The sequence below is a fragment of the Colletotrichum jinshuiense genome, chromosome 11, assembly GCF_051148585.1.
Source record: "Colletotrichum jinshuiense chromosome 11, complete sequence".
In the NCBI taxonomy this organism is placed as follows: domain Eukaryota; kingdom Fungi; phylum Ascomycota; class Sordariomycetes; order Glomerellales; family Glomerellaceae; genus Colletotrichum; species Colletotrichum jinshuiense.
The window spans coordinates 55,755-336,082 of NC_139304.1; the positions used below are offsets into that span (position 1 = coordinate 55,755).

General features: G+C 49.7%; 53 protein-coding genes across 53 annotated transcripts; 26 read left to right on the plus strand and 27 right to left on the minus strand.

Moving 5' to 3' along the window:
* Positions 1-20,520: 20,520 nt before the first annotated feature.
* On the minus strand, positions 20,521-22,696 carry EsH8_XI_000012 (MDR family MFS transporter; the record flags this gene model as incomplete). Its single annotated transcript, XM_083273920.1, has 3 exons — positions 20,521-21,549; positions 21,769-22,386; positions 22,463-22,696. The coding sequence occupies 3 exons, from the start codon at positions 22,694-22,696 to the stop codon at positions 20,521-20,523; spliced, it is 1,881 nt and encodes a 626-aa protein (XP_083120256.1).
* Positions 22,697-25,306: 2,610 nt separating this feature from the next.
* EsH8_XI_000013 (WSC domain-containing protein) lies at positions 25,307-26,191 on the minus strand (the record flags this gene model as incomplete). Its single annotated transcript, XM_083273921.1, has 2 exons — positions 25,307-25,377; positions 25,462-26,191. 2 exons carry the CDS (start codon positions 26,189-26,191, stop codon positions 25,307-25,309), a joined length of 801 nt encoding a protein of 266 aa, XP_083120257.1.
* Positions 26,192-27,455: 1,264 nt separating this feature from the next.
* EsH8_XI_000014 (2EXR domain-containing protein) lies at positions 27,456-28,175 on the plus strand (the record flags this gene model as incomplete). Its single annotated transcript, XM_083273922.1, has 1 exon — positions 27,456-28,175. One exon carries the CDS (start codon positions 27,456-27,458, stop codon positions 28,173-28,175), a length of 720 nt encoding a protein of 239 aa, XP_083120258.1.
* Positions 28,176-29,103: 928 nt separating this feature from the next.
* On the plus strand, positions 29,104-30,018 carry EsH8_XI_000015 (uncharacterized protein; the record flags this gene model as incomplete). The annotated part of the gene is made up of 3 exons (XM_083273923.1): positions 29,104-29,353; positions 29,686-29,735; positions 29,797-30,018. 3 exons carry the CDS (start codon positions 29,104-29,106, stop codon positions 30,016-30,018), a joined length of 522 nt encoding a protein of 173 aa, XP_083120259.1.
* Positions 30,019-30,260: 242 nt separating this feature from the next.
* Positions 30,261-31,270, plus strand: EsH8_XI_000016 (uncharacterized protein; the record flags this gene model as incomplete). The annotated part of the gene is made up of 3 exons (XM_083273924.1): positions 30,261-30,692; positions 30,766-31,111; positions 31,233-31,270. The coding sequence occupies 3 exons, from the start codon at positions 30,261-30,263 to the stop codon at positions 31,268-31,270; spliced, it is 816 nt and encodes a 271-aa protein (XP_083120260.1).
* A 3,170-nt stretch (positions 31,271-34,440) lies between these two features.
* EsH8_XI_000017 (Chloroperoxidase) lies at positions 34,441-35,241 on the minus strand (the record flags this gene model as incomplete). Its single annotated transcript, XM_083273925.1, has 1 exon — positions 34,441-35,241. One exon carries the CDS (start codon positions 35,239-35,241, stop codon positions 34,441-34,443), a length of 801 nt encoding a protein of 266 aa, XP_083120261.1.
* A 1,268-nt stretch (positions 35,242-36,509) lies between these two features.
* On the plus strand, positions 36,510-41,678 carry EsH8_XI_000018 (uncharacterized protein; the record flags this gene model as incomplete). Its single annotated transcript, XM_083273926.1, has 8 exons — positions 36,510-36,635; positions 36,690-36,806; positions 36,857-36,962; positions 37,054-39,592; positions 39,672-40,125; positions 40,235-40,510; positions 40,588-41,102; positions 41,426-41,678. 8 exons carry the CDS (start codon positions 36,510-36,512, stop codon positions 41,676-41,678), a joined length of 4,386 nt encoding a protein of 1,461 aa, XP_083120262.1.
* Positions 41,679-52,632: 10,954 nt separating this feature from the next.
* On the minus strand, positions 52,633-55,338 carry EsH8_XI_000019 (uncharacterized protein; the record flags this gene model as incomplete). Its single annotated transcript, XM_083273927.1, has 1 exon — positions 52,633-55,338. One exon carries the CDS (start codon positions 55,336-55,338, stop codon positions 52,633-52,635), a length of 2,706 nt encoding a protein of 901 aa, XP_083120263.1.
* A 2,946-nt stretch (positions 55,339-58,284) lies between these two features.
* EsH8_XI_000020 (MFS transporter) lies at positions 58,285-59,404 on the minus strand (the record flags this gene model as incomplete). The annotated part of the gene is made up of 2 exons (XM_083273928.1): positions 58,285-59,077; positions 59,148-59,404. The coding sequence occupies 2 exons, from the start codon at positions 59,402-59,404 to the stop codon at positions 58,285-58,287; spliced, it is 1,050 nt and encodes a 349-aa protein (XP_083120264.1).
* A 3,142-nt stretch (positions 59,405-62,546) lies between these two features.
* EsH8_XI_000021 (uncharacterized protein) lies at positions 62,547-63,272 on the plus strand (the record flags this gene model as incomplete). The annotated part of the gene is made up of 1 exon (XM_083273929.1): positions 62,547-63,272. The coding sequence occupies one exon, from the start codon at positions 62,547-62,549 to the stop codon at positions 63,270-63,272; it is 726 nt and encodes a 241-aa protein (XP_083120265.1).
* Positions 63,273-65,919: 2,647 nt separating this feature from the next.
* Positions 65,920-66,456, minus strand: EsH8_XI_000022 (uncharacterized protein; the record flags this gene model as incomplete). The annotated part of the gene is made up of 2 exons (XM_083273930.1): positions 65,920-66,099; positions 66,166-66,456. 2 exons carry the CDS (start codon positions 66,454-66,456, stop codon positions 65,920-65,922), a joined length of 471 nt encoding a protein of 156 aa, XP_083120266.1.
* Positions 66,457-69,645: 3,189 nt separating this feature from the next.
* Positions 69,646-71,346, minus strand: EsH8_XI_000023 (uncharacterized protein; the record flags this gene model as incomplete). Its single annotated transcript, XM_083273931.1, has 3 exons — positions 69,646-69,954; positions 70,112-71,133; positions 71,262-71,346. The coding sequence occupies 3 exons, from the start codon at positions 71,344-71,346 to the stop codon at positions 69,646-69,648; spliced, it is 1,416 nt and encodes a 471-aa protein (XP_083120267.1).
* A 649-nt stretch (positions 71,347-71,995) lies between these two features.
* EsH8_XI_000024 (uncharacterized protein) lies at positions 71,996-73,233 on the plus strand (the record flags this gene model as incomplete). The annotated part of the gene is made up of 3 exons (XM_083273932.1): positions 71,996-72,201; positions 72,297-72,629; positions 72,690-73,233. 3 exons carry the CDS (start codon positions 71,996-71,998, stop codon positions 73,231-73,233), a joined length of 1,083 nt encoding a protein of 360 aa, XP_083120268.1.
* A 7,879-nt stretch (positions 73,234-81,112) lies between these two features.
* Positions 81,113-81,586, plus strand: EsH8_XI_000025 (uncharacterized protein; the record flags this gene model as incomplete). The annotated part of the gene is made up of 1 exon (XM_083273933.1): positions 81,113-81,586. The coding sequence occupies one exon, from the start codon at positions 81,113-81,115 to the stop codon at positions 81,584-81,586; it is 474 nt and encodes a 157-aa protein (XP_083120269.1).
* Positions 81,587-82,290: 704 nt separating this feature from the next.
* Positions 82,291-84,778, minus strand: EsH8_XI_000026 (uncharacterized protein; the record flags this gene model as incomplete). The annotated part of the gene is made up of 6 exons (XM_083273934.1): positions 82,291-82,585; positions 82,641-82,702; positions 82,781-83,524; positions 84,329-84,543; positions 84,639-84,651; positions 84,713-84,778. 6 exons carry the CDS (start codon positions 84,776-84,778, stop codon positions 82,291-82,293), a joined length of 1,395 nt encoding a protein of 464 aa, XP_083120270.1.
* An 8,290-nt stretch (positions 84,779-93,068) lies between these two features.
* EsH8_XI_000027 (uncharacterized protein) lies at positions 93,069-93,538 on the plus strand (the record flags this gene model as incomplete). The annotated part of the gene is made up of 2 exons (XM_083273935.1): positions 93,069-93,388; positions 93,481-93,538. 2 exons carry the CDS (start codon positions 93,069-93,071, stop codon positions 93,536-93,538), a joined length of 378 nt encoding a protein of 125 aa, XP_083120271.1.
* A 1,548-nt stretch (positions 93,539-95,086) lies between these two features.
* Positions 95,087-99,559, minus strand: EsH8_XI_000028 (uncharacterized protein; the record flags this gene model as incomplete). The annotated part of the gene is made up of 2 exons (XM_083273936.1): positions 95,087-97,252; positions 97,307-99,559. The coding sequence occupies 2 exons, from the start codon at positions 99,557-99,559 to the stop codon at positions 95,087-95,089; spliced, it is 4,419 nt and encodes a 1,472-aa protein (XP_083120272.1).
* Positions 99,560-103,449: 3,890 nt separating this feature from the next.
* On the plus strand, positions 103,450-105,943 carry EsH8_XI_000029 (uncharacterized protein; the record flags this gene model as incomplete). The annotated part of the gene is made up of 3 exons (XM_083273937.1): positions 103,450-104,890; positions 104,951-105,075; positions 105,140-105,943. The coding sequence occupies 3 exons, from the start codon at positions 103,450-103,452 to the stop codon at positions 105,941-105,943; spliced, it is 2,370 nt and encodes a 789-aa protein (XP_083120273.1).
* A 1,268-nt stretch (positions 105,944-107,211) lies between these two features.
* On the plus strand, positions 107,212-107,612 carry EsH8_XI_000030 (FAD-dependent oxidoreductase; the record flags this gene model as incomplete). The annotated part of the gene is made up of 2 exons (XM_083273938.1): positions 107,212-107,389; positions 107,455-107,612. The coding sequence occupies 2 exons, from the start codon at positions 107,212-107,214 to the stop codon at positions 107,610-107,612; spliced, it is 336 nt and encodes a 111-aa protein (XP_083120274.1).
* Positions 107,613-109,337: 1,725 nt separating this feature from the next.
* Positions 109,338-109,826, minus strand: EsH8_XI_000031 (RidA family protein; the record flags this gene model as incomplete). The annotated part of the gene is made up of 1 exon (XM_083273939.1): positions 109,338-109,826. One exon carries the CDS (start codon positions 109,824-109,826, stop codon positions 109,338-109,340), a length of 489 nt encoding a protein of 162 aa, XP_083120275.1.
* Positions 109,827-110,488: 662 nt separating this feature from the next.
* EsH8_XI_000032 (threonine/serine dehydratase family protein) lies at positions 110,489-111,674 on the plus strand (the record flags this gene model as incomplete). Its single annotated transcript, XM_083273940.1, has 2 exons — positions 110,489-110,813; positions 110,908-111,674. 2 exons carry the CDS (start codon positions 110,489-110,491, stop codon positions 111,672-111,674), a joined length of 1,092 nt encoding a protein of 363 aa, XP_083120276.1.
* A 6,085-nt stretch (positions 111,675-117,759) lies between these two features.
* Positions 117,760-118,301, minus strand: EsH8_XI_000033 (uncharacterized protein; the record flags this gene model as incomplete). Its single annotated transcript, XM_083273941.1, has 2 exons — positions 117,760-117,976; positions 118,054-118,301. The coding sequence occupies 2 exons, from the start codon at positions 118,299-118,301 to the stop codon at positions 117,760-117,762; spliced, it is 465 nt and encodes a 154-aa protein (XP_083120277.1).
* A 3,551-nt stretch (positions 118,302-121,852) lies between these two features.
* On the minus strand, positions 121,853-122,757 carry EsH8_XI_000034 (uncharacterized protein; the record flags this gene model as incomplete). Its single annotated transcript, XM_083273942.1, has 2 exons — positions 121,853-122,380; positions 122,548-122,757. 2 exons carry the CDS (start codon positions 122,755-122,757, stop codon positions 121,853-121,855), a joined length of 738 nt encoding a protein of 245 aa, XP_083120278.1.
* Positions 122,758-122,977: 220 nt separating this feature from the next.
* Positions 122,978-124,448, plus strand: EsH8_XI_000035 (uncharacterized protein; the record flags this gene model as incomplete). Its single annotated transcript, XM_083273943.1, has 2 exons — positions 122,978-124,087; positions 124,263-124,448. 2 exons carry the CDS (start codon positions 122,978-122,980, stop codon positions 124,446-124,448), a joined length of 1,296 nt encoding a protein of 431 aa, XP_083120279.1.
* Positions 124,449-129,089: 4,641 nt separating this feature from the next.
* On the minus strand, positions 129,090-129,573 carry EsH8_XI_000036 (uncharacterized protein; the record flags this gene model as incomplete). The annotated part of the gene is made up of 3 exons (XM_083273944.1): positions 129,090-129,388; positions 129,457-129,468; positions 129,522-129,573. 3 exons carry the CDS (start codon positions 129,571-129,573, stop codon positions 129,090-129,092), a joined length of 363 nt encoding a protein of 120 aa, XP_083120280.1.
* Positions 129,574-131,607: 2,034 nt separating this feature from the next.
* EsH8_XI_000037 (flavin-containing monooxygenase) lies at positions 131,608-133,503 on the plus strand (the record flags this gene model as incomplete). The annotated part of the gene is made up of 1 exon (XM_083273945.1): positions 131,608-133,503. One exon carries the CDS (start codon positions 131,608-131,610, stop codon positions 133,501-133,503), a length of 1,896 nt encoding a protein of 631 aa, XP_083120281.1.
* A 1,624-nt stretch (positions 133,504-135,127) lies between these two features.
* On the plus strand, positions 135,128-136,163 carry EsH8_XI_000038 (uncharacterized protein; the record flags this gene model as incomplete). Its single annotated transcript, XM_083273946.1, has 2 exons — positions 135,128-135,335; positions 135,403-136,163. The coding sequence occupies 2 exons, from the start codon at positions 135,128-135,130 to the stop codon at positions 136,161-136,163; spliced, it is 969 nt and encodes a 322-aa protein (XP_083120282.1).
* Positions 136,164-136,496: 333 nt separating this feature from the next.
* On the minus strand, positions 136,497-137,722 carry EsH8_XI_000039 (uncharacterized protein; the record flags this gene model as incomplete). The annotated part of the gene is made up of 3 exons (XM_083273947.1): positions 136,497-136,705; positions 136,784-137,362; positions 137,410-137,722. 3 exons carry the CDS (start codon positions 137,720-137,722, stop codon positions 136,497-136,499), a joined length of 1,101 nt encoding a protein of 366 aa, XP_083120283.1.
* Positions 137,723-138,761: 1,039 nt separating this feature from the next.
* Positions 138,762-139,319, minus strand: EsH8_XI_000040 (uncharacterized protein; the record flags this gene model as incomplete). Its single annotated transcript, XM_083273948.1, has 1 exon — positions 138,762-139,319. The coding sequence occupies one exon, from the start codon at positions 139,317-139,319 to the stop codon at positions 138,762-138,764; it is 558 nt and encodes a 185-aa protein (XP_083120284.1).
* A 1,237-nt stretch (positions 139,320-140,556) lies between these two features.
* Positions 140,557-145,370, plus strand: EsH8_XI_000041 (glycoside hydrolase family 55 protein; the record flags this gene model as incomplete). The annotated part of the gene is made up of 3 exons (XM_083273949.1): positions 140,557-140,796; positions 140,861-145,067; positions 145,129-145,370. 3 exons carry the CDS (start codon positions 140,557-140,559, stop codon positions 145,368-145,370), a joined length of 4,689 nt encoding a protein of 1,562 aa, XP_083120285.1.
* A 3,443-nt stretch (positions 145,371-148,813) lies between these two features.
* On the plus strand, positions 148,814-149,998 carry EsH8_XI_000042 (uncharacterized protein; the record flags this gene model as incomplete). Its single annotated transcript, XM_083273950.1, has 1 exon — positions 148,814-149,998. The coding sequence occupies one exon, from the start codon at positions 148,814-148,816 to the stop codon at positions 149,996-149,998; it is 1,185 nt and encodes a 394-aa protein (XP_083120286.1).
* Positions 149,999-152,166: 2,168 nt separating this feature from the next.
* Positions 152,167-153,585, minus strand: EsH8_XI_000043 (uncharacterized protein; the record flags this gene model as incomplete). Its single annotated transcript, XM_083273951.1, has 1 exon — positions 152,167-153,585. One exon carries the CDS (start codon positions 153,583-153,585, stop codon positions 152,167-152,169), a length of 1,419 nt encoding a protein of 472 aa, XP_083120287.1.
* A 2,063-nt stretch (positions 153,586-155,648) lies between these two features.
* Positions 155,649-156,032, plus strand: EsH8_XI_000044 (uncharacterized protein; the record flags this gene model as incomplete). The annotated part of the gene is made up of 1 exon (XM_083273952.1): positions 155,649-156,032. The coding sequence occupies one exon, from the start codon at positions 155,649-155,651 to the stop codon at positions 156,030-156,032; it is 384 nt and encodes a 127-aa protein (XP_083120288.1).
* Positions 156,033-158,570: 2,538 nt separating this feature from the next.
* Positions 158,571-159,635, minus strand: EsH8_XI_000045 (uncharacterized protein; the record flags this gene model as incomplete). Its single annotated transcript, XM_083273953.1, has 1 exon — positions 158,571-159,635. The coding sequence occupies one exon, from the start codon at positions 159,633-159,635 to the stop codon at positions 158,571-158,573; it is 1,065 nt and encodes a 354-aa protein (XP_083120289.1).
* A 271-nt stretch (positions 159,636-159,906) lies between these two features.
* EsH8_XI_000046 (bZIP transcription factor) lies at positions 159,907-160,939 on the minus strand (the record flags this gene model as incomplete). The annotated part of the gene is made up of 2 exons (XM_083273954.1): positions 159,907-160,790; positions 160,855-160,939. 2 exons carry the CDS (start codon positions 160,937-160,939, stop codon positions 159,907-159,909), a joined length of 969 nt encoding a protein of 322 aa, XP_083120290.1.
* Positions 160,940-161,690: 751 nt separating this feature from the next.
* On the plus strand, positions 161,691-162,686 carry EsH8_XI_000047 (uncharacterized protein; the record flags this gene model as incomplete). Its single annotated transcript, XM_083273955.1, has 1 exon — positions 161,691-162,686. The coding sequence occupies one exon, from the start codon at positions 161,691-161,693 to the stop codon at positions 162,684-162,686; it is 996 nt and encodes a 331-aa protein (XP_083120291.1).
* A 4,004-nt stretch (positions 162,687-166,690) lies between these two features.
* Positions 166,691-168,283, plus strand: EsH8_XI_000048 (uncharacterized protein; the record flags this gene model as incomplete). The annotated part of the gene is made up of 3 exons (XM_083273956.1): positions 166,691-166,751; positions 166,809-167,856; positions 167,926-168,283. 3 exons carry the CDS (start codon positions 166,691-166,693, stop codon positions 168,281-168,283), a joined length of 1,467 nt encoding a protein of 488 aa, XP_083120292.1.
* Positions 168,284-172,635: 4,352 nt separating this feature from the next.
* On the minus strand, positions 172,636-173,299 carry EsH8_XI_000049 (uncharacterized protein; the record flags this gene model as incomplete). Its single annotated transcript, XM_083273957.1, has 2 exons — positions 172,636-172,958; positions 173,011-173,299. 2 exons carry the CDS (start codon positions 173,297-173,299, stop codon positions 172,636-172,638), a joined length of 612 nt encoding a protein of 203 aa, XP_083120293.1.
* Positions 173,300-178,799: 5,500 nt separating this feature from the next.
* Positions 178,800-180,143, minus strand: EsH8_XI_000050 (uncharacterized protein; the record flags this gene model as incomplete). The annotated part of the gene is made up of 1 exon (XM_083273958.1): positions 178,800-180,143. The coding sequence occupies one exon, from the start codon at positions 180,141-180,143 to the stop codon at positions 178,800-178,802; it is 1,344 nt and encodes a 447-aa protein (XP_083120294.1).
* A 5,692-nt stretch (positions 180,144-185,835) lies between these two features.
* On the plus strand, positions 185,836-188,617 carry EsH8_XI_000051 (uncharacterized protein; the record flags this gene model as incomplete). The annotated part of the gene is made up of 8 exons (XM_083273959.1): positions 185,836-185,927; positions 186,218-186,243; positions 186,411-186,709; positions 186,774-186,986; positions 187,286-187,376; positions 187,455-187,956; positions 188,030-188,244; positions 188,385-188,617. 8 exons carry the CDS (start codon positions 185,836-185,838, stop codon positions 188,615-188,617), a joined length of 1,671 nt encoding a protein of 556 aa, XP_083120295.1.
* A 2,452-nt stretch (positions 188,618-191,069) lies between these two features.
* On the plus strand, positions 191,070-192,385 carry EsH8_XI_000052 (uncharacterized protein; the record flags this gene model as incomplete). The annotated part of the gene is made up of 3 exons (XM_083273960.1): positions 191,070-191,083; positions 191,546-191,605; positions 191,716-192,385. The coding sequence occupies 3 exons, from the start codon at positions 191,070-191,072 to the stop codon at positions 192,383-192,385; spliced, it is 744 nt and encodes a 247-aa protein (XP_083120296.1).
* A 4,735-nt stretch (positions 192,386-197,120) lies between these two features.
* Positions 197,121-197,972, plus strand: EsH8_XI_000053 (uncharacterized protein; the record flags this gene model as incomplete). The annotated part of the gene is made up of 1 exon (XM_083273961.1): positions 197,121-197,972. One exon carries the CDS (start codon positions 197,121-197,123, stop codon positions 197,970-197,972), a length of 852 nt encoding a protein of 283 aa, XP_083120297.1.
* Positions 197,973-199,561: 1,589 nt separating this feature from the next.
* Positions 199,562-200,353, minus strand: EsH8_XI_000054 (uncharacterized protein; the record flags this gene model as incomplete). Its single annotated transcript, XM_083273962.1, has 2 exons — positions 199,562-199,888; positions 200,183-200,353. 2 exons carry the CDS (start codon positions 200,351-200,353, stop codon positions 199,562-199,564), a joined length of 498 nt encoding a protein of 165 aa, XP_083120298.1.
* A 13,930-nt stretch (positions 200,354-214,283) lies between these two features.
* EsH8_XI_000055 (class I SAM-dependent methyltransferase) lies at positions 214,284-215,453 on the minus strand (the record flags this gene model as incomplete). The annotated part of the gene is made up of 3 exons (XM_083273963.1): positions 214,284-214,747; positions 214,805-214,892; positions 214,974-215,453. The coding sequence occupies 3 exons, from the start codon at positions 215,451-215,453 to the stop codon at positions 214,284-214,286; spliced, it is 1,032 nt and encodes a 343-aa protein (XP_083120299.1).
* A 3,516-nt stretch (positions 215,454-218,969) lies between these two features.
* Positions 218,970-219,344, minus strand: EsH8_XI_000056 (uncharacterized protein; the record flags this gene model as incomplete). Its single annotated transcript, XM_083273964.1, has 1 exon — positions 218,970-219,344. The coding sequence occupies one exon, from the start codon at positions 219,342-219,344 to the stop codon at positions 218,970-218,972; it is 375 nt and encodes a 124-aa protein (XP_083120300.1).
* Positions 219,345-220,753: 1,409 nt separating this feature from the next.
* Positions 220,754-222,895, minus strand: EsH8_XI_000057 (uncharacterized protein; the record flags this gene model as incomplete). Its single annotated transcript, XM_083273965.1, has 1 exon — positions 220,754-222,895. One exon carries the CDS (start codon positions 222,893-222,895, stop codon positions 220,754-220,756), a length of 2,142 nt encoding a protein of 713 aa, XP_083120301.1.
* Positions 222,896-224,428: 1,533 nt separating this feature from the next.
* Positions 224,429-228,033, plus strand: EsH8_XI_000058 (pyridoxal phosphate-dependent transferase; the record flags this gene model as incomplete). Its single annotated transcript, XM_083273966.1, has 8 exons — positions 224,429-224,786; positions 224,845-224,999; positions 225,208-225,547; positions 225,602-226,013; positions 226,087-226,336; positions 226,407-226,700; positions 226,782-227,695; positions 227,793-228,033. 8 exons carry the CDS (start codon positions 224,429-224,431, stop codon positions 228,031-228,033), a joined length of 2,964 nt encoding a protein of 987 aa, XP_083120302.1.
* Positions 228,034-228,704: 671 nt separating this feature from the next.
* EsH8_XI_000059 (uncharacterized protein) lies at positions 228,705-229,634 on the plus strand (the record flags this gene model as incomplete). Its single annotated transcript, XM_083273967.1, has 1 exon — positions 228,705-229,634. The coding sequence occupies one exon, from the start codon at positions 228,705-228,707 to the stop codon at positions 229,632-229,634; it is 930 nt and encodes a 309-aa protein (XP_083120303.1).
* Positions 229,635-229,723: 89 nt separating this feature from the next.
* On the minus strand, positions 229,724-232,975 carry EsH8_XI_000060 (CHAT domain-containing protein; the record flags this gene model as incomplete). The annotated part of the gene is made up of 1 exon (XM_083273968.1): positions 229,724-232,975. One exon carries the CDS (start codon positions 232,973-232,975, stop codon positions 229,724-229,726), a length of 3,252 nt encoding a protein of 1,083 aa, XP_083120304.1.
* Positions 232,976-241,997: 9,022 nt separating this feature from the next.
* On the plus strand, positions 241,998-245,163 carry EsH8_XI_000061 (uncharacterized protein; the record flags this gene model as incomplete). The annotated part of the gene is made up of 6 exons (XM_083273969.1): positions 241,998-242,402; positions 242,466-242,938; positions 243,004-243,415; positions 244,409-244,494; positions 244,549-245,054; positions 245,123-245,163. The coding sequence occupies 6 exons, from the start codon at positions 241,998-242,000 to the stop codon at positions 245,161-245,163; spliced, it is 1,923 nt and encodes a 640-aa protein (XP_083120305.1).
* A 2,594-nt stretch (positions 245,164-247,757) lies between these two features.
* EsH8_XI_000062 (uncharacterized protein) lies at positions 247,758-248,951 on the minus strand (the record flags this gene model as incomplete). The annotated part of the gene is made up of 4 exons (XM_083273970.1): positions 247,758-247,836; positions 247,904-248,140; positions 248,210-248,769; positions 248,940-248,951. The coding sequence occupies 4 exons, from the start codon at positions 248,949-248,951 to the stop codon at positions 247,758-247,760; spliced, it is 888 nt and encodes a 295-aa protein (XP_083120306.1).
* A 5,552-nt stretch (positions 248,952-254,503) lies between these two features.
* Positions 254,504-255,088, minus strand: EsH8_XI_000063 (uncharacterized protein; the record flags this gene model as incomplete). The annotated part of the gene is made up of 2 exons (XM_083273971.1): positions 254,504-254,833; positions 254,993-255,088. The coding sequence occupies 2 exons, from the start codon at positions 255,086-255,088 to the stop codon at positions 254,504-254,506; spliced, it is 426 nt and encodes a 141-aa protein (XP_083120307.1).
* A 4,189-nt stretch (positions 255,089-259,277) lies between these two features.
* EsH8_XI_000064 (uncharacterized protein) lies at positions 259,278-260,136 on the plus strand (the record flags this gene model as incomplete). The annotated part of the gene is made up of 2 exons (XM_083273972.1): positions 259,278-259,418; positions 259,522-260,136. 2 exons carry the CDS (start codon positions 259,278-259,280, stop codon positions 260,134-260,136), a joined length of 756 nt encoding a protein of 251 aa, XP_083120308.1.
* Between the last annotated feature and the right edge of the window lie 20,192 nt (positions 260,137-280,328).

Sequence of the window (280,328 nt, forward strand, 5' to 3'; positions counted from 1 at the left end):
TTGGCTCCTTCTACCCCAAGTGTAAATAATGCGTGTAGAGTTTGGTAACGATGTGAAACCTTAAAAATGATGTGAAATGAAAAGTCCCTTTGCGAAGTTCCGGGGATTTCCTTAACAAGAGCTGCCGAATTCTGGTTGCAAAATGTAGTCTATTTGATTGCAGCTGTTGACTTATAGACAAGCCTAACAAGAGATAAAATAACTACAATTGCATTGCGCTATTTATGATTAGAAATAGGCAAACAGCATAAAGTTTTACAGTACGAGTCAACCAGATTGACTGCTTTACAACTAAAATATCAAACTACAGGTATTTCCACATGTTTACACCGAGGTATCAGGAAAGTCTAAGTATCTAGCACGTGTTTAAGGCCTTCACAAGCTTTTAACAAAGTTGGTTCTATCCCATCGGGTGCGGAATAGCTCATTTCTTGCTAAGGCCCATCATACCCTTTTTTACTCTGAAAACGCCGATTTATATGCATTTAATTGGATAAATGTTTCTAGGCACTCCGAGGCAGTAAGTCTAATTGGCTCTACCCCGCCCTCAGCAAAAATAGAGCTATTCCGCACCCGACGGGATAGCTCTAATGATGGTTGGATCACATGCTTGTTTCACAGTGAGCAGGAGAAAATAAACGCACCTATTTGCGTTTACTGTATCGTTCACACATTGAAAATTGCAGGGATGTTAGCTGCTTATAGCAAAGTAGAGAAATGGAAGCTTTCAAGTTTTATGCTAATGACGCCTGTGTCGGTATCCACACTAAACCTTAAAATATTCCAGTAGGTGCACTTTTTACAATCTCCTTAGACTTAATATATATATTAGATAGCTTAGGTTATCTTGACGAGGGATTTATTATTTAGCAAACCCTACATCGTTCGCAAAAGCATAAAGTACTTAGTGGTGTATAGATATCAAAGAGACATTGGATTATGTTAAAGTACCCCACTTTTGGTGCCCCATATTTAATACTACAAACGTTGTAGTGCATCGCTTTAACCTGCATGTATTGATTGTAATGGTATAAAAAAGTCGCAAAGGCTCATGTCGCACAACAGCGAAGACTAGCAACCACCCGAACAACTAACCATCAACCCTAAATTTTTCCCACTTTTGCAGAAAAGAAATACAAGGTTCAAATAATTTCCTTCCTTCCTTTCAAAGAAAAAACAAATGCGCGCAGGCAATGTGGTACTTCTTGGACACCTTGTCATCGAATCAATGGCATCCATGTCCTTCTTCCTTCAGCCACACAAGCAACTGCAAGACCTTAGAGCGAGTGAAGAGGCGGTTTTGATATGCCACAGCTATGCAGGTGTACTTCTCTCCACCGACGTGCTGTGCCTACTCTCTCTCATTCGGAGTGGTAGCGAGACATTCGACGACGCCAGCGCCATGGTCGCATGGTCTATGGCCATTTATCACCTCTTCCCTATTAGAAGGGCTTGGGCAAGGATCAAAAAGCGTAGAGGCAATTACAGACCAGAAGAAAATATGGGAGGTGGTCCACCAGGGCATATCATTATCCACGGCGTTATGTTTGCGTCTTTAGTCTGGGCTGGTTGGCGTGGAAAAGGAGAATCAGGATCGCAATAGAAAATGGGTAAGCTGCACGGGTTGCTTCATAACACAACTGCTAGCAGGGCTATAAATCTATATTTTGGATTTGTCTAGACTCATGATTTATGCAATGGATAGCGAACTATGGGAACCCCCACCTATTCATAGGCTTGGGTTAAGAATGTTGAGAATTCAAATCAAAGCCTAGTCGCACTAGTACACCTGCTATAGGCTTGTGGACCATTGAAGGGTGTACCCAGTAGTGGGAAATTGTGCCTTGTGTGGCAACCAGATGCGACACAAGCAATATCCCATTGAGTGCTAATGGACCTCATTTTTGCCCAGACCTGAAATGTCCATTTTAGTGTCCACTTTTACTCCAAAACTGTTATTTTTTAAGGTTTGACTCGTTCAAACTTTCCTGCTAATGGATTTAATTGTTTCACTCCACCCTTATCATAATTGAGGTCCATTGGCACCCGATGGGATAACAAGGCCAAGAATACCGATACAATAGATTTTGACAGTTACAGAACATTATTCTTTTCTCCTTCTCTAGTTTTTACACAATTTCCATTCTTCTAGTAATACTTTAGAATCCTTAGAACTATCATTATCAACAGTTGTTTTAGATGTGTTTACAAGTATTTCAAAATACAGTTTCTTAGTAGGTTTAGAGAGGAAATTAGGGTTAAGAGAATCGTATGATGTGCTAGAAAACAAATTCTACTATATAGAGAAAAGAAAAAAGAATAGGGTTAATTACTCCATACCTTATGCAGCAATTACACTCTCCTTGAAACCATTAGTAAGCAGCGGTTGCGCGCCTCTAATCTTAGAAAGTTATATTTCTTAGTGTCAGATTATCTGTTGGATGTGAGGCTGCTAGCCACACTAAAGTGGATGCCCTTGTAAGCCGGGTTACCAGGGTTATCAAGGCATAACACCGGATGTCTCTAGCTAATCAGATCGCGGGGGTTGACCCGCGATCTCACGGTGAAATACACATCACGACAAGCAACCCTTTAGCTAGTTAGACAAGCTGAATACAGTCACCATAACTATTGCCTGCAGCCGCACCTAGCTGCAAAACCCTATATACAGGTGTCCCTATAATGCCAATATATAGTTTATAATATTAATAATTTAATTCGACGTTTTTAACCACAAATATTAAAGTTCTCTAAAGCTGCATTGAAAACTAACTTAAAATAAAGTTTCTTTTAACTTAGTTAATTACTAAAGTTCCATTAGTAATGTCTATTTTGCTGAATAACAACAATATTATATAGTGATGTTTTTGTAGTAGCATTCTAAAGGTGATTTTCTCCCTAAGGCTTACCTATACAACTCCATGATGATGATTACTACAGTATCTCAGACTGAGGATTTAAAGGAATTACGGCAAATCCTTCACCAAGGCATCGACGAATATGTCCTGGAGCTAGAAAGCCATAACCGAAATCTTCCATCGTTAAAGGAAACTCATCCAGGAGATCTTCTCGCAACTTCAGTTGCCGAGAAATCTAGACGGGTCATTGTTAGAGCATGTGAGAAACTAACAACGTTGGTTCAAGGACCTGTGGATGTATGTGTTATTTCCAAACCAAATGTTCCAGTACAGACATACTTAAATGTCAAAATACCATCTTTTTAGGGTTTATTTTATTCTAATGTCTTATAGTGGATGATGCAATCAACTGGTGGACATGTATTTCCCGCTGTTCTTAATACTGCGATTGAGCTTAGATTACACCATTTGATATCTTCAGATCCTCAAAAGCCTACCTGCTTGATAGATCTAGAAAGGGATAGCGGAGGATCTCAAGAACTAATTAGTAGGTAACACCTTATAGTCTAAAGATCTCTAAGTTAACCAGTCGTTTAGGCCGCCTACTCCGCTATTTAACCCAACGTTTTGTTTTTCAGGAAGTTTCACCAGGATTTTATGCTCATAATGCAAATTCAATCATCCTACAGCTACCGGGAGTTGAAGCTCTCATGGGAATATGGTAGGCCATGATTTTCCACGAAATAGATGGCATAGAATTCTAATGAAATATAGCTCTGATGATATCCTTCGTTCGGCCTCAGCTTTCTCAACGGTAATGAAAGAGAACAATTTCCAAATAGATAATGGGAAGAGTGCGTTTTCAAAAGCGTTTCAGAGTAATTTTATCCATGCAGATCTTGACTATGCGTTTAAGAAACTAACTGTGCCCTAGCCGACTTGGAATCATTTGACTATTTTTACCAGAAGGAACCCGATCGAGGCCGTCGATTTTCCCTTGGAATGACTCCTTTCACTGGCCATTACAACTCCAGCCTGGCTCTATATCCATTTGAGAATCTGCGCCCTGGGGCTCTTATCGTTGATGTAGGTGGAGGAAGTGGGCACGTTTCTAATGAAATTGCTAAAGCAAACCACCATCTCAAGTTTGTTGTACAAGACTATGAAGAGCCTATATCCATTGGAAGATCGACGTACAAAGATTCTGGATTACCGATCGAGTGGCAGGTACATAACGCCTTCTACCCACAGCCCGTAAAAGGAGCGGATGTATACTTCATGCGGCGGGTATTACATGATCATTCAGATTCCGTTGCAGCCAACATTCTGAGGATGATAGTTGGGGCCATGGATAAGATGTCTCGAATTCTAATCGAGGACATGATTGCCCCGGACTTATACGGTGAAGACAGCGAATGGTTCACTAACCACGCGGACATTGTCATGATGATGATGCATAACGCTAAAGAGCGGAATCTTACGCAATGGAACGTTTTGCTTAAGAAGGCGGATGAAAGACTCGGGATCGTGAAGGTTTGGAAAGGAAATAGGGATATCGGAGGAAACAGTGCTATCATTGAAGTTATGTTAAGTTTTTAGAGACCATTTTCAACTGATGATCATGTATTACATTTCACACGTTGGACCCTACATTGCGCAGTGGAACTTGAGGTTGAGGTCTTCTTATTGAAGTCGTAAGATGTGATACTAACACAACGTTGCTTTGAATTATATTTAAATAAGCCATTAAATAAGCCATTAAATAATTAGGAGGCTTAACGACAATTCGAATTAAGATGTCAGTTCCGTAGGTGCTACATGAGTGCGCTCACTAACTTATTCTATTTTGGTAGTATCTTGGTTAGAGCAAGCTTTTAAGAAAGTATTATCTTAGGCGCTTGCTTAAAATCTTACCTAGGTGTTTATATAAATGGCCTCTCTTCTTTGGGACGAGTATACGTCAGCAATAGAACGGCTCATTAAGCTTCCTAATCCTAATGACGGCTTTTCTAAATTAAAATCTTTCTATATAATAGATTGCTCAAGACCAAACGGCTATAGAAGTTGCATTATTAGTAAACAGAATTTGGAATCAGGGTATATCGATAGCAAGGTATAATTTAGCATAATTGTAGCACACTAATGCGGTATTTTCGCTTGCTGTAGGTCTTGTGTTGGCTTATAATGCTGTAGATAGAAAGAACAGCGCGCTGCTGTCTTAATGCTAGAAAACGTAGGCCCAAAAACAGGTATTTTTGCGGTGTGTATCTCTACAGCAAGTCTAACTTAATAAGTAGGTAGCATTGTGAGAGTTGGCTATCGGGTGCAAGGTGTTGCTTGTAAGTGTAAATCCCCTCCCGACATAATAAATTATCGTTCCAGTAAAGCGGGTAGGATAGCTTAAACTTTGCCTGGTGTCGTCACCCTCAACCTAACTACTAAACCTAATAAAAGAGTTAAAAACTGAGTCAATAATTCCAGTAGTATTTCAAAAAATTTAAAGTTTGTCTTTTAGAATTATATATCTTGAAACCTTAACATAATAATGCATTGTAAAACAGTTAAGTTTTACAAACTACTGCCTCAATGAAAACCTAAATAAAAAACTTCATTAGTAATACTAGATAACAAAGCTATTATAGAAAGTGCTGAATAGATTCTCTCTATGTAAAGAATTATAGATGTATAATGGTATCTAAGTTAAATGTAAGGTGAACTAAAGATGTATGTTCCGTGATTATCTTTCTAACTCCAAGACTTAGCTTTAATACAAGTAGATATATAATCTCATATGTTCTTAAGTTGGTTTAGTATAAGTATACTTTAATCCCCTCTTTAGGATAACTAAGAGGTGAATATCTAGTCTATACCCTCTTCCCTTGTATATTCTTAAATCATGCATGTCGTATCGTTATCTAGTGTTGTTATTTAAATAGAAAGAAAATATTCTAAAGTTTATATTAAATCTTAGTAAAACAATTATTAGGTTTAGCTTAAAGTTTAATTAATAAGAGTTTTATTAGAAACAACTAAAGTGATTAAGATACAAATGTATATTGTAAGAATCCTATCCTTTAGAGGAGGAATTTGTTTAAACTGTTTAATATTTAAATTTGAAAACGGTCCTTATCAGACAACAGAATCTAGTTTCTTTAAAAAAAATCAAGTCATTATTGGTTTCCTAGCTGCTATCATGTCAGACTCATTAATTGGCCAGGTTTTTATCAGTCCCTATTTTATCAATATTAGTTTTATCTTTCTATTTATCTATATTGTATACGAAATCGTCACCATTATTTACAGTGTCTTTTTTGGTCCTTTAGGTAAATTTCCTGGGCCTAAGCATCGCGCATTTTCTAATGTATTCGAAATTTACTCACTTGTAAGTGGGAATGATCACATTGATCGCCCAGCCCTTCATAGAAAATATGGTCCAATCGTGAGAGTTGGACCAAATTTACTTTCTTTTGCTGGAGGGGACGGGGTCTGGAAAGACATCCACGGATTCAACGCTACAAAACAAGGTGGAATTGTCAAAGAATCACTGTTCTATTCTAAAGTTTTTGGATTTGCTGAAGTAAGCAACCTTATAACAGCTCGCGAACATGGAAATCATGCCCGGCAGCGAAAGATTCTTGCACGCTCTTTCAGCAACACAGCGCTTATGGAACAACAACCTATCTTCTCCAGATGGGCTGAGAAATTCAAGGTCAAGTTGGCCGAAAAAGCAAGTGCTGTCGACAAAATTGACATTTTGAAGTACTACAACTGCACGACCTTTGATATCATGGGCGACTTGACTTTTAACGAAGATCTCAACATGCTTGAAGATGGGGAATGTTCTCCATGGGTTGAGTCAATTTTCGGCTCAGTAAAGGCCGCCACTTTCCTGCTAGGAATTAAGACTCACAGCCGAGCTGCAGGACTGCTAGCAGACATCTTTCTCAAATACAATCCGGCGGTGCAGAAAAAGCAGCTTGAGAACTGGATGTACTGTGCTGAGCGTGTCGACCGACGACTACAGCGCACGCCTAAGCATCCTGACTTGTGGTCTAGGATCCTTGAGAAGAGTGGAGACTCTGAAAGCTTGACGATGGAAGAGCAATACGCCAATGCATTCCTCTTCATGACCGCAGGAACAGAAACCATCGCATCAGCGCTCTCTGCAATCACTTTCTACCTACTTTGCAACCAACAATATTTGGGGAAGTTGACTCAAGAAATTCGCTCGGCATTTTCGAAATCTGAAAATATGTCTCTCGAGTCTTTAGCAAACCTCAAGTACTTACAGGCTGTGATTCAAGAAGGAGTATGTACCGTCTCTTAGTGGCCAACCCTTTTGAATGCTTTGATGAGCTTTGTTAACTTCAAAAGCTTCGTCTCCATCCACCACTACCAATCGCATTACCTCGATCAATACCAAAGGGTGGTGCAAAAATCTGCGGAGAGTGGATCCCAGAAGGCACTATTGTTGGTATTCACTATTTATCTATACACACACAAGAGCAGTACTTTAAAAAGCCTCTTGAGTTCCATCCACAACGGTGGCTTCAGGATGTGGAGTTTGAGAACGATCATTTAGACATGGCTAAGCCGTTCCTTATGGGGCCGATGAATTGCATAGGCAAGGTATCAATCTATAATGCCCGACTCTGATTCCTAATGCTAATTCTCTATCTTAAGGATCTTGCGATGCATGAAATTCGACTGGTAAGTGAAGATTGGATTACAATATCTTGCTATTTCTTTTAAGCTGCAAGTGGTTAAGTTACTTTGTCTTGAGACTTACTAATGAACCTACAGCTTCTAGCAACCGTGTTACTTCATTTTGATATTAAGTTAAGCGATGAGTCTTTAGGCTGGAAAGATATGAAGGTTTTCACGCTTTGGCAAAAACAGCCTCTTTTTTGTAAACTAACATTCGCAGAGGCTATGTTATAGTCGTTAGTATAGAGAAAGTAGAGAAAAATTTGACAAATTTGCTAGTTACAAGGCTAAAGACAACTTAGTCTGCAACACAAATACGCAGCAACATTGTTGCTACAACTGGATAGAGCGTTTTAGGTGGCTAACTCGCCTAAGATAAAATTTTAGAAACCTGAAGGACTCCTTATCAATATAAACGGATTCATTAGCGTTGGAATCACAGGGTATCTGTTGTATACAACAGGACTGCCCGTATGGGCTGGAGCTCGCCGAATATCAATATGGTATATTCGGAAGCTGTAAATCGGTATGTAGGAGGGAAAGTAGAAGGTTGGCAGCGGCAGCAGCGGAAGTGTAGATATAGCTGTAGGCAGCCCGGAGACGTAATCTCCGGGCTCCGCTGCTGCGGCCGCTGCCGCGGCCGGCGGCCGGCAGCTGCTGCTGACCGCCTGCCCGTATTCTGGTCACGTAATCCAACAATTAGATCCTTACTAGTTAGTAGTTATATAGCGACATTTATAGCAATAGTGGCACTTTGCCAATTTATTAGTCGTCTTAATGCCTGATTCTCGTCTTGATGCAACTACAAGCTTAGATTGTATGCTAAGTAGCCGGGCTCTAGTTATAGTGATGTATATGTTGGAGTGAGACAATTCAGTGGTGGTGAATTAGGGAATCAATCCCTGACGATTACAGGCTAGAATACCCTGTACATAGGAAGACTCTCTATCCTCTCCAGATTACTTCCCTAGTCAAGCAATTCAATCATCAGTTAACCTATCACTACATCTATATTTAACAGTCTATGCGTTTTATAAGGTAGTAGACTAACAGAGTCTACTCAAAACTAACTGTTGGATTACCCAGCCAGAATACAGGGAGCCGGCCAGCAGCAGCAGCCGGCCGCGGCAGTGGAACCCGGTGATCCAACCTCCAGGTTGCCAGCAGCGATATCTTCACTGCTGCTGCTGCTGCCAATCTACCTACTTTCTCTTTTACACATATACACAAAAACCAGAATACAGTACAAGTTTTGACCTTTTGTTTGCGTTCGATTACCTCCCATACGGGTATCCTGTGATTACAACACTAACTGCTACTAATCTGCATCTATAAAGCAATAGGAAGCCTGTACTAGCTAGAAAACGAAACAAACTAACACTGGCAAAACAAATTGCAAAGCTCCAGCGCATAGATATGCTCTCCTTCGTTTAAGATCATTTTAAGCTCCATGCCTTATGAGCCACAAGTTCCAATCACTTGGAGTCTCCACAAGAAAGTGGCTCCAGGTACACGTTAAGTGGGATTCTATCCCACACGCCGAAAGCCCGTTGCCTCTCAATCCATGAACCGTTACCCTCAGCAAGCTTGATATCGAAGTCGTAAATAATTCGGGCCATGATCAGTTTCAGCTCTGCATAAGCCAAGCTTGAAAAGTTTCAGTATTGTCAGCAAATCGGCTCAAGGTTAGTCGACAATAATATAGTAGCACATACTTCTTCCCAATACAATTACGAGGACCGAAGCTAAACGCCTGTAATGCTTCTAGGCGGTTGTGCTCCACTTTTCCGTCCTTCAGAAAGCGCTCCGGCCGAAACTCCCAAGGTTTCGTCCAATTGTCTTGGCTATGGTTTGCTGACCACTGTTGGACTTCAACAAACGTCTGAGATAGAGATCAGACCCCCATTCAGCTGCTAAAGAGGCCTTAATACGCTACTTACTCCTCTAGGAACATGCTCTGACGCGATTTGGGACCCGTTCTCCGGTATTTCCCGAACAAGGCCAGACGTTATAGGTGGGTACAATCTCAAGGCTTCGTTTAGGACGGCAAGCATGTATTTCAGCTTGCTTACAGAGCCGATGGTGATTTCGCTTGATTTGGCGAATGTCGAGCGGACCTCTTCATTCAGTTTTTGCAGCACCTTTGGATGGGTTCCAAGAAGATATGTGGTGCCTGCGAGAGTCGTTGCCGTCGTTTCAGAACCTGCGAAAACCAAAACGAGACAGTTGGATGTTAGTTTCTCAGAAGAAAGATCCTATCAGTCGCACCTCGTTAGCTCTAGATATCCTCAAGTGAAAAATTAACACTCCCTATATTTACCCATTCTTTTCTCATTTTAAACATGCCCTCAAAGAGATCTTCCCTTTCTTGTACTATGTTCAGCCGTGTTTGCATCATTTCAACTGTATCCTCGCGTAGCTTCATCATAGTAGCAAGACCACCAACTTTGAACAGGCATTGAACCACTGAGTTGAGTCCGATGTACTTCAGGGCAACTATAGAAGCGGTGAAACGGATGCTGTGTAAGATAAAAACAATCCATGGGTGATATTTAGAGTGTTCTAGACAGTCGAATGACTGTCCAAAGATGAGGTCCATAGTAATATCAAAAGTCGTCCAGTTGTACCAGGCTTCAATATTCAGTTTCGAATTCTTTGCAGCATTCTCATGCAATCTAGAAATTAGTTTGTTAACGTATCTGATAATGATATCCTCCTGTGTCCGTATAGAGCTGTTGGAGAATCCGTGAGACAGCGCACGCCGGAAACGTTGGTGTTCCTCACGGTCGGCATTCACGATGCTTGTTGGAAGTTCCTCTATTATCTGGGAAAAAAGACGGGCCTTGGGTATCTCATTGTCTTCGAGCTCCTTGCCGATTTGGAGACCATATATCTCCTTCCAGGCACTGGCGTTGGTGTAGGAAAGATGGTTTGGGCCAATACGTACAACGGAGCCGTATCGATCATGGAGACGCTGCGTGTGGAACGCCTGGTATCCAGAGGCATGCTGCCAGGCCCAGATGAGCGGAGAAGCACGTTGAAGAACTGGTCCTGGAAATTTTCGTAGAGGGTGAAGAAAGAGATTGTAGCCGGCGAGGAGAAGTTGCCAGAGGAAAGCCTGTCTTGTCAGCTTCGCCCCTCTAGTTTACAGGCTGTGATGTATCTCCCAAGAAACATAGTGACAAGAATTAAGGACATGATTTTCGCTCACCGTCCCCAATGCAATTGCCAGGATACGAGAAGGCTGGTCCCAGAGAATTGTCAAGAAACTCGCCATATTTGATGATGAGGCTGATGTCTAGGCAAAGGATGCAGTTAGTAAACCCAGCTTCCATTTAATTGACACTTTAGGATATTTGCATAAGGGAAACGAAGGCAAACATAACCTTGGGTTGCAATCGGTTTTACTAGCCCGTTTACCACCTCAATGACAAAGAACTTGGCAATACAATGCTATAATTGTTACCTTCCGCTGTTGGTACGCACAGCTCCACGCAAAAAGAAGTTTTGACTATGGGACGGTTGTTTCAACATCATGCCGCTCGCCAGTCAAACTCAATGCCCGAGAGAGTCGCATCTCCTATGTATGCACCCGCCGCAAAACCCAACACTCAACGCCTCCCTGGGCAAAGTTGGAACGGGGAATCTTCTGCGGTCCTATTCTGCACTTGTGTCGCACAACTTCTTGAAACCCTTGATTTCCGAGCCCGTCTCCTTGCTCTGATAATTTCCGGAACAGGATGAATCCGAAGTCATCTTTATAAATAAATGAAACCGTATAAATACAATCTCGGTACAGTTGTATGTGAGGTCACGTTGGCTAGATTTCCTAAAATCCCTTGGCAGATTTCTTTTTTGATTTTTTCCGTCCTAACCCTGACTTGTTCAAACTTATTTATGTTAGTTTTCGAAGTTAGATTTCAGTTAGCACCAGCAAAAAGTACTAGAGAACTCTGTTTGTGTCGCACTAGGCTGAACCTAGTCAGATACATCATGAAGACGGTTTGAACTTGCAGAACTCTTATGTTATCCAACATTTACTTTGTACCTCATTAGTCATCGCTATCCTGCCGTCCTAAAGGGTAATGTTAATTGAATAACCCCTCAAACTCCACCAGAGGTCCCTTGGCGGTGGACACAAAATACGTCAATTTGATGCTTGCAAGAATCTCCGGAAATGAATGGCTCATGCACACAAATCTAGCAGCATGTGAGAGAGCGGCAATGCGGACAATTCTGCCGTCTCCCCAGATAACAAATTTGCTTTTGTAGACTTTGCAACCGAGTAAGCCGTCTCTCCAGGATCTCCCGTTTGGATCTTCCTTTGCAGACACTGGTCATACCAGCGTATTTACTCATGAACACCGCGGACTTTTGTCGACGCACAATCATTTTACATACCTTATCGTCTCTATTTAATGCTATTTTAGGCCGCGCAACTAACAAGGTCGGCAACGTAATTAACGTAACGATCCACACTGTCTAACCCTACCATCATTACCGATATACTCGAGCTCCATGTCGCTAACATCCACGTCCTTGACGCGGCTCCGTTATCCCCTGGTATCACCGTCAGCCATCCGAGCTGTTTTCTCTGACTTTCGCGACGTCTTCTGTCATTTGTATTGGAGAGCTTTTGATTCGACCTGGTGCTGCATCTCCTGCCATAGTATGACTGACGGTTGTGCCGTCTGGTTCTGTCTCCACTAGTGCCAATAAAGGGCCAAGATCCTCGCATAGATCTTCATCCGACTGAACAAGGCCTTCTTGGAAATCCTGGTCGAAGTCCTCCACAGGACGCAAATGGTGACTGTCACGATGGCTTCATTCTGCCAAGCCTTTTCTTTGGCTGCAGCACTTGGCTGCAGCACTTGGCTGCAGCACTTGGCTGTGCACATGTCCCGTGCGCCTGCACGTGACCAGCTCACAGCATTCCTACTTATACGAGCTCTTTGTCTTTATTTCACCTATAGAGAATACAAGACACTTTTCCCTACGAATCTCTTATGCCCGCTGCGTGCGCTGTCGTCACAGTGCCTGAAAACAGAATCTGATGTTGTTGGGACCTGCATACAGTCCGCGTCAAAGTATTTCCATAACACCGGCATAGAGCTATCTCAGCTATAACAACCTAGCTTTTCCTACTTTTATATATCATATTGTTCTAGCAATCTACCTATTCCTCTATATCCTTCTTACCATTCAGTCTTTTATACTCTAGTAAACTTCTTACTCTACTGTACACCTTACTTGCTTCTATCAGAAAATTTATTTAAGTAATACCAGAAGGGCCAAACTAGGCGGCAGCAAGACCGCCGGTAGCACTGAAGGAACCGCTCAAAAGGACCTGCGAGCCCCCCCGAGCCTGTGGAGATTTCCTTTTGCAGTTCACAATACTGGGGAGAATGTGCTGCATCTAGTTGATCATAGTCATGAGAGTTCCCAAGGCCTTACGAATACCCTTTCATATTCAGGTAGAAAATCGCGTGATAGTAACTAATTAGCTGCGCAGCAGCCTCATAGTACCAGTGGGCAACAAAAAGTAGTTAGGAGAGCGCACGAGGTCTTAGAGGTTCTTAAGAGGTCTCAAATAACCGCCGCATAGGGACAAGACTAACAGTCGCAACGACTCACAATGAGCTCTACAGGTCCCTTATCTATAAAGGAGTATCAGAAATTGCATTAACACTGGCCTCTTAAGCCCTTAGGGCCCTCTGTAGGCGGTAACAGGGGTTAATAAAGAGGACTTACATTTGGTAAAACACTTAACGCAGCTTCTCGAACCCTCCTTGAGAATCTCCTTAACACACCGCATGCAGTGTGTCGAAGGGGTCCTCAGGAGGGCTGAGGAGCCCTCGTCAGCGCTTGTAGGCGTGTTATCAGTAGTTAGCTCTTTAAAGGTTAGAAGACTAGGCCAGGCTGGCGCCTCTAGGTCTAGGTATTTCTAGACCCCTAGGATTGTAGCATTTGCTTTCAGTTGCTTGTACCAGACAGGCCAGTCAGCCTAGCTAGAAAGACCAACCGTTAGGCTGACAGGTATTGCAGTAGGTAGGTTGACTAGCAGATCAGTAGGTAAGTAGGTAGATTGATCACTAGGTATATTTGTATAGTAGGTTGTAATTGTCGTAAATAGCCTCACTTTTACATGTTTCCTTAATTTCAGCGCAATAGTTATAAAGCTGACTGATCAGACTGTTTATTATTAAATTATACGTTAGGCGTGGAAGGATAATTGTGTGTATATTATATAGCTATCTATCTAGACCTCTCTATGGATCTATGTGCCAGGGTGTCTTATGGCTAGTATTGGGCCATGATATTGGACACAGAAAATCCATTATCTGTATATCTAGATAAGACTTCCAATGTTTAAAACATTGCCTAGATTTGTACGCAAGACTGATTTCCACGCAATCTAACAAATTCAGCTTAGATATTAACAAATTCAACTAGTATCTAATCAACTCAATTTAACGGCTAATTGATCAACGCCACTAGAGAGAATAGTTGATCAGGTTAACCTAACGCCACTAGGCTATTTAGTCAATTGAGTTTATTGACGTGCAACCTTGTTCACAACAGAACGAAAGAGGTTTGTAACGAGTGGCAGTGTCAGCAAGCTGGACAAGCACCTCTATATCAAGCCACAGGACACACAGGAGCCGATCATGTGGTGGAGAAACCACAAGACTTCATTTCCGGTCCTGAGCAGGTTTGCGTTGCACATCTTGTCCATTCCGGCGATAGCAACTGAATGCTAGAGACAATTCAGCCTGGCCAAGCAGACGCTAACATCTCAAAGGTTCCCAATAGGCCCAGATACTCTAGAGCTAGTTCATGGCCTCAAGAACTTGGTTCGACACGGGGATAAAACTGGGGAGCTGGGTAGGTAATCGAGAGATGAAGGCAGGCGAAGTACGTTCGAATAGCAGGCATTTATTTCAGCCCTATATTTATCACTAATTTATCTATTTCCTAAATATTTGGGTCTCGGATCATCATGTTCTTCACTTTGTCCATAAATCTCCCACAATAACTCTTTTCAGCTTTCATATACTTCTTTCCACCTTTTCCAAACCCCCAACCAATTGTTATCCACTCTTCTGGGTCATAATCAGGTGCGCAGTCAAGAAACGTTCTCAATCTATCACTCATCGCCGGTAACTTTTCTCTTGACAGCTTCGTTGCATAAAATCCCGCCCTTCCAATCTCACCGGATTCAAAGTCTAATGTAACAGCGAAAGAAAAGCTTCCGTCCTTCGCACTAGAAAATCTACCGATCTCGTCAACTTCTGCCTCATCCAACGGTTGACAACCCGCCAAACTAAGTAATCCATCAGCTTGCTTTTTGGATAGTGGCCCCGGTACACGCCAATAGATATTGACCGTTTTGGAATGCCAATCAACAGCAAGAGTTCTCACTCTGTTCAATCCTTGCTCCCTGAACCTTTCTACTTGACGGCGAATCGAGCTCGGGACGAACTCAACATCGAGAACATCTTCCATATGACGTGTTTGACCTAGGAATAGCCATGACTTGACAAGTCCCGTTGAAGTGTCGAAATCACACGATTGTTGTACTTCGCTGTTGAATAGCTTAGTCCAGGCTTGCGCTAAATCGGTTAGGGGACTGGGCTTGATGAACTCTGCTTGGATGGCAATAGCGATAGTATCTATCGACCTGTCTTGGAAAAGGCGATAGTTGAGTGCAGAATCCTTGGAGGTGGCTCGCCATCCTACAATAGCGTTGTTGAAGTGGGCATCATAGGCTCTGAGTACTGCCTTTGTCGCCGATGCTGAAAAGGGGGCGTCAAGGTTTTTACAAAGTTCTTCGACATCTTTGAGAAATCGAAGGGAAGAAAAAACAGTAGGATCTACTGTAGGCTTTACGTTGTAGTCGATGTCCTTTAGAAAACGAGGACCTGATAAGGTGGTGCAGTTCATAATTTCCATTGTGTTAGAGAGTGGAAGATTACGTGATTGAGCTTGAGTGATGAAAAGTGGTGCGAATATTGTAGAGTAGAGAACGAAAATAGCGAGTATTAATAATGAGATAGTGGTTAACAAATGAAAAGATCTCTAGGTAGTCTAGTAACCAAGCAGAAGATGGATTAGCAGCAAACTGTTTGTAAGTTCTGAATGAAACTTGCTTAATGTTGTAATCTACATCAATAAGAAGCTTCAAGATTCTTTTACAAGTTAGAAGAAATTGTACTACAGCTGTACGTACAAGGACATTTAGTCCTGTTTAGCCAATCTCCAACAGACCAAACAAGCTTTCAGAACAGCGCATACTGGGAAGTTATAGATATAGTTTGTCATTTTTGCCTTTTTCTTAAAGTAGATGTAGCAGACTTCTTGTTAGAGTTGTTTTGTGTGAAAGGCTTTTATTATCCATCAAGGCTTATTCTATCACCATACAACTTAGAGAAGTAGATAGAATCCTCTTCTGAGAAAAGTTTCCCTAGTCTAGGCTGGCGATCAATTCAATTCAATCACGCATCTAGTGAACAAAAGATCAACCAGTGAGCCGTGCGAGCGTGCACGTCCTATAGAACACACCGTGCTACCCCTGCTTCAACTTAATCAGCACCCCAATTTGAATTGATCGCCACCCCTGTCCTAGTCTATAAATGACGTCCTGTGTTACGCGTAAAAGGTTTCAGAACGTTTAGTTTTAGAACTAAACAAAAAGTTCTTAATAAGTATCTTCGTGTACTGGTACACAATGAGGTGATAGATAAAGGCACAGTTCTTTATGTGATTACATTAAAGTTGAGAGTACTCTATAGCATTATTTCTGAATGCAACCAATACCTCTCACTACTGTATCTACTTACTTAACTTAGCTCCAATATTGTTTCTGCGCTAATTAAAGGAAGTTGTGGTTCGGGATGCCTATTATAGAAGGCGGTTAGAGCTACCACCTATCTTTTTTCCCCTTGTTTCTCAAGCACGCAGATACAGTTTTGGCATGCTACTCATCCCTGAATCTTCCAGCAGACTATTCCTTATTCAGTAGCTCATATACCTAAAACTGCAGCCTAAATATATAGCTATAGTACCATGCTTATTGTGTTAGATTGACGTTTACATTCTAATAAGAGATAGCTAAAACTGGCTTATCTGCATTGTTATAATATGCAAGAACCGGTGAGAACGGGTAGATACAAGATAGCGAGGGTTTCCCTAGTTCTATTACAACCTTTGATGCTTGACACAGTAGGCATTTATTTAGGCTCTATTTGCACGAGTCAGGTAGCTTGCATGACGAGCGAAACTTTATCACTTAAAGGGAAGCAGCTGTTGCATTTTAGACTACAAAAATCCTTTAGTCCTTTGCTAGGATAGGGGTCCACCTACCTAGTCAACTTTCAAGGACTGGAGGTTGAAGATTTGCTTTTCAATGTTTTTGACCCACCAACCATCTAGCTCGAATTAAGTGTCCCCAAACATGTTAATAAAAGTTACGAGTGTTCTTTTAATAAGGAAACAGCTGAGAGATTCGCTGTAAGAGTGAAATCAGTCCTGTAAAGGTACTTCCTGTAGTTATTTGAATGACTCGGGAGTCTTAGACTGTTTCAAATCACGTTTATGCACTAGTGGGTAGAGCTCTAGTTGGTGGTGACAAGACCATTGATATCTTGATAATTCATCTCGGCGTTCAAAAGCTCTCTTCATTTATTGGCTTTTGGGTTTGGTTAGGAATGCGCCTCGCCAACCCTGTGCGTTTAGGCTGCGGGGGAGGTCACAAACTCTTTCAAGGATAGCAAGCGTCAATTCAACTACTTTTCCTTCCTTCTAACGTTCAACACAATCTGAACAAAATATTGCTGGGGGCATGTGATATTGCCCCAATAGTTCAGCACATTGACTCGAAATTTTGTGTAGCCTCACCTTATGGCGATCTCTTCCATAAATCACCTCAGACTTCCTACGCTCTATCTCTTAATCCAAACAGAATTGATCCTAACTGCAACATACATCAGTAACACGCCAGTATTTGATAAAGATTTGTGAGAATGATTAATTTGATTGTTTCGCTTTTAACTCGACTCGCTGCCTATCTGTTGGCTTTAGTAAGTATCTAGATCATTACCATCGGGTTTGCGCTTCTCTAAACTGAGAGGCCAAAACTAAGATCAACAGTGTCTCACGTACCTCGTCTTATCATCCATCTACAATCTTTATTTTCATCCACTTGCCAGGTTCCCTGGTCAGTGTCTCTATACATCCTCTATAGGGGAGCTTACAACGGCTGACCAGCACAAGGCCCAATTTCTGCCCGCGTCCAGGATATCTGGATAACGCGAAAGTGGTAAGACTTTTTATGCCAGACAAGATTTTGCTTGAATTCTTACCAACTATAGGCTATCCGGCAACTGGCTTCGGGAAATAGGGGCAGTACATGCCAAGTATGGCGACTTCGTACGCATTGGCCCAAATGAGCTGTCGTGCGCCCATCCCCAATCGATAAAGGACATTTATGGACAGCCAAACATCAATCACCCTCGGTTTTTTCGAAAATCCACCACGTTCTACAAACAAACAGATCGGGGAGTTGGAGCGCTCGGCACAGAGGTCGATCCTCATGTCCACCAAGGTATCAGAAAGCTGCTATCCCCAGGATTCAGCGCTTCTGCTCTTTGTAAACAGGGCGATATCATTATCCGACACATTGATTCCCTCATAGATCAGATGTCAAAGCGTGGAAACACTCAACAGGGCATGAACATAAGCCAATGGTATATGTGGCTAGCTTTTGATGTGATTGCAGATCTCTCATTTGGCATGGAGCTTGGAACAGTCGAGATGGGTAAGAAATAGCTGAACTAACACATTTCTTGGATTTCGCAGCTAACTATTAGTAGGTCAAGCTAATGAATGGGTGAATATGCTCGCCAACAGCGGGTTTCAGGTAGTCCTAGACTATGTGGTACGCCGTCGATGGAAAGGCTTCCAGAAGCTTGTGAGGTACTTCTTTGTAAACAAGAAGAGCACAATGATGCGCAAGAAGTACCTAGCTATGGCTAGTCAGGCGGCGTCCCAGCGAATTCAACGGGATTCAAATGTCGAGCGTACCGACTTCTTCAGTCATCTTTTACGCGAGAAAGCTCCCGAAGCCAATATCGATTTCTTTACCTCGCAAAGTAGTAACCTGATTGCTGGGGGAACCGAGACCACCTCCGCCCTTTTGTCTGCGCTTACGTATTATCTCCTGAAGAATCCTCACTGTCTGAAACAACTTCAAGAGGAGCTACGCTATACATTCCGGCGCCATAGCGAGATTGATGGCGAATCTACAAAGCCTCTGAAGTATCTTAATGCTGTAATAGAAGAGGGACTGCGGATCTTTGGTACTGCAGTTTTTGGTTTACCTAGAGTCAGCCCTGGGGACCAGGTTGCTGGGAAATGGATCCCAAAGGGTGTAAGTTCTACCTTTATGCTTTTCGGATCCCCGAACTGATGAATTTCACAGACCGTCATAGCCACGGCAACAAGCGTAATCTCTAGTGACGAGAGGTGGTTCTGCAAGGCAAAAGAGTTTCGCCCGGAGAGATGGCTTCCCGCGGATCACCCTTGCTACAACGCCGTATTTGACCACGATCATAAAGAGTTCTCGAAGCCATTTTCTATTGGTACTAGGTCCTGTATTGCTGTTCACTTGGCCTACATGGAGGTGAGAATCTGTATTGCCAAGGTAGCTTGGAGCTTTGATTGGGAGCAAGCAAACGACGAAGAAGATTTCATCAGGGATGCACGGTTGTTGCCTCTTTGCAAAGCTTCTCCATTTCACGTCCGCTTCAGTCCCTCTCAAGAACTCCAGATTCAAAACCCTGATGAGATTTAAATTCATGGTTTTCATGCGTTTATCCGTTTCTAGCCAGGACGCAATAAAGAGATTAGAACAGAACTAGTTGAATATTTGTACTTGGTTATTATCATTTCAAAGATTAAACGAACCACTAGAACTTTTGCCTTTTATAATTAATCCTGTGATCAATCTTGTCCTTGGGTAGCTTAGACAACTTTGACCAGTAAAGCTTTGCAAGTCTAAAAACTAAAGCGAATCAGGTTGTAGATCAAATGTTTTGCATCTGAAAGGGAGGGTTGTATCTTGTTGAATATTGTGCTGTACTTGCTGAAAGTGAATGCAAATGTCTTGGGGCTTTACACGGCTCTAAATGCGTTCACCTATAACAACAAACCTTACGAAATAAGAATGTTTGTTGTGGGGGGGTATCAAGGAGTAAAATAATAAACAACTCTATTCCATGGTCCTGTACCACACAAACAGCTCTGCTCGCTAGGTAAAGTCAAGACTTGAATTGCGTCACTAGTTGCCCACGGTCTCATGACACCCGGAAATTTTCATCGAGGTTTGTAGAAGGCGAGAAATCATGAGGCACAGACTTATATCTCTAATTCTACAAGCTCAGAATCCCTAATCCAAACTGTTCCACAAGCTGTATGACTACGTTAAGTTAGAGTACCCACTTTCCGACCGAACAAGATGCCTCATCGCCACCACCTGTCACTTACGTGTTAGGCTTAGACGGATAATTGTGTGTGTAATGTACCACTATCCAGACCCATCCAGGGATCCGTGTGCCAGGGGTCTTATGGCCAGTAGTCTGCTATTAAATTGGACACGGAAAATCCATTATCCATATGTCCAAATAAGACTTTCCAATGTATGGTAAATTGTCTGGGTGTGTGCCCAAGACTTTGTTTCACGTGTTGTCCTTGTAATGTAATAGTAATGGCTTTATTCCTAGGTGAGCGAAAAGTATGTAGCTTGACTTATCATGGGTACTATCTTACATGCTCATTCCTTAATTCAGTTCACCAGTACCAACGCTTAAGGGGTTTGTCTAAGCCTCTTTGTCTAGTTGCCTTCTGATATCTTATTCTCCCTTTTATATGTAGCTTCCGCCTCTCAGTAAAGTTCCGTTCATCGCCCGCCGACTTCCCCACCCCAGGAAGAGGGTCCTAGTCCTCGGACCTTCCCCATACATTCACCATCATTCCCCTCGCTTCCCCTATATCTATTCTTCCTGTTCCATTCTTTTTGTCCTTCGTCATTTTCGGAGTCGACAACAGGAACCACCGCTGCTACTCCCGCCGTAGCGGCAACCCCAGCCTCAGCATCCTCCCGAGCCTTCTTCGCGTCCTGCTCCCACTTCACACTCTTCCACTCCATCCCCCCCGCGCCGATAAGCACTAAGCAAACTAGCACAAGCCCAACAACAAACACAACCCTCAACGCCTCGTTGTACGCCTCCAAAACAGGGCCCCTAATCTCCGCGGGCAGCTTCGTAAGCGTCGTTACGCCGGATCCTTTGATATTAATCCCCTCAAGCCCGGGTAGCCCCCTCAACCTCTTCACAAGCTCGTTGTTGAGCACATTCTGCCCCAAGGAGGTGAAGGTGGCGGCGCCTAGCGTCTGCGAAAAGAACATGACACTCGTCCCAACGGGCACATCCTTCATCTTCAACACCGTCTGCGCCGCCAAATTCGGCGCCTGGAAGGTCATGCCCATCCCTACGCCGTATATAACCTGGAACCCGATCCAGTGACCCGCGCCAGAGTCAACTCTCAACATCGTCAACAGCCCCGCCCCGACGATCATGATACAAGTCCCCACTAGCATTACGGGCGTGTAGTATCCAATCCTTGTAATAATCCGTCCTGACACGACCGCAAACAACATCATCGCCAGCACAAGCGGCAGCGTACGGATCCCAGAATCAACAGCCGAAATGCCCTGTATTGCTTGGAAATAGATGGGGAGGAAATATGCGAAGATCATCATCTGCCCGCCGATAGCGAAGGCGGCCCACGAAGCGAAGGCGATGGAGCGCTGGTGCATAATGCGCGGCGGGACAGTGGCGGTTTCGGGGATGAGGATTTGTATGGTGACAAAGCCTATGATGAGGACAGCGGCAAGGACTAGGAGGACGATGATGCGGGGGTTGTTCCACTGTCGACGTTGTCAGTTCTGTCATTCTAGGGAATACGAGGGCAGGGTGACGATCAATTCAATCTAGAGTGTTGATTGAGTTGAAGCAGAGGTGGGACGGTGTGTTTTATAGGACGTGCACGCTCGCACAGTTAGTTCACTGGCTGGTGTTTTATGCACCAGATGTGTGACTGAATTAGATTGATCGCCAGCCTGTACGGGGGAAAGGGTAACACTTACTGCGTACTCGACGCCACCCCACTGCAGCGCAAGCAACAAACACACCACACCAGGTATGAAGACCGAGTTGCCAGCGAAGTCGAGCTGCTTCAACTTCTGCCACAACGAGGTGTCGCCTAGTTCCTGCTCCGGTGGCTGCAACACGAACGCAACAACCAGCAACACAACGCCTCCCAGAGGCAGGTTAATATAAAAACACCACCTCCATGTAACTTTGCTTGTGAACACACCGCCCAACAATGGGCCTACGACGGAGGCGAGAGTGAAAACGGCCTCGAATGCGCCCTGGTACTTTGGCCGGCGGTGCAAGGGGATGGAGTAGACCATGATGATGATTGTGCCAGCGAAGATCCCTCCGCCCCCGATGCCCGCAATGGCCCGACCGACAATGAACGCCGCGCTGGAAAGAGCTGCGCCGCAGACAGCGGAGCCGAGTTCAAAGAGGAGGACTGAGATGAGGAAGACGTGCTTGATGCGAAATAAGGTGTAGAACTTGCCGAAGAGCAGCTGGAACGTGCAGGTCGTGAGCAAGTAGGCGCTGCCGTACCAGCCAATGTCGGTGACGGAGTGGAAATGGTCTGTGATCTGAGGGATTGCGGTTGCGATGACGAGACGATCCTTGGGGGTTGTTAGTGTTTTCGTTTCCCCAGTGGAAGAAGGAAACTGAGAGAATGTTTAGGGGGAGGTTCATTACCAATGCCACAAGGAACATGGACACCAAGACGGAGAGCATGATCAAGAAGAGCTTGGCACCGGCTGGGTATTGTATCACAGACCGTGCCGTCGAGGCGTGCGTGAGGACATGTTGGGCGGGTCGCTGCTGCTGCTCGCTGGCATCGTGGACCTTGCTCGTTTGCGAGGACGCAGGTTGTTCGTTCGCCAGTATATTGGCCGCGAAGTCGCCTTTTTCAAGTTTTTTAAACCACATCGTTCTTCGTTGTCCTAAACCCTAATGATATCCCGCATGCTGTAAATGAAGCATTTGTCTGTTGTTCTAGATAGCCTATTGCTTCCTTTGCTTTTAAATTCCGCAATGATACTCTAATCCAAAATCAAGCAGGTTTGACGTATTTCAATACCCAAATCCATTGATTTAGACCACAGAATGGAAGAGCGATAAAGATGGTGACGATGACAACACTGATTTATTTAAGAGATTAATGCCAGGGAGATGCTTTATCCAGACTTGTTATACTCCTCCTCGACAAGCCGAATCAATACGCTTATGGACATCACCACTACCATGTCACAAATTTGTCAACCATGTCCGTCAAATGACTCATTCATCCGCCGTTCTTCCTAAAAACTAGCCTCTAATTTTGACTTCTACAGCCTGCATGCCCAGGCTATACCAACCGGAAAGCCGATCTGTTCCATATCTTTTCCTGGTGAGGCGACCATGATTCGCATCGTTCCCTCTGCTAGTCCATACCAAGGATTACTATATCAGTTCAGCTAGTCCTAGAAACACCAGCATTACTCCTATCCAATTAGACATATTTTTGTGTGTAGTTATTTAGTTATCTGCAATTATTGCTGTATTAGTCGTACAGTGAAACCCTTTATAGACGTTGTATGTCTCAGTATCCTGAGGCCTAAAAGATAGCTTATTAGAAACAGGATTTTTACATAGGCAAACGTTACTTTGCTATGCCCCTGCATTTTTTCAACTCTATGTAATAGCTCTGCTTTGGAGTGTTTAGGAAGTGGAGGTATTAGGAGGGGCAGTTTCAATCAATTTTAGGGTTTATACTCTCTAGGGGCGAGTGTTTTGTACGGCGGACCCCCTCAAAACGCACGAGTAATTTTAGTGTTGAGATACAGCACCCTAAACCTCATGACTTAGCCTTTTAACAAACTTAATAATGTAATTTCTCCTAAAATCTCGTCAAAAGCTTAAGGAACAAAATTTGATTTACGCTTTATAGAATGAGATAGTAGATGTATATGTAGAGCTAGTGACTAGCGCGATTTATAGTTTAGACGTGTTACTGTAGACACCCGACAGACTCGTAAACCGCTAGTGAAGATCTACTAGGTTTGTCGTAGAAGGCGGTCAGTATACTGGCCAATCCTCTACTCCTGTGCATCTCAACCACAGCTTTCCTTGATGTGCCATCCTTGATTCTGCCAGCAAATTATCCCTTGTTCAGCAGACGCTCTGCCTTATACAGTTAAGTTCGCCTTTAGCGGTTTACGAGCTTGTCGGGTGTCTACGGTAGTGCTGCAGGGGCCGGAGGAAGGGGTGGAAGCGTACACACGTTCGACTCATCACATCGGCCACCAGCATCACCGGCAGCGAGATGCCTAGTCGGTCGGCATTCGGACCCGTGTCGATGACTTGGGCGGTGGACGGGGGAAACGCGGGGCAGCCGAGAAGTGGGTTCTAGTGGCGGCAATGGCGGCAACGGCGGTCACTGCTACTACGTCAACCACAGCTGGTTCGATACGGGAGCCGCTCGGGGACAGGATGAAAGAAATGGTGCCGCGGGCGTGAGTGGCGCCACGGCCAACGAAGCCAAGGGCCGCGAGGGCGACGGCACCAAGATGACAGTGAACGACTTATCTGTGGCCGTGGCGGACGCTGAGGATGGCAGGCCAGCACCAGTAGGGCCTTTTATACTCAGCCTCATTCTGACATTTATATAGATGCTGCCGCGTCGGCTGGCGTTTAAATATGACGTCCTTTTTATCAGAGTTTTTTTATGTTGAGTTAGATTAGAGTAAAAGTCTAGAGTGGCTACAGTTCAAGCTGAGTTTCCTCTAGGCCTGTTTACTGTTTTGATTAATATAAACTAAGTTGTGACGAGAGGGCTCACAGCGGACATAAGAGATTTGTAGGGAAAGTGTCTTGTATTTTCTGTAAGTGAAAGAACGACAAAGAGCTCATATAAGTAGGGATCCTGGGAGCTAATCACGTGCAGGGACACGGGACATATGCGCTGCCAAGTGCTGCAGCTAAAGAAGGGCCTTAGCAGAATGAGGCTATCGTGACATAATTATACATCACTCGAACTACAGCTGATAGCTAAAAGTAATAAAGGCTGCTAGTTGAAGGTTGTAGTGGTGCGTTTTACTAACAACAAGTAGGATATAGCTAAAAATAAATAAATAAAAAGGCTAGAAGCTTACTAGCAACCATCACTATTAATAGTTTAACGTTATTTAAATGTAACATAAAGCCTCTAAAGAAGGCAATAGATTTATATAGCTAATCTTTTAACTATATACCTAATACATCCTTTTTAATCTAGTAGCTAGCTAAAAGTAGTAGTAAGATCGCTATAGTAAAAAAAGGGGCAATAAAAGCTAGAATGTAAGATTGCTAATGCTAAGGTAAATGGCGTTAAGTTAGTAGCATTAATTAACCGCTATTAAAATATATCAGTATGCTTTAGACTTATATAGTCTTACATTGATATTAATTCATAATAGGTTCAAAGAAAAACACGAATTAGACTTAAGCCTTTCGACTGCGACCTAATAGGTAAAACTTGGAACTTGTGTGTTTATAAGGTATCAGCACGTATGCCATTCATCACATTTCCATAATACCAGCGTAGACCAGGTATCCAAACCCTAAAAGCCAAACCATCGACAAGCGAACATCTAAATAACCAAGCAATCAGTTTTAAAGAGCTATTCATTGCTCTGCATTCCATCCAAACTAGCCCAGCGGATTTCAAAACATACCTGGGTTCTTGACCGCCCCGGAGTCACGCTTCGAGTCAGAAGCGGGAGTAGTGGTTGCACCGGCAGCCGTGGTTGAAGAAGGCACATTTTCCTCGGCCTTGTAGATTTGAATGAGCGCCGGGCCGCCGCAGAAGGTGCTGGGGTTGCCAGTGCAGGGCGAGTTGCAGTCTGTCTGGTTCGCTGCCCACTCGCCGCCGATGTAGGAGCCGCACCAGCACTGGTTGCCGTTCTGAAGGCCGGCGTACTGGTAGAAGCGGCGGTAGCATGTCTGCCAGCACTTGGGGACGCTCAGAGATGGGTCACCGTTGGGGCTGAAGTTGATGTCGAGGAGGGGCATCTCTGGGTCCTCGACGTAGCAACCCATGTTTATCCAGGCCGTTGGAGAAGGGCCGAGGGTGGGTGCGGTGGAGGTGGGCGAGCTGGTGGTGGTGGTTGAGGTCGTCGTCTGTGTCGCGTTTACCTTGGTCCATGTAATGACGCAGTATGAGTTCCAGTTGTACCATGGCTTGCAGTCGAGGCCGACGAATGGATTCCAACGACTGAACTCTTCTGGGGTAGCCCTGAAGTAATCGCGCACCCATTCGCAAGTCTTGTCGTCCTCGTTGTTAAACCAGTCGGCGCAGTCAGAGGTTGTGTCTGGGTCGAAGGGGAGAAGTGGGGTGTCTGTGCAGCCCGCCTTGCGCGCAAGAAGCGCCAGCTTAACAAAAGACAGCAACCAAGAGGTCTTCATGATTAATGGGCACAGAACTGGCCTTAGCAGGCGGCTGAAGTGGTGCAGGTGCAAGGAAAAAAAACAGGCGACAAGAGAGTATGACAATATAGGTATGGGTATTGTATAAACACGGATAATTACTTGATATGGTCTAGTTGAAGTGTCTAGTGCTTACAAGCGAGTCGAGCTAGAGCTGGGCCAAGCCGTTGCCAAGAACGTGATGTTAGTTGGAGACTAAATCAAGAAGGTCCTTTCTTATTAGATCCTTCAGGTGAAAAAGAAAAAAGGGTTAGCCGCTGCTGTTATAGTCCGGGTACGCCGCTGCTGCAGCAAATAAATCACAGTCAACCTCGGCGGACTGTAACCACCACTTCAGGGGTCATCTTTTCTTTCACCCCTTGCAGATTCACCCGTCCCGCGTGGGGCCAGTGATACCCACCAATCGAACATTTCTATCCTTGCAACCAGGGCTGCCGGCTTACACCTCAACTTGCCCCTCTGCATTTTGTTTATTGACCGCTTCCACTTTTACCAGTTTTTTTAGAGTTCCTAGTTATGTAACAAAGAGTTTAAAGTAGCTAGCCCTTTAGCAGCTTGGCCCCTACCACCTTACTTTTAGGTATATAGTAGTTGACTTAGAGGTTAGCTGTAGCTGTGACAGGCTTAGTTAGCTTCTGTAGGGTCGGTAGGTTAGTTAGCAAATACAGAGTGCCGTTCCTACAGCACCTTACACAATACTAGGTGGGCAGCGACGTTTACTACCAGAGATATATAGTAGTGTACACTGGCAACGTGCCCTGCCCTGCGTATCCCATCAAGTGCGGAATAGCTCCATTTTGGGACAGACCGATCTTACCCAGTTTTAACTGGGTATGTATTTCTAGGCAGTCTCAGGCGATGAATTTAATTGGCTTTTACCCCGCCCGTAGCGAACATCGGGTTATTCCGCACTCGATGGGTTAGATTGCCATCCCCATCGCGTGACAACTAAAGGCGATCATATGCTTGCTATACGCTTACGCCACCACATAAGACAAGACAAGCAAGCGGTCAACCTTTCTGTCACTGACCGTACGGCGCAGCATTTTGAGAATTATCACACCAGGGCGGACATTATCGTTATTCCGCTATCTGGCCAATAGACTTCTACAAGGAGCTCCCATTTCACCTCATTTCAACCACCCAAACAAGCAAGTAGTCTGAAGCATCCATCCCTCTCACGATTTCTTTCTTCACCAATCCATCCTTCTCTATCAGCGAGGACTTTACGCGGCCCTAGACCATGGCTACCGCTACCATAGCGACGTTTCACCTATTTCCACACCTCCCCGCCAAGCTCCGCGCTCGCATCTGGGAGCTGACCGTTGACCCTCGCATCGTCGAGGTGCGCATGCTCTACAAGCAACCAAACCCCACAAACGTCAAGGGATCCGAGCCAGATGTGCAGGGAGTAGACCAGACGGTCATGTGGTCGCCGATACGCCACCCGCGCTCACCCACCCCAGCCCCAGCCCAGTTGCAAACTTGCCGTGAGGCCCGCCAACACCTCACTACATGTCCCGATTCTATATATCGATTTGAAAAAGCCTTTTCCAACATCGCTACAACACACGACCTACAGCAGGAGCACTATATCTGGTTCAATTTTAATAATGATATGCTCTCTATTGGGAAGACGGATTTGCATGAATTCCTAGCTGTAGCCTACCAGATTCGCCGACTACGGCTTCAGCGGGACCTCTCGGAGGAGTACTTTTCCCGCACAGAGTCGCTGTTACTTGGCAGGCGATTTAAAAATGTTGCTGAGGTTCATTTAATTTCTTTGTGGGGCATCAGGTCGGGCTACTTGGTGACTGAAGATATTGACTTTCCCTGTGGACCTGAGAACGTGTATTTTATTGACCCAGAAGAGATGGGCGGGACTATAATGAATAGTGTCGACCTGGATGCTATGGTCGCCAGAGAGTACGAGGAGCTTTACGGGCCAGCAGAACAGGGTTGAAGCAAGTTTCAAATGGTCGTTGCCGGTGCTGCTGCTACTGTAGTGGTGACTAACTATCACAACTGAAAAAGGCGTAAGCTTTGGGAAAATAGAGGTGATATTTTGTGATTTTCTGAAATGCAAACTTCACCACGGTATGTGAAACTTTTAATTAATCACACCTGTAAGTGTCTCTCTGGGCAGTGACTTTCAGTGGGCGCTCCTGATAAAATGTATTAATTGTGACTACCACTGGAAGCAGACGAAATGTCCGCGAGCCCCCCTCTTCTTCTTGTTCCTTTATTAAACTCACTAGATTTCATCAACATTAATACTCTAGTTGGATTAAGACACTCTTTCAAACTCTGGCTCTATCCCCTCTTCTCCGTGAGAAGCTACTGCACAAAGTTTAGCTAACTCACCATCCATGACGATTTCTTCTCTCCGCGCCCTCGCGGCCGTGGCAGCCAGTGCCCTAACTCTCTCCAACCTCAATGCCCAGAAAATAGAGGATAAGATCCATGAATGGCTCTCAGCGGTGCAGGCCCAGACACTAAGCCCTCAAGTCATGCCCCATCTCACGCAGCACGGCTGGTGACGACTCCTGGTTTCTGTTCCCGGATGCGTCCCATTTAGCTTCCTCAACGATACGATGCTGCTCAACATCGCCGTCCAGGCGGCCGAGGAAAATGAGAACAATGATACCCCAACCGTCATCAGGGCATGCACAACAGACTACAATACCTCCAGGTCTATAAGGGTCGCTTTCATACCCGATTCAACCAAGGCATCCCTCTGCGTCACGGCCAATAAGGTGCTGGAAGCAGGCTCGATATGCATGCACCAGCCCAGCTTGGGTGGCGAGTTCTTGGTGGGACATCTCATGTCTGCGAGCCGCCAGGTCAAGAGTCATCTTGCGTCTTAAGAGCCGTCATGTACCAACAACGCCATGGCGTTTGGCTACTCGCAATCGGGAGTCGTCGGTCTCTTTGCCGGCGCCGAGGTGCACCAACACGGTGTGACAGCCGGTGTTCTGGACAAGTTCCTCGAGCATGCACAGGAAAAGTCAATCTCCAGCAGCATCGTGGTGCAGCTGTGCGGGGCTGAGGACCGTGGTGCCAACTACAGCATTGGCATCGTGGCCAGCAGCACCAAGAACCTCGAGTTTGTCCAGGAGGCATTCAAGATGTGGGCTGAGGGTAAGTGTGTCTCCCAGGCGGATGCTGGTGAGGATTGAATGACTGTCACTCTACGCGGTCCTGTTCCCGTGCGTGGAGAAATTGACGTTGTCCAAGAACTCCACTGGCAACAGCACGTCCAGCTCTCACCCGCTCATTCCTCGGGATATTGATGTCTCTGACGGTTTCTCCAAACTGCTCGCCCGGGCCGACTGCAAGTTCACCACCGTGAAAGCGAGTTAGGGCTTCTACGCCGTGGCAGAATAATGCGGAATCTCACAGACTCAACTGCAAAACTTCAACCGCGCCAACCTTTTTCACTCACTTGTCGGAGAAGAGCGTGTCTGCTGCAGCAGCGGCACCCTTCCCAACACCCTGCCTTCTGGGGACTCCGACGGCACCTGTAAGACACGCCAGGTTGTGTTGGGTGATGACTGTAGCTAATTGGTCACCAAGTGTGTAAGTTCACACTACATGGTACTGGTGCCCAACCAAGACTAACAGAAGCCAACCGACAGGGAATTTCTGGAGATGACTTCACCAAGGCGAATTCGAAGACGGGCCTCTGCTCCATCCTGGCTGAGGGTCAACACGTCTGCTGCAGTCAGGGCAAGCTGCCTGACCTGAGGCCCAAGGAGGGCGCCGATAGCTACTGCGCCGTCTACACCACCAAGAAGGACGACTAATGCTCCAAGATCGCTGCGAGCCTCATGCTCACCGTGGACGAGCTCGAGACTTTCAACAAAAACACATGGGGCTGGAACGGCTGCAAACTGCTCTACCCCGAGTTCAACATGTGCGTCAGCAAAGGAGCTGCGCCCATGCCTGCAATTGTTCCTTTTAGTGAAGACATCTCTCTTGACTACCCCTTCGGGTCCAGTTGAATATCAAATGTAACTGATATCATATTCTTTTGGCTCAGAACGCCATGTGTGGACCGACATTGAACGGCACCATCCGACCTCCCGCTGGGACTAACATCAGCGCGTTAAACCCGTGCCCTCTCAATGTGTACTGCAACATCTGGGGTCAGTGCGGTATGACGGACGACTTCTGTGTCGTTTCCAACTCCGAGATAGGTGCTCCCAGCACTGCGGCTCCCGGCAAGCACGGCCGCATCAGCAACTGCGGCAGAGATATCATCAAGGGCTCCGCGCCGGCAAACAAGGTCAAACTTGGCTACTTTGAGGGCTGGAACTTCAACCGCAAGTTCTTGACCATTGATGCAAGTCAGATAGACACAGACGCCTACACCCACGTGCACTTCGCCTTCCCCAACGTCACGCGCGGCGACTTCCGCATTGAGATCACAGACCCGCTGGTGAAGGAGCAGTTTGGGTATTTCAAGAAGCTCGAGGGTGTTAATAAGGTTGTTTCTCTAGGCGGCTGGGACTTCAGTGCTCTCTCGCGGGGCTTACATGCTTCTCCGAGAGGCGGCCCAGCCGGTCAACCGCGACGTCTTGAAGCGGAACATCATCTCTTTTATCAACGAGCACAATCTGGATGGCATCAATCTTGACTGGGAATACCCAGGTGCTCCTGACATTCCCGACATCCCTGCGGACGATCCGTTCAACGGCGTCAACTACTACCAACTTCTGGCCAGCATCAAGTCTGAGGCCGGCAGCTCCAAGTCAGTTTCGTTCGCAACCCCGGCGTCATACCGGTACCTCCAGTTAATCCCCATCAAGCAGATGACTGCAGCTCTCGACTACATTGTGTTCATGACATATGACCTGCACGGCCAGAGGGACGCTGGTAACGCATCTCCATCATCTTGTCTGTCGCTGTCTCGACAGTGCTGCCGGGCTCGGCTGAGGTATCCGCGTCAATTTGGTTGGTGTGAGGAAGGTTGTCGTCGTCGTGGGACGTGGGGCTCGAAAAATCCATGCTGGAACAGCTAGTTTCTACTTGCTCGCGTTAAGATGTGCCCTGTAGTCAAAGGACAGCATCATTAGCTGGGGGGGGAGAGCAAGACGGCAAGCGATCAAGGGAGGAATGAAGGACATGCCATATCCATTTGGTAATTCACAGCGTGCTCGGGCGCTTTGTGATTTGTATTCTTGTTGGAAGTGACCACGATGTCAGAGCATGACGCGTCTCCAGCTGGGTGTGTGTATTTGGTTGTTATTGACGTGTGACAGAATCCAGGAGCAGAGGTACACCGGAACAAGTGGAGGCGGGGCCGGCGGGTTGGAAGCAGATAAAATAAGAGTGTCACTCGAAAGATGTGCTTAGCTAAGGAATTAACTGAAGTGGTGCAAGTCTCCGGAAAGATTACATAATATTTGTGTGCACTTGCGCAAAACGGTCACCGGTTTTAGAACCCCAGTTACCCACCGGTACTTGGAAGGCTGATCCACGTGGGGTGAAGCTACGTACTGCTTAGGTAAGTGAGATAAACGACAAGTGGCTGATGCCTGGCAACCTGTGGATGTGGCGCAGAAAGCGTAAACTAAAAGATAAAGCCGCACACACGCCACAACCCTACGACAGCACCAACGACTGACTAATGCCCGCCACCCCATGCAATTGCAAAAGTCGACTTAGTCACCCACACCATTGCTCGTCTCAAGGTCGGTCTGAACATGGCCATCACAATGCATGCAATCCAAGCCAGAACCACTGTTCTGTTGCTGCCTTGAAGCCAGCGACTCGCCGACTGGGTGTTACCAAGGGCGGCATCAATATCAACTCTTTGACATATCAAGGCATAACAGCTTTAAAAACCGTGTGTGTGGGGTATGTCAACTCTGGCTGCGTTCAGGTTGCTTACCATGGCCGCCAACTCTGACGACCGCATTCCGACACGGCCCACGAGACCCTGATCCACATGGCGCTGAAGGCGTGTGATAAGGATACGCATCCTTTAGTGTTCAACACTAACGATGTGCTGCTAACGTTCAAGACGATGACCAATAGACGGCACGTTATATCGCCGCAACGATTGGAGAGATGAGGATGTTCAGGCGCCGTTGACTGCATGCGACATACACCAACAGTGCTGGATAGTAAGTGGCAGCCACACGCCTATTATTTAGCCCCTGCCCTATGTTTCATTGACGTGCTCAAGTGAAACTCCGTTCCTCATGCTTGCTGCCAGGACAGGTTGCGACGACCGCCAAAAAGCTCTTAGAGGCATATTTTTAGGGTGGGGCTTCGGGATAGCATCAACAAACGATTGTTATTGCGCAATCAGCACCGTGTTTCCAACCGACCAACGTCCAAAAACCCCCATCGTTCAAGGCGACACTAAATAGCTTCACCGATACGTAATACTGCACAGTTGATAAGGCCCAGGTGTTTTGTGTAAGCTAGGAGCTGCCAATGCCAAGGATTTTCCCGTTCGCACGCCTGCAAACCTTCATCCACCCATCCATTCAACCACTCTTACCGCGCCGTTAACTTACCAACATTCATAATGTCGTTATTCGCCCAAATTGGCTTTAGTAAGCTGTGATTCTCTTTTGCGAATAGCGGGCAATTTCCGCATCTCCATCTAAATACATTCGTTGGTTGCAAAAGGCTCTAGAACCGCCAACGGCTGTCAAATAACTCACAAACTGAAGCGTCCATTTTCGCCTCAACCGACACCCAGCCACGGCCTGCCTTTTCTCTTTCTCTTTGCCTCGACTTCTTGGCACAACTTTCTTTAACACTATTAATAACTGGCTACCGTTTGGTGTGTGGGATCACCCCTCCAAGTCCCCCTCTCCTGGGGCCTGATGGGGAGAAATATGTCTGTCTGAACTTGAAAGTCGGCATCTACTAGAGGCGGGGTGCGGTTTTTGAAACATCGCGCTTGGCGAGCGCGCGCTTTTGCCTGGTTGGCGAAAAGGAGCCGACGATGCATTGCAACACGAATAGCTATGAGTTTCAAGTCGATCCGGGTCATTATCATGAACTGGGAGGTTCCGCCATTGGATCAACTACAGGAGGCGAGCAGAGACCCTAAGTTTAAATTGCACCCGTAATCGAACCGGTTTCGAAAGACGACACGTGTAGACTTGATCGTTGTCGGGGTCCTCGAGAGATGAGATACCGCAAGGCTCCCCCTACTAGGCGTGCACGCTTTTCTATAAGAATGCAACAAAAACAATAGGCAGCTAAACCCAGAATCCTGAAATTTCCATGGCGTGCTGTTTCCATTTCAGCCGGCATCAAGTTCCTGCTGAAAATTGAGAAGCCAACCCTTCGTACCGGCCCGCTCCGTGCCGTGATTTGTTCTCCGAGGCCTACCGGCAACACGCAATTCCAAGCGGCCGGGCAAGAGGATGAGCAATGTGGGGTTAAAGCTATGGAACTCAATTTCGTTCAGCCAGCCACGTGAAGTTTACTTTAAGATTATCACCCTACACTAGAGCTGCTGCATGCATGCATGCGTGCGGGGCACATTAACCTCAGCCGATGAGCGGTTGTGCTTGGTGTACCATACCTAGAGAAGCAAGACATGTGCATTTTAGTCATTTTCAGCTGGCTGGAGGGCAACTTGGACGGCTGCATTTGGCGTCTGCGGCCGTGTCTCAGCTAGGCAGCCCTTACGCGGCGGCCGCATCGAGCATTCGGGGCTAGCTGAAAAGGTCAAAGTTTGTATTTACCTAGAGGAATGTGTGGTTTGAATATTTTGTTGGCTGAGCGACAGTCTGGGATGCCGAGCTGCAGATACCACGGAGCAAGGATTCAACGCAAATGAGTTGGGCATGCGGCCTTTGCTAGCTGTTTCTGGGAGACAGTGTGCGTGAGCTTTGGTCCCTGAGATTCCCTAGACCTTTCAGTGTCTGCCGTTCTAAGCGTCTGGACCTTTTGAGCATCTAGCCTTTGCACTCTCTGCTTGGCGTGATTGCATGCTCCCTCAATTGATAGTTCAAGAACAAGGCGCGTCTAACAAGTTCTGAATTTAAATCATGCTTCACTACACTGCATTTGCAGAAACGAGTCATAAGTTTTGTAGGTGTTCAATGTTCACTCTTGCCAGGGACTTGGGTTATGTCAGATAAAAAGTGAGCGGCGACAGATTATCCAGCCATATCCATTGACTATTACTAGAAGCTACTCAATTGTTTATTAAAGATATCCCTTGTTATCGATCTTTGCCCTATCCACTGCATCTAGATTGTGACGTTAACCTTGTTAACAAGGTTGGTCACCGACGTGAAGAACTCGTATACGCCCATGGACCACCATGTTCGCTTAGTCCAGCCCTCTTTAAAGGGCAACCTCTCGTCTACAAAGAGGGCCCGAACATACTTTACAGAGATAGTCTGGCCGTTACCAAAGCATCCCATCATGAGCGCGATCTGGCCGCAGTTGACCTGGTGCTGGGCAGGGCCGTACACGAGGTCCGGATTATCGTTGAGCTGCTGCTTGATCCTTGCCTTGATGAACCTGGCTAGGTCATCGATGGTGAGTGTCTCACCGTCGTGGGAGCAGTTGATCATGTCATCGATCAGGTCTTTCTGCGGCTTGTTGTTGCCCTGATCTTGAGCGTAGTCGCGGCGAGAGAGAGAAATGTCGTGCTCGATCGCACCATGGGAGGCGAGATTCTCAAGGTTGAGATATTTCTTGCCTCTTTCGTCGTACTGCTGCGGATTCCAGCAGCCAAAGTAAGAGAAATAGGTGTAGGGGTTCATGAGATAGCCCAAGTACTTCCGCCATACACTGACAGGAGGCTGGAGGTAGGCCTTGTCCGGGTTGTGGTACTCGAAGTAGGTTGGAACGGCGAAAATGGAGCCGAGCAAAGGACTCATTCCCACTTGTCGCATCGCCGCGGTCAGATCGGCCATATAGATCTTCTTGCCGTCGCGCTCGATATAGCCGTGGTTCGAGAGCGCGTTGACTACTGGGCAGGGGCTGCGGCTGGCGCTGTCTGGGCTGCGAACATATTTGCCAACCGGGGTAGAGGTAGACATTGCGATTGTGGGAGAGAGAAGAATCAAAATGTGGTTTGACAAGACCAGGTAAAGAAAAAAATGATCACAGCAGCTAGTGAGCTGGCAGAAACTGCGATAGAGCGATGTTGGTAAACGACCTTCTCAAGACGGGGGGGGGAGGGGGGGGGTTTCCTGTGGTACAAGTACAGCAGCGATCTTGTAAAGCGCCGTGGGGTAAGGGACCAGCGAGGAGCACACGCTTAAACCAGTACTGGGCCGCTTTCTCACCTGGGCATTTCGGCAAGACCCTTTCCTGTTAGTACTTCTACTATTTAACTGGGCTGGTATTATCTTGGCAACGTTAAGACACTACAATTGAGCAAAAGCTTGGATGGCATTTGCTACGAGATCATCCCTGGCGTTGCTGTCATGTGTGTTTTGGGAAAGTAGCATCGAACAGAATTCCATGTTGGAGTTATCACATGGCAGCCCGGGCGGGAAGCCCGCTTCTAGCTGAACCCCCGCATCGTTTTTGGGAAGGGCCCCGAAACTAGCTCGCCAGCAGTCCGTCGATGGTCTGAGTCTGAGACAGCTTTTGGAGAAACTCTCAGGATTCAAGACATGCTCGGTCCTTATGCTTCTACTGAAATTCTGGCAGCTGGAAATCTGCGTCAGAAAGAGGCTGACTGGAGTATGCATGCAGGCGGGCAGATACACGACAAGAATTTCAGCCAGCCGCTAGGTTCCACATGCGCTCAGCTTTGAACTCTAGCAGCTACAGAGTCATGGTCGAGATATGTGCATTGGGCTTTTCACTTTAACTAGCTTCAACTATCTACGAGTATTGGATTGCAACTCGAATTACCCATATCAATGCTGCCTCTTTTCACGATCTGAAGGTACATAGACCTAAAGGCGACTATTGATCCAGGACGAAAGCGTCGGCCAGGGTTCTGAGCCCATCACAAGCTCAAACCTTGTACGTAGTATGTGCCGGAAGGTAATGTGTGCCGAAATCCAGGCATTCCCGGTGAGATTGTAATTTCACTTGCAAGCGGGCTGGCGGGGAGTCAATCAAGGGGCCCAGACAAGGATGTGCTCTCGCTATGTTCTTTACTTGACGCGACGACGGTATTAATGTCGCTCGCCCCCGTAACCCATCATCGAGTATAAGTCGCTTCCCAGGCCACGTAATACATAATATCTCGGACTCAGCAAGTCAGGGTTCTGGTTATTTCAGGCTTAACCAGCTGTTGTCTTCATTATTCCTTCACATTACCGGAGTTCGCCTGAACATCCTGCCCAGCATGGCGACACGGCCAACTGCAGAGACCCCGTCAAGGGAGGACCAGCTCATGGAGCTGACCCTTCAGTTGAGGAATGGGGAGAATGCAGAGAAGTACGCCCAGTTCCACGGCGATAGTCTGATATCTGTAAGTCCTGCACCGTGTGTGTGTGGATGTGGCCTTACTGACATCCTCTTGCAGAACAAGCCCACGGACAAGGTCGGACTGCTTGGAGATCTCGCGGCAGCACTCGCTCCCAGGAACTGGGGTGCTTGGGGTGACATCGCTGGAAGTTTGCTTTCAGGCAAAGGTCTTGATGTAAGTTCTCTCCTGGTTTTCGCGGTGTGTCTCACTAATGATCTGCCTAGAATGCCGGACTTGCACAGATTGCTGGTAGCCTATCGAACTATAGCACTAATCGTGAAAAGCTCATTAACGAACAAGTGCGCGACAAGTACGACAAAATGCTGCATCGTGAGTACATTGACCTGACTGCCAACCCCAAGACATGAAAAAGTTTGGCCTTCTGCTCGTGCCTTTCCTCCGCTGACGTTATTGTCATCAGCTCCTCTCACGTACTTAGGTGACGCCTTTCAGTACAGGACTGCCGATGGGTCCTTCAACTCAGCCCTGAACCCGCACCTCGGGCAGGCTGGTGCTCCCTACGCAAAGACGGTACCATCCAAAACGGCTCCGCTCGGCGCGTTGCCTGACCCCGAAATTTTGTTTGATCGGCTGATGGCTCGCGAAGCCGGGGGCCGCCAGAGTCCGTCTGGACTATCATCAATGCTCTTGTACCACGCCACCATCATCATCCATGACATCTTCCGCACCAACGAGGATGACAAGAACATCTCAGACTCCTCTTCGTATCTGGATCTCTCGCCTCTCTATGGCTATACCGAAGAAATGGTGCGAAAAGTCCGCGACGACAAGTACAAGCTGGGCCTGCTCAAGCCCGACACCTTCGCAGAGGACCGTCTACTTAGGCAGCCTCCTGGGGTGTGTATTATGCTAGTCATGTACAACCGATATCATAACTATGCTGCCAGACAGCTTCTACGGATCAACGAGAACGGCCGCTTCAGCCTGCCAGAAATGTACAGCGGCACACGATTAGTCGCGCTAATCAGAGAACACCTCCCCGATCGGGATGAACAAGGCGACAAGGCACCACTCGACCCAAAAGTGAAACTGCTCTGCGATCAGTACGAGGACTTGTGGGACAAAGTCCGCGCCGCGAGGCCTCCGGATGCCCCCGATGCCCCAGAGAAACAGGACTCCGAGACACCGGAGCAGACGGCTGTGCGTGAAGCAGCTGAAAAGAAGAGGAAAGCTGCTCTTGATCTGATCACGGCTTTCGAGTCTGAGCTGTTGTACACGAAGTTTGCGGACGTGGAACTCCAGCTAAAGCAGAAGCTGAAAGAGAAGTGCCACAAGCTGGAACGCGAGTCGCCAGCTCTCTTGAAGTCCTTTGAGAAGAATTGTACAGACTTCAAGAAGGCTTGGCAGGCTGCGTGGGACAAGCAGGACGACGATCTCTTCAACACTGCCCGCCTCATCACGCAGGGCATGTATGTCAACATCAGCGTCCACGACTACCTCCGTACCTTGATGGGTTTCCACCAGTTCAACACGGACTTTACCCTCGATCCGAGGAAGGACTTTGACCAGAAGAAGACCACTCGAGGCATTGGTAATCAGGTCACTGTCGAATTCAACCTGCTCTACCGCTTCCATTGCGCCATCTCACTTCGTGACGAGGAGTACACAGAGGAGTATATGAAGGCCACTCTCGGCATCAAGGAGCCCGACCGCCTCTCACTGCCCGAATTTCTCAGAGTAATGTCTTATGGGAAGCAGAAGGGCATCAAGCCCGTGGAGCCGTGGCAAGTCACCTTCGGCGTCCCGGACGTTCCTGCCACGAAAACAACTCCCAGTTCGGAGGACGGGCACAGCACCGAACGAAGCAGAAATAACTCAGACAGTGGCATCTCCATGGACAGCACCGGTGTAGACGTCGACATCACCGAGGCCAAGAAGGCCCCGGCCGCCGCCACTCCCTCTGCCGCGAACTCCAGACACTTTGAACGCAACGAGATCACAAACCTCTTTGATGACGAGCAGATGCTCAATGAGCTGACTGCGGCCATGGACGAGCCTCTATCAAACTTCGGCCCGCGGAACGTGCCCAAGTGTCTCAAGCCTGTCGAGATGATGGGCATTATGCAGGCTCGCAAGTGGGAGGTTGGAACACTGAACGATTTCCGTAGGTTTTTCGAGCTCCCAGTCCACACCACGTTTGAGAGCGTCTCTGCAAACCAGGACATCCAGAATGCCCTACGAGATCTCTATGAGTCGCCCGATAAAATTGAATTGTACCCAGGCATCTTCTGCGAGAGCGATGCCAAGATGGGTCTGGATCCAGGGCCAACAGAGTCAAGCTCCGCGCTGTGGTCAGCCATCTTCTCTGACGCCATCACGTTAGTGAGGTCTGATCGATTCTATACCGTCGACTGGAACACCCAAAGCCTAACGGCCTGGGGAATGAAAGAAGTCACACCCGACAACAATGTGTGTAAGAGCTCCGTCTTCCACCGGCTCATACAGCGCGCCTTTCCAGGGTGGCTGCCTCGTGACAGTCTGAGGTGGTTTAACCCATTTTATACGGCCAAGCAGAACGCCATCTACGCCGAGCAGCAAGGTTATGCCGGTCAATTTAAGGAGACGGCCAACATCGAGCTCAGGCCTTGCTTCGACCGCGCAAAGGCTGCAGCGAGCATTGTCGCATGCCCGCCAGAGAAACCCCATAAGCCATGCTACCTGGACAACTTTGAAGACATCAAGATAGTTCTCAAAGACCAGAGTGATCACTTCACCAATCCGGTGTTCAGCTACAAGGCGAACTTGCCTCGTGCGCTCAGAGACGTGCTTGATCGGGAGACAGCGAGGCCAGTCGAGTTTGACCCAAAGATTCTGAAGAAGCATGTCAAGAGTGTTGAGAATGAGCTCAAGACATACCTCTCGAAGCTGATGACATGTATCATCAAGCGCGAATCTGTCTCCATCACCAACGCCGAGTTTCAAATCGACGCAACCAGAGAGTAAGTACTGAATGTATTTGATATTGGAAATGTCCCTTTCAGCTGGAAGATTATTAACTTACTCATCCTCCACTCACAGCTTCGCTATTCCCGTTGTGACCCGCTATATGGCGGCATTTCTCGGCTTCAGTCACAAACTGCGCGAGGTTCCCGCTACTTGTACCGTCCCAGACAAGCTTACGCAGGCCGCACAACACGGAACATTCACTGAAAACGAGATCTACCAGCACATCACTAACTGCCAAGTCTTCCTAGCCTACAATACCGACGAGACGAAGTGGATGGCGCGCCGCAAGGCATTTCAGAAGTCGGTGGAATTCTTGATCGGCCTTGCTAGACAGGGCACGATCTGGGAGGCCAAGCAGATTTTCGGCTTGTCCAACATGCTGTTTGGCAGGGAGGAGACGAACCCGATGCACCAGATGGGTGTGTTTGTGGCAAAGCAGGTACTCAAGCATGAGCCGGATCCGACCAGGGCTGCGGCGATCTTGCTGTTAGTCTCTTTGGACTTTACATACAATGCTGTCGTTTCAGTGAGTTCCGACCCTCTGACCCTTTTGAACGTCTGAATTTATGGATCGATATTTCCGGAAGTCAAGATACAGTAACAAGAGTCGAGCTGACCAATCTCTTTCTGCATAGTTCACTGCTACGCTTGACGGCTTCATGGAAGACCTCTACCAAGTTGCCAACGGCGACAGCATCGAGGCCGAACCGAAATGGCTCGCCCTCCAGCGTGCCGCACTGGCCGATGAGGACAGCATTGTTGAGAAGATGGTGCTAGACATGGCACGCGCCAAGGTGAACTTGCCCATCGTGCGCAAGGTGCTCAAGGACGGGCAATTCAAATTCGTCAGCGAGCCGTACAAGGGCAAGTCCACAACGCTCAAGGAGGGGCAATATGTTGTACTGGATCTGGTAAGTTTGCTTCTTCACCTGGCAGGCGCGGATAGCAAAACCTCACTTGGATTAATAACTGACACGACTGTTCCCAGGCTCCTGCCACCGCCAACGCCGTGGAAGCGCAAGACACTGCCAGACTCAAGTTCCTGACCCTGCAGCTCTCGATCGCCGACAAGTACGCGGTCTTCAGCCCGCGCGACTTCATCCCGCTCAGCCAAGCGCAGATGATAAAGTTCATCGCCCTGACGCGCAACACGCGCCGTGGTACCGCGGCCCAGGGCGAGCTTAAGCGCGTGCACCTCGAGGCCACCGCGGAAGGCTACGCGAATTACATGGCGCCCGGACGCGTGGAGTGGATCAAGGAACAAGTTGACAAGTTGGAGGATCAGAAGAAGGCGTCCAGGATCTTCAATGACAAGATCTTCGTGGCCGGATTTGACACGTTCTTGACCCCTGCGTGGGACGAGTACGTCCCTTTCCCGATGACGTGGAAGATCCGCTTCGACGGGTTCGGGAAGAGCGACTACATTGACAAGAAGTGTCAGGATGTGAAGTATGGCCAGATCCGCACGGTCGGCAAGGGGTTGCCAGACTTCTGTCCGCCTTGGTATCAGCCCAAGGGCCCGAGCTCGGTTGGTGGCACTTTTGCCATGGTCAAGTGTGTGTGCGCGGATGGTGGCGCAAGCGGTTGTGGTTGTAGTGGCGGCAAGGCTGAGAAGGCTCCGAAGCCGATGGCCATGTCATCGGGGTGCAAGGTTCCGCCCTAGATTGATTATGTTTACTAGATATATCTCATGCACAACGGCCATGAACCTGTCTTTTATATCTCGTGAGGCGCGCAGCACACTGATCTTTCATAATGGCAGACGAACTTCTGACGATGAGACAAGTTAGACTGGCTTCAAAAGAATGCAAGAATTGTTCGATCAGCTTGTCGACGCCGAAAACGAAGCCCCTCGTTTGCGCTGGCAAGCCCCTCGACAAGCGTGGAGCCGCGCGTCTCGACGAGCAGGACTTGACCTTCCTCGTTCATCTGCAGACGGCGCAGCCCGAGCTTTTCAATATTCCATGGGACCCTCACCGAAGGGATGGACCGGCAGACGTGGCCGCCGAGGATAACTTGGCGGCGTTGCAGCAGCGAGCGTGCTTACACGCCAAGCATCCCTTGCGCTCGCGGTTTTAGGGCTGTCGCTTCTCCTTGATGCAGATTGACTTTACCGGGCGGGCGGGCCTAAAAGAGGCTGGTCAATCCCCGCTTGTCCTATTCCCTTCACAAGCGCAAGGAACCCCCAGAAAAGCATAAAATGGTGGATGTCCATTTTGATAAAATATTAGCGATCCACCCTGGTCCTGAGGCGTGTCGTCTAGGAGGACGTCGGTGAGGCGTCAGCAAGGGGCAAGATTCTTCAATGTGTAATCGATGCGGTGCTGAACGCAATCTATAAAAGCCTTTCTCGATTTCCCGTACGGTTGGATTTCCAGCAGTTCTTGGGTTGGGTAAACCAACAATGACTCGACATGTTCCGGAATTATCGGCCCTAGAATTGGCTGAAGGCGTTCTAGAAGAAGGGTTATTCATAATCAGCAAACAGAGAACAGATCTATAGTTTCTCAGATGCTTAAAAACATCATTATAAGCTCTACGCCGCCAACAGACGCCAGGATTGTAGGCCTGGAATGCTGGAGAGCTTCGACCTTCTCAGCCTCTGCAATCTCTGCCGCAAGTCCTAACCCTAGCCCTGATGTAATGCAGTGATGAACAAGCAATCTTCTAATAGAAGTTGGCATTGTGGCGTCATATTTACATGTACACGATTTTAACCACTCTGGCAGATGAATACGCAATGAAATGGCTTCTAAAACCAAAAACCTTACAGGAAAAGGAATACTGAAATCAACCCTAATTCAAATTCGACAAGATGAGTACGTTAACATCGATCATCTAAAAATCTTCATAGCTACCAGATTGGGATGATCCGCTCCAGCTACCTAGATTCCGGTCTCTTGTTGTCGAGTAAAAGGGTTAACTTTTGCCGACTCTCTCTGCGACTTTGACGGTTTTTCTTCGCCCAAGCTCCGCCAGTCTTGGGCCGATCTCTGGGTGCTTGACCAGAAACCCACGCGGAAGTTGTCAGCATCTTCTTGATCCGCAAGCGTAGCTGAGTACCACGCTCTCTTTCTTTCATTGCTCTTTCTTTGCCATGGGAAGCTTTAAGGTAACTTTCCAGACGCTTTGACAGGACCATTGCGTGGATTTGGTGTTCTTTGCTTCCATTGACCAGTGTCTCGATTCCCTCTCTTAAGTATCCATACCCTGTTTCCAGGCTAGATGATCGATTTTGCCCTCGTTTCTCTATATGATGAGATGCTAGTATCTCAGTGGTGAAAGCAAAGGCTTGTATGGAGAGCAAATCATATGTATCTTCCACACGGGGCTTCTTGCAACACCTGTCTTTCGTTACGGTCCAAATATCAACAGCCTGTTGGATGAGACTGTCAACATTGTTTTTTGGCTTAAAGATTGCCAGAAGGCGGTCGAAATGAAAAGAAACATCATCTTCAGACATAAACCGCGTCGAAAATGAACTTGAAGCACCCAGTCGATGATAGCTAGATGCAATAGCCTCCTCGTCGGGGCTGAATCGACTTTTCCAATTCCTCGCGCAGTAGATCGTTAGATTAAGAACAATGGCATGTTCCTGGCCAAGTATGCTTCCAAGGACATGGATGGTCTTCCAACATGCAAGGCCCAACGTTGTCTTCAGGTCGGTAGGAGTTGACATTGTGACAGCTGCCAGTGAGGCGACAAAGTCGGTCATTGGATGATTTGCACCCACAGAAGAAGATAGAATCACCTGGAGATGTAGCAGAAAAGACCTGAATAATGGGAAACTCCGGCGGTGTCCAAGACGAACACCCATGAGCGTCAGGGAAATATTCCAGAAGTGAACCAAGAAACTCGGATTGCAAAGCTGCGTGGCGGATTGCAAAATGAACATAGCATCCTCTACAATGCTAAATGCTTCTCCGTATTGCGCCATATCAACCAATATTGCGACGCAGCGGCATTTTTCGGCGACCAGTTGCCAGTCAGGAGCTGTAAAGCCAAAGGCGAAATCCGGCGACGTGAAGTTTGTACTCTGAGGATTCATTGGTTTCCAGCCCCGGCTGCCTGAGGCGAAAAGCCCTTTTACCAGCTGGTCAAGGGCGTGGAATATCTTCTCCTGTTGGATATATGTCGGTGGAGGTCCAGGATGTGACCTCTGAATATCCAGCTTGCGTCTTGCTTCATTCATTGAAGCAAACATCAGGTCCTTTATTGAAGAGCTGGTAGGTGGTAACGCAAATGCGGTACGCCGGCGTTGGGCAACAGACCCTCTCGAAACTTGGCACTTGGAATTGTTTTTTGAGAATTCCCAGAACTTGAACTTTCTTTCGAGTGTGGATTTACTGACGGATTGAATCAGCCATTGATCGTCTGAGGCGGCGGGACAAGTGGTAAAATAAGTGACATACCGAACTGTGTGTCCATGAATTACACGCATTTCAAACACCACTTCGTCGACTGTGTGGCTTTCCTGCAAATAGAGTCGTCGTAGATAGGTTTCCCGCAGCATTTCCCAGTACGTGTCTGAATATTTCTTTCGTTTCGTCTTGGTTGTTATAGCTCCCTCCCCCTTAGCCTGTTCTTGGCTGGGGATTGGCTCATTCACCACAAAGATGTTTGTCTTGGGGTTTCCACTCGGGAAAGATACTTGATTTCCACAAAAAACAGTTTGATGTTCAGTATTCATCTCGGCGTTAGCCCCGGAAGCCCATATCAGACCTTGAGGTTCTGTCATGAACTCGGCAGCTGCAAGATAGGAACTAGTGTGATCCAAAACCCCAGTTTCCATGGAGGGTGCTGTGGCGAGGAGAGTCAGTTCTATCATCCCATTTTTTTATCATACGGGACAGTATTACTTATTATAAATTGCGACATGGTCGTATCTTGTCCAACCGTCGACGGAATCCAATGAGGAATGAGATCAACGTCGAAGCTAGCATCTGCAATTTGGTATGAATTAGAAGGCTCCCATAGCCATTGGTTACCGAAGTCGGTAGAACCATCAAAGATCGACGAATCAGGCTGATTTTGCACATCATGCAAGCCCGTTTGGGGTAGCAAAGATAGGTCGACATCATTTTGAGAGAGATGTAAGTAATTGAGCGACTCGTTCTGCCCGAGATGGCCTTCGAACACGCGGCTTTCTGACGTTGTACCATATTCTATTTCATCGTGCCGAACATCGTCCAAGGCAGCTTGAAAAGCAGCTTGGACCGTAGCATCGTCTAAACGTTCCATCATTGATTGGTCGATTTCTTCGGGCATGGACATCTCCATGAGTGTAATGCAAAAAAAGTAGAATCCAAGAGGTGAAGTTCCCCCAGATTGAGTATGTGCGGATGAATGTGCTGCAGCGAGGTGGGAGATGGGTTGCTTGAGAGAAGGTAGCCTGTCTCTTGTTGATGCATGATGACAGGCGACGTCGCACGTCTGCTTCGCCCCAGGATTCCGCCTCGTTTGAGCCAGAATGGCCAAATACAGCAGCCATTGGGAAGCATTTCACACGTGGCGCTGGCCATGCAGGTGTGTCTCGGCTCGACCGTTTGTTGCGTATGTAGACACAATATCATTGGCTTGATTCTAAACCCTCATGCTGATTTAGGTTATGATAAGCGTCCCTACCCCAGGCCTGCATTGCTGCCCCACCGCAAAGGGCCAACCGGAATCAACATCATTTTGGGTGGCGTCAAAGAATACTCAACGCCGATAGGGACGGCGTGCTGTTCGAATTTGGTTTGCGCTGTGCTGTATAATGAGCTTGCCAATGACCCATGGCTCCAAGCACAATGGAGGGCAGTTCCGTCTGCCATTGAGCGATTGGCTTCGAAAGTTTCTGAATATTATAAGTAGGCCGTGGATCCTCACTCATGATGAAGTTTTATTACGACCATCGAGCAACCGAATTCTGCTTGCTTCTTATTCTAATCGTCTCCGTTCCGAGCGCCATCTTTGACATTCATACTTTGCTACCGAGCCTTTTTTACCCTCATCTTGTTCAGGATGACAATCATCTCGACGGAAACCGAACCTGTTGGTACGCCAAGCCCTACGACGGCTTCTGCCAGCCTTCCCTTGCACAGTCGTGGACAACCGTACCACCTGAATGCAGGCAGCGACACGGCCACCGACAATAACCAGCCTACGGAGCGGGCAATTGCGAAGGTAGGACCGGATATCTCCAAGACAAACTGGAAGTTCTGGTCCTCTGAACATCTGAAATCACTCGTCTCGAAAGCCAAAGGTAGCGTATCAGACGCGGTCTTGGCGTTCATTAAGAGCACGTAAGTGTCGAAACTTCCATCTTCAATGCGCTCTCAATAAACCGTGCATCTAGGATGAAAGACACGAAGTTGATCTTCGTCATGGGACAGTCGGGCACGGGCAAGTCATCCTTACTCAATGAGCTCACTGGGATGGATCTATCTGTTGGCAAATCATTGAAGTCCGGTAAGTCAAAATCTGATCTTGGACTGAATTCATCCCAGTTGGGCTGCTGACCCAAATTCCATCACGCAGGGACCCGTCAATACCATATCTGCCCGGCTGTCATTGACGACCAGCAGTATCTCTTCATAGATACCGCTGGCTTTGGAGCCGCCGATCTGGGCAACGAAGGCAACTTCCAAGACATCATGGCATGTCTTTCAACCCTTCGTCGATTCGTCACCGTCGCTGGTGTTCTGTTCGTCTATGGGCCATTAGGGCGCCTTCAAAACAATGACCTGTTCACTTTGCGATGGATTCAATGCTTTTGTGGTCCGCAATTCTTCCAAAACATCACGATTGTCACCACAAAATGGGATGCACTGGTGGAAAAGGCCTTTAAGAAGAGTTGGGCTCTCACTACAGACTTCGAGAATGATGATGTAGTTCATTGTCTGTTGAACCCTCCTGGTCGACTTCATGGAGCCACCATTTACCATCATGGACTCCCTGGAGGCACGGGCTCTGAAGCTTCATGGAGCAGCGTCCTCTGCAACGAAGAACAATCCGACGAGAGAGGCGACGAGCTTCGCGATCTCATTCGACGCAAGTACGCAAGCATAGACATAAGCGAGCTTCAAGTTATTCGAGAATTAACCCAAGGAAGGGGATTATGGGACACAGAGGCAGCGAGAGTTCTTGTGTCTGATCTGCAACAAACCATGGTGGAAGTATCGGAGGAGAATGCCACTTTGGTGCCGCGATTGGCTTCAACGACAAACGGTGGAGTGCTTTCGCCTCAAGCGACAGTCGACAACCCAAGTGGCGACTCACATGACTCTGAGGGCGCTGAGACAAGAAAGCAGCCCGGTGAACAACCCGAGGACCAAGCCAACAAACAAGCCAATGAAGAACCCACGAAGCAGCAGGAGGAACAACCCAAGAAGAGCCCAAAATCCCAAGCCAACGAACAACCTTCTTGGTTTCAAAGGTGGTTTCAGGTTACTTTTGACTGGTTTACCGTCCTCAGAGACGCAGCCCGATTCTTCGCAGAAGCGCGGGAGAAAGGGTACCAATCCAGCAACCATAGAGGCAGTCAATCTGCTCCAGCCTGGAGCCCTTGGAAGGCAGTTCGGGACTGGTGGTATGGACCATCGGCTTGAGGAATCCGGTTTTCTGCGCTTGCGCGGGAAAAAGACATGGCGAGGACAACTTGTTGTTCAATGTAGTGACGTTACACAGTATTTACAATGATGACGATGATGCACTTCAAGTCCAGAGTACCAAGTGAGGTTCCGGGCGCAATGCCGACATGGTCTATGCTAATCTAAACTAATTATGTTGCAGGCCACCGTCTTCACCGAACATTCCTATTCAATTCCTGCTTTCGCCATATGTCGGCGGAGATGGTGCGGCGTGGCCGGAAGGCCACGCTTGCAGAAGTAGAAGCGCACCTGAGCGCCGTGTCCTCTGTAGCTGCATAGCTGCACTTGAGTAGTGCGTCCTGGTTAACAAATCTCTCGTTGTACACTGCGAAGTCTCCGTGATAAGGATCTTGGTGCAAAAGCCTTCCGAGCGGATGTCGAGGGAGAAGTTCGCTGGCTTGGAATGGGGAACTATCCCAAGGTCAGCGTACTGTCGAGGGCAGAGTGACGGCCATATTCTGGCGGTCAGTGCGAAACTACTGCCTGGGCCTCTGACTTCCCGTTCAAACTCCCCTTTCACTTCCATCTTCACCTCTACTTCCCTTTTTATTTTCTCCGACCCTTCCCCTTCAACGACCTCCTACCCGCTTGCTCTTCCATCCATCACCATTCGCTTGTCCACCCACCACCGCCTGCCTCCCAGATGGTTTCCCTAGGCAACAAGTCTGACATTATCGTACCGCTCCTGAACTCCATCTCTAGAGCCCTCCACATCGACAGGGATTTCTTCTTGGACAGTTTTGGCTAGCAGATTGCCTTCAGCAGATTCGCCCGCCCTACCTAACTTACGCCATGTCATCCATCAATAACCGGGCCGGAGTCAACTGCCACCTCATTTATTCCAAGCATGTTACTCAACACTCTAAATACTTGGCTCGCTCGTGAATAATCTACAATTCAATCCGTACATTGAGTCGACGGCACTATCTAAGGAAAGAAACTTCCGCGCCGTACGTCCCAACGTCCCGTCAACCTCAACGAGCAAGCTATCTCTAATCTCCAACTAATCAACCACTGCCAACCTCACACTCTCATCAACTTAGCAACCATCAGCCACCATGTGAAGAGACCGAAATCACTCGGCTTTTATCCTCCTTGCTTTTCTATTCCTTTATGTGGTTTGCAACGTTACCAAAGCTCTTCGATGCTACCCGCACCTCACACCCTCTACCCCCCACCTTCGCACCCCCATAGCACCTAATCTCACCACCCATCAGACCCGTCCAGCTAACGAGCCGCCAACCGCTACTACAACGGTTCCCAAACTCGCCTGTCAGATGATTTGGCAAGTCTTCTCGACGCTTAAGCTGCAGCTCTAGATTTCTTGCTGTGTCTGGGAATAAACAGCGCCATGTTGACAAGGTGAGCAGGACGCCCTTGACCCTACCAATTATATGCCATCAGCCAGTTTTCCCAAGCTCGACTCAAATTCCCACTGATCGAGATCGATGCTGCCAGCTCCCTTCCTTGCGCTGCCTACCGGCACGATCCCCTCAACAAATGCCTTGTCATTCGCGACGTCCCACCCTTGCATCCCCCAGACTTGGAGAAGATGGTGGTGCGTATCTCTGCTTAGTTAACGCCTCCATTCCAGTCATCCAGGTGTCGTAAGCACCGTCATTGACCCCCAAAACACCGAACCAATCCCTCTCACACGCACCACCACTATAGTTCTACAAGACCTCCGCCCGAATCATTTCCACGGCCACGCCAGCGCTCTTCCATGCTACCGACGCACTTGGCGCGAGAGAGTCTGCCCCGAAGCACTCCTAGCTTCTATTGCTACCCGGAGTTCTGCCGGCCGCACCTCCACCAATTGGCCGTAGCGGCCCACCTCGCTTAAGACAGATAGATGCATGTCACTACAGACTATTGATTGGCTGACCTCTCACTTGCTAACGTGGCACACCGGACGCGACCAGCCACACGCACAATGGGGCGTGTTCGGTTCTCCCCTTTCCCAACCCGCACCCGCGCGTGTTGAACGATCTCTCTCTCCATCTCTCTCGTCATTGACCATATCTTCCATTCCCTCTTAATAATCAACAACGGCCTCCATTTTTGCTTCCTCTTTCCACGGCGACAATGAGGGCTAGAGAAATGGTACAAGTTTGCCGCCAAGCCGCACTTCAACACCATGAGACTGCAGGAAGCCGAGGATTTTATACACCCCAAAGGCGAAGAGAGCCGTAACTCGCCAAATGGACAAGGGTCATAATCATCTGTCACGTCTTACCCTTCAAGCCCACGCAGACCCCCCTCCAAGCAAAGAGTCGAGTTTACGTCGTGCGATCGAGGCAACCAGAGAATCTTCAGAAACACCTTGCCTTTTCCTAACCCCCCCCCCCCTCAATGAGCTCGAGGCTCACTGAAACAAGACTCTCTTGGTAGATCTCAATACTACAAGTGAGCCACACCTAGCCATTCTGCATTCATACACACTGAGCTTTGGGGACCAAAGATCATGAAACAAGCCTCCTACATGGTTGAATCCCATTAGCAAACCCAGCCAGCAGCATTATAGTAAATGTTATCCGTGTGTTCTGGTACATACGACCATACCCACTGGAGAACTCGGGATCCCGTCCGCTCTCCCATAGATAAGCCAGTGAGGGCCGGATTAGTAGTTGGGTCGGTGACGACCAGCGAATACCTGGTGTTGTATGTTTTTGATTTCTTTTTGACTTGCTTGTTTGTGCTCTCTTCCAACTTCCACAGAGAGAAAATGAGGCATAAACAATTGGGCCGCTGTTGTTGATGGTAGCATCAGCAGCAGCATGGCCCAGTCACGAGGGACTGCCGCTCCTTTATCTGCCAGACCATGGTCACATCTACCCTTTTCCAGTTCTAGGTGATTTTGACTTGGTCAAGGAGGGACAAGATGATGGTGGGGTCGACGAATCGACAGGTTCTCGGGGTTGTCTTTGTCGCATTTGAACTTGCCCTCATCACAAGCTGAAGCGCTTTTTCTTCTTTATTTTCCTAGTTCTCTCAGCTGCCTGCTTTTGTTGCCTTCGTCCTCCGTGGCGACCTCACCCCTGGCTGGCATTCTGGCCACCCGCTTCCTCGCTAACCATGATATAGATTTGAAACCGGACCTGCGCCGGGAACCGCCTGCCTTGCCTCCTCGCCGTGGCTCCTGGCCAGATGAATGACTCGTTTCTAAACATTGGTTCTGCTCAGCCAAGCCCTGTCAGTCATCAATAGCATCGCAACAAGACGCAATAGGAAAAGAATTCTTTTTGTCACAAGAATTGCAAAAAGCACACGCACTACAGAGCAGCCACCATCAAGATGACGCCTACGGGCACTAATACCAACTCACCTCCTTCCACATCGGTCAAACGCCGTGCAAACCCAACAGACTCACAAAGGTCCGTCACGACCGCAACGCTCCGACTATCTCCCACCTGTATTCGCATATCAACGCCAGGCGGTCAAGAGATGATAGCCTCCCGCCGTCGTTCTAGGTCTTCGCTTTTGTCTTGTGCCTCCTTCGCTTTTTCTTATAGCTGGGGCTTGGGACGTATTGCCAGTTTTTAGATGTGTCTCAAGTTGCTACCAGTAAAAGTAGTAATGAAGGTGTGTGTGTGATTAGAAAGGCAGCCCGAGATGTAGTCTCTAGAGAAATTCCAGTTGAAGATTGAACTTGAACAAGACGTCTTCAGCGCTACAGCATAGCTGGCCGACTTCACTATTGAACTCATCAAGAGAGCGAGAAAGCCGTGCTACTTCTTAGGTATACTGTGGAGGGGCGAACGCCGCCCCTGAGGCTGTTAAAGCCTTGTCAATCTGCGTGGGTTCACCGTCTAGCCGGCACAAGATGAGACACAACAAAGGAAACTGGCACGATGGCGTCACCTCCCTAACCACAATATCCCCAATAAGATAAAAGTAGGTAGGGTTGACAAGAATGGAGACGGGATTAGGGAGAGTAATATGGCCGGATTTTTTGTATGTATGTATTACCGATAGGCGGCAAGGGAAGAGAGAAGCAAGCATAGTGGTCTAGTGATTGGGTCTGAAAAATCCATTGGTTCCAATGGGAGGTGCCCGCATTGTTGCGTGGGTTCCAAAAATGTCTTCCTGCTAGACAACCTCACCTGCCCATCATCACCTCCCAAGTTTAGGTCTTTTTGTTGGCAGTCAGATTGAAGTAATGGTTAGTTTGCAGCTGGGTTTAAACTATCGTAACCAAAAGTTTAGACATTTTACATGTCTCCCCATGGCTCCAGTATTCATTCTGGCTCCAATTCCGGTTAGCGCGTTGCAAAAGAAAAAGCGTCATCGTCGCCTGATATTGAAAATCCATGCAAGTATCACTGAAGAGTAGACACCGCGTCGAATCAAGAAACACGCTATATAAAGAAGAAAGATTTCTCGTTACTATAGTCAGATAGATACATAACTATCCTAGGGGCACAGTTATCATCCCCACTCCATCTGATACCTCCCTCCCATTCGTGTCCACCGTGGCGCAGTTACCCACCGATCCCTCGGCTATGACTATGTGGACTACAACACCACTTCTGATAGCTATAACGCTCCAGAGGAGCTCAAGTACACCCTCGTGAGGGGCCGTCGATCCCGCATCAGGTGGTCTCAGTGTGGCCCCCGCTCTGCGCAAGACTGGCAAGGGTAAAGTCTTTCACCAAGAACCTCCGGCGGCGCTATCTGCAACAAGGTTCTCCACGATACCTTTGCTGCTTTCGGTGACATCTTGAGCTGCAAGGTCGCCCAGGACGAGAACGGCGACTCCAAGGGCTACGTTTCTGCTCACTACGTGACTGACGAGGCTATCTCCCAAAGTTCGGCAAAGATTTGAACGCCTCAAATTCAACGGTTTTGATCAACTTGTGTCGTCTGTTATTTTCGCTGATCATGGCTGTTGTATCGAATCATACTATTTCAATGTGTTTACGACGGCGCGTACAGGAATTGTCGTCAATCGTCACGGCGGTCGGCGACAGGAAATGGGGGTCGAGACTCGACCAGGCTGTACGCGCAAGTGTGACATTTTGGTTGTTGAATTTAGAGATGGGACACAACCAGGACGAACCAAGCTGGATGCAAAAAGAGGCAAAGATGGGTGATGGCCAAGCGTGGCTATTTATAGTTGACGTCTCTTACTGAAGCCCACCGTCATGGATGTTAATATACTCTAATAGGGCACGTCTAATATTCCCCTTTACGAAAAAGAAAAAAGAAAAGAAAAAAAGAAAAGAAAAAGGGAACACAAGGGGGAAATCGGCCGATGGGACGAGTGGTTAACTACCCACGTCTGGGGATCTATTCCCATATAATATACATCTTTCGCCAAGTCGTCAGTCGTGAGCCCGCTTACGAGCATCAAAAAAAGGGGTATTGGTCCGTCTAAATGTAAATCCTCAAGTCATAATTCGTTAATCCGCATCCCCTTCCTCTGAGTGCGCCGCCATCTTTAGCCGGTCCTCCAAAGCCTGACGTCCCCCCTCGACAAGCTCTGCGAGAAAGTCCCAGACTTCTGTGTATACTCGCAGTTTTTGGGCGCGCGACTGCGCTCGTTTCAGCTCCAATTCGATTCGATGCAGATCTGCTCGCAACGACTCTTGATCGCGCTGCGCTCTCGTGCCACCTCGGTCGAGCATTTGTCGGTGATGAGCGTGCTCGTCTTCCAGGCGCAGGACCATGGCTGTCACCGCATCTGATGTCCTGGTCGCCATGGCGCTGATGCTCTCCAATACCGAGTACGTACGCATGAGTTGCTGGTGGGCTGCGGTCCAGGCTAGCAAACGTTGCTTGGCTGCTCTGACTGTATCTGCCACGACACGCTTGTTCCACTCTTGGACACAAGCGAGGTAGTTACTGGATTCAGTCATGCTAGTGTCGGTGCTGGAGGCGGGCTTCGGTGCCGGGATGCGAACGCGCGGGAGGGCTAATTCGCCATGATCCAGGAACTGGGTACGGAAAAGCTCCCTCATACGCTCCTTGGTCGCCAACACCGGCGCGTCGGGTTCCCCTTTGCCCAGCTCGATCATGATATGGATAATGATCCTCCAAAGCCACGAGTCAATGGCCGGGGGTGTGCGATGGGCAACGAGATATGCCGATAATGCAATAACGTGAACGCCGCAGTCGTATCCGTTCCTTTGCTGGGGGCAGGGCATACTAGCCGCGTATCCTGGGAGGAGGCGCGAGGAGTCAGCTAGGTAGCGGCCACAGAAATCATCAAGCTGCTGACGGGCGGCCTTGTTATGCGCGTCACTCGTCAGGGAGTCGTAAAGATCGACCTCGATATTGCCTCGCCGGCGCCGGCGCAGGATGGCCAACGTCCAGTGATTTTCCACCACGAGCAGGGGTAGAAGGTAATTATCCGAGTGCAAAAGTGCCTTGAACGTAGACTGGCCAAGCTCGGCCTTGCCTTCAGTGACTAGGGGGTCGACCAGCAGCCAGGAGGGCTCCCCGCTTGACTCCGTCATCATGGATAGGCAATGGACAATCTCGGCACCTCGCAGCCAAGTTGTGCCGTCAGTAGGCTCCGCATGTCCCATGTCTGAGACCTCCACGATGGTCGATTCCGGTGGCGTCATGGCGCTCTGGTCAGGGAGCGGGAAAGCGGCTGACGAAGCGACACTCGAGCGTGACAATCCGAAGCTGAGGACGAGCGGGGGTGGGCCTAAAGAACTGGAAAGGCCAAAGTCTTTCGGGGACCCGAACAAATCAGCGGTGTCACTGAAGGATGAGTTGACAGCGCCGTCTTGCAGCCTGGGCTGCTCGGGGCTGGGTGTGTCGTTCGCTGCTGCAGACGGCCAATAGTGAAAGCTCCTATCCCCCGAGGCGGGGGGAAGTAGCGGCTTGTTCGGCTTGAGGCACTTGCGACTTGTATCCTTGTCGCAGTCTGCCGTTTGGGAGATTTTGCGCTTCCTGACTGTGACTTTGGTGTTGTCGAGGATCCCGGCTATGTGTGGGAGAGGAGTTGGGATGCTGACGGATGGGCTACGCCTCCCTGGTGTTGCCTTTCCGTTCGAGTTGCTCGTACGTCTATTGTCGTCGGGGGAGGAAGGCAGCGGCGGTGGCGCCGTGGAACGGGGAACGTGGGTTGTAGACTCCTCGAGAATGGTTGACAGGTTCCTGACGAATGCAGGAGTGTGGATGCTGCCTATGTTGTGTGTGTCGCCCAGATCATCTATACTCTCCTCGTACTCCAAGTCGGAAGCGCCAGGCGAGACGGGAAGGTTATCCCAAACCCCTGTAAAGTCGTCCTGATGCTCGCTCTCTCCGGGATGAACGGGGCCGTCGGGGGAGATTCGGTTGAGAGGTAGCTTGATGTTTACAGACTTCCGACTGCTCGGTCTGACACCGTCCTCGTCGTTTGAATTGCCAACACTTGCGGGAGGATCGCCGTCGTCGTTGTTCGAGTCGCTGACACTGCCAGAAGGACCGCCGTCTTCCTCAACCTTATCGTTCATATGATTGGCAGGGCAGTGGGAATGCGAATTGTTGTCAGGGCCGGGGTGTTCTTCGCGTGGGTCATCGCTCGTGCCATTGGAGGGCGCACTCTTGTTCGATCGTTTCTGCGTCTGCCATGCGTTGGAGTCCAGGGCCAGGATGGCCTCTTTGAACCGATCAAGCGACTTCCTGGCTTGGGAGACAGCCTTGCCGCGCGTGGTGGTGGAGGACGCTGTTTGTTCGAAAGCCTGGTTGAGGGCGATGATGTCGATCTGCGGTTTTCGCGAATGGAGGAGCTTCAGGTTGTCCTGGGCGGCGCGACTGGCTGCGACTTGATAGCTAAAGAGGAAGAGGAAGACGCTTCTTGAGATGGAGTAACGATCGAGGTTGGCCTGCAAGCGATAGATGTTCTCGCGGGGGACGAGTTTGTCAAGCTGGTCGATGTCGCCGGCGAGCTCCTGGTCGAGGGCGATGGAAAGAAGGGAGCGGTTGACGCGTCGAAGCACAAAGGTTGCAAAGGAAGAAAAGTCTTTAGCCGCCGCGGCGGAGGGTGGAGGGGGAGGGCTGTTCTCAAACTCGCGGCGCAGCTCCTTCCACAACGAGGCGACGGCGTCGGACTTGCGCTGATCCTGGTCGGGATCCGCGAGGGAATTGAAGCTGGCGAGAGTAGCTTCTAGCATTGGCGAACAGGTCGAGGTTGTTGTGGTGGTGGTGGTGGTCACATTGTCGAAAGCGTCAAGAATGGGCAGTGAACGAATGGAAAATGAATAGAGGACGAACAGAGAAGATGGATATCGCCCGCGCGCGGCGACGACGACGAAATGATGGGGAATCTGCAGAATGGGAGCGCGACGATGCGTTGCTTCTGTTCCGGGTGGGGGAGGTGGGGGGAGCGCTGATGATGTAATGGATGGCTGCGCTGCGCTGCTACTACCGGTACGCTGCTACAAAGGCTGTTGGCAAGGAAGACACTGTCTGCTTAGATCAGCATTTGTAGGGTGGTGTGTGGTAGTACTGCTATAGATGTGGTAGCGCTGCCACATGATTGAGCGGGGCGATACCACATCTTCCCCCACCAGGACACAGGCAACGCACATTGTGTCCACCCTTCTTACTAGGTATGGATCTCGCTGTCGCTGTCGGCGCTGCATGTCGGTTATATAGAAATTTAAAGAACGTCAACATGTGTATGCCCGCGAGTTTATGGCCGCCGTTGTAGACGAGAGCATTCGCCACTACACCGCCGCGATGATGACAATAATGGCGAATTTGCCTCACAGCAGGTGAAGTCATTACTAGCAGCAGATATCATAAAATGATGCTCATCACAAGTTGCAGGCGAATATGGGCTCAGTTGCGCAAGGCCTGTGGTAATTCCCCAAGTTCAAAAAAAAAAACCCTTGAACAAGAAGATATCACAGTATCACCACTCACACTCATTGCCTAAGAAGTGGTGGTCCTCATTGTAGAGACTCTTTTTCCCCGGTTGATTAAGGCCAGGTCTAGGTCCTGACCCGGGTCCGGGTCCATCAGGGTATCCACCCAAGCCACTAAATCAAATCCCCCAAATAGGTAATTCCACTTTAATAGATCGAGCTTATTCTAACCACCTAGCGTCTCAGCCTCCTTTGCCCACTAGCATCACTAAACGGAACAACACGGGAGGCAATGCCATTACATCTACCAGAATAGCTCAAGTTCACAGGCAGTCTTGTTAGTCCGCAATGTTTACTTGCTCGGCCACATATGCCCCTCAGCCCCCAACAGCTGGCGGCGCTAACAAGTGGTTAGTGGCATGGTTGAAAAGACGAGCCCATTTAGGACCAGTGGGGGGGGAGTGGTTCCAATGCAAGGGGAAATCAGCTAGGGGAAGACTTGATGCGACTCGACTCAGGAGCCACGTTGGGGCGTTGGTTTTGAGGATAAGGGTGGCTGTTAAGGCTGAGGATTACTGACGACGTGGAATGGCGGTGGCTGGTGTGTATCAAGCGAAGAAGTGGCACAGGAGGGAAACTAAGGCCAAGCAAGCAATCATGGTGGGGTGTCGAGCCACTCTAATACCATGTAAGCAGTCGGCGGGAGGCACATACCGGTACCGGTACCGGTACCAGTATCCTGTTTGGTGTGTGGGGGGGCGAGAATAACGTAAACACTACAAGAGGTACGGAGTACTTAGCGTGCTTCTAGTGATTATCCAAGCCTTCAATCGACTGGATTATCTCAGAGGCAAGTGCGTCAGTGACATGTCGAACCCCGATCCGTCGTTGGAGCAGAAGAGCAACGCAGGGCTGTCGTATCTCTTAAGACTTGCGTCCTTTTTGATCAAAAGTATACAAGACCCAGCGGATGCCGCCTTCGCTGACCGTGATCAAGATGGTCATTCTGCCTTGTACGACTTTGCGCAGTCTGAAGCTGCGGCGTGTCGTCGGCTTGGATTGAATGGCGAGGGAGTCCAGCACCCTTGAAAGGCGGTTCATCAACACGTCGGTTATCATATCGTTCAGCCGCTGCTTTGGTGCCAGGCTAGGAACAGCCGCGATGAGCGTTTCGAGGCTTGACCTGGCTGTAGGACTTTTTAGATGGCTGAATAGCTCCGACAGATCTTCTGGGCCAACATCAACCTCACTCCCCTTGGCGGGAGCACTGGCCCCATGCGTGCCCCCGAATACAGGTATGTTGAGAGTTTCGGGCTGCCCAAGTGTATCGTCTGGCTTGGTAGCTACGAAACAGAACTTGGAAGAATTGGCCCCGGGTTGTAGAGGGTGGGGGGTTAGCTGAGCGGCATGCTCAAGCATGAAAAGTGAAGCGCGAGCGCCAATACTCAATGTCACAAATTCCAACATGGAAGCGTGAACTTTGTATTCTGAATGCGAGAGGCTACATCTTTTCATGTTTCAACGCATTGAAACCGGGGGGGGGCAATCCCAGAGCTCTTCTGTATGGGCACGTCCCGGTTTGCATTCACTGTCGCACACACAAACACGGACAAACAAATAAACACATTGTCGTTACTTATAGTTTAATTTCCTGAAGACAGCCATTTGGAAAAGATGTGAACTAAGAAAGGGCTACTAGTAATTGAACAAAAATCGCAACTAATGGAATAAATCCGCACTGACTTGATTCTTCAGCTTGGGCCTACGAGGACAATCGAGCTTGCAAAGAATTGGTACTTTCAAGTTGCCCGATCTCATAGACCTAGCTGGCATGCTTGGTCTTTGTGGGCTTTATCTGCCTGAGCGTGGCCGGCAGTCCTCTGCACTCTGTGGATGACTACTCCTGGTGGAGATCAGTATTGGTAGACTCCTTTGGCTTTGGTACCAAGAGCCAACTGAGCCCCGTCCCAGCAAGTAAGCCACCAATTTGACCAATAACGAATATGAAGGAGAGCGCCGTTGGTTGAATATTTGGTGGGAAAAGTTTCGACCCAACGGAAATACCCTAGTACGATCTTAGTGCGTAGTTCAGAGCTCAATATACGCCCATTAAACTCAACACTTACGGTTGCAAAGAAAGGGCCAGAGAAGAATCCCAAGAAGCTGATCGCGACAGACGCGGCAATTATGTTGGGGACACTAACGTTAAAACTTCGCATACAACTTCATAAAGAGTCTGATAGATAATACTTACAGCCAGAAAACAAGTTGAAAGCCTATGCATAGAACAACATAGACTATAACCATGCGCCGCTCGCCAAGACGGTAGGTTGGTTCGGCAAGCACCAACCGTCCTAGCATAGCACCCCCGTTGAAACCGGCGGGAACATAACCCATCTGGCCGATGTGACCGTTGCGAATTTCCACAAGGTATTCAACGATCCAGCCGCTGGCTGTGATGGTGGCTCCCAGGAAAAAGAAGAAGAAAAGACTAATACTCCAGAGAGCCTTCGTCGAGAGGGCTTTAATCATGAGCTGCGATGGACTCTCCTTTTCCTCTTCGGCGTCTGAGGCGAATGGTGTTCCTGATATAGGTGCTGGAGATTTGCGTTTCCGTCCAAGCTTAATCGTATCGCGAAAAGCGAAACAAGTCAAAGCCAGATTGAGCGCGGCGATGCCCACAGGAAAGGCGTAAAACAGATACCACTGCGACCGCTCATTCGACGAAGCAATAGGAGTAGCGACGAAAGGGGCGACGAGGCATCCTGCCATGTAGAGGGCGTGGATGAAGGCCAGCCAGCGGTGGGCGGCCTTGACGCTGGCGACGTAGGCGTTGCATGCGGCGTCTTGGTACGCCTGGCCGAGACAAGCGAGCCAGAAAGTGACGACGAAGAAGGGGAAAGGGGGCTTCCAGACACGAAGTGCGTGGGCCACGAGCTGGAAGAAGGCGCCAAGTCCGAGAAGGCCCCCTAGGTCGAAACATTGGCGGAAGTGGGTGTTTGTGAGGGCGGAGAGAAACCAACCGAGGAAGTTTGCGCCGTAACTGTTTAGTTCAAGTCAGAAGGAGGCTCCTAGAGATGTTTCTCGTGTTGGATGAAGGGGATGAGGCAGACATGATTGAAACGACGGCTGTGTTGATGTTGTAGTCCTGAATCATGTATGGCAGAAGCGGGCCGACGCTGCCATCATTGACTCCGGAGATGAAAAATCCGAACCCTGCGGCGATGAGCTTCAGTAGTGTAGCCTTGTCAATCTTCTGCTCCCTGGGGAGCTCTGTAGGCGTGTAGACCAAGACAGGAGTTTGCTTCGACGCGTCGGCAAGCTTGTAGGACTCTGTCAGCTCCTGCTCCTGCTGTGATATCGTGGCCATTTTGATCAAACTCCCAGAGACAAATGCTAGAACTGGCCGTTTTTGAAAGGTGCTTCCTAGACGTTGCTTTATGTATTTGGTCGAGGTGACGGTCGAAACCAAGACGGCTAAACATCGGTTTCCCACCTCCTCGAATTGTGGACTATTTGTCCACGATGTGGACCTTGACCCACTCCTCGGATATACCATCGTCAAGAGAGTTTGTCATTCCGCCTTATATAGGTGATAACTCCCCCCCTAAATGAAATTATGGATAGCTCTGGTTAGTATTTCTAGTGTAACCGTTCCTATGGCCGTTTGCAGTCTGACATACATAAAAAATACCAAAAGATTCGCTTGATGAAGATAGATCTACGGCACTGATAATTGGCGGAGGTGGGGCAAGTGTCGGCTAAACCCCGGCAATGTTGAATCGAGAACTGTGGCGGGTCCCAATAAAATCATGGTCGGCCGGGGTAGGACGGCGCTTCGGGCTTGCTTCCGCAATGTGGGGCCGGAAGTTCTCATCCGCAAGCTCGGTCGCTAACTATTCCTCACTACAATTTTTTTTTCCTTTCTCTTGGCCAATAGTGCAAGCCTGCAACTCCAGCATGCAACAATCCCTGGCCTGATGAAGGGTAAATAATGCTGCGAGCCTAATATAGTATCATGCTTTGCTCTATTAGTATTGGAATGGGGTGGGGCGACGGGTGTCTACCTAGATCAGGGACGGTTTTCTTTATTTTTGTCATGTTATCCAATCGTGTAGGTTGATGTCAGCACCATCTGCTGACACCTTTGCCACCAGAGGGGCATGTCAAGTTCGTCTGTAAGGGCTGGTGGTGGTGGAAACGTCATCCCACGTAATCGTCATGGCAAACACCATAATAAAGACACCGCAGTCGGTGCGAGAAGGACGGAAGAACATGGCTGTAAGTTAACCCTAACCCTAACCTGTATTTAGATTGTATCACTTCAGCTCCACCTTTGACCTCCCTACCTTGGTTATATATAGCTTCGACACAAGGTATTTCTAGTCTTCTCTTCCGAACCTAACTACTTAAGTGGTCTTATTGTAATGTATTATGTTACTATAATATCCTCCATTTTGCGGAGTTACCACGCCGTTGATACTAATAACAACAGCGGCGTAATCTCTAGGTTCCACTGCTGCGGCCGCTGACCGCCTGCCCGTATTTTGGCCAAGTAATCCAACATTGACGCCGCATCTCCCTCACCACCAGATCACACACCACATCACCCTTTAGCCCTCGATGGCTCGTCGCTATGTCCGCAACATCAACATTACCGCCACCATCTTTAGCTCCTCCCCCTAACCTGGCTCTTGATGCCTCAATCCTTTTCATTCACCCAATCCAGCGATTGTATCCTCACGAACGTCTACATGTGCCGCTGCTGCACTGGATCACACGTCATCTTGATCTCCCGAGTGATATCCTCGTTTATCGTAGACCCTAATCCGGCTTTGTGACCGGGATAAATAAGCAAGAAATCGAGTGTTGCATTATACTCCATTGTAGCCCACCTATACATGTCTTCCTGATGACGGTAATTGGAGCGATGCAAATCACTCCCAGATTTCTTGTCTGATGCTGTTACCAATACAACAGCTTAGTCAATGGACGACACGGTCGGACGCACAAAAGTGACATGGGAATCACAAGATATAGGAGATGGTGAGCGAGCAGTGGCAAGCCATACAGCCTTAACTCGGCCATTTTCGCTTATGATGCCAGCAGAATAGCGTCGAGATTGCGAGCTGTGGGACGCCATGACGGGTGTTCATTGCCGCTGCTGCAACTAGGCTAGATTGTCGAAGCGAAGGTGGGCGTGGTTAATGTCGGGTTGATGTACAAAAGGCAGCAAAGGTACAGGTAAAACAGGTAAAAGTGATATGCAATAAAATTGTGAGATGAGGAGAGTGTCATTCTGTAATGTAAATATAGAAAACCGGTAAGTGAAGGGGAGGAGAGTCATTAGAAGTTAAAGGGATTTTTTTAAAAATGTAGTTAGCAACTAGAGTTAAAAACGTATTAACTAGATTGAATCCAACTAATGATTAATAAGCCTAATAACAACCTAGGAATCAAAGGGATGGCTATTAATTGAAAAAAGAAAGCCGAAAGAGTAGGAGAGGTAAAGTGAAGTTAGTATTTAAAGTGTTTAAAAAGTCTACTCCTAATATGCTACCACGCTCAGTTTTTCGCTGCGCCGAATAAAGTACCGTACAAAGTCACATTGATAAACGACTGTCTAATCGACCTTAACGCCGATAATACAATAGCCAGTCATAGTGAGAGTGAGAGACGGATGGCAATGGTAAGTACGAGCGAGAGATGGCGCAAAAATCAATACGCACACAATAGCCATTTCCCACATGCCAACGCGCCGAAAGCCCTGCTCCATCTAAGTGGTTCAACAATCTTCAAGATGCGCGGCAATTGGGAGGCCCGGCGGTCGGAAAACTATGTTCCCAGCTTGATTGTGTCTCAGCAAGGGAACGTGCCCAGAATCCTTGATAAGCCCCCTGATTTCCACTCAGACGGTAGCCTGAACTCTATTTGGATGACCAAGTGCATAGATATTTGTAATCAAGTGCTATGCTCCATATCGTGCACAGTGCGATAGGAGTAAGATACATATGGCCATTGATAGTGCACGGCTTAGAGACAGGGATTGATGGTAATAGAGAGCCAGCTCGTTTGTAGAAGAATACTTGCTGAAGAGTCCCGCGGCATGTTCTATAAAGATTTGCATGGCCGAGAGCAATCTATATCGCGAATATTCCATGCAACGGCTGCCGTTCTGTTGCTCGCAAGGTACCATTAGCTCAATAGTCGCAGTTCTTCATGACCATAGCACGCAAAAATAACAGTAATGTCAGTCTCCGCACTGTTTAGATCACCGGCTGGGGGGTCCTGATGTAAAAGTGCTTACTCAAGCGTGCCGCACCACTTGCGATACGATAATTGTCATCTGGCTAGAGTTTGCTGTTGTAGTTCATTTGTCATCAATACTCCGAGAACGGGATACAAAACGCCCACAACACTTCAACCAAATAACCCGTGGTCTTACAATTCAGCACTTTCCCGCTTTCCAAACGCCGACTTGTCTTTGGCTGTTCCACCGAAGTCTCACGATAATGGACGTAGCTCTGATCACCGGTGGTAACGCTGGCATCGGCGAGGCCGCTGTTCGTCTGCTAGCTAAAAACACAAAATTTCACGTCATCGTCGGATCCCGCCGTCTTGATTCTGGCATCGAGCTTGCCAACTCACTTAAGACACAAGGTTATTCTGTTTCCGCTATCCAACTGGATATTACTTCCGACAACTCCATCAGCAAGGCTATTGAGGAAATTGAGAGAACTCATGGCAAACTCGACGTTCTCGTCAACAATGCGGGAGTTCTTCTTGAAACTCAACCGGATGCCTTCGTGTCTACTCGAGACCTTTTCCTGAAGACATTCAACACGAACGTTTTCGGTACTGTGGCATTGACCGAAGCTGCTCTTCCATTACTACGGAAGTCCAGCCACCCTCGCTTAATATTTGTCTCGTCGACAATGGGCTCACTCACTGTGTCGGGAGATCCAAACACGTTCTTCTACGACAGTGACTACAAGGCCTACGACGCTAGCAAAGCGGCCGTTAACTTACTAGCAATTAATTATGCGCGAATTTTGAAACCACACGGTGGAGTCTCTAACACCGTCTGCCCTGGTCTGGTCAAAACAAAGATGAGTGGATTCATTGAGGATGGCACGTCTGCTGAGGTTGGAGCTGAGCGCATCATCCAGCTTGCAACTGCTGCCCCAGGCGGTTCCTCTGGAACCTTTTCGAACAAGGATGGGCCTATTCCTTGGTAAATCCAGTGGTTGTGGAATTCACTTCAAAGTGTCGACATGCAGGACTGTTAATCATTGCGTAAGGCTTAACAAATTAGGCAGAGAAGAGAATGAGATGTACGATGTAACTGGAATCAAGGTTGGAGAGCCTTATCTTCGTGCCGATAAATGACCATGGATTGGTGCTTGTTAGCTTGTATAAATCAATGCTATGTGTGAGAAAATGATTTTGGCAAACGCTTCTGAGTACTGTTCATGTTTTTTATTTGCAAGTAAGCTATGGCTGTGCTGCCAAGTATATCGCTGCAGGCTGCGGGAACTTCGCAGAAAACGAGAGTCCAGCAAATTAAGCCATCTTATTTGTGATAACCACAGGTCCCACAGGCAAGTCACCATATAGATTATGATGCTGATGTTGTCAATGTTACTTCCAAAATGTAGCGCGATGAACAGGCAGGAAGGATCGCGCAACGCCAGCAGCGCGTCACTGCAAGAAAAGGGGATCGCCATGACTCGGGATACCCTTGTGCCAGATTCTCTGACATTGTTGCCTCGTCTATCAGTATTGTCCACCATAGCATTCCGAACTTACTGCAGGTTGATCATGGCATTCGCAGCCGTGATGGACAAAGCGCGCTTGGCACGGTTACACTCCACTGCAAGGATTCCTCCATCAGCTATTCTGTCAATACGGTAAGTTTGCAGATGCAGTGCGAGTTCCCTACTTGATTGCCCCATATATGACAGTTATCTGATACTTATTAATGGCGGTGGAAACCATGTTGGTAATCAACTTGATGGCTTAGCCAACGCGCAAAAGGCACTTTCTCCATCCCCCTCTCCCGCTGTGTGCGTCTATGTATTTAGGCACTTAATAGCATTTAAAAGTAAAGAAAGAGACTGGCAAACTTTGATCTCTATTAACTGAACTCTATCTCCATCCAGTAGCCTCCTTAGCAGCGACGCCTGCCGCTTCTTTGCACTGTATGCAGGTGTGCGCAAGGAATCATCGGAGCTCGACGACGAGTGCCTGTTCTGGGAGGCTTTGCGACTGGTATGCGATGATTTCAAGGGGTTACGCCCCCGATTTCCCTTGAATTTGGCTGAAGATCTGAATAGTGGCTTGATTGTCGATGCGGATGATGAAATTGCCCCTATGGTTCCCGGCGGTCCCAAGGACGCTGTAAGCCAGCTCGTGAGCGCCAGCATCAGCCACGCGGGTTTTGGTCACGCCGTGCATTCCTGCCCTGGTCGTTCCTCCGCCGCCAAGGAGACTAAGGTCTTTTTAGCCCACTTGATTCTTAAATGTGATTTCAAGTTTGTATAGAATCAGATGCCGGGATTCATGGAGTATGGGTTTACCTGTGAATCGGATTCTACAGTCAAAGTTGCTGTTTGCAGACGCAACGAAGAGATCAACACGAATGTGTTGGAAGCCCTAGGAGAATGGGCAGATGACGAACCGTCCGGACCAGATTTCCACGTCGATCCTCTCACTGCGGTGTTAAAATCAATTTTCTCACCACCCTCCTGCCTTTTGGGTTCCTAGAAAAAGCTGCAGTTGTGGTTTTGTTGGCGCATTGTGATCTATTGGTCTGCTCCGTATGGTCGTAGAGATCGCAGGAGTCCCGACCTTATCGTTGGCACCGCTGGGGTCTGTAGAACTCGACTGTATTGGTCTGCGTTTTATTCAAATGCACTCTTGTCGTTTTCACACGGGGTCTATGTGAGGTGGCAGGTGCGTCCGTTCGCCATGGACATGCTGTCGTCGTTCATGCAGTTGCTAATGGTCTTTCTGGGGCCGATTCCATGGATCATCCGTACAGCTTCTCCGCCATAGCTATTCCATGCGTGTCATTGCTGTCGCGTGTCCATGAGTGTTGTTCGATTGGTAGATGGGTGGTATGTCTTCACGTTCCAATGGCGGGAACGAAGCTGGCGATGTGCATGCTTCACCCACTGTCTCTTTTGCTCAGGACCAGATTGGGGCCTTGTGGCTACGGGGTTTCATTACTCTTAGGCTGATAATGGGAGGATAGCTTCCGATACTCATCATCTCACGGATACTCACATACTTTAGGTCTTGGATGCTCTCTAGTAATGGGTCCTGCTTGGCTTGTGTTTTTTCCAAGTTCTCCAGCGGTCGCAGTGTTTGCTTCGGTTTTGGCGGCATTGTCGAGCTTTGCGGGTAAACGTAGCTTTAGAACGTACTTGCCTGTCTGTTATGGTGGCTTGCTCCCAGTGGGCTTAACCTCTCCTGGGGCCATGACAAGTACGTGATTATCTAGTGTGCCCAAGAAAGGAATGTCGTGGTGAATGCCTTGACGATTTAATGACCTTACTTCTAACGGTTTCCGCCCTGTCAACAACAGTTTCTCCAATCTATAGACGCACACATTCGTACCATTAAGATCTGACAAGGTGTAGGCTCGAATAGCTGGTTGTGGAATAGTCGTCTCTATGGAACGCGCTATAGAGTTGGGAGAAGCTAACGGTAGTGACAAAAGCAATTACTAAGCGCAATATCAGTCATAGTAAAATTTAAATAAACTAAAGTATAACAGTTCCCCAACGCATGGGATATTGACACAGGGATGCTATTCGAAAAATGCGATCATGGTAGTGTGTAGAAATCAACAGAATTGATCCGACCAAATAACCCAACTTCCTATGCTTGCGACTTGGGGAGGAATGCCTCCACTTCGATTTCAAGATGTAAATCGGGCCGTAAAAGCTTGAAAACATCGACGCCAGTGAAGAGCGGTCGATTTTTACCAAAATAATCCATCAAGACACCGTGTAGTGTGGGGCCAAAATCGGCATCCGTGTTGGCGTGATACGTCCTCACCTAAACCAGATGGAAGTTTTAGTCGATTGATCGTCATACTGTATGTGCCGGCCTGAAGCACATTACCTTGTATACACAAGCCCAGACCTCCTCGCTTGAACCTGTGAGGCCAGCTTCGCGTAGGGAGAGTTCGATATGAGAAAACGCTTCGCGTATCTCCTCAGTTAAATCGGCAGAGACAGTGCCGTCGCTCTTGATTCCGGCTTGGCCGCCGACATGGATTATTGAGGCATGAGGAGGAATGACGCAAGCGTGCGTCATTTTGAGGGACTCAGAAATGTCCTCTCCAGCGCCGGGCCAGTTGAAGAACCGAACCCCGCTGGCGGAGGCAGGTGTTGGAGGAATGAATTCGGGCATGGTGAGACGACGCTGAGTTTGTTGAGGATGATGGTGGTCAAGGTTATGGGAGGCGAGGCGACACATCTCTCTTATCAACCTTTTTCCACGTATTCAAGTATCTTAGCCGCGTCAACCTTGGAGAAAGTATAGCATTTGTCAGCGAAACTGGAAAGCGGTTGTATTTACATGGATAGTAGTTGATTTATCAGCCGGCGGATAAAATTCAATAAGTGTTTCGCCTAACGCCCGGCGCTGCCGCTAAGGCAGCATGCTTGTACGGAAACTATGGGGAAATTGGAGACTGACTCATGTGAATGTGATGAAAGCCTCATCGCTGAAATACAGCGCCCATGAGTATGCTAGAAACCCGCGACCACCGGCTGCGGCCGCGGGTGAAGGGCATGACTTACTCAGCATACTCAAAATCCGCGAACACCCATGTTGCGTCACGACGTCCATCCTCAGCTTGCCTAAGCAGCGCCTGGTCGGGGTTGTCTATGGACATATAGTGGGCCCATCTTCTTCTCGTCTTGACGGTAGCCGTTACATTTCAATAGATCCTCTTCTACTTCCCCTGTCCTGTCGTCTGAATTCTCCTAACAGTGACATTTATCTTAAGCACTTGTCCTTTCCTCCAAATATTACGTGTGCGCAGCAGACAGGTTACATTCACTAGCACAATTTGAAAAGCAGAGCATAGCATATAATAGCATGAGCACAGTATGACAGCATGGTATGACAGCATGGCATGGCATGGCACATTAAGCACCGTGGTACCACCCGGCCCGTGGCTTCATGCCATTTCACACGCTCGCTCAATCTTCCATGACGCCAGCCGTCCACCCCCAACTCGACCACCCGCCATCGCTTCTGACGCCGTTGCGCACAGAATCCACGCGGGATCAAGCAAGGTTACAGGAAACAAAACGGCCACCCGCCATAGGCTCGCCAGAATCGAGGCGTAACAATCCTACCCATTTATCCAAGCTGCATCAGTATGCTTGGCAACCCACTTGCTAGCATTATGCGTCCGTTCTGACTGCTGTCACCCTCCTCCTTCTTAGCATCACACGACGAGGACCACAACTTCACGTATGCGGCTCAGTTGGCGGACATGACCATCCGGCTTAGGTGCTACATTATCTCACGCATGGATTCTGCACGAACGGGGTATTGCAGTGTAGGCTGTTTAATTTCCTACGTCCTCTGAAAAACATGCTCATGGCGATGAAGTCTTCGTTACGTGGTAGACCATGCTCCTCCTGAAGACTAGAAGAAGAGGAAGGCCAAACATCGTAATGAAAGACCCGTCCACGACAACTCGGGTCTTCTAATGTCTCTTCTTGGGTCATGGTCAGACCATCCGCAACGTCAAAGCCGCCATCGTCTTCGCCGGTGGCGTCGTCATGAGACGAAACAGTAGCTTCACCGCCCAAATCATGAGTACCGACGGTCTCATTTTCTAATCAGACCCATGTCAGCTTCGTTGTCGGATGGATCAGGTGGCAAACTGCGCGAGGGGGGGTGGGGCGTATAGACTCCTATTAAAGATTCTAGGGAAGCCGTTACCTCTTTGCTTGGCCGGGTCTGAGGTCCCAAAAGCCAGCATGTCCGATGGGCCGGCTGGGAAGCTCTAGACCTGGCTCGGAATCTGCTTTAGACGCTGACTCGGATGAAGGATCTCGCGTCGCAGAAGGTACATTGCTACCAAGACTTTTGTAGAGACGAGTGAGCGTGTCAAAGGTCAGCTTGGATAACTGGTCTTGCGAGGTTGCCAGCGGCAGCGGCATCGTATAGGCAGCCCCCAGTTAGCCATTGTGATGGAAGGTAGAGGTTGTTGTCGAAGGCGTAGGTGATCATGTTGGAGAGCTTGGAAGCCTGGTAGACACCGAGTTTGTTCTCGTCGAACTTTTGCATGCGCGAAACTGCGGAGGGAATGTGGCGTCGAGAGATCCCCAGCGATGCATGATGTTGGCGAGCTGGCGGTCATGCTTGAACTTGTGCTTGAGGGGCTGAGGGGCCAGGCAAGCGAGCTGGCAGTTGGACACGAGGAACATGGGCTTGGAGTTCGCGGAACATGCCGACACGGGCGGGAAGATGTCTGCGGTTACTTGGCATAGACAAGTTTCCGCACAGCACGCAAGATCTTGTGGGTTCGGATGATGGGTTGCTTTTCATCTTTCTTGGTTCAGTTGCCGTCCAGCGGTTTGCTTTGATCGTCGTCGGGGGGGGGGGGGGCAAAATAGCCTTTGTCGCGGCCGTGTCTGCCAAGAATGAAGATTTCCAGGCCGTGATAGCGCCATGGAGGATTTGCCGTTCAAGAAAGTAGAGTCGTGATGGGTTGAGGGCATCTACGGTTGGGTTGGTTTGGGTCGGGTTGTGGCGTACAACACAGTGAAGCTAGAAGCAAAGCAGGGGGAGAAGGTAAGTTGCAATTGCGGCGGACCAGGGAAGTCCAAGGTAATCCAACATGAACTTTAACATGATTCAGTGTGTAAATAAAAGTCAATGTAATCCCAGTCCCCCCCCCTCCAAAAAAAAAATACCAGTATATATCACACAATGCGTCGCCCAGAAGGGCATAACATGTGTTTTTAACTATAATTCTTTTTAGTCGTCTCTTACTGTTGGATTACGTGACCAGAATACAGGCTGCCGGCCACCGGCCGCGGCAGCGGCCGCAGCAGCGGAGCCCGGAGATTACGTCTCCGGGCTGCCAACAGCTATATCTACACTTCCGCTGCTGCTGCTGCCAACCTTCTACTTTCCCTTCTATATACCGATTTACAGCTTCCGAATATACTATAGATATTCGGCGAGCTCCAGCCCATACGGGCAGTCCTGTTGTATACAACAGATACCCTGTGATTCCAACACTTACTTCTATCACAATATGTGAAATATTCATGAAAACAAGCCAAGCATGTCCATATTGTGTCACAGCGAAAACGACTTACGGATTGCCGAATTGTCTCACAGAGTTCCGCTTTTTAGACCTAGAGGCTTAATAACAGGCTTCCCAGCATGTATCTCTCTAAAGCATGGAATGTGGTCCTTTTGTAAAAACGTTTTCCAAACGAGTAGCAGGCAAAACTCTCATGAATTAGCTAGAGATTCAGAAACCATGATTGATTAACTATCTTTTCATTTAATTGATCTACCTTTCTAATTATCACACCAGTTATTGAGAATATTAATAGAATAACTTCAATCCAAAACCTCATCCTCCGGCTTTTCGGCTTTACCCGTAACCATAGAATCATCGATGGCCCCTTGAATTACGTCTTTCTTATCGAAGAGAACTGCAATACTCTCGAGGGAATAACCTCGTGTTTCCGGATATATAAAGTACGCCGTTAGGCCATATGCCACAATTACTCCCATAAAGACGAAGTAAAACTTCCACGCGATGGCCTCAAGCGCAATAGGATTAACCAAGATATTGAAAGATGCCAGGGATGCAGCGGCGGTCCAGACAAGAGTCAGGCCTCGTGAGCGAAGATTGTATGTCCAAATCTCGCATGGGTATGCAACCAACAATGGAGTACTGCAGGGCGGCGAAGATGTTAGCAAACAAAGAGATGGTTTAAACGGAGCGAAGCTGATAAAATCATTTAAGAACTTACAGTGCAAAACCGTAACCTGCAAAATAAATAAAGAGAAACGGAATGACGGCAATGCCGACAGCTTTGTTTCCGTTTTCAGCGAAGGAGGCGGATAGAGCCGTAATTGCCACGTAGCTTGCTAACATGGTACCTGCAGAGAGGAGGAACATGGGTCGCTTGCCAAATCGATCAACCATGGAGGCCGAACCAACAGAGAAAAGCAGGTTCCATATGGCCAAACAGGCAGTGATTACAAGCTGAGTTTTGGCATCGGTGATGCCGATAGTACCCAGGATGGGGACAAGGTAGAACGACACAACTCCGTTCCCTCCCCATTGGCTGAATAATGCAAGGGTCAAAGTTATCAAAAGGCGCCGACGATTTCCCTTGGTCTTGACCATATCGGCATAGCTGGCCTTTGCAGCTTCAACCTCGCCCTCCATCGAAGAGCGGATATCCTGTACTTGGGTATTAACCACAGGAGCCTGAAGATCGCCTGCTGCATGCCATGTAGCAAGAACTTGTATGGCTTCTTCAGAACGTCCCTGTGAGAAGAGCCATCTCGGACTCTCGGGAGCCATGATCAGTCCAGGCAAGGCCAAAAGTGGCAGGACAACTTGGATGAGGGATGGTATTCTCCAAGACCAAGATGTGTTCACATTGTAAGTGCCCAATGTGACCCAAGCAGCCAGGGTGCTTCCGATATAGAAGCCACATTGATAGAGGGCACTCACAATGGCTCTGTGGGACGGATAGGCTACCTCGCTGATTAGCACAGGCGCAGTCGAGCTCCAGAGCCCAGCTGCACAGCCCGCAAGGGCACGTGAAACGATGAATGCGGCTTCGTTGTTTGCTGCGGCTTGCAGTGCGGAAGCGACAGCAATCATCAATATGCCGATGTAGAGTGAGAGTTTCCGACCATATCGGTTTGACAAGGACGCGCTGAAAAGATAGCTGAAAAGCATGCCGAACCAATAGATTGCGTTGATAATGCCCAGATAAGCACCGGTTGGATTTTTCATAAAGGTTTGCCATAACGGAAGGGCTTGTAGGCAACCCATGAGACTACCATCATACCCATTGGCCGAAGCTAGAGGAAGTTATTATCAGCACTTAAGTTTAAGGGCTTGGTTCCAATGCCAGCCAGAGTGCAGTGAAAATTAAAATAATTGACATGATTGGACCTGGTTGATTTTAAAGAAAGTATTGGGGACAAACCGAATATAATCAGGCTGAAAAGACAAAACTGAAGCTTATAGAGGTGAGGCGAAGCCCACGAGCCAGGCTCGTGGGAGACGGACATAGCCAGAATTAGGAAGGTGGAATGGTGTTACTCGGATACCTTAATTGAAGAAATAAACTGTAGATGAAAAGTCTGAAAACTTTGAGACAACAGGTCCAGATGTTGGATGATTGCCTAAAGATTCTCTTGTCCTAGGACTGACTTAGACTTATGTATGTCGCGAGGTCTCCGCATATCATGCCTACTGTGCACTCCATTTCCTCAGTCGCCTCTCAGAAAATAGTGCGGTAGGATGTATTCAGATAGCTTATCAAAGTGTTGGTTTTCATGACCACTATGATCAATGGTGGAGCCACATCGCCTCGGGGAGTCACGGGGTTTAGAAACTCGGGGAGTCACGGACTTATCATTCGGCAGCCCACCGCCTGATTCACAATTAGCGCTCGATAACGAGCAAACACCGAGTGGGTCAAAGTCCAGAACTCCCAAATGCCAATTTCCGTATTTCCCCAGACACGAGAAAGAGCAGCTTTGCGGTCTGATAGTTTTGGCAGACGGCACAGAAGGAAAATGCAAATACAAAAGGAATCCTTCAAAAACCTGTTAGATGATTGGCAGTTCAAGATCTTAACTATAAGTTAGTCCGCTTTGTTGCAGAAACCCAGCTTGCATTCACCATTGCCCCGAGTTTTCTAAACCTAAATACACCATGGGAAGCCTGCAAAACACCGAAGTTCTCAAAGTCGCCCTGGTGCGAAGGCCTCCACCAAACTGGCCGCTACCATTGAACAATCGCGACTGGACCGGTATAAAAATCGACATCTCCCAAACAATCGACGAAGCCATCGATCTCATGAAAGAGGCCAAAAAAAATGGCGCGAACCTGATTGCCTTCCCAGAATTGTGGTTTCCGGGGTAAGTGCCATACTGCCATTGTTGATCATGCAACCATCTCTCTGTGCAGGGATCGAATGTATTGCAATCAGTTTTACTGACAAGTCATCCACCAGGTTCCCCAAGTGGCGCGAACAAAATGACTGGAAGAAGACACATTTAAACATGTACATTGACAACGCCCTCGTTGTTGGTAGTCATGAATGGAACAGGTTGATCTCTGCTGTCAAGGTAGTCGGCATCTGGGCGGCGTTGGCGTTTGCTGAGCGTAAAGACAACCGTCTCTTCATGGCCCAAGCCCTTGTGTCACCCAAAGGAGAACTGGTCATGCACAGGCACAAGCTGAGACCATCGGGGTCCGAGAGGGATATGTTCAGCGACGGCGAGATCGATATGCTGAAGGTCATCAACACAGACCTCGGTCGCGTCAGTATGCTGCAATGCGGAGAGTCAGTACCATCTTGTCCATGGCTTTTTCCACCGTTCAATGGCTTACATGATCAAAATAGACACTTCTATCCTAGCATGACATTTCCCGTCGCAGCTCAGCGCCCAAAGCTTCATATCGGTGCGTTTCCGTTTGCCAGCGACTTTGATGACACCAGCGACAGTGTCTTTTATAACGCTTCTCTGGTAACACACGGATCATCTGGTTTTGCTTTGCTCAGCGGCGCGCATGTACTGATGCCCAGCATTGGCTACACATTCATCTTCGACCCCCTTATGCGCATCGTAGCGCGTATGGATAATTCAATTAGTTACGACGACCACCCTATCTTATACCATTCCATGAATGCAGCTCAATTCCATTCTGGAGAGACGTACGACCCAGACTCGCAAGTGTCTTGGGGCGTACTCCAGCAGATCAACAAGGGATACCCGGCATACATACCTAAGGCGCCAGGTGTTTTAACTAAGAAGCGAACAGTCTCTGTTAGTAACCTCCGAGAAGGATTGTTCGAGTGGTCTGAAACGGGTCCTGGAACCACCGCAGATGGGTTCAAGCCGAATGGCGAGCGAGTGGAGAGCGAGAAGAAAACTGTAGCAGTATAAGACACTACCCAAGGTACAGCTTGACAACAGGCAGTACGTTGAAGTTGATAGAATTAAATTTGACGAAACATCAAATGGAATCTAACAAAGTGGCAGAGGGGATTTTCGGGATTTGAATGCATGGCGGTAGACCATTTCGGATTTTACTAGCTTCGCACTATGATTTATCTATCAATTTTCAGATCCCGGGTTAATTAATCAGTGCACTGACCCCTTCAAAATCGCCACGTGACAATTGAATCCAAGGCGAGATGTTATTCAAGATACGGTTTATATCCTCACTGTCCGTGGACGAGTGCAGTCTGAACCAAAGAACCTGTGTCGATTGACAGATCGGGAACGCATCATGGACGGAGTTCAAGGGAACAGAAACACCAAGACTGGCGATGAGAGCGAATCTGCCGACGCACAGGTCTCAATTGAACCAAGGAGCCAGCCCAAGATGAAGCGCTCCCGTCATGAGACCCGTGAAGGTAGAAGCTTTCCCCGGAAGAGAGCTCTGGTAGCTTGCCGAGTCTGCAGATCAAGAAAGATCAAGTGCAACAACGCGCGTCCCTCATGTTCCGCTTGCGTGGAAGCAGGCGCGCTTTGCGTTTATCAGGATTTTGAAGACATTTCCAAGTCAGTCAACTTCAACTCGAACATTCCCACGATAAAAGCTTACAGAGTTCTGCAGGCTTGACACAGCCAGTTTAATGATTCTTGAGCGTCTGGACCAAATATCTGCCAAGTTGGATCGACCGTCACCCAACACCGCAGCGGCTGAGCCGTCGTCGGTAAATGACGAGGGCACCTCCCCCAAAGGTGGCCATTGTTGTCAATATTCGCTCAGCATCCCACCAGCCCCAATTGGTCCTGATACAATTTTGTCTTGGCCTGTATTTGATAACATGTTCGGTCCTCATCACGTCAACAAATCCGTCTACATGAGCGTAAGATCCGAGGGCAGAGCGAACGAACCATTTCAGGCGAAAAGCTACTCCGTTGATCAGGCTGGTCTTGTGTCTGATCCATTGCTAAACGACGAAATTGTGAGAAAGCTACTTCATCAATTTCTCGAAGATGTCCACACCAAAAACCCGATCCTCGACGTCGTCAAAATCTGGGACACAACCCAGCGAGTCACACAGGAGGGTCTCGGTTGGGATCCCCGTTCATGTTTGACTGTATGTGATCCCCATTCGACTTCCTTTATTATGACTATGGATTTTGAAGGGCTGATAGAGATTAGCTTCTCATTTGTGCTCTTGGGTGTATAAGTCAGCCATTAAAAGACGGCAACACAAGAAACAACGCTATACAGCCGTCATTAACTGACAGCTTGGCTCTTTCGGATAGCTACTACTATGCGGCACGCAAACGCATTGCTATTCTTGAAAACGACTTGATTGCAGCGCAATGCTGGTTCTACAGTGGGGTATACGAAATGTTTAGACTGCAACCACTCAAAGCATCGACATGCTTTTCGCATTCTTCGTCCATCCTCCAATTAATCCTGTCGCTCAAGAACGATGGAAACTCTCTAAGCCAAACGTGCAATCCAGTAATGAACGAGGAGGAGACTTGTCTTTTTTGGAGCTGCTGGAAGTCTGAGAAGTATGCCAAAGCGACATATTCAGTACCCCACCAATTCAACATCTAACTTACCATACATCAAGTGACCTGCGAGCCGAGTTGCCTCTACCCGAGTCAGTACTTTCTGGGACATCAACGATCCAAACTGTTCCGACACCTCCCCTCATCAAGATGCTACTGAGGTCGAATAATTCCTCATCGGGCGTAACTACCCTTCTTTGGGAAACTCATTCCTACAGACTTTATCAAATGGCTTTGCACTATTATCTAGCCGACGTTTATCTCAAAAAGATTGAATCGCGGATTCTGAAGAATATGTATGGTGGCAACTGTTCTTGGACCAAATCGAAGTTGAGCGCAATGATCCACATTGTAATGGGTTTCGAAGAAGAACTGGAGGAATGGTGAGAGGTTCCCTTTCAGCCACTGTCGCTCTTGCCAGCTATCAAGATCTAATAATTCCCCCACACTAGGCAAAAGACACTCCCTGAACTCATTCATTTCGAGGAATGGGATTCTGCTCCAAAGGATGAACTTGCATTCAACCTCCAGGCCCGCTTGCTTGAGCTCAAGTCTTGGCTTTATCGTCCGTTTGTACATTGCATGATTCATGGGAGCCTAGAGCATGAGGATCACAGCAGTATTGCCAAGTATGTTGAAAAGGCTATTGCCTGCTGTTTTCACATCATTCAATCCCAGTATGCCATGCACCGGCATCATGGTACCTGGCTTGTTTGTAGGGAAGTCTTTTGCTCGGCAATGATTATCATTGCTGCAGTAAAAACCGGTGGAGTGGTTGACTATCTCGTTGATTGGAGAGATGTGGTAACTGTTGCTGTAGGGATTCTTGAGGCCTGGGCACCGGAATCAGACGAAATTGCAGGGAATAAAAAGATATTGGAATCTTTGTTTGTTGCTGTCTGTGGTGAGTATTCCTAGCCCTAGATTAAAATGTAATTAGTTGTAGAATTATATAACTGCTCGACAAAGACCCCTGGCCAGGAACCTGTGTTAAGCTTTGTGGCGTGTTATGGAGGTTTCCCTGTGCACCGCAACTATTTTCAAAATTATCACCCATACCTCCCCAAATGCCTACAATATCATAACTAAACCTCCCATGAGAAGCATCTTCAAGGTTTGAGAAACGACATTTGAGTGCAAACAGCTTAGCCTTGAGAGTTTCAACCGCGTCTGGAGGAGGAATGATTGAAACGAGAACATCTTTCGTAGACTCACGGCAACATGTGATCTGGGTAGCATAAATTTCGGCGTCTAAGTGTGACCGTCTCATCTCAGTGCTCACCTTGATGTGGCTGCTTTAATTTGGTTAGGTCTTGCCTGTGGTTAGCAGATTGGGCTTATGGAACAAGCCGTTGAGCATAATTGAGCAAATAAGCATATTGGTGTAAGCGTCGACAATAACTGACAACTGCCTGGCACTAAGCCGCCATAACACTCTTGAACCCAATGAAGCTCTACACTCGGACGTCAATGAGTCCGGCGAACAGGGTTTCGCGATAGAGGCTGACCGCCCTTACCACACTGCCGAGTAAGACCTCTCGTCCCTACTAACAACTTTTTCAGATGCTAGCAACGATGATGGCGACTTTAAGGATATGCAAGCCTTTGGTTGTTTTGAAGACTGAGGCTTAGATGACGACCTCTGCTTTGATGAGGAGTTTCAACTTAACATGGCTGATATACGCGAGGTGTCGTCGTCTGGCTTGTTTTTAGTGACGCCTTAAAGTAAGATGACCCGTGCCCCCGAAATGAACCTCGGCTTCCTAGAGTTGTCGACGACGTTGAACCTTTAGCTTAACCACCTAAGGTTGTAGCCGTTAAACCTGATGTTGTCGTTATTAACGACGTAGATCCCGCTATTAGCTCTTTTGAGGCCGAGCTCCTATCGACCGGTAGTGACTTTTTCCTATGCATCTAAGGGTAATTAGGCAACGACGTCTGCTTGCATGATGACGTCCTTTAGTACTCGCTCTGGTTCGCGATGTTGTCGGCAAGAGAACTTGTAGACCGCAACATCTTACTTGTTACCCCCTCGCTCTATCTATCGACATGTAGTCTCCTGCCGAAATGCACTTATACGTTCCTAAAGTTCTTTACGGGAAGCTTGCACTGTGTAAAATTTACACAATAATCCACCGTCGACGCAGCGAGCACTGGACTGCCGTGCAGGTAATCGTAAGCGCTTCTCGGGTCGTCGTCAGCCACTTTGACTCTTTGTTCGATGCCTAACGTTCCCTACGCGTAAAAGAACTCTTCGACGCCATGTCCCGACGTTTGTGTCGGCAGCGAAATCGAGTTCGTGGAAGCTGTGAGCGTGTTTCTTCACAAACCCCCACCTGGTCATTCTACTAACTCTCTGCTCTCTAGGCCTGCCCGCAACAACTGAACTCAGTCAGTTGTGGTGTCTACACCATCAGCCAATCTCTGGCAATCACACTGCCCAGATTCCCTCTGAGGACCAGGGCTGCATCGAAATATCAGGTTACGGAGAGGAGTTGTTGAAGATGGCACATCGTTCCACAATGGCCGGATTCGGTTCTGCGTGGGCGATCTCCACGAATGCCCGATCCAGTGCACCCTTACCAAACACGACTCTGGACCGCATGGTCCATTTTAGAAAACGAAAACGGTTGCCATCATGAAAGAAGTTCTGCGAAACATCTAGCTTTGCCAAACTGGGCGCTCGGCGTCAGCAGTCAAACAGATGCCTTCACCTGCTCGGACGACTTGGTCAGGGAGGTGAGACAAAGTGTCGGACTTGGAGTTCAAGCCGGTTGGCTCGCTTTTGTGGCAAGAAAATTGTTATGGTAGCAACTTGGTGCAAGAGGAATGCTCATGTGTGATTGATTGATTTCATGGGGATCACTTTGCCGCTTCTGACCAGGCTCCACACGGTGACACACTAACATCGTTTAAACATGGAGACCCTGTTTGAATCTACTATAGGGTTGTGGTTAGGATTGCAAAGATTCTTACCGTTTAGAAGACGAAACGCCTTGCCGCTATATAGGTACCAGTTACTCCATGCCGTAGATCATAATTGAAAGTGAATTTTCTTAGCACTATCCAAAATGATTGGGGAAGCTTTCAAATGCAAAGAGGGACAGTTTGTCGTCTTGATTATCATCATCCGATTGAGGTAGATGCGGCTCGGAGACTGCGAGAAACACGGCCCCACATACGTTAGTCCTTGCCACTTGAATCAAGCATCTACAGAAAGCCATCTTCAATACTGACGCTGTTTGTAATCTCGCATATGACCCGTTTCTCGTGTGATATTGACCTGCCGGGTGCTTCTGACGTTCACAGGCTGCTTCCATCTATAACGGGCTGCCAATCTCCAAGACATCGATATGCTATGAGCGGAAGCTTCCGCATGTGTCACTGGACTTGAATGGTATTCAATGGCATGGCAGTTTCCCTCCATTCTTATTTTTGGGTTTCTTCATGTTGCTGCCTGTGTTCGCCGCCTGGTGCTGTTGGCCGGTGTGCCCTCCTTGGAGCGATAGGTTCCTGTGAGACGAAAGCAGAGGAGCAATCTTGAAAACTGCAAAGTCGACGGTGAGATCGAGATACATTGCCGAATAATCGTAACAACTCCGAATAGCAAACTTAGAATCGGCTCCTGGATTGTAATCAACTCGATCATTTCATCGGATTGCTTGATGATCTCTTTGTCGGAGGGTTCTGCAGAACTTTGTTGATGTGTCGCCTCTAGCTCAAGCCTAAAGTAGGCCAAAGCCATTTGCTATAGGACTAATGACGGAGAGCCTCGTTGTTGGAAAGTACATGAAGATTGCACGCTTCGCAGTAAAATATCACGACTTCGGTTTGGCTTGGTTGGTTGTGACAGACATGGAGTTGGGAAGCGCGCAGCTGTATTATAACGAACCCTGCTACCTCGCCACCACAGACATGCGCCACTGCAGTATTGCCGCTGATGTGATTGTCGGCGTAGCCTCCATCAGCTCCCTTGCCACACACCTTGACCTCGGGTCTGGCTGTTTTCCTTCAAAAGCGGCTCATGGGAAAACTTTTATCGACCAAGGTCCCTCCTACAGCCCGGTAAGGTATAACCTCCATCTTTCCGTCATCAGTTCGAATCCCACTCAAACTCCCAATTTTGCTCCCAAATTGATCAATCAGGCATTGTGAATGCACACCATTCCGACCGCATTTAAGATGCCGAGTCAACCACAGGCCATCGTCTCACTGAAATACTCTCATTACGAGAGAGAACCAACATGTTAGAGCTGCGTATTAAATGGACAGATGGTTCCCAGGTGTGGGAGCCCAAGGATAAGGTCCAAGCCGATACGGAAGATTTCGTCCTCCAATAATGGGAGTCTGTCGGGGGCAGAGAGCAGACGCAGGTGTACGGGTGGCGCTTTAGGCAGAGAAACACCGACTCTAGAGGGATCGACCCAGCGACGGGGAGGATTATAAAATCAAACAGGTGGGGGGAATTGACCGGTGAGCTACGGAGCAACACTCCAAGCATAGTCGCAAGGCGTCCTGGAACAAGGTCAAAGAGAATACAGAAACATGCTAGTATCAGGCGCTCAAACTGGAGGGCGTCTGGCGAGTAACGAGGCCAAGGAACTCTGCTCCACGCAGGGAATCCGGACAAACTCATCACGACGCAGAGGAGATGTCTATGGAGAACTACATTGATGATGACTGGGATGAAGATTACTTGCCTTGAACAGAAGCCTCCAGACCCTTGTTTATGTATTTTATGTATTAACACATGAATATGAAGTTACCAGCTTCGCCTACTGATCCTGAATCAAGAGCCTAAACCTGAGGGCGCTCCTAATAATGGCCATCTTGGGGCTGAGGCAGTCCAAGGGAATGGCAGCGTCCATGTGTAAATCTCTGACGATTGAGTTGAGCCACGCCGCAACGTTGTATGATTTTGGGATGTTGAAGCCGGCAGATGGCCTTGATGGTGTCAAAGGGAAGGCGGAGGAGAGCCCAAAGACGATTATGACGACGTCGATAGTGACGACGATGGAGATGGGGAGTGGTCAACCAGATGGGGAAATGATGCCAGGTGCACAAAGCTGTTGTTAGTGTTGGGGAAAAGACGGTTTCATGTCAGTCGACTGTCCAAGGCTGTTTGCGCGGAAGAAACAGGTGTTCTGCCTGGCATGGCGGTCATGGCAGGTGGGCCGTGTCAAGCCATGCCGGCCGTAACATTCAGTGACGCTGAGCAGGTGAGCAGTTGAGGAGCTGTAGGATCATGAAACCTTTGAACGGGAAGGAGTTGGAGAGTGTGGGAAATCGTCCCGTCCCAGTCCCCGTTGAGACAAAGGTGCCTAGGTACCGGTAGGTAGGTGCGTTGTATCAGCCGGCACCAGCCACTGGGACACCTAAGCTACGAAATTTCCGTAAGCAACAATTCTAGATTAGGTACCTAGCCTTAGGTACTACGCGGGAACTCAGCAACTCTAAGCTACGCCAAATCACTCATCACTCTAGTGTAAGGTAGGCATGAAATGTTTCTAAACACATCCGAGGTTTCACCGGGAAAGTTAGAGCTATGGGAAAATATAGCGTTTGGCCCTGAAAATTGAGCAATATGGAAACCGTGGGTAGACCGCCGCTGGGGGGTTCTGCTGCCGATTGTGAGTGCTGGTGACCTCTGGAGCGCCAAGTCGGCCGCTGCAAGCCAGGCGGGGCTGCTTTTAAGGACGGGCAATGGGAGTGAGTCACCAGACGGTAATGATTAGCCAAGGTAAGCGCCACCACTCATGACGCCGTATGTGTGCTTCTTATCGATAAGCGGGCGAGTATTAGATCATCGTTAGTTATCCAGGCTCAATGGCAGCTGAAGGAAGGCACGCACAGTAAGTATCATGGGTACCTTCCTCCCTAACCTATCTTCCCTCATCACATGGCCCATAACAACCCATCCCGGACCTTCTCTCTCATCAAACGCCTCAACTTGTTGCGCGTGTCCATCTCCCTATTTACACCCTTCAAACGTGCCCGACACTTCCTCTTCAGCTGCCCAGTTCGACTCGACAAGCCGCGTCATCCACCCAACTACCACAAACAAAGAACGGCACAAGACACAGCGCGGTTTGGTTCTCGGTTCGAACGCCATCCAAATGGAGAAATCAGGTAAGCAAATGAGAAGAATCCGCTTCCCCCGCCTTACCCTTCCTGCTCGCTTATTGGCAGTTGGTGGGCTAATCCAAAGTCTCAAGGAACACGCCACGATGGCAGCGTCTAGAAGACTAGCCACGGCAACCATTCCAATGCGAGCTCCCGCACCATGTCTCCGTCGGGTTCTCCCACCTCCCCTGTCGGCGCCGAATTCTTCGGCCAAAGCGACGCGACAGACTCGTCGTCGGGTCCCATCGACCTGCCCCCCGCGTACAATGTTGACAGTTTCATGCGCGAGAGCTCGACTACCCAAGAGCTCTATCCGGACGATCTAAGCCTCAGCTACGGAGACATGGACACCGATATCATGGACTTGGAGGAAGCATCTAGCTTTACGGGTTTGGGGATGGACCTGGAGTCGGAGGAGCAGAAAGCCTCCGAGGCGCAACATGTGCCGTGTGCAGTCAACCTGACGCATCCGCAGACAAAAGCCAAGCTCCGTGCCAAGTGCAGGGAAATCCTAGCAATCGTCTCAAGCATGGACACAAACGGTACCTCCACCAACGTCGAGGACAAGGTGTTCAAAATCCTTATCAAATCGGCGTCCCTTGTTCTACAAAGCGAGGAAGAAGATAGTGTGTAATCACCAACGGGGCCCGCCCGAGTGCCCGACAGGGGCAGAGCAGGTTTAGCATGGCCTTCGAGGGAGGCGGATTAAGATGAGGCGTTTGGAGTGCAGCATGGACATCTTCATCTACTTCAACTTTGCGACTTGCTGTCGGGGAAGGGCGGTCATGTTTACAGCCAGTCAAAATAAATAGCTGTACGTTCAATACGATATTGCAATTGCGTCCTGTCCCGTTCTTGTCGGTAGAGGCATCAACGTGAATGAAACTGCCGTTCGAACCCGAGAGCCAAAGCGTCTTTTGTTCTCCACGGTCGGCATGCAAAGCACTTGGATGGCTGTTTTGGGCGCAGTACATGCGTAATCGGGCTTACCAGTCCCCCCGACATTACGAGGGACATGAAATGTTTACCAGGGCACTCTCTCGTGGTGCGAAGAAAAACCTCTCAATTGTGGTCATGTGACAGCTTCCCTGCTAATACGACTGCACCATCACCTGCCCGAGTCACAACCGGCGGTGTTTTCACAGTGGTGCTTTTCATCCGCTTTTACTCATACATTGATCGTGACCATGAATCCCCTAAACAACCGGCTTCATCCCTGCCTCGGTGGGTGAACCATGGCATCACGCCGTGTTGGCCCCGGATTGGTCCCGGTGCAAGCACTTCCCGGGCAAATCCTCCGATCCTTTCCTTGCGCTCCTGATCCCGGCAAATTTGTGTCTAGAACTTGCTCTTCGAAGCGCGGGGTTGACGCTGGCGTCTTGCCTGGCGTCTCGACTGGCGCGTCTCTCGTGGTGCTGCGTCTCGGTCGTGTTCGGACGGTGCCCCGATGGCCTTGCCAGGTCTGGGCGCGGGTTGCTTTTTCGGCCTGCTTCCCAGGCGCTCGGGGGGCTTGCTATCTCGATCGACGATAGCCAAGTTGATGGAGTCGCGCAGTTTGGCAACAATGTCCTCAAACGAGATGCGAATTGGCGCCAGACTGTCATCCTGAAGATCCTGAGCCGTCTTGCCAGGGCTGTGGCCGGGGGAAGGTCAGCTCCATCTTGGAAGAGGGCAAGCAGGGCACGTACCGGAGATGCAACTTGGGCGCAGCAGCTGCTTCGAGGCCAAAGTCAGAGGGGTACATGCATAACTGCTCGCCTGGGGTGCTCAAGAGAGTCCAATCCTTTGCGCAAACCGCACTGTGGTCTTGTTTCACCTAGAGACAAACCCAGCATTCTTGCAGGTTGTCGAGTACGGCGCTGTAATCGTCAGGGGACTGATGCGAACGGAAGACCTTGATGCCAATGGCGGCGCGCACGTGGCCACCTGAGCCCAAGATGTATTCCTCCAGCTTCTGGTTGACATCTTTGCGTGTCTGGGAAACGGCAATCTCGCAGACGACGTGCGGTGTCATGAAGCCGCGATTGGCAGTCCACCCCCCATCTGGCTCCAAGACACCCCGGCCACCCTTCTCCCCTTGGATTTTGACGCTGCCCGGCCTGAGCTCAAGGATTGGGACGAATTTGCGACCGGCGTGAGTGACGAGAGACGCGATGTTCCTGGTGAAGGAACGGTGAAGAGGACCCTCGACCATCTTCAACTGAACGCGGCTGCGGTCAGGCAAGTACTCGATGCGCACCGGGGCGTGGAAGAGGCCTTTCAGTCGCAGCGCTGTGTCGACGAGGTCGAAAGCACTGTTGTGCTTGAGAGGAAAAGCGCGGCGCTCGCGAACTCGCTGACGGTGGCCGGGTCCGGGAAGGGAAGCAGAGGGGCTTGTGGTAGAGCGGCGGACGGCTCGGAGGATGCGGCCGAGGGCAAATCGGGTGCTATTGTCAAGCGAACCGAACGAGGCCTCGAGGTGGGTGAAGTTGAGGGAGTGTTTCTGGTGTCGATGACCAGAGGAAGGAGACTTGGCATGGAGGGCTTGGGAGAAAGGTGCGCCGATGCTCTCAAGAAGTGGACTGGCGACAGACTGGGATCATTTTTGCGAATGCACAGCTTGATGGGCTGGAGCCGTCATCCAGGCTGTTCTTTGCTGGCTGAGGATGGAGGGAGATTTGAACGGCCAGGATCCGAGTCGGATTCGCAATCTGAATCGGCGTCTGAGATGGGAGGGGATGAGAACGAACGAGACCTGGGCGTGTCGATGCGGGCATCACTGAGGGCCTCGCAGGGCGAGGGTGGAAACAGCGTAACACACTCCTCGCTCAGTTCGAGAGAAACGTCTCAAGAGAAACATGCGGAGGCGCTAGGGGCGTGATGTGTCTCCATGGCCCCGTGTTTATACCATGTTCATAATGTATTACGACAAGCAAACACAAACCTTTCGTGACTGGGTTTTCCCAGTAAGGGACCGTTCGACACAACGAGACCGTCACAACGAGACCGCCACAACGACAAAAGACTGAGAGTGACAGGATTTAGTCGACATTTCCAATTTCTAGACGCATCCATACCACCCTCTTCTTCAATAGACGAGAATGCTGAAGCTTGAGCATCATCTCCACTCGAGTCTCGACCTTGAACCACACTCGGCTCGGCGCTCCCGGCCAGGCGATGTGGAGTTGTCGCATCTTTCAGTCTCCATCAGCAAGCATCGTGACTCTATTGCGCGGTGTTGTGTCAATCAAGGTGCTCCCAATAATATCAAGGTGCCACTGACAAGAAAATCGGTGGGGTACTGCATCGCGTCGGTTCTCAATCGAGTGTTTCATCGTCAAAGCTGCCCCGAAGGCCCAAAGAGACACTCATCCAGCAGCTCCATCACCCCACAGACCCAGTCAAGCAATGGGATGCCTATCATGAATGCATCGCTCTCGGTGACCCTCTCAACCTCCTCTGCGGGTGTCTCCACTCGCAATGATGGCGGGGGCTCGAGGTCGTAGACGGAGCTTCCGTCAGAAGCATCGTCGCGGTATGGAAAGACGGAAAGGGGATGGCGCTGGAGCAGTTGGACATCTTCGGAGGGCTGGCTCACATCCAAGAGTTCCGCTTCGGCGTCCCGTAGACGAGATAGGAGTGTGCTTGGAATAGTCGGGTCGAATTGGATGTCATCGATTGTGGTTGACTGCTAGCCTGACGCTGACTCGAGATCTCGACCTGCTCGCGAATGTCAGCGGTGGCGCTTGGGGACAGTGACAAAGATTGCAAAGCCACTTACCTTCCATTGAAACCAACTCTGTCGAAGCCTGCGCGCCTTGCTGGTGCTGGCCCACCATACGTGCATAGTGCCGATTGAGGAATGGTGAACGATAGAATGCGAACATTGTCTAGAGCGAAGCCTTCGCAAGCCACTTCAGGCTAAGAACATCCTGGATCAGGAAACTGCAAGTAATAGTTGAAGCTTCAATTCGGGTGGCTCACATACGGGGACGAGGGACTGGAGCGCTCAGTCGATGGCATCGCGTTACACTCTTTGGTCGCTGCGAAAATGACGTGCCAATTCTCGTGAGGCGGACGGGTCTGGACGGCAATACGGTGCTGTGCTCCACAAGTGACCCACCGAGGCCGGTCCTCAAAGTGATCGCAAGCTTGACGTAGGAGGGGAGCAGCAGTGGAAGAGGAACGTGTAGACTCAATCTTAGGACCACCCAAAACGAGTGGACTTGGATTACCTAAGATGTCCCACAGGGCCTGTGGCCAACCTACTTCAAGCAGTGGCTTAACTACAAGGGCTGTGTAGTTTTTACACTAGGTATAAAGGTTCTGATTTTGTGGGTCGCATAGAGGAGGTCTATCTCACACTACTCTATCTCTTTTGTCTCCCCTAAACACGACAGGCCATGGCCTAACTAAGAGAGGCTCAGACGAACGCGGTAGTATAGTTATAGCCAGCTGAGACTACTCTTGCCGAAGTTAAGTTTCAAGTGCATGCGCCTCGCTTATCTCAATCGTCTCGGTGGCATTAGTGACTTGTGCGGTAGAACTAGATTGGTAGTCGTGTAGGGGCCGCGCATTTAAAGGAAATTGAAGCCCTCCCCCTAGCGAGACCACTTTCAATATCCGAGGTCTACGCGGTTGGCTTGATGCAGACGAAGCGCGGGCTGTGAGAGGAGAGTACGATGGCAACGCCGATGGGGACAGTGGATAGGTGTCGAGGGCGTCGTCGAGTGCTCTCTCTCGATGAACCCTACGAAAAGAGGGGGTGGGGGGTCCGTTTTAAGAGTTGTCGGGGACGATGAGCATGGCGAGCATGCGGTGTTGGACTCCGGGGGCTGGTCGAAGTTTGAACAGAAGGGGAAGTGACTCTTGACATGACGTAGATTTACAGCATGGCTAAAGTTGGCACTAAGCATGCAACTAATTCATCGGCTAGCACGGAGGCATTAGCATGGGCATTTGGCATAGTTGGCATAGTTGGCATAGGCAGCATAGGCGGCATAGGCAGCATAGGCAGCATGGGCAGCATGGGCATAGGTATGGGCACAACGTACGCATACTGACTGCATGGCCGACTTTGTGAAGATTACCTAAGCTGAGGCGCATCACGACCAGGCCGTGGCGATCTCACAGAACCTTTCGTGACGACACCTGAGATTGCGACCAGCCCGGAAGCCCCTCCACTGAATTTTGCCCGTCACGCCCATTCATTGGAGGTCGGATTAAGCTTTCCCACGCTAGCGTAAAGATTGATCCTCTGTGTTGATGGTGACGGGCTTGGAGCGTCCCGCCCGGGCAGCATTTCTGCCCCTTTGCCTGCCGGTCGAGGGGTACACAAGACGACTTAAATCAAGGATACTGATGCATTACACCCCTAATGAATCAAACACGCCATCTTCAAAGCGCCAAGACAACAAAGTAGGTATTCACAGTACATGCGTCCTTAGTCGGAGACACAGTGATTTTGTAATTGTGCAAATAATCTTGTCATCATAATCGTCATTATACAATAGTATGCTCCTACTAAACATTGCACTCCTTCCTTTCCTCCACAAGACTCTTGACAGCACTATGCTGTTGTCATCTCCTGTGTCTACCTGCTGAGATCGCTTTAAGGTTCGCTAGAAGATGGTCTGTAGCAGCTGTTCTTGGAAGGAAAAAATAGGCTGCAAGGGATTCTCGCTCGAGTGGACGAGTAAGTTCGAAGGCACGCGAGGGGCCTGTTAGGGATGCGCGAGCTTGTCAAGCATGGCAGCGGGAACATTTGCTGGATGGCGTCAGGGTGCGAACAATCACGAGCATCGCCGAAGAGAAGATGTACCTGTTCAGCCACTTGATATCAATCGTGCTTTAGACAAGAATGTTCTCCGATTCATTCTCCTTGGTGGTCCAGTGCAGCGGCGGCACATACAGACGTTCGTGAGGCGGTAATCGTTGAATTAAGTGGATGGAAGGGAAGGAGGGACTAGGAGCCAGTTCTGGTGGAGGAGATGAAGGTGGTGGCGGTGTTGATGCTGCGGACATAGTGACAGGCGATTGAGGGCTGGCGGGTGGAGCGGGAATGGTGTAACACGATTGGCCATGGCTTATCGCCGCATAAAGTACGTACTGCTCGCTTATCTAACCGTCCCGTGACACTAATGTTGAACTGCTGCAAAAGATCGAGTTTCTTGCCAATTGTATGAGTATTGTATAAAAACTCGATATATCCCTTGGAACGCGGAGACGGCTGTATCTATGTCTGTCCAACCAATGCTGAAAACTGGGCCCAGCCACTGCTGCTCATACTGCCACAAGTCCCTCGCTTTTGTCATTGCTAAAAAAAGCAACATCCCGATGCCAGCGCGCTGGTGAGCAAGATGACAATGAGGAAGAATGGCCACGGCGATGCTAGAGGACCGGGTTTTAGCAGCTTTCATACTTCGCGTCTTGATTGGAGTCATCATGCCTTGGGAAAATAGTCCGCGTAGTCGGCAGCAAGGGACTGAGATGGATAGAGAATCTGCGGTTGATGAGGGTCGAGAGACGCAAACGCGAGATGGGTGGGCGGGCAAGTCTGCCGATTCTGCGGGAGGTGACGGTGATAAAGTTGGTGTGCAAAATATCCGTTATCTAGTCTCTTTTTTTTTTCTTTCTCTTTTCCCAGCAACAGCTGGTTGCCAACAACGCTTTGTCTGGTTCAGGTGACATGCGTCATGCACCGACAAGGACAGGGTGTAGCGAGAGAGCTGTGGCTGCTGTAGCCACTATAGCTGCTGCCCAGAGACGTATCATGCATGTCCGCACCGTCAGCTAGCGAATGCCGCTGCGTGACTAAGGTACCCAAGGTACCACAACTAGCTTGTTCGGCCGAGAAGCTCGACCACAGTCACGGGCACGCACCGCACACTGACTTGTTCGTCATGGCTTATATGTCCATCAATTCTGTCGCTGCCTTTCTGAAAATCTTCCCAGCTCTCGCTGTCCTGTGCTTGACGATGCGACACTAGTTATACTAACACGGAATATGACCAACACCCAGACATGATCCGCCAGGACCTCGGGGTCATCGATGCCCTGCGACGAGATGCCGTCAACTAGAGAGAGCCGGACCCTAACGGGCGTCGACTGATGCAAGCCAAGATAGTTTAAACGAGCATATATCGCTGTTGCTTCGCCGATCATGGCTGTTGGCCCGGACCACGTATCCTCCATTCATGTGTTTAGGATGGCGGGAACCTTGTCTTGGCGATTACCTTGGCTTCAAATCCCTAAGTTGCCACCTTGCAAAATCTCAATGCATATATTGGCAGTGTTGCGAGTGTACGAGACTTGCGCATCGGCGGTGCGTACTTGAGACTCTTGTACTATTCCGCACAGGAGTCTTGGATAATCACACTGGCTACGCACACAAGCTGATGCCCATACACTGCCAGCCGGTACGTGCCTTGACTTTGGTCCCCATTAAATCGTGGCATGGCTTGTCTCCATCCCTATCTTCATCGTTAGAAGCCCTGTAAGTTTCTAACGTCTTGGTTTCAGATGCTGTTGGTTCCGACGAGGCGCAACCAAATCCTTTCGTATCTCGGCCTGATGCTCATGGCAGTTGCCGCCGACCAGTTTTTCCATATGACACTGGAAATTATCGACGCCATTCAACGGCAAAAACCCTCCAAAGCCGAGAATAATGCATTAAAAAGGCCCCCATCCGCATCGAACTCAGGCACGATTTCGCTCACGTAGGAACCGACCCAGAAACATATTTCCCTCTTCCATGTTCTGGTAAGGCAAGGGGACCTTGCCTATTCAGTTCCTCCCTGCGGCATTGATGCCCTCAGTGAACCTACACCTTCCCAACCACAGTGTGACGCCGTCCAAGTTTTTGAAAGGGTATTCTTGCCCGGAACCGGGCGCAATATCTGCTGTGTCATTTCTTGTGTGTGCACCCCCACCCAATGGGCTTGATTCGAACTTGCCCGCAGCTTCTTCTGACGTGGAAGCTGTCGATCACATCTTGCAAGCTGCGAACTACATAATTTCTAGATACCTGACTATCTCTAGTCCTCTAAGATAGTATAAATTCTCTTATGTATCCCCGAGCATTAGGTGAAGTTGATAGAGCGCCTCACTATTGTCGTGTCGAATCTTAAAGACTCGGACTCCAATGGCTCGTCTAAAACTCCCTGGATTCTTTTCAGTCTTTTTTTTTTGGAGAGCAGCCTCCGGAGTCGCTTCTCAGTCTTGCAAGATTACAAGCGGTCGAGTTGTCCTTTTTGGCTTCAGATGGTTAAAACATGGTAGCTGGGTGCTGGACCCAAGGAGTCGCAAGAATATGGCTCACCACACCCAAACCTGGCAGAGTATATGCCATACGTTCAATTTGACGCTAAGGCTAAATTTGGCATGGCTTTGACGGTCCACATCCCCCGTCACAGCGAAGACAATGCTGTAGCATCATGTGACGTTGCTAAGCTAGCGTTGGCGTTATAGAACTCTTCGTTTCAGGGTTAGGGTTGTTTCAAAGGCATCAGCTTTTTTAGCTATGCATCCCTTCGTGAAAAGTCATAGTCTATTGGCATGCCGTTTAAGGGCCTTTAATAAATCCTTGTCTCTTTTGGCTGCATCTTCATGTATCATGAACCTCCTCAAACTGACGGTTGTGTCGTAAAGACCCCTGTATTAATGTGGCACGACCGGGGGGAGCTTAGGGGTGACTGACTTTACTTCAACCAGAGTCATCTTGTTGAATATTGAGTCAACCTGGAACAAATCCAGGAGCTCGAGTTGCTCTGCAATCAGTTTCAGAAACAGAGGCTATAAAATATGAATGATTTCCAATGGAAATTATCATTTCTATAGCCGGACACAACAAAGTCTCGGTTGAAACCATGTCTATAATGATTTATCTCTGTCTGTAAACGCTGGTATTGTAGCTTAATGAGGTGGCTGCTTCAATCTTGAACACCTCCTCAACCCGAGTCGGCCTGGAAATAGGGATGTTCAATGAAAAGGTTTCAGCTTATAAACCTGAATGCGCTTTTCAGGCGATAAATTGAGCTTCTGTCTCAGCTATGGCCACTGATCGAGAAAAGGGATGGCATAGTGGCGCCCTCGAAGTTTAATAGAGGTACTTGGGGCGTCATCTTCGTAAAACCAGGGCTATATCGGCCTCAACACTGACTAGAGGTCAAGTCCTTGGCGATGTTGTCTGGCAACTGTGGGGCAAACCCGGGCGGTTGACTTGGTTTGCGAAATTCCCGACAGGGCTAGTTGATTGCACATCCCTCTATTAGTCGTCAAAGTTTCCCGCTCTCTCGTGAAGCCACGCTGGTTGAGCTATGGCTGTTGGAATCACAGGTTACCCGTATGGGAGGTAATCGAAAGAGTAAGTAGGTTGGCAGAAGCAGCAGTAGTAAAGATATCACTGTTGGCAGCCCGGAGGTTGGATCTCCGGGTTCCGCTGCTGCGGCGGCTGCTGGCTGCTGCTTATTGCCTGCCGCTATTCTGGCTGAGTAATCCGACAATGGCTAATGCACGACCCGGCGCCCAAAACAAAAGCAGCCTCCGCATGTTCGCATTCAGCTTCCCCCCCGACGACTTCCAAGAGCTGTCATCTCCGCTGAAACGTTCGATATATTAACAGGATCATGCTGATTGGTGAGTTATGTCCATGATGGACGTTATGCTCCCCATGCCGGAGCCTCTCCTTTCTCTCACGCAACCTCATCCCGTCTTAATTCGAATCTGCGCTGACTAGATAGAAAAATGACTAGAACAAGCCGAGACGCTTTTCTGAAAGCTCCACGACGCCTGATTAAGGGCGGAAGACCGACACCTGAGCATGACGAGGAGCTACCCGGGTAGAGAGGGGTCGCGTTCCGAGCAGCAAGACGCCCCTGTGACATCTGGGAGCTTGCTCACCATGATGCTGAGTGTGGGAGACGGCAACAGACTGGTTGAAAAGGGCAATTTTGAACTAAAAAGTGTTGGGCTGTATACGCTGTCGGCTAGAGGTAAGGGTGTAATGATTCCTACACAACCGGTGGGTCTGGCAAGACAATATAACCAATTTTGAATCCGATTACAAGCACATACGACCATACCCACTGGAGAACTCGGGATCCCGTCCGCTCTCCCATAGATAAGCCAGTGAGGGCCGGATTAGTAGTTGGGTCGGTGACGACCAGCGAATACCTGGTGTTGTATGTTTTTGTTTTTTTGGGTCGAGCCGTCTGTTTTTGGTGGAGGCGCTAATGAGGGGTTGGAAGTGTCCATGTCGCCGGTTGGTTCATTGGCGGCGGCGGCAGAGAAGCAACTTCGGGTTTCGGGAATCCTTGAATCCTCCTCTCATCTTCATTCCTCGGCCGGGCGGGCATGCTTGATTTCCAACGTCAGGCCTGCTCACCACCCCCGCCACTGTTCTTTTCTTGTCCGGTGGCCCTGTCGACCAAGTCCTCGACGGACTTTTCAGACCCGCAGGCTTTGCGGACAAGTTTGCCGAGGATAGAATTGATTTTCCAAAGTATTTCACAGCCACATTCCCATTGGTTGCGCCAAACACCGCGCCGAGCCATGCAGGCAAACAGGTGGGTTGATTTAAGCGCCAGCCGCTTATTACCAACTAAAGTGATTGCCCTGGAATTTTAAAAATAGAAATAGCAAAGAAGTGCAAGTATAAAAGGGCCATTACAATCTCGTTGTTCTCGTCAGGTTCCGTTGGACTATCCAGCTAGAATACGGGCAGGCGGTCAGGCCACGGGAAGCGGCAGCAGTTGGCCCCAGAGATTCTTCCTCCGGGCTGCCAACGGCGATATCTTCACAACTGCTGCTTCCGCGGGCTGTCTCTCATTTCTTCCTTCTACACAATCAACGGAATACAGTACCAGTTTTGTTCTTCGATAGATTTACTACCCGTACGGGTATCCTGTGATACCAACGTGTTCATTTCCTCGAAACCCCCATAATTGCCCAGCATGACCCCGAACCCCGAAAAAGGTCCTTGCGTTGCGAAGGTAAACGGGCTGCAAGCGATGTGCGCAATGAGGAGCGGCAACTGGATCATCTTACTTCCCGTCACCGGCTAACTTACCTGCCTGCAAGCCCTTAGTCGTCTCAAACGTTTCTGATTCCTCTACAGGATAGAAATCGGCTTCCCTAGAGGTCTTCTTGAACAATCGCGAATTGTTTATCTTGGCAACAGCTCGCCTGATTATTAGTCATGTGTTCTTACAACCGGTGGCCCTCAGCGTTTAACTTCATCCCTCCCGGGACTATGGAGTTGTCAATAAAGAGTTCTATAACTCAACTATAATCTACCGGCGTCCTCATCTTGTTCGAATCTCTCCGCTCAAAAGGTGATCGAGTACGCCATGTTTGTGGAGCTAAATAACGCAACACAAAAATTAGGCATAGCATCAAAAACATACAACACCAGGTATTCGCTGGTCGTCACCGACCCAACTACTAATCCGGCCCTCACTGGCTTATCTATGGGAGAGCGGACGGGATCCCGAGTTCTCCAGTGGGTATGGTCGTATGTGGCAGGTTCACGGGTTGGTCTAGCTTATATAGAGAGGAGAGGAAGGGTGGTCGGACAAGAGAACAGAACAAGCATCGAAACGGGAATGGAAGTGATTAGTCACGGCGCTGAAGCCCCGTCCCCGTGTTTTGCTCCTTTTCCAACTCGGGAGCTTCTTTTCACCATTGTATGCAGTGCTCATGATGCCTGTTGCACTCCCAACCCTGGAAGCCCGCCCGCACTGCTGGGAGGGTGTCGAGGACTACTGGGACTTGCGGTAAGCGGTGTTGATTAGAGGGGGGTTGTGTCAGCAGCGTAGGTTGGGTCGGTGCGGTTGACGGCACAAGAAGTGCTGAAGAGACTAACAACTAAAGGTAGACCAATCTGTTTGTGTCTACTAGAGCAAGTTTTTGAAAATTAGAGGAAATTTTGAGGCCTGCTGCGACCATGCCGCGAATCTGCATACCATCCTGCAACATCCTTTTGAATCCGGCATAAACACCCTCAAGTGGCATTCTATTTCGGTTGCCTCCCGAGGTTGCATCAGTTGATAATGATGCTGCCCCTATTGAGTCTGGGGAAATTGCGAGCGCTGGTGTTTATGCTCCCATCATCGCAAAGTCGGCACGTCTTTTCTCTCATGTTCAGTCCCGGCCCCACGCCTCGATATCCTCACCCTATCGGAAGATCAACGAAAATCCTCCGCGATCTGTGGGCCGCCAAGGAGGAGCTCCAGGCGTACCGAGCCCGCACCGGCGGCGGCGATGACGCTGAACCCGACAACGAGTCGGCCCTCGCCTGCAGCACTATAAAACGCGTGATTTTCCAGGACATAACGTTGCGCGAGAGGCGGCTCACGGCTGAGTTCTTCATGCGGCACCCGTCCGAGCTGAATGGCGGCGAAGATGATGCCGCCGGCCACGGCGTTGACCAGACTGACGACGATGACGTCTGCTGGGGGTTGACGAGGGAGCAACTATCCCGGGTCCTCCTTCTTCTGCAACACGGTAGAAACGACCAGCCAAAAATTGCCAATGTTGCTGCTACACCAGGTCCCTCAGCCACCCGTCCTCAGGCGATGCCATCTACATCTGCAGCGCCAACACCTAAATTCTCCTCAGTGAACACAACTGTAAGCAGCAGAAGGCCCTAGGTGGTAGGAATAGCCTCTATATATCTAAAGGACATCTTAGGTATGTCGCCTGATGTATAAAAATGTATCTAGAAGCACCGCTATAAGTATAGTGTACCTTTATATATGCTTTTTACTTATCACCCTTTTTTAGCTTCTCTATATACTGGAGCTAGCCCTTTAAACTTTACTCCTTTATCTCCTTCTTTATTTAACTCATTATTCTCTACTGCTTTAACGCCCTGTTGTAAGTAAAGATAAATGATGGTGGTGCCTGAAATGGAATGCTGCTGCGTCGTTTTAGGTCTAACTGTTTAATACACATCTCCCTTTTCTGTAGCGACGCCGCCTCTAGCCTGGCACCGCTCTTAGTGAAGCCACGGTATAATAGGATTGACTAAACCAATCAGCAGGTAGGGTCAGCTCTGCAGCTCTACCTTTAGACCGCCGCTGCAACAGAAGCGACAGCAGCTGTTTAAAGTACCACAGGGTGTTGCTTATACAGATTAATAGGGCGTTATAAAGGAGGAGATGTTGATAGAAAAGAAGAAAAGAACAAGAAGAGGGAGATAGAGGATGACATGAAGCTACTCTTAAACTTTCGCGGCCTACTGAGCAAGGTATCCAACCTTAAACTCCACTGGCGTATATATGTCATGGACCGCTGTGTCGCCAACTACAGCAATGACAATGCTGGCCATGGGTGATGCTTTATATAGGCAGGGGGGCAGGGGTCTAGGGTGAATGCAGTTTCAAGCTTAGAAAGGGATGATGGTAACACTAAGTGTGTATTTCTTTTTTGGAAAAAATGTGGAATGTATTTGCAACCACAACCTCAGGCGTCTTTATATCAGCATCCCGGCCGAGATCGGCAATCTGTTTCCCCAGCATGCAGACCAGCCGTTGCGTTTTCCAGTACTCGCGGAGCTCGACATCACCAATAGAGGCCACTTCAACATCCTGCATTCGCTCGGCGGGCTCCACGCGCTCGCCTTGCAAAGCACTCTGTCCCAATCTACCGGCGAGCTTCAATCTGTCCTTTATACGGGGGCTTCCCCCCCTCTACAAACTGCACACGCTCACAATCAACACATTGTTTGGGTCTACTATACTCCAGTATATACACCACGCTTTCAGACCCAGGGACCTCGGTCGCGTCATCCGTCACACAACAGACGTGCGATATCTGGAGCTTGCGATTCCCCTGTACGACCCGGTTGATGGATATACGCCCATTCGATGCACGACTTGCTCAGACACATTGTGTAGATTATAATCCGAAGATAGTTATTAGTAGAGAGAACTATCTGAACAAATCAATAACTTGAGCCCTGATAGTTTATGCAAGATGAGCACACCACTACTTATGTACAGGAAGCACCAAGACATCAAGTTGTTACGTGTGGAATTTACTTAATCGCAACAACCCTACTAACATTAGAGATCATTCTCAGGCGAGTTGAATAGAACCAGCTGTCTGGTAATATCCTACTCTAAAAGAGCAACGAACGTGTACAAAGTCAACCCTAGACGTCGATACTACAGGTCCACACTTTACCTGATCCAACGCCTATAGCGACCGTGGTTCCATTCACGCAAGAACAAATAGGTCGATACTCTGATGGTATCCAAAGCACATTCTTGCTCAGATGCTTGATCCACCTGTTGTCTGAGCTTAGGCTAATGCCTAGATACTGGGGGGACGCGGGCTCAGCGGCCGTCGCTCTGTCTGTCGTTTCTAGACTATTGATGACGATTTTACCTATCTCGGTGTTGAGATACGCGTCGGTGAGGTCGAAGGATATGACTGAGAGACTCTTGCCGATTTTCAGAGTTTGTAAACAAGCGCCGCTACACGTGTCCCATAACTTGATAGTTTTGTCGTCTGACGCTGACGCCAGCATACTCGAATCGTGCGAGAAGGCTACAGAAGGGATGCGATCGCTGTGGCCTCTAAATATCTTCAGACACACCCCACTACTTGCATCCCAGAGTCTAACAGTCTTGTCGTAGGATGTGGATGCTAGTTGAGTCAACTTAGGCGAGAAGGCTACTGATTGCACAGAACTCTCATGTCCTTCAAACGTCTGCAAACACATGCCGGTGTGTGCATCCCACAGCTTGACAGTCCTGTCATGTGACCCTGACGCTATCTTGGTAGAGTCGTGTGAGAAGGCTGCATACGTAGTATCACTAGTATGGCCTGTAAACGTCTGCAGACACGCGTCGCTGTTTGTATCCCACATATTAAACGTAGGGTCGTTTGATGCAAATGCCAGCTTGCTTGAATCAGGCGAGAAGGCTACTGAACTAAGTGAATAATTGCTGCCTATACACGTTTGTAAACATGTGCCGCTACCTGCATCCCACACCTTGACAGTGTTGTCATATGATGCGGTTGCCAGCTTCTTTGAATCGTGCGAGAAGGCTACACAGTAGATAGAATTACTGTGGCCTTCACAAGTGTGTAGTAAAGCTTTACTGGAAGCATCCCACAGCTTAACAGTCTTGTCATACGACACTGATGCTAGCTTACTGAAGTCAGGTGAAAGAGCTATAGATATAACACTATCACAGTGCTCTATAGATGTCTGTGAAGATATTCTGCTGCTTGCGTCCCACAGCTTGACAGTCCCATCATTTGACGCGGATGCTAGCGTAGTTGAGTCGCCTGAAAAGGCAACACAGGCGACAAAGCTACTATGTCCTAGAAATGTCTGTAGACATGCGCCGCTGCTTGCGTCCCATAGCTTAATAGTGTTATCGTCTGATGCTGACGCCAGCTTAGTTGAGTCGTGTGAGAAGGCTGCAGATCTAACAAGTCCGCCATGACCCGTGAACGTCTGTAGACATGTGGAGGTGCTTAAATCCCATAGCCTCACCGTGTTGTCGTATGATGCTGATACTAGCTTGGTTGAGTCTTGCGAGAAGGCTACAGAGCTGCAGGCGTTGGTATAGCCACCAAGCCGCTGTAGACACTCGCCGCTACTTGTATCCCATAGCAAGGGAGGGAGCCCGCCTGATGCTGTTGCAAGGACAGTCGAGGTATGTGAGAAAGCCACAGAATTGGCACCGTTGGTAAAGCCTGTAAGCGTCTGTAAACATGTGCCACTGCTTGCGTCCCACAGCTTAACAATCCCGTCACTTGAAGCTGATGCCAGCTTGGTGGAATCGTGCGAGAAAGCCACACACTTCACAGAGGAGCTGTGGCCAGTAAACGTCTGTAAACATATGCCGCTTCTTGTATCCCACAGCTTGACAGTACCATCACCTGACGCTGACGCTAGCGTGGTTGAATCGTGTGAGAAGGCTACTGAGTATACAGAGCCATCATGTCCTGTAATCGTCTGTAGACATATGCCGCTGCTTGCGTCCCACAGCTTGACGGTCATATCATCTGACCCTGACACCAGTTTAGTCGAATCGTGCGAAAAGGCTACAGACCAAGCGCTGCTACCGTACTCAAACGTCTGGAGGCATGCACCCCAAGCATCACTCATCGCTGGCTTGATAGTGATTCCATCCGGCTCTTCATGCTGGAATAGACTTCTGATGGTGCATCCTGTCGGACTGAACAACAATGCAGAATGATATACCTGTAAAGGGTAGCTTTCGATTGCGCCTTTGTGGTACATGATGAATCGACGAGCATGTTGGAGAAGCTCGGTAAGCTCATTCCCAACTTGCATGTCCTGACTGTTTTAGCAACCACTACAAGTGCAAAGAAGCGTCTGTGCAAGCCGTACCTGAACTAGAGAGTATAGCCTTGCTATTGAAACCACGCCTTTTGCTATGCTGTTGCACAGACTGAGCCCTTCTAGCCAGTACAGGTACTTCTTTCTTATGAACTCAGCAACAATGCCAGTGACTTGCAGACATTCAACGTTATTCGCCCGAGGTTTCGGTCTCGAACTGTCTAGATGGTCAACCCAGTAGATGCAAGGATAGCGCGACGCTGCCAGTGGGTCTGGGGCAGGCGGCTCAACGTCGTCAGTAGAGAATCCTGGCGCCCTCAAATTATACATGTCCCTGTGCAATGTACTTGTCAGGGTCGCAAGCGATCTAGAGAAGATTCCATGATGGACGGCTTCGATTCCGTGTGGAAAGATGTCGCCCGATGCTTTCGCAAAGAGAAAGTCTTGTGCAGATTGATGCACAAAATAGACCGTGTCTTCTCGCAGAGTCAGGAACGATCCGCAGAAGCCGACGATCTGTCGCACCGACTCTGGATCATCACCAAGATCTCCGAGTGACTCCACAAGCGCAATCAGTTCGCAGATGCTAACTGGCCGAAACAAGACTGCAGTCGTCGCCAAGACCTCCTGACAAATCTCAGCATCGTCTGAGTTGCTAATCTGCTGCATCATCCGCTGGTATAGAGTGTCTAGTCCAGGCGGGAGAAGGGCTAGCTTCTTCAGCACGTTCCATCTTGGTGTTATGTCGAGGTTTTGACACACCAACGCTACCCAGAGAAAGGTACCGTCGGCGTTCGAAGTCAGGTGTTCAAGCACAGCGGACCGGACTTCTGGTCTGTATTCGTTCTTCTGCGCCAACTGGTCCACCTTCTGCTCGATAAAGATTCCAACCGCTGCTGTGACCGACCCCGCGTTCAGCTCGAGGCTGAGCTTGTGCCCTGCCCGTTCCAGGTGCGCTTCAATTTCTGGCCAGTTGCGGCTCGAGGCAATCCACTTGACGCGGGAAGATGCGAACGACTGCTTTGCGACAAATTGAAGCAGCTTCAACCGATCGCCAACACACTCGTCCAGCGCGTCAATGACTATGTATGTGGTGCCTAGGCTCGGATCCTGCAGCACATCTGCAAAGGTCTCTGACAAGGCAATCCATGCGTTTGCATCCTCGAACATGTTTTTGCCCGCCTGGTCGTATCTTTTGCGAACGTGCGCGGTAAGCGCCGGCTGCTGGCAGACAAGCAAGTACAGCAGTCCTCGCAGCACAGCCGTGGCGCTGTTGATGCGCGAGTCAGTAGCTTGGCAAAAAAAGTATGTCACTGACGCGGCGCCAGCAACCGTTTTCTGCAGCTCGTCGATGATGCCGCAGAGCAACATGGTTTTGCCCTTGCCAGGATCGCCTTTGATCCACAGCAGCTGGTTCTGTGGGTCATTGCGCCATTGCTGGAAGCTGCTGTTGGTGAGCACCCAGCGGTACAAGCCTTGCAACAGACCGCCTTTTGTGTCTTCGATGCGCTTCTTATCGTCGCGAGGATCCGTAGGGCGTAGGTCACGGAGGCAATCCTCCCGCCTCCGAATCTCATCACGAAGCCGTCTGAAAGCTTCCTCCGTGCCTTCGCCATAGACAGGCGCCATCTCAACGTCGAAGATGCCGGACAAGGAGTACGCTGCGTCCTCCTTGAGCCTTGTGTGCCGATCCTGTCTCCAGCGAAACCGCTCTTCAACGCTAGATTGAGAAAGGGGGCCCCCTTCGAGCACATGATGCGGGATGGTCGTGACTTCGTGGATCTGGGACTTGAGTGATGTTCTGTCACCAAGCTTGTACCATTTGTGCGAGAAGAACTCAACAACGCTGGGTGCGAGAAGCTCCTGCAACGTCCAGCCACGCGTGAACCACTTGCACTGTCGGAAATCCGAGTCCCAAGGCGGCGAGCTGGCTGCTCCGTCGACTACGGTGGGCGAAGCAGGCACGTCGGGCAGGTAGACGTAGCATCGAGCTGCGTTACGATACCAGTAGAACATGGATCGGATAGCCTGCGAGAGCTCAGCCTTGTTCGCCCTGTCGATGCAGCAGGTATCGACCCAGAAGTACTGCAAGCCGTCGCTTTTTGCCTGCTGTCCACACTGCTTGATCTTCTCGTAGCCGGGCTTGTCGTTGCCGGCGTCCGCTGCAAGGTCGTCGAAGGTCACCTCTTCGTCGACCGCTCCCCAAGTATGCGACAGGATCGCGTAAGGGGGTATCGTGCTGGCGTCGACCAAGTCGGCAGTAACACTGATTTCCCCACCTTCTTCGTGATATAGGAGCCGCATCGTTTCGGGTGGACATGTGGTGGGCGTGTGCGATAGCAACGAGAGTCGACAGACCTGACGCGGCGGCCTGGCAGCAAGAGCGTGCGGCCCTGAGTTGCTCTATCGCGTTCGTATGTCAGCAAGCGGAGGGTGACTGGCGAAACACGTAAAATCTTGGGCAAGCCTCTTAGGCCATAGGGAGATGCGACAATCTCGCGAGATGAGTCTGGTGGGTTTGGTCATGTCGCTGGCATAAGAGGCTTGCTTGCCTGAGGCGGAGCAGACGCGGTCGGCGGCATATGCCAGGATCCTGCCGATGGCACAAAAAAGGGCCGAGAAGACGCAACAAGTGGAGCAATAATAGAGACATGTTCACCGATGAGTCGATTATGACTGCATTCTTCCTTGCAACGACACCTGGCCAGCGGGCCTCTTCACTGCATCTCAAGGCATTAAGGCCAATCTTCTGTAGGCTTAAAAATACCCATGGGTAACCACCTGTGGTTCAAACCATTCAAACCATGGTTTGAAACGGTTACCCATATGGGTAGGTGGGTAGTGTGGGTAGACGGGTAATTTTAGCATGTGTGGTTTGTGGTTTATATGGTTATAACTAATGGGTAAAAAAATTATTTTAAGTGTTATTTAGTGTTTAATAAACTTTAGGGATTTTAGAGAAGATGATTATAATTGATTATTGCTAGTAAATAACTATAAACCATCTCTATGGTTTTCTTTCCTACCCATCCCTATAGTTTACACGGTCTACAGTACCCATGCAACTATGAACCACGCTTATGGTTTACCCATAAAAACCGAACCACCACTATGGGTACCTATGGTTAACCATGGTTCGGGTATTTTTAAGCCTAATCTGCTGCAAACATTCGCGCGACTGGTGTGCCTTCCAGGGTTCCAACCTATAGATGATCTGCGTCGTTTGTGTTGTACTTTACCTCCTGGCGATGTCTTTCTTCCGGGTGGAAGACTGCGAGTCATATTGGCCTTCTTGGTCTATTACTGATCTTTCGCCACAACAGCGCCTTTTCCGTCATTTTCTTCCTGACATTCAGATAGTACACTTTAAGACAGCTGCACATTGTGCATGCCGTTGCTCCGTACTTGATGATTAGAATCTGAGAATACCGGCCTTATGCCCTCAGGCGGGGTGAAGGACATAAGACCTCTTATTCAGCTTGACTCTTAGCGGAAATGGTTGCCGTAGCTTGTTTACAGCAGTATAGTAGTATGCGGGAGGGGCCGCGGATGGACCATCCAGCGACACCCGGCTTCGTCGCAATACTTCCAGAATGCAGATCTTCTTGAAGCTTAAAATACTGATGTCGCTTGAACCCAGACTCTGAACATCACCGTACGCCATGTCTGCGCTTCGTCGCTGCCCTGGTTGCGAGAGACGGCATCCGACCAACCTTAAGGTGTTCCGCGTCCCTAGGCCATCACAAGCATCTATTGCACTGCTTGTGGCTCAGCATCATGCATGTCGCAAAAGGCGCATATGCGTCGTGGCGCCAAGTGATAGCGATAGCACGACTTAGCGGCTACAACACGACTCACAGCCGCTGGCTAAGCAGTGTTCACGTCTCCTCGTATTTTAGCCTACGGCGAGGGCGATATTTCTATTTCGATATAGGTGCAGCTGACTTTACGCGGCAACAAGCACCGTGGACAGGACCGTCAGAGGACCCAACCACATGCTCACTGCATCTCAATTACTTTCTCTTTTCCGCCCACTGACCCTCGCCATATGCCCGTCGTCGTGGTTGGTAGCGTTCGCTGACTTTAAACTGTCTACTACGCCTATGATCCGTCATCCTTTTCCTCGTCCTCGGTCACGTCGGCTTTAGCTACGAGGCTGGGATTGCTAACAAGTTATGGTTGCTATCATCCAACTCGAGAGCCTCGCTCGTTGCATCGGCTCGGCTGGCAGCTGCCGGAATGCATGCCTCTAGAGAGCCGATATCAGAATGGCGCCGGCACCCACAAACAAACCGCCGGCACAAGATGGGTTAGCACTGCCTTGCCTCGAATCTGCCCCTTCGCTGCGTCTAGCTTCCTGTAGGTTCCGTGACTGACGGTTCGTCCAGTGTGTCACTCTGTCTGCCAAGCACCCACAACCCACGCCCCGAATTCCAACACCCCCGAGAAAAGGGTCTTAGAGACAGCGGTATGCGTTGGGAGGGAAAATGAACCCCTGAATATAAAGTATTTTGTGTTGGTCCGATTTACTCCAGCCCGAATATGTTCGTCCAATAATCCCAAGCTGACCAAGGCTGGGCCCTGGAGGAAACCCAATCTCATTCCATCCAACCATCAAACCGCTGGCCGCAAGCTTCCTCCGCACGGGCTTCTCTGCGCTGGAGATCTCCTGCAAGACTACCGGTACGGTTGGATGGCCCACAAGCTCTCCTCGTTGAGGGTAATTACCCCGCATCTGAACTATAGTGGGGTGGCCCAGACCGGGTCTGCGTAGTCGGCATTTGAGGCGGGTGTTGGCGGCAACGGCTTTAGCAATTGGGTGCGTGCGGAATTGAGGCGAGTTACCGGGAGTAGCAATGTTCATGCGGCAGCAAGAAATCGTCGCTGTAACTGTCGCAGTTATTGGGACATTCCTGGGCTGCATCCTCAAGGGGGCTTCTTCATGTTCCCTGCCCATCCGGACCCGGACTTGGCATTCATGAACTTAGTCCAGCTAGCAGTGACTATTGACCTAAGCTTTCCTGAGCGTCAGCGCCGATGACAGTTGGGCGGGGTGCGGGAACTCCGGATCTACTACCAAGATGGGGTAAACCACCCCCAAGTACCTCAGGCAGGCATACGACGTTCCGAAATTTCATGCATGGCCGAGTACTCTCTGCAGTTTGCCAATATAACGGTTCACAAGCAGAACCAATGAGCTGATGGCTGTTGCCGTGTGCAAACAAGACGATAATAACCTCTTCCGGCGTGAAACTGCATGCGCATCTCAGTGCCATGGGCCATTCCCCCCGCCCCCTTAGGTGTGGCTTATACCTTATCATATCTTATCTGGTATATGGCGCAACCCTTGACACCATGTCTCTCGGCGGTCGGTGGCCCCTATCGATGGAATGGGCGTCGCGAGGGGATTTCGGGCCACGGTCTGATCATCGTGGCTCCACTATCTTTCCAACCGACGATTCAATTCGCACAATCTAGATGGCTGAATCAGAGACGACTCGTCGGTTATCCAAGAGCTGCTTGGCCTGAAGTCGCGCGATTTGAGCGGGGTGAGCCAGGTACCTGAGGAACGTAGTTCCGAAAGACTCATCGAGTAGTACTAGGACCAAGCAATCAACACGTCACCATTCAGGCCCCTGGCGCGCGAACCATTTCACAGTAGGGGCCTCCTTTGCTACTTTAGGCCTCGGCGGAAATAGATTCCGCCGGGGTCGTTCCTCACACTGCTTTAAGCCCGTTTAATCTGATAAATAGATCATGACCTTAGTAGCGAGACCTGGCAACATGAGCACCTGATGAAGGATCAGCGCCCTATGAAACGACTGGCCTACCTGAGGTCTAATAATGCCCTGGCCCCTCCCTGTTCACGGGTAATGAGCTGTCATTAGAATGGGTGGGCCCGGGTCAAGCCGCCCCTGCAGACTGCCAATCGGATACGATTCCAAACCAGGCATTGGTGCGCCCTGCCAGCCCTGCAGTCGATCAGGGGGAAGCGCAACGATTCCTCGTCAATTGCGTTTGGGCATCGGCAAGATAATGCTCCGACAATCCATCCAAGCTTCTCTCTTCCTGCACGGCTAATCCCTTCTTTTCTCCCATCCCAAGTACCGGCGCATTACGAGAAGCTGCCCGTGCCTTGTCTGCTCGCGTCACTTGCGCACACCATCACCACCGCTGGGTGAGCATCGGAAGCGATGGCATGGCGACCATGGGAAAAGTTCAAGGCCGACCATCCCGCCGCGGCGGACTGCATGGTCGAATCATGGGCCGCCGTTCGGCCATATCTGCCTCCGGTCAACTTCATCACAGTTCACTACGCCTACTTCATACTGACCGGGCTCATCTTTGCCGGCATCTTTCACGGACTGTCACACCCGGCCAACAGCGTCAGCTTCATCGATAGTCTTTTCCTCGTCATCTCCGCCTTTACTACATCCGGACTCAACACGGTCGATATCAGCAAACTCAGTACCGCCCAGCAGGCTATTATAGCCTTGATGATGATTCTTGGTAGTCCCGTCTTCGTCTCCATCTTCACCATCTGGCTCCGCGCCCGCGTCTTTGAGAAGCGCTTCGAGGACATTGTCGAAGCCGAACGAAACAGGAGGATCAAGAAGACTGGCACCATAGTCGGCATGGCTGGAGCCATGATTGGTCTTCCTGTCATGTCGTCCTTTAAGGGGTCTAAGCGGAAGCAAAAGAAGGGTAGACACGAGCGGCAGGCCGAGGCAGACGCCTTCCAGCTCACGGGGTCTACATCCCGCGAGAAGGGCCACGACCGGAGCCAAAGCCAGACCACCGATCAAGAGTCTGCACCATCCGGCATGCTGGAGTCCATCGAGGAGGGCCAGAAGCTCGGCGTCTCCACCAGCTCCACCGAGCCGCTCTCGCCCAAGTCGAATGCCACCACCAGGCGGAGGCCTTTCAGTCGTGACGACGGCCACCAGCACATTTCAGAAAGCTTCGATTTCAAAACATTCATCCACGAGAACAAGAAGTCAGTCGGCAGGAACGGCCAGTTCTTCGACCTCACGGAGGAACAACGTGAGTACTTGGGTGGCGTCGAATACCGGGCGCTTAAGATTCTCTTTACCATTGTCTGCGTCTACTTTGTCCTCTGGCAGCTCCTTGGGGCCATCACGCTTGGCGCCTGGTCATACGTGCACAGCCAGAGTATAACGGCCGTCAATTCTCAAAACTCCTGGTGGGCTGGCATCTTTCTCGCCATCTCTTCATTCAATAACGCTGGAATGACGCTCCTTGACGCAGGCGTGGCAGCCTTTGACAACGATGCCTTCGTCTTGACCATTGTTACCATCCTTTCCCTGGCTGGAAATGCTGCGTTCCCTGCGTTTCTCAGAGCAACCGTCTATTTCTGCAGCTTGGTTTTGAAGATATCTGTTGATGACGACGAGTACACTGTCTGGAAGGAAGCTTTCGATTTCATCGTGAAGTACCCCCGTCGTCTGTACATGATGATGTTCCCTGCCAAGGCCAATTTTGTTTTTGTCACCATGTTCTCAACCATCGCGATTATGGACTGGGTCTTGTTGTTGGTTCTTAGCATCGGCAACTCTGCTATTGAGGCATACCCGGTTGGAAAGCGTGTCGGGCTGGCCGTCTTTCAGGCACTGAGTAAGTCACAAAGAGTGGTTCCCTTTTTGCCTAGAAATTGACTGACTGCTCTGCCTTCAGGCATCCCTTCCGCAGGTTTTGCGGTTGTTCCTGTGTCAAGCCTCTATTTTGACGTTCTGGTCCTGTGGGTCATCGTAATGTACATTTCCGCATATCCGGAGATTATCGTCATGCGAAACTCAAATGTAAGTGGGATGTCTAGTCTAGCTGAGGCACAATCCTCTTCTCACTGACACGACACGATTCAAGGTGTACGAAGAACGGTCACTAGGAATTTACACCACGGAACCTGAAAAATCCGAGGACCCAGACTCAACTGCCAACGAGTCGACAGATGAGCTCCTGCCAACCTTTGGGCCCCTCCTATCTCAACCGACGTTTGGCCATGCCCTTGGCACAGAGCGAACGGCAGTTTCCGCATCAGGCCTGTCACAAGCAAAGTCGGGCATTTCCACCAAGCCCGTCAAGAAACTAGCCGCCATCGGCCGGCGTGGCACCTCCTTCGTGGGCAAGCAGATCCAGAGCAGGATGAACAACTTCCAGGGCGTTGGTGTGACGGCGAGGCCGCGCCTGAAGCGGTCTGCTGCCATCAACTTTGACAACCCGAACGCGCCGCCGGGCTCCGCCTCTACGCCCGAGGGCCACGTGAGCCTCGTGTCGCAGCACCTCCGAGGGCAGTTGTCGCACGATATCTGGGCCATCGCCTTCGCGTTATTCTTAATCACACTGATCGAGACGTCCCATTCGATCGCGGACCCGCGCTCCTACAGCGTCTTCAACTTCTTGTTCGAAATCGTGTCGGGATACACCAACATCGGGCTGTCCATAGGCCTGCCGGACCACTCGTTCAGCTTCGCCGGCGGCTGGTACACGGGCTCAAAGCTGGTCATGATCATGATGATGATCCGTGGCAGGCACAGGGGCCTCCCGGTCGCGCTGGACCATGCCGTCAAGCTGCCTGGATGGGACAATGTTAAGAAGCAGAATGAGGACGCTGAGATCAGACGGAGTTTGGGCAAGAGTCGAACTAGTTTAGAGATACGGAATTTTTGAATAGACTTTGCCCGTAGACGGGCGGTGGACAAAATAGATTTCATTTCACGCTCAAGACTGCTAGGTCATGCTGCTTCGTGTCTCCCAGCACTACTAGCTATTGCTCTAACATCCTGTAGCGAATATAAGAAGTTATCAATCAACAAATAAATCCAAAGGTGTAAGACTATTTATAAATGTAAAAATAGAGGATTAAGGATATTAGAAGTGTATTTCTAGGTGAAGAAACGCGGTACGCCGCTGAGTTCAAGATCTAGTAGAACAGTTAACAGGCTGTGCATGGGCCTTCTAGACGCGCAGACGAACGCGACCGACGGACCGGTCGGCTTAAGCCGACCCGTCGCCTGCCGCATTAGAGACAAGGCACTACTCCACTTCTACAAGGCTTAGCCCCTAAATGTGACACTGAATGCCTAGTAGTAAGCTAGATAGATCCGCTGAGGTTTCAATTATTGAATCCCTCTACACCGCCGGATTTTAGATCTCTCCCGGCTAGGCCGCTTACACAATCAGAAGGAGGTATGCCATTAAGTGCCACTTGACGCCATTTTGCCAATTGATATACAGGCCTCTTAGACAGGCGGGTGAACTCGACCGACCCGCCGCCTGCCGCATTAGAGACAAGGCATCACTCCGCTTCTACGAGCAGTGTTTTAATGCCTTAGCCACTAAATGTAACACTAAATACCTACTACAGTATTAGGCTAAAGTTTTTTATCCCTGTCGGGTGTCTTTTGTCTTGCTATCCTGCTTATCTAAGCCAAGATACATCACGCACCTAGGCGAGTTCTACCTATTTGGGTTGCAAACTTAAGCCGTCTGTAGATCTTAACCCAAGCACTACCTAGAGATGATACAAAACTTACCTATACCACTATAGTAGTAGTAAGCTAGATAGATCCACTGAGGTTTCAATTATTAAATCCCTCTACACTGCCGGATTTATATCTCTCCCAGCTTGGCCGCTTACATAATCAAAATAAGGTATACCATTAAGTGCCACTTGGAAATACCAATTTTTACTCTAAAAAAAGTTGATATCTAATTATTTAATTGGGTATATACTTTTAAACATTTCTAAGCAATAAATCCAATTATTTGTAGCCCACGCTTGGCAAAAATGGCGTCAAGTGGCACGCACCTGATGGGATAATCTGACGCTTCATGTGCATTGTAAAAACCCCAAACGCATAAGATAAGTCATAGCATTTGAGTCCAAAATCATTTCCAAGTTACATCTATTCTTTACAGCATCCACGAAAATCATCATGACTGTCGTCCAAACTGAAGGTACTACTCTTGATGGGGTTGTCCGAAGCCCTCAGACTGGTATCCAAATCGTTATAGTTGGGGCTGGAATTGTTGGACTTATGACAGCACTTGAGTGCTGGAGAAAAGGAAATGATGTGATAGTTCTTGAGAAAGCCGAGCAACTGTCTGCAATTGGTATGTACACACTCTTTGCTGTTTCTTAATCTGTAGGTTCTTTGCTTGCACTGCGTTACCTAAAGGGGACGTTATAGTCGTTGGGCCGTCTGCCTGGGCAACCCTACACAACTACCCTAGTATGGCAAAGGACTACGACAACCTGAAGCATGATGTGTTGTTCAACTTCTACAGTCAAGATGGGGAGCTTATGCTTGGTCTACGAGAAATTGAATGGAATTAGCCTGGAGTCGCAAAGCATGCCAGCTATCTAACTCGAATTGCAGGCATTATAGTCCGACAGGATGTGGCCGCCATGCTATACAGCCAATTGAAAAGGCTTGGTATTATGGTGGGGTTTGGTACCCATGTTATAAGGTACTTAAAAGACAGCACTGGTGTTGCGACTGCTTGAAGCTTAGACGGCTGAGGATTTACTGGCGACCTTGTTGTTGCTGTAGATGGTTTAGGTATTAAATCCCACTAGGTTATTCTAGGAAGGCTAATCAAGGCTATTCCTAGCGGCTATGCTTGTATAAGAGGATTATTTCCGATACAGGCAGTTCAAGATTTTCCAGCCATTCAAGTAATTCTTCTAAAAGCTAATAAGCGACCTAAATTACTTGTTTACACTGCGGAAGTACCAAGATCTAGTTTATATAAACGCTGCTAAAGGTTTAACAGGACTAAAACGCATCTCATTCTAACTTTAACGCATTAAAAAATCATGTTACTCTTACATTTAAAGTAAGTCCTTATTTAGACAGGTGAACGCCTTATGTATCTAATGCTGATAGCTATAAGGATGACGGGACAGCTGAGGAGTCTTGGTCCAAGATAATCTCCAGCCGTATGATCGCTGCTCAACTGGCTGCCTTAGTATTATAGGACCCAGTAGTGATTAACGTCTTTAAAGCAGCCCCTAATGACTCTATTGTGTTATGGAAGTTATGTTGGCGCGACCCTTAGCCTAAGTGGACCTCTAGCTTGTCGCGAGTCGTCCAGCTAGGCGACAGCGCTCACAGCTTTCTACCTACATCAGCCAACGGGGGAACAATAGCGGGCGAGGATGCCTTATCGCTAGCGGAATGCCTTAGGAATGTTGGCAAATCTGACATATCTATCGCAGCGAGAGTCCATGAGAAACTACGGTATGGCTTTTTATTCTCCTTTTTTTGTAGAACAACGCGATAATGTGATGCCTTGGCACGACTCTAACAAAACTGTTCGCTAGTTATCAACGAGTCTCCCTTGTTCAGAAAACAGGTTCGTCAACCGGCGAGAGATGCACCGCAATATGAAGGCAATAACACAGAACGGAAACGACCCAATGCTCCAAGGCAAGTGGATTTGGACTCAAAACCCTGAGCTATACGTAAAGGAGAACTTCCATACCGCTAGAGCAGCTATTGAAGCTGGCATAGACTTTGAGAACACCAATCTTCCCCCAGGACATAAGTGGGAATCATGGACCATGGAAAATGAGTTGGAAAAAGAAGCGACTGGCGTATTCCCTCAAGATCTTAAGAACAACAGCGACTGGGGGGTTTCACCTTAATTATGTATTGCAACGCAGCGCGAGATCGCGGCGCATTATTCTGCCCCGGCCGGCCCACGCGAAGTCGGCGGTCGCCCCACGCGAAGCCGGCGTATATAAGCCAGCTTCGCGCGGCCCACCTAGTTTAGATAATCAAGCTACTTTCAACCCGAATAGCTTCCGCTAGGAAATCCTGCCTCAAGACAGGCTCTCTAGCTTGTATATATAATTGGTGCTTTTCACTACTTTTAAATCATTTTTGTCTATTTAAAACTCGCTAGGACGACTCTTGAAAGAGAGATACAATTAGACTAACTATCTAGCTGTACCTAAGAATGGCTTATCTCCGCGTCATAACAATGAAGATAGGGAATATCCCTTGAATTCCTCTACTGCTCCTATTGGATTTACATACAGTAACCCTACAGCTCTCTATAGATCGACAATAGCGGTGCATTTGATCTCGATAATCATCTCTGGGCTTGGCAGTTCTTTGACCCCAATTGTCGTCCGCGCGGGTGCCTCGTCAAACCTCGGCCAGACTCCGTTCCACACGGCGTTCATGCCAGCGTAGTCTCTCCTCATGTTTACCAGAAAAACGGTGGCATCGATTAGATTTCCGAGGCCGCCCTTGCCCTTTGTGGCGTTCTTGATCACTTCTTCTATGTTGCGAAGGATGGCCGCTGTTTGTTCTTGCACATCAAAGCCGTGGCTGAGGTCGTTTTCGAGCTTCTCAGCTTCCTCGTGCCCAGAAGAAAAATTTCGGGCCCCGGCAAAGGTGCCGTCTGGGCGGCGGGATGATGTGCCTGAGATGAAAAGTGTGCGATGGGGGGCCGTTGGGGTAAGGCGGCCGCGCGGATAGTTTGCGAGGCCTGTAATCGTGCCTGTGTGGAGGATTACTGCGTCGCCGTTGCTCATCATGATAACGGAATTGATGGGAAAAGACTCGCAGGTATTATGAAGCTGGTTTGTAATCTGCCCGTGCCTTTGCCAACGGTTAAAATACTGATAGCGACACCTGCTTACTTTTACCCATAACTCTGGCGTTATATGTGAACCTGGTGTTGTTTGAGAACAGCATCTTTTGTCGGCATTTCATTGAATGTGAACAATTTCAAATCGGGAAAACATAAAGAATTGCCGAAAGCAGAGTTCAGCAGTGGTGCATCTCATTATGTCGAAGTCGGGACTCTAATAATGTAGCCGAGTGGATTTCGGCATCAGTACGAATTACGCCGAGGACCCCCCTTCCTCGCGAACCGTTGCTTTGATAGAATGGCGTTGACGTCGGGGATTTCAGCCGATCTCCACTTCAGCAGTTCTAAACAAGTTATGGAGTTTCTTACTCCCGTAGAGATAGATTAACAAGTATGGCACCCCGCATCGTTTGGCCGCAACATTCTGGAGGGCTCGTAGGTTTTGCCGAATATCCCACAATACAGTCACAATATGACCGAAATGCCTTTGATAAAGTAGTTCTAGGGAAAAGATTTGAGACGGTATAAACTTACTTCAGACCCTGCAGTAAAGAGGAGATAGCCAAGTGCTTTTTGTCCGGAATCTACCCTGATCCTTTGCATACAATGGCTAACCTTTCGACATGCCCTCCTCTGAGCAGGGACTCGGTTATTCAAGCACGCAAGTTAATTCAGTCCCATATACACTTCACGCCGGTCTTGACGAACAAGACTTTGAATCGAATGGCCTCCAGCCCGAGGGAACCACCCTCAGCAGGCGGTCGAGATGTTGCGAAGCCTATCCTCAGACTCTGGTTCAAATGCGAAAACATGCAGCGAACGGGCGCCTTCAAGGCCCGTGGGGCCTTCCACGCTGTGGAAAGACTGAAACAAGAGCCTGGATGGCTTGAGAATGGAGGCAAAGAGAAGGGCGTCGTTGGATACAGTGCTGGTAGTACCCTTTTTCTAAATCTGTTGCCAGCGTTTAACTACCGACGTTGTCTCGCATGAAGTTGGAGTTTCATGGCTGACACCGATGCAATCAGGCAACCACGCTCAAGCACTCGCTTTAGCCGCAAAGGAAAGTGGGATCATATCTTACATCGTCATGCCCACTACCACGCGCCCCAACAAGATCGCGGCGACAGAGGGCTATGGTGCCAACGTCATCTTCTCCGGGCCAGATTTCTCTACCCGCGAGGCCGTCGCAGCCAAGATAGTCGCCGAGACTGGCGCTCGGCTTGTGCCGCCTCACGATCATCCAGACATCATTCTGGGACAAGCCACCGCTGGTCTGGAGATGCAAGAGCAAGTCGCCGAACTAGGCGTCAAGCTTGACGCCATCATTGCACCTTGCAGCGGCGGTGGTTTGTTGTCTGGCACGGCCCTAAGCTGCGAAGGCACAGGAGTGCGGGTCTTTGGTGCCGAGCCTGAGCTCGATGGCGCCGATGATGGGAGGAGGGGATACTACAGCGGCACGAGGATCACACACGTGAAGACAAGGACCGTCGCAGATGGTCTAATAGGAACTATCAGTGCCACGCCATGGGATCTTATATACGAGCGCAGGCTAGTCAGCGGGATGTATGCCGTTTCCGAGGAGGAGATTTTAGATGCTATGAAGCTCATCTTGGAGAGGCTCAAAATCTGGGTTGAGCCGAGTTCCGCGGTACCATTGGCGGTCGCTTTGTACAACGAAGAGTTTCGGAGCATGGTTGAGCGTGAGGCTGGTGAGAAGGGCTGGGACTTAGGGCTGATTGTAAGTGGAGGGAACATTGGCGTTGACGGAATGGCGAAGCTGTTCGCCTCATAAAAGATAGCAAGCCTATTAGTATTATAGGGATACCCGTATTATATAATAGGTCTGCTTAGGGTTAGATCAGGGTGAGGGTGACTATCTAGAGCTTATTCGCTAGGCCAATTCAATATAATTGTCAGATAACAGTTGACTAGTTGGGAATCCGATCAGTTGCTCGCCGCATTAAGGGATAGGTCCTAATTACTAGCGAGTAACATCTAGGTGATTGAGGCCATCTCGGGATGATGTAACCCTGCAACGGTCGCAGTTGGTCGTAAACGAGAGCCTCGGTATTGAAGAAATCTTTCTATTTAAGAGTCTCCATCTTGAGAATCACCCTTTTTAGTATGGTGACGCAGCTTTGATCCTCTCATAGCAGCTGAAGAACATGTTCGAATGACAGATTAGGTGGGTGGAAAACAGACCCTCCATGTGCGACAATCATCGTCGACTGGAGCTGGCTTGGGGTCTTTACTTTGGTGTTCACATTCGGTGAAATGAGGGTCACTGAATCAGCTTTGATCTCCTTTCTCTTCTTGTTTTCTGCGCCTCCATTCCAGCCGGGCCCCCTTCCCCTTACACCCTGGCCATCGACAGTTTCGATTGGGCTCTTGTTTTCTCGGAATATTTTTTCGCGTATTCTCAGTCATAGATCCCTGTGTATTACCTTTCACGATAAAGGCAGTGGAAAACATGAAAGGGCGAAAACCATATAAGAGGGGAAGATACCGCGATGAAAATAATGGTAAAAGCCTATTATTTGGCAGGAGGATGTCACTCGCCAAAGCCAACCACCCAGCCTCAGAACCCTTTTTTCTTCTGTCTCCTCTGTCACCCCCTTCACCTCAGCTCTTTTCCTCTCGACACACTCTCCTTCGACCTCGCCTAGGACTCCCAAAACACCTTCCGTTGGCTTCGGCTCTTCAGCCTCGTCTCTTCAGCATCACCTTAGTCGCCCGTCACCCCGACCTCAACCACAACCACAACCTCACGCGCGCCTTATTCCCCACTGTGTTCTTCTCCATCTACCAATCTCACCAAGAGCTGATGCGTAGCTTCTTGTCATCTCGGCTTCTCTCGCCCTTCTCAGAAGGCGAAATCGGTTTGTTTGCCTCCATGATATTTCCCCCTTCCCTTCTCGTCAAGTTTCGCCATTGATTGTTTTGCTCTTCCTCACTAACATTTTTTCTGTCGTAGGAACACCAATCTCCCCATCCTTTTTCTCCATGCCGAGTTGCAAGTAATCACTGATTGGCTGTGCTTTGGCCACCCACACCATCACCGTCTACTCTGGCGCAAACGACAACCTCCAAGCCTTGTCTGGCAAGCACCTAATTGTACAAGTCCTTCCGCTAATATGTATGCGCGTCGTTTCGATCAAAGAGTCTGCCCCGAAGCGCTCTTGGGGATCCTGCTCCTAGCAACAGAAGTCATGGGATGAGAACCATCAATATTGGGAAACACACGATACTTGCGCATATTGGATATCGGATATCTCGGCCGGCCCGTTTAGCCACAGAGATGCCACAGAGATGCTTCTTCTGTCAGATGATTGCATTCAACCCAACAGGCTACAACGCCGAGGGTAGTATCACCAACCACAAAGAGTAAACAACAACGGGCCCATCCCGAAAGAAGCAGCCGCCTAGATATAAAAATAAGAAAAAGCAGGTTGGGTTCCAGCATTACTCACGACTCTCCCTCGCAGTAGCACCCTGTGGTATGTCTTCTCTACTTATAGACTAGCTTCACCATCCCGTGTCTATATTTTCCTGTTCCCTTCATCCTAACAAGGCCTAGCGTAGGTCACTGGAATTTGAGCGGGGAGCCGGAATTGATCAGGTTGGCGTTCAGCCGAACGACCTCGACGGACCTCGGAACCCGTTAGAGCTCTGGGCATGGGAGAACCTCGACCACGGCCTCCTCCCTCTACATCGCCGTCACCAAATGTGCCCCGGCCTCAATTTCGCTGATCTCACGGCTGTTCCCGCCGCGTCCGCTCCCGCCTCGATAATGCCACCTCCTCGGCACCCAAGCCGCCCTGAACGAGGACTACATCAGATGATGATTCCAGCATCAACCAGACCCAGGCACGAAAAGGAGAACCCCAAACTGACATCTCTCACTCCGCCCTAGAGCAGACTCCATGCCCAGGCTCCGTCCCGGCAAGTGGCTCAATGAAACGCTTGCAGAATCCCTGCCCGGATTGCAGCCTGGTGAACAATACGAACGGCGTGGTCGGCTAGGTGGCTCCGTCCTGACTGGCGAGCGAGGCTTTACGCCTAAACGTCTTGGTTCTGTAGACCTACGAGATCGTGCACTAGCTGATATTCCGTCACATCCCGAGCCGACATGCCCTCCAAGTGTACGACTCAATGCATTCGTCAAGCGCCCTTCTAGCTACGGTGGTAATAAGCGAGGCGATACCTTTTCGCTTGAGTATAGGGCGGGACAGTTGCTGCCAACCATGAGCTTCTGACAATACGAGTGAGAGCCCTGCCCTCCGGAGTTGCCGGTGTCAACAATGTCTCAGAGACTAACAGTCTGAACACAGGGATTCATACAACAGCCATGACTGGGACGTATATACGGTCTGGGCGGCGGAACTGCTTTCCGAGGACGCATGCCGAGACAATCCATCCAACGAGCTGCCACTTCCTCGGTAATTTTATGGGGCCAAGGAGCGCGAAAACGTCCGCCGTGTCTTCCCGACGAGCAAATTTAGGAGCCCGAAGCACAACGGCTGGGTCCTGAGTTCTCATGAAGGCGGGTTGCTTCTGTCAATATAGGGGACTTTGGTTGTGTTGTGGAAGGGGGCCATGAGGAAGTGTCTTTCAAAGGGATCGCCTGCCTCTTCCTTCATCAAGTATTGAAGCTGAAGAACTGCTTCATAGCTAAAAATCAGTTAGCTACACAACTGGAAATACAGAGGGACGTGCAATACCGAACAAAATTACTGTTTCGAGACATCCTCGGATGATGGAAACCGAGGCCCCACCCGGCCGGTGGTGGTGAGGGAGATTTGGGACTTGATTGACGACACGCAGTGGAAACCGTGAGGTCATTTCCGGCCACGACTTTCCGAACTTTCTCTTGGCGACATGTCGCGGATGCATTCCGCCCCTTTTTTTTTTCGGGTACTCGTTAAACTCGGAAAAACGCACGACGAAATAACAAGCACCCCAACACGACAAAAGCACACGCAACAAAACACCCCCTAAGCAGGGCTAGCCCGGCCGCCGCCATCCCCCGCCCTCATCCCCGGCCCGCCACTTGTCGGCCGGGAACCCGATCTCCTTGCGCTAGCACCGCCTCGACTCGAGGTACGCGAGCACGCCGCCCACCCTACCGACGACGAGAATGCTGGCGGGGCAATGGCACAGAAGTTCAGACAGAAGAGTGTCAGTGTATTGTGTTTGTAGGTTTAAGGCTGAGATACATGAGGATGAAGGAATGGGTCTAAAAGTAATATAGGTCGACTTATTCCTGACCTGTAGGAAAGATGGTCCATATGACGTTGAAATTTAATCTTCAGGCACGAAATTGGGTAAGGCCGGGTAGGGCAGTGCCTGTGTAATATTAATGAGGTTGGGAAAACAGATGAGAGGTGATAGTTGCTGCCTGACAGTGGTTTTACTGGCGTGTGTTGAAGTATGTATGCGGACAGGTTGTATAGAACAACTTGAATAATTCACTTACGTACAAGTAAGCGTACCATAAGTATAAAGTTACCATGCAGTTAATATGATAAAGGTCAGGGGCACTCAGCCGCCAGTGCCGTCATTGCCGTCAGTCATTGCCATTAGTGCCGTTACTGCCATCAGTAGGCCCTTGGCACAACTTGATTTCATACTTAGATGCAACCGCTATCTTAGTCAGCGGCATCACCAATAGTCTTAGTCAGCGGCAATGCCTGACAGCTGAAGCGGCTGAATGCTGGTTGAGGTGACTGGCTTCACTAATGATGAGCAGTTACAGTGCTTGACCTGTTAGGATAGTGAAATGTGGATATACTGACAGTGGGTAACTAATCTTATGAAACTTGATAATGCCTTTCCTTTTACTATAAATGCTCCCTTGTAGACAACAGAGACTAGGTTTCCACCCACCTTCCATTTTCAAAAGAACGAGCGTTATTTTCCATTTGGTGTAGCCTTCTTCTATTATATCCTTATTGTGGCATAAGCACTCTCAATCCTGCCTCCAACTTGCAGCATTATGATGCTGCTTGTAAAACTTTTTACCTCATGCCTCTTGCTTTTGTCAAGTGCGACGGCCCGTTCGGTTCGCTATGCAAATGCATCGACCTCCCTTCCAAACCACCTAGTGGCACAATTTGCGGACGACGTCTGGGTTGAAAACATAGCCGTTCGCTCTAATGGCAACCTTCTCCTTACGACACTAGAGCCAAACGCCTCTCTCTACGAAGTGTCAAACCCTGCGAGCAAACATCCGACGGTACGCCGCCTGTTTACTATCGACACGACCGGCGGCTTGACTGGCATCACGGAAACAGTGCAGGATGTGTTTGTTTTCACTGGCGCCAACTTCAGCTGGAAAACTGGTGGCGTTAAAGGAACTGCGGGGGTCTGGAAGATTGACCTTGCCCAGAAATCACCAGAGCCACAACTTGTGACTTACCTTCCTGAGTGCCTTTTGCCTAACGGCGTAGCAGCAGTACCTCAAAACAAAAGCATTGTGCTTGTTGCAGATGCTCAGTTGGGACTGGTATGGCGTGTGAATGCTATTACTGGCGAATACGACGTTGCGGCGAAGTTGAAAGAGATGGGCAACTTCGCTAACGGGTCTACGTTTGCTCTCGGCATTGACGGCATGCGCATCCACAAGGGTTATCTTTATTGGACAAACAATGTCTTGACGAGCCTTTATAAAGTTCCTATTACTGGGTCTGGAGGCCTAGTCCCAGGAGCAGAGGCGAAGCTGGTTGCGAAACACCCTGCGGCGGCAACGGATGACTTCATTTTCGGACCAGGAAATTCCGATACAGCCTGGCTAGCTACCAACTCTTATAATGAGCTCCTCGCTATCTGGCCCGACGGAGATTTTGTGCCTGTGGCGGGTGCTGCCGATTCTTTTGAAGTGGCAACAGCTACAGCTTGTAAATTTGGAAGAACCAAGCGGGATGCAACCACACTCTATATCACAACAGGACCAGCTGAAATCAATGGTGTTACAAAGGGTGGAAAGGTTCAGGCTATTGAACTAAAGCATGAGATTGGTCTCTAAGCTCGCTTTAGTTGATATCTAATGTCTTGCTTACATATAGATATTGTTGGAACAGAACTCGCTATGACCGTACGCAGCAAGGCAATCAGGCATGATCGGGGATGGGTGTTTATGGATTAACCCGGTGCTCGGTTAATCCTCGACTGGTGGAGTCGACCACAGCGAACCTAGCTTAGACATCACGACTAATTGAATACTATTGCATTGCAGCACCAACTGTACGTGTACCAGAGCCCATTCAACCGATATTAGATAGCTTGGTAGTTACTGTAAGCGATGTAAGCTATAGGATTAAGCATCAAGCGGATGCTATAAGTTGCCTGCTTGTTATGCTAGGCAATTAGCAAGAGATAGATCAATACAATATATACTACTAGAAACAACGCAATATTTAACCTCTATAGAGGTGGATCTAGAAGCTAGTATGTTTGCTGAAAGTTGATATAACCTAGATTTAATAGATTTATATTTGGCTAGTAAAGATAGTAGCTAGGTCGCTCCTTGACGTACTTAATAGTATGAGTATACTTACCTTAATCCATACTTATACTAACTTCATCAAGACCCATTTAGTGTCTTGGGACCGAGTACATTGCCAAGGGAAATTTTACTAATATGGAATTATCGATCCCTACATTCAAGTCTCCGTGAAATGGAATGTGTTTATGTTTAATGAGATCTGTGGGGATGAGGTACTCAAGACCTTCGTCTTCATTCAATTAATATGGGATAGTGCCTCGCCCCGAGGCGTAGGCCGACGCGAATTTCTAGACGTGTTAGATTACAGATTACCTATATAATTAGCTAGTCCGAAAGGTCCTTAAGACTCCAGACAGCATTTAAATTCTTTAATCTAGGACTTGCATCCGCTGACATAGTTGATTGTGGTCATGCACCCGTCACCCCAATGCTTCGTGCCGCAGACCCTGCAGCCGTTGTTCCGAATATCTTGGTAATCCCACCAAATCTCATTGCCCGTGCGAGCGCAGTGAGACTTGCCTTGGATAAATACGCCGCATCCATAGTCGAGTGCCACGGTAGAGCAAGCACCCGTGTACCGTCTGCCGCTTCTGTGGGCGTGTATCAGCTTTCAATTACAATGTCTTGTTGAGGTTACTCCTCGGCGGTTTGAAAGTCGGCCACTTACCCAGGAGCGCCGTAGTTCACGTCGTTATTACGGATGATGTTGAAGTTGACCGCGTTGTTGCACGCAGCAACATTTAGCGTTGAGCACATGGAACTGCCCTTGCAGTCGAAGGAGTCTCGTTTATCGAGTGGGCTCCTGGGAACAGGCGATGTATCCTCATAGACATGCTCGTGGTCGTGGTTGGCAGGAATGGCACTGCCTGTGACGGCGGCGACAAGAGCAGCGAGGGCGAAAAGGTTGAAACGCATATCTGAAGGAGGATGGAAGGAGACACGATAGATGGGCTGGGATATTGCAAACGAGTTTTTGGACAACAACTTTAGTATTTATACTTTTGATACCACTGGACTTTGTCCCATAATTGTAACGTTATCGGAAGTAGAGAAAACTAGAATACCAGCTGCTGAGCACCCGACCTCTTCTTGCCACGACAAGCGCAACAGGCATCAAGATCCTGAGCGGGGAAGCCAGTCACGGTCATGGAAGAAAGCAGGAGTGCCATCACGATGAAAAGGAAGGGACAATATTAGGAGCTACGTAGACAAAATCCTTTTAGTCCGTGATTGCTGATGCATACTACCTGAGGTATATGCACGTAGGCTTGGCGGAGCTACGAATGTTCTGGGCCCGGGAAGTTACTACTAGAGGATTCCTTCATCTGCACGCGTCTAGGGCTGCACAAGTCACGCGGGCTTTGATTCCATTCAAGCCAGGTAAACACGGCGAGAAAGAAGTCTAGAATAAGGGAATTACCCTCAGCCGAGGGTAGGGTGACTTGGTGCCGAACTCTCACCACCCTTCGGAATAAGCCATCGAGTCGGCATCTACCCGTCCAGCACCAGATACAGCGTGATTGGAACAAGCAAGTGTCATTGGTGGAATGAGTCGCGATGGATGTAACCCTCTTTATTGGTCGCAGCCTAATAAGGCTGAGTCTACATGTGCTTGGACCTAATCACCAGGATTACAAGTTAACTAGGTAACTGTTGCTCACTGGGGTCCTCTCTCGGGATGCTAAGCCGCCATCTTGAGTCGCGGTACCTTGAAACAGGGATGGCCACGCTAACCAGTCTTTTGGGCATGGCCCAATAGGCTAATTATGTTGCTCACACGTTCCACCCGGCTCATGCACCGGGGAATGACGAGTCGGGCACCACCACGAACAGGGGCCCTATCTGTTACCTGGAGAATTGGTTGCGACGTGCTAACTTGACGTACTTCGCTCCAAGAGCATGGCAACACGAACCATCAAAGGTTTACTTTGTTGATTACTGACCAGTATCCTCTTGAGGCTCACAAGTGAGATATGCTAAGTCACGCACGTGTCGGAATTTAGCTGATGGACGGCGACACATCCGGCGCGGCCCGGCTAACCTTATCTAGCTCCCCCCCTTTTGGAAAAAAAGTAGAGAAACTCAATCGGGCCATTCGGCGAAGTGTTCCCCACGAGGACGTGGGCCGACACACCTTATGCGTGTGCTGGACATGGACTTGTAAGCGAAGACTAAGCGAGGAATGCGCACGATGCGACCGGGTATGTCTCTGGCTTCCAGGCAACACTTGGCACGATGGATCAACTATCGCCGCATGCCCAGCCCCCACATGCTCATCCCCGCCTTGTGGACTGTTCTCGCATTCGGTCTGGATGGCTGGAGTAGTAGGATTTAGACCCTTGCGCGATGTTAAATTGACGCTCGCCCGTTTTCCGATATGGCTTGCGAGTTTTACGATAAGGTTCCTGTTGCCGCGGCTGAAGCGAATGTAATGTGGGAGGCACGGTGTGATAATGGCATGGCATGCTCCAAGTACCATGGATTATTGGATACAGAACTAGGAACCGCCAAGGACACTGGACTGGCTGTTAGTGCATGATTGTCCATAGAGTTGGCCTTGTCGGAGAAATATCACAGCGACCGGGCAATCACCGACGGACTTGGCCATAACCCGGATAAGCTGCTCAGCCGTGACCTACAACTCGCCGCAATAGTCCACGTCAGACAAGGCAGTATTCCTTTAACGGCGAATCGCCCTGCGACTGTTCTGAATACGCCCGCAAATATTGGGCCAGAAAGTTGACCTGACCCTAATCCAGGCTCTGAGGAGACGTACCGGGGTATGAATGGCACCCTTTCCTGACCTACTATTCGTTCGTACAGCGCCAAGAAGATCTATTGATCTATGCCCCCTAAAATCTCTCTCAAGCCCTGAAGTCTGCAGCCTGCAGCACGTCGAGCCTAGCTAATGCAACATGAAACCAAGAACAGGCTGATTTACCAGTTAAACTTCTTCCGAGGAGATTCTACTGAAGGTATTGTGCTCAATTCTGGGCCAGACAGCCTCACCTAGGTGGCTGTCAACCTTCTCGACTAGGCAAGGCACCAAGCATAGATAATTCCTCAATTATCGTGAGGGGTTGGCTCTGCATCAAAAAGAGGGAACAAAGATGTAACTACCAGACGATGAAAATGTACCGCAAGCGCGATAAACACAGCGTTCCCAACGTGCCTACACACCCTGCTGCTTATCTAGAGGCCTTTACTCATGCATCGAATCATTCACACTTTCGTTGAACGGAACGGCAGGTGACAAATAACCCCCTCGCCTAAAATGACAGGGGAGGCTTTAGCCGCAGGGCTACTGCAGATAGGGTCTCTTGATATTGTGGTTACTTAACTCACGGGTTGCTTGATGATTCTATGGTTTCTCCAAGATAGGCAGGTGCTAGGTAAATTGAATGGCGGATATTTGCACGATAATACGTATTTTTCTGACTCTTGGGGCGTAGTTCACCATTTTGACGTACCTTGGGAATGTGGTGGATTGTATCGCATGGGATTCTCCTCCCTTGTTTTTCTTTTCCTCCACATAAATCTCAGGGATCCCACTATCTTTCCAGCATGTACCCGTATCTCTGATGTTCTGCTTCCGGAGCGCCCCGGATTGCTTTACTGCGGCAAATCGGTTGTCTAGAAACAATTCCCATAGCCACTAGAGGCAACATCCTAGATTTGCAAGAATCTAGTTGATGCTGGCTGGTAACGGTTTATTTGGTACCGTTGTAGTTTCCGTAGACCAACTTCTAAGCCCGACCATTGCGAAATCAACTGCAAAACCGGAACCAGCTGAATACAAAAAGTCCCCGGTCTCCTGCGTGTGGGTGGACTGGTTATTGACTTACCGACATATCTTCGGTACTTGGTGAAGCGGTTGTGAACTATGAATGGAGTGATCGTGTGGGTAGGATCTTTTACCCCCTGCTGAACAGATTAGTACCTTGCTGTTTGTAATTGCTTGTGAACAACTATCAAGATAAAATAATCACAAAGATAAGGGTTTTGTTGATGATGATTTTGATTTATGTCGATAACTTTGTGGTGTTGTAGAAAAGGTCATTTTCTGATGACAGCGATCTGTTTGTCTACGTCGTCTATCTCTGCTTAATACGGCCCTTGGGTGGTAATGCAGTCTTAACGCATGATCTTAGAGATGTCATGGACGCTTCAAAATCTTCAAAGGTCACTGCCATAAACTTAACTGCTGAGTTTGTATTAAATCTGAAGGGGAAATAGACGGAAATATGTAGTGGGTGGTGTTATCTGACGTCATATACCAGACGGTGAGATGTTTGGGCATTGCGGGATTGGTCGTACGAAGAGACACCGGTTTCTTGACCTATGTTCTGGCCACAGGTTTTCAACTCTCAGCCGCCATTGCTATAGTTTGTCAAATACCGCTCTTATAGATGACCAGAAGAGAAGGCCGCGAGCCTAAGCATTGATTTCATGTCGGTGCAGATGCTTCATATTCGCTTCTCCGTTGTGTATCCGCCACAGAACTCGGGCTCCCGGACAGTGTTTTTCGTATACCAGTAACCTACAGCAGCCAAGGTGTAAGATTCTGCGTTTCGGGAGGACAACTCAATGCCCAGCTGCGTGATTTCGGTGATGTCATAGTATTCTTCTGAGCCGGGCACAGTTGCTTCCAAGCCGAGCAGCACGTGCATAAGTTCGTGGAAGATTGTAGATGAACGAGGCGCCATGTGCACAACCTCTTGAAGGTCCTCCAACAGCCGCGGGTTATTGGCGGCCGCCGCAGCCGCAATACGCGTTTTCAGTTCTGCCTCCGTTACTGTACGAGCAGTTACTTGTCCCAGTCGATTTTCAGGGTCGGTGAAATATGTAGGACAAAGCGTAAGCGCTCGAGGCGCTACTATGTTGTTTCCGTGGACTTGCCATGCCTGAGTATTCCCCAAGATGCCTTTTCTGCAGACACGTAACTCGTCGTTGCGCGGCGCCAGGAAATATGTGTTGTGAATGAAACTCCAGAACTACGGGTGCCAGTGTTAGCCATGTTAATCCAGGCGCAGTCAAGGAAAGACATATCAGGAACACCCACCACTTCGCTCTTAGTCCCACGAGCCTAGACATCGTGAAGAACAGGCGCATCCCTGTTTCTAACAAGATCTCCGTTTTGGTTTTGATAGATAAGCCCTACATGGTCTTTGGCGAGATCGTCCCAGCCCTCATGTTGACTCCATTCGTCGCTGCAGAACAGATTGGGTTTACCTCCGGGTGGAACGTTCTTGTTCTCGGTCAGGAACTCCAGGACCGTCTGGAAATTCTCTTGACGCAATGTTAGTGAAGTGGCTGAGCGGATTTGGAGGTGGCGCGAGATAGCCTTTTCAAAGGCAGAGCGCCGACTCATCAAATGCCCTCGGAGATATCGTGAGCACCATCATAATGCCCAATGGTCCCCTGGGAACATCACCACCGCTACCCCCGGGTCCTCCTGAGGTGCGTTTACCAAAGCACAATCCCCCTGTTGAACAGAGTCATTGAATTATGTTAACGGCCAGTAGCCGCCGCCTTCTTACGCTGAGGGTCATGCCAACAACCAAATAGGCAATTCCCCGGACAAGCACAACATGACCGGGCCATTTTTTGGAGAGCAAGGCAGTTTTGTGAAGAATGCTACGGGCTCACTCTGCGCGGCACGTGTTGGCGATGGGTACTGGCTGTCCGAGTTCGGAAATCAGGGAGTATCACCTTTTGCACCCAGCGGTTATCAATTTTTCAGAAACGTCAGGGATTTTGGCGCCGTGGGAGACGGCGTGACCGACGATACCGGAGCCATCAACCGCGCCGCAGCCGCCTTCAGCCAGTCCAACCTGGAGGACGCTCGGTGTGACGGCGACTGCGGTTCAACCACCACGCTGACCGCCGTGGTATATTTTCCTCCAGGTACATACCTCATCTCCAGCCCCATTTTTCAGTACTATTACACCCAGTTCGTGAGCAACCCCGAGGCACGGGCTGTCATCAAGGGATCCCGCAACTTCACAGGCATCGCTCTGTTCGACGCCAACTTTTATGTACCCGGCGGGGGTGGGAAGCAGGGGTATGTGAACCAGTCCAATTTTTTCCTACAGATTAGGAACTTCGTGTTCGATATGACGGGTATGAATTCGAAAAACTACCAGAACGACCAGGAGTACGTTCCTACGGGAATCCACTGGCAGGTAGGCCAGGCCACGAGCATCACCAACTGTCACTCAGACGATTCCGGGCCCACGACCGCCATTGGTATCTTCATGGAGAACGGGAGCGGGGGTTCAGTAAGCGACCTGTCCTTTTTTGGAGGCAATATCGGCTTCTTGGCCGGTAGTCAGCAGTTTACTGCGCAGAACTTGCGCTTCACGCTAAGCTTAACAGCCATTAAGCATGAATGGAACTGGGGGTTGGTGTGGAAGAACATTTACGTCCAGGCTGCCTATGTAGCCATTGACTGTACTGCATTTTCTGAGTCGACGAACCCGCCCCAGGGCACAGGCTCCATTACTGTTCTGGATTCCCATTTCAACGGTGTGCCATATGCGATCACGGTCTCTCGCAATGGGAACCAACAGCCCAACATTGTTCTCGATAATTTATTAGTCGAGAACTCGCAGTCCGTTGTGCTTGTCTCTGGTGGCGAGACCTTGCTCGAAGGATCGGCTGGCCCGCTAACTATCAATGGGTGGGCTTCCGGGTACCAGGTCCATCCTAATGGATTCGCGGGCAAGACCTTTGGATACCTCAACCGCCGCTGCCTGGCACCGACCAGCTGTATAGCGGGTCTGGCTGCGCGACGTACACATCAACGACGATCTGCAACGGTAGTGGCGGCGGGGCCGCGTGCATAACCGCTAACATCAGCTCTTCCTCGGCCAGGACGGCGGCAACCAGTACTACCCCTGCTCCATGACGGTCCGTTTCTGGTCGCTCTGCATCGATAGCGACTGGTCCGCCCAGGAGGGCCTCTGCCGCTCGGCGGCCGCGCTGTTGGACGCGCCTCCACGGCGGCAGCAGCTGGATAGCCCGACAGGCGCGACGGCGCCTGTGTCCTACGAACGATAGTGATAATGGTAATGTGCCATTTGGTACGTCTGCCGGAGAGAGGATGTTCTTTTGTCCCCCGGAGTACTGAGCGGGGTTTGCCCCGAATCGAAAGTGGGAATAGTGTTGCTTTTGCCGCGCGTGAAAGTATCGCCTTCGTTGAGAGCTGGACAGATCCTGGTAATTAAAAACACGATTATCTCGAAGCATCACCTAAAAGGGTTTCAAAGAGTCATACATCCTCGCCTAAGAAACTCAGCCGCGTGTTCCGGGGATTGGTGCAAGTGCTTTGATCCCGGTGAAGGGGCCGGCGGCGATTGCAACCACTCAACTTCATAAGTATTCATCACGAAAAAGGGAGCGGTGGGGGAAATCTGGGACGGCTGGTAGAACAGCATCCGCTGAAACTGTTGATGGGGTGGTTCAGTTGCTTATCAAGCACATCGAATGTGTTACGGGACACCGGCGAGACCATGGCGAATCGCTGTCATCCGTCAGTGTCATGCAGCTGTCTACACCTCTAAGTGCAGACTTTAGAAGTGCGGGGTAATCCATCACAAAACCAAGGGAAAGTCCGCAACGCTTTTTTGCTCGCCCTATACAAAACGCTGAAAACTGAATTCTAAGATTGAAAACAAACCTAACTCCAACACCAGTAGGATAATTTAGAAAAATTTAACTTTGATGGACTGAAGTCTCTTCTGCGACCTAGTCTTGCTTAGCCTGGCCTTATAATGCCTAAATCTAGCTTCCCCATCATTTAATTGCACGAATCTGGCATCCTATTGTCTTTATTCCAATACAGTGCTCATCCCAACTTCCTAAGGGTACATTAAAGCGACACACAACCGTTTGCGCTGTCCTCAACAAAAATACCTCCTAATATCTGTCCTTCATTCAGGTCGCTCTCTTGGAAGCCGTCAAACACAACTGTTTTCGTTTCAGTGGGCTTCTTCAGCATGCCGATCTGGAGGGCGCCGCCACCAGAGTTGTCATTGGGAAAGACTTCAGTGACTGGCCTCAGTGGATCGCTTCCTTTAGAGTAAAACACTTGCATTGTGCTGACCAGAACCGTTAGATCAAGATTCATATCGTATCATTGCCTACTAGCCAGAAAGAATCAATTGAACTCACTTTTTTGGAACATCGAGAGTCACTGCAAAGTTCTGCCATGCGTCAAACTCGAGGGGAGTTGTGAATACAATGTCGTTGTTCCTGTCCAACATCTTCCAATCACTCGGCGCAGGCTTATCCACCGTGCTGTTTTTGTTCAGAGGGGTGCCGATTTGCAGAGCAAATTGCGCACCTCCCGAGTCATTCGTCTCGTGGAAAGACGTTAGGTACTCGTGCGTCAGATTAAGCTTGCGCGTAGAGTCTTGCATGGAACTCCAGTGAAACGTCATGACACCTTGGTTCGAGGCATCGGATCCGTTCCCGAGCAATAGTCCGGCACGACGGAATCCAACTTGCGGGTTGTTACCGCTCGGGTCAAAGATGGATCTGTCGTTAATGGTGACTTCGACGGGTTTGAAGTCTCCTGTCGAGTTAGAGACGTCAAAACGCGACGGGGTCGGAACCGTGGGGAACAAGAGGATCTCAGACCATGGTGCTGGGCCTTTCGTGAATCCTGGGTTGAACGGGCTTTCCTGGGTGTCAAAGATTTGCAAAGAAAAGTCCCGAGGGATTCGTCCATCGATAACAATCGGACATAGTACAGGAGGATGAAGGGACTGATGAAGAGCGTTAAGCGACAAAGTTTGAAAAGAGCGTGCAGCCGCATGAGGCAGAATCATTGTGAACTATCGAAAGAATGAGTCGAAATGAGACTAGGAAAAAAGAAGGACAACAAAGCTGACCACGATTGCTAGGTTCTAGACAATCATCTGGTCTTTAAGAATATAAATTGACGTGCGATCAGTCTGCTCCACCCATCTGCTACATCATCTTGTCGCAGCAGATCAAGGGGCAAAAGCTTATTTAATTAAATTAAATGATCATCTTCTTATCGTTGAGATTCAAGGCCCCAATGAAAAAAACGACCGCCATATTACCTGTATTTCCCATCTTTTTAAAGAATCCCAGAAACTTTATTCGACCATTAGTGCGAATTCCGCCTCAATGCGTGACACACAAGCAAATTTTATCCTTCTGTGGACCGTTGCTAGGTTGCTCCCTAATCATCAGTATGGGGACGTAGCAGCAAACTTGGTCACATAATTACAGACAAACCACCGTGTAGGGAAACTGGCCTGAGTTACTTGTCCGCTTCCGCTTTCACCTGGAACGAATGTGACTAATACCTTCCGTTAAGAAAGGCTGACCTCTTCTGCCTGGAACTCTATAGTCTGCACCCTGTGATTGGACTGCTTCTCTAGCTTGCCATTGGTCAGAAAACCCTAATGACGATATGTTCTTAAGTACTGCGGGCAATTAGAACGATTAGTGGGGTGCTAGAGCCAACTAGCGATCTGTTTTGCTTTCTAGCTGCTTTGTATCCTTACTCCATGCACTAGCCAAGCCAGCAGCTATAGTGTGCTTCCAAAGAGGAGACTATACTTAACAAGGCGGCTTGCCTGCTATTTTCCAGTTTCACCTCTATAATTGTTCCTAAAACGTTTAAATCTATTTAACAACACTATAATAAATGCATTACTAAGGCAGAAAGAAGTAGCTACAGCTATTAAAGACTACAAACTCTATAAAAAAGTAAGAATAGTCTATATAAGCCCTATAGAGACTGCTACTAGTGCTACTTAAAGTATAGCACTTAATCTTATTAGACTTTACTATTAAATTCCCTAATATATAAAAACTACTTAGTAAAGTATAGCATAATAGTGTGTTAGTTATAGTAGATAGACTTACAAATACACCTACTTTATTTTATACTTCAAAGTAAATATAGTAAAAGAACTCACCTTTCTAAAGTATACTATTAGCAACTATTGGAATGGGGCGGGGTTCAACCCATGCGGCCCATGCAGACATGTAGACAGCAGGGCCACTTTACCTCTAGCTGCATTACCATCCTGTCTTTTCCTTAGTCATCAGCAAGTATTTAGGCCTAATTAGAGCAGATTAAGCCTGATTAGACATCAGCAGACGTCAACCTAATAATACTCCTTTCTTTATGTAATCTGGAGATCTTCTATAAATTCACTTGTACGTGTGTGCGATTGTAGCGGAGGTGACCACTAAACAATAAGGCAAACTCTTAACCCTCCCTATACAGCCTAGATAGTGCGATTGTCTATTCAGAATAGTCCTGATCAGGCCTATCTCTAGCAGACAATTGACGCTTCTGTTACTCTGCGGATGGGAAGTCACTCTTTAGTAGGCGAAACCTAGGGTGCATGGTACTCGCTGGGTGTGTTGTGGTGTTTTGCACCCATCCATCCCTACTATTCCACTTCAATACTAATAGTATCACATGGTGATTCTAAGTTAGGCATATTTTCGTAAAGCTGACTAAAGTCTTGTCTTAGTAAATAAAGTTTCGTTAAAGATTTGTTTATAAAACGGAGACCAGAAGACATGTTAAAATTTTACAAGCATTAATTCTAATTCCAGCTGTATAGTAATTAATCTTCCTAACAGCTAAACCAAGGTCATTAGAGACGTAACGTCAATTTAAAAAAGACCGTTTATAATCGCTGTATCTGTTTTCTGTAATCACTAAGGTTTTAGGTCATCCTTTTCCGCCTTAAGAATAAACCAGTTATCTAGGGCGAACTTAACTAAGGCTAATGCAATATAAGCAGCTCCCTACATAAGCTCCCTGTCTTATATCTCCTTCTATAGGTGGTCTAGAAGGTTATACCTAAGACTGCTTCCGCCTTTTTTAGGGGCCTATAGGCCTATAATATCCCTGTTTCTACCTTCTAGCATCTCGGCCGGGAGAGGGTAGAACGGCAGAGGATTAATACTTAGAGGAATATTAATATCTTTATCTTTAATACAACTAGTCTTTAGAAGTTGTATAGCCTATCCGTAGGGCGGATATCCCTTTCCGTTAAGTTGTAGATCGTTTATGCTGCTCTAATGCAATACATCGAACATAAGCCACAGAGCCTGAATGACACTTTCCAAGGCTCCTACAACCTAGGCATAATAAGTGGAAGCTGCTTCTCCAATAAAGTACAACTGCCCGAGGGTGTTCGGCTTGGTGATAGCTAGGTAAAGCTTGCTGAATTGGTATAGACCAAAGTAAGCAAACGCGCCTGCTATATACGGGTCGTGGTACCAGTCTTAGGCTTGATGCTCGACATATTCCACCTTGATGAGTTCAAGAGTCTTCTTGAAGCTCTTCTTGCTGCTTGGGTCATCTGCATGCAGGTAAGCCAGATCGCGTAGAAGAACATCCTTCAGCTCAGCCTCTTCCTTCAGAATCTCGTCGTTGGTCTTTTAACCCTTCGAGGCCATAAGAGTGGCAAGACGTTAGGCCGTTTGGCCCTAAGTATAGGAGACCAGGAGGACGGCGGGCTTGTCGACGGGGTCTAAATCATTGTCGATGTTGTAGGATGGATAGATATAGACTTAGAGGGGAAGATCCGTACGGGCTAATCCCCCGTAGACAATGTTGAAGGGTTCTTTACGCCACCATGCGGTCTTGAATTTAATGCCAACTTTAGTAGAAGCCCCATAGTTAAGGCAGCGGATTGCTTATTTCGTGTCCCAGAGTAGGCCGGCTTTCGAAAGATCCATTCGGTTTGTGGCACCCAGAGTAGTAGAGTTGAATACAGTGAAGTACCTTTTGGGTTCCAGCGTCTCGCCAGTGATGGTGTCCTTGATGTTCAGCTGCATTTCTTTCCGCACTCGCTTGTTGAGCTCAACGTTTGCCTCCATGCCCACGACCTGAGTGTTGTACTTGATGACAGATTGGTCCTTGAGACTCTTGCGCATCGTCTCGGCAATCTTTTGCGCACCTCCGTCAATACACCGCCAATATTTATTGGTCTTGGCTGGGTCAGATGCAGTTACATCGAAGTCCAAAGTTTCCAACACAGCTTCGGTCAAGCTTTGGTCATACCAGCCGGTGCCACTAAAAAGTTTGATTAGGAATTTGCTTAGTAGGCGAACTGGCTTGGATCTTACTATGTCGCCGTCTCGAGCCATTGAATGGTGTTGTAGCTGTACTCAGGTCCATGAGGTATGCCATCGGGGTTGGCACCTGTTGGATTAAGTGACCAGAATACAGGCGGGCGGCCAGCAGCCAGGCTGCCGGCCGCCGGCCGCGGCAGCGGCCGCAGCAGCGGAGCCCGGAGATTACGTCTCCGGGCTGCCAACAGCTATATCTACACTTCCGCTGCTGCTGCTGCCAACCTTCTACTTTCCCTTCTACATACCGATTTACAGCTTCCGGATATACCATATTAATATTCGGCGAGCTCCAGCCCATACGGGCAGTCCTGTTGTATACAACAGATACCCTGTAATTCCAACGGTAACCTTATTATATTCTACCTCTATTTTCATTATATTCTACCCCCTACTGTATATACTACCTACACCTAATTCCCATTATATTCCTCCTAGAATATATAAACAATTATAGATAGGGCTAAATTATGGCGCCTAAAAGTGATGTTTGGTTGTAGTATGAATGCTTGAAAGAAGTCTAAACTGTAGGGACAGTTCCGCTCCAACCCTTTTGTACCCAGTATGTATAGTATACACCCCACGCTCCTTTTGAACTTGAGCTCAGACTTGCGTCATTGGCGCGTCTAGACCTCTAGAACCTACAGGCGCCGTGGCACACTATCAATTCAACGTCATACTGCCGCATAGAAGTGGGCAACAAAATCCTTTAGGATCCCATGTGTCTGTTAACCGCTTGCCATTCCAAATGGCTGGTAAAAACCCACTCTATCGACAATCATCAAATTGAACCTTAATGCTGATGATCCAATAGACTCCAGTTGGAGTCTGACAAGACTGGATCCCATTTTACCAGAAATACTATTAGTGGCGAATTCCATTTATAAGTTTATACAGAATTTGTATTTTAAAATAAAATCTCCAATTCTGTTTTCAAAGATAACCTGCATTTTCTCCTGTCACCAACAGCCCACCAGCAGGGTATCAACAGCAGGTTACTAGGCTTTCAGCTCGAGGGGCTGGACCTCCGGTGCTGCTGACCCACCGCCGCCCCATCACCCGGTGGGATGCTGGGCTTTCGCGAATTGGTATGGACAAAGTCGGAGCTGCTCCACAGCGCATCGGCCCATAATGTAGAATGTGCCTGGAAGTGGGCCTTTTGACTTTACGGCAACCTCAGACATGCACAAAGGGAAAAGGGGAAGTCAAACCGGTGTCAAACCGGTGTCTGTGTTAGCCCGTCCATCCGTCCGTACTCTGTAGCCATACCCACAAGTTCGAGCCGGCATCTTGACTTGGGTGTCTTGTTGATCGAACCACAGTGTACCTAGCCAAAGAGATGTCTTTCTCTGCCTTCTATCAAAGGCTTTGTTAGTGTCGTCTTAGGGGAGACCAATGATGCCATTTACTGTAAAGTACAAAGAAATAGACACTAAGGTCTCGCTGCTTAATTACATTTCTATCTTACAGCCTTACTCAGACGGAAGAGGTGAATTAGACAAAAGGTCTAAAATGCCATACAAACTACTATCCAATATACTACAAAGCAAGATAATTCTAGAGGTAAAAGCCATTAGACAGAAATAGGTGATTGTTCAAATGACGGTTTTAACGCAAGTGCATACGCACGGGTCATAATGCCAGCTGAAAAAGAAAAAACGCTAGACCGGTTTGGGAAACTCGGCCCCGAGGGAGTTGTTATAATTTGTAAAGTCCAATCAGGTTTAGGAAACTCGGGCGCAAAGGAGTCGGCAAGTTAGTTATCAGCGTCGTTCCGTCTCAGCTCTCTCAGCGTACTACACACTTCGTCATGGTTAGGAAATGTCCTTGAAAACAACAGTGAAAAACACCTTTTTTTTTTTTGGAGCAGTCCAATTCTCGCCGACGTGCCGTCCCGGCTTTCATTCCAGCCGGCCGTCTGGGCATCTGCTTTGACGTCAACTGATGACCCAATCTCTGTGCTTATCTGTAATATAAATAAAGCGCCAACTGCCACTCATGCTTTCTAAGTGTAAATCACACACTACATAACCAATATTTTAAGAACCGAACATTCTCTGTATTCACCTCTCTAGTGTACGACATGTCCGCATCAGACTTATTTCACAAGTACCAGGAGGAGCGCCAAAAGCGACTCCGTCCTGAAGGCTTCGGCCAGTACGCCGACTTTCGGGACCCCATCATCGGCGAAAAGTTGGGTAAAGACCCTTGGGTCAACACAGACGAGGTCCAGGCCAAATACTCCCCGCTGAACGGAAAGAACTCGATCAAGTTCCTCATTGTCGGCGCCGGTCATGCGGGACTCCTCCATGCCGTCCGCCTCATCGAGGCCGGCTTTAAGACCGAAGATATCGTTATCGTTGACACCGCCGGAGGGTTCGGCGGAACCTGGTACTGGAACCGCTATCCCGGTCTCATGTGCGATGTAGAAAGTTACATCTACTTGCCGCTGCTGGAGGAGACGAACTACGTCCCTAAGCACAAGTACTCGTACGGGGCCGAGATCCGCGGGCAGTCCGAACGGGTTGCCAAGCATTACGGCCTCCAAGCTCAGTTGTGCACCCGGGTCACTCACCAACAGTGGGATGAAACAAAGCGCCGGTGGATCGTCAACCTCACTCAAGACCTGGGCCGGCCGAACGACCCTGCCCACCTCGCAGTCGAAGCCCAGTTCTTCATCGCCGCGGCTGGTGTACTCAACGTTCCCCGTTTCCCGAACCTCCCCGGCTTGAAGGAGCTTATAGAGAACAAGAAAGTGTTCCACTCTGCCAGATGGGACTGGAAGTATACCGGCGGCAGCCAGGAGGAGGCCAACATGGTCAACCTCAGGGGCAAGAAAGTCGGCATTATCGGCACCGGCGCAACCGCTGTTCAGATCGTCCCGCAACTGGCCAAGTGGGCAGATCATCTTTACGTCTTCCAACGCACAGCCAGCTTCGTTGGGCCTCGAAACCAGCGAGATACGACGCCCACAGACTGGGAGAAGGTGGCCTACAAGAAAGGCTGGCAGTACGAGAGGCAGGACAACTTCCAGCACTTTATTACCAACGACCCGGTCCCCAACAACTTGATCGATGACGGCTGGACGCACCCGGACTCTCACTCAGTCGCCGGTTTCCTGGGCAGCGCCGCGGCGACCGTCACCCCGGGCGGAATTCAGAGCCACATCAACTCGTTCTATGAGCTGGACGTCCCTCGGGCGGAGCGGCTGCGAGCCCACGTTGCAAACGTGGTCAAGGATCAGGAGACTGCTAAGAAGCTTCAGGGGTGGTATGGGGGCTGGTGCAAGAGACCGGTCTTCAACGATGACTACCTGCACGCCTTCAACCAGCCCAACGTCACACTCGTCGACACGGACGGGAAGGGCGTTGACCGCTTCGATGCGTCGGGCGTGCTGGCGAACGGGACCATGTACGACCTGGATGTCCTGGTCCTGGCAACGGGGTTCTTCACCCGCGTCAAAGACCAGTCCCCGACGGGCGCGACCGATGCACCCATCGTCGGACGGGACGGCATCCTGGTCTCCGAGAAGTTTGTCGCCCCAGACTTTGGGACATTCTACGGCCTCGTCACCAACGGGTTTCCGAACCTCTTCTGGACCGGGATCGCCGGTGCCGGCATCTCGTACAACATGACCTCTGTGTACGACGTGTACTCTAGGTTCACCGCCCATGTGATCGCCGAGGCCCACAGACGGGCTGGAGACGCCGGGCGCGTCGCCGTCGAGCCCAGCAAAGAGGCGGAGGACCGGTACACGGACGAGGTCCAGAATCGCGCGCTATGGTTCAGCGTCATGGAGACGTGCACGCCCGGCTGGGCCACCGGAGAAGGCGAGGGCGCGCTCGAGACCAAGACCCCGGAGGAGAAGATTGCTATCGCGAGGCGCGTGGTGTGGGGTGGAGGTCCTCTTGATTACAAGCGGAAGGTTCTGGAGTATATCTCCAAGGGGGGGCTGGACGGGTTCGAGGTGAAGATGTGATGGAGACAAACCAAGCTGGCGTCTGTCTAATTTGGACCCAGACATAAACGCATATAAAGCTACCAGGATGAGGATACACAAACACATAGGTCAACATAGAATAAAGATATCCAGGTCGACTTCTCTATATAACCGGCCACTTGCTGGCATATTTGAGGGACGGCTGTTACATCGTGGAGAGTCTACTTTCTAGCTGACAGTGAAGATGAGGATGAATTTAAAAGGGTGGTGTCTTTATCTCTATGTTGCTTTGTATTTCTGTAGTAGAAACTTTACATTTTTGACATCACAATCAAGAAGAACCATCAACATGCACGCTGTGAAGCTACAGAAGAAGACATACCTGAGGCCTGTCGCAAGGTATGCATCTGAGAATTTATCATTAAACCTCCTAATGAATAGTTCCAAACTGTCATTTCCAACGTGCTCCTGGCATTTTCCCAAGCCGATCTAGCCAACGACAAAAACCCACAAGAAAGTACCTTTAACGGAATGAAGAATTTCTAGGTCTAGGTATGATGCATCGGACGACAATTTGGTCGAGAAGTGCAGCGGGAAGGTAGAGTCACCAAATAATAACAAGAGGCATACGCCCACCCAAGTTTTAAAGATTCAAGAGCTGTAGATGGTGCGATGGATTGAGCTAGTCATCGTTTAGTGCCTGTAACTAGCCATGTGACATCAAGGGATAAGCCATCTTATCGCGAATGAAGTTGACCAAGTTAGTGTGACAAGCCAACCCCTTTGAATACGCCAGATGGGTAATTTGTGCTTGTACCTGTCCGACTTTGCCGACCAGGCTACTGCAAGCAAGAGATCCCTGTTCTCCAAGAGGTATGTTTCTTGGGTTTCACGACGAGCACACGGCTATCCAATTGACATGTTAGAGTGTGTTGTGGTACCGATTTTGCTTAAAACTATCGTTCTCGCTTTTAGTGATGTTTTTCTAGTGTGTGCACTAACGTATAGGCTTTGCTTAGGCGACAAGAACTTGCCGGATCATAGTTTAATCGATCACGACTTTCACAGCCTTGCTCGCTTAGTAACCGGGCGCGTGGATCTAGGTTTTGCGCCGATTGATCGCTTAGCGGACGCGCCAGCTAATGGCGCGTATGTGTGTGCCTATGAATTAGCATACTGGCCTCGGGACTCGTGTTGGAGTACGAGTATTATGCCTCTCGCCTCAAATGTCAACTGCACGCTCGTCCTGGCTTGAGAGAAAGTTTCCTAGCTTCACAGTTTTTATGATAATAAAGATTCATCTCAGGGAGTCTAATAAAGATGGATAATGATGGTCGAACGATTGCATATCGTAATTAGATGTTTGGCTGACAAGGGTCGACTCTACTCTTCATAGCTGTTGGGGGGAATTCATCGGGAGATCTTTAATCCTACTGGCCGCGGTAGCTGCGAGGCGCAGACAGCAGACAGCGATAAAAGGGGACGCTGCTCAAGACGTTGTCCGGCTACCCCGCTTTTCGTGCGTCATATTACATGAATGGTCAGATGAATGTTATCAGGCAGCCATGGAACACAAACACTTGTCCTTCAGACACATATACAGTTGATGCTCACCGCTGATCTAAAGCCATCACTATTTTTGCCTCCCGAAAGCCCTCACATCATGGCTCGTATTAGTCAAAAAGCTCGGCGCAGTGTAAAACCGTTGACAAGCTGGACGCGGTTTCACCTACCGCGAGATCAGGAGTGGCCGACCTGGTCTGTAGACCATGATGATGTCCATGTGGGACCACTTCAGGCTGTGGACGGTTGTTTAACGGTATCACTGGGAAGAATGGTTGACAACCCTGAGCAGGCTGCCTACATCATCCGTGAGTGCAATCTATATTGAAAATGCATTGCGTCTTCTCTGACTGACCTTATTATGATACTATACAGAATGGGTTGACCTGGATGCTGTGAAGAACTTCCAGTCCTCTCCCGCCTGTATAGAGTTTCTACAGAATCTCCCTGAGCATAACGACTCACAAACCTCTGTTGAGTCCACACTGGGGAACCTGACCTTGACCGATACCTCATCATTGCCAGCGGCGGTGTCGTCACGCTTCCTCATTTTCAAACACGTCACTGAGGCTGTGACTGCAGAATTAGAGGGCCGCTTGACCTTCACCGCCTTCCTGGTACCACGTAATTTCGATAGCAAGAGCGTCTTTCTAATGTGGAAAGAAAAGTTCGAAAGCGCGTTTATCAGTTTTATACCTTACGGCTATGAGTCTATAACATGGCATCCTAATTTCATGTCTAGATTCGCAGCCGTGTGGCTCTGGGCGCTTTCAGAAGATGGCTGGGTAGAGAAGACGTTTGGGAAGCTGGAGCAGACACAGGATGACGACCAGGGCCGGACAATCCTCTGCCATTTTCACCTATGGCAACGTAATTGTGGTGCCACGCCAGAGAAGGAAGAGGCAGCAGCGGCGGATCCGCAGTGGATAGAGTCGTGGAATCGGGCTGTAGCGCAGGTAATGCCTCCAGCGACTTCTTGGGCACAGGAGCGTTGGGATATTCAGGACGTGCCTCGTCCCCCTGAGCCTGAGTTCGATGATCCAGAGGAGCTTTCCGAGTATGATAAAGAGCAGGCAAGACGCATGAAGTTATTTTTGGAGGCACATCGTCTCGCGAAGGATGAGAGCTCGGGATAAATGAGGACGGTGGTTCACATTCCTATCGCATGCAGAGGACATGCATATATTCACGGCGTACAATTATACCAACCCATGTATAGGCTCGTCTGTTCCTCCCTGCTCTATGCGTTGAACGCATAAAAGAGGTCCTAATGGCGTGTAATGCTATAATACGTAGCTTGATGACAGGCGGACTATGGCGTACCCTAATAGGTTTCTTGGTCCGCTACGACACTCGCGTGAACTTTGTGTCAATGTTATATTCCTAACTGGGATATCTTAACATGACAACACATCGAACCAAATCTGCTTCAACTAAGCATAAATCCCACTAGCGTCCTCTAATTCTACTTAAAGGGGGTTTGAGAATGCCCCATAAATCGCGTTATTGCCCAAGCCAAGTTGGAAATCCCACTGGGTTGGTATAGACCAGGGTGCGTTGGGATCTTCTTCATCTGGCTCGCCAAACATGTGAAACATGTGAGCGATGAAGAAGACGTAGTTCTCGGGGTTTTTCCGTGAATTTTCAGCTTTTAAACCCATGCAATCGCCGATTTTATCTAGCACGTCCCAAGTTAGCGCAATGATCAAACGTGCGATACGATACATGACGGTGACATGGTTTATAATCTACGTACATTTCTCGGCGTCGCCCGACAGAAATGCGACTCCGTGGAGAGCATGAAAGATCTCGTGAACCAGGGTCATGCTCTTGGGAACGGCTAGATGAAGGCTGACACCAGGGGCCAGTAGATTGCTTGCTTCTCTCCAACTGTTCGGCTGCGGGCTGTCGTCGAAGCTGAACGGGCAAAGAATGACGGCAGCCATCTCTGGTCTCCGAGCTTCAGCCTGGCCGGCTGCGTTTCGGTCGAGTATTTGCATCGCCGCGGTGACGCCGAGGTCGTCCTCATAGCAGTAATTTCCGCCGTATTCTGTGAAATAGTAGCCGTTTTGGTCCGTGATCTCGCCAGACCACCATGGTCTGTTCTTTGCGTCCTTTTGAAGTAGCTCGCGGTATTTGGGGACGCCTTCGATGGTGATTGTGTTGCCGTCCTTGTCTTCCATCTCATCGGCATTGAAATCAAGCGCTGGGTCGGTTGGTTGATGCAGAGACAGAAAGGTGCTGTCGCAATGGAGCCAGTAGTTGTCCTTAGCATACCGAGGTCCGCTGTCATCTTGGACGTTGTCAAGGAACCTCTTAACGTAGTCGATGTAGTCTGGTCACGACGTCAGTCAGACGTGCGGTGTAGGAGTCGTAACTTACTTCTGATCTTGTTGAAAGTTGCCAGCCTGTTTCCACTCAATCTTGTAGGGGTAAGGTTGAAACCAAAGAATTTCGACATGGCCCTGCGAACTCTAGGATCCTGCTCGTAGGTGTCCATGCCGGCCAGAGTCGCATCAAGGCTGAAGCTTGCCTCGCTGAGCCACTGATCTAACACATCCATACGGCTATCGCAGCCGCCATCACGACTCCCACCCTGGACCGTGAACACATCCCAGATCTCTACTGCGGTGGTGCATGATAGGAGAGCGACAAGACCCGTGATCAGGACCAGAAGAAATGAACTTCTCGCCATTACGTGTAAGCTCAGAGGCAATCCGAGCTCAGGTGTTGCCTACGCTGATGGTTCTGGTGCGAGAAACAGTCAAACGGGGATGAAGAGAAACGGGGGAGGGAAAAAGTGTTAGAGGAAGCGCGCTCGAATCCTCCAGGCAGACACAATCATTTCCTCATTCATGAAATGCGGATCACGCGTGAGGCACATGTCTCCCCCCTAAAACCGAGTGTAACGTTATGATAAGTCATCTGCAAAAGGGACCTTGGCAGATTGATGTGATTCAACTCTACAGTTGCACACATTTCCCACGCAAGTTGGGGGCGCAGGCAGGATTTCGCGATAGTTTAGGAGGCTGAGGGAGTGTCCCTGGTAACCGATGCGGATGACCCGGGAATCATCAGGCAACGGAACATCACGCAAGAGGTAACCGTTTTCGTGATGAAGGCCCGAAAGTGTAAGGCAGCCAAACGGCACAGGCCGTGATGGGTAGACAGCTTCATGCAGCCCTAGGGCACAGACATCCAGAGATACCTTCCTGTTCCGGCAATTGGGTATGTTGATCGGCTTATGTTGTTTTATGCCAGGGGTATTTTGTGTCTTGCATGGTGTAAGATTAAGCAGCGGGAAACGGGAAAAAAATGCCTTGGTTGACGAATAGTTGGAGACATGCTTGAATTAGGCTGCGGACAAGCTTATCAGCCCGGCCAGACTGCTAATGCAGGGGGGATTTTCGTCCCGCCTTGTTTCCGCGGAGAGATCGCCGAGCTTCCCACCACGATGACTTACTTAGGAAGTATTAATCATCATGTCATGCAAGCCACATGAGAACATGACCAGATTCCTGTCATTTCATTGGGCGGGCTCCACACGGAAAAATATAAAGGTTTTATTGCGAAGGATTTAATTATCGACAGTTGTAACCACTTACGAGAAAAACGGGAGGCACGGGAGGCACGGGAAGGGCGCAACACCAGAATGATTAATTATCTATCTGCAGGATCTGTGTTTCCTTTGATACCCGAGTTATTACCGGGCTGCCAACGCCCAAGCCCAAGCCCTACGCTCCCGAAGCCACAATCTTGATGAGAATGCCACTAGTAACATAGCCGGCAGGGTAGGTCGAGCCCGTGTAAGTCGGGTTAGCGGTGTTAACAAGCACCCCCAGCGATCCGCCGTCGGTACTGCACCCGAGCAGGGAAGCCGCCACCTGGGTCTCGTTGGCGCCGACGCCGCCGTCGATGGTGTTGGCAATGTCGGCGAAGAGCACGCTTGAGTTGACAGTGTTGTCAATGTGCTTGGCGAAGGCCTGCGCGGTGCCGCGGGCATAGATGAGCCACTCGCCACAGTCGGGGGCGTCGGTGGCCGCCATGTTGAACAGGCGCCCGGTCCTGATCTGCGCGCCGTAGGAACGGAGGTAGGACGCGATGAACTGGACGTCCTCGACAAGGACGTCTTGCGGGATGTTGTCGGGCGCCGTGTAGCAAAGCTGGCTGGGCGTCTCAGTCTCATAGCAGACGCGCATCACTGGATCAATGGGGTTCGGGAGGGGGTTAGGGGCTGCGATGGCGCCGCCAAGGAGGGCCAGTGGGACAAGGTTGACGAGATTAGTGAACATCTTGAACGAGAAGGATGTTTGGTAGAAGTTGAGAGAGTTAAGGTCTTTTGGTAAGGATGACTGGGAACTTCGGAACTGTATTGCACTGATGGGCCCAGCAACTTCAAAATCGAAGTGCGTAAGCCAATTTATAATCACCAAGGTCTCGGGTATGCAACGTCACATTAAATTTAAAGGCGGTCAAAAGATGGCTTAGAGCATGGTATCGCGATCTTCATCACCATCAAGCACCATGCCTTCGAGGGAGACTATACCCTCGCTTTCGTGATAAACCGAGGCCGAGTTGGTACTTTTGTCTAAATCAACCACAATTTGCGGTATCAAGCAACGACTTCACCCTTCAGCGGGTCATCCGGTCAGTCACCCGCCGCTGCGTCGCAAGAATGCAGTATATGAGAAATTACATAGTCACGGCGATTGCCCAAATGCACTGCGCCTTCAGGATTACTGCATCAGTCCCTCCACTAGGATTCCTGCAGCCCATCCCTGTCCAACACGGTTGCATCAGAGTAAGATGAATGACTGGTCTTGGACCAACGCCCTGGTGGGGATTGTTGGTCCCCGGCCCCCAAATGCGACTGTGATGAGATGATCCATGCAGGAGTCGCTAGTCTAAAATCAAAGCTCAAGATTCTTGTTCCTGCCAAGGCTACAAGGAACAGCACTATGGGAAAAGGATGGTTCCTCCGATGCAAGGCTGCAGCCTGGAGATTGACCATCATCTGATCAGATGAGACTCGATAGTGTCTGTCGAAGTACGGCGAGGTAGACCGAGAATGCGACAAGTACGAAATAGGCAGTTGTGATAGGGTTTTTTTGTCTGTAGGTAGAATAGAGTCTCCACGAGGAACATGGGGCCCGGCGAGGCTTTTCCCATGTCAACGTTGCTTGTGGTGAAATGATGCAAGACGCCCTCCCCTAGAGCCATGCCCTTTTCTCCCTCAGTCACCGCGCCCCCTCTACGCACGTCTCTTTGACACATTGCTGTCAGGACTGAAGTGGTAGAGCATCATGGCGGTACTGTTCGCTCTTTTCTTGATTTTGCTGGTCGCACAATGCAGCCTCGCGTTGTCAGCCAGCACGATTCGCGGTCGGAACACGACTGATCTGCCCTCCAATTCAACTCGTCTGCCTTCTAACGAAACAAAGCTTGATTTTGATCCACGGGTATGTCGTGTCTTCTTTTCATGCCCGAGAGTGACGTTGACATCATTCTTCGCAGCCGGCACCGGCGTACATGGTTGACAACCAACACAACTACTACAAGACAGCGCCTGATAAAGGACGACAAAATGGCCCAGTTTGGGCCTACTCGGACAGCCTGGACACTTACTTGACCAATCTCCAGAGCGGCGTTGTACTCCGCGGCGGCTACAATGGGTCTAACAACACTATCAAGCGGACAAGATTCAAGGCGCCCCCCAAAAAGCGGCAGTCGTCTGACTTTTGGCTGTCAAGTCTAGGACCTTTGGGAGCCGTAAGTTGTTCCCCCTGATTGCAACTCCTTGCAATGTGGCTCTAACATACACTGTGAAAAACAGCAACCACATGCTGGTGGAAACGGCTACCAGTTCTTCCGCAACGTCGTGGATGACTTTGGCGCCGACAACTCGGGAGAGTCAGACGCGACCGAGGCGCTCAACGCGGCCTCAGCTAGTTGGAACAAGGACTTGGTTGGTGACTCCCGGACGCGGTGCGGCGAGAAGTGCGGCAACACATTCTCGCAGGGCGCCATCGTCTATTTCCCGGGCGGCACCTACAAGATCTGCACGCCCGTAATTCAGTATTACTACACGCAGTTTGTTGGTGACCCTAACGACATGCCTATCATCAAAGGCTGCGACGAGTTCCAGGGCATCGCTCTTTTTGATGTAGATCCTTACATCCCCGGCGCGTCAGGCCAGCAGTGGTACATCAACCAGAACCAATTCTTCCGCCAGATCCGCAACTTCCGCTTCGATCTCACCGACATGCCCGAGTCGACGGCCGAGAATGACCAGGACCTCGTGCCGACGGGTATCCATTGGCAGGTGTCCCAGGCCACCTCGTTGCAGAACTTGGTGTTCGACATGCCCACCACAAGCACCACGACCGCCGTGGGCATCTTCACGGAGAACGGTAGCGGCGGGTTTGTATCCGACCTCGAGTTCAACGGCGGCAACATCGGCTGGCGCGCAGGCTCTCAGCAGTACACGGCGCGCAACCTTGTCTTCAACGAGTGCAACACGGCTGTGCAGATGGTCTGGGACTGGGGATGGAACTGGCAGCAGATCACCGTCAACGGCGGCTCGATTGCCTTTAACATCTCTGGAGTGGGTGGTGACAGCGGCCAGGGCATAGGCAGTGTGTCCATCATCGATTCTACCATTAGCGACGTGGAGATTGGCGTCCTGACAAACAGCCTGTCCACCTCACCCAACATTGTTCTCGACAACACCAATTTCAAGAACGTTCCCAGCCCGGTCAGGACTACAACTGGCAACACCATTCTATCTGGAAACTCGGATCTGTGGGCTACGGGCAAACGGTACAACGGATCCGAGGGTTCGACTCAGACTGGTGCCGTGACAGCCCCTGGAAGGGGTAAGGGTTTAGATGATTCTAATGGCTTGCTATACGTGCGGTCTCGACCTCAATACGAGAAGACCGGGGCCGGCTCTTTTTTGGTCGCGACCACAGATGGCGGATGCAAGAACGACGCCACAGGCGACCAAGCCTCTTGCATCAACAACTTCCTACGCCGTGCCGTGGACAGCCGCCAGATCGCCTACTTCCCGGCTGGCGTCTACGCAGTGGGATCCACGGTGAACATCCCGACCGGCTCAGTCGTGCAAGGCTCTCTATGGTCGCAGATCTTAGGCTCCGGCTTCTTTTTCAGCGACATGCAGAGCCCTAAAGTCATGGTCCAGGTCGGTAACAAGGGCGACATCGGTACCATGGAGATCACTGAGATGCTTTTCTCGGTGCGCGGCGCCACAGCCGGCGCGATCCTGATGGAGTGGAACGTCGCCGCCGTGTCGCAGGGGGCCGCGGCCATGTGGGACTCGCACTTCCGCGTCGGTGGCGCCCTGGGCACCGATCTCGACCTAAGCAAATGCCCCAAGTTCAGCAACAATGCTGAGTGCATCGCCGCCTCACTCATGTTCCGCGTGACGTCCCAGGCCAATGGGTATTTCGAGAATGTGTGGGCTTGGGTGGCGGACCATGACAACGACAAGTCCATCTACAACCAGCCTGACTCCAGCTCGACGCAGATCTCCATCTTCGGCGCCCGCGGCATGCTAATCGAGTCAGGGGGCCCGTCATGGTTCTACGGCGGTGGCTCTGAGCACTCGGTGCTCTACAACTATCTTCTTAGTGGTGCTGAGAGCGTGTACTTAGGTCATATTCAGACCGAGTCGCCGTATTACCAGCCCAACCCCGGCCCTCCCAGCCCTTTCCGTGCGGCCACACGCGCCGGTTTCCCTAATGATCCAGACTTTAGCGAGTGCGAGATCGCACCGGATGTATGGGATGACCGGTGCAACTATGCCTGGGGCGTGCAGATCATTAACTCGAAAGATGTCATGATCCACTCGGCTGGATTGTACAGCTTCTTCAACGAGTACTATCAGGACTGCATACCTACCAACAACTGCCAAGACCGTATCCTAGAGGTCAAGGGATCGACCGGCGTCGTCATCTACAACCTGTTCACAGTAGCAACCATCAACATAGCCAGTGGCATCGACAACACCAACGTCCCACAGGACGGCAACCAACGCGGCTTCACCACCGAGATCAGCGTGTGGGTGCCGCTTCCCGGGTCTGATAATGTCGACATCGTGTGGGTTGGGACTGAAGTCTGGGCCTCACCCACGGTGAGCTGCCCGGTTTCGTCCCGGTCCTGCATGTTGGTAATTCCGACGAGCCCGTTAGGTTCAACAACCACCATCCGACCTAGCAGCTATGTCACATCGTTGGAGTATGGAGGGTTCTCAAGCACCACCATTGGTGGTATTGGAACTACCGTCTTCGTCACTACTACTACTACTCTAACCATCTCTGTGCCTGCCATTACTACCGATGGCATTCCCTTCTCAAACGTAAATGTAACAACATCGGGAGCCATGCCTATCACCATTTATCCCAGTGTAGAGGTATCTCCCGTTATTGTCACGTTGCCAGATGGGGAGGGCGGCGAGACCACCCGAACAGTTCCTCTTCCGCCTTGGCCCCTAATTAATGGAGGTCCCTCAACCGATTATACGGATCCAGGCACCTTGCCGCCCCCTAGTGGCTCAGGTCTTCCCACCAGCACGACGTACTTCACTCCCATCACAAGCAGAATCACGGTGCCTAGCGCCACAGTAACGACGGTGACGTTCCCGGGTTCCATTGGAGCCATCACCATCGACTGTCCCGCCGCCACTTCTATTGCCTTTGCCACGCCGGCGGTTGTCGTCGCTACGACATGTACTGAAAATCTCGATTTGACACTTAACTTCGTGTGCCCGACAACTCGGATCCTCACCTTCCTCGGGCCTGCCACGGCCGTGGCCAGCGTGGATTGCTCTCTGGTTACAGCCTGGAAGACCGGATCCACCACCACTACCGACGAGCCGCCCCCTGTATACACGTCCTGGCCTCCCTCTGGCGCAATCATCCCTGAGGACGAGGAGATCGACGATCCCGAGCCTGACGACAACGGCGTTCACGTGCCCTGTGCTACCTGGTTCTTTTTCTTCTGCATCTCGTGGGGTGAGATCCGCGTCCGATCTTGGTACTGGATCCTACCTCCTGGAATCTACGGCCCTGGGCCACCACCCATCAACATCATCCGCCTGCCTCCCGGCGTCACGATCCGTGGAAACCTGCCCAATTGGCCGCGGATCACCATCGGCGAGGATCACCGTCTCACTACTGAGTCGGAGCCCGAGTGCGAGACGCAGACAGCCGAGGCCTGCACCACCACCGACTATGTCTCGGACGGCACGACGACCTCGTCGACGACGCTGTGTGAGACCATCACCGGCTGCTCCATCAGCGTCTCGGACTCGACCACTGAGGTCATCGGCACCCAGACCCCCGCGCCCGTCGGCACCTTTGGTGACGAGCGGTGGGCGACCATGACCATGGGCGAAGCATTCACGCGCTCAGTGTTCTCGTCCATCTTGGCCCGCGAGGCCCGCGAAGAGGCCAGCGCCGGGGGGTCGACTCTCTCCTTCACTCCGGGTCCTACCGCGGGGCCGACGTGTGGCGGCGCAAGCACGGCGTGCGGTGGGACTATCTGCTCCGGCTACTGGTGTAACCCGAACCCTACGAGCGCGCCGCCGGGGTACCAAGACCCGAAGGACCCGAGCTCGGGAGGCTTCTCGGCACCGACGACGACGATCGGACCCGAAACAACAACGACGTCGCCACCGACGACGCCGCCCACCCCTGAGACGCCGCTCTCTCGGGGTCCCATCAACTGCTTCAACGAGGCCGACTTCCCGGGCCATGCCGACATCCAATCAGGCGACCAGGAGGACTTCTCGCAGGCCTTCAGCAACCTCCGGGGCGATATGGGCGATGACGACACGATAGGGCCGGGCGACGCGGCCATCAAGCTGCGCCGTACGGACTCTCACGGCGTCAACTACGATTATTCCTGCAGCTGGGTTCCCGGTTGCGTTACTGAGGTCGACAGACAGAGCTTCGGGTTCCCACTTGGTTCCCCAAGCCTTATCACTGTATACTTGCTTGTTCGGGAGGATTATACAAAATGTAAGTGGCTTCCCGAGATCAGCCTACGTGTGTCTTCAAAAGAAACTAACAATCTATTTAGGCAATAACGGAGGTGTGGGTGGTACATGTCAGGTTGGATGTCTGTTATATACATTCGAGGGCGGTCGGGGCGATGAAGAGACCGACCCATGCGCGACCTTCGACTGCAGGGCCTGCGGATCGCCGTTTGACGATCCTAAATGCCAGACCTGCTGTGGAAATCTTGTCAGTATCACTGCCGTTGGTAATAACGCCAGTACCAACACCGGCTTTACCATCGTCGACAACCTTAACGGGGCATGAAAAGGCAAGCTGTAAATGCATTTGGGTTAGCAAAAGCATACATACTGTTCAACTATGTAATAATCAGTCCGTGTCCCTTACTGGTGTCGTGCTGTAGGTACCACGGATTATAGGAGTGGTGAATGTTGGACGGTAAATCAAACGCTCTCGTGACCGGTGTAGTTCTAAACTTTTTTGAAGGTCAAAACTTCACTTACATGCCATAGATCCCAAGATATTCGCAATATTCGCAACGAACGCCATGATGTCCCTAAATCTTCCCTCTCTCGCTTAATTTGCCTTATACACTAGTCCTTAAAACAAAAAGGAATTGCTCCAAGCGGAATTACACTAGCAAGTCAGAGGAGCGCAGAGACGACTCTCAGTCTTGAGCGTGCAATATAATAGATACACTAAATTTATATTTACAAGCCAAATTTAAGTATTATACCTTCTTTAGTGAGAACCTAGCCTATATATAGAATTTTCTAACACATGGGAACTCCACTACTACCAAGGGATACAAAGGTTTGGGTTTGTGGTCTCTAAGGCACGGAAATTTTCCACCAGGGTGACGTTGGGTCTGGGGAACAGATGCTGTGGGACCCTGAGACCGTGGATGGAACCGCGGCGGCCCTTCAACTTCCCCGGGAATGACCGGATTTCAAAAGTTGGTCTTCCCAGTGAGTCTAATAGAGTATCTTTCCGAACGAAACGATCGGGCAGTTGTCGTCCAAGGTCATACTGGACCACGCCATCGCTAATGATGACATCACCAAGCACGATCGGTACGCGTGTCTGTATCGGCATCGATGACGAACGGGACGGCACCACACACGCCGACCACTAGCGCCAGCTTGACATCGGGAAAGCTATGTCGACAGCGGGGCCGCAACCGTCCCGGCGCTTACTTTCCCCATGCCCAGCAGATGTGCGAGGACGACATTGTGGCGTCCCACGGAGCCAACGTAGTAGGGGTTCGAATCGCCCGGTGATGGAGAGGCGCTCGACAGAAGCTAAAAAAATACTGCGAGGGTCCATGAACCCATGACCGCGTGTCTACCTTATTCACATTGTGCGCCTAATCCTCGGGGAGAAAATGCTGCCGAGCTTGGTGATTCGTTCCTCAATCCACTGCATCCGCCCCTCGCATATCATGGAGGGAGCCATATCCCTGTATGAAAGGCCACCCCCCAAAAGCTCAAGCACTGCTGATAGCGTGCTGTAAGCCATGTACAATCCTGACGAGGCCACTTGCCGTGCGTGCTTGACCTCAATTGGTGAGGTGTGGTTCGGGCCCATCGAACAGCTCGAATCGGAAAGCGTGAATGTCGATAGGGTTTGAACGTTGTGCGAGCCATCCACCTTGACATCACAAGTCATAAACTCAACGGTGTCGCAGATATCATCGACGAGTGATTGTACTCGAGATATTAGCCAGGATGGCAAATGTACATCTCGCAGTTCATTGGCAGTATCGCTTTCTACGAGGCCCTTGATAACAAGGCAGAGGGCCCCGAGCTCCGTGACTCGATGTCGGTTGTACGAGTTGGCTATAAACAGATTTGAGAAGACGGTGGGGGGCGTATATTGGCCGCCGTTGTTAGACTGGATGGATACAGCGCCTCTGGGAGCCGCAGCGGCAATTGGCCGCCAAGCTGGTGGAAGCGATGCGTACCATCGAGAGCATTCGTCCGCAAGGCGGATAGCGCGGGATAGAAGATCATCAATCCCAGGCCCGCTGCTAAGAATTGTCCCGTTTGCGCAGTGACTGGAGGCGTCACTTGCTTCTACGGCGGTTTCTTTGTTGCAGAAAGCGTGTTTGAGGCAGGCAAGCTCCAAGGCCAAGGTGTCTGTAACGATTGCCGGTCCGGTCGGGATGACTCCTTCAGCGCACTGCCAGATTCGGCGGACTGCTTGAATGTTGGTGATTCCATTACTGATCTGCCACGCATGGCGAAGTAGCCTGGTTCGAGTGGCAATAAGCAAGCGCCACGATAGCGAGTCCCGGTAATTGAGCACACCTCGATACTTCAAAAGGGCAATCGAGCCCAGCAGGTGTGTTGGTAGTCTTGGGGCCGACGACTGCGTACTTCTGAACACCCGAAAGGTAGTTTCATAGGCCTCGAGCACCAGCGTCGTGAGTAGCATCTCGTTGGATTTGCTGCTTTCTGGGCAACCAAGGGCATTCCTGGTGGTCGACACGGCGTCGGTGTATATCACATGCGCCATAGCTGCACCTCCTCTGTGGCAAGGGTTGTGCAGGCTGGCAACTTGAACGGCAAATGCCACGGTAGCCTTGTAAAGAGGCGAGACCACTCTAGCTTTGGCGAACATTGCCGGTAAAAGGTCGAAGAAGCTGCAGGTGGCTTGGGGGTCATAATCATGACTATAACAGAGGAAAAAGTAATCCACAGCTCGAGATAGGATGTCTTGAGACGGGTTTTCGGGAATCCGATCCACGAGGAGACGTGTTTTGTCTCTATATTTTGTTTTGTTTTGTTCAACGACATTGCTACCGGCGAGGTTCGAGCACGGCTGTGTTGACACGACGTTGCCCCTCGTCCTCCTGGAGTGCCGACTGGCCACCTTGTATGTTTCGTCTCTGTGTGCATTTGCGAATATGTCATGGTACCCGGGACAAACAAACCCCTTGCTCATGCAGTTTTGGCAGGCAGGCGAAGCTCGATCACACTACGGTTTAGTTTTTGGCTTAGCGGTGCGTCAAGTCAGGAGGCGTACTTGATCTTACCTTGATTCGCCGAGCTCTGCATCTCTGGCAGCCCTTGCTCGGACCATTATAAACCATCCCGTGCGAAAGTTGAGCGAAAAAGGGTATCTATCTTGTCGAGGATTCTACGCAGAGTTGGATGTGGAGGTGTCAGCGTTGGGAACGACAGCGAAGCGGGTGTTGGAACCCCGGGCCTCACGGAAATAAGTCTCATGTTGCTCCTGGTCGACGGCCTGGGATAATTCTGAGCGTGGGCCAATAGCAACTCGCCGCGAGGATACCCCAGATCGAGTTAGACCCAAAGCCTCGTCAGGGCTTATCCGAGCCGCATGCCACCGACGGAACCGCTGCCCTGTCGATGTTGACATCCTCCCCTCCCTAAACCACCGCCGCCACTTGACTACATGCAGGAGATGCTTGCGACGAAAATGATCCGTCCTACAAGCAAGTTTGCAGGTGTGCGACAGCCTCCACCACCGCCACTTGACTACATACAGGAGATGCTTGCGATGGGGGCGGGGAGGCGCCCTGCGATGGGCAAGCCGGAGTTCAATAGCTGGTATACGCAATTTCAAACATGGTTAATTTTCAAATGGAGCAAAGCTGGGACTATAAGAATCGACGGTGCTGCTACCTGTTTACTCTTACTTAGCCCGGCCGGCCATCCCAAGTCACCTCCCTATCGACGTCATCCAGGTACCAACATCGTATTCAATTCAGACAGTCTTACACTATGCACCACCTCTTCAGCCCCTTCATCGCCACGGCTTTGACTGCTGCCCTGCTCGTCGTGGCTGACCAGGGTGATGATTGCAGTGTGCACAAGGCTGTAGCAGGAGAATACGTTACTGGCGCCGTCCCTATGAACGACAACCCCCTCGCCCACTTTGACACGCCCATGGTCACAACCTTCAACTCCAGCGCCAGCGAAGTCTGGGCGTTCGATGCAGGATCCCACGATGGCAAAGCCGGCATAGTCGTCTACTTGAGTCGTGGCACCGTGGCTTCGAATTTGGCCGCTCAGCGGGCCTTGATCTCTGTCTCTTGGCCCAATGGCTCTCGATACATGGAAAATGCCTTCTACCAGCAGTCCGTCGTCACCAGCTGCGCTCACGAGACGGTCGGTACATGGTCGGATGGTGCTGATGGCGACCAGGCCTCCTCCATGTGGCGCTTCACCGCATCCAGGGACCTCAGGCGTGCCAAGGTCTTCATCAACTCGCCGACTATCCAAGGAACATTCGAGCTGGAAAACCGGGGCCCACCTTTGTACCCCGGGGGCTTGATATATCCCAACCCAAACGCCAGCGTCCTACTAGCCCCAGAGATGTATTGGCAGGAGCACTTCCCCGTTGCGTCCGCGTCCGCCAACCTGAGCATCAAGGGCACGCCCTTCATGCTCTCGGGCGTGGGTGGGCGCGACAAGAACTGGAACTCGCGCCCGTGGGCCGTCGTCAGCGGCAACTGGGACATGGCCCGGGCCGTTGCCGGACCCTACGGCCTCATGCTGTGGAACTACACTTCGGGCGTAGACGGGCGACCGTACTTCAGCGCCACGCTCATGGAGGAGGGAAACGTCGTCTTCCGCACCGCCGTGGATGGCGGTGGTGGGTCGTCGCCCGGCGCCTACCACGGCACGTCCGGCACTGTATCGCTGGCGTATGACGGGCCTCACCACTTGACATCTCCGTCGTCGGGAACGCCCCCACCGTCTCGCCACACGGGCTATGTGGTGGATCTGGTGTCGCAACACAGGCACTGGCGGTTCAACATCGACTTCTCGCAGACGGTCTTCTGGTTTCCTGCGGACAAGGCTTTAACCGTCGGCCAGTATGTGGGGAATGTCACTGGCGGATTAGTGGGTGGCCGGAGGTATAATGGAGTCGCATCTGGGTCGCTTCAGGAATTTGTGTTATAGGTACATCTTTCAACAGCAAGTTGCTACAATCAGCAGCTATTAATCTCTGTAGTAGCTATAAACCTGTTTACGAGGCTCCTTCTATTCTCTATAAATCAAGTCTTAGTTATTGAGAAGACCTCCTAAAGTTTACTATACTAGGACTTGAATATAGTATCTATTAACCTAATCTGCTATTTATCCTGGTTGTTAAGGCTATGGAGCTTTGGTTTACTAAAGATATGTTTGTATATAGTTAAGAATTCTTAACTGGCTCTACAAGGTAAGTTCTAGGTTCGTTCTCCGCAGCTCTTATCTGGTCGTGTTTAGCGCGCTGATGTTTCCATGAGCAAAGGGTTGTCGAGCGCAAAGAAATGGGCCGTGCCTTGACGCCGAGTGAAGCAACGACCAGACTTGGGGACTGGGCAACGTGCACATTGTCGTGCCATTGGTGGCGATACAGCGCAACGTCACTGGTGTGATGCGTGGGACCAGCACGCCAAAGGTTGGAGCACCGACAGGAATGGACTTCCCAGCGTGTCTGGACTTGGGGACTGGGGCTCTATCGGGCCACCACTGTCCAGTCTCACGGAGAGTCGACAAAAACTTCAGGCCAATGAATAGTACTGCTCCATAACTTAACGTACAATAGGCTGCAGTGTTCCTAATGCCCGTCCTCCAATCAGCTACGGCATTTGGGTGTTTTCAAGTCTCTCCACCCCAGCTTACGGCATATCTTCCGAAGATTTCAATCTTATTCTCGTTGGCCTTTCGTTCTATCTGCGATGCAACTCTTGGAGTGCCAATTTAAATGTCTCGGCCGAGCGGTTTCTCCACCGGGAGCATGTCGAGCAAGTCGTGGCAAGATTGGGACGAGTTCGTAAGACGGCACCCGTATCGCACACATCCAGGGGCGATCCCATTCTGTTGCACGAATCAATTGAACCTTGAAATGGCAGGGCAACAGGCAGCATCGTGTCACCGGACGCAGGCTCAATTCCCCGCACGATAGCCAAGTTCATGCAAGAGACATGCAGAATCTCCAACGTGGAGTGCTTCCAGCCAGTTGCTACGGCAGGGTGGGCGGTCGAACAACAAATCAATGCAGGTGTCGGCGGCAAATTCCAAGTAGACCAGCCAATAGGAACCAACGGAAGGGTTCGCACCTTCTGCTCTGGACGTTTTTGCCTCTTTGATGGTGTGCTGTTATGTTAGAACACATGATGGTCAGCCTCACACATGCAAGGGTGAAGACTGGACCAAATACCAGACTGCTCGCCATACCAGCATTGCGCTGCTCTCAAGCGAAGTTGCTATAAATATGGCATGAAGAGCTCAATACGCCTGTGGTGTCCCTCAGATTGGAACGAGCGACCGATCAAGATATTCGTCAGCTCGTGGGCATTACTTCTTTTCCAGACGATGGCTGACATTAATCCCAAGGTTCGCCGCGAACAGCTTGAGGAAAGTTTACCCGGCTTCTTTCAAGGCCATTGAAGAAGTGAGCAATGCTGAGTCGTGCCGCTTTATTGCCGATGTCTTCAGGCAGATTGCAGCACTGACGGAGAGGAATGCGAAACTCGATATCCGGCACGATGTCAATCTAGCGCAACTCGCCGAGCTCAAACAAAGTCTCGATAAAACCAAATAGCAATTGGCTACGAAGGACGGAGACATCTAGAAGTGGAAGAGGAGGCTGCAGGAACCCGAAGCCAAAGTTCAGACAGCTCAAGACGAAATTAATCGGCACAAGAGCGACGTTGCCAACAGCGCTGCCGAAATCAAGAGGCTCATTGTTCAACCAAAGAAGGACGAGGAAAGGGCAAACGACCTAGATGCCAGCAATAAGAAGATACAGGCACAACTCGGCGGCTTAAATATGCCCACCACGCCTCAGCTCCTCCACGGCCAGGACATAGCTCTAATTCAGCAAACGCTTTGCCCTATACAATCAAGCTGGCTCTTGGCGGTTTACAAGTTTGTTGAGTGCCTACAGTATACAGGCCTTACTCTAAACATAAGAATTCAGTTGGCTGCTGGCTAATTTTTAAAGTTTATGCTAAATAGCTTGAAAGTCAATGCGCCTTGCTATTCTCGACGCTACGCATGAGAACAACATCAGCTCGGCCATTAGGGATCACCGCCAAGTAGCCTCGCTCTCTAGTTCAAAATGCCTTCTTCTCGTCTCGCTAAATTACAATCTTCTTAATGTAGCTAATCATCTCAGTCTCCACCCCTTGGTCAAACAGGTCATGGAACTCATCGACCCTTAACACCTGCTCGATCTCCTCATTATCAGGGACCTTCTGCCTCTGGTAATTGACGGGCCCATCCTCGATGGAATGTGGAAGAAACACCGATGTGTTGGAGGTGATTGGCGTCCAGTCCTCGCGGATGCCCATTCCCATCGGTTCGCCGTCCACGAACCACAGCCCAAGCACGGGGTAATGCGACTTGTCCTGCGCATCCTTGAACTCTGGTAATAACGCAAGCTCCTGTATTACATACCCTTCTGCTCCGTACCATCCTAATGATGCATCCTGGATCACTTTGCCGTTATCTTTCAGCACTATGTCGACACCCTCACGTGCAAAGATGGGCTTGCGTGCGAAGCTGGTCAGCGAAGCAGGCGCCTCATCGTCGAAGTACGTCGGGAGCAACCACTTGGACCGCGGGTCGTCTTTGAAAAGCTCCCATAGGATCGCAAAGAGCGCCTTGTTACTCCATAGCATCTTGTAAGGCGCCTCGATCCAAATGGTCCCGCCGATATAGTTGCCTTCTTCATCGCGCTTGCCGACATTTTCCATGTCCTTGAAGCACGGTTCCGCAAACTGCTGTTCAATCATGTATTCCCAGGGATAGAGCTTAAATATGACGTCGATGTGGTTACGCTGCATGTCGTAAAAGCGACCGTCCTTCTTTGACAGAGATATCTCCTCGACTGTCAGGAACTTGGTCGACCAGCCCGCTTGTTGACAGGTGTCCATTAGGAGCATGGTGTTCATCGCGTCTTCGCTGGTAGGATCTCCCTCGCCGACGGTGAAGTGAACTGTAGGCTTGTGGCCAAGCGCTTTTTCAATAAGGGCCATGTTGCGCTTCCAACCTTCAACCAATGCCCCAGTTATGCAGTTGAACTGGTCGTTGCCGTGGCCGGTATGTTCTAGCCACAGCCACTGGATTGAAGCAGCCTCGATTAGCGTGGTTGGCGTGTCCGCGTTGAACTCGTAGAATTTTGGCACGTGCAACCTTGGGTCAGGGTGGTCCAGGCCCCCAAAGCAGACGTCAAAACGTCCGTAGATGCTGCCCCAGGCCGGCTCGCGGTCCCATGACTCCTTGATCTGCTTGAGCGCGAAGGCGGGGATCGCCATTTTCTTTGTGATGATATCAGGGTGCTGGACGAGGTACTCGGCCGCCTCGCAGCACATTTCGAAGACGTCCTTGGCGGCATTCTCGAGGAGCGTGATTTCTTCACGAGTGAACGAGTAGTATCGGTCATCTGGCCAGTAGGGCTCCGAGGCGTTGTGCGATCCAAGGTCGGCGAAGACCAGACCTTGGCTCTGTACGAGGCGTGTGGCATTGTCCCTCTTTTTCACGGGAACACGGCGCATCTTGTTTAGGGTTGTTTTCTTAGTTGTCTGGGTTCCGTTTGTTTGTTGGTTGTTGATGTTGAAGTGTCCAGTTGATGGACTTGACTGTTTGGAAGAGCAGAGAGGATTGCTTATGGGAAGGGCAGGACTGGTATGATATAGGACATGCAGTGATTAACCAGGACTGTTTTATGCCTACATATCATGTCCCCTTTAGACTTCCATAGTATTCACTAGCCGTTTACTGAGTTCAGATGCTACCGGTAGTAGTCACAATCACACTAATCCGATATGGTGTCATTTTCTGCTTTTGGGTCTATATTCAGCATAGCATACACTGACCGTTCAATAAAGTTTTGCTGAAACATTTGAGACTCTAGAAATTCTTGGCCTGATGCATTTGGATTATTAATGCCTACCTGCGAACTCAGAAACTCAATTTATGCATGGTAGCCTTCATGTTTCTCCGAGTCCTAACTCTAAAGCTCTACTTGCCCTTTGTCGTTAATTTAGGGTATGTTTGCCGATCTAAAGTTATATACCACAAAAAAAAACTTAGAGATATGCCCGTTTAGAAAACTCACTTACTATCCGTGCATCACTAGACATAGTGAGCCGAATGACCGTTAGTGATCAGCCCCCAGCTTAATGTCGTTTTACAGTTTGGTTTTAAATTTATTCCATGCTGTGGAACATACACAAGCGGCTCCTAAAGACCTGGTTTTTTTTTCACTCCTATTTTGAGGGCCAAGCCAATTAAGCTATTGGATTCACTTTTGAGCAGTGGCCGGGACTTGAATTCTGACTTCACTACAATATAAAATCTTGGTGTAGACACGGGGCTCGTCTGTTACTTCAGCAAGTACGTAAGAATATGTTAGAAGGTCTAAAGTCTCTAGAATCCTGCAATACAGAAAATATCGCCGAAATGTCACCTTCCTTGTCGATCATCACCAACTTCTAACATAGTTAGCTGCACATTGTCTGTAGAAAATTTAGTACAATGACCTACAATGATACTTAACAGACTGATCATGTGTAGCTTGAGCAATATACTAAAATGACTTCGTCAGTTTACAGACTACCCCCTTAGTAACCTGCCGTCCTACTAAAGCTAAAGTCTAGGGAGTTTATGCGAACGAGTCGGCAACTCGGTGTCTATTTTCAAACTCGGCCATTTCTCACGGCATGCATATTCTATCATCGCTGCTGTATACAGCTGTTCATCTGAGTGCCCTTAAGGCCATGTGTCTTGAAAAGCGGAGAACTAGTCCCATATTATTCCGTAAGACCAGTCATGTTTCTGCTGGTTTCAAGGAACTATCCCGTCATCATGAAGAGCAACACGGTTTCAGGTTTCAAAAATCGGTAATCCCGAAGAACCTCTCGCAACTGGACGAATGTTGCCTCATACCCCACTCTTGTGTCTTCTCAACTCCAAGCCTAGTCAGCCTTTTTGGGGCTTATACGTCATTTTGTGGTGGGTCTGACTGCTGTCCTTACGATACGTTGCTACTTGAGTTGTCCTGGCTAGCCTGAGTCAATAACTGGGTTCTGTTGTCGTCGTCACAACTATTTTCTGCAAACCAGGATACCTTACACGGTAACTTGTCACTCCCCTGATAACAAGCTTCAGGAACCAAAGATTCACGGGACGAAAGGAGGATCTCCGGAGATGCTTTGTTTAGAGAGAGAGAGAGAGAGAGAGAAAGATGGAGAGATAGCCTGGAACGAAAGGCCGCCGGCGTGGGGCGTAGGTTTCACGCAGTTTCATTCTCACGGTAAGCCAAGAAGATTACTCTCCAAGATCCATGAAGCAAGGCAAAATGGTATGAGCATAGCCACACGAGAAGAATAACTGTCCGGTCAAAGTTGCCGAAGTCTTTTCGGGTAAGTCGAGCTTCGCTACAGATATCGAGGAAAAGAGTATAAGTAGCAGCACTTGGATCTGGAATACCGTCCTCTGTTCCTCATCAATCCAACAACTCTTACTCAGCCAACTACCTCTTTTAAAAAAACTCTCAACTCAGTTTCCCCAAATCTTGCAACTTTTCTGCCAAAATCCTCTGGGAACGAGCTTCACCATGAAAACTCAGCACATCGCTCTCCCCGGTCTCCAAATCGCCGCGGCCGCGTTTTTTGCCGCTGTCGCCGAGGCCAAAGTCTACTGCACTGACAGCGGCGGTGCTGTAGTCGCTCAGGCCAACTGCGATGGCACTCAGCCGGCCGGCACCTTCTTTCTTACCGAACACGACGGCGACGACCTGCAGCTCGGTAACGTCATAGCGGAGGACAAGGTCGACGCTGCTGACATCATCGCTCGCGAGGCTGAAGAGAATCTCGAGTCTGACCTCATCAACGGTGGATTCGGGCGCAGATCGCCCCAGAGGACCTGTGACCCCTCCCTTGGGCGCTGCGTTGTTAGTGGCGTCGGCAAGGGTAGGGGCGGCGGCGTCGTTGGAGGCTAAAGTACTGCGAGGTTCGCTGGACATTACTCCGGTCAACGTGTAGTCTGTTCCGCGCAACGGCATTGCTTTTCAATCCTAGATCGACCTTCTCCACAGAGGCTAGATGCGTGCGAGAACAGGCAGGGATATTTTGGGGTTCTGGTGTCAATGGCCTTGGACTAAGATCTGGGGCGCTGACCAGAACAGAAATATATACAGCTGCCTTCCAAGCTTTGCGTAGACAATAAATCGCTTCAGTCTTCATTTACTTTCGTTGGTAACCGCCACTAGCTTATCTGTTGTTTGGGTGAGGTTGACGAAGATGCCGATAGGTTCACTTGTAAAGTCCTCTTGACTTGAAAACCAGACTGCTGAACCGCCACCGTATGAGTCTTGAGTGGAGATGTTCCAACCCTGGCGGGTTTGTTGAAACCCATCTTGCTGGTCGCAACTGAACAGCGTATCAGTTTCCATCTATGTCTTGCGAGCAGGGTACACTCTGGGCTAAAAAATCGGTGTTGATCATAACTGAGTTGATGTGTAACAAGGCAACAGATTCGCCGATAGCAGAAAAGCACACCACCCGAGAGCCTGTAGACTGTAGAACAGAAGGGGAGGAACAGGAGAGTGTATTTGGGCCGTCGTCTCAACACCATAAGGGCGTTCGTCCAGTCTCGGCGATAGGGTTTAGTAACTTTAAGCTTCTGGATTTAGACTCCGGAAGGTTGCCGGCTCGTGGCGACAGCCGTGAGAACAGGGTACAGCCTGGCGGGACGAGGTCACTTCAGCTGATCCACACGTTCTCAAAAATCTGCACAATCTTGTCCGTTTAGACAGGGCATTAGTCAGCAGGTGATCCCACTCCACCAGACGAGCTTCGTACCATCTAATAAACTAAAAACAAAAATAACGTACAACACCAGGTATTCGCTGGTCGTCACCGACCCAACTACTAATCCGGCCCTCATTGGCTTATCTATGGGAGAGCGGACGGGATCCCGAGTTTTCCAATGGGTATGGTCGTACGTGCTTGAGCTTTGCCAGAAGTGGATTGATAGAGGTAGATCTATAGGTGCAGTGGGTGTGGCGCCGTGATACAACGAATCCGAAGTCGGTGTTACCTAACAATAGCCTATTGTACTCTCCTGTCCTCTTGTGAAACCTCCATGGTTTTTGCATCCTGCGTTAATTTTGTAGTGCAAAACTAGTCATTAAAGGAAGGATCGAGATGTGTGAAAAAAAACAATAAAAAGACCCACGGAGATGAAGGCAGCAGGGGGTGATGGAGAGGCATAAAAGGCGGCATAAAAATCATTGTTCTCGCCCGCCTTGAAATGGCTGACTGCTACATGACTGACAGATCGGGTTATGGAGATGAACGAACAGGTTTCCCAAGTGATGCGTGCGAATCAAATATTCGCTCTCAACGATACACTTATTCGCCACAATGGCGGTTTTCATCATGGCACTGAGGAAACTTCTTGTTAGAGCGAATCAAGAAAACAGCGACGGCAAGTCTAAAAATTGAAGAAGCTAGTAACTTTTTAAAACTGCGACAACTGTATAAACGTTACTCTCATAGATCTTTACTTTGAATTTCTGGGCCAATTCCCATTCCACATGAAGAATCCTGGCCTATTTACTCCTTTGGTTGCCAGCGCCGCTTAACCAACGCCACGCGAGGGATTTCGGGCAGCATTGGTGCTTAGGGTACCACTGAAGTTTCTTCAAAGGTGTAGACCTCCTGTCATCTAGATTGGAGACTTGTTTAGCCCGCGTCCTTTTGACCCTCTTTGCGTATGCGTAGGACGCTTGGAATTTGTAGAATGGTAAGAGCCGGGACATTGTTTTGAGAGTTAATTTCTCTCTTCTAAGGTCACTCCATCGTAACAGTTGCCCTTGACCTCACCGCTCTGTTAACACAAACCCTACTGTCGGATATCTAACTGTAATACTGCATCATTATCCCTTGTTCTACACTATATAGCTACACTAGCCAGCACACCAACTGGTTGGGTTGTAACAAATAAATCAACGTAAAACCTTAAACCACTTCAGATTATTACTTACCTTCTGTTTATATATAAATATAAAACCTTAGAAATTTCTATTTCCTAACCTAAACAATCTATATAATAAATTGTCACCTCTAGAAGCTACTACTTTTACTACCCTTTTTATTTAAACCAACTGTCACTTCTAGAGGCCACCATTTTTACTGCTCTTTTCACTCACGCTGACTGTCGCCTCTAGCGGCCACCACTTACTACTGTTTTAACGGATACAAACCGTCGCCCCTGGGGGCCACGACCCCCCACGCACACCACCCCTTCCCACCCCGACCTGACCCTGACCTGACCCTGACCCGACACCCAAGCACCGGTTTCCTCCAGACTATCTTAAAGGCTCCCTCCCTTCTTAAGGTTACTAGAATGTAGCTATCTATAACACACTACAGTCACGTGATCTATAACATGTGCCTGGCTAAGTCCATAACTTAGGCTAAAAGACGTTGACACATATTCTCAATTGAAGTATATAGCACTCTGTAATAGCTACTTAGACATGCCCCTCAAGCTCCCTCTCCGTCCAGTCCCAAAGCGCATCCTCGAGAGCCTTGTCGCGCGACTGCTTGGAACCCTTGCCCGTGACACCGACGGGAAAATAGAACTCGCCCGACTTGGCGTCGGGACTAACAGTAGCCCACAACTGATTCTTAGTACCGCTCCACACGTTGGTAGACAACAAACCGATTAGGGGTAGGAGGGGTTTCATCAGGGGCCAACTGGCGCCGATGCCGTTTTTGAGGTTGGTGTTGACGACGCCCGGGTGCAGCGAGATGGAGCGGATATCTGGGTGGCGGCGGGAGAGCGCACGGGCGTGGTGGATATTGGCGACCTTTGAGATGCCATAGCGGATGAGTGTCGATGTGGAGGCCATGTCTGTCTTGAGCTTATCGAACTCGTAGGTGTTGGTGGCTGGCGATCTGGTCTCCTCGGAGGAGGCGATATTGATGATGCGGATATCCTGGGGCGGGGTGGTGGCTGCGGCTGTCCTCTTGAGGGTGGGAAGTAGGAGCTTCGTGAGGAGTGCATGACCGACATGGTTGGTACCAAACTGAATCTCATAGCCCTCCTTAGTGGTGCCAGCCGGGGTGGCCATGATGGCGGCGTTGTTGATGAGGATGTGGAGCTGCTGCGACTGGGCATGGAAGTCCCTGACAGCCTTCTTGATGCTATCAAAGGACGTGAGGTCGAGGCTGAGGTACGTGATGGGCGCAGCGCCTGGCACGGCCTTTTGTATGTCCTCGATTGCGGCTAGGGCCTTGGACTTTGTTCGCGCGGCGAGAAAGATGTGTGCCGGGTTATGTTTGCTGAGTTGAAGGATGGTCTGCTTGCCCAAGCCAACGTTTCCTCCGGTTACGAGGATGACTTTGCCCGAGAGGTCGGGAATGTCTCTGTCGGGATTGAATGATGGCATGTTTGCAGTGTTGATGGATGAAATGTAACAGAGACCCGAGGTGCGGATGTGGTGAAGAACCGACAGGTAGAGCATGCGTATCACCTCGTCTTTTAACCCGGACTCCAAGCACGAAATTTTAACTGCAGTTTCGCAACCGGGCATCCATGACTCCGGCGCTGTCTCGTAAACTCCGTCTGGGCCGCTTAACTCCACTGCAACCGAATTGTGTTGCTATGGGAGAGGCAGTGGATGATTTAGGCTAGTCGTCCCTAATAGTTTGCAGAGCTGGTGTCATTCCAATCTTAATAAGACCAGTGGATTCATTTTTGTTGGTTGCATTAGGCCCATTAGGCGGGCTATATCAGGGGTACACCGGTGCCAATCAAGGCAAGTACTACAAAAGACGTACTATCAAGTTCGTTGATGCCTGCTTTCAGGAAGTAGGGATCCAGAGAGGATCCTCACCTCTCGTGATTCTCCATCTATTCGAGATGTCGACAATTTCACGGCATCCCTCGACAACCCATGACCATTTTGTCAGAAATAGCGGCGTAGCCTCCCAATTCTCCTTCAAATGAGGCTCTCCCCACAGTATAAACCCTCCTCTTTCATTTCCAGCCAGGCTGCCGTTCTGCTGCCGATGTCCCGGTAGACTTGGTACCGACACTGGGCCTACTTGGCATTGTCCAGGTGGTGACATCAAGTATACTAGATCTCCTACAAGAGCTTTTAGAAAGTTCTTATGATTGAAACTGTGCTGCCTCCGGATGAGGTTGTCCCTAATTTCTGGAAACGGCAGCATGTCCATCCATGTGGGATGCGGAGAGTTCATTTGAAGCTGGGTTGGCAAGAGGCAGTGTGGCATTCTTTGGTGGGTCGGCCGAACTATCGCGACTTCACACCCTGCTGCCAAGTCGGGATGTAGGGGTGGATCGTGAGCGACGGCGATGAAGCCGGCCATCAATCTTAACAGATTCTTGTTGTGCATGAATCCTCGGGTTACGTTGTGGATAATTAGATGGATCAGGGCGTGATCAGCAGGTAGAGAAGGGTTGGAGTCATGAGTTGAATCGAGCTCAAGGCCAGGCAGTACTCCACCTGGTATCATGCGGATGTTTGCTGCGTGGGATTGAAGTGGCTGGCTATGTCCATGTTCAAGAACATGTTGATCGTCGGCAGCGTGCCCTGAGTTGGGAACTGCTGACCAAGAAGTCTGCGTCGAAAGGTGAGGACGATGGACCAATCGCCAGCGTTCGATACGATACGGAGTCTTTTGAGTCTTGGGGTTCGCATCGGCTTCATCCTTGATCCGTTGCCCTAACGGCGCTGTGAGCTACATGAAGACAGGAAGAGCCTGGAGTGAACTGGCAATTAGGCTTACTGTGCGCTCTCTGATTCAGGCGGTTCTGCAGCCTCTTCCGTTCTTTCCGCTCCTCAGCAGCAGGATTGTGGTCAGTAACCTTCATGTTTGCAAGAAGACAGGGATAGCGCAAAAGAACTGTCCGATCGGTACAACTGTGAATGAAGATATGTTCGAAAGAGGAGAACCACCTGGTCACCACCACGAAGGACAATCAAGCTGTGGAAGGCAAGCGGAGAGCTAAGCGCAAATAAGAAAAAGCTGTCAGCTAGCTGACAAAGACAGTAACCATGGTCCAACTCCGACGCTAGTACTAGAACAGCAGAAGCTGTCAGCCAGTTGAAATAGAGTTGTGTCGCAGTTTGACGCTAGGACTAGAATGGCAGAAACTGTCAGCCAGCCGAAAGGGAAATGTGGCCAGGCCTTAACTCCGACGGTAGGACGAGAATGGCAAAAAGGAGTCAGCCATAAACCTAGGATGTCTCGAGGAGTTTCCGATGGAGATTCCGCATCGGAGAGAATTGGCTTAACTGCCAAGTACGTACGTACGGGATACATAGCCCGTAACAGGCAGAGAGCAAGCGGCTGCCAAAGGCAACACTGGCGCGGAGATAAGAGATAACTGCGGGCTACGTACAGATACACTATATAGTATAGTATTGAAAAACAGTAACGAACAAGATCACTTATAAGCAGGCAAGATAGATCCAAACTGAATATAAAAGACCAGGGAGCTCGCATTCTAGGATGTATTATCTCTTCACCGGGCAATCTACCATTTACTATTCTTCAACTACAATCGCCCACAGTACCATTCAACATCCAATACCAAGCCTCACTTTACAAAATCCATAAGCATGTCTCGCTACGCTGAAGCCCACATCAGCCCTCAAGGTGCTGGAGATGCCCGACCAACCGCGCTGCAGATTGTGGAGGATGAAGGGTTGGAGGATAAGCTCGAGGATAAGGTCATTGTCGTCACTGGCACCTCGTCGGGCATTGGTATCGAGACAGCCCGTGCTCTCGCTGCTACCGGAGCAAGACTCTTCCTGACGGCCCGCAACCTTACCAAAGCCCAGGCTGCCTTGGCTGGTATTTTCAACCCTGACCATATGGACATTGTTGAGATGGACCAGGAGTCTCTGGAAAGCGTCCGTGGTGCCGCCAAACAGATTCTGTCCCGGACGGATACGATCAATATTTTGATCAACAATGCCGGAATTATGGCCGTGCCGACTCTTGAATTTACCAATGATGGCCACGAGCTGCATTTTGGAGTCAACCACTTATCTCACTTCCTTTTCTTCCAGCTGCTTAAGCCGGCGTTGCTTGCAAGTTCCACGCCCGAGTTTAACTCTCGAGTTATCAGCCTTTCTTCTGCATCACACGGCATTCACTGCATCAACGACTCGGAAAACTATAACTTCCAGAAGGGCGAATACCAGCCCTATATCGCCTATGGACAGTCTAAGACGGCCAATATTTACTTCGCTAATGAGCTCGAGCGACGATATGGCTCTCAAGGCCTTCATGGTCTAAGCGTGCACCCTGGTGAGATCGACACTGGTATTTCAAGCTATCTTCCCGCGGAGCTAGTGGCGACCATGAAATCCAACGAAGCGCTTATGAAGCGTGTCAAGAGTCCCGAGCAGGGAGCTGCAACCACTGTCTGGGCGGCGATTGGCAAGCAGTGGGAGGGAACGGGAGGGAAGCTCTTGAACGACGTCGCTGAGGCAGAGCCTGCAGATGAGAGTAACGGCAGGTTTTCTAAGGGGTACGCCAAACACGCGTACGATCCGGAGAGAGAGGGTCGGCTTTGGAACGACTCGCTCAAGCTTGTTGGGTTGGCTTGAAAGTAAAGATCGGTTAGATAACTGTGACCGGCACTCAGCCCTTTGTACCAAGTTCCTTACAGGTGCCGGGAGGTACTGATCTTCGGAGCATTTTGATCGCTAACTCCTATAGTACTGAATAAACTCTGTCGCTATCAGTTATATTTTGCCCCCCCCCCCCCGGCCCCCCCCTTCCCTCTTCTTTTTATTCTATTTTTAACTTTTCTTATATAACATGCCTTTCACATGAATTTCCACCCGCCAGCATTTCTTTATTAGACCGCAGAAGTCTAGCTGCGGTCTGCTGGAGGAGTCCTCCTCTCAACCAGGGGGCAAGACCGTTCAACTTCCTTGCCGGCCCCGGAAGGGTCACCCAGCATCACCGCCGTTGGCGACCGGCGTAGGATCATTGCGATGATCTCTGGTTGTTCATAGCGCTAGGTAAATTCTTTTTGTTTATAAAACCTAACCCTCGCGATCTTCTTCTCCTAACCTTGTTTTCCTATTAATTTTCGTCGCTTTGCTCCCAATTCAGATCTCGTCCATTCTCGACTCAGCATGTCCGCTTCTTAGCACACCCTTGTAACAGCGGACACGGGCCCCTCGAGACCGCTGAAACCAGAGCACAAGACTGTTTGCTTCGTCCACAGCATCTAACGCTGTCTGTACGACAACCAGAGAGTGATGCATTTGATGGTGTTCCTGTCTGCCTGTGTTTCTCGGCCCCCTATATGTCCAGATGGAGTGTAGAGTCTGAATCTGGGAAACAATGTTCAATTTGCCGCTGTAGGCTTGCGGGTCGTAATCGGCGCGGCAAGATGGAGACACTCTGCAGAAGATATGAGGCTTAAATGACAGGCGTCACGACGTCCCTACACGCATGCCGCGAGTCGTCTGGTTTGGAGTCTGGTTGGACCAAGAAGAGCTCGAATGTCCCGCACGCGGAAACAGTAAACCCGAGGCAAAATGCCAGGTCTCTTCCCAAAGGAATCTACAGCAGCAATTGAGAACGCTGAATGGTCGAGTAACCTATGCAGGGCCTGCAGCTAGAAGGTTTAGCTAACAATTAGGTAAACATTACCGCTAGAAACATTTCCGCTGCTCATTCCGTTAGAGAATATCCTCCCGTATAATAGACCAGCCCCAGGGTCGGCGGAATCTACCGCCAACCACCCCTATCGGCGATAGCTTCACTGTTGCCCCTTTTTACATCCCGTGGAACTTCCACTTCAACATATCATAGCTGTATCAAATATATTAAGATATTCGCCAAGGTCTTATCTATACAAGCATTCGGTATCTGTATTACACCAACACGTCTAATTATTGCACTGCACGCAATACAGTAGGTTCTAACGAGTCAATTGGAATGACGGAAAAGCTACAACACCGCATTGGCAAAACTAGACCTAGTTGGTGGTGTAGGGTTGACTTGGGAGCAGTTCCTTGGTTCGCTAACCGTGTTCATTGGAATAAAGTAGCTTAGCTATTGATAAAATGACCTGGAATCACCAGACCGTCCTTCATCCTGTCGTAAAATCGCAGCTTCTCTCGGCTGTGCAGCTTTTTATAACGTATAAAGTAGGTTTATAGAATGTATTCCTTAATGCATGTCTAACAAACGAAGCTGGGCATCTTAAAGCGCTTGTAGAGGACTTTAGTAGACCTCAATGTGCCAGCCCGTTTGCTGGCGACTACCATTTATCACCACGTGACAGCGTGTATCTGGCCAATGCACTTAACGGCATGTGAGGTGTCTGGCTGAATGTCACGGCCAAGTCCCCATTCGCATACAAATTCCACTCTACTCAACCCCATTGCATCCGTCACAGCGGATGACAATGATGGGGCCAACAGCAATGGTGACAGCAACCCCAGCTCCAGTTGTGCCAGTCACACCAGCAGAATACCAGTACATCCTCCAGCTGTCCATCCATCAAACCCTGCAACAATACCCCCGCGACCGCCTGTATGTGCAACCGCTGCACTGGACTTCTCGTCACGTCCGCCTTCTCGGCTGCATCTTTGTCGACACCACCAACGCGCACCACCAGAATCCCACCGGCTCTTCAGAGACGATAGCGACGTCGATGACAAGTCTTGCTTGCGGGTCTACACGGCTCAGGTATCGGATGCCTTCCTCGACAAGCTCGCTCGTCCCCGACTACTACCCCCGAGTCAGGCGAGTGTCCTGATCTACTACACCGAGATTCCGTACGAGCCGTTGTCATCCTTCCAACAACGTCTCCTACAAGCCATGTTTCCGCATTGCCATAAGCGCAAACGAGACCGAGATGCGGGGGTGGATGACGCGGGGGATGTCGCGGTGGAGGAGGATTATGTCCCCTCTGCAGGGCCCGCGAAGAAGTCGCGCACTCCAAACCGCAATACGGCTACATCAAGGTAAATGGATGGACTCCTACGACTTCCAGGTGCCCAGCTAGCTGTCGGCGAGTTCTTTGCGTCGTTTCATCATTGTAATTTTTTTCTTTTTTCTTTTCTGGTTTTGGCGTTTGGTTGGGGTCATGAATGAAATACCCATGAGTCGATTAGATAGATACCCGGGGGTTGCATCCATCGGCTTTTTTCTTTTAAAGGAATCGGCAAAGGGATTTGGGGGAGGGTCGGTTCTAAGCAAGCCAACCGCAGCCATTGTCGGCGTCCCGGGTTATGTGATGAAGTGGGTACATAAAGAAGTGCAGAAGCTTTTTTGGCAGCAATGCGCAGAACTACATCGTCGCATCCCGGGCGGCTCAAGGATACGAGGAGTGGCTGCAGAGCTCCAGTGCAGCACGGCAAGACGTCATTGATCGCTGGAAGCTGATTGAAAAATACCTGAAGAAAAAACGCAACCCCGACGAGATGGTGCGAGATATCCTGGAGGCGCAGCGAAAGATGAACACGGAGGACGGAGAGGCCCTTCGAAGCTGGGGACGTTCCTCCAGTTCCACCCAGTTTTCCAACAATGCGGATTCTCCGACCCAAGATCCCGAGAGTGCCATGCTTATGGCGGCAATAAACCTCCCTTGGTTGGAGGCTTGTTTCTCGGTCACCTGTTCTGGCGCTGGTGGTTCTACACTGATTATGAAATTACGCCATCAGCGACATCGTGACTAATTAGAACTTCTGCGCGCGTTGTGGGAATGGCACTGGTGCCACTATTCGTCACGCTCGTGACTGAGAAATCCTTACGCCCCGTTAAATTAAGGCAGGTTAATTGGGTACGCGGTGGTGTTTTCGCCTGCGGCACAGCCGCCCGGCTCACTAGACAGTTCGCTTAAATTAGTCTCTAGACGACCACGTGGGTTAATCCGCCCCTCCAAGTGGGCAGCGCCGCTTTTGCTTTATATTGCTAGATCTCTTTTTGGGGACCAGTTTGCCGGGTTACCACACATGCATGCTGCCCTGGGCGAGACCCCCTTCCACATCCAGCACCGTTGCTGCGAAAACGCGTGATCCCGAGAGACTGAATACAGTGTAGTACGTCCTCGAAGGGTACCGTCGCGTTTTCCCTCGTGCTATCACATTTGTTGCTTTCGTCAATTTTACTTCTTCATGCCACGGTCACCGCGACTATCTTCCTACGTCTCCATCCTATCGCGCACGATAGAAAAACGTTCGCCATCATCTAATTCAGCCCAATAAACTTCTTGGTAAGAAAACAAGAGTTGCCAAGTAAAGTTGGACGCTTAAATAGAGATTTGGGGCCTTGGCAAGAAAAGAAAAAGGAGGTCCATTCGCACCGGGCGGGACGATGCATAACATCCCACTTTCATTAGCCTCTCAAGGCAGGTGCCAGCTAACAAGCTGGTTAACCGAAATTTTTGTACCTAGTTAAGGCTTAGCGGCTAGCGCTATGAAGGCGTTTAACTCGGAAGCCTTGCTGCATATAAGCAGGAGAATCCCTTGAACGTCATAACAGGGCTTCCGCTTCTACTCAAATCGTGCGAGTGAGCCTTCCAAGTCGGTGAGGTATCGTCTTACCTCCCACCCACGCCTTTACAGCACCTTGTTGTAGTAAAGTAATGTCGGGCGCCGGAGGAGTTAGACGAGCGCTGCTCAGTGGCCTCGTCGCGGCCGTTTCATGTGAGTCAAGTCTAACCCATCAATCGGGCCATGTTCCAATTTGACGTGAATACGCAGTTGTGTTGGCACAACAACCTTGCGAATCCTTCAGTATCGTCACGTTGGAGGATCTCCAGGCCGCGCGGAAATGCCCCGTGATCACCGGCAGCGTCAGGATATCGTACAGAGCTCCCGATGTCAACCTGGATGGCGTGGTTGCTATCCATGGCAATTTGACCACCTGGTGCACGAGTCCCACAAGTGCCACTGGCTCAACTCGCTGCATCATGAACAATTTTCTCGAAACTATATCCTCAACTACGTTGACCACTGTTGGCGGAAGCCTCGAGTTCTCTTCAAGCATCAACCTCAGCAACGTCTCTTTCCCTCAACTCGCCACCGTCAAGGGCTTGTTTTCCCTTACCGACCTCAACAGCCTCACTTACCTTGACATTACGCGTCTTGAGTCAGCCGGGAAGATTGTTATGAAGGCTGATAACCTGCAAACCCTCAAGCACGAAACGCTCCGTAAAATCACCGGCTGGGGTCTAGATAATTCGAGACATATCTATATAGCGACCGGGAGCCTTAAGTCGGTAGACAGCTTCTTTCAGCAACCTCTTGAAGTTGATCTTGTTGAGGTCAACAGTGTATACGTCAAGCGACTTAACTACGGCTTTACTAAGACGACAACCCTATCTATTGACGCAAGTGGACCTAATCCTAATATTACACTCGTCTTTGGTGGACCAAGCATTCGTGAAGTAGTAGTGGAAGCGATACACGCTTCGTTTGGGTTATGGAGCTTGGAACGGTTGCCAAGCCTGGAAAGACTGTCTGCAGGAAGCTTAAGATTTTACAACAACCGTTGCAAACGTCTAGATCTACCATTTAACCAGCTTGGGGCGCTTATCGTTCATCATAATTCGGATTTAGAGTGGCTCTCAATCCCCCCTAAGGCGAAAGACTGGACCGATTTCTCTTTTTACATCTATGGATCACCGCTACTAAACCTCACTTCAGAGTATGCAGTTGACGAGAAGGGGGAAGCCGTAAGGTTCTGGTATTGGCCACAAAGCGACATTAGGTACATCTCTATCGATGCTAACCTTACAAACGATTTCTTGTGAGTCTCTGTGCCCCTTTCTCTAGTGCTTATTGTTGTAAAGTTACAAGACTAACTGGCATTTTCAAGTAACTCTCTTTTGTTCGATCATCAGTCTACTTCTGCGAACACAACGAAACGAAGGGTGGCAGAAACGTTTTTGGCTAGATCTAAAACTTTGGACTGCACGCCATTCAAAACGCTTTCAGACCAAGGTATCTTACCTTCAGGGAAGGACTTTACTTGCTCTGATTCGTATTCCTCTTTAGAGGATGGCGGCTCCTCCGGCAATTCCTCAGATAGTTCTTCCGGCAATTCCTCAGATAGTTCTTCCGGCAATTCCCCAGATGGATCTTCTGAAAAGTCACTCGGGTCCTGGAACGGTGTTAATCATTGGGCATGTCTGGCGTGGGTCACTGTATGTGCACAAGGAATATTTTTATTGTAATACCCGACCTACTTCCTAGCACCGCCGAATGACACAACATGGCAATTCCATACCAGACGGCGAGATTAATCCTCACTCGCCGGTCAAGTCGATTGTTCCGTTAGAGTCAATCTAGTAGACTCTCTGTAGTCGAGTGCTGATGTCGGTGGTGGCTTCGCGTTTAACATCGGCGTTTTTCTCTTGCTTGATACCAACCTAACAAATTGTTAGTGGCTCGGGGTTTTCGGCACATGTTCAGGGATAACTTGCATTAAGCTGGTCAAGACGCTCTTAGGCAAGTCTCTCGATATCAGACTGGGACAGACTAGCAACTGTCAGGCGGTGTGATTCCGGTGGAAAGTGTTAAGGAGAAGGATCAAGTGGGATGATGCCATCAATTTAAAGAGCAGCGCTGGATTTATACTGGCAAAAGAAACAGGCGATTTTGCCGTCGCCATAAGGTTGGGTTGTTCCCACGCGCCGCTTTTTCTAGGACTTGCTGGGTGTCATTCGGCGGGAATTAGGACCTAATTCCCAGACGATTTAGATCCTTTAGGCTATCCTCTAGTGTATTAATATAGATAGAAAGGCTTAAAACTTAAAAAAAGTTTTTAAAAAGTTAGAAATATCTAAAAAAAAAAAAGCCAGTTGCCGGAGTTTCTAAAGAATACACAGCTTTGGCAGCATACTACTGCTTCTATCAATTCTTCCTAGTTACTTCTACTATCCCTCAGACCATTAGAGACCCGATTGGGAGATACAGTGGCGGTAGTTCTAGGACGCGACATACCCTATTTCATCAGATAGCAGGGGGTGTCATGGGGCTTTAGTGGGCGAATCGTACGTCCAGGGACTGAATACCTGTGAAGCGATTCGGCGTTTGGCTGAGGGAGTTGCTGAAAAGGAAACTAGACTTTATTAAGTTGGATGAGGATCGGCTTGAAGAGACAAGGGTCAGCTCCGATTTGAATTTAATCCCAATATGTATCGCGAAGACGTCCGAGGCGCGGAACCGGTGCATAGTGTGGATGAAGAGACGGGGGAGGGATTGGGAGAGTAGGGGGCCCAAAATAGCGTTGTAGGAACCGCCACGAAGGCGCTAGCAACTCTTTCAAGCCTACAAAGACGAATAATTGACGCCCATAGCTCCTTTCTACATGCCATCGACCTCAAAGCTGAGAGAGAGCTAGCCAATGGCAGCCTTGTAAGAAAAAATATTGACTTGGCTTTGGTGGCAGCATCGAGTGGGCCTGAGAAAGGAGGCACCAATGGCAGGGGGAGAAGGGGGGCAACGGCCCGGTCCGTCGAGGAGAATGAAGAATAGGAGAAGTGGAAGAGGCACGAGGCTGTCTGCTAATATCAGGAAAGACAGAGACGAATTGGCCGGGTTTTGTGTTCTGTCTGACATCCCTCCTGTGTCCCAGGCCGATAATGCCGACGTTCCAGCAAGACCGGAGTGGTTTTGGCCCCGTTTCTTAGGTAGATGGTTGGAAAAGGGTGATGCGAGACTTCTCTAGACGCCTTTCCATGCCGCCGTTATACGTTCTGAGAACCTAGGTTGCTACTTAAGTCACTAGGAAGACTCCCTCAGGGGCCTCTATCACGGACGATTTAGCAGAGCGACGTGGGAGCTGTATAACAAGCGCCTGCGCCAGCTGACGACCGGCTCGGAACCCTTCAAAGACCCATACATCGTGGCCGTTCTCATTGCCATGGCCCAAGCGCAGCGCAGGAACCGCCGACGCCGGCCGCGGTCCACGCCCTCTCCGGACGAAGACGAGCGACCCAAGACCTGTCACGTTCAGCTTCTCCTCAGTGACGTCGACGACAAGACTTGCTTGCGGGTCTACACGGCTCGGGTATCAGATGCCTTCCTCGACAAGCTCGCTCGTCCCCGATTACCACCCCCGAGTCAGGCGAGTGTCCTGATCCACCACACCGAGGTCTCGTATGAGCCGTTGTCATCCTTCCAACAACGTCTTCTACAAGCTATGTTTCCGTGTGGCTAGAAGCGTAAACGAGGCTGAGATGTAGGGGTGGATGACGTAGGGGATGACGTGGTGAAGGGGGATTATATCCCCTCTACAGGGCCGGCGAAGAAGTCGCGTACTCTAAACCGCATTACTAATACATTAAGGTAAATAGATGGGTTCCTATGAAATCCAGGTGCCTAGTTATGCGCTGAAATCTTTGTGTCGTTTCATCATTGTATTGTTGTTTTGTTTTTTTTAGGTTTTACCGTTTGGGTTTTGGCGTTTGGTTGAGGTTATGAATGAAATACCCATGAGTTGGTTAGATAGATACCCGGGGGTTGCATCCATCCATCCCCAAACCTTCAGTTGGCGGCTTTTAATGTACTTGCTTTGGCATTCCTTTGCGTGTCCTCGCCCATAGTGTAAATTGTTCTGGTCGGTGGATGTGTCAAGACGATGGCGATGAAGCCATTCCCTACCACCACGGTTCACCTTCAGGGTTCACCACCATGCGCCCCAATCACTGCCCGGCTGCTTCCAGCCCGCCCGCTCATCTCGATCGCTCGCCTCGTCCATTCCATCTCGCTCGCCTCTTCGTCGTTGTATGACACGCAGCTTGCCCGATCCACGAATTACACGAATTGGGAAGCAAGTGTTTGGGGATTGGCGGTGATGCGGCATCGACCTACCTCCGAGCCACCCATCCGGCCCGTCACCTCGTGGCCCGTTGTTCACCATCAGAACTGACTCGTGACGAGCCTCGGTCGGCATCGTGCTGTCTGGCAGGATGTGCGCCCTGACGTCGCAGGCCATCCCCGTGATTTCTGTCATCCGTGGCCCGCACTCCCCTGATTTGCTGTCAAACCCAGAGCAGCTTCTTCGCTCTGCAAGCTGCTTCAATACATGGCCACCAAATCATTGTAAAGATAATCCTGGTCTTTGAAATGCGGATTGGTAGTTGGTTTAGTGAAGCTAGGTAGCCGAGCGCAGCCCCTGTACTCCAACACCAATGCAAAGTTGATGTATTTGTCAATCTAAGCCAGTCTTCCACCACAAGGAACGCAGGAATAAGCCAATGTCACCGCTACATGCAGTCGACATTGACCAATACCCATGAGCACCTCCGGTCGTGATACCTTCACTTTGGTGGCGGAGATGCGTACAAACGACGTTGCACTGTTCCCGAGATGCCGTTTACATGTCCTCTACGCCCGCAACATGGCGACCACAAGTTGCGTCCTATAGCACGCTCAACTCAACGTCTAGTAGTATTGCAACCTGAATAATGCCTTTTTTATTTTATTTTAATCAAAACAACCTCGGCTTCTTACACACACCCTTCATCGTCAATACACTGTTGACTGGTTTCAGTTTAGTCTGCATGAGGCTTGAGATCGATCCATGCCCATGCTGAATATCGGCCACGTTCGGAAAGTAATCCAACCAGCCGTCATTGCATGACCGATCATGAGCGGGTAGGAATATGAAGTGCCAAGGAACTACTAGGAATTTAACAAGGTATCAGCTCTACCCTAAGTGCGTCGTCTTTCGTCGTCAACAGGGGACATGGCGTCGGCATTGCCTACAGGCATTTGCTTTTGGTCCCCCAACTACCCCTCAGTGTCTAGCTTGCGGCGTTGGGGTAGACTTGACGCATGATTGCTACCTTGGAGTCGCAGTGGTGTTGCTGGCTCGCGCGGGTTACTGAAAAGCGGCACATAGACGTCTACACGGCTGTCGACCTCGCTTCCGCTGTCGCTCAAGTTGACCTTGCGGGACTCGCGCGGGATTCACGTTTCTTGAAGGGGTGCCGATGGAGATGGCTCAACTGGCAAGAAACCGACATTAACATATATTCCCGATTTTAATAAAAAGGTGGAGGAAAACACACTGATGAGACCTTACAAACAATTTAGAAACCTATTTTTAGTTGCAGGCTGGTGCAGATTGCTTGGGACTGAATTGCGTCGACAATTGGTGTTATATTAGTAAACATCAAATGTTGAAGTATAATTGTTGGATTGCCCAGCTAGAATACGGGCAGGCGGTCAGGCCACGGGAAGCGGCAGCAGTCGGGCCCGGAGACTCTGCCTCCGGGCCACCAACGGTGATATCTTCACAACTGCTGCTTCCGCTGGCTGCCTCTCTTTACTTCCTTCTACACACATCTACAACTACAGAATACAGTACCAGTTTTGCTCTTCGTTCGATTTACCACCCGTACGGGTATCCTGTGATACCAACAATAATGAACAGCTGTTCTAAATCTCTTTAATATTGTGACCCCGCAATAACTTAGCAATTAAAACGACCGCTAATAGCTTATACTACTATAGCGCCTGCAATGCAAGCTAAATCCTGAATGGAGGCCTTTATTGATCAAGAATTCATGAAATCCATTTATAGGAAGCAAGCGCCGACAGCTACGGCACCAACTAGACCGAGCCCAGCCTGGGGCGAGACAACACCCGCTCCGTTCGGGGTCTGGGTAGCTTGGGAGCTGGCCGTGGTGGGGTTGCCGCTGCTGGTGCCGCCGTTGTTGCCAGAGGAGCTGGACTGCGTCGGAGAAGCCCCACCGCCGGCGCGGGGATCAATAGTTGTGGTCAGTTGGGCTGAGTTTGTGAGTGGGGTTGCCTGGACGGAGGGAGTAAAGGATGCGTAGGATGCCGTTGGAACGTAGGATGTGCTAGGGAAGCCACAAGTCCACAAGATGTCATTAATGTCTTTGTCATTCTGGTCAGCAACTGAAGCCAACGAGCTAGAGATTTGTCTTACCTTCCAAATAGTCAGGGTGGTCAACATTCTGACTCATGCAGCTAGCGCACAGGCCAGCGTACTTGGAGACGTCAAAGCTGGTGTTTGTGCACACACACTGCGCTTCAAGGCGGTCCTCCGTCGGACCATTGCTAATTACGGTGCGCTCACCCTCGCAGATCCGACCGAGCTGGAAGATGGGGTTACAGACGGCCAGGCACTGGATGGGAATCTCATTGGGGAACAGCTGGACGTTGGCTTTGACGTAGGCAACAGCAGCAAGAGACAAGGCGACGTTGTTGAAGCGCATTTTGGCGGTTGCTGGTTTTGTTTGATTGGTTGCTGGTAGCGGCAATAGGATGAAGCAAATGCTGGTGATAAGATGTGTTGCAGACGCTGTGTTTGACAATGGTATAAAGCGAATAAACTTGAAGGAATGATGTGGAACTTATAATTTAATCTAGACATTCGCTGAGGATAATGATCGCTGCCGAACCGACGCTGCAAAAAGCAAACCCCAAACTAACGGCATTGTCTTAGGCAATAATCGTACATCGTCACTTGGAGGCTTCGGTCTCGGTTTGCTGCTTGGCGCCGGCCGTCTCCATCAAGATTCTCCCACCTAAGTTGCAGGCTTTTAAAAGTGGGTATTGATGAGCGAGAGCGAAGCCAGAAAACCCCAGGTGCCCCCAGCCTCACTTAAATAACGACTCAACATCCCAGCTATATCGGCAGTAAGTTCTGTTTAGCCTGTAGAACAAGTCTAAAATAAGCACACACGCTAATTACCTAGCATGACTGACTTCCTATGCTACAGTGCCCACCAAAAAGTCTGAAAACACTGCATTTGCGGTGCAACCCACATTCCCACCCCATCACTTCAACCACAAATAGAACCACGAATTTCATGAATTGTATGGCGGTAGATTCCACAGAGTATACATTCAATTCTCCCCAGCCCCATCCCATCGGCGCCGCTTTAAATGCAAAAGCGCAATAAAGCGATGAAAGAAAGGAATAATAGGACAAAAAACCAACCGACTTACCAAATCAGGGCAAGCCGTCTCAGAAATGCAAGTGAAGGCAAGAAGAGCGAGAGGGAGGGTAAAAGTGAAAAGGTGGCCCCGTCATCTTTAAAGATGAAAGTCAGGTCGTCTATCCATGATGCTTTGGAGCTGAATCAGTCAAGTCATCTACATATGGGCTAGGGCGAGATATCTACAACGCAGAAGTGGTATTTGGGTGTTCTTCAACAAGGAGAGGTTCCAATAAGCGGTTTAAACCAGTCCAAGTAACTACGCCGCCAATACGGTGTGGTTGGCACCATGACAACAATCAAACACGCGGCTGGTCTGCATCACCATCTCTCCCCGGCTCCGTCCATGCCACAATCTATCTTTGTCTGCGCCGCTAAACCCAAGTCCTTTTCTGAAATGATCAACGTTGGCTTTGCTGAAATGAAATGAAGGCGCGAGCATGGAAAGACACGGGAGAGATTTGCGAGCTGAGGGTATGTTGTGAGCGGGTCCAGCTGGACAACGTGTAAGTTGGTCTGCCTCAATCCTCGATAAGCAAATAAGCGACGGCGGCTAGGGCCTTGTGCAACTCTCAAAGCACTATTCCTTGACCGATAATACCGATTCTCGCCCAGTCCAGTACTGTCTCGTCCGGTCCTGTCCCACACGGCAGCTTCATCCACCGGTCGTTTGGCTAGATGAGAACAACCCGCCAACCTGGTTGTGGTTGTTGGTTGATTTCCTTCTCGCAACCAGTCATGGTGAAGACCGTAAGGCACCAGGTGGAGTTTACTCTCCCAGGGGGGTGTCCGTACTCTGACACGGATTAGGTTGATTGGTCCAAGTTGCGCACTGTACCCATGTTGGGGGGCTTCCATTGCATTGTGGATGCCAAGGCATCTTGGTCACGTTTTGTTTCTTCTTCCGTTGGGCCTCTGCAGCTCGAGCAGCCTGCTGCCCGTTTCCTGTGCCATTGCGCCACCAACGTCCCGTCCTCGAATGAGTGGGGGACCTTTACAGGGATTTACTGATTCATGGAATCGATGTCATGCCGCCTGCACTACTCTTTTTTCTCTTTTATTTCTTTTTTCCCCATGTCAATGCCCGAAAGCATGGCATACAACTAGTTCGGCAACAACTACATTATCAGCGACTTGGCATACGGCGAAGAGCAAACAAACATTGGGGCCTGGGATGACGGAAAGAGGCAGCTTAATTAGGGGGATCGCGAACAAGCGCCACGATTCGCCTCACCCCCCGAAAGAGAGAAACCGTTGCAGATCATTGTTGGTTGGCGACGAATGCAGTGTTGGGTGTGGTGACGCAGCCTAAACCCTGGTTCAGGATGTAGGCTGCGTAATCTGCTGCGAGTGATGTTCGGCTGCATATTGGTCTGACAGGTCACCGATCCCCACTCACTCTTCATCGCCGAGATCTTGTGCATTCCCCTCGCTGTCGCTAATGCCCTCTATACGTATCTACCTCTCCCCGGTCACACACGCCTGGCAGTTGAATTTTGTGTTATGGCACCAATGACCGCATCAACACAATTCACGAAGCGAGCGAACCAGCAAGCAACTGGTGTCTGCGCGACGGGAGGTCGGGGGAATTCCTAACCCTAACCCTATAAAGACGGCATTGGCCATTATACAGGTCGTCTCTGTGATGGAACCCTGCCTTCTCTCCATTTGCATAAACCACACTTCCTCACGACTGTCGTTACTTATCAGAGCAAAAACGACAAACGCCGGGGAAAAAAAGGGGGGGAGGGGAAGTCCCATTCACTGGCCATCAGAATCTTTGTTCCCGGCGTAGGCCATCAACGAGTGCTGCCTTCGGACTCGATCTGTGGGTGACTTACCGCGACGGCGTGGCACCTGTCTGTGTTTGGACCTGTGAACAGTTCGTCGATCCGCCGCAGTAAAATTTTCCTCGCCCGAGCCAAGAGAGAGAAAACCGTTTTATGCCAGGGCGGGGCTAGGAACATCCTTGGAGGAGCTGAGGTATACTAAGAGGGCGGGTTAAGGGTGTCGTCAATTCTCCAACCCAGCCAACGCGATGATTTGCAGTAGCAAGATGTTAGCGCTCTTCCTTGCGGATGTCTATAAAACAATACTTTGTATCAATACCTGTAAAGCAGAATGGTCCATCACGAGAAGGCGGCAGTCTATGTCTGTAAGCGGGCTGGGCCGATCTGGGCAGCGCCAGCAAGCCGCTCATTCAAACGCAGAAGGTACCAGCTCTGCCAATCTTTGTTGCTTGAAAGTAGAGAGGGTCATCAGAAAAGAGACTGGAGAAGAGGTTGAAAGGATTGAGTTGAGAGAGTAAGGAGAATGATTTTGACTGCTATTGTAAAAAAGATGAGAATATAAAGAGACGAGCTGCTCTTTATACTCAAGCAAGCCATACAATTACCCAAGTCACGGTTGATAGATGCTCTAGTTTTTAGAGAATGGCAACTAACCCTAACCCTGCTAGATGCCAGCCAGCGCAAAGAAGACCGTGCCCAAGGCTCTTCTGATGATCCCAGGTAGCTTTGCCCAAAACAAGGGGGTTTCAACTGCTACATCACATTCACCAACTAAGTCTCCGGTGTGCTGCCTCGCCTAGCACTTCCATACCCAGATGCTACGAAGCTGTCAGAGGCAAACTCCCCCTCCCCCCATGACATCTTGCTGCAACTACCTCGGTATAAAGACTCACGGGCTCTGTCGCCGTGATCAGATTACATTCCCAGGCTCAAGCAACAGCAACTGTCCAGATGCATCACCGCCAAGGCCCAGCCAACCACCCCTCACTAATTCCAGAGATAGTTTTCTTGTGTTTCCGCTGACAATGAAGATGGCCGCCGCTGCGCAGAACCATCAGCCCAGCCTTGCATGCTTGCAGACCTCGGAATCAGAGATAACGGCATCGTTCCCACAGAGGGTCATTGGCTTAAGGGTTGGCGTTGGTAAATTTGAGGACGATTCACTGTGACGACGTGGCCACAGGAAAATCGAGACACAGAAGTCGGTCTGAAAAGCACCAAAACTAATCTTGTTCTGCACTGCTCAACAAAAGGGCTGTATTCAAGCCAATTTCTAGAGTCACTTATTGTAGAAAAATGCTACTCTGCTCCCTGCCCCAAATTGCATCATCTCCCTAGGTAGGTACATAGGAAGCTCACATAGAGGTCAAATGGGCATGCGCTGCACGTGTACGCCGTTGGTTCAGGCCTCACAGAAAGCCTGCCAGATGCAAGAAAAAGTGTAGGAGTGGACCTAATGATAATGATGAGGTGCTGGGCATTTGGAGGCAGAGCCGGCAGAACCCGGAGGTGGAAGGCGGTATGTCAGATAAGACGAAAGAAATTCTAGGTCACTCAGAGCACGGCATTGAGGCACCAGCTCTCGCACGTCTACTAAAATAACCCAAGTGCCGAGACATTGACTTGGCGAATTCACTAGGAGTTGTGCGGTGCTGAGACTCACGCAAGCTGACCTTCTTGGTGTCGAGATTTGCAAGTGCCCCAGGCAACTCCATCAGCCATGCATGTGTAACAAAGGCATTAAACAAGCTGATGGGTTTGTCAGTAAAGCTGGAGGTATCGGGGGACCTGCTTTGTATATTGCCGTGTGGCTATTTGATTGTCATAATGCCCAGAATCTATCACATACGACCATACCCATTGGAAAACTCGGGATCCCGTCCGCTCTCCCATAGATAAGCCAATGAGGGCCGGATTAGTAGTTGGGTCGGTGACGACCAGCGAATACCTGGTGTTGTATGTTCTTTTGCTTTTTGATTTGAACGGGTATTCCTTGTCTTGCCTCCGTGTTCATCCAGACATGAAGCCATGAAATATGAACTGAGATGTGGCGGCGTTTGTCATTTGTCTGTTCGTTGGCGCGGGAACAGGAAAAGGGGGAAAGGATACGAACATAGTCAGAGGCGATATGTAACGTCTCGCTTTGGCTGAGACAAGATAAACAAAAACAATGACTCTCATCTCAGCTGTTTGGCAGTCTATTGTCCCTCTCCCTCTCTTGCTGTCGCGCGCGCCCGTTCGGCCACACTGCTCGACTTTGTCGGTGCAAAAGACAAGAGTGTCGAGGCAGATGCCTTGGCAGCGCAGGCGGGAAGAACAGAACCAAGAAAATTTGAGCGGGGGCGGTTGGACGGAGGCATCTATGGAATCCGGCCTGGGTTTCTGCGTCTACTTGGTGAGGTTTGATGCGTTGGCGTTGGGACACAAATGAGGTGTGCCGGCAGACGTGTGTGTGTGTGTGTTTCTCGACGCGCCGTGGCAGTCATACTCAGACCCGGGATGGGCTCCGTGCGGGTATCTAGGGTGGGAGAAGCAGCTGTGAGAATCCATAAGGGTGCAGATGCTGCTGTTGACGTTGTCGGGGATGATGATGTTGATGTAGACAAAGACTCTCAGAAAGAAGGAAGCGAGGACGAGATAAAGGAGGTGAGAAGATTGAGAAGCGGCTTGCGCGTGGTGGATTGATAACCTCCCCAGACTCTAGGAAAAAAAGACGGAAGAATATCTTGGCCTGCTCCGCGGTCGCTCCGCTCGCACACGTTGCTTTGCTTCTTGGAAAACATGCGTTCCATCACGCCGCTTCGGAGTCGAAGATGCCTCGCATCATCAAGAAACGAGGTAAACAAGAGCTTTACGTAGAATACCACATTTTTGCTACATTTATACACCAGCAGGTATGTGAGAATGCGTCGCTACTCGTACCTCGTAATCATGTTTCTTCGTCCTTCAAGACGATCCTAACAACAACTCGAGAGGGCTCAGAATCATTGAGACAACGCGTTCCACTGACCCTCGACAACCGCCACCGCCTGCTCGCATCGATCCAGCTCCTCCTCGAGCAGCTCGATTTGCATCTGCGCATCCCTGACGTCATCCCGTCGGTGCCGCACCGCCAACTCCCTTTGGGACAACTCGCCGAGTCTGACGTGCATGTCGGCGCGCTCCTTTTGCGCCTTTTCGAGAAACTCGCGGTTCATCTGCAGCATGCTGTGCTGGCGGACGGCGGATATATCCTGGCTCGACTCAGACAGCTGTCGAGACAACGAATCGATAATCTGGCCGAGCGAGAACACCTCGGTGTCCAGCTTTCCGATCTGCCCCTCAAGCTCCGCCCGCTTCCTCGTGATGTCGCCCAGCTCGCGTTCGGCGGCGACTAGCGGATTGAGATGGCGCGACGGCTGTGTTCTGCCGGGCCTTTCGCCGGCGGCTGCGTCGTCGTCCGCGTCGACTGGCAGTTCCATCTCCTGGTCGACCTGGCCCCCGGACGATTTATTCTCAACCTCGAGCCGCAGTGTAGCAAGCTTCTGCTTCGTCTTTTTTGCCTCGTTGCGTAGTTTTGCGAGCACGCGTGGGACCTGACTGAATGTCCTGTGAAGTGAATCGGCGTACTCTGTATCGACCTTGGCAATGTAGGATAGCAGGTTGTCGGGCTCATCATGCATCCCGTTAATTCGCCTGCTCTCTGTCAACCGACCATCCGCTGTTGCGGTGGTGCCCTGCGACAGTGCACTCGGGCTCGGGCCCACCATGTCGTGCTTGCGTTTGCCGCCCGCCGTCTGGCCGCTCGACGTCGCTGATGGTGAGCCCACGCAAGTGTCGCCTTCAATGTTATCTTCACAATCCTCATCCTCACCGCCCTCGTCGCCGTTGTCGGTTTCAAGCCCGTGGTCTCTCTGGCCAACAACTCCACCGGGGGGCGTCTCGTTGGCCTTGTCGCCGTGACTGCCCGAGGTTTCGGGATTGTGGGCTTCAGGTTCCGTCGACGGTGTTGTCATCTCGGTTGCAGGCCAACCTTTGCGGGTCGCTTCCTTCCGCGCCTCGAGACCAATGGCGTTGGTGATGAAGTGCGCGCCTTTTTGCGTCATGTGGCGACGCAGGAGACCTCTGGCTGGGTTATCCGGCGACGCGGGCTCCCACATGTGATGGAGGGGGATGCTTGATTCGGTGTAGATTCTGGTGATGGTGTACAAGTCGGATACCAGGTCCCGTCCAGGCTCTTTGTGGACGAACTGGGTTGGTATGAACTGGCCGCCGGGCCACTTTTCCTTGAGGTACAGCACGCGGCGCTCGTGGTTTTTCTGAGAAGACTTGTCGGGCGGCCTTGACATGTCGGGGTCGTGGACCGGATTGTGATTAGAAGGGGCGTGCGGTTCGTGCCGATTGTTGCCGTTGCACCGAGAGAGCAGCAGTTTCGGCGATGGTAATCCAGTTGAGGAGGACGAGAACCAAGGATGGATGAATGAGAACATAAGCTGTGGAAATACAGATCTTGGTGCCGTGACGATGGACAGGAGGTTGCAGATTGGGCGTACCGATCAGCGGTGCATTGATCCAGCGAAGCTCCAAAACAAACGACAAACGGAGGTGGTCCCAAGTGTCCAAACTGCTGAGTCAACAGGCCAAAGAAAGCCCTGCTCGCAGAGACGAGCTCAGGATCGGGTGTCAGAGGGTGATGTTGATGTTGCTTGGAGGTTCGATGCCTACGCGAGAAGTCCAAGGAGCAAGATGGACCAGGACCACGTGATAGAACCATGTCTGGCAGGAAGCTACGGCAGGTGCTCGTGTCTCGTGGTTCCTTCCTAGGTTGTCGTATGCAAGGAACGAGCGACTGCAACTTCCGACCCCACCCAATTAGCGTTCCGACCCCCACTTGGGGTTTCCGACCATTCATTTCCGAGGCCATCGCCATCGTCAATATCGCGCTCTTAAGTCGTGGCCTGTTCTATACTCTAGACAACAGCATGGAATCAGAGACATAGACTGCTGTTGCCGGCTTCTATCAGCCCAGGCCTATTAAAGTCGGCATTGCGGTTGGAATCGGCTTGGTGATGACGGCTAGGCCGGAGCCTCAGCCTGCCCTGTCCGCGTAGGTCAAGCGACCAGTGTCGGTGCTGAAGGCAGTTGAGGCGTTCATGAATGGTTGTTGGTACCACGCACAGAATGACGCACAAGTCGGTTTTGTTTTGTCTTTAAAGGAAAGCAAGGCAGTTTGGGCTGTCCAACCGACCGGCGCCGCGTTGATAATTGAATGGTCTTGGAGTGGACTGTTGATAATTTCAAACGGTCGGAAGATGCACAAGGTCGGAAAATTCACAAGGCCGGAATTATCCAAGATCGGAAGTAAGCAAGGTTGAAAAGTTAACGAGGTCGGAATACGGCGTCCAAATCTACAACGTCGGAAAATGCAAACATATCGCCAGAAGGTGCACAATGCCACCTCCTCCACTCGCACCAAGCAAACCCCACACAACCTTCCCGTCCCTACACACATGTGGTCCTGACCGCACCGACCGTTCAAATCCAGGCCCAACTTACTCATCCGACACCGATGCGGCGAGCGCGACAATCACAGCAGCTACGTTAGCAGTTCGTCGAGTCCCCTCTTGATGCCCCACTTGCTCGTCGTGGATGCAGGCCTAGTTCAAACCAGCGGTTCTCTTGTCTAGGGGTTTCTGTCCGCTGAGAATGAATCATGCTGTGGCCATCTCACCAGTCTCGCCAGCTCATGGGCTGTGCGCAAGATTCCTTGTGGCTGCCACGTGTTGGCCAACGCAAGCCTGTGCTCGACTGCCTCGTGGGATTCAATGGATTCTGTTGTAAACCTGGCCATGTCTGAGTTGACCCAGTCCCCACATCGATTTTCACTCAGCACACCGTCCTCACTTTCTCGAGCCCCAAGTAGGAACAATACGTTGTTGGGGTGCGGCGTTGCAAGACAGAGTCCATCGAGATGCCGTAGTCGGAGAGTATTCCGGGTGCTTTCCGTTGAGATCAGGCGCCAACAGGTGGGAGCCTGGCGTTCTCATACAAGGATGAAGCGGAATTGCGGATGCGGCGCCAGGCTACAGAAGAAGCTGTGAGCGAAATTGCAGGAAGAGACCAAAGAGATGAAAGGAAAAACCGACAAGAGGAAGAAGAGACGTTTTGGGACGATGATGAAGAGTAAAGGACAAAAGTTTCCAAGTTGGGGAAAAAACGCAGCTGAACAGCTGCAGACGATGATGATGCAATCGTTTCTGGCGGAAAAGAAGAAGACAAAACCCGTAGGAAAACGGACATGGGTACCTTAGCATGCACAACCGAATGACAGAACATGGATCAGGAATTCTTCTCCATGTCACTTAAGGGTGTTTCCACCCACTATCGGACCCGGTGTTAGCCGGTGCAAGACAATTGTCCTGGGGCCAACATGGGCATCCCACGCCCGTTCCAGTCAGACAGATCTGGGCGTTCGGTGGATTGCGGGATCCGTGGTGTACAGTTACCAACGAGGCCTTGTTGCAGCTCGGCATGGCAAGCGAGAACTGAGGGTGTGGACAGACGGGCACGATGCAGTGGTCGATTCGCCTGACGAAGTTTCCGTCATCGGAAAGGAAGCGAGAAGAAGAAGTTGGCCTCTTGCAGTCGGACAGATGAAGTCGCGGAAGGAGTGTAACTACACCCCCGCCCCTTGGTCGCGCCCAAGACCCGAGAATCTTCCGGGCCGGGTTGAGCGGGTTGACCTAATTTCATCCTCCGGAACAGATCCAAGTACATAATTTACCCACCGTCATTCCGGCTTCTTCTGCACTGCACACACCACCACTCCCAACCAGTCACGCTCACTATGTTATGTGCGCCAGCTCGCTCCTCGTTCCCATAGCCCATCTAATCTTTTCAACTAGGAAAAATTAGAAAAGAATAAAAATAAAAAAAGGCTCGTCAAGAAGCCATGCGCATAATCTGATGGCAGTTCAGCCTACAATTGACCTGGTACATCGTTGCACATTGCTGGGCAACCAGGCCTTTTGTACGTAGCACGTGCAGGTACAGGGAAGTACTGGGAACCTTTGGGCGGGGCCATTGATCCGTTCCGACCGGCCTTTTCCACCTTGAAAACCGGTCGGAACTGCCCCTAGCCAATCGCGACCCCTGCCAAGGTGTCCTTGATTCGCTCGCCTCCAAGAGTGTCCCTCAAGACGGCCTGGTTTGTGCTCGACACCTTGGATGGTGTGTGCCATGCGTCAGATGACTAGTGACGGTTCACGTTTAGTTATCTATTGCTTTTAGTAGCCGTGTAAGGTTATAACGCGGTGATAGGGAGGCGGGGGAGAAATGATGTCAGACGAGTGGTAGGAGACAAAACTGCTCAGTCGTGCCTAGGTATATTGTGAGGCGAATGAAGCGGAGCGGTCATAGAGGCCAATTTATTGTAGTGATTAAAGTGTGGATAAGTTGGGAAAATGGCTTATAGCATCTTGGGTATAAAGTCGTGGTGCTGGGACAGGTTTAATGATTGGAGAGAGGAAGGACTTCCAGCCAATCATCTATCGGTAGTGACAAATACCCGGGATTTCCCCGGTTCTGCCTTGAGCGTGCGACTGGTTTTCGGCACCCGGGGTTTCCCCGACCATGCCGGGAAGGTGGACTTGCATGTTTCGGCATCGGCAGCCTCTGACCCCCCGGGAGAGGGTGTGAGGAGCTCGCCATCATTTCGGTATTTGACGGTGAAGATGTGATGCATCAAACGACCATGTACACTGGTGCGCACAGACGCTTGAGACATTTTGTCTGATCTATTTTTCTATTTTATTTTATTTTTCTTTGCTTCTGGCTGACGAGGGTCAGGAAACAAAATCATTGGGATCTATTACTTGGAGCCCCGTAGCACCCGTCAAGACAACTTGTAGCTACTCTACTCAGGTCTAGCAGGGGGAGAATCGTTGTTGAGGATCTTGGTTGGATTCTGTGGAAAAGGAACAAGATTGCCGACTGGGACAGGACGCGTGCACATGGCCGACGTCGCTCAACTTGTGCCGAATCGACCATTGTTCCTTTCGAGGCCGACCACCCACGCACCACCACCTGTTCTCGATTAGCTGGCTGATCCCGCCTTCCTGATACGGCCATTTGACGTGGTTTGTGTGGTTTGGTTCGTTGCCCAAAAGTGAGATATAAGTTAGATGGACGCGTCGTGTTTGCGCATGTCTCGGCGAAATCTCCAACACCGGACAACATGCCGTTGAACGTATCCTTGAAGTAAAATCGGAGATTCGCAGCCGCCGTCAAGGGACACCTCGGGTTACCTCACCGTCAGCATCTCACATGTCGGGTACCCAAATGCACCCCAATGCGACGTCGAGGAATGTTGGTGCATTCGACAGACGGGCCTCTCTAATGTTGTGTTGCAGCATCATTCCAGCAACGGACCAGGCTGAAGAAGCGACAGGCTACCGACGTCGTCGCAACAGTTTAGGCAAGCAGAGCAGCACGCAAGAAGGAAAGGCTTGTTTCGAAGCCAAGTTCGAAATTCTCCTCAACTCTGGAAAATTGCCACGGGAAGCAAGGAGATTGTTGCCAACGATCGATGGCCCACTTCCAAAGGGATTCGGAACAATGAAGCTCAGAGGCATTCGCCAAGTGGGCCAAAGACAATCACGATAAGATAGCTTAGGTGAGTGGGCTTTTGTCTAGACAAGCCTTGTGATGAACTTTGAAGTGTCCAACGGAAGGTATTCGTGGCCACCACAAGGGTCACGACCGGCTGCTTCATCACTACATGGGACGTCGAAGAACCGTCAACGGCGCAGGTGGTGCAGCCCGCAGGGTCCAGTGCCAGGTTAAGCGCGAAATTTCGGTTTAACATGTCACAGAGTATGGAGACGCCACCGGGTTCCTGGTATTATTCCCTGCGCCGATAAGAGCGAGTCATGTCTAATTGGCAGAATTGAGCATACTAGATTGCAGGATTCGTCATCAACAAAATTGAACAGCTGTATATACACCTATTCCACGGGGTGAAAGGTTAATTAGAGTGAAAAGGGTTTCTCCGTGTTCCTTCTGTACCGCGCTAGTGGAATACTCCGTAGGTGTACATCAATGTGACGGCCACAAAGCATGCTTAAGTATATCCCCGGTGAGCAGCGTGGCCTGATTCATTCAAAATCTCTTTACGACTAACGGCACTAAATCTGTCTTCTTGGCCGGAACATAGATCCACAGCGGATTCAGTTGGCTGTCTAGGTAAGTTATAACCGGTCGATGCCTAGATAGATACCAACCCATGGAATTACAAGGTTTTCACACCAAGGGTCAAGTTCCAATCAGGAAACTTCTCGTTAAGAGGTTCTACGAGTCTTATATCCCTTTAACTCCGGTATCAAGGCAAAGTGGGGGGGGGAGGGGGAGTAAGAAGGCTCTCCAAAGAAAAGCCAACGATCCAACTGTGTGAAGTTGTGACGAATAAACAACTTCTCGAATAGAGCATACTCCACTTGCCAAGGGCTTGGATCTATATGCCGTTGGGCAGGATCTTAAGCCATCCAATGAAAAGCCCTGCGGATTCTATATCAATGAAGAACACGCGGCCGCTATTCTCTTTAAAAAATAGTATGCTATGCGAGAGCGAACTCAGAACTCCACATTAGTCCACCAAGAGTCCTAGTTGTCCGCCAAAGACTCTTGGCCATTTGATACAACCAGTTACGAATCTATCTTGCTGCTGGGGAAGGCAGAAGAGGGTAGCAAGCGCATGCCGCCATCGTATGTTTTATATCTTCAATATCACCGGTTTATAATTCCTTTCCAGTATAGTTTACGGAATCGATAGCCTAGATGGGTTTAGTGAAAAGCCACCATAACCTTGCAATACTACGTCTAATGCCTCAAGGGAGATGACCTGAATAGATGGAGTCGGCTCTTGGCAAAACAAGTTGAATGACATAAGAAGCCCTCCATATCCCACAATCATTATGATCTGCATGCTCTCGGCCATTCGTTACATCAAGCTTCATTCAAGTCGTGGTTTGTTACTTTGCAATAATGATCAAAATCTTTGCTACCGCGGTCTTTGCTTTGGCCGCAGCTCAGGCAGCTTCGGCTGTCTGCACCAACCCGGCACAACGCAAGTCTTGGTAAGTCAACTCGAGTCTGACCAAGGGAGGGGGAGTATTAATCACTCGATTATAGGTCTGCTCTGAGCAACTTTGAGAAAGCCGAGTATATAAACTCAACGCTTTGTTTAATGGATCCAGCCCAAGCGCCATCAAAGACAAACTATGCTGGCGCCAAAAGCCGATGGGATGAGCTTCAGACAGCTCATGTCGCTCAAGTGCTTTTTATTCATAGCGTTGTATGTGCCCACATACGTAACTATATCTGTTACACAGTAATTTGTTCTAATGGGTAAACTATACCACTTTAGGGAGCATTTCTTCCGTGGCACCGTTGGTATATGACAGTTCATGAGAACCTCCTCCGCCAAGAATGTGGTTACACTGGACCTATCCCGTACGTTTAATACATACAAGAATCTTACGTGGCATGTAGCCATGGAAGTCGAAGAGGAGCTGAAATCTTAAACAGATATTGGAATGAGCAAGAGGAACAAGCTACAGGACCTCTTACTGCGGCTTCCATCTGGGGTAGTGATCCGACAATCTCTTTTGGAACTGGCGCTACTGACGACAACGGCTGTCTCTCGGACGGACCATTCACTGGTCTACGATACGATATTAACATTCAGCTTGAACGAGGCGAGGAGAAATGCTTGACTTACAGCCTAAAGCAGGACCAATTTGACCTGGTTTCACAAGACAACGTCAATACCTGCAACGCCTTTGAGGGATATGACGACTTCAACCATTGTCTTAGCGAGACCCCTCATATAGCTGGTCATTTTGCTGTTGGTGGTACTGTATGTATAACCCCTTTCTGTAATTCTATACTTCGAATTGGGCTATTGCTAATTATCGGACAAGATGGACGACGTGTCTCTTTCTCCGGCTGACCCCCTATTCTTTCTACACCATGCCAACCTCGATCGCCTTTGGTGGGAATGGCAAAGCAAGAACGCGTCCCGTCTTACCGAAATTTCAGGCAAAAATGTTGCTATTTTCCAGTATCTTATAGATGTTCAGCCTAAGATTTTGCCTGAGGCGGCTTTTGTACCATACTTTGGAGATAACGGCAACGTCACTACTATGAACCATGTATTGTGGACGGCAGGGACAGCCGAAAATATCACTATTGGCGAAGTCATGGACATAAACAGCGATGCTATTTGCATTGAGTATATATAGACTGTTGGAGTCCCTAACTAGAATACAGGCAGGGGTTAGTAGTAGTCGGTTGCCTGTAGTAGCGAAGCCTAGGGATTCTACCTCTAGGCTAGTAACGACAATATCTCTACTACTGCTGCTGCTTCTAATAACCTTTCTACCTTTGTCCCCCATGTTGGTGACGAGCGATCGCTGGTGACTGAGGATTCCAGATGATCGAAAACACGCTGCTACGCTTCAATTCGCTAGCCGATGACAACGACGACAGCGACGACGGCCAACAGGGCGACAGTATCACCCCCCGTTCGCGTCCCAAGTTCTACTGAGCTCAAGGGCCAACATCAGGAAACCCAGCATCCCGACACAGTAACATCGAACCAGGCCTGGGCGGCCTGCATGATCACGATCAATGCTCTGCCGGTTCTCCCAGTAATTCAAGCGGCGGCGGCGGCGAAGGCGGCTGCAGTCCTGATGGCTTCCGCGCTGGATCCTACTCTGACGGCGATACCAGCCTAGACGACGACCGAGAGCCACCGGTGGTTAGGCGCGAGCCGCAACGGCCACAATCTTCTCCTCAACATCTGTCCAGCATCGAAAAGACTACTTGTGTTAATACTGGCGACAACGACAACGGCATCATCGACACCGCCGGCTCGCTCCTCGACGCCAACTTGCCTGAAAATTTTATTTCAATCCCCAACGTCGCCATCCGCAAAAGACGCCGCAAGCCAGAAGCCGAGAGCGAGGATGCCCTCGGACCCAGCCAGCAACCCAGAAACCGACCCAAGTTCGACGACCTGCTTGGAGTAACGACCGGAGCTTCCAATACTTTCAATCCGGACGACGGGCCCTCATGCCCGGCACGGAGAGCCCCGGGAGCTGAGTAGGAGGCCCAGATAGCCCAGAGTGTGCACGGCGAGCGGCAGCGGGTCAAAGCCGTCTCTCTTTCGAGCTAGCCACTCGTTCCTCGACGGCTCAAGCGGTCTGCCACCGTCACCCAAAGACACGATAGCGTCGCCTGAAGTGCTGGCCGACCTGTCGTTGCCCAGCGACGCCTCAATTGCCCCGTCATCGCCTGCCCGGTCAATCGCTGCGGTGGCGGCGGCGGCGGCATCTTTAGACCCCAACGGCATGACGGCAACGAAGCAGCAGCCCATGCAAGCCAATGACGGTACGGCTTGGCTGTAGGGCGGCGAGGTCATGTGCTGCCTGGAAATAATGTCCAAGTCTTGCGGGGAGCGCTCGTGGGTCCTCGTCGACCACCTTACGACGTCGGGTCAGTCGACGCGCTGTCGTTCCAAGTTTGAGCAGATGTCGACGTCGTCAGCCAATATGTTACCCGTGTTCGTGTCCGGGAACCACTGGGTCCTCGTGATCCTGCGCCAGCGTGGAAAGCGGATCGCGGCGAACCTATACTCCTTGCCGGCCGATGCGCACTTCCTAGGTGCGCCGAGGCCCTCGCACGGGAGACGAGGGAGCTGCACAGCCGGTACCGGGACATGCCGGGGCCGCGTGATGTTGGAGACGCGGAGCAGCCGAACTGAGCTGAAGCCGACATACAACGGACGCAATGCATAGTGGATGAGTTGCGGGCCTATGCAAGAGTTTGGGAATTCTCGGCGGAGTTGCTGGAGGAAGGAGAACAGGCTTTGACGGACCGACTGAGGGTGTCTGAGGCGGCCTGAAGAAGAACGTACCACGTCATTGCCTCCATGTTTTCCGATGTGATTTCTCCTTCTCCCGCTTCTTCTTTTTTCCTTTTTTCCCTTTTCTTTTGATAGCATGGGATGGTTTGAATGGTCTCCGGCCGAAGACTCGCGATTAACGATTACGACTGATACCCAAATATGACCTGCTCTTAGGACTGTGTTGTGGACCGGGGTTCTCCATAGACTTGCAATTGAACAGTGTGGTCTCTTTCTCATATCTCGTCTACTTGCGATGCTCTCCCTTCAGGTTAGTGATGGGATGGAAGACAAGGGTGGAGTGATGACGATGCAGCGAAACCAGGCGAGTATCAAGTGCCAGGTTGGCCGGGGCAAAAGGCACAGCACCTCTAATTGGTATCAAGGAATCCACGCTAGCGAAACCCAATGCGATGTTCCCGGAACTAATGGCGCTCCACCCCAGATGAACGGAATTGCATGTCGGTTGGACATGGGCAAGGCTAAAGGACAGGGGAAGGAGACGCCTCAGAGATGGGGGTGGGGGGCAAAGTGAGAGAGGGGGAGCGTGTGTGTGCGTGTTGGTGCAAGATGCAAGTCAAGTCTGGAAGTCTGGCCGCCCACCTTGACCGAAAAAGGTGGTGACGCTACGGTGCCGTCGTATCGGAGAGACTTCCGCGTCCGACGCCCGGTAGGGGGGCCCAACATGGTCACCGTCTGTTCGGGCGCGGTTGCAGGTTCCTGTTAACCATCCATAGCGGTCGACATCTGTTTCTGGGACTGAGGGGGGGGGTGGGAGGTTTGCATGTTTGGCAATACGGGCTCGTTCTCGAAGAAATAAAGGCTCGTTGGGGCGACTTCGAGGCTCTCAGCAGCCACCCGGTTCGACTTTTTGACTCATCCGAGGGCGCTGTAGTCTCCTCCCGTCCGGTCGGTAGCCGTTCCACCAAGTCGGTGTCTTTCGAGATCCAACTTACTACGCGCCGTGCTGTACTGTACATGCTGACTCGACTCTCGGCGAAATTCAATCGTTCAATGACGGCGGGCGGGAGAGATGCCCCAAAATGTGCGCGTGGCAGCGTGTTGGAACGGACGGTAAAAGGCGCCAGGGCCATCCGGGCGGTTGACTGCATATCAATAGACGAGGCGGCTAGCCGGGCACATTATATTTGTCGACTCGGATTCGTCACGTCTGGCAACCCATCGAAACAGCTGTGCAATCCTCACCGTGCCTTTGATCCTTCTCCTTCTCCTCTTCCACCACCTGCCATGCTGCATTACCATTGCCATTGATTGCAACTATCACTGGCTTCAATAACCCCCGTTGGATCCCCGCACTGCTTGCTTGGCACACCTTTTCAGACGGCGGGCGTGGTTGGCAAGAGACGCCATCCATCCATGATCCTCCCAGCTGGTTGGAACCCCCCGAAATGCCCCAATGCACAGTGTCTGGATGCGCCCGGGTTTGTGATCCTTGCTGCCAACATATCTGATCCTTGCCAACACACCGCCAGTTGGTGCTGGAGCGACAGCCTTGCCCACGGCCAACAGGCGGTTGGGTGTGCGGCAGCTGGATGACGGACATGCATGCAGCAGGGCGCCAAAGCCTGCTGCGCTTGAAGTATTTCTCGAGATGGAAACGTCCGAGATTAAAGAGTGGGTACGATAAGGCTGTCGAAACTCCCACCACAGAGACGTTGCATTGCACCGATCAACCCCCGACGGCTTCCTGGCCGCAGTCCACATTCCTACCCGGCCGTCGGAGTCTGCCTGGGCTTTGCGTCTACCGCACGTATGGTAGCCAAGTTGGTTGGTTACTTGGGCCTTTGCTTATATCCGAGAGTGTAAAATAAATCCAGCAACGAGTTCGATACTTCATTCGGTGCGATACATCCAACTCGTTTGGACATGTCATGTTAGAGGCTTCGCGCCGTTGGCCGGCAAGCAAACAAGCAGGCAAGTAGACCAACAAGCATCATGCATTAGTTTTTCCCATGCATCATGCCTGATTGATGCACAAGGCCTTATTGTTTGTCTGCTTTGCTGACCCACGGTGCAAGTTCACAGAGTTGATTGTTTTCAGAATAACCATGGCTTTTTCCAACTCGTCCTTCTTTTTTCGAGTTTCAACTTTAACCGAGAAGTGAGCCGTCTTGTCCCCTCCTCCTCCCTTTTCCCTTTGTCTCTTCTCGCGCTTCTCTTCTCCTTGTTCTTTGTTTTGTCATATTTCGCTCCTTGTCCCTTTCATCCTCACTTCCGCGGCGCCAGCCGATACCCAAAACCGCATCCTACCTCCTCAGTAGATTCATCTGCAGAACCATCTAGCCCCGCTATGCCTAAACATACGTACGTTCTACTCCCCATCCTGTGTCTGTGTCTGTGTTCTGCACTGGCTCTTCTTCCGGCTGTTTCGAGCATTGACTGATTCTCATCGTCGCCGCCATTCAGTTTTCCTGTCCAGGATTGCCACCACCTCGAGCGCTGCCCTGTCCAGTGTCTTCGGATGGACAAACTGGCGGTAACGTCTTCCCTTTAGTGAACGCCAACCAGTCGGCCAGGCCCTGTTTCTAACGTCGTGCGGGCTTCGCGACGCGCAGGAAACGTGCGACATCGAACAAAAGTGTTACAGGCTCTGCGATGAGAGGCTCATCGCAAGTTCCAAGACGTCTACGGGCCACAAGCTTCTCCATGTCGGGGCCGGGAGTGGTATCTGGGCGCTGGAGATGGCTGAGTAAGGTCTCGGACCCGAACGTTTACAAAGGTAGTTGGTTGCCGCACTTGGACCAACGCTGATGAGTCTCACCAAAGGACCCTGGGAGACGGCGCCACCATCGATGCACTCGACCCTTGCCTGGCGCAGCCCGACAAGTAAGTCGAGAGCCCCCCTTTCTCTCCACAATCCACGACAGGATATGCGTGTCGATGGTGTGTCCGTGGTAGCTGTTCTAGAGCCGATCTGAGCTGATTTGATGCATCAGGCCCCAAGCGAACGTCTTCTTCCATCAGGCACAGCTCGACGGCCCGTGGAGGCTGGATGGAAACCTGTACGACCTGATTCGCATCACACCCCGCCCCGGACTCATTCGCGACCCCGACGGCGTCCTCGGCCAGGCGCACCGACATCTGAAGCAGGGCGGCTCCATCGAGTGGATAGAAATGAGCTGGCTCCCGCGGGCCGACGACGGCACCCTGCCCCCGGACTCGAGCATGGTTAAGTTGTGTCGCCAGTTCCGGCTTGCGACGGCCGCCGATCCCGAGCCCGAGCCCGAGCCCGGGGCCCCGCCGCAACGGGTCGGAGGTGCTACTGCGAGAGGGCTACGTGCGGCCGGGTTCGTCCGCGTGAGGGGGGAGGTGGTGCGTTGGCCGACTAACCCGTGGCCGGAAATCCGGCGCAACGCCGACATGGGCGAGTTCTCCAGGTTCTCCAACATTTACCTCGACCACGTCTTCAGACACGTAATGAAACCCACGCTGCTGCTGCGGGGTCTGCCACAGGGCGAGGTCGACGACCTGGTAGACCGTGCTGTGAATGAGCTGTGCAGCATCAAGATCCATGCCTTCTTCAACATGTGCTTCCCCCCCTTCTCCCCTGCCCTGCCCTTGTCCCCTTTTGGTGTGCAACGGAGTACTAACTTGCTCGAGTCGTAGGGTCATGATCACGGGCCAGAAGGGCCAGACGGACCTGCCGAGGCTTTGACCTAGCCTGATGTACGATTTTGTCGATGGGGCGAGCGAGCGAGCTGTTAGTGGGATGATGCGGGCTAATGAGTGGGAAAGTGTATGATGACGTGGCTGGTGGCAGCATATCTATACTGATTTATTGTCTGTACCGAGTTGAATTTGTTGGATTACCCAGCCAGAATACGGGCAGGCGGTCAGGCCACGGGAAGCGGCAGAATTCGGACCTGGAGATTCTACCTCCGGGCCGCCAACGGTGATATCTTCACAACTGCTGCTTCCGCTGGCTGCCTCTCTTTTCTTCCTTCTACACACATACACAACTACAGAATACAGTAGCATTTTTGCTCTTCTTTCGATTTACCACCCGTACGGGTATCTTGTGATACTAACAGAATTAGAACGCTCTTGTTTGGGTGCTGATTCATCGGCACCTTAACTTGAGTAACGTGATGCTTTAAATCCCCTTCCCCCACCTCCCAACAAAAAGAAAAAGAAAAATATAATGTAAGGAGGCTGAGTGGAAAGATACGGTGTTGGTGCTATTTTTCACAATCGCGACGTATCTAGTCCCGGCTGCATCCATCACGCATTCCCCCGTCATCTGGTGAAATGGGTTCGCTGCCTAGACACCGGGTTTTAACTTACATCGGGCCATTGTTTGCTCCCTCTGCTCGTCGCCTGGTGTAACTTTCGTAGCTTCTTTGGTCCCTTTCAACTGGGAGACCTAATGCATCCATCTCCTCCCTAGAAGTGCTAGATATAGTGATTCTACCCTCTCATCCAAGCCAGAAAGCGAGCGCCAAGCCTAGGTATATACACTTGTAAACTTGCTCCTATTTGGTTAGATCTGGTAGAGGAAAGACTCAGCTGTTGTGACTGGGCTAAATAAACACGAGCGTTGGACCATGACCGGCCAGCCTTCATGGTGCGCCAGACTTCCCTCTTATAATTATAACTTAAGAGGAACGAGTGGGCCCATTTTCTCATATGACAGCACATGGCAGGTACCAGCCGCACAGCTCATGTCCGGCGTGGGCGGATGCGTGGGACCCAGGCCTTATCTGTGATCCATGTCAACAACTCCTCGTCAGTAGTGTGTCTAGGAACCGTACCGCTTTGGAGGACGACTATGCTTCTGAGGGGTCTTGACGAGGCCAGGTGAAGGTTTTTGATCAGTGTCGTTGCCATTCCTATGACCTTCAGTATCAAACTCATCCACGGAACCTCTGGGGCAGCTGAAGTTCTTGAAAGAGTTGGAGCAACTTTTCGAACAGGCCTAATAGAAGCTTTAGTAGACTTGCCCCCATTCTTGGCCTTCCAGGGAGCGGGCAAGGGAGAGTCTGGGCTTCAGTAATGAGATGAGGTCGTCCGCTAAACAAGATGCATAAAACTCGGCGCAGATATATCAGGCTGGCTGTCTTTCATCTGCAAAGCCTCAAGCTCGATATCATGGCGCTGCGCAATAACCTCAGCAGGGACCATACCCACAAAAACGTGGTATCTATAAGTGCACAGCGCAGAATGCTCTACAGACAGGCCGTCCCGCTTAACGAAGTATCGGATGATGTAGACATTGTTGTCCATGAAATACAAATGCTTCGTCAAGGCCCAGTTCATGTCGATGAAGTCGTCAGTGAAAACGCCCACAGGAACCTGCCGTTTAGAAATGGAAGCCGACTATAAACAGCCATAATTAGGTGCACCTCTTTACCTATGCTCGCAATCAGCTGTATATATCAGCGGAGAAACAGGCGACAGGGGTCGACCGAGGCCGTTAACTTTGAGGCGTCCGAGTCCTGCCTAAACTTTTCAGGGGCAGCTTCGCTAGCTGCCTAGTAAAAGAAGCTGTAGGTAGCTCCTGGAGTTGCCGTCCTCGCTCTGGGCGCCCTTGCAGCTCAAGGTGCAGCCCAGCGTTAGAACCTAGGTTTGAGTTGGAAACTCAGCACCCATCATCAATCATCTGTTAAAGGTCCAATCAGTTGTCTTTGTAGAGGCACTTGGTCTCGAAATTCCGATTGGCCCTCGGCCAATACCATCATACCACAAAAAACAGAAACTCCCGTTATGACTAATTAACAGATCGACTTAATAGATCGACCCAGCCCATCGGCCGCCAATCAACCCCCACTAAAGCGCTGAGCATACCTTATTTAATGAGCCTGCGGTCCGACACCCGCCGCGGTGGCGTAGAAATGCCGTTTATCTTCACGATGGCAAAAAACTCGGCCCTCACCAGCCCAGCCATCTACCGAGTGTTAGCCAATGGCAAACATTCCTTGCCTACGTTTATGTCAGCACAACACTCGAGCCGGTGCTTACGTTAACAGTTGCTCGCCACCACAAAAACCTGTCCAATCATCTTACACGCACTCGGATTCTGCCTCGAGTCTAAGCTGGGGCGAGCTGGCCGCATTTTTACCACTCGTGGTTTCCTAAGCCATGGAGCCTCGCAAGCCGGACCATCATCTGTTTTGGTCACGGTGGACGACACTGGGCGCAGGAGAACCCCCTAAAGGACCGGCGTTAATGGGCTAGTCTAGGTTAGAGGCTCGGTCGGCGGCCGGTACACCATCATTCCTAGCAGATCCAGCGGCGCACCAAACACCCGCGAGGACGACTGAGGATTGCTTTGCTCGCTTGTCACCCCTTGTTCTTAGCCAAAGCGGGTGTTGCTTGAAATTTGACGCATGACCAGCAGTTGCTTTCCGGGTAGTTGATCATGCTTGCGGATGATGACCACGACCTAGATACCTGTGTTGAGCAGCGGGGTCGGAGCGGTGTCTGGCATAGGCAGGGCGAGAAGACATGCGCCGCTGTCTTTGCTCTACCGGAACATCTGACCCGGGGAGTTGGACATGTAAAAGCCCGGAAGGAAGAAATTAGGCGGTATTCTGACTTCACAGGTGTTGTTAGACCACAAACTTGCCATCAAACTGGTAGAAATGAGATAAATTGCTATTAGTTACTGAGAAATGGGAACGTTAGACTCCTAAGAACACAGTATGCAGTAGCCAAAAATTGGAACTTACGCTATTTAACATTGATCAGTAAATTTCAAATGAGATGTGGCATCCCAGGCTCCTTCGCAAAAATTAGGGCCAGGTGATTCAATGTCCTATGACGAAGGCAAGAGACAAACCTTTACTATGGTAACGATTTTCTTTCCCTGCTGGATCTTGGCTTTCATGGTCATATTGCCTAATAGTTGGCCACCCTGAAGGCCGCAGCGGCACTCTTAAAGACTTTGACGATCGATGCCATGTCATTGACGTCGACTTAGTTCCCACGTCAGCCTGACTTGCTCTGAAGCAAGCGTTTATCGAACTAACGCCTCTTACCACGACGACTTTGGCGCCCAGCTACTGGAGCTTTTTTTTTTTTTTTTTTTTTTTGGAACTATCCTTTGACGCGTCGCAGGCACGGTCAAGACCATCCACTCCGACTTCAATGCTGGGTTGTTGAGGAATGTACGACGCCACCGCCCTGAGCTTCCATGGTAACAAAGACGGTGATGATCTTCATTCCGGCCATTTTCCCTTTTTGGTGGTGTCACAAAAACGACGCCGGGTAACCCAACAACGATAAAAGCAGCGATAGGACGAACGACAATACCGAACTTCATGAAGACTCTATAGTAGCAGTAATCTCGCGGCTCAGAATTTCATCAGCGATATGTCCAAGGGCTACCCCAGCATCACAACAATCTCAATAAGCCCTGGGCTGGCTGAGCGGGGACAGGGCCAGGTTTCTCAGCGGCCGCGCGATCTCCCCCAATTGGGTGGGACATCGAGAATCTTGCTATTAGGCAGGACAATACGGTGAAGGAGGAGTTGCTCAATATCAAATTGGCAGGGAATTTCAGCCCTGGGCAGTTTGCTTGAAAATTGTGGCATCTTCTATAGTACTAATTAGTTTCATCCCTTACCACGATTTTGAAGGTTCTTATTTGATAGCAACAATGACTGAAAAGTGTAAGCCTTGACCGGTGTTCCAGGGTGCCGATTGCCAGAGCTCAGTCATGTCATAACCTAAGCAGCGGGCTTTTATGACATAATTTCAATAGAGAGACTCACTTCTGATGGTTTTAAGGCTATCTCGACAAGAACACAGGTCATTTCACGAGAAGATTCTGTAGTCAGCATTGGAACGGCTGACCGGCATCTTGCAGGCAGACACGATGGCTAATTTTCACTTGGAGTCAGCAAGGGTGTTCCTTCTGTGCCGCGAGTCCAGCCCTACTTAAAGACGGTTAGATGCATCTTCAGATTCGCCCGGGTAGATAGTAGTTATTTGTTATTATAGCGGATTAGGATGTAATTAGCTGAAGTTGTTGCTGTTTGCCCTTTTTAGGATATTTGCCAGCATGTACATAATAGGAAGGAAGAACAACAGATCCACTTTAATATCTGACAATATTTTTGCGCTATACCCTGCCTACGCCCATTCTAGCCCACTAAAACCCGTGCAACTATCCTATTTGTATTAAGCGCTTATATCCGCTACCAGGCACCCTGTATTACAGGCTTCCGAGTCTTAAAAGTGGAAATGTGGAGGTGGAAACGACCGTTGGGCAGATTCGCCTTGGTCATGATGAGGCTGCTTACAAGAAGATTGGCAGCTACTGAGAGAGACGTGTGGTTCCAGGAAAAGAGAGACGTTGTGAGCCGGTTATAAAAGTAACCTACTTCTCCCGTCAAAATGAATGAAGAGCATCCTACCGGACACCAGCTCATCAACGCAAGCCTCCCTCATCCTGTCATCAGCTATTGTCACTCCTGTTCGGCATATTCTCTACCAGCTGTCTTACCTTTTCTCTACATCTCCCTTCTCCCGCACGCACACTCTCGTCGCCATGCAGCTCCGTCTTCTCTTTCTTTCCCTCATTGCTCCTGCCATTGGGGCTCCAGCCGAGCAACGGAGGGACGACATCGCCGACGGGTTCGCAGGACCCGGTTACATTGTCCCCAACAACATCACTATTGACCCTTTTGTTGAAATCGACCCGACTATACCCGGCATACGCCTGGCTTCGGACTTGGAGGCTAACAATACGGATCTCGCCCTTGACGTGGAGCCCCAAGGGAGTAGCCTCGATGCTCGAGCTACGGTGAAAACGACCTTCATTCTCGGAAAATCACGCGCAGAATACGGTTGCGACCAGTCCATCAGGGCGGTGTTCGAATCCGCCATCACAACGCTGTGCTACAACGGGGGCTGCGATAGCGGATCCAGCTACTACCGTGCGGTCCGCTGGTCGAAGGGCGAACGGCAGAAAGTCAACCTACGGGTGACTATTAGTGGCACGTACTCGGGCAACGTGAGGTATCGGCTGGTTGATGCAGTCAAGGCGACTGTCAATCCAAACAGCGCCACCTCGTACGAAAAGCAATGGGCCGTGCCAATCGGTCGTGGTGGCCAGGCGATTCTGAAATGCACCATGTCGAGGTTTCCAAACTACGTCCAGGTCACCCGCCGTGTCGATGGCAACTTGAGGGATGAGCTCAAGGTCACGGTACATCCTCCAGAGAAGGAAAGCCAAATTGGTACGTTCTGATCCCCGATCTATCCCATCCCGCCCGACAAACGTTCAAAGGCCAAGTGTGGCATAGCTACTACCATGCCAGGCTAAAACGTCAAATAGGATGCATCATTGCTAGTACCTTTACAGCCATTGCGGAGGCTATTAGCGGTGTGGCAGGATCTTTCTTTGGTATTGTCGGGGTCCCCGATTGCTCTTGAAGATGTTTCCATAAGGCGGAAAACGCTTATACCTTGTCATATCATCCTTTAATCTCCAAGTACATACATGTGATAGCTTTGCGTTCACCTAACCAATCAAACTCCAGTTTTTCCTTCTTTTAATCTCACTGAAATTCCATCTGTTGTTAGACTGTAATTCTAGCCTTATGTCACGATAGCTTCATTCTGCCAAGCCTTTTCTTTAGCTGCAGCACTTGGCAGTGCACATGTCCCGTGCGCCTGCACACGTGACCAGCTCACAGCATTCCTACTTATACGAGCTCTTTGTCTTTACTTCACTTACAGAGAATACAAGACACTTTTCCCTACAAATCTCTTATGGCCGCTGTGAGCTCTCTCGTCACACCTTATTATAAACGACTTGGGTGGATCTGGTATAGTTACGTATGTGTCTCCTTGGAATAATCTACGACTGTTTTCCATCTGATTACACTCACTCTACTCCGTAATGGGTGTCGGATGCTGCCAGCTCTTGTAAATAGCAAACTTGATCTCGTTTCTATTATAAGGGGTATGAGTGTTAGAATAGTAGTATTTCTTGTTGTATCGCGTGCAGTACAGAGGTGCCTAGCGACTGCCGACGTCACGTGGGCCGGCCGGGGCAGAAAATTGCGCCGCAGCCTCATGCCGTATTTACGACACATGATGTATGCGAGAATATTAATGACCATTCAAGTGGTTCCTGAACTCAACCAGGCATTTTAAAAACAAATCGACAGCCAACGGCCGCCAGTAACAAAAACTTATTCACACACCTCTTCAGCCCCCCCCCCCCCAAGAACATCTTATAATGACGCACCCGCGTGCAAAAACATTTCCGTATAGTATCGGCGCATGCCTTCAGGCTTGAGAGGCAGCGCGGCAACAACCCCTTGCATGTATTCGGAGGTGATTATGTCGGCATTCCTCAACACGTGAAGCCCGTAGTCAAAGGTGTTCGTCTGCTGGAAACACTTTGGTCGTCGAGTTAGTACCCTTCTCCAACACGCCAACGGGGAAACCTGGCAGTTGCGTTAAAACTCACATCGGCGGCCGTTATATCTCTGATGGGCCTCTTGGGAACGCTACTTCCTAGAACCTCCGGAACCTAGTCTACGACTTAGTCTAGATATCGCCGCCAGACGACAGCATGGAGTTGTAGTAGAAGACGTCGCCGGGTTTACGCCACTTGAACAAAACCTAGTGCGTATTCTGATAGTTGACAGGGATGAGGATCCTCGACTTGTTCTTGTACCACTTGGTGTCGTTCTTATCCGCCTATAAGCACTCTCCGTCCTGGAATTGCAGCATGGACTTGATGGGGAAGGACGAGACGGCACCGAAGCGGGCGTCCCGGGACACGAGAACTCTCAACACCTCCGAGATGGCGACATTGTTCAACCACTAACCGGGCATCAGGGAGCTGAGAGCCTCGGCGCGGCCGGCGCCGCCATCGTTCGGGGTGAAGCCGGGAGGGTTATCGTTGCCGTTTCCATCGTTGACATCGTTGTTGTCGTCATCGTTATTGCCATCACCAGTGTTCAGCCCAGACGTGGAGCCTGCCAAGGTTGAATCGATGATGGGTTTCTTGGGGGCGTCAGCCTGGGTACTGTCCTTGGGCGGACGCGGGGGTATGACGGTGAAGTCGGTGAGGTCGGTGAGGTTGGCGAGGGAGGCAAAGGTTTCATTCTGCCCGCCGATGGGAGAAGACTCTGGGATACTGGGGACGACCTGGGATCACGCATGTCAGTCTCATCATTGAGGATGTAGAGGATCAGAGGGTCCTGTAATAATATCTCCACCTCGGGGGTATGCGAGAGGGAGAGAGTGAGAGATTGGGCACCTACATAAGGAGGGGATTGGATTGGAGGCGGGGAACCGGGAGCATCAGCGAAGATACGACCAAGGACTTTTTTGGTAAGGACGGGATGCTGTTCATGGTGGGGAGACGATGCATTTATGAAAACACAATGTCAGCGACGAGAACATCCTCCGGTGCGTGGGGCACGGCTGAGATGATGGAACATATTTCCCAGGTGGGATGGGCTGGGCGTTGTGCTCCTCTTGCTCCATCTCCTCGATCTCGTCCTCAACTTGCTTCTTCTCTTCCTTCTTCTTCTTCTCTTGGTCCTTGTCGGCCGGGATACTGGACGCCTCGCGGTGCGAGCGCTCTCTCAGGTCATATCGACAAGACATGATGATGATGCTGGTGCCGGTGCCGGTGCCAGTGCGCTTGAAAATGATGTGGTGGATTGGGGAGAAGGGGTACAAAAGATATAGCGAAGAAGAATGAAGCCCGAACATAGCCCCAACACATACCGTTTCTCTAGACCCTTGACCCTACTACTACCTTCTGATGACAACGGGAGAAATGGAGCCATTCAAATAACTGTCCTTCTCCGTGCGTTCTTGAAGTTGACATTTCTAAAACCCGTCATCCTCCGCAGGAAGCCCTCTCCGCACTCCACGACAGTCCCCTCCACGATCCGATCTTATCCAACACCCCGACGGCTACGACGGCCCTACTGTTCCTCTGTCGACCGCACACTCGACTCGAGCCCCTTCTACCATGTCAACAGCGAAGATGGCGCCAGCTATCCGGATGTTCCCGGCCCCCAACCGGGAGGACATTGGAGCCACATGAGTGAGCCTCTGTAGCCTTGCGACGGCGTGTTTGACAATAGATAAATAGAAGCTAGCGGTTGAGTCTGCGGATGTTTCGGCCACGGCCGTTGTGTCTGTCTCCGGGGTAGACAGCGGTGCGACCTCTCGAACAGCAGCATCAACAGACTCAGCATCGCCCACCACCTTCCCTTCCTGGGGGGATCTCGGTTTACAGCTTGCACATTTTAAGCTAATCGTTGGAATCACAGGTTACCCGTGCGGGAGGTATTCGAACGTAAGCAACGAAAGGTCAAAACTGGTACTGTTTTCTGGTTGTTGTGTATCTGCGTGTAGAAGAGTAGGTAGGTTGGCAGCAGCAGCAGTAGTGAAGATAGTGCTGTTGGCAGCCCGCAGGTTGGATCTTTGGGTTCCGCTGCCGAGGCCGTTGCCGCGGACGGCTGCTGCTGCTGGCCAGCTCCCTGTATTCTGGCTGAGTAATCCAACAGTAACAAGACGCTCGTTTGATGATTTATGGACAAGTGTACTCGCATTCTCCACCCGCTACAACCGCTGTGCCTTTTGCTGGAACCCAATCAGGAACATTTTTGCATTGTATCTCTGAGCCATAAACTCCGTCAATTGTACCCGAAAGACTAGCGCACGCCGGTATGCGGTCATTGAAGAACTGGTCAAAAGTGATTCGACCAGGGCATGTTTTATGGGGTATGTGACAATATTTGGCCGAGACAATGGAAGTTGAGACCAGTAGAATAAGTGTTGCCTTCACTAGAATGTGTTGTCAGCTGGATAGAACCAATCCTGGGTTGCAAATGTAATTACTTATGTGAATGATGCGCTTAGTCTTGGGCGTGAAGCAAGTCGTATTTAAAAGAAATAAAGATTTTTAGTTAGACGTCTGAGGTGTTGAGAGCAAGTAGTGGTCTGAAATAATAGAGGGGTGTTGAGTACGATGATATAGCTGAAAGCTATGAGGTTAGGAAAAAAGACGGCGACTTCTTTAATTACTTTAAAAAGTAAGCACGGAGGTCTATCTAAGTTTGACTTTAATTAAATGAGACTAAAGACGGCGACTTCTTTCTCTTAATTTAAAAAGAAAGCACAGAGGTCTATCTAAATTTGACTTTAAATAAATTAGACAAACAAGGACAAATCAATAATATTTCAAAACAGAGTTATAATAGGCAATAAAAGTAAACAACAAGTTGTCTTTTTTATGTTAAAAGATCAGCATGGAAGGTTATATTGAACTTAAATAGATGGAATAGAGCGGAGCTAAACATTTGCCCTATTAAGCATATAAACAATAGGGCCGGTTTGCCCCTGTTACAGCAAACCACCCTACTATTAGTAAGTAGAGGATGTATTTAGGCCTGATTAGGGTGAACTTGAAGACATAATTATAAGAATTGACATCAACATATAAAGACAGAATTTAACATAACTGAGTAACGGCGGGCAGTCTACATATTGCAGCTGGGTTGGCGGTGGGTATATCGGTGGGCTTGCTCTAAGCAACAGGAAATATGGCAGCCTCATGCAAGGGGAGGGGAACGACACTGTCTGTAAGCGTCACGCAGGATTTAGGGCCGTCAGGGCGGCCACAACGCTGCGTTCAGGCAAGTCGAGCGGCGTGCAAGCCGCAAGTGCCTGAAAGAGAACAACAGCCAGCAGTGCGACGACGAGGGCGGCCCTAAAGTCCGCCGCCGACTTCTAGGCGGATAGTCGTGAGGGCGAACGTGAGGCGTCGAACGAGGAGGCATGGGATGAGCCAAGGTCAATGACGTGTGTGGTCTCGTGAACGTGGGGGTGGACAGGTTGAACAGGACCTACTGCATGACGATGCAGTTGAGGTAAACACCGTCTTGGTGCGTGAAATATGCCCACTGCAGGGTTCACTCCAAGCAAGATATGTAGTTGTTGGATGCGTGACGAGGCATGCGGTGGAGACACGTTCAGACTGGTCGGATGGGGGTGGCTCTGTCTGGGACTGAGACTTCGGCACGGAGGGACAAAGATGGCGAGCCAAGGAAATTCAAAACAACCCCATGCTTCATCCGCTGTACCGCTTCATGGGATGCGCATCACTGCTTGGGTGTTTTATGATGGTGTAAATATGCTCGAGACAGGAGGTAAAGCAACCCGCTGGGGGTTAGAAATCGAGCTCTCTTGCATTGCAGCGATATCGATTGTAGATGTGATGCGACTGGTGGGTGGGGAAAAAAGAGAGGCGCAAGGTGGGCGGCGGCTTGAATCAAAGCAGACAAGATGTAAGACGCAGCAAAACAAAAGAAGGAAAAACCGACCAAACGACTGGGAGTGGGAGTGGGAGTGGGAGTGGTGGTGGTGATGGTGATGGTGATGCGCATGCGTCCAACCGAGAGAACAGCCGAATAGAAGCAGAGAGAAGAGAGTATCAACAACAAGACCAAGTCCAAGTCCAAGTCCGGACCAGAGGCAGCCACCGCCTGCTTCCTCCAGCTCCCTCTTTCTCGCGATGTATGCGTCTTCCACTCTCTCTCTCTCTCTCTCTCTCTCTCTCTCTCTCTCTCTCTCTCTCTCTCTAGACTTTCGACTGCCTCATGTTGGACGGGCATTGGATCCGATCCGGGGCAGCTCCGGCCGCGGTGCCCCACCTGCCGCATACGGCGCCCGGGCGCCTACGATTGGCTGGCTGCCCAACAGAGGGCGGTCCGCTGCGATTTTTCGCAGCAAAGCGCTGTGAAAATGCGCCAACTACAGTGACACGCTCCGTCCTCCTCTCACTGCCTCGCCCAGAACAAGGCCAGCGCAGATTCCAATGATGGCTGCTGCCACCGGATGGGCGCTCCTCCTCGTTCTTTCGTGTCCCAATTCTCTTTTCAACAGGAGGCAAGTGAAGTAAGTGCATGCTGAAGCTTGACGGGTCTTATAGGGCTTCCATCTACCCATCCATCTTACCTTTGGCCAGCTTTATTGGCTATCCCACCTACAAGGCGTTTCCGGAATTGTTATATTGTCTATTAGAGGAGGGCTGAGTCTGGCTGAATCATTTGCTGAACTTCATCGTTGATGAGATACGGCTCGGTCGGCCGCTAAATCCTCGATATTCGTTGCCTATCCCGCCGACCATGCACTCCCGCCCTTCCTCGACGCGCTCTCGGGAACCCCTCATAAACGATGCGGCAGTCTCCAATCCGGCAACGTCTTTCTCCAGCACACCGCAAAAGTAGCCCACAAACGCTGGGTGCTACTCTGTACCGTGACATCTGAGCCTGCTCGGCTCTGTTGTGCTCTCGGCACCTGCAGACAGCCCGATATTGCCCCCAAACCGAACTCCACCATCTGCTCGGCCAGGCTTTTGCTGGCCACTGGTCTGCACCTATACCGATACAAGTGGTTTCCCAACACCCGCCGCGACACTACCTCTGGATCGATTCATCCCTTCGTTACCTTGGTCGGCGTCTTGAGGGAGATGATCACTGCGCAAGGACGACACCCCGCGAGCAACAGAAGCCGACAAGGCATGTAGCCGCCGATTAGAGGGTGCTTTGCATCGGCTTCTGCTTGCCCTTGCTGGACATCTCCCCATAAATGCCCCAAGAAACGATCCAAACTGCCGACACCCACCGTGAACTCGGCCACGTTGCTTTGCACCTCGCCGAGCAGGGTACACAACTACCCATCGCTTGATTCGATGCCGCCTGCAGGAGGGGGTGCCGTCTATGTGGATTCTTACGCACTGCGCCCATCATTGCCCTCGTCGCCGCCATCGTCATGTCAGATGTCCATGCAATCCAGCATGAGATGAGTATAAACGACTGTTTTGGTGTGGCATTGATCCAGCGGTCGATGGCGGCCGAAGGAGCTGCAGCTACTATTGCCTGCACTTTCTGCCTGCCGAGCCAAGAAATGCCGAGTCCGGGTTGGGCGACTGCCAGGTCCGCTGTGGCGAGATCGGCTCAGCTGGTTAAGTAACCCCGGCTAACCAACCCATCATCTTCCTTCAATGCCGTCCGCGCCAAGACACTATCTCGTCTGCAAAACACGCAGTCAACACTGGCGGGTTTTGCTCGAGCAACTCGCAGATGGCATACACAAGCCATCACTGTTGGATTACTCAGCCAGAATATGGGGAGCCGGCCAGCAGCAGCAGCCGGCCGCGGCAGCGGAATTCGGAGATCCAACCTCCGGGCTGCCAACAGCGATATCTTCACTACTGCTGCTGCTAACCTGCCTACTTTCTCTTGTACAAACATAGAACCACCAGAATACAGTACCAGTTTTTATCCTTTTGTTTTACGTTCGATTTACCTCCCGTACAGGTAACCTGTGATTCCAACAATGGGTTTGCGCGCTGTGTACATGATGTTGGCCTGCAATTGAGCGTCAATGTCAGCTTTACAAGACCAGCTAGGATAACTCGTTATGTCTAGACCGGCCCAACCGCGCCAATCATCTGAAAAGGCCGGGATATTGACCCACGACACCCTAGACCACTCGGCCGCTCCGGTCTTTGTAAATGTAGCTTGGCTCGATGAGTGCTGCATCTGCTTGTGCCAAGTTTTGAACACGCCAATCTTGCGGTCCCAATCCAAGTTGGAGGGGCTCTCGCCAAGCCTAGGATTGCGCTTCACAAAATGGCTCATGCCGTTCTCGGGCTTGCCGTTGAGAGGAAGGGATGGTGTAGATGCTGCTATAGAGAGGGCAGGTATGCTTCCCTTGAAGAACAGGGTGGGATGTTAGTTAGTAAATAGCTTTGGGCGGTGTGTGGCTGTGTGTGGCTGTACAGGGATGTGATGCAGGCGATGAGAATGCTCAAAGAGATGGAGATGTTACCGGCCACGATGGATAAGAGGATCAGCAAGGACGGCAATTGGTTCAACGGCATCAAGAGGCGGGTGTTGGGGGTCAATAAAACTGGGCCCAAGAAGGCCGAGGTTGTCGAGAGGAGGGCGGGCGAGAGGTGTCAGCTCATCGACGAGGCCATAGCGTCGCGGGAGCTTATGCTAAGCGATCAAGACATGTTTTCGACGGCGTAGGTGTTGTATCAGCGGCGTCAGAAGTGGAAGACATCTTGGACGAGGCTGTTGCTCTTAGGGACGTGCTGGTTGCGCAAGCACGAAGGCGGCGAAGCGAGGAGGATGCCCAACGATTGACACCAAAATGGAAGAGATATTGGCTTGGGGTGACGGGGAACGACAAGAAAACATGGCCGACCATGTCTGTAGTGGGAGGAGCAGGAGCAGGAGCCGAGGCGTGGGACGAGACAGCATCAAATGACGGCGAACGAAGCCGACAACAACAGCAAGGCGGTAGTGTCGGCGCCGCGACTGCGACTGTGACTCGACTCAAGACTGATCACATCGGTTTGGCTGAGATTAGACTCGGTCACTTGTGGCTAGTTAATTCTGCGGTGGCTGGAATAGGAGGTTATGTCAGCAGCTGAACTACTTGGTTACGTTAACAGGGGTCATCCAAACTTACCTAAGGGGGCCAAGAGGGCATCCGTCGGCTGCTGCTGCTGTGTCAGGGAGGTTGGCAAGGATTACGATAACAAATTAACAATAGCGGCGCTGCATGGTTGCGGGCCGAGCCTTAATAGCCTACTTGGGGGTGCGCCTCTGACTAACAAGGCAATAGCCTATGTCGTCCTGGCCAATGAGGATGAAAACCGAGGCCTGTATGTTTGATACGATCCATTATTCTATATGACAGGATAACACCCTGTCTCTATTACCAATTTGCTTCTCGCCGCCATCATCCTGTCCTAATGATGATTGGTTAGCTGCAGGCTATGTGGTCGGCCTCTCTATTGTTGACTACATTCTGCTAACTCGTAACAGGGCCCTGGCATTAGCGCTGATCGAGCAGGGAGCCGACCGGCCAATAGCAAAAGGTTCGCTTACTCATCGCCATTTCAGCTGATGACCGTGCAGCTGCGGCTGATACTCAATGCTACATCACTGCAGCTGACTGAATAGTAACTGACTGTTTTGCAGCTAAAGTCCAGTAGGCTGATTTTATGTCGCATAGCCAGCGTTGGTTTGACTGACTTGGGTGTTATAAGTATGACTGAAGACTGAACAGATAATTCAAAAGTGCTCCTTCTCGTGAGCACAATCCTTTTACTCTACCTTAACCAAACCAACCAAACTATAAAGCTTACTACTTTTGTTTATCCAAAATGCTTCTTCCAAAGACTTTAGCTGTGCTTACAGGCTTCCTGGGTGCTGCCTCTGCTGGCGTACCTAGAGTGCGTGGCGTGGAAACAGGTGTCGTCACACAAGCTGAGGGCCTCGTGACCCGTGCCGAGCCATGGGTCGAAATCACATTTTTCAACGACTGGGATTTCAAAGGCAGCAGCCAAAAGTTTAGGACTGTGCCAGACGGTAAATGCTGTAAGTACAAACACGACAGAACACAAGCCCTTGGTGACACCCTGAGCGATGTTAACAGCAAACCACAAATAGATGATGTTGCACCGGATCGGCAGAATACCATCTCATCGCTCATTGTCGACAATTATGACCTGGGCCGACGACAATGCTGGTTTTACAAGTTTGTTACCCCCCCCTTCATGCACCACAGATCGCTCTTTCTCGAGCCTGCCTTATTCAGTGCATCAGAGTATATATGAACCCGCTAACTGTGGAAATCGGTAGGCAACTCTATTGCGCTGGGGATGTCCTACTTGCAAGGGCGCCTGTGGCTGTCAACCTGAGGAACTATGGCGAGTTTAACGACAAAATAAAGTCGTTCAAATGTGAGCTTTATAGCGTATGATTCTACGGTTGGCTAGGCACACTAGGGCCATAGAGCGTTCAGCTTTAACCCAGAGTCTCCATTGATATGAATGTATCGCTAGCATTGTTTCCACTTGATAGTTTTTTTTTCAGTCGTGTCGCGCGAGTTGAAAAGTTTCTTAATGGAGTCAATGCAGTCATCTTTCTCACATACGGAAACGCCGTTACCTAGTGTAACAACATAGTTGTGCTCCTCGGGCCTCCTTATCATAGATCCTGGAATGACTCCAGTTGATCGTGCTTGAGGGTTGCTTTCCCTGGCTTCCTTGCAGAGGGTTTTGTACTACTCATTAGTATGCTTTTTTTACTAGCGTCGTGCCTGTATCTAACGCTTGAATGGCATGTGAACCCTACCGTAGTAGTAAGTATAGATGATTTGATACTAAGGGTGACAGAACCGAGTTCTATAACCTTGGCAAGAGTTAAAGAAGGTAATAATGGTAAGTTGGCAAGCATTAGTGGGGGATCTATGCATGTAAGCGGGAGGGCATGGAGAACCATGTATGTGAATTTAAAGAAAAGTCCATGTCACGTTGCGACCGACGTGGTCGAGCATGCCCATGCCGAATGTCGTGCCGACGCCACTGCCACCTGGCCAGCCCAGCGGAGAGGTCTTAGGGGCTAAGTTTGTGTTTGACAGCAGCATGGGAATTTATAGACTTTCTCGAGACTGAGCTGTAAAGTGTGCACTCAGTGTTTTTGTTGCCAGCCTTCGTGATGGCTTTGATGCGGCTGGCCTGAAGCCCCTCTGATTCGGAGACCCTATGTTAAATGCGCCATCACAGTCTGGCCTCGTGACTGTCGCTGCCTCTTCTGCAACCCTTAATCCCTACATCTTTACTGAGAATTAGTTAAAGGCAGCTCTTTAGGTAATGCCTAATGGTAAGTTATAATTAAGATAACGGAAAGCCATTTGTGTTAACATTTGAGTTGCAGATGTAGGAACCTCCCGGTCTAAGTGGCGTTGGCTCTAGTCTTGCAGGATCCGATACAACGGTGACAGCCATCCGCGCCACGCTTCGTTACATCATCACCAGCCCCCAGGTGACCACCGCCCTTCGCGCGTAAATCGAGATCACGAAGACGCAAGCGCGTGGGATACTATATCTGCAAGCCGTAATCAAGGAAGGGCTTCGTATCTTCCCACCCATTGTGGGTCGGATATTCAAGGAAGTGCCCAAAGGCGGAAACACGTTCAAGAGAGTTGTACCTTCAAAGACATGCTGATGTATGAAGAGACAGAATTACAGTGTTTAGAGAGGGGGGTAACTGGGCGTGGGCTTCCAGTGGACACTGTTGGAGATTGACTGTAAAGAGAGGGTTGAGAATTTACCTTATTATTTAGTAGTTACCTCTACTACAGTTGTATGTATTTATAAGTGAATTTGTAGAAGATCTCTAGATTATATAAAGAAAGGAGTATTAATGTGATGGTGTCTCTAATGTCTGATCAGGCTTAAACTGCTCTGATTAGGCCTAAATACCTGCTGATGACTAAGGAAAAGACAGGATGGTGATGCAGTCAGGGGTAAAGTGGCCCTGCTGCCTACATGTCTGCATGGGCCGCGTAGGTTGAACCCCGCTCTATTCCACTACAAATAACTTTATATATGTAGTAATTAATTATTGCTTCTATAGAGTGACCACCTTTGTTTTGTCTTTATATCACCTTCCTATAGTTATTCTATTTTACAGGGTTCTATTCTATCTAACCGTTTATACTGTATATAAAGTTGTACTTGGCGCTAGGTGCCTATAGGACACGCCCTGGTAAGGCTATATTTCCAACGGGTTGTAACAACTAGACTGCCAAACGCTTATCTATGTTTTACATAACTAACCTAACACTGATGGACTTACTAAATTTAAGACCTAGACAGGTTACGAGGTGTTAAATATACATTAAGCGCCGGCTTTTCCCAGACAACATAAGCTTTCTGGGGCTCAATCCAGTTCTTACTATCATTTGCCAACCTTATATCGAAATTCCAAATAATCCTAGCTAGAATGATGTTCATTTCTGTGTATGCAAGGCTGATAGAGATCATTTCATTAGTTGAAGTTCTAACTGTAACATAGTGAAGGTTGGGAGGATAATTACTTCATTCCAATACAGTTTCTTGGCCCAAAGCTGAATGGCTTTCTTGCTTCCCTTTGGTCGTTGGCGAATTGAGGATCTCCCAACCAGCGCTCTGGGACGAACGAATCGGGAAGCGTGAAGTTCTGAGAACTTCGGTACATTGCCCAGTGTGGGATTCCGACGACGGTCTTAATAGATAGAGTAGCGCGAGTCAGCAAAGCTTTCACCGATCCTGAAATCCAAGTGGTCAAGTAGGGAAAGTTCGAACATACACCCTCTGGAACGTAAACGCCATGAAATGTATCTCCGCCCTTGTGTACTACACGCGGCGAAGAGTGTGGAACAGGCGGATGTAATCGAAGGGTCTCATCTATAACGGCCAAAAGATACGGGAGGCTCTGGACTGTGTTGACGTTGATATCTTCTTCAGCTTGGAAGGCCGAAAAGACCTCTTCAGTTAGTTTGGACAGGACATCTGGATGAGACGCTAAGAAGAAGGTGGCTGCCGATAATGCGGTTGATGACGTTTCGGAGCCGCCAAGCATGAGAAGAAAGGCGTTGCTAATCATTTCGTGTCTTTTTATTTCCTTTGTCAATCAAAAAGACGTCAGCCAATACTCAAAGCCCAATTGTAATGCCCATGTGGAATTGAGCCCTACCTTTTCTCCACTCTGTTTTATCATAGACTCCATGAAGTCTGGTCGGGATTCACCCTGCGCAATCCTCTTTTCTACATTGACAGCGGCCAATTCAAAGTTCATCTTTTCCATCCTAGAAAGCTCCTTTGGAATCATCGTTTTCAATACATGCTCAAATGGATGAAATCGCTTGGCCAGCCCGAGAAACAATTGATACTTGACGGTATGAGCTAACGCTTCTATCCAAGGGTGCTCTTTGGCTTCCTTAAGGCATCCGAGTGGCTCGCCCCAGGACAAGTCGCTAATGATGTCAAATGTGGCTCGGTTATACCATGACACCATATCCATAGGATAGGCGCCTCCATCGCAACGCTCATGTAGCCGTTGAAAGTGGAGATCGACGTGGGCGGAGATGAGGGGCTGCTGCGCCATTACGGCCTGCATGGAAAATCCGTGTGATAGGACACGGCGCATCCGACTGTGATCATCGAGGTTGGCACCAAATAAGTTGTGTTCGTTGCCAATAAATGCCAATGGTTCCTTCGCGTTTTCTGGTCTTCCTCCTTTGCGATGACCATTGTTGTCTTTCCAGGCGTCGGGATAGATGAATGAAAGCTCATTGTCGGCGATTCTAACGATGGGACCGTATTTGTTGTGTAGGTTGAGGAGGTCCTTGTGCGGCTTTCCGCCGATCTGGGAGATTGCATATGGGATTCGGCTCGCGGCCCAAGTTTTGGGTCCAGGGAAATTTCGCAAAGGATGTAGGAATACGTTGTGAAGCGCCCTTCCTATGGCGTAAGTCAAACACTACCAAGCCACGTAGGTTAGCATACGCGTAGAAGCTGGAAAAGGTATGATTTGGAGGCGGGAGGTTAATATGATTATAATGGAATTCATACTAGGGTAGCAATAAGGGCGAGAGCCGACAGAGGCCGGATCGCTTGCAGAGCGAGGCTCCCAACTGTAGTTGTCATGTTAGATGACTTAACTTAATAGAATAGTTTTGGGGATTTCTTGGTCAGATGATACAATTTGGAAATAGTAAATCAAGAGGAAAAGCTCTTGTCTATTATTCTGTCCCATTTATACTTTAGTGTTCAAGTCGACTCGATGCTGACGAAGTTGAATTGTACTGCTCTCGGAGATAAAACCTTACCCGGAAGCCGAAAACACATGCAACTCAAGTCTCTGACAAATCAGATTTGAATCGACGCCAGGGCCCAAAGAACCTACCGCCTTGAGTTTGATGATGTCAAAGAATATGCGACCAATCCGCAGTGTATGGTACGGTATACAGAGGCTCCCGAAATCCCAAGGTTTGCATCTCATCCCTGTCGATGCGGTGTCAAGGTCCGGCAGGACTTGCTGCGGTGGAAGCGCCGATCTTGATTCAGGGAACGGCATTTCAAATGCATTTGGTTGGCTGGCAATTGTTTTAAAGTGGGGGTTTTTGGGGCAGGCGAATTCAGCCCCGACTAGATCCAACAGGTTAAGGACGAAATCCCCACGCATTTTTTTACTTTAAGCTTCCCAGTTGTGTTCTCCTTCTCGAACCCAGCACCTGCTTAGATTATCACTAACTTTTCAGTTTGCCTATGCCCTGTCACGTGAAAAAATGTTAGGTCGATGAGATACCACAGGATATTTTGGTTGTTCTTCTGAGTGGCTTTCGTTGTCAAAGCTGGTTATGTTTCTTATCGTTTTTCTAGTTAATCTTGAAATGAATCACTCATAATCACTGTCAGCACTCTTGACGACGAGAAAGTTCTCTCTTGGGACGATGGGAGGCTCTCACTAGACCAGTTCCGGGGGATCGCGGATGCCGTGCTCTAAAACGCGACCTCTGCCGTCGACCGTTGATGTACGGCTGGGAACCGGCCTGCAACCTATCCAAGATCAAGGACCGGATAGCAAACACCTCCTGGGGCTATTCCTTCATTTCGGAGCCTGCTAATAGCCTCTCTAAGGCCTACCTAGACCTCTTACGGCAGGCTTCTCTAGCTAGTATTGACGGCTTGTTGTCAAACAACAGGTAGGTGTGGTAAAGGGTCTAACGTTACCTTAGCGACAGCAAAGCGCTGTTGTCTAAGCTGCTTGTCCTAATCTACCTAATCAGTTGGCAGGCGGCTAGAGGGATAAAACTAACGAGTGTGGAACAACAGAATGGAGCTTCCATGCAGAGAGGTATCTACATATACACTGAGGCTTTCGTCATCATCACAAGACACTATAAAAGCTGGTGGGCTGTAAACAACAAGTTTCAGGTGGCTAGGTTCCTGCTAGACGCTATAGGCAGGCTTCTCTACCTCTACCTTGTCTACATTAAGCCTTTTACCACCATGCTCTAGAGGATGTATCTATATAAGGCTGATGTAGAGGAGTCATCCATCCTGTTCGTCTCGTACAGCCAGCCGACTGTGCCTTGTTCCACTGTGAGGCTCTCTAAAGGACTCGCGCAGGCCACTGCCCACCTTCCTGGGCTGGCAATAAACACCCGGATATACCGGCAGCTATCAATCGCTATCACCAAAAGGTTCATTAAACCGATCAGTAGTCCGTTTAACAGGCATGACGACAGGCCCTCCAACGCGCCTGTCGAGTCGGCATTCGCATGGCAAAGCGGGCACCGGCCCCTACAGCGAGCGTTCACAGACTAGACGGCGCATACCCTGACAGTCTCCAATCGGCCCTTCTGGAGACATAAAAATGGGTGTCTGGCGAGTGGCACCGTTTCCTCCAGCTGGAACATCCTGCTAGCCTATCTCAGAGCCCGTCTCGTCAGACAGGCGGACTGGCCCCAGGCGGCACACCCGACGTAGCACGTCCACAGGAGCCCGGGAGCAAGACCCGAGAGACAAACCGGAAGTGGCAACGTCTGGAAGCGTGCATTACCTCGCCCACCGCCCAGCGCCGTAACAACTAGGTGAACCTATAGAAGATGGAACACTCGTTATAAAGAGTTCCACTCTAGGTTGAAAACTAAATTTAACTGTCGCCTAGACACCATTATTAGCTATCACCCTACTGAGAGAATAATCGCTTCACATTAATTAATATAGCGGCTTTTAATATAAATTTATAACGGCATGATGTGGAACCTAGTTTAATTTCTATTTATAAACTCAACTGGATGATGGAATGGGGCGGGTGTTACGGTCAGATATCCGACAGTGGTGTTTTCTGCTAACATGGCGTTGCGGTTGATACTCTCACAGTGGTCGTTCGTGCTGTAAGTCGTTGTGGCGTTGCTTTGGGGTTCGTAGGCGTATGGTGATCAATCATACATCAATCGAGGGCTCGTAGTGTTCTTCACTAATATAGGATATAGAGAGTCATTCCGAGATGAATCACAAAGTTGATTGCTGAAGAGCTATGGAAGTCTGACCTCAGGCTTCCCTTAGCTCATCCTATATACAAGTCCTTGATTGCCTTTTGGCGTAATCCAGTGATCGCTGCTGTGGGTTTCTCTGATCGCTCATGGATCCACTTTGTGAGCGCTCATACATGTCAAGTGACTTGTACCATAGTTCTTCCATTTCCGAGTAAGCCCTGCTTACTCCCCGTGCTTATATCCTGCTTAGCCGCCAAGTTCCCTGTACGGTGTACCCTGGTCGGTTATGTTTCCAACAGGTTGTAACAAGTGGCTTTTGCTTTTTTTATTATTAATGTATTTATTTATTTATTTATTAAAAATTATATATTTATTTAAATTATATATTCTCTAGCTCTAACTCAACTAGTGGCGTGCGGTTTAGAAGGGCTACTGTCTACCTGTTATAGCGTTAAACAACCTATATATTAACTAGGTTATAGTAAAATAGTGGCTGTAAAGTTGAGACTTAATGTCAGCTTCTGTTTAGCACTCTTTACAGCTCAAACGTGAGTAAAAAAACATAATTGAAGACAAAAACGCCAGTCTTAATTGCAAATTTACTGTCCAAGATTCTACAAACAACTCTCCTTTATGAGTCTCCTCAACAACACAAGCCAGACATACCCTCTCACTCAGGCTTCCTTCCCCTCGCCAACAAAACAGTTCTCTCAACCTCGAACGGCCGCCCTTGGTACTTCTCTTCCATGTGCTTCCTCAGCGTCGGCATCAGCTGGGCCTTCAACCCGTCCCTCTGCGCCTTGGTCCAGAACCGCTCCATGACGCCGTACATGAAGGCCTGGAACACGGTGCACCACTTGTCGACGCTGCTGAACGCGACCCACTTGGTCACGACGTCGACCTCGACGTCGACGAACCCAGCCGCCTTGAACATGGACTTGACGAACGAGGGCGACTCCCACGCCCCCGGGCCCCAGAGCGACGTCAGCTCGATGGACGACTGCGGCCACGCGACGGGCTGCTGGCCGGGAAGGGCGAGGCCCGCCACGGCGTCGCGGGTGTCGGGGATCCAGCCCTCCGTCACCCAGGTCGAGGTGGCCACTGTGCCGCCCGGTTTCGTGACGCGGTAGCACTCTGGCAAGCGTGTTAGAAAACATTCAAACACTCTTGGGGGGATGAGGACGACGTTACCTTGCAGTGAGGTGTACGGGTCAGCGATGAGCATCAACGCCATGGCGACGATGACAACGTCAAAATGATCTGACGGGAAAGCGATATTCTACCCCCCAAACCCCCCTGTCAGTAACTTTAACTTTTTTCATAACGACACCAAGACTCCCCAGTAGAAATAAAAGCTTACCATGATGTCAGCCTGCCGAACCTCACACCCAACCCACTTCTCCCTCACAATCTTCTCCATCACGACGCCGAGCTGCGCCTCGCTCGAGTCCGCGCTCGTCAGCCTCAGCTTCCCCCTCTCGTGAGGCGGCAGCTCCCGCATCATCTTCTGGATGTACGACGACACGACGCCCGTGCCGCAGCACATGTCCATGACTTTCAGGGGCGCCTTGGCCGCGCTCACGGCCTGGCACAACTGCGCGTGGTCGACGAGGCAGGGGGTCACGGGCGAGGTCAGGTGCTCGGCGTGGCGGTAGATGTTGCCTGCTTCCGGGTTGCGCCAGAACTCGACGAGGTTCGCCTTGTCGCCCGAGGCGTTGAGGGCCTGCTGCTGCTGCTTGTTGGCAGCAGGGGCGGGGCCGGGCTTCGTGGTGGTGGCGGGCATCTTGGTGAACTCGGGGTCCATGGGGATGGGGTTCAGTGTGCTGAGGATGGAAGACATTATAACGATATCGCTGGTGGTCTCGACCTGTGAGATAGATGGCCTGTCTAAACGATGGATATGCCGTAGTGCTAATCGGAGACTTTATAGTGCGAAGTTGTGTAGAATTGCACGAACACAGGCTTAGAGTAGCTCCAGAATTCAATAAATATTAACAAAAGCAAAAAACGAAATGGTCGCTCCTCAAGCTACTTAGGCAAAAATCCAAACTCCAGAGCCAAAGCTACCGCAAGGATACCCAGGGAATCTCGCGATAGGGCCACCAAGAGCTCGGTTAGACTCCCTTCGGAGCCCGGCTTATGGGAAGCCTAAAAGTCAATAGCTAATGCCAGTGTAGTTAGGCATCCTATATGATGTTGCGAGGCGCTCATCTATTTACTAGTTGCCGCCGGACTTTTCGGCCATATGGTAAACTCCCCGCCCCTACATAGCCTTTCCGATCAGATAGTAAACTCTACCACCTCTAAATAGCCTTTCCAAGGCGTCTACCGGTACAACAACTCAATTTAACCGTCTCTCGTCGAAGGTGCTGCACGTACCAAGCAGGTCGAGAACTTTAGAGCTTTCACCGCTCTCATCCCAAGCTCATCCCTGGTGCTCCCGGGGAGCGCCACCGACCAATTGACTTTGCGAAATTACTTCCCATCACCAGCCGTCCATGTTTAGATGCTGCTCAGCTGCTCAGAATCGTTTGCTGCTCGAGGCATGTAGCCACTTGCCAATCGTCTTCATCTCCAAGAGGGAAACCTGCAGCCAAAGACCGGGAACATAACCACTACTTACGCGTCACGGCGGGACGCTGCTTCTCCAGCGCTAGAGGCCGTGTAATGGAACGAATCTCTCGGGCTAGCAAGTCGTCACAGCTTCGACGGTTGTGAGTTGACAGGGCGGGCCACTGGGTTCCCCGAACCGCCGTCTCGCTTTCGGTCACAAAGTCTAATCCATCCTCTCATATGCTAAACCCTAATCGGCTGAACACCTACACACGTCTCCACAATCAAGACCAGCAGCAAAGGAAAGGTTTGGACCGCACATGATTTTCTCATCATCAATCGGGTAGCTTTCTTAGTTTGAATCCAAAGCAACAGCCAAGCCTTCCGGCGTGTAGCGCGCATCAATCGCACCGCATTTCAGACTGTTCTTCACACCACCTTAGACAATTAAACTCTAGTACAGCGCCCTGCAGGGCTGACAAGAACAAAAAGCTTAAAAGTGGTGGCTACAAGTCAGTTACATAACGCAATGATTGTAGCCTAAATGCAGTAATTAACTTAAAAACTAACACATACCACATAAGGCAAGAGTTTCAAGCAGAGCTTTCCATTATCTAGGAATGCGCCGGCGCCTAGAGCTGAGTTCGAGCTATCTAGCGTCCCCCGTTTCATATAGGCAAAGCAATCAATCTTGGCGTTACCTTGACGAAAAGCTAGGGGAGGGGGCAAATAGCCAAGAAGGCCATGACGTAAATTGCCCAGATAGGTAATTTTTGTTGAATCAGGAAATCAGCTTAGCTGGTATCCAACGCAACCTGGATTCCTTCCATCCATCTTCCACGCCAGGTCTGGATGGACCTGCGTACTGTCGTTAAGGTCCAAGAGCCGACACACCCTCTGATGATGTGAGTTGTTCTAGATGGGGAATTTAGTTGGCGAGAGGGAAAGCCACCAGCTTTGTGTCTCTGACCGCTAGGTGTCGTGGCAACCCACCGGGTCCACCCAAGCCGCCTCCTAACTGAAGGTTCGTGAATGCCGACACAAGCTGATTCTCGGGGTCGAGGGTAGAGGGTTTCTTGGCGAGCCTCACAAGAGGCAGTCCTGGAGGAGTTTGTAACCTCGGAGATGATGAGCCCGGGCCGTCGTTCACGAGACCGTAATACGTGTATAATCTGGCCAAGCGCTACATCTTGTATATGCGAGGCCAGCACCGTCGATGTTACCTCATTCTAAGCCAAGAATAGGCACAGTAACAGAGGTAAGCTTCTGCTCCTCAGGACCACAGGTCCTCAACCACACACACAGACACACACACACACCAAACAACAAACAACAGACAACAAACAAACAACTAAAAAATAAAGCCAAACCAAACAGCCACACACCAAAAATGCATCCACTAGCAGCCTCCTGCGTTGCTCTGCGAAATGACTGCGTGATGACGTGAAACACCCCGCCGGTCCTCTGCTACTGGCAGCCTTTGTCCACTCTCGCCTGCTAAACTTCACAAGCCCTCTCTTGGGATCCCGTTGCTCCTCTCCATTCCGGCTACGCCCACCGCATCCTCGCACCTTTCCCTTAGGACACGCCCCATCTATACCCCTTTGGCCATGGGCCATGAAGCAGCAGTGCAAGGCCCGCAAAGCGTGCCGTGGTCTGGCGGGTGGTTTCATCTTGCTGGAAACGAGCGGGGTCGCGGCTTGGACGAGAGGAGAGAGAGATCTCAATCAGGGCCCTGCCGCATTTACTTTTACCCCGTGAGATAGGTGTAGGTATATGGCAATAGTTGGGTTCCTGCGTCGACTATTAGACACGCAGTAATTATCTTCCAACTTCCAACTCACAACAAGCACTACATTCTGCAATGCACAGCTGCCAGGTGGCTTGCCGACGGCGCAAACTCATTGTCACCATGCTGGCTTCTAACCCCAAACCTTGCCCTTTTGTGCGTGGGGGTGTCTGTTTGTGCCACACCCACGCCCGTTTCCGCGTCGACCCAGACACAATACACGCAAACTGACGACAACGCCAACAATTCAAAAAAACACGAGCTCCGATCACAACGGCCCTTCCTTTTCCCCCGACCCTTCCATTGACGGCTTCAGCGTCGTGTGCTTATCCCCCGACTCCTACCTCAACTTGGGCGTCGACTCCTGCACCCGTTCCCAGATTCAACGTGTCCAACTGGGTTTCCACTCGGGCTTCCTCGCCAGCCCCGATCCTCTCTTGCTTCATATGTTGCCCTCCGGTTGTATCCAGCTGTGTCGCTCAACCGCCGTTCTTCACACCCCTCTGCCGCCTCATTATATGCACAAGCTGCCGGGCCTGGTTGACCTGACCCGCTTCCGACTCTTCGTCCCTAGCCCCGCCACGCCCTCTTCTCGTCGCCCTTTTCCACTATTTCCTCGCCGCTCTCGGCTGCGGCCTCATACGGGGCTGCTATCTCTCATCTGCCACCCCCTCGTCGCCCTCACAGCAGAGCGGGTTCCTAGAGCACTTGCCAGACCTCAGCGACGCAGGCCCCGCGCTGTTGCGGGTTGGCAAGGTCCTGCTTCAAACGGCTGATGGCGGCAGTTGTGTCCCTCACGAGGCCAAGCACTCAGCATCTGCTGCTCTGGAGGCGCGTGAGCCGCCTCAATGGGCCGCATTCCCCGGGAGGAGGGTAGTCGGAAGCTACTCCTAAGTAATTGTGTTTATTTCTAGATGTATCCTCTTGACACTTATAATTATCAATTTAAATGGTTTCACCCCTTCCTCTACTTGAAAAAAATCTAGTAAAACCTGTCGCCCAGTCTAGGCAGCTTTAGCGACAAGCCAGCAGAATGAATGTAGCCTTCATGCGTCCAGCACGGACTCCCATCTCAGCAAAGGAGACGTTGGGCTCCCCACGAAGTACAAAGACAGGGTACCCGCGAATGGCGACCTTGCGTCCGGTGTCAACGAAACCAGGGCCCCCCCCAGGGACCATGCCCAAGATGGCTTCGCAATCAGCATCGCTAAGCATTCCGTAGTCGCCCAATGAAGTAGACTTAAACTCTGGGAAGCTGGTTCCCTTCAAGTACGACTTTGCATCGTCGAAGCTAAGTGGCTCGTTGGCCTTTGTAATGATCTTGATGTTAGGGTTGGAGAACGAGCCGGCTCGGGAATTGCCATGAGCAATGACAACAATGGTGGTCATGTTGAAAGTTGACTGTTTGGTTTAATATAGTGAAATTTCTGGAGTTTAGGTGGATTCGTTAAAGTAGAGGGGGCTCTAATGTTTTCTAGACTGTAAGAACGCTGAAGAAAAATAAACCATGGCGAGCTATGGCGGGTTTATATGTTTTGAAAATAGGGAGAGGCTTGCAAGCCAATGACTCGGTATGTCGATGGGGTAATGTGACTCTGAAGTCTGAAAGACTTTACTAGATCTAGAAGAACGGATCCGGATCAACTAACAAAAGAGGGATAATGGCTCAGCTGGACAGGGTTCATGCCCTAGAATATGGAGACGGCTGAGTTGTGTAACAGCCAGCCACTTACATCTCAGCCAGCAGGGGTTAGTATGGTGGTCCTCTTGTTTTAGAGAGGCACTCAAGTGGGTTATAATGTCTTGAAGTCTAGGGTTGTATTTTATAATAATTTAGTAGAGGCTCCTGAGATGTAGTCCATCCATTCTAGGGCAACTGTCTGGGTGCCAAGAGGCCCCTTACTGACGGTCGTGTTATATCGTACGTCTGCCAATAGCAACTCTTCACTCCTCAGCTTCATACGGATACCATATTCAGCAATAGTTACAACCGGCACGGCTACAGAGACCCGAATTAGACACAAACCGACTGTCCTGCGGCCAGCAAACCCCGCACCCGGAGGGTTCTTCCGTAAGAGTAGGCCCTGCTGCGAGATTTGTTTGGACCCGGTGAAGTGGGATAGGATGTACCCCCGAGACATTCATACGATGTTTGTATGTCTTGCCACTCTTCAGCTCAGGTTCACAGCCGGTTGTGGTAACGATCATGTAGATAATCCGAAGTCTACGCAAGACTGTGACTAGGCTCTTGAGCTAGCCGGGTGACGGCGCTATACGGTCGACTTTTAACACCTCATGCCTGTGCGGTTGATCCGCTGCTTAGTGCCTCCAGCTGTCGTCGTATCCACAAGATCGCACGCAGTGGCGCGGTAAGGAAAATACCTAAGGAACGGGTTCAGCCGCATCCCGTACCGGCGCCTCGTGGCCAGAAACGTGTCTGCCACCAGTTGTCTGACTACTAGGTGGGAAGGCAACCGTGCTTTGTGGCTGGCTGTGTTGAAACTTTGCCCAACACGTGGATGTCTAGGTGGGTGATTTAAGCACTAATAGAGTTTTGCATTGTGTCTTGAGCGTACCTGGAAGATCGGATGCGGCAGTGGCGTAAAGCAAGTGCGGGGGCGGGTTCAGTCGCAGCCCCTACTAGGACCAGACACACTCCGATTGCAATCGATGGCAAGCTGCCTTGTAGCGACCTCGGGGTATACAACGCAACGAGGAGAGCTCAAGGGCTGCGCGGGTAGCAAGCCAGGTTAGAAGAGCTTGGGGCAATACACAATACACACATGCCTTACGGTACTCTACAGTTCAACATCGACAGACTCCTCCGCAACCACCCGCACATCCAGCTGCTGCACAAACCACCCCGGCTGGGCCACCCCGTCCCCGGCCCTCCCAAGATCGCCGTCGTCAGGCTCCAAGATAGGCGGCGCCGCGCCACCACCCGCAAGCCGCCGTCTCCCGCCCAGCGTCGGAAGGACATTCCTCGGAAAATTAAGGCGGTCCCTCGACGTCGCCACCACGACAAACCGGTCGAAGGTGTCGGGCTGAACAGCGCCGCGCACACTGTCCGATGGCGACATCTTGATGAAGAAGTGTGTCCCCTCGTTGGGCGGCGTCAGGGTTGGCGACTGCCGCGGCATGGGGTACGTCCGCGTCACCCGCCACGACGGCTCCAGGTCCAGGATCTCGAGGTACAAGTCCTCCAGCGACGCGTTGCGCACCTCGATCCCTAGACTGCGGCCTGCGAGGATGTCGATTGAGCCCTGAGGAACGGGTTTGAGGTCCGTGGCTAGGGAGGGGGGGCGGTTGAGTTGGAAACGCCGCGGTTCGGGGGGTTTGACGTCCTTGTCGAGGTAGCCGATTCTACTGACTGTCAGGCCTCGTTCCTGCTGCGCCGCGTTGTCTTTGGCGAGGTTGAAGAGGTTGTAGAAGACGGTTAGGTGGATGAGTTGGGAGAGCACGTCTTCGGGCTCTCCTGTGACTTCGACCTTGGCCTCGGCTTGGTTTGGGGTGAAGGAGACGGTGAAGCTGCCATCTTGTTTCACCAGCACCTTGAAGAAGGCCTCCCCGGCGTCTTTGAGCTCGACAACCCTGCTCCCCCTGCTGATGCAGTCCCGAACTTTCTGGACTACTGCATCAGGTGGCTCAGCGCTGCTGTCCGCAGCCGATACCCACGCCCCCTTGGGCTGCAGGACGTGGTCCTTCAAGATGCTGCGCAGACTAACAGCCGCGCAGCCGACCTGGACCTTCTCGAGGTTGGCAGTGTTCAACTGGATGTGCGCTTTGCAGGTGAAGTCCTCCACAGCAGTCACGCTGCAGGTGGCCAGCGGCGCCGTGTAGTCAGCAAGGCTGGCAAGCCGTCTGTCACTGGGGTAGATGGCGAAGATATCATCCTCGCACACGCCGTGCGCCACGCCAGCAGTCAGTCCCACCTTGAGCTTCCCGCTCCCCAACGTCTCGACGCTGGCGACGACCACGGCGGGCTGCACCACGCTCTCAACACCAAAAATATGGCAGTCGCCCCGGCCGCCAAACACCATGTCCTGGTCCAGCGACGTACTCTTAAGCTTGTGGTTCTTGAGCGTGTGCGCGACGAGGTTGGACACGACATCGCAGCTGAGCTGGCGCAGGCGATCTGCCCCTCCGTTATGGGCGCGGACAACGCTGGCGAGGCAGTCCGTGAACAGCCCCTTCCGCACCGGCGCATTGCGCGGCACCTCCTGCGCCTTCTGCTCCGGCCGGCAAGCAGCGAGAAAGTTGATCCCCTTGGACGCCGTCATCCAGTGCTGCACCACGCTCCCGCCGCGGCCCGCGTCGTTGCCGTCGTCCCGTAGCAGGCCCCAGGCATCTTCCAGGTCCTCCACAGACTGGATGGGCTTCCGATTTATATCAAAAAAGTTCTTGGCCGGGATGTCGTCGGACCCCCGCACAACGTCGCTGTTCCCGTCGTCGCCCCGCGTGGCCCCGCCTGAGTGGCAGCAGTCGAGCACGAAGGTGACCGTCGCGTCCTTGTCGGCTATCTGCTTCAGCAGAAAGGCAATTTCAACGTCACGGAGGTGGTCGAGCTTGCCGTCGTTGCGGGCAAGGACCAGGCACTCGTCAAAGGGCACGTTCTCGCCCTTGAGGTCGCCGAAGGCGGTCAACAGGCGGGTGCCGTGGCCCGAGTAGTGAATGTAGATGAAGTCGCCGGGCTGAGCGCCGTGGGCGAGGGTCTGGAATGCGGATGCGACGTTGGCGAGGGTTGGGAGGGGGTCATTGGGTGAGTCTGGCGGGGAGATGAGCTTGGTAATGCTGGAGATGCCGGCAACTTCGGTGAGGAATTTCTCGGTGGTAGTCACGTCGGAGAGGGACCCGCGCAGGTCGGCCAACGGAGGGCTGCTGTATTTGTTGATGCCTATCAACAGCGCTGATTTCCGGCCCTGGTTTGATCCCTCCGCCATGGTCTTCGGCCTTTAGTGTTTCTATCCGAGGGCTTATGGGTACTGGGCAGACTGGTGAAGCGATGAGTTGATAGAGTAAGACAAAGTTAAGGATCATGAACGGGTGGACGCGCGAGAAGGACGCCCGCCGGGAGGTTCTCGTGCGCTTATCGCCGGAAACTTGGAGCGTTCCAATGTACCGGTATGCACAGGTCATTCAGACAACACGGGTCGATGACACCTGTCACAGGTGTTTTCGAGCACGGTGAAGGACGCAGTATCTTCGTATTCGTAGTTAGGTGGTAGGTAAGGCTATTGCTGAAAGCTGCCCTCTTGGATTGCCTGGGGCACTCCAAGCTTCTTATACTCGTCTGGTCACATTTACTCTCTGCTGCTCCAGCCCTAGATCCTTGCGCCCGCGCTGATCGTTCCTCCTTATGCCCCTGAGGCCGTCTAGGTGCCAGACAACACCACTTGGTGATCACCGGTCTGGATGTGCCAGTAGAAACCGATCATCACAGAGCAAGCAGTGATGCAAGAGGATTTACTTGCCTGGTCGACCGCAAAAACTAACCTGCTGATCATTCTTAGACACAACAGCATGTGCGTGGCAGAATAGCAACTAATGCTCGACAGCTGCAGCGGTATTGACCGCAACTTTCACTTCCAGGCGGAGAACGCCACACGCATCTATTAGAATGTGACAATACCTTTTTAGCAGTAATAGAGGCGCCCTACATAACCTATAGGTGCTCTAAAAACTTATTGTGGCTGAGACCTGCAAGCGACTGTCTCATCCACAACGCACATCTGCCTAATCCATGAGGTATATCTGCGTATTTTACACTCTACATCTGCCTAATCCTCAAAGCACATGTGCCTAATTAAGTGCTCCTTGGAGTATAGAGATTACATTTCTAGCTATACTACGGTAATTACCAGTTGTATCCACGTTAAGCTCTTTACTAGCTTAGAATAAATGGCTTGATTAGTGAGTTAAAGAGTCCCGCGGGATTCACTTACATGTTGCATTGCAGTATTGGCAGTACTGTAGCTATAGTCTGCTTGGAGTGGTCTGGGTCTTGCGTAAGAGCCAAGCTGAAATGCAAGGGAGATGTACCTTTAATCATAGAAAGCGGTCAAGATGTCGAGATGGCCTGATCTTAGATTATCGAATGCGGGGTAAGATGCCGTGGAACCCATGTGCACACAGTGATCAAGTTGGAATGGAGCTTCGGAGTGATGGCAAGCTATTGTCGCTCACGGGGTTGACAACGCCGCCGGCAGTGTCTCGGGCATGGAGCCTGTTGGATGGTTTGGTCACTGTCTCCGAAGGCATACAGGTTCTATGACAGCTTCGACCAGGCGAAATTGGTATATCTAGTTCCGTCTTCAGCTGTTCGTTCCTCTCAAAACTTAAATGTGAAGTCTTCTGTCTTTTGAAATCTAAGTCTAGCTATCAACAACTGGTCAAGCCTACTCTGAACTTGAACTGCATACAAGACCTTACCTACTACCCACCTGAATCCAAACCGACTGCATCTCATCTACACCATGCCAGGCAACGGAACACAAGCCGACATCATCGACGAGAACCAGACCAAACATGCCCTCGTCAGCTCTTGGTTTCTCGGCCCGCGGGCTGAGAACCTGGACGTCCTACAGTCACTCTTCGACCAAGCCCTCCAGCGCCAGAGACAGACCCGGGTCGAACTCGCAGATGACGGGGACAAGTACTTCTTCATTACAGATGATATGAAAAAATTAGATATTTACCAGCAAAGCATTCACAGGCTCGCCAGGAACTCGACAGACCTGTCGAGCAAGCTGGCGAAGCATTCCGTGCCGTTCTGGTCGCCACGGTACAATGCGCATATGAACATGGATACCACGCTGGCGAGCATCATTGGGTGTAAGTCAACGTTCACACAGCCACTTTAACCGCAGTCCCTAACGCTTGTGAGCTTAAGACATGTCGGCCATGATTTACAACCCCAATAATGTCGCCACCGAGGCAAGCCCATACACAACCGAAGTCGAGAGGCAAGTTGGCCAGGAGCTTTGTGAGATGCTGGGATACAATCGCCCAGACGAGAATCCCGCTCCCTGGGGGCATATCACCTGCGTAAGTGTCTCCCGCCTATGGCTCCCGCCAGTGGCTTTCATTTCAACGGGCAGTGATGTTTTCTAACATGTTCTCGATGCTGTTTAGGATGGGTCTGTAGCCAATCTCGAGGCCATTTGGGCAAGTAGGGATCCCCTTTGCTCCCCTTGACGCAATGGACGAAATCTGACCACAAACACTCTCTCTCTCAATAGCGCGAAACCTCAAGTTCTACCCATTTTCCCTCAAGCTCGCCATTGAGAAAGGCCCACTCAAGTTTCTCAGCACCATCAAGCCGCCCTTCGCCGTCGCAACGTGCAACTCAGGACAGAAGGAGTTCCTAAAACTCACCAAGGAGGAGCTCCTAAACCTGACGCCCTCCACGGTGCTCTCAATCCCCACCCTGTTGGGTGAGAAGTACTCCATCAGCCCGGGCTTCCTGCAGAACGCTCTCAAGCCGTACCTGGTCCAGACGACGGGCAAGGACGAGTTGGAGCGCAAGTTCGACATTAACCCTGGAAAGTACATGATATGTGCGACAAAGCACTACTCCTGGCCTAAGGGCGGAGGTGAGTTTCTTCATCATTCATTAACGTGATACCGGGCGTCCTTATCGCTAACAGACTCTCAAAAAGCCATCTCGGGCATTGGCTCCGATAGCTTCGTTGACATCGACGTCGACAACGAGGCCCGGATGGACTTGGACAACCTCAGGGCAAAACTCGACAAGTGCATCGAACAGAAGAACCCCATCTTCGGCGTCGTCGCCATTATGGGCTCCACAGAGCACGGCGCGTGCGACCCACTCGCCGAGATCATCAAGATCCGCGACGAGTACCAAAAAGAAAAAGGTGTGTCATTCGCAGTCCACTGTGATGCCGCGTGGGGTGGTTATTTTGCCTCGCTGCTGTGGGAGCGCGAGCGCCGCGGTCCGGGCGACATCCCGTTCGTGCCGGCGATGCCCCTGAATCCATACACCAAGACGCAGCTGCAGGCTCTGAAGCACGCGGATAGCATCACGATCGATCCGCACAAGTGAGTCTCGTCTTCTCCCCTACTAGATGCGGTTGACATCTTTTCTTCCTCCCTTTGACGCCAACTATCACAGATCGGGATACATCAACTACCCTGCTGGCGGACTCTGCTACCGAGACGGGCGCATGCGGTATCTCCTCACCTGGACGAGTCCCATCGTGTTCCACGTCGGCGACGAACAGGGCAGTATGGGTGTCTACGGCGTTGAGGGAAGCAAGCCCGGCGCATCAGCCGTCGCTACCTGGCTTACCCATCAGTCGCTGGGCCTTGATCAGGAGGGCTATGGCAGGCTACTTGGCGAGGCCATTTTCTCGTGCACAAAGGTTTGTTCAGACCTCGCTTCCTTACTTACAAGTACCCCTTCATGGGCTAACTTTTGTATCTCTCCAATAGCTCTATTGCCACTGGGCCACAATGACGCCGAGGCCCAAGGATGCGCTCGAGCACAGAGTGCCCGCTGACGCCCTCATCGTTACGCCTCTCATCCGTCTCCCTTCGGAGAGAACAGCAGGCGGGGATGTCGAGGTCCAGAAAGACTACATCCGAAAGGAGATCCTCGGTCGTGACAACAAGACACTGTTTGAGGACGAAAAGGCCTGGAAGCTGGTGTGTGAGCTGGGAGGCGATCTCATGATCAACGCCTTTGCGACCAATTTCAAGATTGGCGACGAGGTGAATCAGGATGTGGTGAGTCAAATTCCCCGTCACCCAAACGGAAAATCACCCTCCCATGTTGCATGCAGATGCTGAACGACCGTCATCAACCAGGGCGAAGCCAACTACCTCAACCAATGGATCTTCTCCAAGCTCTCCGTCTCGTCCGAGAAGGACGTGGTCAAAGAGCGACCACTCTTCCTCACATCCTCCGAGTTCGGCGAGAAGCCGTACGGAAGGTGTCTCGAGACCTTCAAGCTCCGCCTGGGTCTCAAAACAACCGACAAAGAGGGAAACGTCAAGCCCTCGCGAGGCAACCTGCGCTTCCTGGTCAACGTGACCATGAGCCCGTGGCCGACCAGCCCCGACTTCATGAGCGCCATGGTCAAGGACTTCCGCAAGGTGGCTGAGCGCGGCGTCGAGCGCTGCCTCATCCGCAACACGCGGACCCCCGACTTCCACGGTTTCGTCGTGCAGGGTTTGGAGAAGGCCTACTTCACCCACATCGCCATGTTCAACATGGCCAACCACCGCAAGCAGCTCATCATTGCGGCCGACCTCCCCGCGCACGTGCAAGCGCGATACAAGGAGGAGCGCGGCAAGAACCCCGGCCAGTTTTACACCATCGCCAACATGGAGAAGGAGAAACTCGAGGACCTGCTTGCGGGCCTGCTCAAGCCCGATACCGCGTCCAGGCTCAAGTTCAGGCTGGACAAGGGCATCCCCGCGGGCAAGAACCCCCCGCCGCCGGTGGAGGAGGGTTTCGCGCTCAGCAATGTGCGGGTGGTGGTTGATGAGTCAATGGCGTTTGCCGCGCTGGATGACGACTACCCGGCCAAGATGCCCTTTTACCTCTACGGCAGCAAGAGTGAAGTGCACGTCGACCATGTTCTTAAGACGGCGCCGAACGCGCAGATTAGCGCTGATCTGGTCAAGACGGATTTGACTGCGCACCTGACTGACGAGCAGCTCAAAAATGGAGTGGTTGTCGTGCTGGATGATGTATTTGAAGCTAGCTTGCAGCCCCTGTAAGTGTCTCTCCCCCTTGATTACCACATCTTTCTCCAGCGCGTAAACGGGACAAGAGTCTATGGCTAACAACAGACGCGCGTAAAAATCACACAGGCCGACGATAGTACAAGATTCGGACGAAAAGAAGCATATCCTCAATCCCAACGCCCCGGGCTTCTCCCTGACGAAGGGGGTTGACCACAAGGCGTCTGCGTACAAGACGTACGAGGAGGCCAAGAGTAGAGAGGCTAAACCCATTGCCACGGGGATCATCAGTATCGGTGAGACCGTCTATGCTGACTGGGATGATATCAACATGGATCCTGCTGCTGAGAATGAGGACCATCAACACTAAGGTGGCTCTGGCTCACCGCTTTAGCTCTGGCTCACCGCTTCAGGCTGTTTTTATGGCCTGGATCGGGACGAGAGCAAAAGAATGCCGGATGCGCGAATGCAGTGGTGTCAGTTGTGATGTATGGGCTTGAAGTAAGTCTGGTAGCAGCCACATAAATCAAGATTGTTCGTCCATGCTGGGGGAGTTGTCGATCCATGCATGGTTTTGTCGTCGCTGTGACTGTTGCTCCATCCGCCAATTATCTGGTCAGGGGGATCTTTGCCACTTTTCCGAGGCACGTCATGGCTGCCCCCATTGTGTCAATCTGTTATGGGTTTGCGCTGCACCGTGTCGTTCTTGGCCTCCTTTTCTCTCTCCCTCTCAAATCATGTCGCGTGGGTTTGGCAGATTGTGGAGCTTTCTGGTGCTACCGTGAGATAATGCCCAACAGAAAGGCCCGGTTGGGTGCCCATCTTCCCACCAGTCAACACCGAGGCCGCCTCCCTCTCGCTGAACACTTAAATGCTACCTGTGCTTGCTCTTTCGCCAAGCCAGACTGAGCTCGGCATTCCCTCCGTTTCCCGCAGCATACTCTTGTCATCGCCTCGCCGAAACCACCTAGTCCACAAAGAAACCTCTCGAAAGAGAACAAATCCAACAAAAGGCCATACAGACCAGCTTCCACAACGAAAATGGGCAACCCAAGCCTAGCCCGCAGCTACCGCACCGCCATGCGCCGCCACCGCTTCGGCTACGCGCTCTACGAGCCAGCCCCCTTCTCCCGCCTGCTGCCAGGCATGCTAGGCTACCTCGATGACGAGTATCAGCGGTGGCACCCCATCCTCGACTTAAGTGACGCCTCGGCTGTCAAGGCCGCAGGATACGGCCCGCTGGGGCCCCTGCAGCGTAGCGCGCCCGACACGCGCCGCTACGGGCCGCTGACGGCAGACAAAGTCACTGAGACGAGCGTGGAGCTGGAAGCGGGCTTGGGCGCGGCGGCCGTGGGTCTGCCTGTCGAGGTGGGCGGCGTTGTCAGGTACAGCACCGCGGGCGGGTTTGGTGCCGTGTTGCTCTGCGGGGATGAGGTCATTTCTGAAGGGTTTGACTTTCGCGACCCGTTTCTTGCGTGGCTGCAGCGCCATGCCAAGGTGCTGTTTGCCAAGTATCCTGATGCGAAGAAACATGGTCTTTGTGTCGCGACGTGGACGTATTCGTCGGCAGATGTTGGGATTACCACATGGGAGAACTCCGAGGGCAGCGTGACGGTTGGGTTTGATGTCGGCGCTGCTGGAGTCGCAGAGGTCGGTCCCAGGTTGTCGTGGGTTCGGGGTGCGTCAAGCAGCGGGTGGTCAACTTGGAAGGACCAGAAGCGCGTCATCTTTTTTGCTGGCGTCAAGATCAAGACTGGTTTGTTTGGGTCCATACGGGAAGAGCCGGAGAAGAACTGGCGTGGCGCTGACGATGCTTTCGTTGTCCAGGATGATGAGAATGGCCCCTACACGGTTTCGGTTGAGCAATTCGGAGGTGATTGGCATCGCATTCGCAAAGCTGGAGAGGGAGGTCATATTGCGGCTGAAGATTCTAATGACGAAGAAGATGAACAAAAAAGACCCATCGGCTAGTGGTTCTTGAGTGTTTTTTGTTTTGGGGGGGTTTTTTTTTGTCCATCAGACATTGATTTTGGGTTTCTATTGCGGACAGAGGGGCTTTTTCAGACACCAAAGTGAACAAATGGAACCCAGAGCATATTCATGGACGGCTCCTCTCCCACGCCGTCTCCTTTTCTTGACCCAGATATCTGCGCAGTGCGATCTCCATCATTGCCGCCATCCTTGCCATTGCCATCCTCTCTCCCTGGTACGGCCATCTCTTCTCCCTCGTCATCCGGAGCTACAGCCTCAACAGCGTCAGTGTTAGAGCCGCGGGTTTTCGCGCTAACCTGAACGTCTCGCAACTTCCTCAACGCTAGATGGAGTCCGCGATGGACGGCTGCATCTGTCTTCCCCTCATCGCGGATGGTCTCATAAAACTTCCCTGCTACGTCGACACAAAAGGGGTCGGACACAGTCCACAGGGTGCCTACAACGTGACGGAAGCCCGCAAGCTGGCAGGCGTAGCCGAGATGGATCCCTTCATCAACCAACCCAAGTACCTCGTTTGCCCCTGTGGAACAGGCGGAGAGATAGGCGAGAAATGGTGGCTTCTCTTGCAGCCTCTCGTTGCGAAGGTCTTCCACCGTTAGCGGGCTCTTCTCCCAATCGCCTAGTAGAAGGGCGCTCTGGGAGGGATCTGATGCGTTCGACGTGCCGTGGCCCGCAAAGTGAAAGATATCGCATCGCTTGAGCTGTGTCAAGATGTTTGCTTTGTGCTGGACTGGCCGAATGGGCGTCGCATTCAGCGCCGGACAGAGCTTCTCCAGCATGGCGACCTCGAGCTCTGCGTACCGCAGCGGGGAGCGATTTGGTGTCCTATTCATTGAAACCAACAGGGCGTTGATTGGGCCGGAATCATACTGCGGCGTCCTCTGGCGACGGCCTGCAAGTAGAGACTTGAGGGATGAGCTGTACGACGACATGACCCGATCAAGAGCTGTCTCTCCAGAGTGCCTGGTGTGGTATCCAGCGGCATGCAGTGGTAAGCTGCTGAGGGGACCGACCGGTATCCACCAAATGTGCGGCCATGAATCGCCGTGCAGGGCGAGAGGGCGGTAGAAACCAAGTTCGTCGAGAATTGGATGCACTGCTGAGGACCATAACCACTCCAACACTGACGGCAGCGAATTGGGACGGTCCTTCAGTCGCTTGGTGTTTGCCTGTATGTCTTTCAGGCTCAAAAGGGGAAGCTCCAGCAGCCTGATGCGGTGCTTTTCAACAATAAAAGCATCGCACCGAAATGAAGACACGTTCACCACAACGGCAGGATCCGGGTCAGCCGCTTCCTTGAGCTGCTCAACGGTAGGCGGCATCAAAAATCTCTCAAAGCCTTTCTCGCTGCGGATCTTTGTGAGAAGAGATTCAAAGTCCTTATCTGCCCGGCGGCGGGATTGTGCACCCGACTCCCACGACCCCGTCGATGATGGAGTGATATGACCAGAATCCAAAATGTTGCGAAGTCTGGAAAGCTCATCCGCCCATTCCGGGTGTTCCTCTCGGAGGAATGACAAGTCAGTCCGGAGATCAAGAACAAGTCCAGAGATGACGCCTCTCCCGAGCTCCAGCTGCTGCAAGGCATACGAGGCCTCCTTCCTTGCATTCAAGGCAGCGGCGGCGGCGTGGGCCCCAAGGCCAGCGAATCGCTTGAGCATTTGTTGCTTGTTGACATTCTGCATATGCCGGGGGCTCAGAGCATGGAAAAGACTGACGGCATGGTCGAGGTACGTTGAGACTTCCGTCCAATATCGGAGTAGCACTGATGGATCCGGAGAATTGTGGCTCTGGAGATGCTCCTCGGCCCAAGTCACCGCAATCTTGGCAGCCCGAATTGCAGCATCGATTCGAATCACCAGTGGAGCATTCAGAGAGGCCCATGCTCGCTGGAAGGCGTCTCTGGATTTCTCCATATCCGTGGCGTCGCCAGTGTGGCGAAATCGCTTACGCAGCACGCCCCCTAAGCCGAATTCCAAAGCTCCTCTGTCGGGACTAGTTACTGAGAGACCACCTTGAAGAACCTGTTCAAGAACATCAATGGCCTCGTTCAAGTTGGCAGCCTCGCCGTCTTGTTCATACTTTTCCATCAGTAGATTTGACAGAACGTTGGCCAACGCCGCACGCATCCACATGTCATCGCGGCCAACCGCCTCAGCCGCTTGTCTACTGAGGTCGATTGCTTGCTGAATGTCCTGCAGATTCTTTGACTCCCCCATCCTGAATCGTATACCCAGAAACTGGCTGAGTCCCCTGAGCCAATTGGCCCGTTCCGGATGACTCTGGCGAACAAGGCGCAGAGCTTGTTGCCCATGTTCAATGGCCTCGTCGAGATTGCTGAGTACGCCAGTGTACTGCGCTCGCTCAGCGAGCCTAGACGCTAGGTTGTATAGCTGCGCCGGTCGATCACAATCATCATTGCTCATCAACTGCAGCACATTCTTCGTGTGTAGAATGCTTGCATTGAGATCGTCCACGTCGCCTTGTTGCTCGAAACGGGTGCCCAGTATGGCTGCCAGGTAGCTTAAGCCAACCACGTAGTTCCTGATGTTCTTCGGGATCGGTCGCACAGTGCTGGTGAGAATTTCGACTGCACGGTCCAGATCCTTGGTGTTCCCTGTTTGCTCGGACCGCCTCCCCAGAATTCTTGCTAGAGTGTTGGAACCGAGTGCCACAACTTCCTCGTCCCCCCGTGATTCTGCTGTCTTCACGGCGGAATCGGCCGTGGCAAGGGCACGCTCGGCGACATCCAGGTCGTGCTTGTGCTCGAACAGCTTAGCAAGCGAGATGGCGAGCTGACACAGAATCATGGCCGTAGAAGGCCAGCCCTTGGGTATCCTATCCACCGCCTCTTCACCCACGGTGATGGCCCGATTAATGTTCTGCTCGTCCCTTGTATGGTCGTACCGGTTTTGTAACATTACGCTGAGATTGGCTAAAGCGAGGATTCGCTGCTTCGTTCCTGGGCGCGTGGCTGAAACGTCTTCTTCGGCAAACTGCACAGCCCTGTTCAAGTCGTTCAGGTTTTCGTCGGACCCCGTCATCAAGAATCGTTGGTACAAGGCGACGGAGAGGTCGGCCAACAGGGCCGCACGGAACGCATGGTTTTCCGGCACGACCGACAAAACATGTTCGGTACACTCGATAATCTGGTTGAGCGATCCCGTTTCCCGAGAATCGGTAGCGAGCTGTTCCAAATCTCTCTTGGCAACATTGATGGCTCTTTCGAGTGCTTGCTGTACACCAAGATCATCCGGATGTTGCGAGAGCACTTCCGCAGCCTGTCGAATGGCGTCGACAACGTCCTGAATGTTCCCCATCAGTACTCAGTGGGTCTAATTGACGATCAGACAATTGCAACAAGGAGAGCACTTCAGAGGCACTCAGTGTTGGACAAGATGGCCTACAGCTCCGTTTCAAAAGAGCGTCGAAACTTTTCTAGACGACGTTCGAAACGAAGATTGGCAGCTTCAAAGGCTATTATTGGATTGCTGTGAAGGATGCTTTAGGCAAGCCAAGCTGCAGCGGGGATCAAGCGCAGTTCCTAGAGTCAGCAAGGAACGCTGTTGGGCTCCTGGGGACTGCGAGGCCACATATCCAAAAACTCTTAGGGCGTCCATTTTTGGCGCTGGCGGGTATTCGTACATAGCACTGTCCCGCCAAATACCTCCCAGAGCCCGTACTCACATCTCTAGCGCCAAATTTCAGGTCGCCACATCGATAGAAAGAAAAAGGGACGAAAGACGGCCCTCCCGGGCGAGTTGGAATGCACAGGGCGGAGTATAAATGGCTGCAGCGTGGTATGCTACGCACCGGCGCTTGTGAGACATCGGGAGGTGGCAGGCTCGCTCGGCGTTACTAGCAGCAATTGCAAGTTACTGGCCGGAAGCTTCGTGTGCTTTTCCGGGTCGTACAAACATCGTGTCAGCCAATCCGCTAGTGTTGTTGTAGACAGCTGCACCCCAGCTGCTGTTGAGCTGCTGTTGAGGTCGTCTTCCTGGTGGCATGAAGCGAAACTGCACGAGTGTGGGCAGCAAATCGGTTGCGACCGACTGCAATCACTCCCCAATTGGCCGAGACGGACACCAAGCATCTCCCCTTACATATCTGAGTGCTGTCACGCCTGTCCAAGTAGCCAAGCCCTCTTGAGGGTTTTGTTCGATGTGGCCCAATGCCCGCCCAGCCGCAAGTCCCTGTCACCGGTCTCACAGGTCAAGTCTGCCATTATGGCCCTGATGGGTAACACAGCACCCGGCGCTGCAGTGATTAAAGGTTGGGTGTTGACAGCCGACCCAATTGCTGTCATCGGCTTAGCGTGCCATGCAGAATGCATAGAGGCCATTGCCAAATGACGGGGCTTTTAGGGGATCTATGAAGTACGGAGTTTTCCCGATAGAATTAATTCCAGGCAGGCACCGGCGCTCGGCGTCTGAGGTGTGGCCGTTCTTCGTCCGGTTCGAAGTGACCTGCCCGTGGGGTAGAGGGTTTACCAAGAAGGGCAGAAAATCCCATCCAAGCAGTCCTCGTCGCATCTATATGCTGTTTCCAGTAATGTATGTATATCTAACGAACCCAACTTAGACATCACGACCAATTGAATAACGTTGCATTGCAAACCTATTGTATGTATACATACCAGAGCCCATTCAACAAATATGTCATATTCAGAAGCTGGTAAATCGGTATGTAGAAGACAAAGTAAGAGATTGGCAGCAACAGCGGCGGCAGCGTAGATATAGCTGCTGTCACCCTACAGACGTAATCTCCAGGCTCCGCTGCTGCGGCTGCTGTCCCGGTTGGCGGCCGGCTGATGCTCTGACCGCCTGCCTGTATTCTAGTCAGGTAATCCAACACTATCGTTAGACCTAAACTTGCACACACTAAACATGAACGCAAACTAGTCCGCTCTTAAATCTCATCTTCCTACTTTCACGCAAATGAAACCCAAATCTGCCTTTCATTCATTACGTGGCATATTTCCCATGGCCCCATCTTCATGCCCACTTGCGCCGAGCTTCCGTGGCCATCCGCCCAGAGGTGTTGGAGCAAAATCGATGTCTGCCGGATATTACCCAGCCCGATGGCCGCGAACATATGATCCAGTCTGTCACGTAAAAAAATCTGTTGTCCCTGGTCGATGACGCAAGAGCCGATGACAGCAATCGGCCAGCAAAGACTGGTATTAACGCGCGAGGTTGGTGACAGTTGCGCGAGATTTGCGAGCGCTTCTGCAAGAGCGTTCTCTATGGCCATCGTCTGCAGGGTGTTATTTCCTCGGGAGAGGGGATGCAAAGTCGTGTGCAAGTAGAGCAGCATTGCCTTTTGATAGATATAACCCGCTGCTGCAACCTCTGGATCAACCGATGGGTTCGGCATCCAGTTCTCTATCTGCTGCAAAATCTGGGCGTACAACAGAAAATCATCTGCTGAGGGCCTGAAATACGACCCATTATCATGGGCCATCATATTCCGACTGAAGCTGAAGATTGAAGGTATAAGCATTATCAAGTCTAGCCAGCAGCCGCATAGATTGCCGACGTATGCTGATGCCACAAGTTCTGTGGCAAGAAGCACGATTTCGTCGTCGAGAAGAACCTGATCGCTTAATCGTGTGTCGATTGATATCATGCCCACAGTTGCAGTGTAAACATAGTACTCGACTAGGAACTCTTTTAGAGCCTTTGTGAGTGTGCTACCTGCAGATAGTAAGGGCAAAAGAATAGACCGGGCCGCCATAAGATGGTCAAAAATGATTCCGTTGATATCGCCTCGTGCTGTCTGAAACATTGTTAACAATGCAATCGATTTATTTTTCAAGAAGTCTAACAAGTGGTATCCAGGCATGGGACTGAACATATGCAATGATTCAATGAATATGGGGGAAAAAACTTGAGAATCTTTCTATAAATAAAAGAACGGACGAAAGGCTACTTTATGGTAAAAAGGGGAGTCAAGATTAACTGGTAGCTGACCTCAATGAAGCAAAGTATTAAAGCACCAATCCCTAGGATCAGTGCCTCATCGCCAGATTGTCCGCCCAGAAACTGAGATATGTTTTGCTGAAATATCCCCAGGGAGCGATTATAATACTTTCTGGACACACGATCGTCTGCTGTCAATGACTTAGACGCCCGGTGCACAGCACTTTGAGTCAGAAGAAGCTGCAGAATCAGATCGCTGGAAAAAGCTAACGGGACCAGTTGCACACAGAACGGATTATTCGCCGTAGATCCATTAGCCATGCTTATTGTAGTAGCGCTCAGATAGTGACCCAACAGTTCGATCGCTGTGTTGTCGTAGATTGAGGGGAGAGAGCCTATCCTTTGCGGAATCTGACTGCCCAAGACAGTATTTGCCCAGAGGGGCGAGAACGACCTCGACACACAGGGCTCGGCTTCTTCATCAGACTTACTACCGTCTTCGGTCGCGGGGTTGAACAAGGCGAATTCCAGTGACAGCAAGGCAGCAACTGGGCTCTTGCACAACAGTGGGATGGCGGAGTCGCCGTCTTGATTTGTGGTGTTTGTGAGCGCGGTTGCTTGAAGCTCCGAGTTAGGGCTCGCCGAGGTAGCGTCAGTTGACTCGGATGGCTGAGGTAGTGTTTCAGGGGATGAAGAGATAGCTAAGACTCGGGGCTGTCTTTGGCTTCGCGTTGCAGGTCTCTCTGTCCCATGGGGAGTGTTTGACCGAGTCGCGGAGCGACTAGACTCCTGCCGCGCAGTGGCTAGGCCTGAAGGCCATCGGCAGTCGAGGCTATTGCGCTCGCAGCCGCGGCACCGCGGTTTGGCTTCATCACACTTTTTTTTCCGACCGCGGCATGTCAAGCATCCGGTACGCACGCGCAAGATTGGCCCTTGAAGGGTGCGTCGGGGCTCTGAGGGCATGACGGCCGCAGAGTGGGTTCAACTGACTGTTGGGATAAGATAAGGAATGTGCTGTGCCGGAAGAGTCTGACGAAGTAGATAAGAGCGTCTAGACCCAGTACCAGGCGAAGAAGGGCGTAAACTGCTGATATTGGATGAATGGCAACGATGGATATCGACAGTATAGTGTTGACGGAAGAAAAGCTTGCTCTAGTCAAGAAAGTTAGACAAGGGATGCGATACTTGTTTCTGAAGCGCGGTCCGCCGGATCCACAGACCCACTTGAAGTCGGTGCCAGCGCGGTAAAGCACCGGATTGGTCACCCCGCATTTTTCAATTACGCATGGAATGCAGCTCATTGAATACAGACTAATCAGGTAGCAGTTGAAGCCTTGGGTCTACACCTGGCCGTTCTAATGACATTCGCATGAATAAAAATGAAGTGCGGGGATGACGCTCAACATCGGCTGCTCTGCTGATTCTTATCTCGAACGAAGCCGCGACCTGGCACAGATGAGCCTAGAGCTTGATTGGGGGGAACAAGGGTTGCAGTATTGATGAATCTTAGATACTGACTCTGTCAGCTTCCAGTAGAGATAAGCAATCTGACGTAAATTCAGTTATCGACTTTTCCGAAATTAAAAGTCATTCCCTGCTAGTTACTCCCCTAATATTCCACATCCTGCGGCTGCTAGAGTTGCAACAAGAAATCAGTTCTCTTCCTTACAATTCATATTGAGCCATCCCACAGAGCTCAACCATCAACCTTTACCACAAATTATCATTTTATTCGTCCTTTATAGAAAGTCTTTCATAAAGATGGAAAACTCGCACAAAATGACTGCCGTAAAGAAAGAGAACTTGTCCGACCTAGGTCAAGGTTAGTACAAATCACCAAGACAACGAAAAGTCCTCGTAATTTTCCTTTTGTCCTCTTCTCTATCTCTCCGGAGGCACGAAGTTACTAAGAAGTTTCTATCAACAGTAAACATCGGAACGGGCGACGTCCGGGAGCTCCGCAAAAGATTCTCCTTATGGTCTTTGCTTGGAATCAGTTTCTCCCTAACCAACTCATGGTTCGGAATTTCGACAGCTCTCATCACAGGCATAAACTCTGGCGGTCCGGTTCAGCTCGTTTATGGGATGATACTCGTTACCATTATCTGTGGCGCCATTGGAGTTTGCCTAGCCGAGCTTACCTCGGCCATGCCGCACGCAGGCGGACAGTACTACTGGACGAGCAAGCTTGCTCTTCCGAAATACGCGCGTTTCGCGTCCTACCTAACAGGTTGGGTTGCCTGGGTTGGTTCAATGTTCACCTGTGCAAGCATTGCTCTCGGAGTTGGAAACCTCTGCCTCGGCTGTATCCAACTGGCTCATCCCAAACTGTGAGTAACATTCTTATCTTTTGATGCCTGAACGGACCGGGCCAAGTTATCTGTAGCTCACAAAACAATTTGTAGTGTAATCAAACCGTGGATGTCTTTCGTAAGCTATCAAATTATCAATCTTTTCTGCTCCATCTTTAATTTTACATCTCGTTTTTTGCCCGTCATCACCTTTGCAACGCTATGGATATCAATCATATCGTATCTCGCGATTATCATTGTCGTCCCTGCCAAATCACCCATACATCAAACGCCCAGGTTTGTCTTCACGGAGTTCATCAACAACACGGGCTGGTCGAATGATGGCATTGCCTTCATAGTGGGCCTCATCAACGCGAACTGGGCCTTCAATGGTTTGGACTGTGCGGTCCACATGGCAGAGGAGGTCATTGATCCCGAGAAGATTATTCCTGTTGCCATCATAGGCACGGTCGGCATCGGGTTTTTTACAGCCTGGACCTTCGGCATCGCAATGATGTTCAGTCTTACCGATTTTGAAAGGGTAGCGTCCACGTCAACAGGCGTTCCGATCTTGGAACTGTTTTATCAGGCACTAGAGTCAAAAGCAGGGGCGATTGTGTTACTCAGCTTCATAATCTTCACGGGATGTGGTTGCCTTATTGCTTCGCACACCTGGCAAGCTCGATTGTGCTGGTCATTTGCCCGCGACAACGGTTTGCCTGCAAGCAAGTACCTGAGCCATATTCATCCGCGCCTTCTGGCGCCGGTGAATTCACACATCTTTAGTTCTGTTATTGTGGCCATTCTCGGCTGCCTATACCTCGCCTCCTACACCGCATTCAACAGCATGGTCACTGCATGTGTCACATTACTTTATCTGTCTTACAGCATCCCGGTGGTTTGTCTGTTACTACGTGGCCGATCATCTATAAAGCCAGGCCCATTTTGGCTAGGAAGGTTTGGAGCATTGTGCAACTATGTTTTGCTTGGTTGGTTTTTGTTCACACTTGTGGTGTGGCTCCATTTCCTACTCATTCTAAATGTGCTAAACTTGAAACTGATATGCTGACGAGTGGCTTCTTAAACAGATGTATTCTTTTCCGCCAATTTATCCTGCGACTGTAGACAACATGAACTATGTTTCTGTGGTCTATGCCGTTACACTGGTGGTTTCAGTCGGGTGGTGGTTTGCTAAGGCGCGTTCGGAATATGATCCTGTCGTTCTCGGAGATGTTACATGTTAAGCTCTCAAATGGGCAAACTTTGCGGCTTGTGGACGCATTTTCTTTTTGTTTTAGTCGTTGACCATAGCTTGAGCCGTCCAATGGCTACCGCTTATCTGATTGCCTCCACCTTAATACCTCATCGATATTCTCACTAGACACTTCGTGGAACTATTGGGTAACATGTGTTATCTTGCTCGAAAATAAAAATAGGTGGGGAATAGGGAGATCCAAAAGTATCCGTAGTAATTATTGGAGGATGTTTCTCTAAACTGACTGATTCTATTACTGTTGTGGCCAGGCGGCAAAAATGATTGACAGAGTGGACCAATTCCAATTTATTACGTTTTCATGCTTCCACTCCCCCATGCCTTGCCGCCTATCAATACCACTAACAAAGAATGTACTGGCTCATGCAATTTCAATATAGCGACGAAATTCCCTAAAAGAGTGGTCAGCCAAGTCATGAACTCTATGGGATTCCACCACAGGCAAACTCACCAATCAGTCACAGCCTCCTTCCAGATCCTCAGTTCATGGTCCCTTGTAGCAGCGAAAAAGTCGACAAATTCATCTCCAAATATCTCTCTTGCCAGGCTACCGGGGTTTTTAAACCTCAAATTCGCCTCTTGGAGCGAGCTCGGAAGTGTTTGGGAATTCCCTTGCAAACGCTGGGTCTTGGCCGGCGGTATGGGGATGTCCAACTGCTTTTTAACCCCTCGCCAACCAGCGGCAACAAGGGCAGCGAGGGCATAATGTGGATGCATGTCTGCCCCAGGAATGCGCACCTCGAGGCGGGTGGCAGAAGGCTTGCAGATGGGAGGTGCGATGAGGCGCACGCTCGCAAGCCTGTCTTCAAGACCCCAGCTAACGTTAACGGGCGCCCAATAGTTCTCTACAAGTCGTTTATATGAGTTGATTGACGGTGCCAGTAAGGGCATAATGTCCGGCAGCGCAGTTAAGATCCCTGCTAGGAAATGACGGCCTAGATCTGAAAGGTGGGCAATATCTTTCCATTTGGCCTCTGCGTCTGGAGACCCGGGCCTTGCAAACATGTTTTCACCCTTAAGATCAGTAAGAGAAACGTGAATGTGACCTGAGTTTCCAGGTAGGCCGTGGACAGGCTTGGCGAGGAAGCATGGCGTAACACCATGCTCTATTCCGAGACATTTCGTAACGAGCCTTTGTATATTTACGAATAAGTCTGGGCGCAATAGACGTGAAGCAGAGCGATTGGAAGCTTACTTGAAGACAGAGACATTGTCAGCCATCTTATCTATTGGGCTCACTTTCAAAGCCTGGGAAAATATTGAGATATTAGATGCCCAGCTGCTTATAAACTGTTCCAATCGAACGTGAATGCTTACCGCTTCAAATACTCCAGGTCCGCTCTCCGTGTGCCAGCTCTCGATTGGGCAAGCTGCCTTGTAGCTGAAGTCGAAGATATCGTGAAAGTATTTCTTGGACGCGACCGGGCGTGTTGAACTATAACCGAACATACCGCCTGTTAGAGGCCTCAATGCTCCCGGTGTGTTCTTTTCCAAAAACACTGCCAGGTTTTGTCTTCCATCTGATGTCCCGTATCCATCTTCTGACGGGGTTTGAAAATTCATAAATTCGAGCTCGACTGGCAACTCACAGCTTAGCGGGGGGGTTTTGCGTTCTGAGGAAGGAATCGTGACATACCACCAGCTAGTGCTCTATAGCCTGACCGAGCCAGTTTCTCGCACAATAGACTGATGATTCCCCGAGGACAGGCAAACACGGGTCTGTCATTCAGCAAGTACCGGAGGAAGAAGAACGGTATATTTCCTTCCGAGGGCAGTCTTCTGAACGAGTTGATATCGGGGACTGCCATGAGGTCGGCAAAGCCACTCTCGCTGGTTGAAATACTGGTCTCTGTAGTGAACAGGACGTCGTGTATATCCCAGGCAAATATGGCGGAGCTCATGCCAAACCCGCTGCTGACGCTGGAGAGGAACTTATCCTTTGACATGATCTTTCCACGCAAAACACCATCTGCATCAACCCCCGCGACCTTCACCTTCTCGTCGTTTTGGAGGAGCGCACTCAGCCGGGTTTCATCGAAGGTAACATGGCTCTCCTGCAGACTCGTCATGTCTTGAATGGGAGTAGTATCGTGTTGTTGTACCATCTTTGCCGAGATTAAAGCGGCGCAGGGATTGTTTTCAGGGCCTACGTAAGGACATGAGACAGAGATGTCGAAGGTCAAGTCGATGAGAGAAACTTATAATAGAAAAAAAGTGGGATGCTGCGAGTACTATACCGTGGTCTAAAAGGGGGAAAAGTCCTTGAAGCATACAATTATTCCAATGATGGATGAGGTTGAAGTTGTGCTCGCACGCGCTAGCTGCAATCGCTTCTTTCGAAAATTAATTATGTTGATTGGCCACTCTTTATCTGCTCCTGGAGAAGATGACAATTTTGGACGATCAATCATTGGGAGCGTTCCGATCGGGTCTGTAACCTAGCGATACCGGGAATAACCGCGGTTTGATAAGCGCGGTTGTACGGTTATGCAAGGCCCACCGCGGTTACGATAGACGGCGACGTCTTCGTCAAGACCAGAGAGCGTATCGCGCTTTGTTATCATATGGCTTCAGAAAAGAGGAAACTAGACCATCTACACCCTAGATCCCTGACTTAGGGCGTCTCTTACCCTAGTAACAATACGGGCTGGGCGCTTCCAGGATCTTGTACGCTGACATGAGTCGATTATTTTGTCATTATTGATGTCAATTGACTTAGAAAACAACCACGGAGCTGCTAGCATTGAATTTGAATGCTCTCTTCTCATCTTAACACGAGGCTTGTCGATGTTTTTCTGACTGTTGTTATTTTCCTTCTCACAGTTTCCAACGACAACCAATACCAGCATCCTGCGCCATGGCTAACACAACAATCCATACCGTTTCCCCTTCGACAAACAAGGTGATTCTTCACACCCCAAGCACCAGTATTGAACAGGCAAAGAATATTGCGAAGGATTCAGAACGTGCTTTTCGCGAGTTTAGCTCGCTGTCGCTGGCTCAGAGGAAGGCGATTGTCGTACGAGGCCTTTCTCTGATCCAGCAGCGTAAGGAGTCACTCGGCCGCGAATTGACAGAGCAAATGGGCCGTCCCATTGCTTTCAGCCACAAGGAGATCGAGACAATGCAAAAGCGCGCCCAATACCTTTTGGATATTTCCGAAGAGAGTCTTGCTAGTCTGCCTGGACTACCTGAGGTTGGCTTTAAGCGATGGATCAAGAAGGTCCCCGTCGGGCCTACGCTCATTGTCTTTGCTTGGAACGTGAGATTAAACTTGAACATTTAGCCAAATTCTGTAGCTATTACTAACATCTGATCATCTTAGTTTCCCTATCTCATCATAGTCAACGCCCTCGTGCCTGCCCTCCTCGCGGGTAACAGCGTAATTCTCAAGCCTTCTCCCCAGACGCCCCTAGTCGGAACCAGAATCGCCGAGATCTTTGCCGAAGCCGGCCTGCCCGCCAACGTGCTGCAGGTGGTGCAGTCTGGGGACCCCGCTGTGCTCAGCCAGATGGTGAAAATGCCGGAAATCCAGGCTGTGAGCTTTACTGGCTCAACCGCCGGTGGCCTTTCTGTCAGAGAAGCGGCAGCCAGGCGCACAATTCCGTTGAATCTTGAACTTGGAGGGAACGATCCTGCGTACGTGAGGGCTGACGCCGATTTGAAATACGTCGCTGCTCAACTTGTCGATGGTGCCGTCTTCAATGCAGGGCAGAGCTGCTGCGCCGTTGAGCGAGTATACGTCCATAACGATGTTCATGATGCATTCGTAAGGCATTTACAGGACGAGCTGAAAAGGTGAGTTACAAGGCTTCTCTAACTTGAGATAATTTGGCTTTTCTAATTACTTACGGCTGTGGCAGCTACAAACTGGGCGACCCCTTGGATGTAACTACCAACATCGGGCCAGTTGTTTCACGGGCGGCACAAATGGCCATCAACTTGCAGATTGAGGACGCGCTCGAGAAAGGCGCACATGACGTAACCCCGTTGAATGCAACCTTCAACAGCGCTCCTCTCGACGGGAATTACGTGGCCCCCCGTATCTTGACTAACGTGAACCATGGCATGATTGTGGCTCGAGAAGAGACGTTCGGACCAATTATTCCTGTCATTCGCGTAGGATGTGATGAAGAGGCTATTCAATTGATGAACGACTCTAGCTATGGACTGACTGCGAGTGTGTGGACTACCGATATTCCCCGTGGCGAAGAAATCATCGAGCAGCTTCAGGCTGGCACGGTTTTTGTTAATCGATGCGATTACCCCAATCCTGTAAGTTCCACCCTGATGAAAGGTATCTGTTGATGAGGCAGATTATCTTGTTTTATTATCAATTGCTGAAATACCCTACTAGGATCTCGCATGGACAGGGTGGAAGAATTCAGGACTTGGTTGTACTTTAGGGCCCAAGGGTTTTGATTTTTTTGTCAAGCTTAAGAGCTATCACATCAAAGTTGCACAGAACTAAACTTCCGTTGCCATCAATCCTCACAAACCGCTTCAATAAATAACTTTTTTAGTATTCCTAAAACTGCTTAATTTGATAAAATGAGACTTTTTGGGCTTTGCTATACATAAATTACTCAATTTTCCTGGCTTTTGCTCTGCGATGAACTACGACGCCGTCATAACGAGGATGTTCTTGTTTGAGGAAAAACCCTGTTTCGCAACGCGTCAATGCCACTTGAGAAGTACCGTGTATACTTAGAGAGGACTAGTTTGCTACTGTCATAAAATGGGGCCAGGCAAAGGGTACACAAGGCACAGGGGGGAGCGCGCGGCAAACAGTCATGCATGTTATCAGGGTCTGTGGGGCTAATAATCCCTAGGATATACCGCGGTTCCTATCCGGGGTAACCTCTAAATTAGAATCTACCGCGGTCCGCTCGTTTGCCCAATAGATAGAACAGGAGACGCAGGAAGGCGCTCTCCCTGGCCATGCTACTGTCATCTACTTCTGTTGGGCTTCATGCCAGATTGTGCCTAAAAGCTTGGTTCAGGTATTGTGAACGGGATTATATCAAAGTGGAACCGCGGTCCCGTTGCATTGTCATATGAATAGATAAAACATTGCATGGAGGAGGCCTGAAAGTGTTTTGTGTACCTTTTATTGGCAGCCGTCTCTCTATATATACCTTGGATTTGAAATAACGTACTTTGTTTCAAGTGAAAAATCAGGGTAATCATCTCCATTGAAGAACACATACGTTATCCTTTGTTGGCCTAAACAAAGTTCCAAACCAAATCCCAATCTATTTATTAAAGATTAATCTCTTCCGCCGCCTCAACTCGCTGTCCATCATGTCTGGGAGACTTTTGGGAAAGAACATTATCATCACCGGGGCTGCTGGGTACGTGTTATACCATCTGCTAGCGAAATCAATATCTACTGACAGCTGTCGAAGCGGTATCGGTCTCGAAGCGTCGATCTTGATGCTAAGAGAGGGCGCGTCTGTTCTCATGACGGATATTAGCCAGGAAGTCCTTACAAAAGCTCACTTGCTGGTTTGCAAGCTTGTTAAAGACTTTCCTGGCCGTCTTGAGGCACAGGTAGTTGATGTCTCAAAGGAGTCTGACGTTGAGCAGGCCGTTGCTCGCTTGGACAGTTGGGGCGGATTAGACGTTATCTTCAACAACGCCGGCATCATGCATCCCAAGGACGGAGATGCCGAGGAGTGCCCCGTCGACATATGGGAAAAGACGTTTGATATTAACGTGAAAGGGGTCTGGTACGGCAGCAAACACGCCATTAGATCCTTGCGCCAGCACGGGAAGAAGAAGGGGAGCATTATCAACACAGCAAGTATGGTTGCCATCGTTGGATCTGCTACGCCTCAAGTTGCCTACACGGCTAGCAAGGGCGCAGTGATTGCTCTAACTCGAGAGCTGGCCATTGTCCATGCCAGGGAAGGTGAGCGGTTTAAGATTGTCCTCCGGTCTAACTGTATGGTCAACAAATTAACTTTGCCACCTAACCAGGATACCGTTTCAATACCATCTGTCCCGCGCCATTGAAGTAAGCCACTCCTTATCCACGGGCCTATAACCACATGTATTAACAATGGGGTAGCACGCCAATGCTCCAGGACTTCCTGGGCGACGACAAAGAGAAACGCTTTAGAAGAGAGATTCATTTTCCAACTGGTCGATTTGGCGAGGCCATTGAACAAGCTTATGCTGCGGTTTTTCTTGCTAGTGATGAAAGCAGCTTTATCAACGCTCATGACCTGGTAGTGGATGGTGGGTTGACAAAGGCATACGTAACCCCGGAAGGCCCTGCTACAGAGGCTCCTAATAACCTAGGCAAGGTGTAGAGTTGCTAGCTAGGTTGATAAGGACGCAGGCAAGACGTTTGTAACAATCTATAATAGATCATTCTTAGGCAGCTTCAACATATCGTTAATTAGACTATCTAATTTCCCATCGAGAAATCCACACTTGCGTCCGACCACCCTGGTTCCGCAACGACTACGATAAATTACGCAGTCAATCGCTCGTTCGTAGATACGCTCTTCCTCACTGATATACAGAGTTGATACGGAAAGAGGGTCCTTTTATGCTAGCTATCTTTCATCATCAACCGAGAAAGAGAAATACTTGGGGATTGAGACAACACAATCTGCGAAGAGAATTTGATATCGACAACATGAATCGATTGTACGACGCATGGAAATCAATTTAGCCGAATGATGGGCGATATTGGGCAGACCAAAGGCCGGGGTATCACTGGTCGCGGTCAAACTTACCCCTGACCTTCCATTGCTCCAATATCCTCACTGATTGAAGTTCCAAACCATTGCGGTCAGAGTTTCAACGGCCAAACTTCGTCGTTCGCTTGGGCTGGTGGTGGAGGTATTGCAGTGTAGGCTCTATATCAACCAACCCCGTATAACCTTGTCACGCCCGATCCTACTCCCGTCCACCTCGTTTCTCTCCCCATTATGACGAGGGTCGTGGGTGTAAATCGTGTAGCCGACGTATGGAAATGTTGCCCTTAGTTTGTGAGAGTTGATGCCACCATCCTCCAAGTCCACGTTCCCTCGGGTATTCCTTCTAGAGGGGCGTGGGCCGGCTCCGAGTCAACCAGGCCGGTCATATCCCCGGGAGAAAACCGGATAATTGAACAAGACAGGCTGCTAAGACAAGCTGGATGTGGATGGCCCAGCCCTAATAGTACGCGCATGAAAATCATGAGCAGAGAGACGCATCCGAGCGCTGCCGGCTTAAAGTCATCAAGTCACATTTGACTTCCAGGCAAGACCGCATCTTTTTCATGATAATCATCAAGTCATGTCCGATTGGAGGGCTACGGGGCGGCAATGCGCGTGGGTATACGTGCGGCCGAGCCAGCAGATCGTGGCTGAGGTGCTTTGTGGGTGTGGGTGGCACTCGGCAGCGGGTCGTACAAGTCAACCTAGACAGAGCCCGGGTCATCTCGACGGAGATGTACCAGAAACCGTGATTCTCTTCCACGAACAAGGGCAAAATGAACTTTGAACAGACTGTGAAAGAGTCACAAGGGTTATGTAGTCCATGTTGGCCTGGCCGTCGGTAGCGTAGTGCTCGATTAGTACGGATGGTGTCTCGGACGCACTGCGACTAGGGTGAGGCATTGGAACACGTTCGCGCTTGCCAACCAGGCATCTGGGATGGACGCGTAATTGGAGAATTCAATGTTGGAACCTGTGTGCGCGTCTTTATCATCACTGTCCGAGTCCATCGTCATGGCCCGGGCGACATTTACGCCTGTGTTGGAGCGATTGATGGACGAGATGATGGCTGCTACATCGTGTGTGGTGGTGATGCTTTTGTTGTTGGATAAACTGGGAAAGTTTGGAGCGCGGAAAGATGGTATGGTTTGGATTGCGTGTGGAACAAGGAACCTTCAGGCAAAGAGGTGCAGATGCCGGTGATGCAGTGGCAGCGGCTGCTCCAACTCCAACTCCAGCTCCAGTCCAGCCACAGCCATAGTCACCATCACAACCACACATCAAGCAGAATTTCCGTCCTTGCGAACGCGGCCCCCATCTAGGACAGCGTGGTTTGGGAACTGGGGATGGGCGTTGATGGACGGGACGAAGACCGACCCAACACGAGCACTGCCTCCCCGACCACAAATACGGCCCGCCCGCCCTCATTGAGACCGTCGGCCTGGACCGAGTCCTTCAATAGTGGTCATTCGCCCACCCAGATACTGAGCCGTTCACCCACACATATCCATGTCAGGAAGCAGACCTGGGGGATGATCGCGAAGGTGTGCGTATTTTTTTGGATAATTTACTAACTATCCAGCTATCTCCGACGGCATCTGCCGGAATTCCTTCGTTTTGCGTGTCCCCGTTGGAAAACTATGCTATATAGTTGACTTTCGGTGGCTTTTGCTTCGCGGTGCCCGTCAAGGATGATGGCATGGCAAAGCAAGTTCCAAGCACGACCTCTAGGATATGGTGCCCCTGAAAAGCCCGTCCATCGTCTACCCATTCTTCATTGTAACCCCTCGAATCTCATCGTCCCACGTTGTCCATTCGCTCCCTAGAAACCATCGGTCCCTGAGCGCGTAGAAAAGAGCACATCGCTTATCTGCCACAGTGGCAGCGGCCGGTGACACCGAGGCTCACACAGGGGCGAGGCGGGCTGCTATCCGCAGCTTGCTAAGCAGGGTATTGAATGGAATCGAGATATGGTCTGGCATTCTAGTTGGTAAGATCACAAAGTCAGCTGTCTCCGGAACCAGAAACGTCAAATCCCGGGGAAACTTACGTAGCTTCAGAGTGACTGCGGTCCTGCTCAGCGGTAGTATGCTTATTGCCCAAAAACCACGAAGTCTGCATAAGGAGGTGTGCATCGGGCGTGGTGATGGCCGTCCAGTCCATGATGCAGACGGCCTTTCGCTTCTTCTCCTTGTCATTTTCATCATCCGTTTCTGGCTGTGACACCCAGACGCCGACAAAGCAATCATCGAGGTTGTCGAGAATAGCGTAGGGTGGCTGATCGGGGCTGTACTACAGCTTGATAGCTACAACGGCGCTCATAATGCCGTTTTTGGAATCCTCGATTATGTCACACGCGCGCTGGGCCAGTTCGTAGAGCGTGCGAGGGCTCGAGACCGCAACCTCGGCGGCAACGACGGGGTGCTGGTTGGTGGGGTGGGCGTTCTGGTCGAGGATAGTCCAGGCGGCATCAGGCAGCGTCCGGCCGCCGTCGCGTGGGTGATGGAGGGGGAAATTGGGCAGATTCACGACTTCGAGGTTGTCGAGCAGGGACAGGGCGTCGCTGACGGCTTGGGTGACGAGCGAACCGAGGGATGCGCCGAAGCCGACATGAAGGGGTGATTCGGGCATCTTGAAGCGGGCGATGCCATTGACGAAATTGTACTCGAAGCAAAGCTTTTGGTGATTGATTTCGGGGTCGGATTCGAGGCGGCCGACAAAGTCACGGAGTACTTGGGGCTCAAGGCGGAAGCCGCAGGTGTTTTGCAACAGGTCGACCTGGGACTGCGGGCCGGAAACGAGGGCAAACGCGAGACGGTGCAGTCGCTGGATGAGGGCCTGGCGGTTGTTGTCGTCGTCGGCGTCGTCGTCAAAGGGATTGTAGCCGCCGAGGGCGGCCGAGAGGGTTGGAGAAGCCTGTTGTGGACGTAACGAGCAAGAGTCAGCGAATCGTTCAAGTGAGGATGTTTGGTAAAGGAGAATGCATGGATGGCCAGGATTCATTTCGCTGCATTTCGCTTCTCGGCGGGGAAGGGAAGGGATCGCTGGAAGAGGCTCTCTACGTCACGTCACATCGCGTCACGTACCTCAACTCTCATCTTGCCGTGGAGGCGAGTGGCACGAGCTTGGCACAGGAAGCGTGGTGCTTTTGTCGCGCAAAGAGGTGGGTTGGTTCACGATATTAGTGATGCTGGGATGTTGCGGGTGGAAAGAGCGGAGCTTTGAGTGTTTTTGTGTGTTTGTGTGGTGATGAAAGCCGAGCCAAGGTGCGTCGCTACAAAGGAGAAAGAAGGAAGCACACCAGTAGAAAAAGAGCTCAAGGAAGAAGAACAAAGAAATAAGAGACACCGTGATGTTGTAGCTGACGTAATGTGCTGTGTTGTGCTGTGCGGTGAGGTGAGGCAAGATGAAGTGTGGTGAGGCGAGGTGAGGTGCCTGCTTCATTTGATCGCCCAAGTGATATCAGGCAAGGGCGCATTAGTAATATCTCGGCGTGCTTGCCTGGAACATCAAGTCCAATACAATCAGTCAGCCGGCTCAGCCCCCTCTGACAAGAAACCCCGGCTGCCCTTGCTTGTGCGACTGAGGGGATCAATGCCCAGCAAACAATGCTTTGAGCGAAACTAAGCGATCGTGATCCCGTCCTGGTCGTTTCTCAAAAGCGCCTAGTTCTATTATACTTTAGAGATGTCAATTCCATCAACATTATACATTACCTATTCTTCATTTAGCTGGAAATTTCACTTGACTGCCTTTGCAACCATGGTCCAAGTCGACGATGAGCCAGCATGCCCCTTTGCACTATTATTGCCATCGCTATTGCCATCATCAGTATCAGTACAGGCTCCTTTCTCTCAAGGCAAGCCTCCTCGCCGCCATGCGACGGAAGTTTACACACTCTTTGTTCAAGCTTCAATATGAGGACTTTATTTATTTATTTGTATCTACAGGACACTAGTCCTATCCATCGCCGTCTCATCCCGTCGGTTGAGTCAACTCCGGCACACCTCCGCACCATCTCGCCCTCTGTGCCCCCCTGAAACTCTGCAGAGTGTTGTTGCATATTGTTTCCGTTGTAGACTCCTCCCTCTCGATGCGCCCATTGTCATCGGGAGGAATGGCGCGATCTCGTGGAGAGGCGAGCTCGAAAAGGTACATCAAAAGCTCGAGTCGGGCGACAATGGCCGAGCTGACGGTGTGTAAAGGACGTCCTGCGTGGGCTTGGTATCTTTGGCAGTCACGCAGTTTCCGAGCATGGCAATCGTGCAGGCGTTGGGTCTTCAATCGATTGTAGTCGCGCAGATGGGGAGGGAAATTTGATGTTGCTTCTTCTTGGCCGGCTCAGACGTGTGCGTTTTGAATGGAGCAGGGGCACAAGGTTTACCTCCAGAAAAGGACTGAAGGTGAAGCTCAATCGAGCTGATAGCGATTATGCCACCGAAGCCACAACTGCCCAAGCTTAGTGGGCTTGGGTGATGTGGTAGTGAAGAATTACGGGGGAAGTGGTGATGAGTGATTCACTGCCGCTTCCCTAAACCCAATGTGGACCAGCGTCATGGCCACACAGCTGATCGGGAAGAAGCCGTCATGGTATGGGGATGACGGCGTTTGCCGCACCCACGGCCGGGGTTAAATTCGCCCGCCCAACTCTCTCAACAGACCCCTTGCCACTCCTGTGTCAATAAGCTAGCCTTGACGAGCCGTAGACCTGAGTCTGCTCTTGGACCTGACTGGATCTTGGCACGACGTGGTGCATCCTTGTGAGCAGGTGGGTTAAGCAGGCTTTCAACTGTTAGGGTTTGGGAAACCATGGCATTTTAGGACCGATGCTCTGCTGAAAATGCAGCGAGGCAGAAGCCCAACTTTCATGGCCAAAAGGCCGCGTTCCTAATAGGGATGTTGCGCTCCTCCCATGGGCCACAAAAGTCACGTGCGATGATGCTTTTGTCACTTGGGCATCGGTCGCCGTTGCGGCGGGACAGCACTGTTTGGAAAGTTGCCAGATCGAGACTTGCTTGCTTGGGTTGATCCCGCGTTCTCCAAAGTGGCTCAAACTATCATTCCAGCAACCAAGAGCACAAGGCATAGGTGCGCCAAAAACTACCCAGTCCTCTAGATCTTTTCCCCTCCCACCAAAATGGAACCTTGTAGAAGGGCCGAACCACTTCGAAATGGGAGACGCTGGTCTCAAGCTGCAAGGAATAATGGCAAGCGTGAATGATTCTCTCTTCGGCGGCATGGGCGAGGCTTGATTAAATTATTCTGACGTGTTCCACTGCTCCACAATAACTATCACCCAGAGTGTTTCGTTCTCCGTGCATTGGCATCGTTGACACCTGTCCACCCGTCATGAGAAAGCCGATATGCGTCAAATTAGGGCACATTCCATAATTCTACCATTCTGCGAAGGCGGCATCGACGTCTCTGCCACCGAATTCCCGCAGGCACTCGTGGCAGCAGGCGTCCCTCCAGCCCCTCTCTTGGTGAAGTCCAACATCTTGGCGTCGTGAAACGAGATGGTGTTGGATTTACCCGGGCAGAATGCAGGCAGGCCTTGATGGATCCATCCGGTTCCTTAAGGAACTCCATGCACTCGACCAGCCAACTTTGCTCCCAAGCCACCGCCCATGATCCAGATCTCTTGGATGTTGTCGACTCTTCGAGATGCTATTGACGTTGAGACCGACAGGGTTCTTGGGCAGCGCTACCAGGGCTGCTTCAGCGACCAAGTCGGTCAAGAAATTCTCGCTGCCGTTCTGTTTGTTGGCGACGACAGCGGGGATGGTCTTGCCGAGCTGCTCCTGGAAAAGTACCGGTCTCCAGGCTTGGTTTTTACCCTCAGGAACGGGCTGTGGGACGCATCTCGTCGGTTGAGGAGATGGAGGGATCGGACGCAACGGCTGGTAACCGAGTGAGTGCCGGCTAGAGCGGATACAGTTGACGGGGGAGTCTTGGGGAAGGTGGGCTACGATGGGAAGGTCTTGGGTAGACGGGCGGGGACCTCGACACTCTGCGCATCCCTCCCTCCCTAGGCAAGTAGGTAAGGTAGGCATGCTAGGGCAGGGCATCGTTTTCTAGTGCGGATCGGAAGGGACCGCTACCCTAAGGAGAGCCAGGTCAGGGGTCCTGCAGTGTATGTACGTGCAGGCGGCTGCTGCTGAGATGGCGGTCATGTACCGGAGGGCTTTGTCTGCACCTTAAGATACTCAAGCCCGAGATAGATGTACGTTGGTGCTGAAAAGTGGTTGAAGGCATGGGAGGGAAGGTGCCTAGCTAGCACTTGGTCCGCTGGTTTACCAGGTTTCAAAGGTAAAGCATGGCGAGGCAACAAAAGTTGCGTAGGTACCTTGGAGACAGCAGAAGGGATGTGAATAATGGGATTCATTGCCCCATGCCACGGATATGCACATGCCCGTATATACCTGCCTCGCCTGGCCAGTGAAGTAGCCCAAGCCCCTACCACAATTGTCTCCCGGGGTGATACGGATGGCCCAGAATTGGCTGCACCTGCCCCTGCCCCTGTCACCTGAAATCAACCCCCGTCCCGTCACTGGCTCCGGGGAAGGTCGTGGTCGGGACCTGCTCCGGATAAGATGGCTCGAGAGGATCGACCGATTGTGGCTCATACGAAGTGGCAGAGCATCACACTCACACCGCTACTGCTGACTACCGGTGACTACCGGTGCCACGGCCACAGTCCACAGCCCAACCCACCCCAGGTGCTGCGTCCGAGTCCACTGCAATGTCTGTCCATGGATTAGTTCCACAAAGTCATGCTTCCCCATCATAATGCGTTAATGCAGGCTAAGGTATCAAGTGGCCGATTCGGATGTCTTGTGAAGAATATCAATGTGGCCATGTTTGCCTGGATTTGTGAGAGGGGACTCAATTGCCAGCTGCCGCTACGGTTGGTAACTCACGAGTCCCGACCACATTTTCCGGCCTTGTAAATCTTCCGACTTTATGTTCCGACCACGTTTTCCGACCCCGAACATTTTTCGACCACACTCCGTCTATCGCTTTCGCCATCAGCTAGCAGCTAGTCACGGAATTCCTCGTCGCGCCACAAGGTCTAGTAAAGTGTGACGCTCGGACTAACTAAATCAAGATGAACATTAGGCTAACGCTATGGAGCCATAATTGAAGTTTACTTCAAGATAATACAACATGTTGTTGGCTTTTTTTTCTTTATACAAACAGCCGTCGTAATTTAGACTTGTCTGGTCTGTACGCTGAACCCTCTCCCAGTCACAGCCTCCAGTTTGCTACCTCCCTGTACCCCCATCGCCTGTCGTTAAAATCTGATGTGAATGCAAACCTGCTTTTTCTTGGTACTCCAATGCAGCCTTTAGAACTTTCACTCCAACCTTGTTGTGTCTCAGTTGCGACCGCGCAGCTTATAACCTTAACGGAACCGGCACCGCCACCATGTCTCTCAGTTGCGGCTGGACCATCCGCAATACATCTAAATGTCTGAATGTGGCGAACGCAAGGCACCTAGGCCTCGTCAGCGGGTTCAAAACCTTAGCCATCATCCCACAAGCGCTGATTTGTCCTAGTTTTCTTTTATAGAAGAAGATTCTATATCATGATCAAGGTATTGACATTGCAGTCTCGATTCGATGAGAAAAGTCCAGACAGCTTTCTAAAAGTCTTGCCAGCTTGGATATATGTTTGCTTGAAGTCTCCACAAGGCGAAATAATCAGTTGGAATGGAAATTGCACTATTCTTAGTCAGCATTTTCAGATCTATTATATATATCATCTAGAGGAGAACTTAATACTGAAGACGACTTGACTACACTTACACCCAGCAGACTTATTGAGAACGAGATAATACAGAAGGTATAGTGTGATCATGCTAATATAAGACAGGCTCTAACATAACTAGCGCGACGAGTATTAGAGAAATTGGGGCTTTGTGTGAATATAGACCAATGATTTGATGTAATTTTCTTCTTGCATACAATACACAAATTACACAGTTACTTCTTGTTTCTCTAAACAAGATTCCGTTATTAGATAATGTCGCGAGCCGACGTCGCCGGGGCCGGCTGCGTACGGGACGACTTCGTGCGGGCCGACTGCGCCCCGGCCGGCTTCGCGTTGTATCCACTTGCCAGGGGTATATATATCCACCGATCTATTGTATCTAGACTTTCTATAGTCAACCACACATTACATCTGCTCCACTGCAGCCGTGATCGCCACAGACAAACATGGCGGCCGCCCTGAGAATATCCTATATAGTTATTAAAAAAGCGGCTTCCCTCCACATACGACCATACCCATTGGAGAACTCGGGATCCCGTCCGCTCTCCCATAGATAAGCCAATGAGGGCCGGATTAGTAGTTGGGTCGGTGACGACCAGCGAATACCTGGTGTTGTATGTAATTTTTTTGTTTTAGACCCCTCCGTGGTCGTCTAGCTGCCGTCGCCAGTCGATTCGATGCCTCTCCTGCCCTCCTCTGCTGGCTCTTCGGCACCAAGCTCGCCAAGCCCCGTTCAACTCTGAAGCTGTTGAAGGAGGTGAAAAGAACCAGGCCAGACATGAATCTGGCCGACTTGTACATGTGCTTCGAGCTGTTAAAGTGTGCGCTTTGCAAATAAGAATCTCAGAGGGTTATGGTGTGGATGACATGGTAGATTTCAGTAAACAATGAACGTACCCCTAAAAGCAGCTTCGGCGTCGTCGGGCGTCCATTCCACGGCCACTGACTCGGCGTCGTCGACGGAGTTGGCGTGCCTGGTGGCAGCGGTGGCGTTGATGGCGGCGCGAATCTCGGTGTCTGTCTTGCGCTTGGCCTTGTCATTGGAGTCTGCGAGGGAGTTGATGGTCTTGAGGGCCGTCCAGGACTTGGCGACGGCGATGCCGAAAACCAAGAAGACGTGCTCGACCGGCTGGTAGCCCAAGTTGCTCTTGAGGACGTCAAAGCGCTTGCGGCACTCTTCCGTGGCCGCGGACCGGTGCCAAGTCTTCTCGGGGGTGACGAATTACCTGACAACATTCTCGACCTCGTCTTCGGACAGCTGGGAGCACAGAAAGGAGGGAAAGCCCCACTGGGAGTGCTCGTGCTGTCGCGCATGGCACCATTAACACTTCTTCAGCTTGGCCCAGGTGTCCGGGACCTCAGAGACGTCTACGTCCGGGTAGAAGTAGACGTGGGCGACTCGGCGGGGCTGAAAGAGCTCGGCAGCGACGTCAGCCTCGGTCTCAATCCGCTGACGAGGCATTGCGGGGTGGCGGCGGCGGTGGTAGTGGTTTCTTTTATCGAAACAAACAAAAGACAACAAGACGGAGATTTTGAGGCCAGGCGAGGCGAGGCGAGGAAGACCAGTAAGAAACAAATCAGCAACAAAGGCAAAGTCAGGGTGGCCTGAAAATGTCTTGTCTACATCTTCACCCCAACCGTCTTTCCCACAACATCCGCACCCAACGTCCTCGCACCCAAGTCCTCTCATAGCCAAGTGACCTCTTATGGCCCCAGAGTTCACCCTTCTCGCGACAATCTAGCAAGTGGCAATCGCACCAGCGCAACCTCACCCAAAGCCGTACACAGTCGACCGCCCCCTCAAACACCTAACGACGACAATGGAAACCCCAGCGCAAACCCCCAAAGTGTCTGCTCTGCAGAATACTGCATCAGCCGCAATAGCCGTCAGCGAGACGGCCAGGCGACACAAGATTCTCCAAAAGTGTCGAGAGATTGTGGCTCTGGGAGCCCCAAAGGCAATCGGGAAGAGAATTACCACCTCATGCACGCCTTTGGGCGATTCGAGCACAGCGAAACTATCCACGTCTTTTTCCCCTTTCGACCTTCACACTATCACTTCTATCTTCCAGTCAGCCAAGATTGCCGTCGCTTTTCACGATAGGAAGACCATGTGACCCCTGGCGGACGATGCCCGATCTTGCGTGCCGATTCATCTGCCTTGGTCGACAAATATGCAACCAAGCAACACCTTCTTTAAGGCGGAGGAATTTCAAGAGGGTGAACGTCTTCAACAGATGCCAAGAAGTTTTATTGACTACGAAGCCGGACAAGGAAAGTTGCAGTCACTAAAGCGGTCCATTAGTTGGCTGAGGTGTTTAGACTAGGAGACACGTTCGGCTCAACTGGTCCATCCTCACGACCTTACTGTTGTATCAGTGGTTTGGAAGTGCCATACAAGGGTTCCTCTCTCGTTACAATAACATAAGATCCCATCTCATCCAAACTTAGCCACTATACCTTTCTACTTTAAACCCAGACAACCAACTCTTCTTAGCCTTCTACAAACAGATGACGTTTAGCAGGAGCTCCTCTACAACGGCAAACAAGAATATATTCAGGACCGGCTTACGGTGTGGTAGTGTTCTTCGTTATTGGCTTCTTCACGTTTTGTACCAAAACCCTGCACTTCCAGCTCAGATCCAACTGTTAACAAGTCATCAACAGCGCGCCGTTGGCAACGGCCATCGCGTTGATTGCGTTCTGTTTCTCGCGAACCGTCTGCTTTGCAGACAACTTGGCGGGCTTTTTTCTCTCCTTCAAGCCTTTTTTGCAAGTACTACAACAATCTCCAAATTGTCCCTTTTTCATTGTTACCACACAAACAGTTTCACTGTTAGTGTTGGAATCACAGGGTATCTGTTGTATACAACAGGACTGCCCGTATGGGCTGGAGCTCGCCGAATATCAATATGGTATATTCGGAAGCTGTAAATCGGTATATAGAAGGGAAAGTAGAAGGTTGGCAGCGGCAGCAGCGGAAGTGTAGATATAGCTGTTGGCAGCCCGGAGACGTAATCTCCGGGCTCCGCTGCTGCTGACCGCCTGCCCGTATTCTGGTCACGTAATCCAACAGTTAGACTGCAGGCACGGCTGTACGCTAGTTGGCATTCGAATGCAGTGCAGTTGTATATTAGTTATTTAGCCCCGTTCCCGTTCCGACTGCTGTCTGTCAGCTTGTGTCTTTCTTTAGCGTGGCGCTACCAAACCTGCACCCTGCACATCCAGCCTATCTCCCATCTACTCATCTAGCCTGTCTCACATTGGCTTATGCGCAGCAGTCCCATCCGGGCTTCCCCCGGGGGTGTGGTGTCGGACTCAGATATAAACCCAAGGTACTACTGTTTGAGCCGAGGTTGAGCTACAATTTTGCGTCCACAGTTTAAACGGTTTACAGCAAAAACGGAAGTTTGCGCCAAACATCAGCCAAAAGCTGCGACTTCTAATAGAAAGTATGCAAGCCCTGCTGTCGCATCGCAAGAGTTGGATTGCTCGGCACTCCAAGTCTCCTCCAGACCCAATACATCATTTGAAGACCTCGTTATCCACTCTATCGACGCGTTCTTTCTAGACAACAGCCCGCGACAACGCGACAAGTCGACCAAGTCCCGAAAGGACATCCCTTACAACTCATCCGGCAGCTTCTGCACCTCGTCGAAAATTGTGTCCTCCTCTTCATGCTGCTTCCAAAAACAACAACAAGAAGAACACAATTTGTTCTCACACTCAGCCCACTTTGCCAGAGTCAATTATGGTGGTGGGAAGACACGATGGGGGCTCGTTCTCGTTCGTATTCAGGTGGTCACCAACATCTTCAAAGGCTAGCCATACCCATACTGTTGGATTACTCAGCCAGAATACAGGGAGCTGGCCAGCAGCAGCAGCCGGCCGCGGCAACGGCCACAGCAGCGGAACCCGGAGATCCAACCTCCGGGCTGCCAATAGTGATATCTTCACTACTGCTGCTGCTGCCAACCTACCTACTCTTCTACACACAAGATATACAGAAGAATACAGTACCAGTTTGACCTTTGATTACGTTCGATTACTCCCGTACAGGTAACCTGTGATTCCAACACATACCCATGACTCCCATCTGAACATCCAACCATCCTCGCTGCACCATGTCCCAACCCACAAGCCCTGGAACCTCGTTGCTTAAATGTACCGGAATGATCGCCGGAGCGACCACAAGGATGGAATCCTCGTCTGAGCCGGTGGACTTTCTCGGGTTTTGGGCATGGCATCAATCATGAATTCCAAACCCAGGATCTGTTTACCCATCTCGCAACCCAACACCCAAAGTCGACAGGCGTCACCCTCGGTAAGCCGGTCGCTGGTGGCCGCCAGTTACACACGGTGGCGTCGTCCGGGCAGTGAAGTGTAATGACAGCGGTCGATCGGCGTTGCAGATGAAAGTCGTGGTGGAGGCACAGCTTGACAGGTATAGGCCAGGGCTGCGCAGGAAGAAGGCCTGCAACAGGAAGTACTGGAAACTTGTATGTGGGGCTATTAATTCGTTCCGACCAACTTTTCGCAGCCGAAAACTGGTCGGAACGACTGCCGCCCAATCAAAGGCCCAGTCAAGATAGACCCTATATGTACACTATACTAACCCTCCCAGTGCGAGTGATTCAGGTGAGTGGATTCAGGCCGAGAGCGTTCATGTGGATAAATAAGACTTCGCGCGGGTGCCGAGCTACTGAGGCCGAGGCGGGGGCGGCGACTCGGTTCTCATGCCATTCTCTTCAAATGGGATTCACGGGCCCTGTCATGGCCTCCCGGCTCACTTGGCGTTGGAAGAAGTGAAGTCAACCAACCCAGTCTCGGCTGCCTTGCTCTGCTCAGCTTCAGGCTGATCGATTGCATCTTGTCCCGGATATGCTGCACGGAATTCAGTACATCAAGATTGATCCACACCACAACACCACACCACGCCATGCCCGCTTACCCCACTACATCATCACCACCACCGGTCGCCGTCATGGCTGTTATGTTAACAGCTGAGTCGGATATCCAAGGTGGTTAATCAGGTATTCTCCAGGGGCTAATATTAGCCGATGGGAATTAATTTCCCCCGCCAACGTTAATCGCGTAGCTACGTACCTACCTAGTTCCTTTTTGCACCCGCATTCCGAGCAGGTAGGGCGCATAATTACCTCCAACATCCATCCATCTGCACCTTTGATGACCCTCAAAAGACGGCCACCCGGACTCCATGCCTGACCGCAATCATGAATCAATCCGCACCAGTGCACGCAATTGAAATATCCAGTCGTTGCGCACGTTGACATAGAAGCCAACAGAGGCCTCACCATTTTTTCCCCTTTTTTTTCCTCTCTTTCTTCTTCTTTTCTTTGATTTTTGCCGACTTGTTTGCCCTCAGCAGCAGCAGGCGATGCAGCTGATATGCACGGTAGCAAACATTTGCCTCCCCTGCTTCAACCAACAGCCAGGAGGATGACCCGTCGCGGGATACAAGTGACGGACCGGGCCGGGTCAGTAGCCAGCAGAAGGGACTTTTCTTCCCCCTTGGCCCTCTAGCGACATCGTCTTCGTCCTCAACAGCCTCAATCATGTTGTCGTCGTCCCGTGCGGCAACGCCAACGGCACCGGCCTCGGTTGCTTGTAAACGCCATCGACCAAACCTAATGGAGCTATTCTCCGCCCAGCCTGGGAATCCCAGGACATTGGACGATAATACAGAGCCGGCAGTCCGCACCAGGAAAGGCCCCTCCAGTCGAGGATGGGCCGGCTCGTACGACGAAATGCAGCTCGAGTACAAGGCATGGGTCAGAAGCCGAACCCCAAGCTCCCCCTCATTCCCTCGCTCCATCCCTTTGCCAGAGACGCGAAATCGGTTTCCCCCAGCTAACCCCGTGTCTACTCAAACAGGCTCTCCTCACCGAAACCGGCGCCGATGTCGAGACCCTACGGTCTTTCATAACCGCCCAAAGAGACGCCCTGGACACCTTGCGGCGAGATCTAGAGGACCTGCCGAGCTCTGTCCGACTCGAACCCGAACGGGGGACCGCCCTCTACACGTCCGTCCTGGCCCGAGCCCTCTGGGCGGCGACGGAGCTGCGATGGTGTTTAGCACGCCTGGAGCTGACGCGGATCGCGGATGACCGCGTCGGTCTTCACTACACCAGAGATACGGGGGCCATGCTTGGCCTCGTGCGTAGACAGAGGGCCGAGGCCCACCTGACGAGGTTCATTTTGCGGGCTATTCCGTGTCTCTGCCGCTGCTTGGCAGCCCTGATCAGGTTCCGCTGCGGCGACTCGGGCTCGTTCTCGATGGATTCGACCCTCTGGGCTCACGTTTCATTCCACCACAACAAACCCTCAGACGGGGAGAGGACACATGTATTCTGGAGAGCGACAGGAGAAGGAGACGGCGAGCTGTCTGCAACTACTACGGAGGCCGATGGCGGCCCGTACACCGTGGCGGTTCGAGAGCTTTGCGAGGGGCTGGACCACGTGCAGAAGGCCGCTGACGGGGTGAGGTAGATGGATGCTGGAGGGTGCGAGGCAACGCGCGACAGATACCAGCATCGCATCGGAAATTGACGCGGCCGCCTGAGGCCCTAGATAATTAGAAGGAGCGTAGCTTGTATCTCGTGCCCCCCTCCTGGTCTTGATGGGATGCAGCCTGCTTGCTGCTGCGGTCTGGTACCCACCGCTCTCGCTTTGGCGTTGTGAAAAATAACAGCCCTTGCGCCCGTGTGCCTGTTCCGTCCCGTCTAGTGTACATTACATCTTTGGGTTGTCATCCCTGCAACAACAACTACTCGTAAGCGTGTTCAAAGAAGAGGAGGTTGGAGTCGAGTCCCAACACAAGGCGCCAAGAACCCCCTGCCTTCCACTGAACCGACCAGGATTGGGCTTTGGGTTCAGGGTCCCCATCGGTAATTTAAGCCATGATAGAGGAAACTTTGGCAGGCTGCAGTCTGCAGATGATTAGATCACCGCTTGATTCCACATGCAACCAGTGAAGAGCGCGCGCCTTTGTCCGAGCTGCTGAGGGGGGCGGGTAGTTATGGCGTCGACTGTCATCCGTGCATGTCGACTTGGGCAGCCCTGGAGAACCATACAGAGCCGTGGACTTGGGGAAATATTTGAGGCTCTCAGTTGAGTCGCAGACCACATGAAATAAGCCATGAAGACTTAGAGAACGCCGCAACCGGGATCAGCAGGATACGCGAGCGTCTCGAGGAGCAATGACATTGGGAACGCCCTGTTCTAGTAACAGTCACAAACGTCACCTGCCTACGCCACGCAGGCGAGTTGCGAGGGCCATAGTAGTAGATGAAGCGTTTTGAACCGAATGAATCAGGATGAAAGAAGCACCCAGGAGAGCAAGACGGCACGGTTAAACTCTTGTGCGTGGTCCTTGCTGGGTATTCTCTTATGTCATTGAAAAGGCTTCTCACAGGAAACCCAGGGGCCTTTACAAAATTGACCATGCCGTGCACGTCGAGAACCCCAGTCACCAGAAGCAGCCAGATTGCAAACGACTACGTAGGGGTCGACCAGCACGAGGGCGGGCACCCCTGATCGCCGGCGGCCTGGCGTATGGCTGCGGTCTCTGGACATTAGCATGGCGGCTAACTTCAGACTTGAGCGCTCTCGCAATGGGATCGGCGTCGAATGTTGCTACATGCACAATGACTTTATATTCCGTAAAGCTTGACCGAATATAAACCAAAGTGTCCACAAGTCCGACGGTCAGATAGATGATGAACCCTTCCTAGTGTCACGGACCCAACGGATCGCCATTGTCATCCTCCTATCCGTTGCGCCTGTTGATAACCACCTTTCCTCTCCTTTACTCCTTGCATCCTTGCTGTTCATGATGACGATCACGGTTAGCAGCTCGCTGATCTACGCCCTGGTAACCTTGCTATGCAGTCAGCTGCCCTGGGGGAGCATAACAAGTGCAGCCCTCCATGTCAGTCAATACGAACTTAGTCCATGGTGGTAGATCAACCCTGATATGTTCAAGCGAACGGGAGTCTTAGCCAGGCAAGACTATGCTCGGAGAATCCCTCGCTTCTCTCGGAAGGTTGATACGGCTTCAAGGCCGACTTCAACGTCCCTGCCCCGAGTTTCTGCCAAGAGGCTGCTGTTAATGGAAATGCGACAGGCATGAATAATCTAGAATAGCGTGGTGGGCACCCATGCATTATCCCACATCCTGAGTCGCCCCGAGAGTCACGATGTAGGGCTCGGCAGACTGGTTGGGGCTGTGTGAGACCTGATGGTGCTGCGACAGGTTCTCAGTATACGTTTGCTGTTGTTGGGTTTCTTTCTTCACAATCCATTGACTATAAACTAATCTAGAGAGCTTGCTGCCCATGCATTCATCTCGACGGACGGGTCGACGGCGACACTAGCCGGGGCACACTGTTACTCAAGGTATATGTCGAACAGATACAATACGGGGCTTTTAGTCTCGAGACGTAAACAAGAACGCGGATACATACAACTTTAGTGCCTAAGGTAGGCGTTATCTTATCTCTAACAGGTGGCGAGCTACTGGTATTTAACCAGACTAACAGGATATAGATCACATCAGGTTGACATGGGGGGTTATCATCAGCTTGTCACATTACCTTACTCCTACAACACAACCTCACAACACAACCGTCGCCACAACACAACTGTCGCCACAACACAACCGCCGCCGCAGCACAACTACCACCACAACACAACTGCCACCACAACACAGACACTAGTGTTATGACTCAATAGCTGCGCCGTGCCGGCCCATCTACCCATCCAGCAAAGTCTTCAATTCGACTTAGCTCGCGAAGGATCTTTGAATTAGGATGCAGACGTTCCCTTTAATCTGCCTGTACACCTCATCGAAGACGGCGTTCGAATATGGGAGCTATGTGCGATCGACCAAGTGGAAAAGAGGACAAGTCCGTCTCTTATTCTCGCCCATGCCAGGCAAAGTCAGTGGCATCGAACTTCGCTTCGGCAGGCTAGCTGGTGGCAATCTCATGGTCGAATTGTCTGGTGGGCTTCTAGCGATGTCGCCGTCGTCCTCGTCATGATGTCGCGGCTGGCTGTTGATGGCTTCATTTTCTAGGACTGTACCGGCTACTCAAATGCCTGCGGCTCATTCAGCTGCTCCTGAGCCTGGTAGAAACCATCCCCCCCACCTTGCCCAACGAGGGAGAACTTCTGCCCATAAGCACGACCCTTCTTAACTTAATCTGGACTTCATCCATCCCGTCTAGTAGAGATGTGTGAGTATGTCGGTGCTCCATCACCCCCATCTTCACCAGTTCGAGAGTTGCAGGTCATCATTGCATGTTCTTGGTACAGTGAGCACCGCTGTTACTCGGGGGGGTTTTGTTGCCCCAGCCGTCGCAGCACCAACCGACCCGTCTCTCAATTGTAGCTGGGCGAGGACGTAAGTTGCGCTCACATCAATTAGCTTGTGGTATAGATGGTGGCTGTAATGTGGCTCGTACAGTGTAAAATCCACGTCGGTGATACATTTGCCTGCCTTGTAAGTCATCTGTAGTAGTACATGCGTGATAGCTAAAAATGTAAAAATGTTTTGGGGAGGGCGGTGTTTGGTTGGCTTTTTTCGGAGGAAGCGAGCCGAACAATATTTTACGTTAGCTCCTCGGTTTTTTGCTCTCCCCCTCCCTCCCTCTCCGCTCCACACTCAAGGCCATTCATTGCTTTCGTGTCTTGGCCGCCGCCTCTCTAAAAGATTCCGAGCAATATTCGTTACACCCCTCCCCTCCCTTGGCATGCATGTATGACCCTTTAGCTGACCAACTTTTGCCCTCTTCCCCAGAATCGGAAGCAGCCAGCCTGTCAAGCGAGCCGCCACCGATGTTTTCTACCATTCTCTCCACCCGCTAGAATTCAAGGCCGACTGGCCTGCAGCAGACTCCCAAAAGCAGCAAGTCTTGCAGATTCGGACTGGCCCTCAAGCAATCTTCATCGCTTCGATCCGTTAGGGCACCTTGACTGGGCTTATCAGGACGAGTCATAGACCCAGAATCTTCGAGAACAAATCCGAGAGCCACATTCCGAAGACCCGATACCATCTCCAAAGCCAGCCCAAGCTGGAAAAATCTCGGTAAAGGCGCCTTCGGAGGCGGTTCATCATGGAGGGACTTGATGACACGATGGGTAAGAGGCAGGAGGAGACGGTACAAGGTGGTCAAAGACAAATAAAGGCATAAATAATGACACGCGATTTACCTCGGTATGTGGTTCAATATGTGGCCGGCATGTGCAGAGCTTGCAGTACTTCCGGGTTGAAATTTTTATCTTATTTGGTGTCTATTGATTTGCTGATTGCGGATGAGCGAGTGCTCTTCTGTGACAGATGATCTGGCTATCTATCTGCTCCCGTGCGGCCCTTTGCACATTCGCAAACCCGTCCCTTTTCGCTTCATCTCCGGCTCCCATCCAGCCGCCAGAGAGAGACCAACGCATTCTACCAGCTCAAATGAGCCTTTGACAAGCGACACAATGCTTACGTTACTTTTGCCCAAGCGACAACTGTTTATTGAATTTGGCGCCTCAGCGACGGGATTGGTGTTCAGTTCTTCCACGTCAAGGGAATTCTTTACTCAACTGGGACCAAAAGCAATACCCACCACGCAACGCGATTGGCCCTGGCAGTTTTCTTTCACGCATGCCGGGCGATGCCGAAGAACGATAGTGGTCGACCGAGTTGGGTTAGAGACTCAGCATAGGATTCCAACTACCCAAATTCAACCAGTCATGATATTCACCGATCACAAAGCAATAGTGGACATCCAGTCCTAACAAATCAACGACATTGTCAACTCCACAGCACGTACTACCGCTAACAAGAAGCTTATCCGAGCTATAAAGGACATCAGCCAGTCCGACATACGCGTCATCCACAAGCATGGCAACGACCATTTGGTAGCCGACGCTCTGAGCCGGCCGTCGGCCAGACACAATATCCACTCGAACACCCCCAGTACGCTTGGCCAGCTCCCAGACGACAGACCAACCGGTTTGGCTTTCTCGGCCGAACCCGTACGACTCGGCCAAAAGTAGGCGCCGTGGAGTTTCAAAGGCGGCGTCCCCAAGCGACCGTGTGATCAACTTTGCTCGAACCAACTTTCCGGCACCACGCCTGTCTCCGTCTTGGTCTTGCTTGAATACTGGGGCCCGCACCAATGTAATCCGCACTGAGAACCTATGTCTGCCCGGGTAAACGAATTGGTGCACCAGGCCAATTCTGCATCCTGGTCCTGCACTGTAGTCCCCGTGAAAGCCCTACCCACCCTCGATTATTGTCTCTAGAGGAGCTGCCCGCTATGTACTCCAAGCCCAAATCGAGCTTCAACGCGCGCATCTGGCGATGCGTTCTGGATACGAGAACTCGGTTTCGGAGTCTCGCATCGACAACGGCCCATACACTGAATTTTGTATACATGCGCTCTCCAAACGGCGGCACGCTGTAGCTAGAGGAAATCCCTAGCGACATGATATCCCTTTATCATTTCCGGTCTCATTTCTTAGCCTTGGCTTTCGGTTTAGAGACATTTGAGGAGTTCTAGTCATGTGCAGTGGCGGATTCCACATGGAGAGACCGTCAACACAACTGGCCTCCTTTTGGAGCCGCGGATGTCACAAGGACCATTTCTCCCTGCCCCAACTCCTATTCAGGAACTCGAGAGAACTCAGATAGCCTAACATCAGATAACATCCGGGACAAATGGGAAAGCTGGCGCGCCAATGCAGAAGAGAGGAGCAGTTCAGGGCAAGGGAGATACAAAGGCAATCGAGGCTCTAGAACAGAAACCCAAACTGTTTCTCGTGGACTTCGCGATAGCTACCTCGCCCAGAACACCAGCCTCGTCGTTTTCGCGTATATTTATAGCAAAATCATCACTTTTACGTTTGGACGTGGTGGCCTGAAGGAAGTCGATCTCGGCATCCGGCCGACATACTGGGCTGCCGCGTAGCGTTTTCTCCATTTGCCAGGATCGCCGTATCTCGTCCGTCACCATGATCCTTAGTATACACCGAAATTACAGCCAGTCTCTCTTTAAGAGTACCCGAAAGCATGGAAAAGGTTCACGAGTGTTGCGAAGGTGTAATGCGACTATAGCAGACGATGATGGTTTGAAAGGGACGCCCGAGACAGTCAGTCCGAGACTAGATTAAGTAGCTCGCCAGCATCGGATGTCGTATATCCATCCATGAAAGCGGCCTCTCAGCGAACCCACGATGCCTGGAAATGTGATGGCTTAGAGGCCATGTAAAAGCTGCGTGGCGTAGACGGGCTCCATGGTTTTTGCTGCGGTCTGCTTTTTAAAAGATTCGCGTTCGCGTTTAGCAAGAAATTTCATGGGATTCTGCTGGTGGCATGTTTCAATCAACGCGATCTGCCTTTTTATCTTACTTAAGGACCGCTTCTGCCCATCCAATCCTTCAAGGTACCGGGAGTTCCGGCTTTCACAAAGCCGGCCCACTCTCTTTCATCTTCAACACCACGGGGCCCGTCAACTCGATGATGTCGATATCTGTACACGATGTACCACTCAGTGCTAAACGCGCATAAAGTCCGCCTGATGGAGACTGCGGTTGTATGGGACTGCTGAGATGGACACAATGCATCATCTCCTGCATGTAAAAAAGCTCAAAACCTCACAAGTTGAAAGTTCGGGACTGCTCAGCGATCTCCCACAATACAGTATTACACCCGTAGACTGGAGAATCAAGCCCCTAGTGGCATGTATGGATTAATGAGAGAAAACATTGTGAATTTTCAAGTTTTCAGTTAAACCACTTATAAGCCTATACTCTGGTCCAAGTAGCTGGACGGTGTCGATCGCCTCCTCCATGTTATCGGTCATCGCTGGTCATCGCTGGTCATCGCCGTCTCGCGTCGAGAAGCAGTGAAAGTCGCCCGGCCTGGCCCGGAGCGAGCGGTCGCACACACAGAGCGTACAGGCAAGAATACAACTGCCCCCCCTGCTCACAACGTAGGTGTAGCCGTGGAGGGGACTGGCCCTTGCGGCCCCGCCCGGCGCCCGACCTCCCCTGGCCGGGTGCCTCCTTCCATCTCCGCCGCGCACCTGCTGCAACTCAACTCAACTCCTGTTGGCGTCTTCTGTGATGGGCTGTGTATCTTTATTGTCAGCTCTGCTTCCCTTCGCCAAGAACCAACACAACCGCCAGCCTGGCATCGTTCGCCGCGCAAGAGTCGACTTCGTAGCCTGCCAATGGATCCAAAGCAACACCGGTCACAAGAGATGGCTTCGACGCCATCTAATAGTCCTCGGGTCCAAGATCTCCCCGAGAGTCACAGAACTGAAGTGGGAATTCCCGACTCATCGAACACGAACAATAAGGAGTCTACCGGTAAGAGTTCTTCATCTGAATGCACGTGCAATGAATATATTTACAATACAGACCTTGTCAGTGACAGAACCAACAAATGTAACGCTACCAGCATCCGCGATGACCCTCGCATTCCGCCTCCTCAGGACCCGAAGAATGGCCCAGCCGGAGTTGACGTCGAAGTCGACCCCAATCCCGAGCCATTTACATTCGTGTGCTTCTTCTTAAGCAGCGAGGACGGATTAGCCGCGAACATGGTCAAGGAGGCCGAAGCATTCCTTTGTCGACAATTCCCAGCGGCATGCATCAGCTGCGACAAGAGCCTGAAGAAGAAGATACAGTCTGCTACTAAAAGACAACGAGTCGACTGAGTTAGCGTTCAAAGTATGAGCAATGTGATACCGTAACTCGAGATTGATGTGTTATGGAACCTCGGTGTCGCACGGAAGCGATAAACAAACACTATTAATTGGTGCGCCAGATGATGGTATGCAGGAGGGAAATACGGACTCGGCATCTTTGGTCAAATGGCATGACATGGCATGGGCGCAAGGACGGGCGGTTGCCGTGCTCATCTAGCAAGCGTATAGCAATACAATCGACCATTACTCGGAATCTCCGGTCTTTACACTATTGCACTGATCAATTTGACAGTAGCTCTGTTTGTTGCCGAGCTACTGCAGCACAACAAACCTATTCCTTTTCTAGTTATCGAACTGCCATCGCCAATCAGATTGGTTTCCATGGCTGATGCAGGGAATCTGGCCATCCATCATTGCAGGGGAAGGCTCAGTTTAGATTGGTTGCTTTGTTGCAACGCTGGTTAGTCCAAACCAGCTCTCAACCCTCCTCGACCCCACGAGGTCCGCCTGATGATCAAGATGTATCCTCCCGCCTTCTTCCTTTCCCCGCTTTCCGACAAGCTGCCCACACTCGTCGCAAATGGAAGTCCACAAAAACATCGGCAACGTTGTCGCTAGTCGGCAAACCTTCGCAGTCTACGCCTCCCGCCGCTGAAGCTCACTGTCCGCCATCTATACCTCGGGACGAGCCAAAGGCCACGCTGTATCCAGTCTGACACCACCATCCAACCATCTGGTGCTCTGCTGGGCCTGTAAGCCATCTTCTCGGCGGTATTCGGCCGCTCCAGCCGCCGGGTATTCCACTTTCGGCGCTCTCGAGGCGCTCTCGAGGCGCTGCTGCCCGTGCTTCCAAGATGCGGGTAGCCTCGTGCATCATTGTCTCCCCTCCGCCCTCCTTCCCCATTGATCCCAATCTCATCTACTACGCTGTCCGGGTACACGTCGCGTTGATCATTGCAAGTGTTAAACCCCGCTTCTCTTGAACCCGCAGCCGGCTTACATACGGAAGCAATTCCATGTCTCGTGGAGCTGTCCCCCAAGCGCGCGTGCTCTTCCCTGCCCGCTTCTACTGCAACCCGCAGAGCTAAAAGCCCTCCAATGTTCTTCGTTCGAGGTACTCTGCGAGAAGCAACCCCAAGCGAAACGGGGCTCTTTCTCCTTCATCAAATCCTGCGCACCCATCTCAAGCAGGAATCACATTCTGACGACAACAACCACGAGGACTACAGGTGCAATATCCTTTAGGCAGGGCTTGCTATTCAGTATGCCCAATAATAGTCCCATACAACCCTAAGAAGAAGATCCTCTCGAAAGCATCGACATATGTCCGCTCTACCACAGAACGGTCTGCGCCTCTCTACCCTCCCTTTCGCCCCTCAGACCAAATCTAACGAAGTCTTCCACCCAACAACAGGGGCAAGGTTATCCATTACTTTCTTCTTTCCCGTCTACGCCTTCATGTCAACTCACCTGATGACTTAGGTTATAATTGAAACTAAGTTCAACTTCAATCTTAAAGTGAAGAAAGGGGAAACCTACTGAACTTGCCACATTCTGAATCGCGGCCTTTTCGGCTCCCATTTTCCGTCTCTCCCTCACCACGAGGCAAACGATTTTTTCTATGGTTTCACGCATGTCAGTCCTGAAAACCCCTGATTCTCGTCGTTGAGAACTGGATGGCAGACATGTCCCTTACATTCGGCCATGTCACACTCCTGCAAGATGATAACTTACATGCCGCATTCGATGTCATCTCCTAAGCACACATTCCCAACGCTTCCAAAATCTACTCCAGAGCTTTCAAACATGACTGACGAGTGGAATAAATGGTGCCGTTTCAGAGGCCATCACCCCTGCTGATACCGAGAGCACAAGGGATTCAACATACATCGTCATTATTGTCTTCATCTGAGTCGCCACTTAAGTAAGTTAACCTTCTAGAACCACTACATAAAAGCGGGTTCCTTATCTCCTAGTAAGACCTCAAGCCCAACTTTCACTTGAAACACCACCAATACGAGAAGAACAAGCAAGTAAGAGAATCTATTAAGCGTCACTACCATCTGGTTCAGATCAAATTACCTAGCAGTGTGTCCACTGCAGGTCTACATTATAGCTACACACATGTATATCCCTACCGAAACTAACAAGATGCAAGAGATATAGAGAACACTGTTAAACGCTCTCAGTCATTAACTTGGGTGTATAACACTCAACCACTAGCCGCAGGTCATAGAGTCCGCTTTCTTTCTCTCGCCTTGAACTTATTCATTTCTTTCATCCGCAGCATTACTCATCTCCAGATTCATCCGCTGCCAGGTACAGTCATCCGGTATCATCACCCAACATGCCAAGTCAACCATTCTCTTCAGCTGGCCGTGAGCTTAGTGCTTCACTTGGAGAGATGAAGAATCACAAGGAACTTCTGCTCTTTAATCTTGGCCAGGTCTCGCTTGGCGTTCTATACAACAGCAACCCAGTCACAGTCACTAGAGTCAGCAAGGAGAGAGTTGTCACTGAGATGGCAAAACTTACGCTAAATAATGCATCAACTCGAAGGACGCAATCAACCAATACAATAGCTCCAGCAACAACCGAAACACCCAAAGCCGCCGCCGCCGCTCACAAAGGCTACCGTCTGTATGTATCTAAACATGCCCATCAGAGCTTGTGATACTTGTCAAGAAGCTCGGCGTTCTCGCCGTGTGCCAGGATTTAGTCTGCCACCAACACCGTATATGTTCTAGGACTATAGAAAGGCGCGAGTCGCAAGATGACTGCCTATAAACTTCCACCTGTCTCATCGACAAGATACCAAGATACACATTTGATGCAGACAATAGTGGCATGAACGCTGACACGGCTCTCTGCCGCACTCATCTTGTTATGCTCCACAGTACTGGTGTCTTTGGTATGAAGTCATTGTCGCCGCTCAACAAAACAATAAGAGACATAGCTGCCTATTAGATTAGCGCATGATATTGTACACGGAAGATTAGTTTCCTCAGCCCCTGACAATGTGCTTAGATGCAATTTCTGCTGTCCAAGTTATGGCACGTTTTGCGGATCTCGTCTGAGACTTCAACCACCAGTACCGCGTGAAGCACGCAACTGAAAGTGACTTTGTCATCCGGTTTAAGATGAAGACGAGAAGCCCACACAACGCTGTCTCTATGAACAAGCTGAAATGACAATCAGCAGCTCTAAAAAAAAGCCATATATTAAATCCCATGCTCATCAACTCAGCTCCAGAGCAGACAGATGATCGAACCCAGGCCGATGTCTACGATTGCTGTCGCCTGTTACGCAAACGATGCGAGAAGTCAAGTTCTGCCCGAGCCGCAGTGGCCGCTTTCTGAAACTCCGGCAGGTAAGGATGTACAGTAGAATCTCAGCCTTCAGGCTCCGGCTTTCGAACAAAATCATGTTCAACAGCATTGAAGTGGCAGTTGACAGAAAATACCATACAGGTAGGCTACCCTCTTGGATTCCAAAATGGTTGTAAAGTCCAGCGGCCCGCTCCGACAAGGCAATTATCTGACGGTCGACGGCTTTAGAAATAAGTGCCGGCGCCGTCGGTAAGCTACTACGGCTCGCAGGTGGAAGTCACGAGCAGGAGGGTAAACTTGCACAGTATTCAAGGGGCAAAACTTTATATTTTTTACGAAATAGCTATGCAAAACAAATAGGATGTGCGTTGGTAAACTATACCACTGCCGCCCAAACTAGATCTACGACATCTTGGAACCATAACCACCAGTCTGCCATAGTCATTAAGTATCAGCAGAAGTCACCCAGTGCGCCGCAATCAAGGGATCGTTTGGTTAAATAGTCGCCACCGCTGTCAGCCTCAACCATTAAGCTCCTAGGTTAGTTATGCAACCCAAATGTTTACCGTTCTTCCAAACCGTGCAATCTTAATAGTACCTATTCTACTAAGGACGACGAACTTTCCTCTTTTCACTGTCAGATGTATTATGAAATCTGGTGGACCTTCTGAATTCGTGCCACCTGCATTGCCTCAGGACCAGTCAACATTCCCGTAAATCCAAACACGCGTGTTGTTATACTCTGAGATCCGTACTACTCTCTATGTTTTGTCTCTCGGTCTCCGTGGCTTACGTCCCTAATTCGTGGTGGAGGAAAGAAGGGTTGCTGCGCCCTCACCAGGGCGTTCAGGGTGGTCGTGCTTAGAATCTGACTGGTTGAGAGTACTACCCAAGTTGGAGGAAGCCCCAGGTCTTAAGATTTCAAGATAAGATGTGTCTGCGCCAAATCAGATTCGCCTAGGCAAGGCTGCCGCGAGAATATGGAGGGCAATCATATTGTGTTATTCTCAAACGACTTATGGCTAAGGTTTTCCAAATATTCAACTTCCTGATATATCTCCGCGGGTTGAACACTAAAGTCCAGCATGTCGTCCTCTAACCTCTAGCGAGGAGCAAGCAATCATGCTTCAGCTAGAATAGTGAGGTGAGACGCACAAGACAACGCTAGCGAGAATCAATTATACGTTCGCTTAGAAAGAAAGGAATAAAGGACTTCAACTTTCACACATACAGCTAAATAAGTCTTGTATCAACTTATTATATAGTTTCTATCTGTATTTGCGAGAGGTGTCCTTATTTCTGTCTTTACGCTTGTTCTTTACTAACTTTACTACTAAAGGCTATATTGTTAGCTTAAATCGCATTTAGAAACTTATATACTGCTGATTTCAATTATATGATACTAATGTAGAGCTATAAGACTCTCTTATATATAACCTAAAATAGATATATATTAATATAGATAAGCCGTTATAATATAAGATTTATAATTTATTTACTTATATTATTTATATTTATTAGGTGTTTTCAACTTAGTTTTTAATTTGTTTTCTAAATCTTTAGGTAGTAAGTTAGTCTATATAAATATAAACTAAACTTAGCTATATTTAATAAAGTCTTAAGTTTGAATTTTCTAAATATATCTATTTTTATTTAGTATAATTACTTTATAACTATAAGGCTATAATAGAAAGATATAAAAAGCAGCTAATATATACTAGTTAATGTTTTTCTTATTAGACTTTTAAAAAAGGTTAAAAAAGATTTAATAAGTCTTTATAAAAGCACTCTAGCTGTGTAAGGATTACAGGCAGCACGGGGCGATCAGCCTAAGTGCGGCGACCGGCTGGCCTAACCTTATAGTAAGCGTGTAGTGCAGCTTAACCACTAAGTGGTTGAACTAGCGGATCTTTTAGTCTATTAGGTTAATCAGCATACTACCCGATTTTCTTATAGCTGCTAAAGGTAGTAAAGCTACTATTATCTTAATAGTTAATAAAGTAGAAAGATAATATTATTAATATATAACTAAACATATAAAGCTATAATTATACTTAATTATAAAACTAATAGCGTTTATATAAAAAGGTATTTAAAATAAGGAAATAATATATATATTATATATAGCGTATATAATAAGTAAGCTGCCTAGATAAGTAGGCTGCCTACTTATCTACATCTATAGTATAAACGCGACTATAAAGTAACACTAATAAAGGTAAATTAATTAAAACTATTTAGAATCCTCTTCTTTAGATATTTCTTTATTAAACTAATATGTTTAGGTATTATATCTTGTGTTTTTATAGACGCTATATTACTATTAACCTATTTTTATCCTTAGTTTATAACTACTACTCTAACACGTTTCTTTATAAACTTATACTAACGCCTTTATCTATAATTAAATATCCCTTATATTAGCTATAGTAAGGCTGCCTTTTTATTTAAGGTGGGTTTTTTTTAGCTTTCTAGTAACAGCTAAATAGGTTGTTTTCTTTATAAAGAATTTAAATTTTAAATTTTAAAAGGGTAATCTAATATATAAACCTATATACTTCTTTTAATTAATACTTTATAGCTTTAATAATTAAAGTTAGAAAGCTATTTTAATAATATAAAATTTAATTCTTAATAAGTTCTAATTATAAAGATGTTTTAGTTAGGTTGTTTAATATTTAAGAAATCTATAGTAGTAATATTATTAGGATTAATCTTAAAGGCATTAGGGTATATAACTTAATATTTAGTCTAAATAAAACGCTTTTTATATTTAAAGAAATAAGTTTTAACCTTTTAAAATATCTTTAGATATTTTTTTAATAATATATATAAAGGCTTTATAAAATATAAAAAAGAAATCTTTTTTTATAATATAAGTATTATTTTATTATATTTTATCTTTAATTTATTACCTATATGTTAACTTAAAGGGCTTAAAATACTTTATATCTAAAGGCTAAAGTAGATAAAAAGAATAAGCTAATATATAAAGTATAATAATATTATTTTCTTAGTAAAATATTTTAAATATATAAAGTAATAGCTTTTATACCTATTAATAATAATAAGGTAATATATACCTTTTAAATTTAGTTTATTATATTTAAAAATAGATAGATAATAAATAAAAAAGATTAAATTTAGATATAATAATAACCTAGTTATATAAGAGATCTAATTTAATATATTAAGTTAAAAGATAATATTAGCTTATAATAATAATATATAATAGGATATTATAGCCTAATAAACTAATAGCCTAAATAACTATAAACTATTTATAATTATTAAATTATATTATTTTTATATTTAATTACTTTTTAATATTTATTATAATTATTTTACATATAATCTAGCCTATTATAAAGCTAGTTTTATTAAAGTTATAAATATTAGATTTCTAGATATTATACTTTATAACTATATTCTTTATAAATATAAACTAGCTATAAATAGTATTTAGATCTTTATATTAGGCTTTTTTATATTTATACTTGTAAAAGAAATTTATCTATAGTTATAGTTATTACTTTATAAAGTTTAAAGCCTAATACTTTCTAACTAGAGATATATTATATTTAGACAGTAATTAATTAGCTATTTCTTTTATACTACTTAGCTAAAAAGGAAATAATTAGGCATTTAGGTTAATAATTTAATTAAGTAGTATATTTTCTTTTAGTAGCATTAAATTCTATAATTTTAGTATAGTGTTACGTTATAAAGGTGTATTATTTAATTAAGTGCTAAGGGTTTTATAAGGTATTAAGTAAATTATAGCTGAAGCCTTAATACTAAGTTTAGGGTCTTTTTTAAGAGCTTAGACAGCTAAGATTAATTAAGCTTCTTTATTTAATAACAACATTGTTTTTTGTAAATAGATATATATTAAAGGTAGAAAGATAAAATAAATATAAATAAGTAGATAGCCTACTTATCTAGACAGCTTACTTATTATATACGTTATTAGTAATAAGTTTATAAGAGGTAGAAAATATAAAGTACATAGCTATAACTTTATCTTTATAGTTTTATATAAAAAAAAAGTATTTAATAAGTAGGTAGTAAAAGACTTATATATACCAAAAGAAGTAAAATATATTATTAACCTAATACTAAATACTAAGCTGTTATTTAGTTTATTTTACCTAGTAAAAGAATAATAGTTAAAATAGCTTTACTAATATATTAAAAAGAATAAAGTAAATAGCTAAATTACTTATTTAATAAGTAAGATAAAAGTATTAATTATATTTATCTTTTAAAAAGTATATACTATATTTTTATATAGACTATAAAGGCTTTAATAAGGTAATAATAAAAAATAAATATCTTCTACCTTTTATTAACAAGCCTTTAGATAGACTTAAATTTATTTCTATACTACTAAATAGAGCTAACTTATATCTTCTTTCTAATATATTATTAAGTATATTTAAATTACAATATAGTTAAAAGTATTAATTAAAACACTTTATCTATATATTATTACTTTTAATATAAAGAAAACTAAATACTAGTAAATATATATATATATATAATATTAATATATAATAAATTAAAACCTATAAATAAAGCTATTTAGATAACTAAATATTTTAAAATACTTTATAAAGGGAGTTAATACACAGGCGTCGCAAATTAATATACAGGCGTCGCTCTTATACGGGCGTCGCTATCCAGCGTTTTAATTAGCTAAAAAAAATATTGTTAGTGCAATTAAATTCTGCTAGATGTTAACAAAGTACCTAACCCTTTTTCCCTATAGAAAGCTCTACTATATACAACCTATAATATACGCCTATAATAGCTCCTACAGCTGAAATTAAAGATATCCTACAGCGCCAAGCTAGTAGTAATACTTCTATAAATAAATCTCCTCGTCTAAAACGACAATACTTAATAAATTACAATATACCGCCATCATCTAGCCTACTACCGTCATCTCCCTCCTCAGAAAGCAGCCGTCCTAATGTTAGCTAATTCTATAGAGTTAGTAATCCTTAAGGCCAGCGCAACCTTATTACTAAGCTCCTATTAGGGTTAATACAAGATATACGCCCTCTTGCATACCACCTGCTATACTACCCTAGTATAAAACCTAGACTCTATCTCTAACGCTACTTTCTAGACCTAGAGGGTAAAACCCCTATCCAGCCTACTACTCTCCTACAACTCTTACTAGAACGCAGCCGCTCTCCTCCTAACAAAGAAACTTAACAACCTTCCCAGCCTACTATAGAACAGTTTAATAGTGTTCTTAAGCTTGTTATACAGGTTGTTAGGACTAATTAAAACCTAACGGCTGTACTTCTTTAACAACAAGAGCATGCCTGTCTATAGCAAGATAAATAGGGTCTTTAAATAAACCCACCACCCTATTCACCCCCTTAATAAAACTCTCCTTAAAGCCTAGCGTCTTTTCGAACTACAGCCTCCTACTAAACCTAAAGTAATAAATCATCCTCTCCTCCCTTAAGCGAAATCCTAAACCTACTAATTCCAGGCGACCTAGAGCCAACTTATAAAGCGCTATTTAATTAAGTTAATACTTTTATAAAAGTTAATAGATTTAGTATTATAAAGCGGAACAAATATAAAGCTTAAGGTCAGCTTATACGATATACTTTCTAATACAATCGGTTTAGTAACTCTAGACCTACTGAGGGTGCTAGTATTTAACAGCGTAAGTCTTAAAAGTATAGCTGTAAATAGCAGGTTATTATAGAAGCTAAAGAGGAGGGTAAGTAGCTATTACGTTATTATTTAGACACCCAGTATAGTTAGTATAATTATAGCCTTAGCCTTAAAGCATCTACACACCCTTCCTATTATAGGCTTACCCAGCTAGTTTAGGATGCTATTAAAACTATAAGCCGGCAGGTTGGGATTCAGGCCTGTAATATACATGCCGTTATCTAAAAGCATTTTCCTAAATTAACATTTACTTAGTAAGACATCTATAACGCTAGAGCTTAAATTAACTGCAAGAAGCTAGGTAGGTATTTACTAACTGCAGCGTTAATTAAGTTATTTAATAAACGTAAGATCCTATATATTGTTAAATAGGTAGAGGATAAGCCTAATCGCCTTATTAGCCTTATATAGACCTTTCCTTACTGCCTTTAAATATAGAAGCGGTTCCCTAAAGTAATTAGCTTTAACAACATATATAACACTAATTGCTTTAAACTCCTACTATTCCAAGCTACTAGGCAGACTTACTTTAGGTCTGTCTTTAATACAGCATTTAGTCTTATTAACAACAAAAGACTAAAAGGGTTCTAGTTTCTCTTAACAAGCATCCGCTAACTAATTAAATAACACTCTATTTACTAACCTACTATTATTATTACAGACTACAACAAGCAGATAAAAGCTGTACTAGATAAACAGTTTCCTAAAGTCTAGTAACAGCTTTATATCTATTATATTAACTCTAATATTATACTTAAAGTAAAATAGAAATAGATTAAGGACTACAGCTGCAATAATAAAACTAGTAGGTCTAATAAAGAGGATATTAACTAAGCAATATAACTAACAGCCGAACTTAGCAATAAAGACCAGGCGTATATTAATACTCTAGTAGATAAGGCGATTCCTTATACCTATTGTAGGGTTTTAACTATATAGAAGATTATTGTGTTTACTAAAACTAAGCATGCTTTTAAGAAGGCCTAAACTAAGCTCTATAAAGAGTTTAACAACTAATAATTAGTTCTTTAGTACCTCTATATAATATATATACCTTTAAGAGCATAATAAGCATGCTGTTTTATTTAAAAGTACTAGAACTTTAGTGTTTACGTTACTTCTAATATAGAGTTAAGCAATAATAACATTAAGGGTTACCTTCTTAATAGTCTTAGTTACCTATATCGACTTATTAACATCATGTAGAATATAATTAGTAATTAGGAGCTACGCTTTAGACAGGCCTGTATAGAGGACGAGATACTTACAGGCTGAGAGTATATAGGCAGCAGCTTAGAATACCTTAGCGAACTCTAGATAATGCTTTTATCAACTTGTCTAGTATTAATTAGGAAGTAATACCAACTAGCATAAAAGGCGATGCCTTCTAGCAAGAGGCTATTCCCAGCCCCCCTTAAGGAGTATAGTAATAACTATTCTATTTCAGTTAAGCTTAGTATCCTATACTATTACAAGATCTACTTAAAGATAGCTGATTCAGCCACTTTTAGTAAGTAGGAAGTTCACCCTCAGTAGCGCCTTTAGGAGTCGTCTACCTCTAATCCATACCGTTAGATCCTTAACCTAAAGATTACAACTTCTCTCTGTAGCAGGCTAAAAAATATAGTACAACCTGTTCCATTACAGCTAGCTATACCTTAGAAAAGCCGGCCAGCTAGTTAAACTAGTAGAGTCTGTACTAGCTAAGCCTCAGCTGGTTGTAAGCAAGGCCGCCCTATAGGAAGCTAGAATAAGTTAATAGTAGTAAGGCTGATGTAGGAGACAACTCAGCCAAGTTAAAGCTAGGTTTCAACTTCATCCCAGCAACAAACAAGAAGCTAATCTAGTGCTCTTAGTAGAGGGAAGACTATAGGTGATAATACAAGTAGGCGGCCGTTACAGCCTAGTGTTTAGAGGCGACGGTGTAAATAGGAAATACTCCTTAGTAATAAGGATGAGTATAAGCCTGTATAGCGACGTCGCTTAAGAAAGTAGTAATCTACAGTATAAGAGATACAGCATAGTTAGCCTATTTAAGATTTATAAAACTAGGTATAAGGAGGCTGCAATTTACGCTTTTATAAATCTTAAAAGAGAATTACTTAGAAGTAGTTAAATAATAAAACAGATAAGGAAATGTTACTGCAGATGCCCTTACCGCCTTAGTGGGGATATACCTGTTTTTTTAGCTAATTAAAACGCTAGATGGCGACGCCTGTATAAGAGCGACGCCTGTGTATCAATTTACAACGCCTGTATATTAACTCCCTTTATAAAATATATTTAATATAATATATAAATTATATATACTATACTATATAAAGTATAAATTATTAAGAGGTAAATCTAGACAGGTTAATATACTACTATATTAATCTATTTATAATAACTTAAAGATAAAGAAGGGAAAATTATCTATAGTAGAGCTAGGCTTAACTAGTAGTCCCTTTATAGGCTGCATCAAGCTGCAACTAATTATATACCTCGTTATATAATAATAAGTTAGCCTTATATAGAGGTCCTTAATATATTATACTACTACTGTAATATATATACTATACTATATAAAATATAATAGTAGTTTCTAATATAATAAAAACATTTATTATAATATTAAAGAAAAGTGATAAAACTAATTAACTATAGTTAATAAAGTAATAAATTTAAATAGTTATAGAAATAATATAACATAGCTTTATTTTAATTTAAATTAATAACGTTAACGTTAATAAAAGTAAAGTTATTAACTTTTATATTTTAATATAACTTAAGTTACTATAACCTAATAAAACTAATATTTTAACTTAAATATTAAACATGCTAATATAATTATAACTATACTTTATAAATATAAGTAAAAATATATAATTATAGAGTATATATTAATCTTTTTATTTATTTATCTACTTATAGCTACTTACTATATAGACAGTCTGCTTTTCTATTTAGTAAAGATTATATAATAGTATATAAAGTTAAAAGGCTTCTTTTAAGCGTTTAAAATAAAGCCTGGCTTTTTTAAATTTATCTTTAATTTATATACACATTTAATATAAAAATCCAATTTTTTATAATCTAAAGAGTTAAAATATTTTTAATTTACTAATTATAGCTTAAATTGTTTTAAGTTATAAAAGCTTATTTATAGTTTTATATTATCAGCATACTTTAGCTATTACTAATTAAAAATATATCTTTTTACTTTTTATATACTACTAATTATAAATACCTTTTTATAGTAAAATAAATAAATTATACCTCTATATAATAGCGTTTCTATTATTATTTACTATAGTATTAAAAATTCTCTTTTACTATTTAACTACTATTTTCTAGTTTTTAAAATTTAATATAAAGTTAAATACGTTATATATCTTTTTAAACCCTTATAAATAGACTTCATAAAACTTTATATAGTTAATAGCTATAATAGAAATACTATAGAGTAATAAAGCTAAAAAGAAAGGCTTAAAGTTATATTTCTAGTTAAGTTTATATACTTTAAATTTTTAAAAGATTGTTTTTAACTATTTATTTTTACTTTATTTATTAAGTTTTTAAAAAAGCTTTAATTTATATATTATTTATATTATTTTATAAAATTATAATAGTTTTAAAGCGCTATAGGCTTTAAATTATTAGTTAATAAAGATAAATATAAATAGTATATAATTATTATAATAAGTCTTATAATTAATATATTAGTAAGTTAAATAACTATTTTTAGTAAATAATTTATACCTTTTTAACGCTTTATATACCTTTTTTACTTCTTATAAATATTAAATTAATATTATTATATTACTTTATAGTTAATAAATTAGTATTATATAAATTAGTATTTAGCTATTAGTAAATAGTATAAACTCTACTAAAAGTAATAATACTTCTTCTATTATATTACATTTTATTCTTTAATATATTTTAGTATTACTTTTATAGTTAGACT